At 45.1% G+C, this 243793-nt stretch overlaps 5 protein-coding genes and 1 non-coding gene across 6 annotated transcripts; 3 read left to right on the top strand and 3 right to left on the bottom strand.

Annotated features, from left to right (window-relative positions):
- Positions 1-2863: 2863 nt before the first annotated feature.
- Positions 2864-5507, bottom strand: gbx2 (gastrulation brain homeobox 2). The gene is made up of 2 exons (XM_007905873.2): positions 5012-5507; positions 2864-3468 (listed from the first exon to the last, which is right to left on the bottom strand). Exons 1-2 carry the CDS (start codon positions 5505-5507, stop codon positions 2936-2938), a joined length of 1029 nt encoding a protein of 342 aa, XP_007904064.1. The 3' UTR covers positions 2864-2935.
- Positions 5508-22835: 17328 nt separating this feature from the next.
- Positions 22836-40127, bottom strand: asb18 (ankyrin repeat and SOCS box containing 18). The gene is made up of 5 exons (XM_007905874.2): positions 39858-40127; positions 32001-32268; positions 28063-28567; positions 26900-27013; positions 22836-23315 (listed from the first exon to the last, which is right to left on the bottom strand). Exons 1-5 carry the CDS (start codon positions 40075-40077, stop codon positions 23130-23132), a joined length of 1293 nt encoding a protein of 430 aa, XP_007904065.1. The 5' UTR covers positions 40078-40127; the 3' UTR covers positions 22836-23129.
- Positions 40128-45069: 4942 nt separating this feature from the next.
- On the bottom strand, positions 45070-126997 carry iqca1 (IQ motif containing with AAA domain 1). The gene is made up of 19 exons (XM_007905875.2): positions 126605-126997; positions 121706-122030; positions 117351-117470; positions 115447-115638; positions 114760-114831; positions 111478-111683; positions 100340-100424; positions 93449-93580; positions 90068-90143; positions 83011-83117; positions 74453-74548; positions 63575-63633; positions 60443-60525; positions 59375-59482; positions 55657-55856; positions 53900-53986; positions 50329-50506; positions 46986-47224; positions 45070-46013 (listed from the first exon to the last, which is right to left on the bottom strand). The coding sequence occupies exons 1-19, from the start codon at positions 126613-126615 to the stop codon at positions 45876-45878; spliced, it is 2514 nt and encodes an 837-aa protein (XP_007904066.2). The 5' UTR covers positions 126616-126997; the 3' UTR covers positions 45070-45875.
- Positions 126998-133047: 6050 nt separating this feature from the next.
- On the top strand, positions 133048-136293 carry ackr3b (atypical chemokine receptor 3b). Its single transcript, XM_042336367.1, has 3 exons — positions 133048-133109; positions 133250-133451; positions 134972-136293. The coding sequence occupies exon 3, from the start codon at positions 134998-135000 to the stop codon at positions 136108-136110; it is 1113 nt and encodes a 370-aa protein (XP_042192301.1). The 5' UTR covers positions 133048-133109; positions 133250-133451; positions 134972-134997; the 3' UTR covers positions 136111-136293.
- A 35348-nt stretch (positions 136294-171641) lies between these two features.
- cops8 (COP9 signalosome subunit 8) lies at positions 171642-195772 on the top strand. Its single transcript, NM_001292131.1, has 7 exons — positions 171642-171791; positions 177941-178011; positions 181880-181928; positions 182909-183041; positions 191637-191744; positions 194685-194747; positions 195419-195772. The coding sequence occupies exons 1-7, from the start codon at positions 171714-171716 to the stop codon at positions 195496-195498; spliced, it is 582 nt and encodes a 193-aa protein (NP_001279060.1). The 5' UTR covers positions 171642-171713; the 3' UTR covers positions 195499-195772.
- Positions 176026-176097, top strand: trnat-ugu. Its single transcript has one exon. It is a non-coding gene; the product is annotated as a tRNA-Thr (tRNA).
- Positions 195773-243793: the final 48021 nt, after the last annotated feature.

Raw genomic sequence — 243793 nt, 5'->3', positions numbered from 1 at the left:
TTGTCAGCTTCACCCTCACAAAACAAGCGGTTAGGGTCAAACATCCTTGTCACCACAAGAGCCGACCTTTATCTATCTATCTATCTATCTATCTATCTATCTATCTATCTATCTATCTATCTATCTATCTATCTATCTATCTATCTATCTATCTATCTATCTATCTATCTATCTATCTATCTATCTATCTATCTATCTATCTATCTATCTATCTATCTATCTATCTATCTATCTATCTATCTATCTATCTATCTATCTATCTATCTGGCTCTAGGTCTCTCTCTCTCTCTCTCTCTCTCTCTCTCTCTCTCTCTCACACACAAATTATCTACAGTGTTCTGTAGCTGGAGTAAATTATCTGACTTCCATCGGTTTGACCTCTGTAGTGTTTGATTGAATTACACAGCCACTGTGATAGCTGTGTGTGTGCAGTGTGATCGCCTCCGCGTTCCCCCGACCCAACGGATGCAATGTACCGGCATTGGGTTTTTGCTAAATCCTCAGCCATCTCAGTCACCTTCCCAAATGCTCTCGCCTTCTCTTTTTTTTGGTCTCAGTATATTTTATGTCAGCTATTTTGTTAAGACATCCATTTATATTTGCATAAAACCGTGGTCCCCTCGGCACTTGGACCGAGTGAGAGCAGTTTGGACTAAAAAAAACTCTTCAGAAAACAGCGCCTACTGTTATCGCTGTGCTTTTTATTGCGATCTATCCACTGGTAAAATCTCTCTCTCTCTCTCTCTTGGTTGATAAACGCACCTCGTTTCTTTTCACAAGATATAACAGAACATTCAGCTGTAACTTTCTTTTGGCGATTGTGTTTTTCTCTTTAAAAAGGTGCTTTGTACAAAGTATTATTCTTCGATCACTCAATCCACGACTGTTTGTGGGACGCTGCTGTGCGCATTTGGCTGCCGGGTTTCGCCCACAGAATATACAGTCAATCCACTTCACAGTACATTTTACACTCAAAACGTTGCAGGGTTTTGAGATTTGTCACGACGCGATGAGGCGCTATTTGTCAAATGCAAGGATTATTATTGTGATAATATTTAGATAGATTTAGATAATTTAGATAATATCTCTATAGATTTGTTAATATCATAGATTTTTATGAAGTTTTGAAATTGATTTTACTTCTTGCTGTGTTTCTGATCGGAGTTTATAACGAATGTTCGTGATAGATTCGTTAAACGGGCGCAAACAAAGCTCTAATGAGGACGGACAAGGTCAAGTCTGGGTATAAAAAGCGACATTTCTCACCTCCCCACCTCTCTCTGTAAGTGTGAGTGTGTGTGTGTGTGTGTGTGTGTTTGTGGGGGTGGGGGGTGGGGGGGGAGGGGAGACACCGACAATTTTTAAACAATAAATCGCCAAAGTTTGTGAGCGGAATATCGCTCCTTAACTGGATGCGCCGCATCACTGGTCCAAACGTTTTTGAGAAACGGATTTGGAGAGGCAGCGATTTGGTGAATAAATCGCCCCATTAGTCATTTAACAGTCAATAAACAAATCCCCTGTGTGTTTGTGATCCACCCTAATCAGAGACCCTAAACCCCCTCGCTGGCAGCATTTCACAAGCCAACCTGCTCCATGTTATGTAACGGCTGATCACCTATTTACCTCTTTTTCTTACTTTTAAAAAAAGTTTCAACTGTTAAGATTGTATAAAAGGGGGTGACAATCAGAGAGAAAGTTACATTTCTTAACAGAATTCTGTCACACAAACCACTCTCTGCTCTCTCTCTCTCTTTCTAATCCGTTTCCACTTCTTGTCTTTTTAACATGTTATTTGTGTATGTGTCAAACGTTGTTATTTGTTTGTGTGTATGTGTGTGTGTGAGTGTGTCTGTGTGAATTGCGACCGACAAAATGTACGTGAAGGGCTGTAATGTTCTTTTTAAAAACAATCCTACAACAAGTAACTCCAACTTCTGAATGGATTTACAATTTTTTTTAAAAAAAGACATTAAATAGCAATACTGTACATGGCATTTACCTCTGGGTGGAGGGATTTGGTCAAACATTAGAGAGATCTAACGCACGATGAATGTAACAGCAAAAATGCGGTCCCTTTCCCCTCGGGAAAGTAATTGTTCGTGCGGCGTTTGGTCACAGAAAGCAGTGTAGAGCTGAGGCGTTTCCTCAGTGCTTTATATACAAACACGTAGAATTATTTATAATAAATAGGTTTGTTTTCCTTAGACAAGCCTTCCGTTTTTTCACGTTCCAAAAACAAAAGTTTCAGTTTTCGACTGTGTTTATTTCCTCTCTCCCTTTTGGATTTTTGTCATTGTTTTGTCAGTGTGGGTGTGTGTAGGGCGTGTGTGGATGTGCAGGGTATATATTTTGTGTGAGTGTGTGAGTGTGTTTGTGGTGTTAGCGACTGTGGGGTATATGATTGTGAGTGAGTGTGTGTATATGTGTTGAGTTTCAGTGTGTGTATATGTGATATATGAGGGTGTGTCGGTGTGTAGGGTGTATGTGTTAAATGTCAGTGTGTGTGAGTGAGTGTGCATGTATAGCGGATGTGTGAGTGCGTGGGGGTATATGAGTGTGTGTGCACTATATGTGTTCGTGAGTGTGTGGGGGATATATACGTGTGTGCATGTGTGAATGTATGTGTACAGGGTATGTAAGTGTGTATGTGGGATACATGAGCGTATGGGGGTTATGTGAATGTGTATATGTGAGTGCGTGATGGGATATATGAGTGTGTGCGAGGGTGGGGTATATGATTGTGTGAGTGTGTATGTGGGATATATGAGTGAGTGTGTGTATACGCGAGGCATATGAGTGCGTGTGTGTGGTGGGGGGATATGAGTGTGTGTGGGGTATATGAGTGTGTGTGTAGTGTATGAGTGTGTGTGTGTGTGTGTGTGTGAGTGTGTGTAGGTGTGTGTTTAAACCTTGCTTGCTCTGCTCCCCTGTTTCAGGGTCTGGGTTGCTCGAGCTGCTGATGTTGACTCCTGATGGCGAAGCGGCTGACGTGCACAGGGATGGGCACCACAATTTTCGGATTGCGGGAGGGTTCCCCAGATTTGGAGTTGGCGTTACCCGCCTTCACCCGTTTCCACTTGGCCCTACGGTTCTGGAACCAGATTTTCACTTGCACTTCGCTGAGTTTCAGGGCGTGAGCGATTTGCGACCTCTCGGTGAGAGAAAGGTACTTTTTGCAATGAAACTCCTTCTCGAGCTCCAGGAGCTGCTCGCTGGTGAAAGCTGTCCTGCGCCGCCTGTTTTTACCACTGACCGAGGCGGTGGGGTTGTTGTTCCCTTGAACCCCGACACAGCCCTCCTCCAGTCCGGCTCCCGAGTCCTCCTCTTTGTGACTCTGGCTCGTTGTGTTCTCGTCTGAGCTGTAGTCGAGGTCGCTGTCCATTGAGAAACTCTCCTCTTTCCCTTTGGTCTCTTCGTTTCCTTTCGATTCCTCCTTCCCCTGAGCCCTGTTCGGTGCCACAGCACCTGAGTTGTGTGAAAAACAGGAGACACCACAATGTACAACCATATCTATTCCCAATATATTCGTTATAAACCGCTTATTCGTTAAATAATAATAATAAAAAACTTCCCCTTCTGAGCAAATGTTTCACAAATAATAATATAATAAAATAATGATATTATTATTCCCAAATGCATTGTTTCTAAATGGAACTTTATTCCCTCAGAGCTGTTTGTGATGATGATTATTATTAATAATATAATAACAATTACATAATAACATTTTGCAATACTATTAGCACATTGTTGTTATTAATAACAAATAATAATTCATAGTAAGTTGCAAAATATTGCGAATTGTTATTGAACAATTTTGCAAACATTTTTGAAAAATTTTTGCTGAGTGAGTGAGTGAGTGAATGAGTGAGAGCCCCGTTCGGAATTAAATTGTGGGACGTGAACGAGTCTTTGAGATCGAAACACAACACAACACCACCTGCTCGGCTGTGCTGACAGATCTCCTCTGATCGGGGACAATAATTGCACAAGGAAAAACTCTGCTTTATTCAAATCAACTCAAATCGCCTCTCTCACGCACTCCCACCCACCCACTTCAAAAAATCTCCCCCACACACCCACCGAAACACCAACCCCCTAACTCGGATTGAATCCGGCCCTTTCTATTTGCAAAATTAGAACTATTCACTACAAAGAAAAAAAACAGTCACTACACTTCCAATAAAGTTAAAAAAAACAGTGGAAAGCTTTGATGCGTTTGGACAACGTTGCATCACATCCAAGGACTATTATGATGATGATTATGATTTAATTGTCATTTTATTACCGTAATGTGTTGTTTGTTAACAAACGTTGACTTCCCGGGATTAGCCCGTGCCCCCCCCCCCCCCCCCCCCCCCACACACACACACACCCCCCGGGACGCCGCGATCGTTCTGTGTTGGTTGAGATCGCCCACCAACACCAAAACAAATGAAATCGATCGAAACGCGAATTTAAAAGGCGCCCACAAATAAAATCAACTCCACGGGCAGGTTTAACATCTGCAATACTTTGGTGCTGGCACAAGAAATCAACTCTCAAATGCAGATCTCACAATTATCTATTTTTAAAAGATCTTTTTAAACGCCTGTGTTTTCCTCGCAGTGAGCAGCATCCCGGTTGTTTGTCGATTGGTGGATCGCTTTCCCGGTGATATCCTTCCCCCAAAAAATGTGTCACTCAAATCTGCCACTGTTTGTGGGACACTACTGTGCGCAATTGGCTGCCCCATTTTGTCCACAAAATACACACGTTATACATTCTGTGAAGCGCTTTGAGCCCTAATGCAAGGATTATTATTATTATTATTTCTTTAAAAGGATCTCAAATAGTTTTCTGAGAAAGGTCTCTCAAACGCTGAACTCAAAGATTTCTGTTTAAAGATCTCCTTCTGAGATCTCAAAGAGGTCCCCTCTGTGCCAGCGAAGCATTTGAGATGTTTTAAACAATCCGCGCGCGTGTGGTGTCTGTAACAGGAAAACGCTTTTATTTCTGACGCTTTACTCACCGATCGCCGTCTGCACAGTCTCGGGGGCCGGGAAGGAGAGCGAGGGACTGTCTTTGCACAGAAACGCCTTGGGTTCCTCGCTGTCCGGCTGATTCCCTTCTGAAGCCTTGTCGAAAGTTGCCAGGGCCTGGATGAACTTCCTTGCCGGCTCCTGGTGCTGGGAAGGCGGGAAGCTCCTGCTGCCTTCCCCGGTGCCCGGCAGACTGGCCATCAGCGTGGTGACTGCCATGCCCTGGCCCAGGCTGGAGCAGAAGGCGTTGGGCAGGGAGCCGGGCAGGTTGCTGACCTGGGGGTGGTGGTGAGCCGGCGGCACGGCATGGAGGGGCGGCTGGGGCAGCACCACGGGTCTGTAGGGCATGAACATGGGATAGCCGGTGTAGACAAAGTGGCCCGCGCTGGGCTGGGACGTGGTGCCTATCAGCGAGTCTATGCTAAAAGCAGTGCTGGTTCCCAATGGTCGCTGCATCATAGTCAGCTGCCTGAAATTGGCACACATACAAGCGAGTTATTTAAAGAAAGAAAAACCACACAAGAATCTGGACGGTGCAAATCTAAAGAGTTCGGTCAGTTTCCTGGCGAAGTCGCGGTGCCCTGGCGATCATAGCCCTCCGGATCCTCCGGGCTGATCAGCTGCAGTGTGTGAAATAGACTCCAGTGTGTGGGTGTCTCCCTCTGAGAGGGTCACATCCATCAGGTTCAAATTACGCTCCGTTTTCTCATTCACATTTTCCCAAACTTGCAGCCTTTCCTCCATCACATGATCCCGGAGTCTTCACGGCCATTGGTAGAGAAAAGGAGGGTATTGCTGTCTCCCCCCACCCCACCACCCCTCCCGCCCACCCCTCCTTACCTTTCCCTCTGTACATATTGTGTAACTGCTCGTTGGAAGCGCGTCTCTTTTATTAACACTGTGTGCGCCCCCACATACCCCCGTATCGCTGATGGAGAATGAGATGGCTCTCTGCCTGAGCACAGCGCGTTATCTCCATCATCCCAGCACTGGGCGGGGGGTGGGGTCAGATCTAATTCCTGTGCTGCGACCTGCAATAGCATTGCAATGTAAACCACTAGGGTTAAAGATCGGTGTATATGTGTTTAGGTAAAATTTTCATTTCGTGTGAAATTGTACTTTGTTTTTATTTTTCGAACCCTGAGTTGGAATGATTCGCAGTTTACACGGGAGGAAATGTTCAATTGTAATTTGACTTATTTTCATATCTGCACCAGATGGATGTGAAACTTTTTTTTAATAATCGGGTTGGTACATTGGTGAGAAGTCAGGGAATCGTTTGGGTGCAATTTAATTATAAAGTATTGAATAACTATCTCCTTCCCCATCTCACCGACCCCTTTGTACCAAAATCCTCTGGTGCCTTTCTGTCAGTCACTGACGGCCGAGGTGCGTGCGATGCACCCTGGGAATTGTAGTCCGGGCGCCCACTCAGCGCCGCGCTCTGCCACACCGGAGCGACTACAGATCCCAGGGGCCATCGGGAGGGTGACGCATGCGCTAAAAGCTCAATGTTTCCAACACTTGATTCTGATCAATGATGCACCAGACGAGAGCTCAGCGCGGCGTGGGGAGGCAAGGGTTAAAACAACCTGCATCTGGATCCATTCTGTTAAATATGCAGCACGGAAACAGATTGGGGGGAAGCACAGAAAACGAGTTAGAGAGAGAGAAAATAAACCCAGGCTCTCAGCCCCCGCTGTGAGTTAAATGGGTAATAAACGTAAATCGTTGGTAATGAGGGCATCGATCTAACAGCATTCGCTGCTAAATCTATTTGTTGAATAGTTTCTAATCATTTGGACACGGCTGTATCACTCCATTACCTCCTGACCCAGAACATATGAAGGATTTTTTGACAATGACAATCCTTTTTTTCCCTTTTGGATTGTAGGTACTGGTGTACCTCATCCTGTTTCACAGCACCCACCAACCAATTCTAGTTACCCCCCCACATACACACATCAAATCAGAGCATTCTCCCCCTTTCCAAAATAATCCTGAAAAAACACAGTAGTAAATGTATCCCCAAATTAGGCTGATTGAATATTTTAGAGGGAAAGAGAGAGAGAGAGAGGGTGGCTTCATCATTGAGATTATTTACAGCTCTGGTGTTGGGCTCGACTCCCTTTGGCAGCCGTTTTTGGAAACGCTCTAAAGATGGTTTTATTTAAAAGGACAGCAAAAAGGCAACTTCACTGGCGCTCAGCGAAAGCAGAGGGAGAAGAATCGCTCCAGTGTTCGGGACATTGAGATTACAAAGGATTTGTTGTCTTACCCGCTTGGGCCTCGGACACACTAATTTGCGCGACGCGGCGTATTTAAACTTTTATTTATTCATTGAGAGAGTTTTTTTTAAAAAACTGAGAGGACAGAACAGGCCTCACGTTGCTTTGAAATCGGTGCCCAGTGATTATGTAAAATACCCCATTCACTCGCTGCATTGTATTAAGTGGACTTGCATTGCTCCTTTCACCGCGAGTCTCTGATGTAAAGGTTTCCCCCGAGTAAATGTAACATGAGATGTTGATCTGGATATATCGATATATAAAAGAGATCTTAAAAAAGCCACCGCTCGCGGCTCGTACATTTAACGTTAATGGATAATTCAGATGTTAAAAATGTTAATATGGAAAGGAACAAGACAGAAACAGAGAGAGGGAGGGTGTGCGCGTGTGTGTTTATGAGAGAGAGAGACAGAGAGAGAGGGGGAGTTGGTTAAGTGAAAGATACACCTCAGGAAAATGTTTTTTTTTGGGTGGGGGAGAGTGAGGAGATGTTTGAATGAGGGAGGGGAGCGGAGAGAGGGGGAATGAGTTTTAATGGAGACAACTTAATTGGCTTTAGTGTCTCTGGATTTGTGTTGCACGTCATTATAATGGTCCCTCTTGTGTAAAAAAAAGCGCCCTTTTCAGAGGAAAATGGCTTTTACGATGATCATTCATTCTTTAGGTCGCCTGTGGCTGTGGCGACCTGAACCTCCGGTTTGTCCCCTCCTCTGCCTTATTTTCTCTCCCCGATTTCCCCCTTGAATGTGGGGCATTTAATGCCTGTCCTGAAAGGTCAAAAGGGAATGATGTTCAAAGTGAAAGATGTTCAATATAAAAGTACACACACATATCAGAGAGAGAGAGAGAGAAACACCACAGAAACGTTCCACATTCCCCGTCAAAAAGGGATCTTTAATTTTGAAAATGTTTATATCGATTACAAACCAAAATAAAAGTAGCTAAACTTCACATTCTTTCACGCTGTGTCTGAGAGTTGCTTTCTCTCTCTCTCTCTCTCTTATAGAGAGCGTCTCTTTGGAGACACAGTGAGTCAGTGGCGGGTTTTGGCGCTGTGTAAGAAAAGCTCCATCATTCAGGCCGGGGTCAGTAATGACTGGGGTGGAGTTCCCCAGTAATACAGATCACCCATGATCTGTCAGAATAAACGCGCCGATTTTCTCCAGAGAGAGAGAGAGAGAGAGATGGAGATGGAGGGAGGTGTGTGTGTGTGTGTGTGTGTGTGTGTGAGGGGGGGACTGAACTCTTACTGTGATCTCAGCTTTTCCCAAGCCATTTCCAAATCAATTCAGCCAGAAGAGGAAAAAGACACATACTTTCTCTATCCCCGTTATTGGGTTTTTTTTGCGGCAGTTTTAATGCATAATAATAATTTCATTCAGCGCTTCAAGGCGCTTCGAGAGACTTCGCTGACTGCAGTGACAGCGCGTTTTGTACGCAAACCAACCGGTTAAAAATCAAAAGCAAATGAAATGAATCCACTAAAGGAAGTACTGGACTACAATCCATTTATAAACTGAATGGTACAAATTTCGGGAGATTGGAGTAACTGGCAGAGGCTAACACACCGCCGTGACAGCCACAGCACATTTCTGTGTGTGTGTGTGTGTGTGTGTGTTTATGGTTTCTATTGCTTTAAATGTAATATTTGACAGTAAAACGCTGCTGAAGTCTGACCGGCGCTGGTTGTGAGCAGTGAGACTGGCTTCAAGGGTTTCGAAGCAGTCTTGACGTGTTTTTAGAATAACTTGGGAAAAAAAGCAGATCCATTTCAGATCGATCGCGGGATTCACAGAGCGATAGTATGGAAAGCGGGGCGATAGGAAGGGGGTCGGGAACGATCGGGGCTTTGATGTGAAAGATCCTGGGCAGAGATGTGGAGCTAACAGGTTGCAGAGCTGGGAGTAGGGAAAGCCGCGCAGTTAGATAGATGCGTTTATAGCCGACTCGAGCCTCCCGGCAGATCGCCTTTTAACTCACATTTGAATTGCGCGCTACCTTTATCTGCCCGACTTGTCTATTGTTGGAAAGATCAGACACATTGCCAAACCCATTCATCAAATGCAAAAAGGCAGAGGGGAAGGGAGGGAGGGAGAGGCACCAGGTTATAAGATTAAACGCTGAGAGCAGCGGGACACAAACAGTCAATGAGTTTATTATGTCATTACAACCCCTTAACTATAAACACAATTTTGTTTTATATTTAAAAAAAGATCCTGCTACTAAAGCGTACAGACGTCCACTTTACAGTACATCATGTGAAGCGCGTTGAGAGGTCTCAACTTCGTGAATCCAAATGCAAGGATTATTGTTATTAATAATTAATAATAATTATTATTATTAACTCCAATCCGCGGTTTCAAAATTCTGAGCCGGATTATACGAGGCGTGGAGCGGGTTTGGGGATTTATAATTCCAGCAAATTAATGTAATATATATTGATTCATATATAAATACTGTATTTAAAAAACACCCCAGCGGGCGGAAAGAAGTACGTTTCAAGTACGTTTTGAAAGACAAAATGAATAATAAAGAATATTAAAAACGCGGTATTTTTTTCTGGTGATTTTGAACAGTTTTTAGTGAAGGCAAATAACACAACAACCCTTCTAATGGAAAACGCGGCATTAAAGTGCTTTAAAAGTGGGAGAGAGGTGAGAGGCTTGGTGTGCTGATAGGTACTGGACTTTTATTAGTCAAAACAGCTGATTAATGGCCAAGTAAATGTGGAGATCAAGCCACAGTAATCCTTTTTAACCTCTGGATAAACCTAACTTTTTTTTCTTAAAATTCCGGGGACAGGGTTGAAATAGCAAACAAAATACCTTTGCTATTTCCTCAATTAATTGTATTAATATTATTATCATAGATCTTTATTATTACTATTATTATTTAATCGAGTCTTTTTTAAAGAAAAAACAAACGAAACTGAAACAAATAAATATTGCGCCCACATAATACACACTTTACAGTATATCCTGCGAAGCGCTTTGAGACGTCGCAACGACGTGATACGGCGCTACATCAAATGCAACTGATATTGAAATACTTCCTTTTTGTAATTTATATATAAACGTTTTTTTCTGGATTTTCACAGCAAAAATAAAATAAATAAATAACCCATTGCCTATAAACTGCTTTCAGTGAATTCCTGAGCTTTGCCATGCGGCGAGGAATATTGGTGGTGGTTTTGACAACCTTTTGCAGCTAATTTAAACAGAGCTGGAGAATAAATGAGATTGTGTACTCTGTGTATATTTTGTTAAATACCGCACGCATTTCATATAGAAGCGGCTGCATTAACGCAGAACACAAATATTCCCAATTGAATAAATGAAAACACTCCTTTTTATTGGGGGGGCGATGGGGAATCATTTCTTTTTCCCCCTTACGACTAAATTCTGTACGTGAAACGGCGCCTTTATTTGTTGTTTTGACCTTTAATCTCAATAATATATATGTGAAAACGATTTTTTCCCATTATTTTGATTCCTGGGGGAAAAAAAAGAGTTGAAATTTCACATCACTATAAGCGCCCCCCCACCTCCTGCTTAACCCCTTCGGCGCCGACGTGGGTCTGAATGAAGCTTTCCCATTGTTCCTCCTGAAAGCAGTGCTATACGGTATTGGTAAAAACGGCATATAGATAGTTGGGTCATGTTTAGTGGGAATCCGGTTGACTGCTGCCCAGACCACCACATGCCACAGATCCCAAATTTCACCTCGTCGTAGCCACGTGATACCTTAGAATCGCCTTAAAATTTTCCACAGAAAATTATGCAAAACACACATCTGGTGTCAGTTCTGAGTTTTCATCAAATCTATGAGATTTTTTTTTGCAAATCATACACTATTCGGAGCGATTTTTTATTTTTTTTGCATTTGTGAGATACAGGCTAAGACCGTATGGAATTTGAGGATCCGGGGTGGGTTATACAGTTATCATAGCGAATGAGGAAGAAATTCCGTGTAACCAGCCCTCAATGGGGGGAAATCATCAATGATTCTGCTCCTTCCCCCCAAAAAAAAATGCCATTAAAAATATATAATGTAATCGTGAATCGTGTTTTAAAAAAAAGCTACAAAGCGATCAGACAGACTGGAAAGGCGACCCCCCCCCCCCCCCCCCCCCCCGACACCCCCCCCCCCCCGACACCCCCTACCCCCCCCCCCCCCCCGATACCCCCACCCCCCCCACACACACACACACAAACTGGTGTGAAAATGAGTGGCATGAGGAGAAGGGAAGTATTAATTGTGAAACCCCAGGGCTGCCAAAACTAACTGATTTACTGAAAGGTGATATCTGATATCCCTGCAGTGGAAAAACAAACTTTTATGTGATTTCATTTTTTTAAAAAAATGTTTGTAAACTGTTTATAAAGTTCCGCAGTGACAGAGTGACCCACAGTCTCCACACCGCGGGCACTCCCGCTCCTGTGTGAGCGGCTCTCCACTGGTCCTGGGTTTCCCAACCCATCAGCTGAGAGCCACAGGGCAGAGAGAAGGAGATAGAAACTGATAGAGAGAGAGAGAGAGAGAAACAGAGACACAGATTGAGAGAGAGAGGTAGAGAGAAACACACAGATAGAAAGAGAGGCAGAGAGAGAGAGAGAGAGAGAGATAGAGAGACAAATAAAGACACACAGGTGAGGATACATATATATATATATATAGAGAGAGAGAGAGAGAGAAAGAGGGAGACAGAAAGACAGAGAGAGGGAGGAAGAGAGAATCGCTCGATTTGATTGCGTTAAGAGAATCACATGGAAGGAGGGGAAAGCTGTATATGTTTCCCTTGTTGACGTTTACAGATAATTTGGGTCCACTTTTACGAATCATTGGCGACTTGCCTGTCCCCTCCCTCTCTTGTTTGGCCTATTTCCTATTAACTCACCAGCCCTCCTTAGCCTCTTATTTGTGTGCGTTTCAAACCCTTATCACCTGTTATGCCTCCGTCAGATAAGACATTAACCTGAGGTCCCGTCTGCCTGTTCAGGTGATACTGTCCGAAAAGAGAAGGGGGTTTCTCTCTGTCAGTGTCCTGACCAACAATTACCCAAATAAAATTGGTCACTCACTCCATGGCTGTTTGAGACACTGTTGTGTGCAAACTGACACCCGCATTTCGCCCACAAAATACGGTTTCTACACTTTACAGTATATCGGGTGGAGCACTTTGAGACGCCTCGAAGGCCCTATATCAAATGGAAGAATTATTATTACTATTATTATTTTTATAATGATAAAAGTTTCAACACTGCTCCTTACCCGAACTCCTACGTGGATAAAGCGTAAAGCAATTCAGTCATTTACGTTAAAACAGCGCAAACACACACAAACACAACTCCACATGCGAGGTGCTGAGAAAGAAATTAATCTGTTATGGCGCTCAATGGTGCCAACTCCCAAACCAAGCATTATGTGTTAAAACTTGGTTCAATCAAGCCGAGACATTCAAACTTACTGTTATTCAATTACATCTGACGGATTGGAACGCATAGACTCGATATATTACGAGCAAATGAGTCATGGGTCATTTGAAGCCTGAATGTAATCGCGCAACCATTAGGGCAAAGTAGTATATTAGACATTTCTGAGATTATAAATCATTAGCCCCCAAAACGCATCAATATGGGAACCGGGAGTTTTAATGATTTATGATATCATTAGAAAAATGTGCCGGGAAAATATGCTCCCCCCCCTTCTCTCATCAAAAAAATCCCCCAAACTAGAAAAAAATTGCAATTTAGAGGCATTTCACATACAATACCACGAATTTCCATTACTGCCAATAATGCCTTTTAAATTGACACAGTAGCTTTCCTGGCTCCTTTGCTCGAGCGCGTTGGTCTTGTTGGAATCGCTATAAGCGGCAGGGATTTTAAAACAGATTTTAGCTAGAAAACACACTCCAAAAACAAGAGGAAATTGGCAATCGATTGGTTTCATTACATAGTTGGTCTCTCTCTATCAGGGATTTAAAACACAGGGTTTTGTTTTTGTTCTTGAAACGTACACGACTTGTTGGAGAAAGTACAACTCCGAACAGGAGGGGGTAAATGTATATTGCGAAGTCGATTTAAAATAGCTCGTCACGGCTTTTAATCTGTCCCTTTCTTGCGTCCTGACAGCCCCCCCTCGCCCCCTCTCAGAGTATCTCACACTAACTTCTTACACTCTCTCTCTCACACACACTACACATTTACTCGCTGTTCCCTTCCCAGCCTTTACTGTGTTCATGTTGAGCATTCCTCCTTAATTTATTTGAAGGGCTTTGAGACGTCTAGAAGATGTGAAAAGCGCTATATCAAATGCAAGGATTATTATTATATATAACAAATCGCACTGGGACAGGTCTGGAAAATGATTTTAAATCCGAATCAAGTCAAAAAACGAGAGTTAACCAGCCAATTGCACCTTACGTATAATGACATGTGAACTCTGAAATAGTTACAGGTGTAGAACTTTCAAATTGACTTAGAAAAGATTTGACTATTTCACTTTCTCCCCCCACCCCACCCAACTCTCTCTCATACTCTCCTTTCTCTGATCCACCACCATCTCCTCAGCCTATCTGTTCCCCCCACACCGTCCCCCCACACCTCTGCCCCACTCTTTGGAATTTTATCCCAGATTCCCCTCGGCTCTTTCCTCTCCTTCAAAACCTTCCTCTTTGTGCTTTGCTGATGACAGCACAGGCTGTCTTTTCGGCAGGACTTCAAAAGGCAAACCAGTCAATGGAGGCAGGGAATCCTCCCACTCAGCTCCTGTTAACCCTGCAAGTCAAAGCCCTTATGGATACGGTGGTCCTAGCTGGACAAGCAATGGGAAAGCTTATCAGACAGTGCTATCAGTGGCAGCCTATGCGGCTTTAGCTGGTTAAAGCAGTTACCCTAATGCACACTCTGAGATCCCTAAGCCTTGGGTCCCACAAACCTGCGCCAAATACTTTCCGGAATTAAGTAAGCAGGATGTGTCCCTCCATTGAGAGAGTGTGCATTCCATTCCAAGAAGCTATTTCTGGAATTTCTATGTGTAGGTGGGATGCATGGAAATCTCAGTTTGGTTTGGATACTCATGGTGATGGGTTTCCACGTGTGTCAGACGCCCGGCTGACGTGCCCCCAAAAAGGAGCTATATAAATGCGAATTTGTTGTTGTTATTGATCATTTGTTTTCTTACTTAAAATGCCTTGGCCACAAAGTATTTTTGGAATGACACATTTCCTCTTCACAGGTTAATCCGTCTTGCCCGTTTTGGCCTTAGCTTTCGGCACCCAATATATACTTAGCAAAGCATGCCGTAGCAAAGCATGCAGAGAAAGAACTCATACTTTTATCGTCTTCTCAGGTGTAAACGTTTCAAATAATAATCATAGTCCTTGCATTTCATACAAGCCAGGTAGACTCTCAAAGCGCTTCACATAATTTACTATAAAGTGCAGTGACTGTGTGTTTTTGTCAGCAAACGTGGCAGCCAATTTGACACAGCAATGTCCCACAAACAGTTTTGGAGTGAATGACCAATTTTATTTGGGGGTTTGTTGGCCAGGATAATGGGAGAAACTTCCTTCTCTTTTTGAATAGCGCTATGGGATCTTTAACAGGCAGACTGGACCTCGGTTTAATGTTTCATCTGAAAGACAGCACGTCCAACAATGCAGCTCCCTTCCCACCTCACCCCCTCCCAGCACTGCATTGGAGTGTTAGCCTAGACTGTCAGCTCAAGCTCCTGAAGTGACTGTTTTGGGTAGGCTCATTGTAATAATATTTGCATCCAACTTCAATCAGTTGGATTTAGCTAAATGTTTAACAAACAGCCTGGGGAGGTGTGTGATCAGACATCACACCTGTCTGTGAGCTCCTCACTTTTACCTGCTCCCAAGTGTATTAGCTTCAGCCCTACCATGTCTCTCTCTAAGAACATAGGAATAGAGGAGGCCATCTTTTAATCTTGTAATCCCGTTTCCCTGTCTTTTCCGATAGTCCTTCAAACCCTAACTTGCCAAGTATCCAGCCTTTAAACATATTTATCAACATGTGTCAACTTTCTGTGGCTGTGGTAGCACTCGCTTCTGAGACAGAAGATTGAAGGTTCAAGTCCGGTGAAGCTCCAATGCAGTCCTGGGGAAGCGCTGCATTGTCAGAGCGGCGTCCTTTGCATGAGATGCTCAACTGAGGCCTCATCTACCTGTTCACGTTGGACTATTCAAAAAGAGGAGTTTCTCTCAGTGTCTAATCTCCCCTCCTCCTTGTGCAATGTCTACATCCACGAAACATACAGTTGCTTACCTTCACAGCTTATTCTGTGAAGCACTTTGAGATGTCCTGCTGATGTGAAAGTTGCCACCAAATGTAAGGATTATTATTAATTATCAATTTCTTTGTAGCCCAGTATTTTCATATTGATAGAAAATGAGTAACTCTGTTTCTGACTGGCCAATCATGCCATCGAGTCTGTGCTGGAGTTATTCTCCGCATGAGCCACCCAGTCAAATCTCACATTCCTACTTGCTACCCCTCCCCCCAAAAATATACTATAACAATTCTCTTTTTCAAATATCCCCTCCGTAATTTAAAAAATATATATTTTACAAATTTTGCCTCCTCCGTTCGTGGCAGAGAATTTTACTTTTCAACCATTCCCAATCTTTTTAACCTCCCTTTTAATTAACTTAAATTTGGAACCTCTTGTGACTAACTTGCCGACTAGTGGAACTAATCCATTACTGTGATGTAAACTTTCATAATTTTGAAGATCTCTATCAGGTAATCTTTTTACACTCTCTGCTCCCATATAAAATAAATCCCAACTTCTCAAGTCTCCCCCTCACAATTGAAACGCCTGAATCCTGGTAACATCCCCGTGAATCAACAATGCACCTTTGCATTGTAAGAGGTGCCATCCTTCAGATGAGATGTTAAACTGAAGCCCTGCTTCCCTGTTCTGGTGGGTGTTAAAGATCCCATGGCACTCCTCAAAAAGTGTCCTGGCTAACACTCTCCCAGCATCCTGGCTAACAATCCCCTAAATAAAATTGGCCACTCAGTCCAAGACTGTTTGTGGGACAACGTTTGTGGGACTGTAAATCCTGTGAAACGCTTTGAGACGTGCTCCCGAATGCGATACGAAATGCAAAGATTTTTATTTTTATTATTATACCTATAGTTAAATTTGTAAAGAAGACAATTGAAATAATCTCTATTTTCTTTAATACCACTGTGTAACACAAAGGTCTGTGTGTGTTTAAGGTACTTCATTCAAAATCTTCCCCGAGCTCCCGCACTGGAGATGCCAACTCCTATCCGTTTGAAATGTGGTCCAGCCATGGCTTGGTGTCAGCTGCCAATTCTGTGACTATGTTGCCCTCTAGAGGCCAGGAAATACACATGTACAGGACGTGCAGCTGTTTTTTGGTGACAGAAGGCTTGAAGCCCCATATTCTACGAAGTCTTAGCCTGTGATACGATTTTGCCTTAAAATTAAAGATGGCGTAGAATTGTGGCCAAATTCTTAAATGCAGCCTTAATTTGAAATCTTAACATTTGTGGATTAACAACAACTTACATTTATATAGCGCCCCTCACGCAGGGCAGTGGTGGAGCACAACACGTAGCCAGGGAGGTGGCTGCAGGCACGGTCGAATAGGAAGATTTTCAGGTGTGACCTGAAGATGGGGAAGGGGTAAGGTGGAGGGATAGAGGAAGAGTGTTCCATAGTTTCGGGGCACAGCGGCTGAAAGTGCAGCCACCAATGGTGGAATGGAGGGGACAAGGGCAATGCAGAAGGCCAGAGCCAGTCGAGTGGGTAGTGGGTTCAGGGGTAAGCAGGTAGCAGAGGTAGGGAGATGCCAGGGCATAAAGGGATTTCAAAACAAGTGTGAGGATCTTGAAGTCGATCTGTTCTGTGATAGGGAGCCAGTGGAGCCTGGCGAGCACTGGTGTGATGGAGGTAGGGAGTTTAGTACCCCAGTCACTGCAATTTACTGTATATCCTGTGAAGCACTTTAAGATGTCTTGATGATATGATAAAGCACTGTATCAAATGCAAGGATTGTTATATTATTATCATAATTTATTGGGGGTGGGGGGAAACTCCTTTCTCTTTTCCGGTCTTATTTAATAAGGCACTTTGAGACTTAACCTTCCTCTGAAAAACACAGTGTAAACATATAAGAACGAGCTGCAGTGGTGGATGTTGAAGGCGCTGACTTGTGCTGAGGAACGTTCATCCCTAGTGTCAATTTATGCAAGTGTCTCTGCTTCACACAGGATCCCAGGCAGTGAAGAGCAGTGAAGCTTTGGAAATGTGGGAGGCCAACACGGATGGAAGCAGAACTACTAAATCGATCTGACCGGCAAAAGGGAGTCAGTGGAGCCTGGCTAGAGCTGATGTACAGAGTTTAAAATGAATGAGTATGTGGGTGCAGAGTTTTGGATCAGCTGGATCCTATGTATGGTGGAGTTTGGAAGATAGGCAAAGGAGGCATTTAAAATGTCGAGTTGGGAGGTGACGAATGCATGGACGAGTGTTTTGGCTGCATCTGGGGTAAGGTATATTCAGAGGCCGGCAATGTGCCAGAGGTGGAGGAAGGTGGTCATCAAGGACTGGATGTAGGAAAGGAAGGACAGCTGTGGATTGAACCTGACACCAAGATTGTACACCGGTTCAGTAAGTCTGAGGGATAGACTGGGAAGGTTGAGAAGATCAGAGATGCAGAATGGATATGGCTCCGTCTTGTCAACATTGAGGTGTAGGAAGTTTTCGCTCATTCAGGCCCTGATGTTCGCCAGACAAGCCAAGAGAACATCGGCGGACCTGGAGTTGCAACTGGAGGAAGAGAAGTAGATCCCAGTGTCATCCGTATACATGTGGAAGTTTACCCCATGTCCGCTGATGACATCGCCAAGAGGGAGCGTATAGTTGAGGATGAGCAAGTGTGGTCGACTGTTATTGAACACGGCAGAGAGGTCTAGTAGGAGGCAGGGGGAGCCCTGGTCACAGAGAGAGAGGATGTAATTTGTGACCTTGACAAGCGTCATCCTTGTTCTATGGGTAGGGCGGGTGCACAAGGGGACGTTGGGGAGGAGAATGCAGCCAAGCGGATTTTTTCAATCTTTGACAGAAAGAAGTCTAGGACCTGTTCGCGCTTGGTGTTTGAGGTGAGGATGGAGGCAGTGTGGGGTGCGGGGAGGTGGGGGGTAGTGTGCAGAGTTGGTGATCGATGGTGGAGAACATAGCCTTTGGGTTGTTTTTGACCTCGAAAATGGTTTTGGAGTAAAAGGCAGTTTTGACCTGCGAGAGGGATAATTACGGGAATCATTGAGCCACAGCAGGCAGTAGTGGTTGTGAGGCCGGATTTGTTCCACCTGTACTCCAGCGTCCAGGTGCTTTTGAGGGTGCTCAGGTGACTGTTATACCAGGGGTAGTGAGTAGATTTGGAGACATGATTCTAGATTTCAGGGGGACAAGGTGTTGAAGATTGCAGAGAGGTGATCATTTGGCAGCTTGAGGCTGCATCAGGATTGCTGCTAGTGGAAATCCAGAGGGAGAAGAGATCCGAAGAAGAGAGGGCACTTGTGAGGGCCTCGGGTGGAAGCTTTTTCTGAGGTCGGTAAAAGATGGTGGAGGGCTTGGAAGCAGGGAAGGGCATGTGGGAGGAGAGGTAGATGAGGAAATGTCTGAGATGGCCTTGTCTGTGATGGACAGATCAGAGGTATCAAGGCCATGAGTGATAATAAGATCGAAGGGGTCTAATCTGATAAAATATCTATTGGTAGATCTAATAGGCAGTTTAGGAAAGGGTGGAGGCTGTGGCTAAGGCAAAATCATTAATACACTTCACAGAATATACTGTAAAATGAATTGACTGTATATTTTGTGGGCGAAACGGGGCTGCCAATTGCGCACAGCAGTGTTGTATGACCAAATTTTTTTTGTAGGGATTATTTACCCCCAGAAAGCAATCTGCCAAACGACTAAAACCAGGTTCCTATTTACTGCAGGGTAAACAGTAGCCTGCAGAGTAAGGAAACTTATCTAAAGTTTCTAGCAGCTTGGGAATTGAGCCTGAGTCCTCTCGCTTGGGAGGTGATTGCTCTGATAGCCTTCAGGATTGCACCTAATTAAAAGGAAACCTGATGCATACATGAGAGAGAAGGAAGTAGAGAGGTATGGTAGAGGGGTAGAGGAGACGGGAATAGGAGAGGGGAATAGAGGAGTATAGGAGAGGAGATCAGAGGGGTATGGGAAAAAGGAATAGGAGTATGGGGGGGACTTGTGTGGAGTATAAACATCTGTTTCCTGTGAAGCACTTTGAGAGATTTTGCCGTGATGCTATTAAAGATACAAGTTCTCGCCTTGTTTCATGCACAGGGTACCCCGAGGCTCCCCTTCTTTTCCTTATCTACATATTCCCTATCAGCGATGTCATCCTCAGACATGGGGTCAACTTCCACATGTATGGGGATGACACCAAAATCTCCTCTCCTCCTCCAGCTGTGACTCCCAGTTTGCTGAGGTCCTGTCAGCTTGTTTAACGGACATCAAGGGTTGGATGAGCGCAGATTTCCTGCAGCTGAATGTTGTCCTCGCCTTTGTCACTTCCCGGCTGGATTATTCCAATGTCCTCCTCACTAGTCTCCCCAGTTACACCATACACAAAATTTAATTAATTAAAAACTCTGCCGCCCAGATACTCAACGACACAAAACTCCATACCCCATCACACCAGTCCTTGCCAGACTCCACTGGCTCCTAATTACCAAACAGAATGATTTAAAAATTCTCTCCCACGTTTCCAAAACCCTTCTTGGCCATGCACCTCTCTACCTCTCCGACCTACTTATCCCCCACTCCACCACATGCTACCTCCTCTCGGCTGGTTCTGGCCTCCTGTTTGTCCCTCGTCCCGTCCGCTCCATCATCGGTGGCCGTGCCTTCAGCCACTAGGCCCCGAAACACTGGAGCTCTCTCCCTCAATCCCTCCGCTTTGCTCCCTGCCTCCACACTTTCAAATCCTGCCTAAAGCCCTTCCTTTTTATTGTCCTTATGCTCACCTCCCTTCTCCCTCTCTGGCTCGGTGTCAGACTCCGCCAATGTTAAATGCTCCGGGTCGCTATCCTGTGTGAAGACTATGTGAGTTCAAAGTCCTGATGTGGCGCTTGAACTCACAATCTTCTGACTCAGAGGCCAGAGTGCTACCAACTGAACCAGGATGATTCAATATCATAGCAATATCAATGGCAAACTATGCGGCTTTAGTTGGTTAAATTTCAGCAATGCCCCAACTGAGACTCTGGGTTCCCAAGCCTTGGCTCTTGCCAAACTGCGCCCAATACTTTCTGGAATTAGGTAAGCAGATGCATCCCTCCAGGGTGAGAGTGAATATTCCATTCCAACAATCTATCTCTGGGATTTCTATGTGTATGTGGGATGCATGGAATTCTCAATTTGGTTTGGATACTCTTAAGCATAGTGATGGGTTTCCGCATGTGTCAGACACCAACATGACCAAAAATAATAATAATCCTTACATTTGGTACAGCACCTTTCACGTCCAGAGGACATCTCAAACCGCTTCAAAGTATTTACTGTAAATTGCTGTGACTGTGTGTTTTGTGGGAGAATGTGGCAACCAATTTCTGCGCAGCATTGTCCCGCAATGAAGTGAGTGACCAATTTTTATTTGGAGTATTGTTGGCTAGGACACGGGAAGGAGAAACTCCCTTCTCTTCTATAGGGGCTGCAATGTAACCTCGGCCTCTGAAACCAGGTCATTTTTTGTTTAAAAGCTCAGCGTTAATACAGAGATGTTCTGAATGCAGGTGAAACTGAGATGAGCTGTCATATCAGAAACAGTGGCTCCTTTGGTCACTGGCCTGCGATTGAATCATAGAGTTATACAGCGCAGACGGAGGCTATTCGGCCCATCATGTCAGTGCCAACTCTTTGAAAGAGCGGTCCAAATTAATCCCATTCCTCTGTTCTCTCCCCATAGCCCTGCAAATTTGTCCTCCCCAAATATCTATCCACTTCTCTCTTGAAAGTTGTTATTGAATCAGCTACACCACCCTCTCAGGCAATGCATTCCAGATGTGAACAAGTCGCTGTGTAAAAAAATTTCTCTTACCCTCCCCTCTAGTTCCTTTGCCAACTATTTTATATCTGTGCGCTCTCGTTACCAACCCATTCGCCAGTGGAAACCGTTTCTCTCTGTTCACTGTATCAAATCTTCTCATAATTTTGAACATGCCTATAATAATAATAATAATAATAATCCTTGCATTTGATATAGCGCTTTTCACGTTGGGAGAACGTCCCAAAGCGCTTCATAGAACACACTGTAAAGTGAATTGACTGTATATTTGTGGGCGAACGCAGCAGCCAATTGCACACAGCAATGTCCCACAAACAGTCGTAGATTGAAAATAATAATAATAATAATAATCCTTGCATTTGATATAGCGCTTTTCACGTCGGGAGGACGTCCCAAAGCGCTTCACAGATCACACTGTAAAGTGAATTGACTGTATACTTGTGGGCGAACGCGGCAGCCAATTGCGCACAGCAATGTCCCACAAACAGTCGTAGATTGAAAATGACCAATTTATTATTGTTTTTGGTTTTGGAGGGATTATTATTAGGTGTGTGGAGTCAGGAAACTTGCCCAAGGTTTTGCCCTGCCTGGAATTGAACTCAGGTCTCTCCCTTGCGAAGTGAGTGCTCCAACCACTGAGCTACAGGACTCCACTATTAAATCTCCCCTCAACCTTCTCTGCTCCAAGGAGAATAATCCTCGCTTCTCTAGCCTCTCCTCATAACTGAAGTCCCTCATTTCCTGGTACCATCCTGGTAAATCTCCTTTGTACCCTTTCCAAGGCCTTGACATCCTTCCTAAAGTGTGGTGCCCAGAACTGAACACAGTACTCTAGTTGAGGCCTAACCTGTGTTTTATATAGATTCATAATAACTTCCTGACTTTTGTATTCTATGCCCCTATTTATAAAGCTGAGTATCCTGTATGCTTTTTTAAGAGCTTTATCTACCTGTCCCACCACCTTCAAATATTTGCTTATATGGACCCCCAGGTCTCTCTGTTCCTTCACCCCCTTTAAGATTGTACCATCAGCTGATATGCTATATCAAATGCAAGGATTATTATTATTATTATTATTATTATTATATTGTCTCTCCTCATTCTTCCTCCCAAAATGCATCACTTTCCATTTCTCCAAATTAAATTTAATCTGCCACGTGTCTGCCCATTTCACCAGTCTGTCTATCCGCATCACCATTTACTACTTTTCCTAGCTTTGTATCATTTGCAAACTTGGAACTTGTATTCAGTGTACAAAAGTCCAGGTCATTTATATAGATTAAAAATAGCACTTTTCCTGTAGAACAGTGATTGAAGGGGGATAAATTCAAAACATCATTGTGGAAACACTATTCCAATTAATTGTGTAATAAATGTATGGAACAGGTGCTGGAAGCAGAAAGAGTCGATTCTTTCAGAAGCAAATTAAATTGATTTCTTTTAGGAAGTATTATCTTGGGTTTTAGGACATAGTTTGGGGCATCAATGAGCATGCAACTGCCAGAATGTTGGAAGGTAAACTGGATAGACCTTGGTCTTCTTTCGTCTAGCAATTCTTATGTTCTTATGTTCTTTGGGTCTTACCCATAGAATCTCTTGATGTTGGGTTTGTTGCACTGGGAGAAGATCAGCAGAGGTGGTAAACACCTCGTGCTTCCCCTTGGCATTGAGACAGATGTGCATGGCCTGTGAGGGAGGAGGTGAGGAGCCAACTAATGTTCAGAACACCCATCCCTGTGGTTCGAGCAGCAGGTATCCATGCAGGCACCTGGGCACTGGCAGAGTGGGGATGATGGCCTGGCACTGATCACCACACAGCTTGCGGGCTGCAAAACGGCATAGATGCTGCAGGGAGCGCGGCCTTGAGGCCAATGCAAAGAGTGACTTGTAGAACGACCAGTGCACCTGAGGGCAGAGGAAAGAGCAGAATGAAGAGAGTCAACAGTCTGTCATCTCAGCAACGAAGACAACAACAACTTATAATAATAATAATCCTTACATTTGATATAGCACCCTATCACATCATCGAGATGTCCCAAAGCGCCTCACAGGATAATAATAATCCTTGCATTTGATATAGCGCTTTTCACGTCGGGAGGACGTCCCAAAGCGCTTCACAGAATACACTGTAAAGTGAATTGACTGTATATTTGTGGGCGAACGTGGCAGCCAATTGCGCACAACAATGTCCCACAAACAGCCATGGAGTGCGTGACCAATTTTATTTGGCCTGGTCACTGGGAGAATCTCCCTTCTCTTTTCGAATAGTGCCATGGGATTTTCCACCTGACCAGGCAGTTTGGACCTCGGTTTAATGTTTCATCTGAAGGACAGCACATCCGACAATGCAACATTCCCCCAGCGCTGCATTGGAGTGTCAGTTTAGACTATGTGATGCTAAGTCCCGAAGAGGGGCTTGAACCCATTGTCTTCTGAATTAGAGGCGAGAGTGCTGCCACTATGCCAAAGGTAGCACTTGCATTTATATAGGTCGTGACTTGGAGCACCCGCTACTCAATGCTTCAACGTAAGATCAATTCAGAAAAAGAAGGATCTTCGCCCTTTTGATCTCAGGCTTCCCCAAAGTCCGCCATTAAAGTGTCCGCCAATATTACCGCAGTCAGTGTTTTCTAAATGAGTGCCAATGTCTTGACCTCCACCATCCTTCTTGGTGAGCCTATTCCAATTGTTAATTGCCCTCTGGATGTCTGAAATTGTCGTGGTAGCACTCTTGCCTCTGAGTCAGAAGGTTGTGGGTTCAAACTCCATGTTGGGACTTGGAATCACATAATCTAAGCTGACCGTCCATGCAGTGCTGGGTGAGGGTGTTGCATTGCCAGAGATGTTGTTATTCAGATGAAATGTTAAACTGAGTCCCATCTGCCTGTTCAGGTGGACATTAAAGATTCTATGGTATTATTTGAAAAGAGAACAGAGTTTTTCTCCGGGTATCCTAGCCAACAATTCTCCAATAAAATTGGTCACTCATGGCTGTATGTGAGACATTGCTGTATGCAAATTGGCTGCCACTTTTTTTTTGCCATGTTTTACCCACAAAATAAGAAATCACTTCACTTTACAGTAAATTCCATGAAGCTTTTTGAAATGTCTCGATAACATGATCAGATGCTATATGAAATGCAAGGATTATTCTTCTTATTATAAACTTATCCTTCACACCCCTGAACCTGTGCCCTCCTGTCCTGCCACCGTAAGGTATCTGACAATGTTGTTCGAGGTTTACTGTCTCAATTCTATTTTAAATCTTTTATATCACTATCAGCTCCCTCTATCAGACGTCTCTTTTCAAAACTGAAGAGCCCTAGCTTGTCTGATTATTGCTCATGGCTCATTCCTCTAACGCTGGAGATCATCCTTATTGCTCCATTCTGCACTGCCTCTGGGGCCTGGGCTCCCTTTGTAGTTACCAGAACTGTAATCAGCCTGACTAGATCACCATACAATAACGTAATGATATCTTGGCATCTAAACTCAACTGATTTAGCAATATCTGTAAACACCCTTAGAACTCTTTCAGATTCTCACTGGCAAATTTAATCCCCTCCATGGACCACTTGTGTTTCCTATTCTACATCCTATTTGGAATACATGTATTTATCAGTATTAAGCTTTATTTGCCAGTTATCAGCCCATGTGCATATATTATCAAGCTCTCTTGTAAGAGAGACCTTTGCTGCCTCCACTGATTCCATAGCTGCCCCCAAATTGGTGTCCTCTGTAAATATAACTCTCTTATACCAAGTCTGTGAATCCATGTTGTTAGAATCATAGAATCATAGAATATTACAGCACAGAAGGAGTCTATTCAGCCCATTGTGCATGTATCAACTCTTTGGAAGAGATACCCAATCTGTCCCACTCATCTGCTCTTTCTCCAGATCCTTGCAATTTTTTTTCTATTTTCAAGTATCTTTCCAATTCCCTTTTGAATCTTTTGAATCTGTTTCACCACCCTTTCAGGCATTGCATTCCAGACTATAACAACACTCTGTGTAAAAAAAATTCTCCTCATCTCCCCTCCGGTTCTTTTGCAAATTATCTTAAATCTATGTCTCCTGGTTACTGACCCACTTGCCAGTGGAAACAATTTCTCCCCATCTACTCTATCAAAACCCCTTATAATTTTGAACACCTCTATTATATCTCCACTTAACCTTCTCTAAGGAGACCAATTCCAGTTTATGTAATCTCTCCACATAACTAAAGTTCTTCGTCCCTGGTACTATTCTGGTAAATCTCCTCTGCACCCTCTCCAAGGCCTTGATATCCTTCCTAAATGTGGTGCCCCGAATTGGACACAATAATCCAGCTGAGGCCTAACCAGTGACTTATAAAGGTTTAGCATATCTTCCTTGCTGTTGTTGTACTGTATAATAATAATAACAATCCTTGCATTTTGATGTAGTGCTTCATCACATCCTCGAGACATCTCAAAGCGCTTCATAGTATATATTGTAAAGTGGATTGACTGTATATTTTTGTGGGCAAAATGCAGCAGCCATTTGTACCATATGCCTCTATTTATAAAGCCAAGAATCCCATATGCTTTTTTAACAGCTCTATCAACCTGTCCTACCACCTTCAAAGACTTGTGTATGTGAACCCCCAGGTTTCTACTGCTCCTGAGCCCCCTTTAAAACTGTACCATTTAGTGTATATTGCCTCTCCTCATTCTTCCTCTCAAAATGCATCACTTTACACTTCACTGCATTAAACTTCATCTGTCATGTGTCTGCCCAGATCACAGAGGTAAGAAGGAGCAAGGTCATGGAAGGCCTTGAAGGCAAGGATGAGGATTTTGAACTCTATCCTCTTGGGGATGGGGAGCTATTGAGCCCCATCACATGGAGATTACACAGATTGTTGGAACGGAATGTGCACTCTCTCTTTCTGGAGGGACGCATATTGCTTACCTAATTCTGGAAAATATTAGGCACAGATCGGCAAGAACTAAGGCTTGAGGACCCAGAGTGTGCATTGGGGTACTACTTGAGTCTAACCAGCTAAAACCATTGATATTTTGTTTTTTGCAAGCTTTCCTGCTGCCTGTCCAGCTAGGACCACCTTACTTGTTAGGGTTTTGCCTTGCAGGGTTAACAGGAGCTGAGTGGGATGATTCCCTGTCCCCAGTGACTGGTCTGCCCTTCCAAGTCCTGCAGATGAGCTAGGCTGACTGTGCTGTCATCAGTGGTGCCCTGGAGTACAGCGGACCCACCTTGCTCAGGACTACTGAGACCCCACAGAGGGCTGGCTGGATTCCGTCATATCTATCCTTTGTTTCCTGCCTTTTTGCCAGTTACTGACTTACAACCATCTCCTTGACATCAGCCTAAGTCACCCTAAGTGTGGTACTTTTTCAATGGCCTTTTTGAAGTCTAGCGCACAACACTCCCACTCAGAGGTGAGAGTGCTGAGCCAGGCAGAGAGCTACAGTAATGATCTCCCTGCGCACTCTGATGAGTCTGTACCTGAAGTATGTCCTCAGGGACAACCTCTGGCCACTCCTCGGTGACTTGTATTTGCTGATAGGAGTTGAACAAGACTTCAATGGTTTGAGGGGAAACTGCACAGCTTTTCAGCACCTGTAAAGGAAGAAAACACAACCACACATGAGCTTAATCCCATACCCAGGCTAGGATCTACAGTCAGGGTCTCAGGTACAATACAATACAATTTATATTTATATAGCACCCTTCACATCGGGAAGATGTCTCACAGCGCCGGCTGGGCACCCGAGCTGGGATAGGAGCTGGAGAGTGTAGCGAGGTGTAAGCAGAGTTAACATAAAATGGTAACAAAATGTTAACTGCAGAAAAATACTGTGGCCTTGACTTTGTTTACCAGAAATGTGCCTTCTGATAAGGAGAAGTGGAGAGAACGGTTGAAAGAAAATATTTTAGTTGGCATCCATCACATGGATACCTTAAACACTGCTGGTGAACCTGCTCTACTGTAACAAGCTTATGAGCTTTAACCACAAAGGGTATATGTACTATTTGATTGATGTGGGCTTTACACAATAACCAATAATAATAGAGTGTTCAGTCAAGATCAATGAGATGTAGATCTGAATGACTGCCTGCTGCTCTCCCGGGGATTGATAAATGATCAATACTTAATTCTCTAATAACCTGGTTGCTACATTATTGCATCTTGGGTTATTGTTCTTTGTACAAACATTGACTGTGTTTACTTACAAAGGAGAAAGGTAACCAAAGATGGTCAGAAACACTGAGTGTAGAGAATGGCCAAGTCACCAGGTTTGGCGGAGGTCACAGAGGTCTTGAGGTGGACTTCAAATTTGGGGAGTGAGGGGTTGATTCGGAGGGACTCCCGGGTTGGAGTTCCAGAGAGTGGGGACTGAATGACTGAAAGCCCTCTATCTGCCGATTTGGGGGTGGGGTCCGGAAACAGGCCAGTAACTGGAGGGAACAGCCAAGTCAGTAGGGTTGTGGTTGGTGGCAGAAGTAGAGTGGAGGGATAAAGGCTGTGGAAGGATTTGAATGCGAAAATGAGGAACTTGAATTGGATCCACTATGGCTTGGGAGCCAGTGGAGCCGGGCGAGGATAGGGGGATGGGGATGGGCTCGAACGTTGTGTTGGGGCGGGCTGTAGAGGACACCTTGGTTACCTTGATGAAGGCCCCAGGCCAGACTCTGTGGGAGCCATGGTTGAGCAGAGTTTGCACGGTGCATTGTGGTTGCAGCTCTTGTTTGAGGACGGCAGATTGGAGCGCACAGCGGAGCGGTGAAGAGCCGTTGTAATCAATGGCATTGACGTCTGCGTGGTGCTGGAGGAGGAGCTGCACCAGGGCATGGTTGGCATTCCTGGCAGCTCTATGCAACGGGGTCGCCCGCTCCCCATCCACAGCATTCACATCGGCTCCGTGCGTCATGAGCAGCTGACAAACTTGATGATAAGCCTCCTGCGAGCCCGAAGACTGGGGCTGGGCACAGGCCGAGCCCAGTGGGGTCTGCCCGCGGCTGTCAACTCTGTCCACCTTGGCTCCATACCGCAGGTACAGCAGCACATGCTCCACCAGACCATGCTCCGCTGCCACGTGCAGTGGGCTTGTCCCCTCCTCATCACTCAGCTGGTTAATGTCCGCCTGGTGACTCAGCAGCAACTTAGCACACCTACAACAACAACAACAACATCATCTTCATCATCATCAACAACAGCATTATGAACATATGAACAACAATATCATCAACATCAACAACAATATTATTACCATCATCAACAGCAACAACATCATCAACAACAAGTACATGATTAACACCAACAGCATTATCAACATGAGCATCAGCATGAGCAATGGGAGATCTTCAAAGATATGATAGCTCAAGGTCTAAATAGATATATTCCCACAAAAGGCAAATGTGCGACAACCAAGCCAGCCTGGATGACCAGGGATATTCTGTCTAGGATGAAAAAGAAGAAGACGGTGTACGACAATTGGAAGACGCAAGATACTAAGGATAGCAAAGCGCATTATAGAGAATGCAGGAGTGATTTTAAAAGAGTGATAAGACAGGCTAAAAGATCGCATGAGAAGAGGTTAGCGGGTAACATAAAGGGGAATCTTAAAATATTTTACAAGCACATAAAGGAAAAAAGGTTAGTTAAAGGTAGGGTGGGGCCAATCAAAGGCACTGACGGCCATCTTGTTGTGGAGGCAGAGGGCGTGGCTGATGTACTGAACGAGTACTTTGCATCTGTCTTTACAACGGAAATGGATGCCCCAAATGCCGCAGTATTGGATGAGAGGGTAGAGGACATAGATCAGATTACTATAGACAGAGAGGAAGTTCTGAAAAGATTGACTGGGCTCAAAATTGATAAGTCACCAGGAACAGATGGGTTTCACCCAAGGTTGCTGTGGGAGATACGGGTTCAAATAGCGGAGGCTTTGGCCATTATATTTCAATCTTCATTGGACACAGGAGTGGTGCCAAGAGACTGGAGAGTGGCTAATGTTACCCCCCTCTACAAAAAGGGGCAGGAAGACAAACCCGGAAATTACAGGCCAGTCAGCCTAACTTCGGTTGGAAAACTACTGGAGACCATAATCCGGGACAAAATAAATCACTACTTAGAGGAACATGAGGTAATTGGAGACAGCCGACATGGATTTGTTAAAGGCAAATCTTGCCTAACAAATTTAATAGAATTTTTTGAAGAGGTGACTGCGAGGGTTGATGAGGGAAATGCGGTGGACGTTATTTATATAGATTTCAAAAAGGCTTTTGATACAGTACTGCATAAGAGATTAATACAAAAATTAGAGGCCCACGGTGGGCATTTTGGACAGTGGCATTTTGGATTAAGAACTGTCTGAGTGACAGAAAGCAGAGGGTGGTGGTTAATGGGTGTTTCTCGAAATGGAAGGAGGTGTGCAGCGGTGTCCCCCAGGAATGATCTGGACTTGGGCATAGAGCGCACTATTTCCAAGTTTGCAGATGATACAAAGTTAGGTAGGGTAGTAAATAGTGAGGAGGACTGTAACCAACTGCAGGCAGCCATACACAGAATAGTGGAATGGGCTGACATGTGGCAGATGGATTTCAATGTGGATAAGTGTGAGGTGATACACTTAGGTAGGAAAAATGATAGGAGGCAATATAGACTTGGTAGCTCAATCTTAAGGGGGTTGAACGTACAGAGAGATCTGGGTGTTCAAGTAAGCGAATCATTAAAGGTAGCGGGGCAGGTAGATAAGGCAGTAAAAAGGCATTTGGTGTACTGAGCTTTATTAGTAGGGGAATAGAGTATAAGAATAGGGAGGTTATGGTTAATCTATACAAAACACTGGTTAGGCCTCAGCTGGAGTACTGCGTCCAGTTCTGGGCACCTTACTTCAGGAAGGACATTAAGGCACTGGAAAGGGTGCAGAGGAGATTCACGAGAATGATACCAGGAATGGGGAAGCTTAGCTATGAGGACAGGCTGGAGAAGTTAGGACTTTTCCCATTAGAGCAGAGAAGGTTACGCGGGGACCTGATAGAGGTCTTCAAGATCATGAAAGGTTTCGACAGGCTAGATAAGGAAAAGCTGTTTCCGCTGGTAGGTGTGTCTGTGACTCGTGGTCACAGTCTTAAGCTATCTACCAAAAGAAGCAGAGGGGAGGTTAGAAGAAATTTTTTTACTCAGCGAGTTGTTCGAATTTGGAATGATCTGCCCGAAAGGGCAGTAAAGTCCAATTCGATAACAGCTTTTAAGAGAGAACTGGATAGGTATCTGGGGAAGATGGGTTTGTAGGGTTATGGGGAGAAAGCTGGTGATTGGGGTTAGCGAAAGTGACTTGCTCTGTCAAAGAGCCGGCACAGACTTGATGGGCCGAATGGCCTCCTTCTGTGCCGTAACATTCTATGAATCTAAAAAAACAACAAGCACATCATTAACAAGCAAAACAATAGTATTATCAACCATACCATTACCAACAGCAAAGACAGCAACATTATCAACAACAACAACAACAAGATGTCAGCTTGGCTCAGCGGAAGCACTTTTGCCTGACCAGAGCCATGGTACCCTGCTTGACAACTTGTGTTGTTGTCATTACTGGATTCAAGCCCCATGTTAGGAATGTCATCAGATTGGGAAAATTTTACCAGTGGAGTTTCACAAGGGTCTGTTTTGGGACCTCTTTTGTTTAATATTTTTATAAATGATCTGGAACTAGTAGCCACAAGCACAGTGACTAAGTTTGCAGATGACACCAAGCTAATGAAGGTGGTAGATTGCAAAGCTGAACAAGATAGGTTGCAGGAGGATTTGAACATACTTGGGAATTGGGCAGATCTATGGCAGATGAAATTCAATGTGAAGAAATGTAAACTACTTCATCTGAGGACAAAGATCCTGGAAGACTATTATTTGAACGTAAGGAAAATAATACATATGGAAAATGAAAAGGATCTGGGTGTCCTGACCGACAATAAATTGAAGCTCTTCCAACAATGCTCTGTGGCAGTGAGTAAAGTAAACCAGATGTTGGGATGTATCAAAAGATTAATAGCAAGCCAAAATGATGGGGTAACCCTGCTACTGTATAAATCATTGGTCAGTACTGTGTGCAGTTCTGGTTGCCGCAGTACAAAAAAGGATATTGGAGAAATCAAAAAGGTGCAGAGGAGGACAACCAAAATGATTGAGGGAATGGCAGGATAAATTCAGAACAAATCTATGCAAACACTATTTCAGTGAGTGAATAGTGAACCTGGGGAACAGGCTCCCTAGGAAGATGGATGATGTAAGAAGTGCTGATTGTTTCAAACACAGATTAGATAGTTTTCTTTTGGGAAATAACATCATGGATATAGCACATAGGTAACTTGGGACATATGTGCTTGCAATCGCCAGGAAGGTGCAAGACGAACTAGATGGACCTTGGTCTTTTTCGTCTAGCATTTCTTATGTTCTTATGTTAGGACTTTGAGTTCACAGCCTATGCTGACATTCCAGTGTAGTGCTGGCTGCAATGTTGGGGGCGCTGTCCTTCGGATGAACCGTTAAACCAAGGTCCCGTCAGTGCCCTGTTCAGGTGGATATTTTGAGGTGACTCACAAGAAGGAATGTGGGCTGTCACAGAGGTGCAGTGAAGTGAGGCCCTCCTCACTCAGGAGCCTGGGGTTGGCACCATGCTCCAACAAAAGCTGCACACAGTGGGGATGGGCATTGGCACAGGCTTGTTGCAGGGCACTCCTTGGGCCTGGGACCAGGTTGACCTCAGCTCCGCACTGCAGGATGTGCCGCAGACAGTCCGTGTAGCCGTAGGTGGCAGCAATACACAGTGGGCTGGTCAGCTCCCGTTTGTACTCCAGGGACCACAGGCCTGCAACAGGGAGAGGCATGAGAGACAGACAGACAGACAGAGAGAGATACAGATGTAAAGCTCCTCAATACACACTTCCCAGCCACCCCATCACCCCATCCCTATCCTCTCTGGACACCTCACCCCCACCCTCCCCACACATCCTACCCCCATCTCTCCTGGGACAGTGCGAAAGAATTGATTCACTCATGTTATATATCCACAAAGTGTTGTCATGTGTGTCAGCCTGGCTCAGTTCTCTCTCCTCTGAGTCAGAGGTTGAGGGTTTAAGCTCCATGTCTGGACTTCAACTCAGACTAGACTGACATTCCAGTGCGGTGCTGGGGAATGCTGCATTGTCAGAGCTATTAAACTGAGGCCCTGTCTGTCTGTTCAAGTGGAGGTTAAAGTTGTCACTGGGCTGGACTGATCACCGTGGTGATTGAATTGGGTCTGGGTTGTGCCCACCTTTGAGCTGACACTCACACTGCAGTGTTCAGGCATGTAGCAAACTCTCCCAGTGAACTTCTCCCGTCTCTTTATTCCTATAATATAAGGGTGCGGAAGGTGATAATGCTAATTAAAAGTACCAGTGTTAGAGCGGAGTAACCATGGCAACAGCTACTCGTGATGAATTGGCACTAATTCCTGTGGTGTACAGCCTCGGGCCCTCTCACAGCTCACAGTAAATAATTTATTGTGCGGAAATTTAACACTACGACGGCCTCCCACATCACCGCCTCGGCAGGCAGTTGTGGAGGTGAGCACCTTACAGATATGGAGGAAATGTGTTACAGATGTGGCAGGGAGCAAGTTACTGGTGTGGTCGGGTACAATTACAGATATGGAAGCGGTGATTACAGGTGTGGAAGCGGTGATTACAGATGTGGAGGGGGTGATTACAGATGTGGAGGGGTGATTACAGATGTGGAGGGAATGTTTGCTGATTTGGATGGGGTGATTACAGATGTGGATGGGGTGATTATAGATGTGAAGGGATGATTACAGATGTGGAGGGATGATTACAGATGTGGAGGGGATGATTGCAGATGTGGAGGGGATGATTACAGATGTGGAGGGGATGATTGCAGATGTGGAGGGGATGATTACAGATGTGGAGGGGATGATTACAGATGTGGAGGGGGTAATTGCAGATGTGCAGGGTGGTGTTTACAGATGTTGAGGGAAATGATTGCAGATACTAATAATTCTTGCATATGATATAACACCATATTACATTGTTGAGATGACTTCAAAGCACTTCGTGGGTAAAACGTTGCAGCCAATTGCACACAGCAGTGTCTCACAAACAGTCGGAATTGAGTAACCCAATTTATTTTGGAGAGATTATTGCATCCAGAAAGCGAACCGCCAAAAATGACTAATAAGCGGGTTCCTACTTACTGCAAGATAAACAGAGGCGTGTGTAGTAAGGAAACTTGCCTAAGGTTTCACACCACTGGGGAATCAAACCTGGGACCTCTTGCTTGCGAGGTGAGCGCACTAACCACTACACTATGGGACAATTAAAGATGTGGAGGGAAATGATTACAAATGTGGAGGGGAACGAATACAGGTATTAAATGCTAAAGCTATTGATTTTTGTGGAATAATTGGAGAATCAGGTGATAGTAAATGGAGCGGGGTGTGGGGATTGGATACTGTACTAAACTGGGGATGGTCTTTAGCTACTGAGAATTCAGCTAAAGGCTCAAACCCGAAGCTTTCCTTTATTCTCCAATGTTATTCTCTGCTGTTTGAGAATCTGCTTCATTTACAACTTTTACCTCAGTGTCATCCATTGGTGATCACTGTAACCCAGTGTTGGTTTACAATAGATTCTTGCTATAAGATGCCTCTATTATAACAATAATCATAATAATTATCCTTGTATTTGATATAGTGCCTTACCGCATCATCAAGATGTCTCAAAGCGCTTCACAGGATATACTGGAAATTATAATAATGATAATAATTCTTGCATTTGATATAGCGCTTTTCGTGTCGGGAGGATGTCCCAAAGTGCTTCACAGAACACACTGTAAAGTGAATTGACTGTATATTTGTGGGCGAACGCGGCAGCCAATTGCGCACAGCAATGTCCCACAAACAGTCGTAGATTGAAAATGACCAATTTATTATTATTTTTTGGTTTTGGAGGGATTATTATTAGGCTCTGTGTGGAGTAAGGAAACTTGCCCAAGGTTTCGCCCTCTGCCTGGAATTGAACTCAGGTCTCTCACTTGCAAAGCGAGTGCTCTAACTACTGAGCTACAGGACTCCACAAATTGTATTTTACACACACATATTTGACAAAAAAGGATGTCCTTCCGATATGAAAGGCGCTATACAAATGTAATCTTGTTGTTGTTCTTGTATTAATTTTGTGGGCAAAAAGTGTCAGCCAGTTTGCGTACAGCAATGTCCCACAAACTCAGGGAGTGACCAATCTTATTCGGTGATTGTTGGCCAGGATACCAGATGAAAAGAAACTTCCATCTTTAACGAATAGGCAGATGGGCTCTCAGATTAATGCCTCATCTGAAGGACAGCACCCCCGACAATGCAACACCCCTCCAGGACTGCATTGGAGTGTCATCTTAGACAGTGTGATTCCAAGTCCCGAAGTGGTGCTTAAGCTCACTATTTTCTGACACAGAGGATACTCTGCCAATGGTAGCACTTGCATGCATATAGCGCCCTTCCTGCGGGTGGTGTCTCGGAGCACATTAGACTATGTTAACACTGTTTTACAGTACAATACAATTTACATTTACATAGTGCTTCTCACATCTGGTGGTGGTGGGAGGGGAGTGCTCGACAGAGAACCTCATCTGTCTATATATAACTCCCCTAAATCCTGGATTAGATTCCAGATGATAACTCAGTTCCAGGGCAGCGTTAAGTATATAAAGCCTCCTGTGTCCGTTGCACTCCCAGGTTTATTTTTGCTTTGCCCGTGTTGTTTAGCCAAGGACACAGGCTTTGTCCTGTTTCTTTATTTATCTGCACACATCGATGGTTACCAGGGTGATTGTCTATCATGTGCATATAAATACACTGGGCTTATGCAGCTGTTTCTTTGACAGCAGAGGTGATGATCAATGACAAGTTCTATCACTGATCAACTAGAAACTCCTCTACCAGGACATGTTATTCAAATATAACCCTCCACCCTGAAACCTTGAATTAGACTCTCCCAAGGATGTTGTTCTACACATATCCACCCCCATCCCTGCCCCTCCCGCTGAATGCTGGATTCATCTCCAGTCTGAAACTCTTTTCCTGGGATCTGTTATTCTACAAATAAACCTGCATAATCCGTGCACTATATTCAAGCCTGTCACTTGCTCCTGGGAGCAAGTCCTCCGTTGTCCTATATATAACTCCACCTCACCCCATCCCATCCATCCCCTCAATCACCTGGCTTAGATTCCAGCCTGTAACTCACTTCTGGGGACATGTTAATCTCTACATTTAAATTCTCTGAATTCGTGAGCCAGATTTGTGCCTGTAACACCCCGCAGAGATGTGAGCCTCTCTTTTAGGGATATACTATTACTGTGTACATAAACCCCACATATACTATAGGAAATAATATTTGTAATTTGCAAAATACACAGGAGGACTGGGGGATTTAGTGTGGAGTGGGGTTTGTTCTAAAAAAGGAGTCATTTGCAGAGGTATGTGGTATGGGGGGAGAACAAGGCTGAACAGATCGATCTTTCTAAGATCAACACATACATGATGGGCCGAACAACCTTCTCTAGCTCTATGGGTGTTGGAACCCATTATCTGGCTGAGGTGCAGACATACATGGCTGTGAAACCATGAGGACATTCCGACAGTAACTGGTTGCTGGATCCACGCAGCAGAGAGTGAGTGAGACGGCTTGTCCTTTGAACCATCTGAGAAGGACTCTCCTCCTCTAACTCAGCACGGTTTATCTAATGAGTTGCTGAGTGGATTTGAGCCCCAGTCGGACCTGAGTTCAGGGGGCACTGGCCTGCTCCATACCCACAGTCCTGCCCGCTCCACCATTGGTGATTGGGCCTTCAGTTTTTCTGACCCCACTCTTTGGAACTCCATTCCGGAGAACCTCTGACTCGCCCCCTCCATTGCCTCCTTCATTGCCCATCTGAAGACCTTCCTCTTTGACCGTGCCTTTGGCCATACTCCCACCCCACCCCTCCTACCCTCCAACCTTTTGATTCAATTTTATGGTTATTTTTTTCTGCCAGTTGTCTAACAATTGGTTTCCTATTTATTGTTAGGTAAACAGGCATGCGAAATAAGGAAACCTGTCTAAGATTTTGCCCCGCTGCTTGTCCAACTGGGACTACCCTAACCATTAAGGCTTTGGCTTGAATAGTTAAGGATGTCCTCCTGACATGAAAGGCGCTATGCAAATGTAATTTGTTATTGTTTTGTCAACAGGAGCTGAGTTATCCCCAGTGACGGATCTTCCCTCCAAGTCCTGTGGATGAGCTGTGCTGTTATCATCAAGGCCCTGAAGTACTGCAGACCCGCCTGGCTCAGGAAACAGACTCCTGAGACAACCACATTCGATTCCGACATTCCGTTGCTGAAGATGACACCTTGGAGCCATTCACCTCCAAGGAGACCCGGTTACCTCCCCTTCAAGAAGAATAGTTACTAATTGATTGTTCAACATCCGACAAGCCTGGTGTGAGCTCTCACCAGGTAGGTACCCGGAACTCCTTGAGAGCTTCCCATGGGTGGGGGGGGCAGGGATGAAAAAATCCCGAGATCACTGAGCACCACCGGGTGAAGCAGGAAAAACATGGGATTGGGAAGAATGAAAAGGAAAAACAGTACGGATCACAGGGAAAAAAAGCACAAAAATAGCATGGAATAGAAAAACATGGAATGAAAAAGCGGATTTAGAAAAATGGATCAAAAGGTACTTTTCGGAACTGCTGTCGCCCACGTACCGAATTTCTTCGATGTCCAGAGCAGCTGGTCACTCTTGATTTCTAGTCTGATGTTGGCGTCTTTGGGGGTGTGGAGGATAGAGCGCAGCCTGGCCAGGTCTCCCTCCAGCAAAGCACTCAAAGCCTCAGGGTCACCATTCAGCACGGAGCCCTCCCCCGCCTCCACCAGCCTCCCCCCGCACAGCTCCATGCAGCCTCCCGAAAAGCCTGGATCATTGGCCCTGATCGGCAAAGAGGGACTGGGAGGTGGTGAGAGGTGAAATGTGCGTTGAGACATCCTCTGTAGCTGATCGGAACCTGGGTGGAACCCAACTGAGCGAGCAATCGAGAACACTGCTCAACTCAGGTTAAACAATGCTGCCGGCTATTTATTACACTCAGCAATCCTCTGAGCTGCACAGTGGGTGCCAAACACACTGCCATTCGTCCATCACTCCCTTCAGTCCAAAATGCTCACAAGCCTTTTGGCAACTGAGATTTCCCACATGGTTACAGCCCCGTGACAGCAGTACAGTCAGAGGCTGAGAATAGAGCGCGAGGTATTCACTCTGTCTGGATGTCTGGGTATGTGTGTGACTGTATGTATATGTACATGTGTGTAACTGTGTGTGTGAATATATGTGTGTGATTCTGTGTGTACATACATGTGCGTGCCTTACGGGCTGTGTAGATGGCCTATGGATGTGGAATTCTCAGTCTGGTTTGGATACTCTTAAGTGTGTTGATGGGTTTCTGCATGTGTCGGATTGTCCGATAAAAAGCCATCCAACCTCATGTTAATCACTGCCCAAAGTGTGGTAACGTACTGCCTGACATTGACAATCTCCAAATGCATGTGATGGACAAGATGTACTATAAGATTTATCTGCGTCTGAATCAATATATAACCATTTAAATGTCTTTTGAGGCTAAGCAAAATGTTGTCAGCTTGCCTTACTATTCTCTTGCTTGTGGAAATTGGGAATGAGGCAGTTGCTCTAACCTTTTTTTTGTGTGCATTTGCTTTTCAAATACCAATTAAGAGTTGAATATTTTTATTAGAATATTTATTATTTCACAGTTGGATCAAAAAGGCGGTATTGGCAGAGTGGACGGACATTGAGATTGTGGGTGGCGTTTTTCTTGCTCTTTCCCCACCCACACCCCAAAAAAAAATCTGCCAAAAAGTCAGAAAAGCCAGTGGTTAAACAGGTTTGGCAGTGTTTCCCCCGTCCCTCTTCACAATATTTAATGAGAATTTGCGAGCAATCTGTGGAAATCAAAGTCTCATCAGGAAGGCAGAAAACTAAACTATCTTATCATCTTTGTTAAAAATGAATAATGTAGGGGTGAAATTATCTGCATGGCATGATAAAAAAAAATTTGGTCACTCAATCCACTGTTTGTGGGACACTGCTGTGCACATTATGGGTGCTGCGTTTCATCCACAAAATATACAGTTAATTCACTTTATAGTATATTCTGTGAAGCACTTTGAGACGTCTTCACGATGCGATAAGGCGTTATATCAAATGCAAGGATTATTATTTATTATTATATTGCTCTTTCCCAGAATCTCCTTCTGTGCGTGGTTTTCCAATTGCTTATAAATATCCCAACTAGTACCTCCGTCCTGGAAAATCTCTCCACACGCTCCGGGAGAAGACGTCCTCCTGTTACTCCCCAAGTCACAATCACAAATTCACCCCCACTCGCCCTCAAATTCCCAACCAGCAGATGGAGCTCTTTACATTTAATAAATAATAATCCTTACATTTAGTACAGCAGGAGCACATCTCAAAGCACTTCCCAGGATTTTACTGTGAAGTATGCGACTGTGTCTTTTGTGGGAGAAATACGTTGAATTGTTCCCCAAGTTCAAATGAATCAACTGCTGATCTCAGTGTTGCCCCTGGTACAGATCAGCTGCCACGTTTGTGTAATATTACTAATAATTCTCACATTTGATACAGCATTTGATGCCTCAAAGCACATCACTTCACAAGCACTTCACTTAACAATAAAATTTTACTCTAAACTGCAGTGAGTGTTTTGTAGGCAAATGTGGCAGAACAAATGCGCACAGTAAATGTCATGCAAACAGCCATGATCAATTTTACTTGGAGGATTGTCAGCTGGGAAACCGGGAGAGAGAAACTTCCTTATATTTTTGAATAGCGCCGCGGGATCTTTAACGTCCAACAATGTTCACTTTGTTTGTGGAGTCCTGTAATGTAGTCGTTAGTGCATTCGCCTCGCAAGCAAGTGTACTCAGGTTTGATTCCCAGGCAGGGCGAACCATAGGCAAGCTTCCTTACTCCACACGGCTGTTTACCTCGGAGTAAGCAGAAACCCGGTTGTTAGTCGATTGGCAGATCTCTTTCTGGGGGTAATAAAAACAATTTGTTCACTCAATCCACGATTGTTTGTGGGACACTGAGAAATGTCTGCCTCGTTTCGCCTACAAAATACACAGTCAATCCACTTTACAGTATATTCTGTGAAGCGCTTTAAGATGTCTCAACGATGTGATAAGGCTCTATACTAAATGCAAATTATTATTTCTAAGGTCCTTGGAGTTGTGGATCTCACATGAAAGGCGCTCCGTAAAAACAGGTTATTGCTCCACACAACACTGCACAGCACCAAGCAGAGGGACTGAAGGACAGGCCTGACCCAGGAGAACCAGCAGATGCAGCACTGCAGATGGATCGTTTATCCAGTCATCATTGGAGAGCTCGATGGTGGCATTGGGGAGTTTCACTCCAGCCTGGAGGAGGCCGGTCGCCCAATTATGATCCTGAGCTTCCAGGGCACGTTTCAGCTCCCAAACAAACTGGGAAGCAAGGGTGTGGTTGGGAATCCAGGCCGCTTCTGGCCTGCTAACACTTTGCATCGTCTGTCTGTGAGGAGGCTGAAATGATAATTCCCCAGATAAAATTGGTCACTCACTCCATGGCTGTTTGCGGGACATTTGTTGTGCACAATTGTGCTGCTGTGTTCACCTCCAAAATGCACAGTCACTGCACTTACAGTAAAATACTGCGAAGCGCTTTGGGGCGTCCTCCCAATGCGAAAGGCGTTGCACCAAATATGAAGATTATTATTATAGTATATAAGGCAAAAGTGGCAGCTAATCTATACCAGCAACAACACTGAGATCAGCACCCAATTAATTTGAATTTAGGGAAGAAAAGAGAAGGGAGTTGTGGGACGTTGATGTGTGCAACTGACTGTCATGTTCTGCCCACAAAATAAACAGTCAATCCTGTTAATCCTTCACAGTATATCCTGTGAAGATCTTTGAGATGTCGCAACAATATGATAAGGCGCTGTATCAAATTCAAGGACTATTATTGTATTATTATAACAGGCTGAAGGTTTCCACAGGGCTCTCGGCTCATGAAGCCAGCTTGTAAACGTCAGCAGGTTTACAAGCCCTAGTAAAAAGGCTGAGCTGTGTGTTTCTATCCTGTTATTATGTCAGGTCTGGGTTTGGGGGGGAAAAGCAACCTGTTTGAGAAGGAGCGAGCTCTGATTCAATCAATTGCCGTGTGATTGATCTGTGTCACAAGGGCTGTATTTGACAACAGCTGCAGTCTGGTGTGTGTGGGGTTGGGCCCAGAACAGCTGGAGATCAGACGCCACTTACCTGTTTCCTTCGATAATAATAATATTCCTTGCATATCCCTTATCAAGTCATTGAGACGTCTCAAAGCGCTTCACAGAATATAATGTAAAGTGGATTGACTGTATTTTGTGGATGAAACACAGCAGCCAATTGCACACAGTATTGTTCCACAAACACTCGAATTGAGTGACCAAATTAAGAGTCGGAGCAGAGAGTCACTGCTAATGGGTTTTGTTTTAGAAGCTAAAATAACAAGGTGTCGAATTAGCAGCAGGCGAGTTTAGGGTCAGTGATTGTTGTGAGCCAAACAATGAGAGAGCATGGTGGTTAGTGCGCTCGCCTCGCCTCGCAAGCAAGAAGCCCTGGGTTCGATTCCCAGGCAGGTTGAAACCTTAGGCAAGTTTCCTTACTCCACCTGCCTCTGTTTACCTAGCAGTAAGTAGGAATTTGGTTGTTAGTTGATTGGTGGATTGTTTTCCTCAGAATAATAATCCACAACTGTTTGTGGGACACTGCTGTGCGCAATTGACTGCCGTGTTTCACCCATAAATACATAAAATACACAATACATTTTACAATCTCACATGAAAGGCGCTACGTAAAAACAGGTTATCGCTATTCTGTGAAGTGCTTTGAGATGTCCCAATGATGTGATAAAGCACTGTATCAAATGCAAGTGATTATTATATTAATATAATAGAGTGTTGTGTAAACACTGGTTGAGGTCAGAAGCTGATACGCTCAGCCCTTCCCTCAGTAGGTGGTAATGCTCAGTCCGTGGCTCTGTACGGGAGTCACTGCTAATTGGTTTTGGTTTAGAAGCTAACATCTCCTGTGAAACGCCAAAGGTTACAGCTGGAATAACAAAGCAATTCTAAGCTGGAGAGCAGGTGTGGAGACCAGAGAGACAGCAAGCGTGACTCTCTCTGTAAACAACTCCAACCATTATAATAATAATATAACAAACCTTGCATTTGATATAGTCATCGAAACATCCCACAGGGTTTCACTGTAAAGTGGAATGACTGGTTATGCAGGTGAACACGGCTGCCAATTTATTTACAGCAACGTCCCACAATGTAATGATCACTTTTATCTGGGGGATTTGTTGGCCAGGACACCAGAGTCTCTTCAAATAGTGCCATGGGATATTTAACATTCATCCGAACAGGCAGACGGGACCTGGGTTTAACATCTCATCTGAAGCAACAACAATGCAGCGCTCCCCCAACATTGCATTGTCAGCTTAGACTCTGAACTCAGAGTCTTAACATGTACATTGAACCTACAACCTTCTAACTCTAAGGCAAGAGTGATGCCAACTGAGCCAGAGGAAACCTGTATAATGTCCCTATCCTGATTTTATTGGGGGTCAGCCAGGTGTCTGACACATGCGGAAACCCATTACCGTGCTTAAGAGTATCCAAAATAGCTGAGATTTTCCTGCATCCCACCTACACATGGAAATCCCAGCGATAGATTGTTGGAATGGAATGTGCCCTCTCTCTCTGGAATGACGCATCCTGCTTACCTAATTCCGGAAAGTGTAAGGCACAGGTTAGCAAGAGCCAAGGCTTGGGGACCCCAGTGTGTGTGTGTTGGGGTACTGCTGGAGTCTAACCAGCTAAAACCACATAACTTGCCATTGATATTGCTGTCTGGCAAACATTCGTACTGCCTGTCCAGGTAGGACCCATTAGTGCTTTGGCTTGTAGGTTCAACAGGAGCTGAGTGGGAGGATTCTTGCCTTACCCCCCTTTCCAGAGGGATGGGTTCAGAAAACACTGTCGAACCTTACATGGATTATGGAGCTGGAATACCCATTCCGGATAAAATCCAGGATTCGACCATAAAAATATACAGACCCCAAGGATACCCACATTGTAAACGTCAGCAGGTTTACTAGCCTTGAAAAGAAGGCTGTGTTTCTATCCTGTTATTATGTCAGGTCTAGGTTTTGGGGGAAAAGCAACCTGTTTGAGAAGGAGCGAGCTCTGATTCCAATTGCCGTGTGATTGATCCATGTCAGAACACTGAACTTGCCCAATACTGGTATGGGCCCAGAGGGGCCACCCTGACCATGCCCAACAACAGTCTTCAGCCAGCGGAAGAAAGATTTAGGATCGTCCTTGTGCAATTGCGCCCCTTTTTGGATTGCCACAGCCCATTGATCCCGCTTAATTTCCTAGTTTCATGCCATGCTTGGTCGTAAGTTGCCTTTGTTGCCTAGCTTGCTCTGAAGAAGCTTCCAGAATACCATTAAAAATCCTGCTTTTTCCTTTTGTCGATATCCTGATTGGGTCCTGTTTCCGATATGGGTGCCTTGCAGTCTGTAGCTTCAATTTCTTTACAACCTTGGTTGCAGAAGCAAGAAAATCCTTGGCAACATCATCAATCATCAAGTCCACACTATCAGTCCTCACACAGAATCGGTCCCAGGTTTCATGTTCGGCAATACCCCTCATGTGCTGGAGTACCTTGGTACGATCACTCATACCACAAGGCACATCTACGCACAAACACCTACTGTGGCCGTCTGGGACTGCAGATCCTGGGAAGACTGTGAGAAATGAAGAAAAGGTCTTCCCAACTCTTCCCTCCACAACTCTTCCCTCCCAGTCCAGTGACCAGTCTTTCTTAGCAATAATAACCAATAAGGATTTGTGCGTGTGAAAGTGCTTCACAGAGAGATGCTGGCATGTATAATCTGAGGGACAATACCTCTGACAATACAGCACTTCTTCAGTCGTTGCACCTACAGAGTGAGATCAAATCCAGATGTAGAAAGAAACCACACCATACCTAGCTGCAGCACTGGCAATCACTGACGGGGAAGCCTACATGCAGATGTTGCGCGTCTAGTGATAATGAAAATAATAATCCTTTGATCTGGTATAAGGCCTTATCTTTGTTGCACCCACAAAATATACAGACAATCCACTTTACAACAACATGATAAGGTGCTATATCAAATGCAAGGATTAGTATTAATATTATTATCACATCGAAAGGACATCTCAAAGCGCTTCACAGGATTTACTATAAAGCATAGTGACTATGTATTTGTAGCGGATCGTGACAGCACAATTGCGCACGGCAATGACCAACAAACAGCCATGAAATTAACGACCAATTTATCTGGGGGATTGTTGCCCAGGACATCAAGAGAAACTCCCTTCTCTTTTTGAATAATGCTGTGGGATCTTTAACATCCACCTAAACAGGCAGATTCAGATTAACGTATCATCTGAAGGACGGTCTGCTGTGTTTTGCAAACCAAATACACACTGCCTATGATCGATATGTACTTTGTTGACCACACATTCAGGCATCTCTCTCCCCAACCCCCACCCTCTTTGGCTCCAACGAACACCGCATCATGTAAGTTCTCTTGTATCGTTGTATTGTATGTAAAGCGCTGTCAGGAAGGACTGTTTCCTTAGTCTGGCTCCCAACCTGAGAAGTGACGAAAAATGGAAACACGGATTCCAAGAGAGCTCCAGGATAGATGGGAGGAATTCTGCTTCTGTGTTTGACTGTTGACAGCAATGGGATCAGGAAGGGCAGCCACCGGTGACAACCCTGGAATGACAAACTCGGAGGAGCTGTAATTTGGGAGTGAGTCACTGGGTGTAGTTAACAGTTTTAATGGGAGTGGAGGCCATGTGAATGGAGCGCTGGCCCTAACACCAGCTGGAGAGATGAGGCATTCAAGTCAGCCCCACTGCGGCCTATCTCTGGGACATCCTAAAACAGGATTTAGGAGTTCTGTAACTCAATGGAGAGAGCACTCGCCTTGCAAGCGAGAGACCTGTCCTCCCCAAATAATTATCTAAATGCAAGGATTATTATATTATTTTATTATATAAAACCCTACCAACCTGTCTGCTCCCTCCTTTCGGCAGGTACTGGCCTGCTCCACGTACGTCTCCATGCCCACTCCACCATCGGAGATCGAGCATTCAACCTTTCTGCCCACCCTCTTGAACTCTAACCCGGAGTCCCTTTGCTTCGCCCCAGCCCTCACCTCCTTCAGGGCCAGTCTCAAGACCTTCCTCTTCAACCCCTCCTTTGGTTATCTTCCCACGACCACCCACCTTGACCTCCACCCCTCCCTGGTCCCAACTAGCAGCTCAGGTTCAAACCTCTCACAATCCAGCACCTTGGGAACCTCCTCCTGAAGTGAAAAGCACAATATAAATGTAATTTGTTATGGTTGATGTTGTTGATTCAGCATAGAAACACTAAAGCTGTGGAGCACAGTTATCTTGATTACTTTACCATTTAATTTTTAAAATATCAACAAAATATACAGTTCACTTATTAGGCATTAGGTATGAGAGATTAATGAGGTCCTTCACTACAGGAACTGTGATTGGGAAACACCACTGGGAAAGAACTCCAGGTATGTTGGTCAATGTTAGACACAGCACTGGTCAGTATTAGATACAGCACTGGTCAGTGTTAGACACAGCACTGGTCAGTGTTAGACACAGCCCTGGTCAGTGTTAGATACAGCCCTGGTCAGTGTTAGACACAGCACTGGTCAGTGTTAGATACAGCACTGGTCAGTGTTAAACACCAGCACTGGTCAGTGTTAGACACAGCACTAGTCAGTGTTAGACACAGCACTGGTCAGTGTTAGACACGGCACTAGTCAGTGTTAGACACCAGCACTGGTCAGTTTTAGACACAGCATCTTGATCTGGTTAGTATTAGACACCAGCTCTCGTGTGGTTTGGTGACCAGCCCTGGTGTGGGTTGGAAGCACTGGTCTGCAATGGGGACAGAAATACCTTTGGTGACACTAGTCAGTATTGGTTTCATCAGTCAGTAATAGTCTATCATTCCTGCGGGAGCCTGGAGTGAAGGAGCTCATTAGGAGAAATTAATACTGGATGGTGAGGTTACATACACAGTAACTGAACTCAACACATCGACACGCAGCTACACAGCTCTGAGTGAGCCTCACACAAAGGGTCCATGCATAACACTGGATAAAAGGAATAGAAAAACACAGTGGAGGATGAGCATGCAGCGGAGCCTTGATGGACACCTGAACATCACTTTTTCTTTTTGGTCTTCCCCCTGCCCTTGTCCGTGCCTTTGTCTTTCCCTTTCCCCTTGGTGTCTCCATCCTCCTTTGACCTTATGGCCATCTGTGCTCTCATCTTCCCCATTGGAGTCTTCGCGTACCAGTCCTGTGCGGAGACAGGTCGACATCTCACACTGTTTATTAAACTGCTGATTCCGTGTCTGGAAATTTATCTTTATAATAAATAAACTCAAATTTATCTTTATAGTAAATAAACTCAACATTTCATATAAGGCCTTTCACATGGGGGTTCTCTGAAAGTGCTTCACAGGATATACTGTAAAGTGTAGTGACTCTGTATTTTGTAGGCAAATGCGGCAGCCAATTTGCACCAGCATGTCCCACAAAACAGCCATGGAGCTAGTCCCAATTTCACCTGGGGGGTTTGTTGGCTAGGACAGCGTAAGAAACTCTATTCTCTTTTCCAAAAATGCTAGGGGATCTTTTAACAACTACCTGAACAGGCACAGACAGGACCTCAGTTTAACGTCTCATCCGAAGATCGACACCTCCTACAATACAGCGCTCTCCCAGCACTGCATTGGAGTGTCAGCTTAGGCTGTGAACTCAAAGTCCCGATGTGGGGCTTGAACCTAAATCCTTCTTACTCAGAGAAAAGAATGCTACCAGGCTCTAACCTGACAATGTTGAACAAAGTGTTTTGGGAAGACATTTCTGTTTGAATTACACAGGGAGAACGCGGTGGTGAGGAGAGAGGAGCCTGCTCTTGTGAGGCTGCGGCTTGCTGTTCTACGTGAAATTCCAGGGAGGCTAGATTTCTTTTCCAGGGTTCCTCAAAACTGGTTCAGATCTCAGGTGTGCTCCCCAACCACCCAGCTCCCTCGCCAAGTGATAGCCACATGTTACTGACCCGCACAAGCCAACAGCTCAACCTCTGGCTGCTGCACACTGGGCCTGGTGCATCCACACAGAGGGACTCTGTTTCTCTACTGATGTTACTTCAGTTCCCTCGCACACTGTGTCGGGCTAAGTCACTCCTCCCAGTCCTCTCTGCTGATGCAGACTGCTCGCTGAACACCTCCCGCCCCCACCCAGCCCTTAAAAATGTGTCACCTACCTTAAAGAGCTCCTCCTCCTCCCTATACACAGGGTCTTGCCAGGACAAAGGGGCCATGAACTCTATTGCGGTTAAAGGTCTCTTGCGCTGGTGTTTGATGCGCAGCTCGCTGAGCACGGCCTGAGCTGCAGTGACTATGTGACCCTGGGTGTAGCCATCTGTCACCTTGGCGAGAGAGCTGAGGTCCAGAGCGCTGGTCAGGATGCCTCCCTGCTGCTCAATGATGCTTTTCCAGAACACTGAGGGGTGAGGCAGCAGAGGAGAGACCCCGTCAGTCTATGTTCCCACCTTCAATGTCACACACATTCAAATGCCTATAGTTGGATTCATTTTAACACAGTTTTTTTCAGCTAACACATGCGTAAACCCATCACTGTGCTTAACAGCATATAAACCAAACTGAGAATTCCCTGCAGCACACTCACATGGAAACCCCAGAGATAGATTGTTGGAATGAAATGTGCACTCTATCCCTGGGGGTGCGTAGTGGTTTGTATCTGTAAAATCAGGCCCCGCATAATAAAGGGGCATGGCACAATACAAACTTCCATTTATACAGCGCGTTTCACATTGAGAGGATGTCTCAAAACAATGGACGGTCTACAATTTGCACCCAAGCTGGAGGTGGGGGCCGGGAGGTGTGGTGGGCGAGTGGGGGAAGGATGACCATCAAAGAGGATGATCTTGAGGAAGCCCTTGAAGTTGGTGAAGGAAGGACGAGTTGGAGGGACTCTGGGACAGAGTTCCAGAGAGAGGGGGCAGTTGCCCTGAAAGCCCAGTTACGCTGAAAGCCTTACTGTCAATGGGGGATATGAAACAGGCTGGTGCCCGTTGAGTGGAGTGAGCGGGCAGGGTTTGAAGATGTCGCCAAGGTCGAGTGGGGAAGCATGATAGAGTGGGGAAGCACGGCCTCAGTTGACAGCACTTTGTGTTTGCTGCACTTGTGCAGGAAGTACCACTGGCTAATCAGCACCCGGAGTGTACCAACCCGCTCGATACACGCATTATACCAAAACAAAGGGTCCAATTGTATATTTACAGTATTTATGTAAGAACAAAATTAAAATAGTAATAATTATTGGTACAGCCCCTTTCACGGGGGGAGGACGTTGCAAAGGATGCCCTTCACAGGATCAATTTTAAAGTGCAGTGACTGTGTATTTTGTACGGTGAATGGTGGATGGAAGAGAGAAAAGACTTCTGTGGCATACTAATTCTACTCTGTTCAAAGTCACACAAAACCCAACCTTGTGTGGCTGTTGGTTGACACTGGGTTCAATTCCTGGCACTCCCTATGATGTGGGAGCACATCACAGGGCACCGAATCTATACACAGCAATGTCCCACAAATAGCCATGGAGTGGGTGACCAATTTTATCTGGGGGCTTGTTGGCCAAGACATCTGGAGAGAGAAACTCCCTTGTCTTTTCGAACACAGTAAAACTCACATAATCTTCTATACTAATAAAGATGAAGTGTCTGTGTGTGTGTATGTGTGTGTCTGTGTTTCTGCGAATAACGCCATAACCGATTGACGTAGAGACACGATTTATACTCATGAGAAAGGTCTTGCATACGGAAGTGTTATGGGCATTTTTCTTTTTGGTGATCTGCTATTGTTGATGAGCTGTATTTTAAAAATGCTTTAATTAAGCCCCAAAATATGAGGTATGCATAGTATTCTGCGACAAAGTAGTAACAGAGGAAAGCACACACTCTTCTAAAGAGATTCATATGTTTGCAACAAATGTATTACAGTTTTTCAGGTTGTCATGGGAGCTACAATCCTCCCAACTGGAGTTCTCCCAACAGGAGTCCTCCCACAGGAGTCTTCCCAATAAAACATTTTCTTAATCTTAAGGGAAGATGCCTTAGAAGCGAAGATCAAGCCTTCCAAGGACAAATAAAAATGCAAGACAAAAGAGAGAAGGCCGATTAAATGAAACTGAAAAATAAAGAACAGCACGGCTGGACTTCTATGCTGAAAGGACTGCAAGAGCAAGGCAAAATGGAGTCCTGTAGCTCAGTGGCACTCGCCTTGCAAGCGAGAGACCTGGGTTTAATTCCCAGCAGCGCAAAACGTTGGGCAAGTTTCCTTATTGCCTCTGTTTACCTCGCAGTAAGTAGGAAACCGATTGTTAATCAACTGAATGGATCACTTTTCTGGGGATAATAATTCCTTCAAAAATAATAATATTAAATTTGTCACTCAAATCAGCGACTGTTTGTCGGACACTGCTGTACGCATTTGGCTGCCACATTTCGCCCACAAAATATACAGTCAAGTCACTTTACAGTATATTCTGTGAAGCGCTTTGAGATGTCTAGAAGTTGCGATAAGGCACTATAGCAAATGCAAGGATTATTATTATTAAAATTAATTGCCCGCTCAAAGAACAACATAGCAGGACTTGGACACACAAAAGGCATGCAAGAATATGGCAAGATGACGCCAAGCAACAGAGGTCACTCCATTTAGCTGCACTCAATTATGATCCAGGCAGAGACTACGAACCAGATTGCATCCACCGTATTGGGAATATATTGAACGTATGTGCCCACTGTGGAGCCATGATCACGTTTAGGTTCATCTGAAAAACTGTACATCATGGTCGAAGGAAGAAAAACTGCAAATGTCGTCTACATGAGCCTTGCAATAACTCGAGGACCTGCCGGATCACACATTAAACACCTTCGGTTAGCATAGCTTTAATCGGAGTCCTCCCACAGGAGTCCTCCCCAAAGGAGTCCTTCCCCATTGAATTCTCCAAAAAGGAGTCCTCACACAGGAGTTCTCCCAGCTGAGTATAGAAAAGAAGAAATGTTTGTCTGCGTGTCTGACTGTGTATCAATCTGCATTCCATATTGGATCCTTTATTGCAAGCTGGTACCTTTTTAAATCCTAAGTCAGACATTCTTTGCACTACTCATATTAATAACCTCATAACATGTAACACCGCTCCCCTAACCTCCATGACTCCCACACATTCCGGCTGCATGGAATCATGGGAAATGATGTCCCATCTACATATGTGCAGAAGAAGTTCATTCCTACCGCATGTATATTAAATTATGCATGTACCATGTAGATTATTGAGAAAACAGTTTGTTAAAACAACTCGGACTTCGTGTAAGTCATATTAAATGTTATGGTCCCAACTGATACGACTTATGTGAGTTTTACTGTAGTGCCACGGGATCTTTAATGTCCATCTGAACAGGTGGCTTAATGTCTTGGTTTAAGCGTTTGGTTTAACGTCTCATCCAAAGGCTGGTTATAGAGAGGGTTTGAGGATTACAAGCATTGATGTTTACAGTCTCAGGGACGTGGCTGTTCACTCACATTTTCTGGAGGCGTAGTCTGGCCTCGGAATCAGGATAATCTTCTTGTAGTTCTTGCAGAAAGGCTTTAGGCTGGCATCAAACGGTCGTTGTGAAGTGCCCACGACGAGAACGCGGTCTCCGGGCTTGATAGATTTCAGGAACTTAGGGAACATACTCTTCAAACGCTTGGGCTCCAACTGAGGGGAAATACAATATCAGATACAAGGGAGATACAGTATCAGATAAAAAAGGAGATATGTTTGCCTGGAATGGAAAACACACTCTCTCCCGAGAGGGATGCTCTCTGCTCACCTAATTTCAGACAATATTAGACTCTGTTTGGTGAGAGCCAAGGCTGTGCAGCTTGCCATTGTTTCTGCTGCTTGTCCAGCTAGGACCCCATTACTCACTAGGCTTCGGTTTGTAGGGTTAGCAGGAGCTGAGTTACTGGTCTGCCTCTGCCAATGAGTCAGGTAAGTCAAGTCGGTGCCAAGTTTGCAACCCCAAAGAGACCCACTTCTCTTCCCTCCACCACTCAAGGAGCAAGGGGACTGTACTGAGCCCAAGTGATTGGATGAAGAAGGCTCATCTGTCATTTTGTTACAGCAATGAGCTGCCTGTTACCAGTCTAAAGGCCTGGTCTCCCACACTTCCCGGGAACTCCGTTCCAGTTGGTAATTACCCTCTGGGTAAAGAAATACTTCCTGGTATTTATCTCAAACTTCCCCTTTACAGCCCTGAACCGGTGTTAGTGAAAAATGCATTGGACCTAATCTTTCAGCAACAACAACAAAAAATTACATTTATATAGCACCTTTCATATTGGGAGGGCGTCCCAAGGCGCTGGACAGTAAGGGATTTGGACTCGAGCGGGGGATGGGATCAGGAGGGGTGGAGAGCAGGGAGCAGGAAGATGACCAAAAGCATGGTCGAAGAGTAGGATCTTGAGATATGCTTTGAAGGATGCAAGAGAGGCAACCGTGGGATGAAGTTCCAAAGGGTGGGAGCAAAGAGACTGAAGGTCCGACTGCCAATGGTGGGACGGTCCTGGCGGGAGATGTGGAGCAGGCTTAATGGAGGGAGTGGATAGGTTTGTATGGCGTTAGCAGATTACAGAGGTAGGAAGGAGCAAGGCCGAGGAGGCCTTGAAGGCGAGGACGAGGATTTTGAACTGAGGATGGGGAGCTAGTGGAGCCGGACAATATGGTCACATTTTAGAGACATACATTTTAGAGACAATTTGAGCACAGAGTAACAACCTGAATAATAGTATAGAGTAACAACATAACATAACATAACATGTGGGAGCAGGAGTAGGCCATTCGACGTAAATAGCTGATACCAAGGACTGATCCTTGTGGCATTCACTAGTCACATCCCGCCAATCTGAAAAGGTCCCGTTTATCCCTACTCTTTGTTTCCTACCCGTTAACCATTCCCCGATCCACGTTAATATGCTCTCCCCAATTCCATGGGCCCCTATCTCTTGGACTAACCTTTTATCCGGCACCTTATCGAATGCCTTCTGGAAGTCCAAATAGACCACATCCACTAATTCACCCTTATCTAGTTTACTCGAAATATCCTCAAAAAAGTCTATGAGATTTGTCAAATATGACTTCCCTTTTGTAAAGCCATGTTGACTTGTATTGTGCCCCTCTAAATACCGCAGTACCACATCCTTAATCAATGATTCTAAATTTTTTCCTATCACTCATGTGAGACTAACTGGCCTATAGTTCCCCATCTTTTCCTTTCCACCTTTTTTTTGTGGTGTGACATTTGCGATCTTCCAATCCATGGGGACTGTTCCAGAATCTAAGGAATTTTGGAAGATCAAACACAAAGCCTCCACTATCTCATAAGCTCCCTCTTTTAAAACCCTGAGATGCAAGCCATCCGGACCAGGGGATTTGTCACTTTTTAGTGCTAACAGTTTCCCAAGCACCAATTCTCTACTAATGAAAATTTCCCTAAGTTGCTCCCTGTCCTTATCCCTTTGGTGCATCTCTATTGTTGGCAGACTTGTTGTGTCTTCTAGGGTGAAGACAGATGCAAAGTACCCATTTAGGGACTCTGCCATGTCCTTGTCCCCCATTACAACTTCTCCCGTCTCTGACTGAAGTGGACCTACATTTACCCTCACTAGCCTATTCCTCTTAATGTATTTGTAAAAACTTTTACAATCAGACTTAATGTTCCTAGCTAGCTTACCCTCATACTCCTTTTTCTCGCTCTTAATGAGTTTTTTAGGTTTTTTTTCTGGTTTCTGAAACTCTCCCAATCTTCAGATTTGCTGCTTTTCTTGACGGTTTTACAAGCTTTTTCTTTTAATTGATGCTTTCCCTAACTGCTCTAGTTAGGGATGACTTGCTGATGACTTGCTTTCCCTGTGGTACTCTTATTCCGCAAGGGATTATGCGACCTGAGAATTATGCACTACATCCTTAAATATTTGCCACTGTTGGTCTACATTTTTACCTCTTAATCTTATTCTCCAGTCTATTTTACCTAAATCTTTCCTCATACCTACAAAATTAGCCTTATTTAAATTCAGAATACTTGCCTCGGATTTAACTATATCCCTCTCTAACTTAATGCAGAATTCAATCATATTGTGATCACTCTGCCCGAGAGGATTCTTAATACCTACACTGCCAACTAGCCCTGCTTCGTTACACAAAACAAGGTCTAGGATGGCCTGTCCCCTAGTTGGTTCCTCGGCATGCTGCTCTAGAAAGTTATCTCTCATACACTCAATGAACTCTTCTTCTAACCTACTTTTGCCGATTTGGTTTTCCCAATCTATGTGGAGATTGAAATCACCCACTATTATCACTTTACCTTTCCTACATGCTCCACTGATTTCTTGATTAATACCTTGTGCTATTTTGTGATCACTGTTTGGGGGTCCATAAAACACTCCCATTAATATTTTATGACCTTTATTATTTTTTATTTCCACCCATATTGTCTCGACCTCATCGGATTTCAGATTCTTCCTCTCCACTGTTTTCATTTCATTGCTAATTAACAGGGCTACCCCCCCACCTCGTTTCCCACAGTGCCTATCTTTCCTGTAAACTGAGAACCCTGGAATATTTAACTCCCACCCTAGATCTCCTTGTAACCATGTTTCAGTGATGGGTACTAGATCGTACCCATATGTGTCTATCTGTGCTTTTAATTAGTCAGTTTTATTCTGAATGCTTCGCGCACTCAGATATAACATTTTTAATTTCCTACCATTTCTTCTACTCTCCGATTCTTTATCTGCTTTGCCAAGCTTCTTACCCCAAGTTAACATATTCCTATTATCTGGCATGCTATTCTGCACTGCCATCTTTACTTTTTCTAATGCTAACTTATGGTTTCTCTTACCTATATATTTCCCACCCTTTACTAGTTTAAATTCTTACAATAAGTAATTGTACAGACAGAGCGACAACCTGTCTAGTGTTAATTCAGTCAGTTTTGGTGAGTTGTTAAATCTCCTAGTTTTGATTAATGTAAACAAATATTAACTTTGACAAATAATTAACGTTCCTGCTTGTTCATAATTTACAGTGAAGCCTCTCATCCTCACGTACCTCCCTCTGATTCTTTGGCACCTTTTTGTAGAATGTTTTCTCTGCATCACCGATCCACACAACTGATGGCTGAAGCAGCGTAGCAACCTGGGTAATAGCACAGAATAACAACCTAAGTAACAGCGCAGAGTAACAACCTAAGTAATATCAAAGAGTAACAACCTGAGTAATAGCAAAGAGTAACAACCTGAGTAATATCACAGAGCAACAACCTAAGTAACAGCAGAGTAACAACCTAAGTAACAACCTGAGTAATAAGTACAGAGTAACAATCTGAGGAACAACATGGAGTAACAAACCTAGTAACATTACAGACAAAGTAACAACGCGAGTCACGCTACAGGCAGATTAACAAACCTGCATAACAGCATAGAGTAATAATGCGAGTAATAGATAGAGTAATAGCACAGGAGATGTTTTGCAGTTATGGGGGCAAAATTGAACACAAAGATCATAAATTTACTTTTTAAGCTGAAGCTTGTTTTAGCCGAGAGATGACTTTTTAAAAAAATAAATGACTGCCATTCGAAGTCCTCTTTCAACGTATCTGGCTTTGCTCACAGTAATAGTAATGACACCGAGAGAGAGATATTGTATTATACATTGTCAGTGCATCAGTGGTGATCAGTCATTCACCACATTTGTAAAGTGCTGTCATGAGCTGGGTCTGCCATTACGTAAACTGGCCAGCAGGAGATGGTGTAGGCTGCAGCATTTCCGCAGGGTGAGCTTGTGCTCCTCGTGTTTACACTAGAAAGTGGGCAATGATCTCCAAGACTAGGTCACTGTGAGAGCTCCACATAGCCGGCTTCTGCTGCCGGCTGACACCTGGTGAGCAGACACCACAGAATGGTGTGCGTGTGATAATATTAATCTTCATATTTGATACAGCGCCTTTCACGCCAGGAAGATATCTCCAAGCACTTCACAGGATTTTTGTAAAGTGGAGCTTGAGGTCAAACTCAGCAGCCAATTTGGAGTCTCTGAACTGAATTATGAAATTCTGTAGATTCTCCACGTAAACAAGGTCATTCAGTGGGAGTTGGACAGTGAGAAGGAAAGAACCCATCACATTTGCCTTCTGCTTGGAACAAACAGTCTTTAATGTGGTTTTGGACTGAGACCTGTGTTTGGCTGCTTTTAAAAATAAATCTTCATTGTAAGCAGCTGAGTGCCCTGGAGTCGCCATGAACTCAGCTTGTGATGGACGAGAAATCACACAACAACCGTGCATTTGCTGAGGAAACCTGCAGTGCCTGGCTCCACACAAGGCAAACTCGGATTTACTGGAAAGAGCAAGCTGGGAACACAAATAACAATGTCTACCCAGTATCATCCTCGTAAATCTACTCTATACTCTCTCTATCGGTGCTTTACCTAGAATTACACATAGTATTCCAAATGTGGTCTAACCACATTATTATATAATAATCCTTGCATTTGATATAGCACTTTTCACGCCTTCTAGATGTCTCAAAGGGGTTCACAGAATATTCTGTAAAGTGAATTGACTATATATTTGTGGGCGAAACGCAGCAGCCAATTGCGCACAGCAGTGTCCCACAAACAGTCGTGGATTGAGTGATATAAGTATTATTTTTTTCTTGAGGGATTATCATCAGGCGTGTGGAGTAAGGAAAGTTGCTTTCATTCACAACCTTCTGACCCAGAGTCAAGAGTGCTACCAATCAACGTGTTACGCAAATCTGACTCTGTCATGTGATCATATGCCGAGCGGTTGCTATATTGCCCCATACCTTGAAAACCATGTGGACCAGCATTTTGAGCTCGCTCTTGCTGGGGTATTTGCCCACGATGTTCTGGGCGGACAAGTCGAAAAGATTTGCTCCAGTTTCGGTACAGAGAGCGTGCACCAGCATCGTCTTCCCCACCCCGGAAGGTCCCGCCAACAGGATGGACTTCACAAGTGGCCCCTTCTCATGCAGAGCCTGGGACGCTGTAAAAGCCACACCATCACACAGGCTCACAAGTCTCAAAGCGATTCACAGAATATATTGTAAAGTGGATTGACTGTGTATTTTGTGGGTGAAACGTGGCAGCCAATTGCGCACAGCAATGTTCCACAAACAGAGAGAGAGAGAGAGAGAGAGAGACTAAGAGAAAGAAAACGCAAAATACTGCAGATGCTGGAAATCTGAAACAAAAACAGAAGTTGCTGGGAACACTCAGCAGGTCAGGCAGCATCCAGATGCAGGTAGATGCTACCTGACCTGCGGAGTGTTCCAAGATACTAAGAGACTGAGAGAGAGCGAGAGAGACTGAGAGAGACAGAGAGACTGAGAGAGAGAGAGACTGTGATAGAAAATATATTAAAGCAGTCTTCCCACAGGAGTCCTCCCAGCTGTGTATCGATAAAGACAAAATGTCTGTCTGTGTGTCTGTTTGTGTGTCAATCTACATTCAATATGGATCCTTTGGCTGCAAGCGAAGCTGCAACGGGTACCGATAGTTTAAAATAAATAAAGAGTGTTGTTAGTCTGCACACTGAAAACAACTTGCAATTATATAGTGCCCATCATACAGGATAGCGTCTCAAAGTGCTTGACAGGGGTGGAACACAACGCTGAGCCGGGGGGAGAGGGATGCGGAGGTGACTACAGGCACGCTTGAATAGGCAGGTGCAATGTAAAGTTGAGGAAGGATAGAGGAAGAGTGTTCCAGAGTTTTGGGGAGTAGTGGCTGAAAGCGTGGCCACCAAAGGTGGAATGGAGCACACAACGGACATGCAGAAGGCCGGAAGCAATCAAACGAAGGCAGTGGGTTGTGGGGTAAACAGGTTGGAGAGGTAGTGAGATGCCAGGGCATGAAGGGATTTCGAAACGAGTGTGAGATCTTAAAATTGATCCATTCAGCGATAGGAAGTCAGTGGAGCCTGGCAACAACTGGTGTGAAGGGGGTATTGAGTTTAGTGTGGGTGAGTATGCAGGTGGCGGAGTTTTGGATCAGTTGGATCTTGTGCCTGGTGAAGCTGGGGAGACCGGCAAAGAGGGCATTTGAGAAGTCGAGTCGAGAGGTGTTGAATGCACGGACAAGTGTTTTGGCTGCATCTGGGGTAAGATATGGTCGGAGGCGGGCAATGTGGCGGAGGTGGAGGAAGACAGTCCTGGTCAGGACTGGACCCACAGAAGTTCACTCAGCTGAGCATAATTTCTAAACAAAATGTCTGTCTGTGTGTCAATCTACTTTCCATATTGGATCCTTTGGTTGCAAGTGAAACTGCAACGGGTACAGCTAGTATACTATAAAGTGAATTGACTGTACTTTGTGGGCAAAATACAGCAGTCAGTGTCCCACAAATAGTCGTGGATTGAGTGAACAATTTTTAAAAAATGTTTTAAGGGATTATTATCTCTGGAAAGCGATCCACCAATCGATGAACAACCGGGTTCCTCATGTGGTGTTCCTCAGGGCTCTGTCCTCGGTCACCTTCTCTTCAACCTCTACAAGCTTCCCGTTGGTAACATCATCCGTAGACACGGGGTCAACTTCCACATGTAAGCGGACGACACCCAACTCTTATCTCTCTGCCTCCACCTTCGATTCCAGGACAACTGACTTCTTGACAGACTGACTGTCTGACATCAAGTCATGGATGAGAGCCAACTTTCTCCAGCTGAATGTCAGCAAGACCGAGACCCACCCAATTGGCTTGTGCCAGCGCCTCCACGCCTCAGGCACTGGCAGGATCAGTATCCATGGTTGCACACTCCCACCTCACCAAGCCAGTCAGGAATTTGGGCATCTTGTTTGACGTTCAACTGTCCTTTCTTCCCCATATCCGTGCCATGACCTGTTCTGTCTTCCCCCACCTCTGCAACGTTGCCTGACTCTGCCACTGCCTCATCCCTCAGGCCGCCGAAACCCTCATACCCGCATTCATCACCTCAAGGCTCGATTGCAGAAACTCTTTCCTTGTCGGCCTCCCCAACTCTTCCCTTCATAAGCTGCAGATCTCTGCAGCTTGTGTCCTCTCCCACAGCAGTCTCCGTGACCCCATCACCCCCATCCTCACCAACCACTGGCTCCCCATCCCTCAGAGGATAGAATTCAAAATACTCGTCCTCACTTTCAAGGCCCTCCATGGCCTTGCCCTCTCCTACATCTCTGACCTGCTGACCCCTATCAGCCTGTCTGCTCCCTCTGCTCAGCAGGCTCCAGCCTGTTCCAGGTTTCCCGCCCTACCATCGGCGGGCGAGCTTTCAGCCTCTCTGCCCCCACTCTTTGGAACTCCCACAATCCCTTTGCCTCGCTACCTCTCTTGCCTCCTTCAAACCATGACTCAAGACCCTCCTTTTCGAGCATGCCTTCAGCCGCCCTCCTACCCTCTCTGCCCTCCCTCATCCCAACCCTGGCCCCATCCTGATCCCTGACTGTCCAGCTCCTTGGGACGTCCTCCAGACGTGAAAGGTGCTTTACAAATATACTTTTGTTGCTGTTGTTCAAAAAAGTGAGCATCAGGTTCTTGAATTGGATCCTCTAGGGGATGGGGAGACAGTGAAGCTGCGCAAGTGTGGAGTGATTAGCTCACGGAGTTTAGTGAAAGAGACGATACAAGCTGCAGAGTTCTAAATAATCTGCAGCGGGTGGAGGGAAGAGTTGGAAACCCGGGCGAGCAGGGGGTTAGTTAGCACAGTCAAGCCTGTGCATGATGAAATAATGAACGAGGGTCTTATTAATTAGGGTCAACCTCTTTGACTGCACTGTCCCCTCCCACCTTGTTCGGCGTACAGCCCTCTTACTGTGAAGTGCTCCAAGACTCTATGTTTTATGAAGCACGCTGTATAAAAAGAAGTTGTTGTAGTGTAACGAGTGACCAAACCCAAGCGGGCATGGGAATTCATCACAAGTCACACACCAACAACATCTTGCATTTATAGAGCTGATCTGTTACCTGCAACATCCCAGTCAGAAGGTTGAGGGTTCAAGCTCCACGTCGGGACTCAGAATCATATTGTCTAGGCTGACACCTCAATGCAGTAGTACAGGTGTATTGTATTGTCAGATTTGCTGTCCTTCAGATGAGGTGTCAACTGAGGTCCTATCTGCCTTTTCAGCTGGACGTTAAAGATCCCATGGCTCTATTTGAAAAAGAGAAGGGAGTTTCTCTCTCCAGGTGTTCTGGCCAACAATCACCAGTTTGGTCACTCACTCCATGGCTGTTTGTGGGACATTGCTGTGCACAACTGGGTGCTGTGTTTCGCCTACAAAATACACAGTCACTCCACTTTACAATATATCCCGTGAAGCACTCTGAGACATCTCAATGATGTGATAGGTCACTGCTTCACATCCCAAATGCAAATGCAAACGCCTTTGAGATGAGCAGCCAGTTAACAGATATTTGGGGGTAACCTTTGGCTGAGGTAGGGGAATATAAAACAGAAGATTAGGGGGGAAACAAACCTTGTGTTTCTTTGAAATACCAAGTCTACAGACATTGTTCAAGGCTCTTACCCAGGGGCAGAACCCCATATAGTGTGATCAGCTGTCTGACATCTGACAGGGAAGGCATGGGCTCAATGGCTGCCTGCCGGAGGACACTGCCCAGGTAACTGTAGTCACCTGTAGAACAAATAACTGTCAGTACACTCTTATCACAGGTATTTGGTTTCACACCCCATTCCGCTGCTTGCCCCTTTCGCTTGTCTGATTCTGGCCTCATGCTTGTCCCTCAATTCTCTTGGGTGTATTGGACAGTATAGAGTGAGCTACACTGTACATTAAAAAGCAGCTTTACACAAGGTCCAAGTTTGGGGATGAATTCAGCCCATGCCCATCTTACAGTATGAACTGAGAGAATAATAATAATAATAATCCTTTCATTTGATATAGCGCTTTTAAATCTTCTAGACGTCTCAAAGCAAAAAAATTTTTAAAAAAGTTTCTCTCTCCAGGTGTTCTGGCCAACAATCACCCAAATAAAGATAAATAAAAATAAAAAAAATTAAAAAATGAGAACGGTCAAAGATAAGAAAAGACTGCTTTGAGCTTCCCCGTTGACCCAGTGGGTGAAAGTCTAGACAGGTACTGCGCTGGGAGGTATGTTTAGGTCACAGGCTCCAATCCTGCTGTATCCTAGGTTAGCTGATCTCAGCCTGGACAGCAGCTCCGAATCACGATTGCCCTCAGATCCCGGGTTAGGTTTTCCTCTATCCAATTACCTTTACTGGAAAGGAGGGTGTGGGTGGGTAATCTGGAAATTTGAGATCAAATGGCCTTCTTCATCCCAACTAAATGTTGTGATCTTGTGTGTGTATGTGGATAGGGTTAGACTTGATTGTGTTCCCCCAACCACACTCACACCCATGGACAAATAGCCTGTAATACTCACAAGGAGAACAATATAAAGCATGAGGACACTTGCCATTAAATGGCAGAAACAAGTCTGCTTCAATCAGAAAGCATTTCAACATTTCAGCTCCCAGGTAAGACATCTCATCTTACCTTTAATATCCAACATCTCACCTTACCTTCAATATCTGATGTTTCACCTTGCCTTTATTTTCCAACATCTCACCTTACCTTTAAAATCCGAGAGTGGTATATTCATAGGCCGTACAATAATCCTTTCTTCAACAAGTTCCTGATAGAGGCCTTCAATAGTCCTGGACAGATTGAAAGGCAGTTTTAGGTCAGGCACTGCACATACTTGCTGTGCTTACGGCCCCCTTAAAACCGTTGTCATCATTTCCTTCCTCNAAAAAAACACCCTTGACCCCTCCAACCTCACAAATTACTGACCCATTTCCAACCAACCTTCCTTGCGAAAGCTCTGGAGCACATTGTCACTAACCAGTTTTGCTCTCGCCTCTCTCCATTCCCTCCTCAAGCCCCTCAAGTCTGGTCTCTGCCTGGCCCACAGAACAGAGAAGGCACTTGTCAAGGTCACAAACGACGTCCTCGCTCTGTGACCAGGGCTCCCTCTGCTCTCTCGTCCTTCTTGACCTGTCTGCCACATTCAACAGGGTTGATCTCATCCACCGTCTCTCCTCCCTCATCCACCTTAGAGGGACCATACTAGTCTGGTTCGAGTTCTACCTAACAAACCACCTTCACTTTATCTCCTAAAATGGTTTCTCCTCCCACCCCCGCTCGGTCACCTGTGGTGTACCCTAGGGCTCCATCCTTGGCCCCCTCTTCTTTCTCATCTATATGCTCCCTCTTGGCGATGTCATCCGCAGTCATGGGGCAAACTTGTGTATGTGGATGTTACACAAATCTACTTCTCCTCCTGCAGCTGCGATTCCAGGTCCGCAATGTTCACACGGCTTGTCTGGCGGACATCAGGGCCTGGATAAATGAAAACTTCCTACAACTTAATGTTGACAAGACAGAAGCCATACTCATTGGCTCTCGTCAACGTCTTCTATCCTGCGGCTCTGACCTCCTTAACCTCCCGGCCTAGCCTTCAGACATCCAGAACCAGTGCCCAACCTAGGCGTCAGGTCAACCTATGGCTATTCCTTCCTTCCCCACATCTGGTCCCTAACCAGGACTACCTTCCTTCACCTCCGCTACATTGCCTGCCTCCGACCGTATCTTACCCCAGGTGCAACCAAAACACTCTTCCACGCATTCAACCCCTCTCGACTCGACTTCTCAAATGCCCTCTTTGCCAGTCTCTCCAGCTCCACCATGCACAGGATCCAACTAATCCAAAATTCTGCCGTCTGCATACTCACCTACACTAAACTCTGAACCCCTTCACGCCAGTTCTTGCCAGGCTCCTATCGCCGAATGGATCAATTTTAAGATCTCACACTCGTTTTGAAATCCATTCATGCCCTGGCACCTCACTACCTCTCCAAGCTGTTTACCCCACAACCCACAACTCACTGCCTCGGTTCGACTGGCTCCGGCCTTCTGCATGTCCCCTGTGCGCTCCATTCCACCTTTGGTGGCCACGCTTTCAGCCACTACGCCCTGAAACTCTGAAACACTCTTGCTCTATCCTTCACCATCTTCAGGTCGCACCTGCCTATTTGATTGCGCCTACACCTCACCACTCCATCCCCCTCCCCCGGCTTGGTGTCATGTTCCTCCACTGTCAAGCGCTTTGATTCACTACCCTGCGTGAGGGGCGCTCTATAATTGCAAGTTGTTGTTTTCGGTGTGCAGACTAACAAGACTCTTTATTTATTTTAAACTAGCTGTACCCATTGCAGCTTCGCTTGCAACCAAAGGATCCAATATGGAAAGTAGATTGACACACAGACAGACATTTCATCTTTATCTATACTCAGCTGGGAGTGCAGATAAAGAGACTCCTGTGGGAGGACATCTTTTGGGAGGACTCAGTGGGAGGACTGACCAATACCTCTCCCCCAAAGCTGCTGAAATCCTGGTCCATGCCTTTGTTACCTCTCGGCTGGACTACTCTAACACCCTCCTCGTTGGTCTCCCATCCACTACCATCCATAACATCCAAGTCATTCAAAACTCTGCCGCCCGTATTCTCACCCACACGAAACTCCGCTCCCCGATTACCCCAGTCCTTGCCAGACTGCACTGGCTGCCTATCCCAGAGAGGATCGACTTCAAGATCCTCACCCTTGTATTCAAGTCCCTGCACTCCTCTGCATACCCGTACTTCTCTGATCTCCTCTCTCCTCAAAACAGTACCCGTTGCCTTCGTTCCTCCGGGTCTGGCCTCCTCCTCGTCCCCCGAGTCCTCCGCTCCACCCTCGGCAGCCGTGCCTTCAGCCACTAGGCCCCGAGGCTCTGGAGCTCCCTTCCTCACTCCCTTCGCCTCGCCCCTTCTCTTCCTACTTTCAGGTCTCTGCTGAAGACTTTTCTTTTCGATCGCACCTTTGATCACCTTCCTCCCCCTTCCCCTGGCTCGGTCCTGGGATCCGTTACTGTGAAGCGCTCTGAGACGCCGTCCGGCGTGGAGGGTGCTATATAAATCCAAGTTGTTGTTGTTGAGGACTCCTTTAATATATTTTCTCTCAGTCTCTCTCTCAGTCTCTGTCTCTCTCAGTCTCTGTCTCTCTCTCTCAGTCTCTTTCTTAGTCTCCCTCTCTGTCTCTCTCCCAGTCTCCCCGTCTCTCTCTTTCAGTCTCTCTCCCAGTCTCCCTCTCTCTCTCTCTCTGTTTCTCTCTCAGGGGATTGTTGTTCAGGACACCGGTAGAAACTGCCTTCGGTTTTAGAATAATGGCATGGGATTTTTAAGGTCCATCACTTCAGGCCGATGGGAGCTCGGTTTAATATCTCATCTGAAGGACGGGAATGGAAAGTAATGAGAAAATGTCCTAAAACAAGCACTAGAAAGTGTAAAAAAACTGAACAAAAATAACAACTTGTATTTATATAGAGCCCTTCATTTTGGTTTACATCTCGGAATGCTACAGGGACAGCTTTACATCCCTAACAGAGAGGGGAGAGGTGCCCATTTGGTGTGTTTGCTTGAGGCAGGAATTATGGAGAGAAAGAGAGAGGGTGAAATGGAGTGGTGGTGATAATTTTAGGGGGTGTTCCTGAGGTAGCAACGTAGGGGCATAGGGAATAGTCTCGGTAAACCGGACCTCAGTTTAACGTCACATCCGAAGTCTGGCACCTCCAACAATGCAGCAGACCCCCAGCTTTAGACAGTGAGTTGGGGCTGAACCCCGGTGGAAATATCATGCAGGGCTTCGCAGGCATTTCAGCCAATACCTGTCAGGAGTCAGGTCCTTTTCTCTTTTTTTCTTCTTCTTTTTTCTGCCTTTTCCCTTCTAACACAAAGGAACTGAATTAATAATAATACTAAAAATAATAATCCTTACATTTGATATAGCACTTTTCATGTCTTCAAGACATCTCAAAGCGCTTCACAGAATATACTGTAAAGTGAATTTACTTGTATATTTGTGGGCGAAACGCGGCAGCCAATTGCACACAGAAGTGTCCCACAAACAGTCGTGGATTGAAGTGACCAATTTATTGATTTATTTTTCTTGAGGGATTATTATCAGGCGTGTGGAGTAAGGAAACTTGCCCAAGGTTTCGTCCTGCCAGGAATCGAACCCAGGTCTCTCGCTTACAAGGAGAATGCTCTAACCACTGAACTACAGGACTGAAACATAGAAACAGGAGTAGGCCAATCAGCCCCTCAAGCCTGTTCTGCCCTTCTATAAGATCATGGCTGATCTGCACCTCAACTCCAATTATCCATCCTTTCCCCGTATTCCTTGATATCCTGACCTAACAAGTATCTATCCACCTCCGTCTTGAAAATGTGAATGGATCCAGCATACACAGCCTTTTGGGGGAGAGAGTTCCAGATTTCCACTATGCTTTGGGTGAAAACTGCCTCCTAATTTCACTCTTAAATGGCCTAGCTCTAATTTTAAGATTATGCCCCCTTGTTCTGAATTCCTCTACCAGAGGAAATAGTTTCTCTGTATCTACCCTATCAAATCCCTTTATCATTTTAAAAGCCTCAATCAAATCACCCCTTAATCCTCTAAACTCAAGGGAATAGAGACCAAGTTTATGCAACACGTCCTCATAATTTAACCCTTCAAGCCCTGGTATAATTCTGGTGAATCTGAGCTGCATCCCCTCCAGAGTCAACATATCCCTTCTGAGGTGCAGTGCCCAAAACTGAAGCCAGTACTCCAGATGGGGTCTGACCAAGGCTCTATATAGTTGAAGCATCATTTCCTCTCCTTTATATTGCAACCCCCATTGAGATAAAGACTAACATCCCATTAACCTTTTTGATACCTTTCTGTACCTGTGAGCTTGCTTTTAGTGATTTGTGTACGAGGATATCCAAATCCCATTGCTCCTCCACAGTTCTTAGTTACTCACCATTTAGTAAATACCCTGTTTTGCTATTTTTGGATCCATAGTGGATGACCTCACACTTCCCCACACTGAATTCCATCTGCCACAGTTTTGCTCCACACAGGTTCACTTAATCTTTCTAATTCCCTTTGTAATGTCCTGCTCCCATCTACACAATTTACTGTGCAAACTAACTTTGTGTCACCTGCAAACTTTGATATAAAATTCTCTTTTCCTTCATCCAAGCTATGTATGTATATGGTGAAAAGTTGAGGCCCCAGTACAGACCCCTGGTGAATTAACAGGAAATTGTTTTTATGGATATTCCATGATACAAAGGTATGAAATGGATGCTTTGTGTTACTAGTAATGTCACTAATGATATTACTCCAGCTCCTTCGCATTGTCGGGTTCAGTCATTCCTCCCAGTCAGCGTCCCAGTGTTACTAATTTTGTATCTGCAGGAATATTGATGTCAGAAAGAATTGTGTGTCAGCCTGGTGCAGTGGAACCACTTAAGACTGCTGTGAATCACATAGATGATACTCCAATGCAGTGCTGGGGGTGTGTTGCATTGCTGGAGATACCATCCTTCAGATGAGATGTTAAACCAAGATCCCGTCTGCCTATTCAGGTGGACATTAAAGATCCCATGGTACTATTCGAAAAGAGAAGGGAGTTTCTCTCTCCCGGTGTCCTGGCCAGCAATTCCTTAAATAAAATTGGTCACTCTCTCCATGACTGTTTGTGGGACATTGCTGTGTGCAATTGGCTGCCTCATTTTCCCCACAAAATACAGTCAATACACTTTACTATGAAGTATTTTTAGATGTTTCAATGACATGATAAGGCTTTTTATCAAACACAAGGATTATAATTATTATTATCTATCATTGGATATCTGTATCTGATGTTCGGACGTAGCTGACATGAATAAGATAGATTGGCACTTATTTAGTATTGGGAATTAACAAGAAATTGTTTTTATGGATATTCCATGAAGCAAAGAAACTGGCTGAAAAGGGAATTTATTATAAATCGCATTCCAGCTAGTTTACTGATTGGTAATGGAATGGAGTCAGCCTCAAGGAATGCCTGTGGAGCTGATCCCTGTTGCATTCAATTGAATGATTTGGAATACTTCAATGCCTTGGAGATTCTTGGGTTTGACTCTCGCTGCCTGGGAGAGGGGGGTGGGACAATGTTAAGTGGCCTCTGGTACCCAGGTGGAAGGAGGAGGTAGAGTCCTGTAGCTCAGTGGTTAGAGCACTCGCTTTGCAAGTGAGAGACCTGAGTTCAATTCCAGGCAGGGCGAAACCTTGGGCAAGTTTCCTTACTCCACACGCCTAATAATAATCCCTCCAAAAAACCAAAAACAACAATTAAATTGGTCATTTTCAATCTACGACTGTTTGTGGGACATTGCTGTGCGCAATTGCCTGCCGCGTTCGCCCACAAATATACAGTCAATTCACTTTACAGTGTGTTCTGTGAAGCGATTTGGGACGTCCTCCCGACGTGAAAAGCGCTATATCAAAAAAAATGCAAATGCATAAGCACGGTTCAAGAAGAAGGTCTTCAATCGTGATTTAAAAGAGGGGAAGGAGGGACCAAGAGGGAGGGATTGAGGGAGAGAGTTCTAAAGCTTTGGTATGTAGTGCCTGAATGTGTGGCTGTCAATGGTTGAGTAGAGAGTCTAAACCCCTATCCTGGGCAGCGAAGGTGCACTGGGCTGGATTTGATTTGAGGCTTGAGCAGAGAGCCCAGCAGCATGGTGAGGGAACTGAGTGAGGTGGAACAGAGTGAGAAATCTGTTAAGGAATTTGGTGAGAGTGGGAATTCTTGAGCAAGAGAAAACTAGAGAGCGAGAGAGAACGTTCTTTTAGCAAAAGAGTGGGAATTGTTTCTTGAGCAAGAGAGAACTCTTCAAGCAAACAAGTAAACAAGTCAAATTGGCAGTTAGTCACAGGTCAGGTGTTAAGGATTAGTTAATTATTTGCTGACCAGTTGAAACTGGTTGTGTCAGAGGCCTATATAAAGGGGAGAATTGCGAGCTCCTCACTTGAGCAGAGAACTGAATGAGAATTCTGTTAAGGAATTTGGTGAGAGTGGGAAAGAGGTGCATAATTATAAAATATATAAAAGCTATATTAAAATAATATAAAACATGTCTGAGAATATGGCAGGGCAGCTGAGACTGGTTGCATGCACAATGTGGGAACTCTAGGATGCTTTGTGTGCCCTGGACAAACATGTGTAGGAAGTACCTAGGGCTGCTTGAGATCAGGGTTTCTGAGCTTGAGGAGAGGCTGGTGTCACTACATAGCATACGGGAGGCTGAAGAGTTCATGGACCGAATGTTTCAGGAGGTGGTCACCTCTGGGGAGAGGAGTCAAAAGAAAATGGATGCACAGGAGGACACAGGGAAGAATGTTAATGCAATTGTCATTGGGGTACAACAGTGAAAGGAGTAGACAGGCATTTCTACAACCAAAAATGTGACTTGCATAGTATGTTGCCTCCCTGGTGCTAGGGTTGAAGACATCATGGAATGGGTGCAAAATATTCTACAGGGGGAAGGGGAACATATAGAAGTTGTGGTCCATGTTGGGATCCATGACATAGGGAACAAAAAAAAAGGCTGAGATCCTGCAGGGAGAGTATCAGAAGCAAGGGGAAAAGCTAAAGAGTAAGACCTCAAAGGTGGTGATCGCTGGATTACTCCCAGTGCCTCGTACGAGTGAGTATCAAAACAGCAGGATCAAACACATGAATGCACGGCTGGAGAAATGGTGCAGAAAGGAGGGCTTCGGGTTCATGCAACATTGTGACCAATTCTGAGGCAGGTGGGACCTGTACAATGTGGACGGGTTATGCCTGAACAGAGCTGGGACCAATATCCTTGCAGGGAGGTTAACTTGTGCTGTGGGGAAAGGCTTAAACGAATTTCAAGGAGGGAAGGGAATCAGGATGTAGCATCAGGGCAGAGAAACTAGTTACATAGATGGCTGGGAGAGACGAATAGCAAAGTAATAAGGAGTAGTCCAGAAAAAGGAGGGATTAGACGGGGAGAAATGCAGACTCAGTTGGTATTGGAGTGCAAGTGTGTAAATGCACGGAATGTGACAAATAAGATTGGTGAGCTGTGGCTCAAGTTGCCACATGGGGTTATATTGTAGTGGCAATAATGGAGACCTGGCACAAACAAGGGCAGGAATGGGAGCTGAATATTCCTGGTTACAATGTATTCAGGAGGGATAGGGAAGGTTAAAAAAAAAGGAGTGGGGGCAATATTGATTAAAGACACAGTTATGATCCTGAAAAGGGATGATGTCCTGGAGGGTCCAAAAACAGAATCTATTTGGTTAGAGTTAAGGAGCAGAAAAAGAGCTGTTACTCTGTTAGGTGTATACTATAGACCACCAAATAGTGGGAAGGAGATAGACATGCAAATCTGCAACCAGATATAAAGATGCAAAACCAATAGAGTAGTGATAATGGGGGACTTCAATTATCCTAACATGGACTTGCAAAATAACAGTGTAAAGGGCAAGGAGGTTGAAGGATTCCTGAAATGTGTGCAGGATAACTTTCTGTATGTTTCCAGCCCACCGAGGAAGGAAGCAATGCTGGATATAGTTCTGGGGAATGGAGTGGGGCAAGTAGAACAGGTTTCAGTAGGAGAGCATCTGGACAACAGTGATCACAACATCATTAGGTTTAGAGTATTTATGGAAGGGACAGGGAACAATCAAAGGTGAAGATACAAGAGGGCTAATTTCAGTGAGTCAAAAAGGGACCCACCCACGGTGGACTGGAAAGAAAGATTGACAGATAAAACAGCTAACAAGCAGTGGGAAGCCTTCAAGGAGGAGATAGTTCCAGGGACAGAACAAATACATTCCCACAAAGGGGAAAGGTAGGGCATCCAAACCTCCCTGGATGACTAAGGAAACTGAGATTAAAATAAAACAGAAAAGGGAGGCTTATGGTAAATGCCAGGTCCAAAATACAGAAGATAATCAAATAGAATACAGAAAGTACAGAAGAAAACTGAAAAAGGAGATAACAGGGGCAAAGAAATTGTATGAGAAAAGATTAGTGGGTAACATAAAAGGGAACCCTAAAGTATTTTATTATTACATAAGAATAAAAGGTTACTCAAAGGTAGGGTGAGTCCAATTTGGGGCCAGAGGGGAAATCTTCTTGTGGAGGCAGAGGGCATGGCTGTTGTACTGAATTAGTACTTTACATCTGTCTTCACAAAAGAAGAGGATGCAGCCAATGCTACGGGAGAGGGTAAAGAAACTGGATCAGATAAGAATAAACCGATAGGAGCTACTAAAAAGGTTGAAGGTGCTCAAGGTAGATAAGTCACCTGGTCTGGACGGGATGCATCCTAGATTACTGAGGGAAATCAGGTTGGAAATAACAGTGTCTCTGGCCATAATCTTTCAATCCTCCTTGGACACCAGGGTGGTGCCAGAGAACTGTAGGGTTGCAAATGTTATTACCCTGTACAAAAAGGGACAGAAAGACAATCCCAGGAACTACAGGCCAGTCAGCCTAACGTCAGTAATGGGGAAACTTCTAGAAACTATGATCCGGGACAAAATACATTTTCACTGAGAAAAATGTTAATAAAGGAAAGCCAAAGTTTGTTGAAGGCAAATCGTGTCTAACAAACCTGATAGAGTTTTTTGACGAAGTGACGGAGAGGGTGGATGAAGGTAGTGCAGTTGATGTAGTTTATATGGATTTTCAAAAGGCGTTTCATAAAGTGCCACATAAGACTTGTAAGCCAAATAGAAGCCCACGGTATTAAAGGGTCAGTGGCAGCATGGATACTGAACTGGTTGGGAGACAGAAAGCGAGAGTGGTGGTGAGTAGTTGTTTTCTGACTGGAGGGAATTGCGCAGTGGTGTCCCCCAGGGGTCAGTATTGGGACCACTGCTGTTTTTGATGACCTGGATGTGGGTAAAGGGAGTACAATTTCCACGTTTGCAAATGATACTCGGTTAGGTAAAGTAGTAAACCGTGAGAAGGATAGTATCAGACTGTAAGGGGACATCAACAGATTGGTAAAATGGGCAGACACGTGGCAGATGAAGTTTAATGTGGAGAAATGTGAAGTGATGCATTTTGGGAGGAAGAATGAGGAGAGATAATATAAGCCGATGGTACAATCTTAAAGGGTGTGAAGGAACAGAGAGACCTGGGGGTTCATATAAGTAAATCTTTGAAGGTGGCAGGACAGGTAGATAAAGCTGTTAAAAAAGCATACGGAATACTAGGCTTTATAAATAGGGGCATAGGATACAAATATCAGGAGGTTATGATGAACCTATATAAAGCACTGGTTAGGCCTCAGCCAGAGTGTTCAGTTCTGGACACCACACTTTAGGAAGGATGTCAAGGTATTGGAGATGGTGCAAAGGAGATTTACCAGGATGGTACCAAGAATGAGGGATTTCTGTTATCAGGAGAGGCGAGAGAAGCGAGGATTATTCTCCTTTGAGCAGAGAATGTTAAGAGGAGACTTATTATGAGACAATTCGATAGGGTGAACATGAGAAACTATTTCCACTGGCGGGTGAGTTGGTAACTTGAGGGCACTGATTTAAAATAGTTGTTAAAAGAAAGAGGGGAGGTGAAGAGACATTTTTTCACACAGCGAGTTGTTCGGATCTAGAATGCATTGCCTTAAGGGTGGTAGAAGCCGATTCGATAACAACTTTTAAGAGAGATGTAGATAATTATTTGGGGAGGACAAGTTTGCAGGGCTATGGGGAGAGAGCGGGGGTATGGGATTGATTTGGGTAGCTCTTTTAAAAGAGACGTCACAGACACGACGGGCTGAATGACCTCCTTCTATGCCGTATGATTCTATGAATGGAAACAAAAGGATTTAAATAAATGTGGTGTATGTGTAGTGTAAGTATGGTTTGTCATTTTTTGAGGATCCCACTACTCTTGTTACTTTAAAAATAAATAATAATCCTTGCAATTTTATAGCCCGTAATCATATCTGAAGGACGTCTCAAATCGCTTCACAGGATTGACTGTGAAATGGAGTGACTTTGTATTTGTAGGCAAACATGGCAGCTCAGTTGTGCATAGCAATGTTCCACAAACAGCCATGAAATGAATGACCAAATTTTTGTTTGGTGGATTGTTGGCCAGGACTCCACAAGAAACTTCCTTCTCTTTTTGAACAATGCCATGGGATCATCAACATTCACCTGAACATGCAGACAGGATGTTGGTTTAATGTCTCATCCGAAGGATGGCACCTCTGACAATGTAACCATCCCCCCTCCGTCCAGCACTGCATCGTCTTACTCAAAGGCAAGAGTGTTACCACTGAGCCAGGCTGACACACTTTATCATTTCATGTGTGTCCAGCCAGGTCTTCCTTCACTTCCATAAGCAGAGCTTGTTGACTCATACCTCTTTGCAAGCGCACTCTTTACCCTTAGTGACTACATTTAAGTGTTTGCTGTGTTGGAAGCAGCACTATCACTGGAAAATAGTCTTTATACAGAGGGTGGTTGGAATGTGGAACATCTGCCACATACCATGGGTGTGGCTGAATCTATCAATCATTTCAAAAGACAGATTTTTGAAGAGGAGGAATAGTACAGGGCACAGAAAAAAAGCAGGAAAGTGGGATTAGTTTTCATGCAGAGAAAACTACCAGTGCAGGCTCAATGGAATGAGTGGCCTCTTTTTGGACTGTGACACTCTTAAGACTTCTGCTCTTGAACCTTTCAGTGGAGGGATTGTTGTGAGGGAGTGACACTGAAGTCATGGAGTGCAACATGGAGCCTGGCTCAGTTGGTAGCACTCTCATCTGAGTCAGTCAGAAGGTTGTGGGTTAAAGCCCCACACTGGGACTTGGAATCACGTAGGCTAAGTTGACGCTCCAGTGCAGTGCTGGAGGTGTGTTGCATTGTTGGAGGTGCAATCCTTTGGATGAAATGTTAAACCAAGGTCCCATCTGCCTCAGGGTACTGCTGGAATCTAATCAACTAAAATTGAATAGTTTGGCATAGATATTACTGTCCTGTAAGCTTTCCCACTACTTGTCCAGCTAGGACCATCCTACCCGTTAAGGCTTTGGGATGTCCTCCCGATGTGAAAGACGCTTTACAAATGTAATCTTGTTGTTGTTGTTTAGCTTGCAGGGTTAACAGAAGCTGAGTGGAAGGATTCCCTGCCCCAGTGACTGGTCTGTCCTGCCGATTATCAGTACCCTGGAGTTCTGCAGACCCGCCTGGTTTTGCTGTACTAGGAGGATGAAGTGAGAAGTCTCTCGGAACTTTGGCTCACGTCTACTTTTCATAATTCCTAGAAAGTGACTCAGCCAAGGGTGGTAACTGAGAAGTGGCTGGTTCATAGCCAAGGTGCAAGCCGTGCTGCTGAGTAACCATCGGAAAAAAATGCACAAATACTGCGGTTTCATTTATCAGTTTTAAATGCAAATCTCCACACTCTCACATGCAGCTCAATGCAAGAATATTTATTCTTATAACCTCTTGTCAATATTAATACTATTTTCATTATGATCCAGTGAAAGTGAGGGTGTTGGAGCTGTCCTGGTCTACCCTGTGTCTCCCTAAAGGAGACTTAGACAAGCGGACTCAGAGAATACTTTTGTTTGTTCTCTCTGAACTGCTCACACTCCAGCCACGTGTAGCTGCCAAACCCTGGTCACTCTGGGACTCCAACTTGGAACAATCAGCCTTAGTTTACAACATGTTCAGCCAAAGTTTTTACCACAATAACAGTCACTTGGTTACAGCATGTGGAACAATATTAAATAATACTAATAATCTGTGCATTTGAAATACTCCTTTGGGTCAGGAGGATGTCCCAAAGCCCTTATACAGTAGAGTAACTGTATTTTGTAGGTGAATCCGACAGCCGATTTCCGCCCAGCAATGTCGCACAAACAGCCAAGGAGCGAGTGATCAATTATATCTCTGGGATCGTTGGCCAGACACTGGGAAAGAAAAACTCACTCTTCTTTTCCAATAGTACCATGAGAGCTTTAACATCCACCTCAACAGGCAGAAGGGACCTCGGATTAACATCTCAGCTGAAGGACAGTACCTCTGAGAAGGCATTTTTTGTAGGCAAATGTGGAAGCGAATTTGCATATAAGGTCCCATAAACACCTTGTGAAGCGAACGACCAGTTTTATGTGGGCGATAGGAACAAGTCTGCATTTACAAGTAGGATCAAGCTGTTCAGGCTCTGGGGAATATCGCCTCTGAGCCTGATCCTGTCTGGGTGTCCAGGCTTGTCATCTTCCAGTCCTCTAGCTCAGTGGTTAGAGCACTCGCCTTGCAAGCGAGACACCTGGGTTCAATTCCAGACAGGGCGAAACCTTGGGCATGTTTCCTTACTTCACACGCCTAATAATAATCCCTCCAAAACAAAACAATAAATTGGTCATTTTTAATCCACCACTGTTTGTGGGACACTGTGTGCAATTGGCAGCCACATTTTGCCCACAAATATACAGTCAATTCACTTTACAGGATATTCTATAAAGCGCTTTGAGATGTCTAGAAGACGTGAAACGCACTATATCAAATGCAAGGATTACTATTATGAGCAGCTGATCTTATATGTTCTCCCACCCTGTACCAGGTGCATCAATGACAATTGCAGCACAATACTTGCCCTGGCTGTGATCAGGTAAACTCACAGACTCATGGTAATCGGGGATTTAACCCTGCGATTTCCAAGTCTGTAAGGTTTCATGTTGCACGCAGTGCTTTCACCCACTTAGTGATTTTCCTCCTTGGGAGAGGGGGAGGTAAGTGGTGTCTCTTTGTGGCTAAGCTGGCTTCAAGATGAAATGCCTGTCAATGGAAACCAGTCCACTCTCTATGGCAATCCCGGTAGTTCCTGAGCCAGGTGGGTCCGCAGTATTCCAGAGCACTGCTGATGACAGCACAACCAGCCTGGCTTATTTGCAGGACTTGGAGGAGCAGCCCAGTCACTAGGGATAGGGATTCTTCCCACTCAGCTCCCATTAACTTTACAAGCCAAAGCCCTCACAGGTAACTGGACAAGCAACGGAAAGCTTACCAGATGGCGCTCTCAATGACAACCTATGTGCTTTTAGCTGGTTAAACTTCAGTAGTTACCCCAAGACACACTCTGGCGTCTCCAAGAATTGGCTCTCTCCAATCTGTGCTTAATACTTTCCAGAATTAGGTAAGAAGGGCATCCCTCCAAGGAAAGAGAGTGCATTCCATTCCAGACACAGGGAACTTTGGAACTTTCCATGTGTAGGCAGAGTATGTGTGGAACTCTGATTGGTTTGGATATTCTTAAACATGGTGATTTCTGCATGTGTCAGATACCCGGCTGACCCCAAAAAATTACTCTGTCATGGGGGTGGGAAGAGAACTTCCATTTATAATAACCAAACATCCTGCTGTAGGTTGGTTACAGGTTAGTAACACCAATATATATGAAAGACTCCAACCCTTGGCTTTTGCTAACCTGCACCAAATACTTTCTGGAATTAGGCAAGTAGGGTATGTCCTATTCCAACAATTTCTATGTGTAGGTGGGATGTCTGGAATTCTCAGTTTGATTTGTCTATTCTTAAACACAGTGATGGGTTTCTGCACGAGTCAGACACACAGCTGACCAAAGAAAAGCACAGTAGTTCAATGAGCATCCCCTCAGTGCTGTTTACAAGTTTTGAGCCAAACATTATTCTTCACACTGAGTACCTACCTTTTTTCTGCCTTTCTTGGATTTTTTCACTGTGCCTTCATCCCTGTCTATTATCAGCTTTAAATTCTTCAGCTCCTGTCTCATCAGCTCATCCACCTGCCGGAAAAGTCAGTTTTATCCATAAAATACAGATGAGACATTAAACTGAAGTCCATCTGCCTGTTTAGGTGGATGTTAAAGATCCTATGGTGTAATTGAAAAAGAGAAGGATGTTTCTCTCTCCTGCTGTACTGACTGACAATCCCCCAAATAAAATTAGTCATTATCATCAAGGTTGTTTTTGGAACATTGCCACGCACGAACTAGCCTGAAAATACAAAGTCAGTGCATTTTACAGTATATTCATCGCGGCATATGTTGTTGGTTGTCCCAGAGCAGCCACCTTGACTACACCAACACCCACTCATTACACAAGACTCTCCCCTGCATCTATAAGGCAAACCCTTCCCACATCCTTCACAACTCTCCTCCCCCCCTCAAACCCCACGGTCATTCAGCCCCCACAATCTGCAACCCCGCAAACCCCTCCCCTCAGCATCCAATCCCATCAGCTCCCACAAAACATTCACACCTTCTCAAACAAAGAACCCTCCATCCACAACCTCACCCTGGATGAGCATATTGACATCCCTGGCTGTCCCCCAACAACCCCAACCCTCTTATCAAAATCTCCCCCTCTGGCTATACATTCCACCACACCCCCTGCCGCAACCGTTGCAGCATTGGGGTGGCCCTCATGTTCCAAGCCTCCCTTAACCTATCCCACTAGTCCTCTGGCTGTTTCCCTCTTTTGAGCACCTTATGAAAGGCGAGCACCTACTTCAAAAATCCTCTCTCCTTCAAAATACTCCTTGTGTACAACCCCCCAAACCTCCTGGCTTCTTCCTTGTAGACATCCTCTCTCCTCTCATTCCTGACCCTCTGGACTGAATGCCTGCTCATCCTGAGTGACTTCAACCTTCATCTCAACTCCTCCTGCCCCACTTGCTCTGACTTCACTGCCCTCTTCTCCACCCTAAATCTCTCCCTCCATATAAACTCCCCGATCCACAACTGTAGGCACACCCTAGACCTTGTCATCAACCACGGCTTACATGTCTCCAGTCTGTCCATCATGAACCAGGCCAGCTCAGACCATTTCCTAGGTTCCTTCTCCTCTCACATCTCTCTCCCCACCATCAACCCCTCCACCATCCTTTTCTGCCCATTAAAAAGGCTTCCCTCCAAGACCCTCACAAATGCCCTCTCATCCTCAGACCTCATCACCCTCTGGCATTTCCACCTGCAGCCACCCCGATGCAGCCATCAAGCTGTCTCTCCTCCACCTTCAACTCCCTGAACCTCTTGAAATCCAGGACCATCTCGAAACCTACCAGTTCCCCTGGTACAATAGTCATCTCCGCTCCCTAAAATCACAAACCCGGTTGCTCGAACGCAGGTGACAGAAAACCAACCTCGCAGTTCATTGCCAGGTATGGCTCAAGCACCTTCACACCTACCACCGCTCCCTCTCACAAGCAAAAACTCAAAAGATCATTCTGGAAGCCAAAAATAACTCCCAAATCCTATTCTTCACCACCAACCACCTCCTCCGTGCGCCTCTTAAATCATTACATCAAACGCCAATTATCTCAAACCTAGTGGGCTCTCTGCTCAAGTGAGGCCTTTTATATAGGTCTCAAATAAAAGCAACCAGTTTTGACTGGTCAGCAAATGTATTAAACCCAAACACTTGGCCTAGGATTAACTGCAAATTGCCTTGTTTGCCTGCTTACATGTAAGGTTGCCTCGACTTCAAGAAAGATTTCCCACTCTTCTGCTGAATGCAAGAGTTTTCTTTTGCTCTCTGGTATCTCTCCTACTGAAGAATTCCCACTCTCAGCTAATTCCCTAACCAAATTCTCACTCTGTTCCAACTCACTCAGTGCCCTCCTCACACTGCTGGGCTCTCTGCTCGAGCAGATTTCAGAAAGATGAAAAAACAATAGAACAGTGATAATGGGGGACTTCAGTTATCCTAACATAGACTAGCAAAATAACAGTGTAAGGGGGAAGGATTCCTGAAATGTGTGCAGGATAACTTTCTGGATCAGTGTGTTCCAGCCCAAAAGGAAGGAAGCAGTGCTGGATCTAGTTCTGGGGAATGAAGTGGGGCAAGTGGAGCAGGTTTCAGTAGGAGAGCATCTGGACAAGAGTGATCACAACATCATTAGGTTTAGAGTACTTATGGAAAAGTACAAGGAACAATCAAAGGTAAAGATATTCAACTGGAAGAGGGCTAATTTCAGTGAGTTAAAAAGTGACCTAGCCAAGGTGGACTGGAAAGAAAGACTAGCAGGTAAAACACCAAACGAGCAATGGAAATCTTCAAAGAGGAGTGCCACACATGAAACATAGGCGTTTCAGATGTGGGACGTCCTCCCGATGTGAAAAGCGCTATATCAAATGCAAGGATTATTATTATTATTATTATTATCTACTTCTCCTCCTCCAGCATCAACTCTCCGTTAACTGATGTCCTGTCAATTTGTTTGACAGCCATCAAGGCCCGGATAAGCGCAAATTTCCTGCAGCTCACCTGCACTGGATACTCACCTGCACAACAGTCCCTATCCCCATCACACCAGTCCTTGCCAGGCTCCGCTGGCTCCCAATTGCTGAATGGATCAATTTGAAGATCCTCTCACTCGTTTTCAAATCCCTTCATGCCCTCGCACCTCCCTACCTATCCAATTTGCTTTAGCCCCCACTCCCCCACCTGCTGCCGCCACTCGGCAGCCTCCGTCCCCTGTTCATCACTCGTTCCCTCCGCTACACCATCGGTGACTGCGGCTTCAAAACACAGCACAGGACACAATGTAATGAATGGTGTGTGACTGTGTGTGTTTTTTGGGTAAGGGCATTCAGTGTGAGCAAGGGAAGGGGAGGATTAGATCTCTGTTCGTGGAGGAGAACCTCACCCACCCCCACCCATCCCCCCCAGCCCATGCACATGGCTGCTTGCGACACAAAGAAAGCCCAGAGTGCTCAGGCTATCGCCCTCCCGTTATAACATTGAGTTGTGTTTAAATGTGTCCCAGGGACCTAGCCTCCGATTTCTCTCCTGGTGACTAAAGCTCCAACTGCTGATTATGACAGTATCAAAATAGCTGCTGCGGTCTGGGAGTATGAAAAGAGCTGATCTGTTCCTTCCTGACCTGCAGGGAGTATCTGTTCTGGGTTTAAAGTCTCCACCTTTTGAGTATCTTTGAATACTCCCATGCTGCAGACCCAGTGGGCAGTGCAGAGTGTGGGGGGAAGGAGCATTAGTGTGTGGGGGGAGAGTGCAATGTAGGGGGGAGTTAGCAATGTGAGGGGAGAAGGAGCAATGTGGGGGGAGAGGGCAGTGCAGAGTGTGGGGGGGGGGGGGGGTGGGAGTGCTGAGCATGGGGGAAATATGGAGGGGAGGGTGGCACTGTGGAGTCGGGGGGGCAGAACTGAGCGTAGGGGCGCAGTGCTGAGCATGGGGGCCAGTGTGGGGTCAGCGTGGGATGGAGCAGTGTGAGCAACAGGGGGGGAAAATCAGTGTAGAAGTGGGGGTTAGGGGGCGTCACTATGAGCACGCTCTAATAGGAACAGGAGGAGGCCAGTCGGCGTGCTCTGACAAGGCCACCCTAAATTCAGTTAATTTCTTTTTAAAAATATCAGAAAAAAATGGCTTTGAAATCATGACTGAATTTATGTGGAATCATTTGCAATTCCTTCAATTCAGCCCAACAACGGCTTCTGAAACACAAGTTACTGGAACCTCAACATGTCCGAACAGCAACTGTTTATATGTTAACTTCACAAAACCATGCAAATGTGGAATGTCAGCCTCACTGATTGGAAGCTTGATTCCAGGATCCTCTTGGCAATGCCCAAACAGAAAGAGATCAAATCCATATAATCTATTTAAAGAGAACTACTGAGAATAATCGCTTAACAAGACATACAGGCAGGTTCTTAGCAAACATTTGCCAGCCTGGCTCAGTTGCTAGCACTCTCGCCTTTGAGCCAGAAGGTTGTGGATACGTCAGGACTCTGAGGTCACATTCCAGCATAGTGATGGGGGTGTGCTGCACTGTTAGAGATACCATCCTTTGGATGAAACATTAAACTGAGGTCCCGTCTGCCTGTTCAGGTGGAAGTTAAAAATCTCATGGCACTATTGAAAAAGAGAAGGGAATCTCTCCTTGTGTCCTGGCCAAGATAAAAAATGGACACTCACTTTACGGTTGTTTGGGAGACATTGTGTTGTCCAAATTGGCTGCCATGTTCACTTACAAAATGCTCTATATAGTAAAATCCTGTGAAGCACGTGGAGACGTCTTCCCGATGTGAAATGGCTACACAAAATGCAAGGATTATTATTATTTTAAATACTCCTTCAAGGTCCTCATTGTATGAACAATGGAGATCAGTCTCTTTGCTCCCCTCTGCAGGAGGGCTCCTTGTCATATCAAAGAGGCTAGACTGGACACAGTACTCAAAGTGTGGTCTGACCAGAGCATGGCTGCGTTTGCTACCATTTACCATAACATTTTTCAGCTTTGGGCGTCACGTTAATCAATACATGGATTATGGACAGGCTGAAATGTTAGCTAAGAAAATGAGTTACGTTAATAAGCAGTGGTTAAATGAAGTCATGCTTTGGATTTTAATAGCCGGAAAGGAATAATAATAATCCTCGCATTTGTTAAGATGTTTTAAAGCACTTCACATAATATACCGTAAAGTGGATTGACTGTGTATTTTGTGGGTGAAACGTGGCAGTCAATTGCGCACAGCAATGTCCCACAAACAGTCGTGGATTGAGTGACCATGATTATTATGTGGTGGTCCTGCCAATTAACAACAACTGGGTTCCTACTTACTGCTAGGTAAACAGAGGTGTGTGGTCCTCTCGCTTATGAGCTGAGTGAGCTAACCATTACGCTATGTAGACTTCCACTATGGGAAGGGAGAAGAGAAAACTGAGGAAGGGAAGACTTAGGAAGGGAAAGACATACAAGGCCAAGGAAAGAATGAAGAATGGGCTGATGATAAAGTGAGGTTTAAGAGGACGTGGTATGACGTTTCTGAAGCTTGAGAAGAACAAGAAAGGGAAGCGCAGAGGGGCAAAGAGCAAGGCAATGTAGATAATGACAGGAAAGGGTGAGCAGAGGGAGAGAATAAAGACCAGAGGCAAAGGACAGTTCACACACACTTTAGCCAGCAAGCCTTTATCTATTGTACCACATTGAGAGGAGCTTCCAGCTGCTTAAGACTCGCAACATGCAAACTTGAACAGGGAGAAATTCCACCAGATTTGTTCTAGCATTTCAGAACTTTTTTAAAAAAATTTGGCAAATTCTCTTTAATTCTGAAATTGGTTCTCTCTTCTCCACATTTCATTTTAGAATTGCAGAAAACCAACTTCAATAGTGAAGAGTGAGTTCAACAATTTGCCAAATTCTGATCGCGTGGAAATGCTACGTAAATAAAGTAACAGTGAGAAAGATCGTTGTTGTACAGCTCATCCCAGCACACTGCCTGTGTCCAGACTGATCCCCAGTCTCTGCCAAATTAATAATAATAATCTTGCATTTGATATAGTGCCTTATCACATCATTGAGGCATCTCAAAATGCTTCACAGCTGTAAAATGTAAAGTGGATCCACTGTAAAGACTGTGAATTTTGTGGATGAAGTGCAGCAGCCATTTGCGCACAGCAATGTCCCACAAACAGCCATGGAGCGAGTGACCAATTTTTTATTTGGATGATTGTTGACCAGGACACCAGGAGAGAGAAACTCCATTCTCTTTTTGAATAGCGTCACGGCATCATTAACATCCGCCTGAACAGGCAGAAGGGACTTCGGTTTAATGTCTCATCAGAAGGACAGGATGTTTAAGTTTAAATTTCAAAACAGCCAAGTTTAGTTTTCCTGAAACAGCCAAACAAATACTCAGCTGAGAGTGAGAGTTCGAGAAAACAGACAGAGGATTAAAAACAGCAGCGTCAGAGGAAGAGACAAGCAAGGGCAATTGCATGCTCATGTTTGAAATGGAAAGTCTGAAGACACACTGTGTATTTTTAATATGTGTATCGCTCGTGGGATCGAGATTGCGGACATGAAGTGACTCCCAGAATGTGTGAAGCTTATTTCCTATAGGACTTGACACTTCTTTCCAATTCAAATGTCAGCAGGAAGTTAATAGGATTGCATCTGAAATCCTGTACGGGTTCAGATGCTGAAACATGTTCACAGAAACTTAAATCTTCTCCTGGCTGATTAAAACTGGGTAAAATGTCACAGGCTCCAACATGTCTGCAGTCAGACAGAGGGGGCTCGTTTATATTGTCAAATAAATCGCCGTGTAAATAAATTGTAATTCACATCAAAGAAGCTGATCTGTGTGCAAAAAAAATTGCTAATAGTTATTAACCCTTGCAATATTTTTGCAGCTGTAATGTTGGAAAAGGGTATTATGAGTTGGGAAAGGTAAGCACTAAAATACAGTAACAATAAATAATTATCATCTATGCATTTTATATAGCGCCTTTGCATTTTATTATAGCATCCCTGCAAGCCAAAGCCCTAACCATTAGGATGGTCCTAGCTGGACAAGCAACAGGAAAGCTTGAGAGGCAGTGCTCTCAATGGCAAGCTATGCAGTATTAACTGTTTGGACTCCGGCAGTTACCCCAACGTACATTCTGGGGTCCCAAAGCTTTGGCTCTTGCCAACCTATGCCGAGTATTTCCGGTATTATATAAACAGAATGCGTCCCTCCAGGGAGAGAATGCATATTCCAATCCAATAACTAGTTCTGGAATTTTCATGTGTAGGTGAGACGCATGGAATTCTCATTTTGGTTTGGATACTCTTAAGCATGGTGATGGGTTTCCAAATGTGTCAGGCACCCGCTGACCCCCAAAAAGAGCATTATTAAAACATTGAGACATCTCAGAGTGTTCACATCCCTCAGCACTATAAAATACAATAATAATCCTTGCATTTGATATAGCGCTTTTCACGTCTTCTAGATGTCTCAAAACCCTTCACAGAATATATTGTAAGGTGGATTGACTGTTTTTTGTGGGAGAAATGCGGCAGCCAATTTCGCACAGCAGTGTCCCATAGACAGTTGTGAATTGAGTGACCAAATTATTATTATTTTTTTGAAGGATTATCCCTGGAAATGTGATCCGCCAATTGAGTAAGAACCTGGTTGGCTTTTGAACACAGACTCAAATTAAAACCCACGCTCTGAGAGGCTGACATTTCAGTGAATAGCCTTGTAGTTTGCACTGCGGGAAAACAATGATGTGTTGGTGCCTTTAGTGGAGCAGTAGGATCTGGATAGAGAAATATCTCCACGCAGGGCCCAGGGTTAAGCGAAAGACAAAACAGGGTTTTCATGATGAGGTGTTATGAGGCAGTTTTGAATTTTTATTTTTTTGCTGTGAACTAGGGATTTTTTTTACCCTCCCGCCCACCACCACACCAAATGAAGCTATTACATCACTTTGCCAGTAATAGCTTCTGTCAGAGTGTGTGAGGCAATGAACGGCCTCTGTGACAAATGCATATCAAAGTTGCATGCTTGTATCCACTGTACTGAAGTGTCAGCCTATACTAGGGGACGTGAATACACAAACTTCTGACTCAGAGGAGCAAATGACCATAGGGGCAGAGATAAATCTTAAATTAAGTTGTTTTTTTAAAAATAGATAGAATGGGTGAGGTATAGAGATTGAGGCAGGGAGTTCTAGAAGTAAGGTGTAGTGGCTTAAAGGCATGACTACCGATGGTGGCACGGAGGGGTTGGAGCTCACAAGCAGGCCCGTGCCAGCTGAACAAAGGGGACATTATGCTGTTAAACAGGCATGATGTGGGGCTTGCAGCCATTACCTTCTGACTCAGAGATGAGACCGCTGCACCGGCCTCCTTCATTTACCCATCCTGTCCATCCCACCAACAGCAGCTGGGCTTTCAGCGTACTTGTCCCTCCGGGCTGTGGAACTCCATCCCGTAGTCCCTCCAACTCATTATCTCCTTTGCCTCGTTCAAGGTCCATCTCAAGGCCTCTTTGACTGCACTTTTGGTCATCTTTCTCTTCCCCCCTGGGTGCCAAGCCAGTGTTGTTTACCTAATACGTTACCAATCTGTCCGCCCTCTCTGCTCGGTGGGCACTGACCTGCTCCACGTCCCCGCCCTGCCTGCTCCACCATCGACAGTCGCACCTTCAGCCTTTCTGGCCCCACCCTCAGGACTTCCATCCTCAAATCTCTCTGCCTCACCCTCTCCCTTGCCTCCTTCAAGGTCTATCTCAAGAACCTTCCTCTTCGACCGCGCCTTTGGTCATCTTCCCACCCCATCCCTCATGCCCTCCACCCCTCTTCACTCCAGCCCCCCAGCTCAGTTGCAAACCTTTCACTGTACAATACCATATAAATGCTATATAAGTGTAATTTGTTGTTGTAGTTAAGTGGAATGTTCTCCTGGTGTCAAAGTGCTGTATCTGTAATCAATGTTGTACAGTGTTTGTACCTGAATCCTCAGCTCCTCTTCCAGGTCCCTACGCACGTGTTCCCTTATCAGTTGCACATCATGCATCTGCTGGAAGTTTCCCGTCTCGTTGCGGATGAGCCAGATTTCTGCACGCCAGGCAGCCAGAAAAGAGACAGAGGGTTATTAATATTAATAATAATAATCCATACGATTGATTCAGCGCTTTTCGTGTCAGACATCTCAAAGCACTTCACAAGATACACTGTAGAGTGCAGTGACCATAGGGCGAAACCCAGCAGTAAGTAGGTACCTGCTTGTTAGTCGATTGGTGGATTGCTTTCCGTGGGTAATAATCCCTCAAAAAAAAATAATTTAGTCACTCAATCCCGACTGTTTGTGGGACACTGCTGTGTGCAATTGGCTGCCGCATTTCGCCCACAAAACACACAGTCACTACACTTTATGGTAAATTCTGTGATGTGCTTTGAGATGTCTCAATGATGTAATAAGGCGCCATATCAAATTCAAGGATTATTATTATTATTTTCTCTCCTTCACTCAGTGGATACAGAGCTGCTGCATGTCTCCAACCTCTCTGCCACCATCACTTTCAGCCATGACACCTCTAACCCCTGGAACTCCCTCCACCTCGCCTGAATTTGAAATCACATGGTCTAAGCTGACACTCCAATGCAGTGCTGGGGAGGGGAGGGAGGAGAGTGTTGCATTGTTGGAGGTGACGTTGTTTGGATGAGACGTAAAGCACGCCGGGACACTACCCCGGTTGAACGGTGCAGTTGCTGTTGTTAAACCAAGGTCCCATCTGCCTCAACAACAACAACAACAACAAGATTCCATTTATAAAGCGCCTTTCACGTCAGGAGGACGTCCCAAGGCGCTGCACAGTTGGGTCAGGACCCGAGCAGGGGGGAAATGGTCAGGGTGAGGGGAGGGAAGGGAGGGAGCGAGGAGGGGGGAAATGGTCAGGGTGAGGGGAGGGAAAGGAGGGAGCGAGGAGGGGGAAGAGAGTCGAGAGGAGGCTCGGTCAAAGAGAAAGGTTTTGAGACCGGCCTTGAAGGAGGAGAGGGAGGAAGCAAGGCGAAGACACTGGTGGATGGAGTTCCAGAGCCTCGGGGCTGAGAGACTGAAGGCCCGACCACCGATGGTAGGGCGGTTGGGGCGGGGGACGTGGAGCAGACCGGAGCCGGAGGAACGGAGGGTATGGGCAGGTAGGTAGGGGGATAGTAGGTCAGAGAGGTAGGAGGGAGCAAGGCCGTGGATGGCCTTATAGGTGAGGATGAGGACCTTGAAATCAATCCTCTGGGGGATGGGGACCCAGTGGAGGCGAGCGAGGGTGGGAGTGATGTGGTCCCGAAGCCTGGTGTGGGACAGTACACGAGCTGCAGAGTTCTGAATGACTCTTTAGATAGATGTTAAAGATCCCATGACGCTATTGGAAAAGGGAAGGCATTTTCTCAGATATCCTGGCCGTCAATCCCCCAAATAAAAAAAAATGGACATTCACTACATGGCTGTTTGTGGGACATTGCTGTGTGTATCTGTGCTGCTGCGTTTGCCTACAATTACACAGTCACTACATTTCACAATAAATCCTGTTTAGCGCTTTGAACCATCCTTCTGACGTGATAATAATAATTCTTACATTTGATATAGTACCTTATCACCTCTTCGAGACGTCTCAAAGCACTTCACAGAAGACTGTAAAGTGAATTGACACTATATTTTGTGGGCCAAATGCGGCAGCTAATTGCGCACAGCAGTGTCCCACAAACATTCATGGATTAAATTTTATCATTGGCTTTTTTTCTTGAGGGATTATTATCAGGCATGTGGAGTAAAGAAACTTGCCCAAGGTTTTGCTTTGCCAGGAATCGAACCCAGGTCTCTCGCTTGCGAGGCGAGTGCTCTAACCACTGAGCTACAGGACGTGATGTGCAAGGCACTACATGAAATATAGACCACATTAAACATTTGCCCTGACTTTTAACTGTTTCATCTGCTTTGAGATTTCTTCTGTTTGGACGAAAGGGGACAGATGTTAAAGAAACAGAGGAACTTGTATTTTGTTATTATTGTAATAACAATCTGCTAATTAATGCCACTTCCCGGCTCTTTCCCCTCGTGTCTTTGCTGTCCGGCTGTTTATCCAGTTCCCATTTGAACGATCCAGCTGACCATTCACTGAAAACTACTCAGAAACTATCTCTGTAGAGGGATCTAAACTGCAACAATAACATAATAATAATAATAATTCTTGCATTTGATATAGAGCCTTATCACTTCACTGCCAAGATGTCTTATTGTGCTTCGCAGGATCTACTGTACAGTGTAGTGACTATTTTGTAGGTGAATGTCCTGTCGGACATCAAGTCATGGATGAGGGTAAATTTCCTACAGTTGAATGTGAACAAGGCTGAGGCCCTCCTGATTGGCTCGCGCCAGCGCCTCAGCACCTCAGGCTCTGGCAGCATCAACCTCCATGGTTGCCCACTTCAGCTCACCAGACAGTCAGGAAACTAGGTGTCTTGTTCGATCCTCAACTGTCTTTTCTCCCCCACATCCAAGCCATGACCCACTCTGCCTTCCCTCACCTCCGTAACATCACCCGACTCCGCCACTACCTCACCCCTCAGGCCGCTGAAACTCTTGTTCATGCTTTCATCACCTCCAGGCTCGACTATACAAACGCCCTGCTTGTCGGCCTTCCCAACTCCTCCCTCCACAGGCTGCAGATAATCCAGAACTCTGCAGCCCGTGTCCTCTCCTGCACCAAACTCCGTGACCCCATCTCCCCCACTCTCGCCCGACTCCATTGGCTTCCTATCCTTCAGAGGATCCAGTTCAAGATCCTGGTCCTCACATACAAAGCCCTCCATGGTCTCACCCCACCCTTCCTCTGCGACTTACTAACCCCCTACCAACCTGCCCGTTCCCTCCGCTCAGCCGGCTCTGGCGTGCTCCACATCCCCCGACCCACCCACCCCACCATTGGCGGGAGAGCCTTCAGCCACTCTGGCCCCAACCTCTGGAATTCCATCCCCCAATCACTCTGCCTCAACCCCTCCCTAGCCTCCTTCAAGTCCTGCCTCAAGACCCTCCTCTTTGACCATGCCATTGGCCACCCCCCCCTTCCCCTCCCCGCTCTTACCCCCCCAACCCCAGCTCGGGTCCGAAATGCTGTACTCTGTCCAGCGCCCTGGGATATCCTCCCGACGTGAAAGGTGCTATACAAATGTAATCTTGTTATTGTTGTTGAATAGCACCTTATCATGTTGAAATGTCTCAAAGCCCTTCATAATAATAATGACTATTGAAAGGCTGGTTTTAGAGGATGTAAGGATGATTATTAGTTTTATGAAGTTTCTCTCTTTGCCTGTGTGGCAGGGCTTATGCATCACACATGGGGTCCATTTGAAGCCTGCTCCGATCCACCGAATGTCAAAATATTCCACTTCGACAAGCGTGCAGTCATGAGTCACTCTTTTAAATAACAGGGACCAGGGCTGATTGCATTCTGGGTTGGTGGCGCCTGCCAACCATCTGTCAAAACGGTAACCCTGGCAACCTCCATAAAACAACTGCCCTGGGAAAAATAGCTTTCCATTTGCACTGACATGTATCATGTGAAGCAAATATACATTTTAACATTTATTTTGCTGAGAGGGCGTAATAACCTTCACATAAGGGCCACATTAAACGTTTGCCTTGACTTTAACCTATTACGTTTGCTCAGAGATTTCTTTCTTTCGCTTGCAAGAAATGGGATGGAGCACCAGGTTTATGGTAGCAAAATTGAGAAACTTATGCTTTTATAAGAAAAATAATCCCTGTATTTGATATTCACTGCCTTATCACTTCACTGCCAGATGTCTCATTGTACTTCACAGGATGTACTGTAAAGTGCAGTGACTATCTACTTTGTAGGTGAATAGCACCTTATCATGTTGAATGTCTCAAAAGCCCTTCATGTTAACAATAATAATCCTTGTATTTGATATAGCGCCTTATCACGTAGTTGAGACATCTCGAGCTTCATAGAATATATTGTAAAGTGGACTGTGTATTTTGTAGGTGAAACACAGTAGCCATTTGTGGGACTGTTTGTCCCACAAACAGTCGTGGATTGATGGACCCTTTTTTTTTTGGAGGCCTTTATTATCCCTGGAAAGCAATCCTCCAATTGACTAAAAATTGGGTTCCTACTAGGTAAGCATTTTGAGATGTTTTGACGATGCGATAAGGCTCTATATCTAATGTAAGCATTATTTTACACTACAATTGATTTCTTCATCAACTACCTATCTAATTCCTTTCTGAACTTGTTGATGAAAGCAGTCAAATCCTAAAATTTAATCTGTAATAACGGGTACTTGTGGTCCTGATACCATACCTTGTGTTATAATGTGTGGTGGTTCTGCCAAATGCCAGCATTTCTGGGGTCATGGGAAGTCATCGGTGAGATCTGCAAGCCCTGCATGTCGCTGAAACCTTCATTCATGTATTTATTACATCTAAGCTTGACTATGCCAACTGTTGCTGTTGTTGGTGGTGCTTTTGTTGTTACAGGAAGCTGGCCAGCCACCGCTGGAAGCATACCAAGTGTGATGTTAATGTGTGTGATGGGTGGCTACACCCTTCACACACATTACACACACTTCACACACATTATACATACTTCATTCTTTACATACTTCACACTCTACACTGTGTGGAAATAGATGGGACGATGTGAGTCATAGGTCAATGAAAGGGAAACAGATTATTAGGAAGGGTGGATGAAGCCAGGGCGATGGGACTCATTGAAGAAAGAGCTGGACACTATGATAGGGCGGGGATTTGAAAGGATGAGACAAAATCCCTCAAGGTCCTTCTTCGTCCAAACCAATGTTGTGATGCATTTCCGGTTCCGTGAAGGAGCTCCTATTTGCATGGCTCACGTTCCTTATTTAAGGAATCTCGTCAATAAATGCCGTAAATTAACTCCCACTGACCCACTTGCACCGCCACTCCCCTTTCAGGGAGTCCATATGAGGGCACTGGACTGCCAGAGCTGGTCCAAACCACAGTGTGCATTCACTCAGTGACATGTGGTAGAAATATTATTTCATTGTGTATACAAAGCATGCAAACCAGCATAAACAATGACACACAATTTTTAGCACTTGTGAGTCAGTGGGCTGCTATATTTTAAAATCAGCCATGTATTCCTGATCTCACAGGGTGCTGGGGCCCATGTATTTATGCTCTGGAGTCTGCTTTCAGGGAAATAGTTGGAGCCTCTGGAACTGTGTTGGAGTGTTCAGCTGGCTCTCAGTGACACTTTATAATCACTCAGCAGTCTTCCTCCCAACCCACTCTCCTCCTCACTCACTCCATTACAGTGTGTTGAGATGGGAGATGTAGTGTGGTATGTTGAAATAGGATAAATAGTGTGTTCTGATGGGATATGTAGTGTTTTGAGATGGGAGCCGGAGTGTGTTGTGATGCGGTGTATTGTGATGTGGTGTGTTGTAATGGGATGTGTGGTGATGTGGTGTGTTGTGATGTACTGTGTTGTGATGTGGTGTGATGGAGTGTGTTGTGATGGGATGTGTTGTGATGGGGTGTGTTGCGGTGTGTCGTGATGTGGTGTGTTGTGATGGGGTGTATTGCGATGGGATGTGGTGTGGTGCATTGTGATGGGGTGTGTTGTGATGTGGTGTGTTGTGTTGGAAAGGGGCTGTTTATATGGGGAGAAGTATATGTGGGCTGTACGTGTTGTGTTGCGATGGAGTGTATTGTGATGCGGTGTGTTGTGTTGTGGTGTGTTTGAAGAAGAGCTGTGTGGAGGGTGAGGGGCTGTGTATGTCGGGCTATATGTCGGTTATATATATTGTGTTGTGATGCGGTGTGTTGGGATGGAAGATGCAATATGTTGTGTTGTGGTGTATTGAAATGGGAGATGGTGTGTTGCGGGAGGATGAGCTCTGGTGGTCTAAACAACCTTTTCCCATCACTGGCTATTCCAGTGTCCTCTCTGATGCCGTGCCGTTGTGAGTCCTATTTATGGTATGGACTTAAAAACAGTCAATTTCCTGTTATGACAAAACTGGATAAGCAAATTCACAGGACCTCCGCACAGAGGGCTAGCCCAACCAGCGTGGCAGGTACACAAACTGAACTGTAGCCAAAACAGCTCTTTTCACCCCTTGACACTTTCCTTCACTGCATCCTCCCTGCACCCCTCCCCAATTGCTCCCCCACTGCATCACATCCGCTGCTCCATCACACCCCTCCCTCAGGGCCTCTTGCTGTGGACCCACCCACACACAGCGAGCTCTGTGAAGGGCTTTAAGCTGATACTAACTTTTTCCATTTACAAACTATAATTGGGCCTTTCCTTTCATTCTGACCCTTTGGCTTGGGTGTGACTGAGAACTGAGAACTCAATTCTTCTGTAAATACAGGAAGGACAGGAGGAAAGAATGGTTTTATTACTACCTTGTTAACACTCTGAGCCACACTCTATGTGCCGCCTCGAATGCTATATCTCACTGCTAATCTTGGCATTTTCCTGGTGGGTTCTAATGTGCTATAGGAGCTCTTGGTTGTTGCTCTCATTTCTGTTTCTTTCTTTCTCTTGTTCTGGCTCTTTTTTACATTTCCCATTCTCACTTCTTTTTCTCCCTTGTTCTTTTCCGATCCTTTCCTCACCTGACATTCACAAACATACACACTTACACACACACACACATTCCAGTGTGTGTGTGTGGGGGGGCACAGTACATCAGGAGTGGAAGCTCTGGATGATATTCCCACCTTCCTAACCCATAACCTCTTGAGACCAAATGTACAACAAGTTGCACTGATATAGCACCCTTCATGCAGCGTAGCATCCTGGATGTCGCCCTGATTTAGATCAATACGTCAGAACAGACCGGGATTTGAACGTGCGACCCTGCAGGACTGTACAGTGGTGTGCGGTGCCTTTACCCACTGGGCCTTTGGGGAAGCCAGTTTAGTGCCACCAGACTGAAGAGATTGATGTCAACAAGGCCACGGATCTGAAGCTCGCATTCACTGTTCTCTTTCCCACCTTTGTAAGTTTCATGGCCTTCTTTCACTTCGGGCAGGAAATTACTCGGCTGCATTGTCCAACTTTCCTCTTCCTTCTGAACAGGAGGGGGAAAGGGAGAAAGTTCTTGTTAATAAAGAAAATGTCCTGAGAGGTCACAGGTTGCTTTTTAAAACAGGGCTGTTTTCTAGGTTTCCTGTTTGGAAACTGAAAATTACTCTGTGCTTTAAAAGGCTTTATTATTGCAAAGTTAAACCAACACTTAAGGACACCAATTTAAAATAGTTGTTAAAAGAAACAGAGGGGAGGTGAGGGGAAGTGTTTTTCAGATAAGGTGATGTTGCAGACGGTGTTTAAGAGGGAAGTAGATAAATTCTTAGCTAGTTAAGGTATCAAAGTGTAGGCAAATGATATCGAATTACAGATCAGCCATAATCTAAGAAAATAGAGCAAGTTTGACAGGTGAATGGTCTACTCCTATTCTGATGTTATCTCCATTATCCTCCTGGGAGGGGGGGAGGTGAGTGGGGTCTCCTTGGCGCTTACTTCCCCCCAAGGGTTTCCTGAGCCAGGTGGATCCGCAGTATTCCAGGACTCTGCTGATGACAACACAGCCAGCCTGGCTCATCGGCAGGACCTGGAAGGGCAGGCCAGTCACTGGGGGCTGGGAGTCATCTTACTTGGCTACTGCTAACCCTGCAAACCAAAGCCCTAACATGTAGGATGATCCTAACTGGACAAGCAGCAGGAAAGCTTGCCAGACAGTGATATCATTGGGAAGCTATTCAGGTTTAGCTGGTTAAAACTCCAGCAATACCCTGCACACTCTGAGTCCCCAACCCTTGGTTCTTGCCAAAGCTGGCCTAATACTTTCTGGAATTAGGTAATTCATCCCTCCAGAGAGAGACTGTGCATTCCATTCCAGCAATCTATCTTTAGAATCTCCATGGGTAGATGCGATGCATTCTCTTCCAACAATTTCCAACAGTTCCTATTTGTAGGTGGGACACATGGAATTCTCAGTTTGGTTTGGATACTCTTAAGCATGCTGATGGGTGTCTCTGCATGTGGCACACACCCGGTTGATCAAAAAACAATGTTCTCCCCAGAACTTCGAATATTTCTTCTGGTGGGGTGTACGTTTCCCCCCCTTCAGCATCTCCATTATTCACCTGCCTACCTTGATGGAGTATCAAGAAGGTATTTGACCATGGGGTGGGGGAGAGATGGCGAAACATCACAGCCAAATCAGCAAAGGTTGTCTGGACAGTCATCAGCTAATACAATGCAGGTTCATTACAATTTTAGAAAGAAACATGTAATTTGGATTAGTTTTGAAAGGCACTATATAAATGTAAGACATTTGTAATTTGTACATTCTGAAAAAAATTCTGATTGATTCCAGACCCCCCTCCCCTCCCCCTCCTGCCATAATGCTCCTGCAATAATATCTTGGGGGGGTGGGGGGGGGGCTGACAGTGATAGCCTGAAGAGATTCCATCTCAAACACCCGAATTTTCCTGCCTGAAGATTTTGGCTAATGCAAAAGTTCAGAAATGAACTCTGACATTTCCCAACTGTGTGCGCGGCTGCAAATACCTCACATTCTGGACTGAGGAATGCCTCCGATTCCTGCATGTTTTGCGACGCACCATTGTTTAATGAAGAAATAAATGTTTTTCACTTTTATAAGAGCTGCTTGAGCCAGGGAAACGGACACCTCAGAAAGAGGCTGCTGAGCCAAGCATTTCATCCACAAAATACAGTCAATCCATTTTACAGTATATCTTGTGAAGCACTTTGAGACTTCGACAATGTGAAAAGGCGCTATATCAAATTCAAGGATTATTATTATTATTACTATTGTGTGTGAGCTGGCTCTTTGAAAGAACGATCCATTCAGTCTTATTTACCTGCTCTATACCCCTGCAAATGACTAGTTTAGAAATCTCTCTCATTCTCCGTTCAAAGCGAATATTTCAAATGCCTTTGAACGTCCTTCTGGCCTGAAAGGCACTATAGAAATGTAAATTTGCATTGTTGTATTGTTTTGTATATGGATCCTGCCTTGACCACTGCCAGACATTCCATGTTTATTAATGGGTGGTGAGTTTGTCCAGTTCTTGTTTGAAATCTTCTCTTGCTCCATGATGGTGGAATGAGTATAATTTTTCTTTACCCAGAGGGTATTCAACAACTAGAACAGGGTTTTCAGGAAAGGTGGTAGAAGCCAAGACACTGGGACTATGGGCCTTCTTCATCCAAACCAATTTCTTGATCTTGTGAACTATAAAGTGGTTCAAAAGGAAATGGGGCAAGTTCCTGGAATTTAAAAAGATTCAGTTACTGGGTGTGTCCGAGGACTCTTTCAGGAAATTGGATGTTGTAGTGAGATAGATCAATGGTCTTCTCCTGCCTCAAACTGTGACTAGGAATGTGTTTACCTAGTGTTTTTCACTGAAGGACAAAGTCATGCATTTTGGAGATGTGGGTGAGAACCGCAGTCTTTATTGTTGGCTTTATGTTGGTTTTATTGGATCCAAATTGCTTCACTGGCCTGCAGCAAAGCAAGATAAACTGGATAAATAATTCATAAGATACTGAGGCTTTCTCTGACACCCCAAGCACTGCTTTGATGTGGTCCAAATTGTCCGATGGTGGAGATTGCCTGTCATTTGGAAACCAAACCTATCAGTCAGATCTGAGTGGGCCTCTCCGCTTGGGAAGTGGATAATAAGGATATCCGCAAAGAGTGAGCGGATTAAAGCACCCAGCTGCAAGTCATGGCTGTGAGACATTTCAATCTTACAATATATGCTGGACAGGAAATTGATCAATGTGGAAAATAAAGACAATCTTTCCTCAGAAGGTAGCTTGTTCATATCTCCTTATTACACAAGGCCAAATTCATATTGTTAAAAAGCTACAGTAAACTCTTGATAACTCGACATGACCACATTGACATCATCATGCGTCAAATACCGGCCACATTTACCCCACCATCGGCGGTTGGACCTTCAACCTTTCTGTCCCCACCCTATGAAACTCCCACATTCCTTTCACCTCACTCCCTCCTTTGCCTCCATCAAGGCGAGTCTCAAAACCCTCCTCTTCGACCAAGCCTTCACCCACCCCAATCCCGCCCCCCAGCTTGGGTCCAAAAACTCCAAATCCCTGACTGTCCAGTGCGTTGGGAAGTCCTTCCAATTTGAAAGGTGCTATACAAATGTAATTTTGTATTGTATTGATGCATTTATACATATACCCAACTCACTACTCCTGATAACTCATCACTAACCCCCTTTCCCTGGGAGCGACGAGTTATCAGGAGTTTATTGAAGCTCAATGCAGTTTTTGGAACACCCACTGTGTGGGAAAAGGAGGTTCACCCTTTTAACATACCTTATTGACTGATTCGGCACTCTTTTTTGCTTTCTTCACAATTTTCGGTCTCGCAATTTTATTCGCCTCCATTTCTTTCTCTTTCTTTTTCCTCTCTTCTTCTTCTTTCTTTAGAATCAGTTCCGCGTATACCTGGGGATGGAAACATTAGTGGCGGATTCACAGGCTAAAAACTTGCCTCCAGTGTCTGTCAAAAGGCTAAATTGGTACATGTTGCCCTGTCTCACAATGGAAACATTGGCAGGCATTGGAACCATTGCTAGGCATAGACTGTTACATTGCCAGGGCCAATCACTACCTGGCCAGTATGTGATGGTATGAATGGACCCTGTTACGCCCGGTATAATTAACTGCCCCACACAGTGAGTTACTCTGAACTGTTTTAAAAAGTGTTGTTAGCTGTCAGTTTGATTAGTAATAATAATCCTTGCCTTTGATGTAGGCCTTTATCACATCATCCAGACGCCTCAATGCACTTCGCAGGATAAACTGTGAAGTGGTTTGACTGTATATTTTGTGGGTGAAACTCAGCAGACAGTTTATGCACAGCAATGTCCCACAAAACAACCAGAGTGAGTGACCAATTTTATTTGGGGGATTGTTGGTCAGGCCATTGGGAGAGGGTAACTCTCTTCTCTTTTCGAATAGTGCCATGGGATCTTTAACACCAACCTGAACAGGCAGAAGGTTTAAAATCTCATTCGATGGATGGCACCTCCTACAATGCAATTNCCCCCCACCACCCCCACAGCGTTGCATTGGAGTGGCAACTTAGACTAATTGAATCAATGCTTGCATTCGATCTAGCTTCTTATCGCACAGTACTAGTTAGTTATGTAGGCAACGCATTGACTGGTCTGTCCGAACAATGAGAGGAATCTGTCTTTGTTTTGTTGAGCTCAGTTGAAGGCAGACTCTTGGCCAGGACACTGTTCCAAATAGTGATGTGGGGTGCGTTACACCCATTGGAACCACTAGAATAGTCCATTTAAACCTCAGTCTATCACCTCATCACCCTGGCAATGTAGCACTCCCTCAACACTTTGCTGGAATTTCAGCACATCCACACAAGCTCATGTCTGGTATGATGCTAAAACCCACAAATGTTTGTTTCAGTGGCTAAAGAACTGCAAATGCAGCACATGATGCAGGCAATGTGACAAATTTCCCAGAACACTGCTATGTGACCACGCCACTAAACCCTGGCTTACCAGATTCCCTACTTCACCATGCTCACTGGCCTTCAGTGGCCAGGGATACTGACTTTGACTCAGTTTGAATCCTGTGAGCAGAAGGTAGCTTATTATCTATTCTTGTGGGTTTCAAACAATTAAAATGCCAGGACCGACTTTTTAAAAAGCCGGTATTGGCACTGATTACACTTAGCTGGAAATTCTGGCTCACCGGACTATTGGCCGGAGTTTTAGTGTATATTGGTAATTCATTCCATTTGATATATTGCCTGACCACGTCATCAAGACGTCTGAAAGTGCTTCACAGCATTTACTGTAAAGTACAATGATTGTGTATTTTGTGGGTGAAACACAGTTATGCACAGTAATATCGCACAAACAGCCATGCAGTAAATGACCAATTTTATTTGGGGGATTGTTGGCCAGAACACTGGGAGAAACTCCCTTCTCTTTTCAAATAGTGCCATGGGAACTTTAACGTCCATCTTAACAGGTAGATGGGACCTTGGTTTAACGTCTCATCCAAAAGATGGCACCTCAGACAATATGCACCCTCAACACTGAATTGGAATGTCACCTATATGGGTTCCAAGACTCGATGAACAGGGTCCCTCCAAACCAAACAGAGTTCCATGCATCCCATCTATACATGGAAATTCCAGAGAGATTTGTTGGAATGGAATAGAATGGGCATCTCTCCATGGAGGGATGCATCCAGCTTACCTAATTCTGGAAAATATTAGGCACAAGTTGACATGAGCCGAGGCTTGGGGACCGTGTGTGGGTGTTGGGATACTGATGGAATCTAATCAACTGAAACAGTATAGCTTGCCATTGATAGCACTGTTTGGCAAACTTTTCCGCTGTTTGTCCAGTTAGGATGACCCTATCCATTAGGGCTTTTGCTTGCAGGGTTATTGGGAGCTGAGTAGGGTTCCTGCCCCTGGTGACTGGTCTGCTCTTCCAAGTCCTACTGAAGAACCTCTTCCTCTGTATCTGGTTTTGTGTATCTGTACAGTATCCCTCTGTACAAGGTGTGTGCAAGACATAGACATCTCTTGTTGAGCCTATAGAGGCTAGCTTAGCTTGTCATTCCTCCAAGATCACCTGGCATAATTTTACAAACACCAGTTTAGTACCATCACTGTTTGCCACTGGAGTTTCCCTCAACTCTGCTCAGAGCACAGAATCACCATTCCTACACGTCCACACTGTAAATGATTTGCTCCTGGAATTTATGAGTTACAAAATTAACTCTGAAGCTATTTGACCATCATTTTGATTTCCAGGTCACTGGTAACCAACCTGCCAAGTACTAACTGATACCTAAAGCCACTTTAATACTTTGCTTTACATACTGTGTTTATGTGTTGGCTTGTCTTGTTTGGTGGGGATGAGGGGGGAAAGATGGATGAAAGCACAGTCAAAGAGGAAGGTCTTGAGGTAGATCAAGGGAATCCGCTCCGCGGTCACTTCCCCTCCAACATCCACCCACCACCCACCCCTTCCCTCCCACACTCCGACTCCTACCCATCCTCCCCTACACACCTTCGTACCCGTTTCCCCATCCTGTCACCAAACTCATCCTCTCCCTGAAACCTACCACCTGCTCCCTTGACCCCATCCCCACTCCATTCCTTATCTCCCAGCTCCACCTCCTTGCCCCACATATCACAGACATCGTCAACCTGTCCCTCTCCTCTGGCTCTATTCCCATTCCCTTAAAAACTGCCACCATCACTCCCACCTTAAAAAAACCCTCCCTTGATGCGTCGCAGCTATCAAGCTACCGGCCCATCTCCAACCTCCCCTTCCTATCCAAGGTCCTGGAACGAGTTGTCGCCTCCCAGCTGCGCTCTTTCCTCTCCAACCATTCACTATTCGAACCCCTTCAATCGGGTTTCCGTGCTGCCCATAGCACAGAAACTGCCCTGGTCAAGGTCACCAATGACATCCTGACCATCTGTGACCAGGGCTCCCTCTGCCTCCTCGTCCTCCTCGACCTATCGGCAGCATTCGATACGGTCGACCACGCTATCCTCCTCCACCGCTTGTCCTCCCACCTAAACCTTCAAGGCCCTGTCCTTGAGTGGTTTAGGTCGTACCTCTCCCACCGTCTTCACTTTGTCTCCTCAAATGGTTTTTCCTCCGGCCCCCGCACTGTCTCGTGCGGTGTCCCTCAAGGCTCTGTCCTCGGTCCCCTCCTCTTCACCCTCTATATGCTCCCCCTTGGTGACATCATCCGCAGACATGGGGTTAACTTCCACATGTATGCGGATGACACCCAACTCTACCTTTCCTCCTCTACCCTCAACTCCACGACCACCGATGTCCTGACAGCTGCCTGTCCGACATCGAGTCCTGGACGAGAGATAACTTTCTCCAGCTCAACGTACGCAAAACTGAGGCCCTCCTGATTGGCTCACGTCAGCGCCTCCGCACCTCAGGCGCTGACAGCATCAGCATCCAAGGCTGCACTCTCCACCTCTCAAAGCCAGTCAGGAACCTCGGGGTTCTGTTCGACCCTGAGCTGTCCTTTCTCCCCCATATCCGCGCCACAACTGGCACCGCCTTCCATCACCTCCGGAATGTCGCCAGACTACGGCACTACCTCACGCTGCTGAAACTCTGGTCCACGCCTTTATCACCTCAAGGCTGGACTATGGGAACTCTCTCCTCGCCGGCCTTCCCGGCACCTCCCTCCACAAGCTGCAGGTCATTCAGAACTCTGCAGCTCGTGTACTGTCCCGCACCAGGCTTCGGAACACATCACTCCCACCCTCGCTCGCCTCCACTGGCTCCCCATCCCCCAGAGGATCGAATTCAAGATCCTCACCCTCACCTACAAGGCCATTCACGGCCTTGCTCCCTCCTACCTCTCCGACCTACTATCCCCCTACCTACCCGCCCGTACCCTCCGTTCCTCTGGCTCCGGTCTGCTCCACATCCCCCGCCCCAACCGCCCTACTATCGGTGGCCGGGCCTTCAGCCTCTCAGCCCCTAGGCTCTGGAACTCTATCCCCCAGTGCCTTCGCCTTGCCTCCTCCCTTTCCTCCTTCAAGGCCGGTCTCAAGACCTTTCTCTTTGACCGTGCCTTCAGCTCCACTCTTGACTCTCTACCCCCTCCTCGCTCTCTCCCTTCCCTCCCCTCACCCTGACCATTTCCCCCTTGCTCGGGTCCTGACCCAACTGTACAGCGCCTTGGGACGTCCTCCCGACGTGAAAGGCGCTCAATAAATGGAATCTTATTGTTGTTGTTGTTGTTGTAGACCTTGAAGGAGGAGAGGGAAGGGGCAAGTCAAAAGTGCTCTGGGATGGAGTTCCAGAGAGAGCAGGCAGATAAGCTGAAAGCTCAACAGCCAATGATAGGCGGGGGACATGAAGTGGGCTGGTGCCTGCCGAGCAGAAATTAGCAGGGTTTGAGGAGGTCGCAATGGTAGGGTGGGGTGAGACCATGAAGGGACGAGGATCTTGATTCAATTACTGGTGAAGTGCTTTGGAATGTTTCAAACTTTAAATAGCAAACCCAAGGCATAAATATTATAGGCAACAGAACGAGATAAAGAATTATTAAAATGGCTTTGCAGAGATTACATTGAATGTAAATTATTTGTTCCGTCTATTTAATGTAGTGCCCTTATACATTAAGCTGTGTGTTTATATTCTTTCAGCAAGCTGGCGGGGGGTATCAGTGAGGGGGAGAGATATAACTCTCCAGACTTTGTCTGGAGAGAAACGACTGTAGAGTCAGTTGGAGGCTCAGTAAACAGCACATATTAATTTGCAAGAATTCTCAGCCCCTAAGCCATGGTAACAGCTTCATGCCAATTCCCTCCCCCCACCACGGCCCTGTCTCACTGACAATTTCAGCCGTTCACATTCAGGGCAAGGGTCAGACACCCCAGGCCTGAGGCTGCAGCAGCAAATCAAATGAGCAGCACTAATGAACATGGCGAGTTTCCCGGAGTTAATCTGTCTGAGGCTCCTGCACAAAGCTCAGGGTTTGCTGAGGGTGACGACAGCACTAGGAGCACAGGGTTTGGGGAGAGTGAGGACAAATTAAGAGGCATCTTCACAGAGACCTTCTACTGTACAAATGGAATCATGTGTTAGGGAACCTTAGGAAAAAGTCAAAGCGACTTGAAGCTTACAAATGTGAGTCTTATGGTCACTCTCTTTAGCTTTTTAATCGCATTTCTCTGTCCTTTCTCCACCTTACAAAATAATAATAAATAATGATAATCCTAATTCGGTGGTATATTGCCTGTCACATCAGGAGAGTGAACCAAAACATAGGATTTACTGTAAACTGCAGTGGACCTTTAACATCCATCTGAATAGGCAGATGGGACCTTGGTTTAACATCTCATCTGAAGGATGTTGCCTCAGACAATTAAGCAAATTTACTAAATCCTGTGTACTCTGTACTACAACAACAAATAACAATAACCACAAACTACATTTATATAATACCTTTCACGTTGGGAGGATGTCCCAAGGTGCTGAACTACCTATTAACTATGTTAATAGAAAAAATCTAGATAAGGTGGAATTTCTATTCAAAAGTTCTTGACGCGCCAATGGGCCTTTTGACATTTGAACATGGAGCTGAATGAATGAATTCCTTCCTTGTACGTTCAAAGCCAAAAGCTTAACTCCCCAGTTTGTTATATCCAAAACATTCTCCCCGTCCATGTGTTTTTTCTCCATAAAATCTCCATTTATCTACAAAATCAAATTGCTTGCAGCCTTGTTCTTTATAGCCAAATGATTTGCTGCAATCAATGGCACCAATGAGAGTTCTCAGCTGGACAGGAGCACCAAGTTGCCGGGACACTGTGACCCTGAAGCTTAGGTCCAGTTTCAATCTAGGTTCAGTGAAAATTAAATACTCTCTGGATTTTAGCCACAGAAGGACTTTCTCAAAGTTTCAAAAGATGCCTCTTTCAGTTATCTTTCTTCTCCCCACAACCACCCCCTTGGCTCTCACTCCCAAGTCAAGTGTTCATCCAGCACTTTAAGATGTCCCCCTGATGTGAAAGGCATAATATAAATGTATATTTGATTATATTTCTGAAATATCACCTCAATCTTGGAGAAATGCCGAATATTAACAGAGCTGTGATGATTAAATGGGCTTGAAGAAAACAAATTGACTCGTAGAATAAAGTGCAAAGTGAAGCAGGTGTTGAAATGAACTCAGTGTTAAAGAATGTTAAAGTGTCATCCTGCTTCAGCTGGTCGTTCTCTCGTTTCTGAGTCAGATGGTTGTGGGTTCAAGCTCCACGTTGGGGCTTTGAATTCACAGTCCAGACTAACATTCAAATACAGTGCTAGAGAGGCGGTGGGGAGGCTGGGACTGCATTGGTGGAGGTGCCGTTCTTCAGACGTTTTGCTCGAATAACATACGTTTTCATGAGATATTCAGTACAATCCGTCATGAGACATAGAGGCATTTGTTCAGCTCTTCAGAAATACAATGCAAAGCTGGAGCAGTTTAAAATGAACCCACTCACCTTCCCAGCTTTTTAATTTAATGTCTACAAATAGTCACCACACTTGACATTCCCACAGAATTCTCAGCACTTCAAGATGTTTCGACATTAGAGGCACCATGTCAAAGGCCAGGATGGCTATTATTATTATTAGATGAAGGACGTGTGTTGCTGCGTCTTGGTTACCAAGGCTGGGAACATACCTCTTCTGGAGTTTTGTTTGTGAAAATTTTCAACGATCCTCCTTCCTCAACGTCGGGGTAGTCTGGAAATCTTCCAGTCAGGTTTCTGGGTGAAAAACATTTACAATGTTAATAACCCTTGCATTTGGAATAGCATCTTACCAAGTTGGAAGGACACCTCAAATGCTTCATAGGATTTACTGTGAAATGGAGTTGAATATGTATACGTAGGCAAAATCGACAGCACAATTGCATACAATAATTTCCCACAATCAGCCACGGAATGAGTGACCAATTTTATTTGAGGGATTGTTGGATATGAGATTTAGCAGGATGGTACCAGGAATGGGGGACTTCAGTTATGAGGAGAGGCTAGAGAAGCTAGGATTATTCTCCTCGGAGCAGAGAAGGTGAAGAGGAGACTTGATAGAAGTTTTCAAAATTATGAAGGAATTCGATAGGGTGAACAAGGAGAAACTATTTCCACTGGCGGGTGGGTTGGTAACCTGAGGGCACCGATTTAAAATAGTTGTTATAAGAAACAGAGGGAAGGCGAGGAGAAATTTTTTCACACAGCGAGTTGTTCGGATCTGGAATGCATCGCCTGAAAGGCTGGTAGTAGCCGATTCAATAACAAGTTTTAAGAGAGAAGTAGATTATTATTTGGGGAGGAAAGGCTTGCAGGGCTAAGGGGAGAAAGCGGGGGAATGGGATTGATTTGGGTAGCTCTTTTAAAAGAGCCAGCTCAGGCACGATGGGCTGAATGGCCTCCTTTTGTGCTGTATAAATCTATGATTCTATGAACGGAAACAGAAAGATTTAAATAAATGTGGTGTATATGTAGTATAAATATGGCTTATCAATTCTTGAGGACCCCACTACTCTTGTTACTTTAATAATAAATAATAATAATCCTTGCAATTTTATAGTGCTTTATCATGTCTGAAGGACACTTCAAAGCGTTTCACAGGATTTACTGTGAAATGGAGTGACTTTGTATTTGTAGGCAAACGCAGCAGCCCAGTTGTGCATAGCAATGTCTCACAAACAGCCATGAAACAATTGACCAAATTTTTCTTTGGTGGATTGTTTGCCAGGACTCTGGGATAAACTTCCTTTCAGTGATGGGATTGTTGTGAGGGAATGACACTAGAGACATGGAATGAAACATGGAGCTTGGCTCAGTTGGTAGCACTTTCACTTCTGAATCAGAAGGTTGTGGGGTCAAGCCCAACATCGGGACTTGGAATCACGTATTATAAGTTGACGCCCCAGTGCAGTGCTGATGGTGTGTTGCATTGTCGGAGGTGCCATCCTTCGGATGAAATGTTAAACCAAGGTCCCATCTGCTTCAGGGTACTGCTGGAATCTAATCAACTAAAATTGAATAGTTTGACATCGATATCGCTGTCTTGCAAGCTTTCCCACGACTTGTCCAGCTAGGACCACCCTACCCGTTAGGGCTTTGGCTTGCAGGGTTAACAGAAGCTGAGTGGGAGGATTCCCTAGCCCAGTGACAGGTCTGCCCTTCCAAGTTCTGCCGATCATCAGTACCTTGGCGTTCTGCAGACCCGCCTGGCTTTGCTGTCCTCGGAGGAGGAACTGGGAAGTCTCTCGGAACCTTGGCTCACGTCTACTTTTCAGTAATTCCTGGAGAGTGACTCAGCAAAGGGTGGTAACTGAGAAGTGGCTGGTTCATAGCCAAACTGCAAGCCGTGCTGCTGAGCACCCGTCGGNAAAAAATGCACAATACTGCGGTTTCATTTATCAGTTTTAAATGCAAATCTCCACTCTGTCGCGTGCAGCCCAATGCAAGAATATTTATTCTTATAACCTCTTGTCAATATTAATACTAATTTTCATTATGATCCAGTGAAAGTGAGTGTGTTGGAGCTGTCCTGGTCTATCTTGTTTCACTAGAGGACACTTATAAAAGTGAACTTAGAGAATTATTTTGTTTGTTCTCTCTAAACTGCTCACACTCCAGCCACGTGTAGCTGCCAATCCCTGGTCATTCTGGGACTCCAACTTGGAACAATCAATCTTAGTTTATAACATGTTCAGCCAAAGTTTTTAACCACAATAACATTCACTTGGTTACAGCATATGGAACAATAATAAATAATACTAAAAATCCATGCATTTGATGTACGCCTTTTGGGTCAGGAGGATATCTCAACAACAATAACAAAATTATATTTGTATAGTGCCTTTCACGTCGGGAGGATTCAAAGCGCTTATACAGTAGAGGTGAATTTTGTAGGTGAATGCGACAGCCAGCTTCCACTCAGCAATGTCGCACAAACAGCCAAGGAGCGGGTAATCAATTATATCTCTGCGATTGTTGGCCAAGACACCAGGAAAGAAAAACTCACTCCTCTTTTCCAATAGTGCCATGAGAGCTTTAACATCCACCTCAACAGGCAGAAGGGATCTCAGATCAATATCTCATCTGAAGGACAGTACCTCTGAGAATGCATTTTTGTAGGCAAATGTGGAAGCCGATAAAAGTATGGTTCCATAAACACCTGTGAAGCGAACTACCAGTTTTATGTGGGCGATAGGAACAAGACTGCATTTACAAGTAGAATCAGGCTGTTCAGGCTATTTGAAATTTTGCCTCCGAGCCCGATCCTGTCTGGGTGTCCAGGGTTGTCATCTTCCAGCGATCTTATATGTTTTCCCACCCTGTACCAGGTGCATCAATGACAATTGCAGCCCAATTCTTGCCCTGCCTATAATCAGGTAAGCTCACAGACTCATGGTAATCGGGGATTTAACCCTGCGATTTCCCAGTCTGTAAGGTTTCATGTTGCGCGCAGTGCTTTCACCCACTTAGTGATTTTCCTCCTTGGGGGGAGAGGGAGGTAAGGGGTGTCTCTTTGTGGCTAAGCTGGCTTCAAGATGAAATGCCTATCAATGGTTCACTCTTTATGGCGGTCTCAGTAGTTCCTGAGCCAGGTGGGTCGCAGTATTCCAGGGCACTGCTGATGACAGCACAACCAGCCTGGCTTATTTGCAGGACTTGGAGGAGCAGCCCAGTCACTAGGGACAGGGATGCTTCCCACTATGCTCCCATTAACTTTATAAACCAAAGCCCTCATGGGTAGCTGGACAAGCAGCGGAAAGCTTACCAGATGGCGCTCTCGATGACAACCTATGTGCTTTTAGCTGGTTAAAATGTTTATTTTATTTGTAGACAAATTATTTTATTTAATAATTATTTTATTCCATGTTGCACATTACAACTCACGGAGCCAGTCAGGAACCTAGGTGTCTTGTTTGACCCTCAACTGTCTTTTCTCCCCTACATTCAAGCCATGACCCACTTTGCCTTCCCTCACCTTCGTAACATCACCCAACTCCACCACCACCTCACCCCTCAGGCTGCTGAAGCTCTTATTCATGCCTTCATCACCTCCAGGCTCGACTATGCAAACGCTCTGCTTGTCGGCCTTCCCAACTCGTCCCTCCACAGGCTGCAGATAATCCAGAACTCTGCAGCCCGTGTCCTCTCATGCACCAAACTCCGTGACCCCATCTCCCCCACTCTCACCCGACTCCATTGGCTCCCTATCCTTCAGAGGATCCATTTCAAGATCCTGGTCCTCACATACAAAGCCCTCCATGGCCTACTAACCCCCTACCAACCCACCCTTTCCCTCCACTCAGCCAGCTCCGGCCTGCTCCAAGTCCCTCGACCCACCTGCCCCACCATTGGCGGGAGAGCCTTCAGCTACTCTGCTCCCAACCTCTGGAATTCCATTCCCCAGTCACTCCACCTCGCCCCCTCCTTAGCCTCCTTCAAGTCCCGCCTCAAGACCCTCCTCTTCGACCATGCCACCGGCGACCTCTCTTCCCCTCCCCCCACCCCGATCCCAGCTCGAGCCTGAAATGCTGTACTCTGTCCAGCGCCTTGGGACGTCCTCCTGACGTGAAAGGCGCTATACAAATGTAATCTTGTTGTTGTTGTTAAACTCCAGTAGTTACCCCAAAACACACTCTGGCATCTCCAAGTCTTGGCTCTCTCCAATCCGTGCTTAATACTTTTCAGAATTAGGTAAGAAGGGCATCCCTCCAAGGAAAGAGAGTGCATTCCATTCCAGACACAGGGAACTTTGGAACTTTCCATGTGTAGGCAGAGTATGTGTGGAACTCTGATTGGTTTGGATATTCTTAAACATGGTGATTTCTGCATGTGTCAGATACCCGGCTGACCCCAAAAAATTACTCTGTCATGGGGGTGGGAAGAGAACTTCCATTTATAATAACCAAACATCCTGCTGTAGGTTGGTTACAGGTTAGTAACACCAATATATATGAAAGACTCCAACCCTTGGCTTTTGCTAACCTGCACCAAATACTTTCTGGAATTAGGCAAGTAGGGTATGTCCTATTCCAACAATTTCTATGTGTAGGTGGGATGCCTGGAATTCTCAGTTTGATTTGTCTATTCTTAAGCACAGTGATGGGTTTCTGCACGAGTCAGACACACAGCTGACCAAAGAAAAGCACACCAATATATATGAAAGAATCTAACACTTGGCTCTTGTTCTTAGAGCACAGAAGGTTAAGGGGAGATTTAATAGAGGTGTTCAAAATTATGAGGAGATTCGATAGGGTGAAGACGGAGAAACTGTTTCCACTGACGGGTGAGTTGGTAACCAAAGGACACAGATTTAAAGTAGTTGCCAAAAGAAAAACATTTTTCACACAGTGAGTTGTTCAGATCTGGAATGCATTGCGTGAAACTTTCAAGAGAGAAGTTGGGGCTGACAAATTTGCAGGGCTATAGGGAGAGAGCGGGAGATATGGGATTAATTTGGACAGTCATTAATTTGGATAGACCCGGCATGGACACAATGGGCTGAATGGCCTCCTTCTGTGCTGTATAAACCTATAATTCTAAGACACGAGAGAGAAACTCCCTTTTTGTTTCGAATGGTGACATGGGATCTTTAACATCCACCTGAACAGGCAGATGAGAGCTTGATTTAATGGCTCATCCAAAAGATAGTGCCTTTCATGTTGGGAGGATGTTTCCAAGTGCTGCCTAGGCACCCGAGGTGGGAGTGGAAGCCAACGGTGGTGGGAGGGGAAAGATGCCTGAAAACGCAGTTAAAGTGACGGGAGTGGTTGGGTTGTAAAGGTTAAAGGAGGTTGTGGACTTGCTGTTTAATAAGGATCTTTCGCCATATAAACTGCCATATTATGTTGCAAATAAGTAACCAGTTGCTTAGAACCAAGATTGATATAATTTTGGTGCAAGTGGAGAGGTTATGAACAAATTGTGACTCCCTGGGATACTTAACCCTAATAATGGGGCTCTGTTCCCTTCTCCATTTGTTAGAATTATTGGTAATCAGATCACACTGTCTATTTGAGGCTTTGTTCAAAGTTTATCATTCATGCAATTATCTTTAGAATTGGGGTCACAATCAGTCTTGGAAGGAGATGTCTATAGAGGTGTACAAAATTTTAAATGGAATTGGAAAAAGTAAACCCAGATCAATACTTTCAGATGCACCAAGACAGGGGAACAAGAGGACACAGATCCAGAATTGCAAAGCGCAACTTCAGGACAGACGCAAGCAAATTTCTCTACCCAGAGGGTAAATAACGACTGGAACAGGTTGTCTAGTTGAGGCCAGGACACTGGATTAATTTTATAAAAGCAGCTTGATGCTGTGTTGGCGGGATGGTAAGGTGGGATTCTGGAAGGGTGACAAATGGGCCAAAGAAGCTTCTTCACCCAAACCTCTCTTGTGAACTTCATGAGAAAAATTCAGATAAAAAAGGTTCTTTGATCCTTTTGCTCTCATCTACCTACCGTCTTCCCAAGAGCATCAAGCAGTTTCTTAAATTAGGCCCATCTGTTGGCTTGAACCACTCCTCACGTACACAGTTCCAGTTGTTGGAATCAAATATTTTCTGGTGTCTGCTCTAATCTTGCTTTCACGTACCTAAACTCGTGACCTCTTGCACTGTTGCAGTGGTGCATCTGAAGAATAATGCTGTGTTAATTTCCTCTATGATGAAATAAGCATTTTATATCCAGTAGAGCATTAATTATCCACATCTCTGAAGTGGATGGAGGGCTGTAATCCAGCAGAAAAAAAACCTTGTTATCTAGATGTGTAAGCAGTTACCAAGGAACACAGTCTGGTAATTCTTAACAATCACATGCATGATTTTCCCCTGATAGAGCAAATACCAGTCTCACAAAGGTACGTCTTACACAGTACTTTTACAGGATGAAAGTCAGGCTCAGGAACACAGTGAGAGAGACAGAGAAAGATTCATAGAATGTTACAGCACAGAAGGAGTCTGTGCCGGCTCTTTGACAGAGCAAGTCACTTTCACTAACCCCAATCACCAGCTTTCTTCCCATAACCCTGCAAACCTGTCTTCCCCAGATACCTATCCAGTTCTCTCTTAAAAGCTAAGACAGAGAGAGAGAGAGAAGTTAACACACTCTGGCACTACCCATACAGTATATAATTATGATTAAATTATTTCTCAGCACAGCAGTAATTTCGTATTTTGCATGTCGTTATCCACACTAATGGCTTATCCAATCACTGCGGATAATCAGGCTCTTTAGTGCACCTTTATATGATCTCCTACATGGCCATAGCATGATAGAACAAGCTATTCTTTCCTTCGCAGATCTTCAGTAACTGAAGAGTAACAAACTGTACTGCACTAACTTCTGAGCCACATGGTGGTCAGTATTTTCAATGGCAAGCTGTGTGGTTTTAACTGGTTAAACTCCTGCAGTCATCCCAGCACACACCCTAGCTGGTTAAACTTCTGCAGTCATCCCAGCACACACCCAGCACGCACACCCAAGCCTTGGCTCTTGCTAACCTGAGACTAATACTCTACCGATAAGCAGATAAGAAAGGTGGGTCCTTCCAGACACTGGGAATGCACATTCCATTCCAGACACAGAATTTCCCATGCGTAGCTGGCATACATACATGGAACTCTCATTTTAGTTTGGCTACAGAATGGATGGTGATGAGTTTTCGAATCAAACACCCAGCTGAACAAACAGATTGGTGATTGGGTTTCTTGCTGCCTGCACTGAATGATACCATTTCAGGACAGGTCAGAGCCTTTTATTTTGAGAATTCCCAGGCTTTGCTCAAAGAATCTTGGCTACTCTTTTGCTACAGGAACATACGGGTTGAAAGGTCACACTGTCCGAAATTTCATGCATCTCAGGAGATTTCACTGCAGGCTTAAAATGTGGTGTTTCAAAAAGGATTCCTTAATAAGGAATTGGAGCAGTGGAGACTTGAGGTTCGACCAGTCAACATATTGATGCTTTCTCCCTAGAGAAAATTGTGTCATCCTGGTTCAGGTGATCACACTCGCGTCTTTGAGTCACAAAGCTGTGGGTTCAAGCCATAAATCGGGACTTGGATCCACATAGTCTATGCCAACACTCCAATGCAGTGCTGGGGAGTTGCTGCATTGTTGGAGGTGCTGTTAATTGGATGAGATGTAAAACCAAGGTGCCGTCTGCCTGTTCAGGTGGGCGTTAAAGATTCCATGGCACTATTCGAAAAGAAAAAAGAGTTTCTCCCAGTGTTCTGGCCAATAAGTCCCCACATAAAAAATTGGTCACTCCCTCTACGGCTGTTTGTGGAATGCTGGTGTGCGCAAATTGGCTGCTGTATTTGGCTGCAATATGCCCAGTGACTGCACCTTACAGTATATACTATTAAGTGTTTTGAGATGTCCTCCTGACATGAAGGGTGCTGTATCAAATGTAAGGATTATTATTATGAAGATTATTATTACTGTGATGCAATTTACTTTCACAGTAGAATTTTGGGGAGTCAGTGTGCTGTATTTCTGACCATACCTTACCCCAGACGCAGCCGAAACACTCCATGTGTTCATCACCTCACGACTCGAATTTTCAAATGTCCTCTTTGCCGGTATTCCCAGCTCCACCACGCAGGATCCAGCTGATCCAAAACTCCACCACCTGCATACTCATCTGCACCCCCATCACACCAGCTCTGTTACCCCCATCACACCAGTTCTAGCCAAGCTCCACTGGCTCCCTAACGCCAAACAGATTGATATCAAGATACTCACACTCGTTTTCAAAGCCCTTCATGGTCTGCACCTCCCTACCTGTCCGACCTGCTTACCCCACAACCTGCTGCCTCCACTCAATTGTCTCCGGCCTTCTGCATGTCACTCGTGCCCTCCGTTCCACCATTTTCAGCCATGCTTTCAGCCACTATGCCCGAAACTCTGGAACACTCTTCCTTCAGCCTTCCACCTTGCCCCTTCCTTCCCCATCTTCAGGTCGTGCCTGAAGACATTCCTCTAAGACCGTGTCTACGGTTACCTTCCCCCTCAGACCCCGGATCGGCATCGTGCTCTGCTGCTGTAAAGTGCTCTGGGATGCTACCTTGTGTGAATAATAATAATCCTTGCATTTGATAGAGCCCTTTTCATGTTTTCTAGACGTCTCAAAGCGCTTCACAGAATATACTGTAAAGTGAATTGACTGTATATTTGTGGGCGAAACGAGGCAGCCAATTGCACACAGCAGTGCCCCACATACAGTCTTGGATTGAAGTGACCAATTTTTTTTTGAGGGATTATTATCAGGTGTGTGGAGTAAGGAAACTTGCCCAAGGTTTCACCCTGCCAGGAATTGAACCCAGGTCTCTCGCTTGCAAAGGAATTGAATTGCAAAGGAATTGAGGGGCACTATTTAAATGGAAGTTGCTGTTGTCACCGTGAGGAGTTCACTTGCATTTCTTGTTGAGGAATCCTGTTAAACGCCGCTTTCCTGAGATGAATGTTATTTGTGAAGCATTTCAGGTAAAAAGTTTTGAATGTGACCTTCCAACCTGTGCAACCCTGGAGCAACCAACTCACCAAGTCACTTTATAATAATAATCCTTGCATTGATATAGCACATTATGACGTTGATGAGACATCTCAAAGCGCTTCACTAAATATATTGTAAAGTGGGTGGACTCTGTATTTTGTATTGTGTGGACGAAACGCAGCAACTAATTGCGCACAGCAGTGTCTCACAAACATTCTTGGATTGAGTGACTAATTTTTTTTATTACCCCCGGAAAGCGATCCATCAATCGACTAACCCCCGGGTTCCTGCTTATTGCTAGGTAAACAGAAGCGTGTGAAGAAATTAATTGCCTAAGGTTTTGCCCTGCCTGAGAATCGAACCCAGGTCCTCTGGCTTGAGAGGTGAGCACGCAAACCACTACACTTCGGAACTCCATGTTGCACATGGCTGACACATAAACTAGAGTTAAACCTCAATATTGTCTTGAAGTGCCTGCCAATGTCTGCTACGTAATTCAATTAAACTTGCATTTAAAAATAAAAGCACAATTACAGTACAGGGTTCATACGGTTTAGGAATTATTAACTGCTAAGTAGCTAAAAATTAAGCCAGTGGAGCACAGCTTGCATTAGGGAGCTCTGGTGGCAAGTTGCAATTTTTGTGGCAAAATCTCCAAAAATAAATTGATGCTTCTTTTTGGAACGTTCATTAACTTCCGTTTAATTTAATTTTGTCCAAAAAATACAGTCAATTCGCTTTACAATATATTCTGTGAAGTGCTTTGAGACATCTCAATAATGTGATAAGGCATTATATCAAATGCAAGGATTATTATATTATTAAATTTTGCTCTTGAATATGAATAAAAGCTGAATCTGTTGGCATCAGTTCAGGTGGACATTAAAGATCCCCATGACACTATTCAAACAGAGAAGGGAGTTTCTCTCTCCCTCCTATCCAGGCCAACAATGCGCCAGATAAAAATTAGTCATTCATTTCATGGCTGTTTGTGAGTTGCTGTGTGCAAATTGGCGGCAGCTTTCGATTACAAAACACACAGTCATTACACTTTACAATAAAATCCTGTGAAGCGTTTTGAGATGTCTTGACAATGTAATAAGTCACTAAATCAACTGCATGAATTATTATATTAGGTAAAAATGATAGCATCCCAGTGGGAGAGGAGTTTAGGGGCCCAGTGAAATTATTTAACGATAATGGTGGATAATTGCAATTCCATAGTAATCAAGTTATACTTTTTGCTCCCACTGTCTGGATAATGTTCATATATAACAATGAATTACCAAGTATCCATCAATATCACTGAATCCTTAGGGGGTGCCTTCATATGAACAAGTACACGCCAGCAGACAAAAACCTTTGGATCCACTGAGACAACCGAAAAAGAGGGCACAGGTATAGAGTTACAAAAACTTATTAGCGTCTGTCCTGAAATTGCCCTTTGCAACTCTAAACCTATGGTCTGTTGTTCTATTGACTTGGTGCATCCTTTTGTTCTGGGTTTACTTTGTCAATCCCAATTAATACTTCAGTCACTTACATGAGGTCCCCTCCGAGTTGTCTTCCGTCAAGACTAAGGAGTACTAGCTTGTCTCATCATTGCTCATAGTTCGTTCCTCTATCATTTGCAGTCTGCATGGTGAACCTAGATGACTATCCTCCTTGGGGGGATGTAAGCGGGTCTCCTTGGAGTTGAACTGGCTGAACTGGTTGAACAGGTGACATGTTTGGCAACAATATGTCAAAATTGAGCCAGTTCTCTGTGGGGATCTCAGTTCCTGAGCCAGGCAGGTCTGCATTACTCCAGGGGGCATTGCTGATGACAGCACAGCCAGCCTGGCTCATCGGCAAAACTTGGAGGGTAGACCAATCATTGGAAGCAGAGAATCCTCCCACTCAGCACCTGTTAACCCTGCAAATACAAAGGCTTAACAGGTAGGGTGGTCCTCGCTGGACAAGCAGTGGGAAAGCTTGGAAGATAGAGATATATCAATGGCAAGCTATGCGGTTTTAACTGGTTAGACTCCAGCAGTACGCCAAAGGACACTCTGGGGTCCCCAAGCTTTGGCTCTTGCCAACCTGTGCGTAATACTTTCCGGAATTAGATAAGCAGGATGAGTCCCTCCAGGGAGAGAATCCGCATTCCATTCCAACAATCTATCCCTGGAATTTCCATGTGTAGATGCAATGCATGGAATTCTCAATTTGCTTTGGATACTCTTAAACACAGTGATGGGTTTCTGCACTGTGTCAGACACACGGCTAGCCAAACCCCAAAAAATTCTCTCACCGACACTCGATGAACCACTGTCGGATCTGCTCCTTCATCTGCTCTTTGATTTCTGTCCCTTCCTGCTCCCACAGGGACTTTTTGGTGACTGGGATGGCCTTCAGGTACTCTGCCTCGTGAGTCGTCTGCACCATGCGTCGCTTGCTTGCCATTTTCTCAGCTTGAATATGAGCATCACTGAGCTTTAGGAGATCAGGAGAAGGCTTCTAGAACCACAGGAATCCACTGAGAGTTAGCCACCATCTGTAATAATAATACTAATAATCCTTGTATTTGTTTTAGCGCCTTATCATCATTGATACGTCTCAAAGCGCATCATAGGATATCATGTAAAGTGTAATTACTGTGTATTTTGTGGGCGAAACGCAGCAGCCAATTGTGCACAGCAGTGTCCCACCAACAGTCGTGGAATGAGTGACCTTTTTTTTGACTAATAACTGGGTTCCTATTTACTGCTTGGTAAACAGAGACGTGTCGAGTAAGGAAACTTGCCTAAGGTTTCACCCAGCCCAGGAATCGAACCCAGGCCATCTCACTTGCATGTTCTAATCACTACACTATAGGACACCACAGAACAATAACAAAATTACATTTGTATAGCACCTTTCAATCAGGAGGATGTCCCAAGGAGCTGGACAATCTGTGTTTCGGACCCGAGCTAGGGGTCGGGATCGGGGAGGGTGGAGGGCTGGGGGGGAAGGAGGGTGATCAGAGGCATGGTTGACAAGGAGGGTCTTGAAGGAGGCAAGGAAGGGGCTGAGGCGGAGGGAACGCGGGATGGAATTCCAGAAAGTGGGGGCAGAGTGGCTGAAGGCCAGCCCGCCAATGGTGGGGCGGGTGAGGCGGGGAACATGAAGTAGACTGGAGTCTCCTGAGCGGAAGGAGCAGGCAGGCTGGTAGGGGGTTAGGAAGTCACAGAGGTAGGGAGGAGCAAGGCCATGGGGGGCTTTGAAGGTGAGGAACAGGATCTTGAACTGTATCCTCTGTGTAATGGGAAGCCAGTGGAGTCGGGGGAGGATGTGGGTGATAGGATCACGGAGCCTGGTGCGGAAGAGGACACAAGCTGCACAGTTCTGGATGATCTGCAGCCTATGGAGGGAGGACTTGGGGAGGCCGACAAGTAGGGAGTTTCATAGTCAAGCCTGGATGTTATGAATGCATGTATGAGGGTCTCGGCGGCCAGCAGTGTGAGACAGTGGCAGAGCCGGGCAATGTTGCGGAGGTGGGTGAAGGCAGAGCGGGTCATATCACAGATGTGGGATAGAAAGGATAGATGAGGGTCAAACAAGATCTTCACTCAAAGGGTGGTGAATGTATGGAACTCACAACCCAAAGGGCTATTGACGCTCAGTCCTTGAACATATTCAAGACTGAGATAGATAGATTTCTTATTGCTAAAGGGATTAAGGGATATGGGGATAATGCAGGGTCAGGTTATTAGCTGGAGTTAGATTAGAAGATCAGCCATGATTGAATGGCGGGGTAGGCTCGAAGGGCCGAATGGCCTACTCCTGCTCCAACATGTTATGTTATGCCAAGGATGCGGACTGACTCAGTGAAGTATGAAGTATGCATCCTTGGATGGTGATGCTGTCAGTGCCTCAGGTGTAGAGGCGCTAATGCAAGCCAATCAGGAAGGCCTCTTGTTGACGTTCAACTGTAGAAAGTTAGCTCTCATCCAGGACTTGATGTCTCACAGATATTTGTCACTTTAACCAAAGCTGTTTCTGTGCTGTGGGCAGCACAGAAACTCAATTGGATGGGTTTGTGAAGGAAGTGGCAGTAGGAAGGGAGTGAAGCAATGACTCATTCCAGATCCTTGGAAAGGAATGGGAGGTTGGAGATAGGGTGGTAATTTGAGAGCAGGGATGGGTCCGGGGAGGGTTTTTAAAGGACAGAAGTGTTGATGGTCGTTTTTAAAGGGACCACATTTTTGGGGATTTTTTTTCACACAGACCATCCAGAACACTGATCAGACTCTGATCTCCGATGGGAATGCCATTTAGGATGGAGGTCCTCCTGCCACACGCTGGGAGAATCAGTCAGGAAAGAGTTCAGTGTCTGAGTGGAGTTTGGCTTGAATCATTGCATCTGTGCTTATCTGTCTTTACAGATATTGCATCTTAAACACCACATGCTGGGGGCAGGGAGGTGAGTGGAACAATAGCAGGGTGGATTCTGTATTTACAACAGCAGCTTAGTGGTTGTTAATGGGGATACAATGTGAGGCAAAAACAGAATGACGTTCTGGACTGAAATTCAGTGAGCGCGGCTTTCAGGCTCCCACTCGCACTCTGACCTCTCCGTCCATGGTCTCCTACACTGTTCCAATGAACCACAGAGCAAGCTCGAAGAACAGCACCTCATTTGTGTGCTAGCGACCTCATAGCCCTCTGGCCTCAATGTTGATTTCAACAATTTCAGATCTTAACAGCTCACCCTCCCCTCCCCCTTTTCTGTGACCATTACCACATCATCTGGGTCCCAGGCACACCTTTTCTCGCTCTGGTCTGCCTATTTTGTAGCCATTTCCCCCCATTGTTTTGCATTATTAACACCTCTCTAACCCATCATCCCCTGTCCTCTACCCCATTGTATCCTTTACCTTCCTTGCCCTGCCTCCTCCCTCTCTGTTAGCCCTTAAAAGCCTCTCCCTCCCAACATGCCCCAGTACTGACGAAGGGTCATTGACCTGAAACGTTGACTCACTTTCCTTTCTCCATAGATGCTGCCTGACCTGCTGAGTGTTCTCAGTGACTTCTGTTTTTGTTTAAGAGTTCAGTGTCTGAGGGAGTTTGGCCTGAGTCATTGCATATGGCCAGTTGTGAGATTCTGTCTTTACAGATATTGCGTGTTAGACACCACTGCCCACACGCTGGGAGGAAGGGAGGTGTGTGGAACATCAGTGGGGTGGATTCTGTATTTACGGCAGCAGTTTGGTAGTTGTTGGTGGGGTTAGAATGTGAATGTGAGGCAAATACAGACTCACTGTTTCGGTGCGATTTACATTTAAAATCACACAGGGCATTAGAAAGCAGAATACCTTCACTTCAAAACCCTGTGGAGCCAAGACCATGACATTCCCCGAGTGACATCACTCACACTCATTCCCCGAGTGACATCGCTCACACTCATTCCCCGAGTGACATCGCTCACACTCATTCCCCGAGTGACATCGCTCACACTCATTCCCCGAGTGACATCGCTCACACTCATTCCCCGAGTGACATCGCTCACACTCATTCCCCGAGTGACATCATTCACACACTATTCCAAACTCACCATTCCAAGAAACATTAGCTCCTCCTCTCGTAACTTCTTGACCATCTTCCTCTCCTTGTAACCATGCCAGTGCTGACAAAGGAAACAGTTATAATGAGACAGGTGGTGTGACAACCTCACACTTAGAACCCCACCCAGACAGCTAAATAATAATAATCTTTGCCTTTTCATGTTGTTGAGACATCACAAAGCATTTCACAGAATATATTGTAAAGTGGATTGACTGTGTCTTGTGAAAGAAATGCAGCAGCACAGTCGTGGATTCAGTGACCACATTTTTTTTTGGAGGAATTATTACCCCCGGAAAGCAATCTGTCAGTCAACTAACAACTGGGTTTCTACTTACTGCAAGGTTAACAGAGGCGTGTGGAGTAAGGAAACTTGCCTAAGGTTTCGCCCCTCACGCAGGGTAGTGTCCCAGAGCGCTTGACAGTTGCGGAGCACAACGCTAAGCCGGGGGGAGGTGACCATAGACACAGTCAAAGGGGAAGGTTTTCAGGCTGACCTGAAATTGCGGAAGGAAGAGGCAAGGCAGAGGGATAGAGGTTGGGGTAGTGGCTGAAAGTGCAGCCACCGATGGTGGAATGCTGGGCACGAGGGACATGCGGTGACATTCCAGCCTGTGTTTCACTCCCGGGATCTGTTATTTCAATTTAATGTACAATCGAACCAGATGAGATCAAATACCTTTTGTATATAAGTGGCTGCAAATTCTGTGTCCCATTTGCTGTCGCTGTGCAGTTTAGCTAGTCGCTCCCTTTTCTCTTCTGTGCGAATATCACACATAAATTTGGCGCGCAAGCGACCCTGTCGGGCTCGTTCAGAAATCTGAATGATGTGGATGGCTTCCTCCAACGTCATTGATCTAATGCCTTCTTTCTGAAATACAGGAGTGTTTTTTGATGAATATAAATAATAATCCTTGAATTTGGTACAGCACCTGATCACATCGGAAGGAAGTCTCAAGCGCTTCACAGGATTTACTGTGAAATGGAGTGACTGAGTATATGTGGGCAAATGCGGCAGCATAATTGCACACAGCAATGTCCCACAAACAGCCATGAACGAATGACCGTTTTTATTTGGGGAATTGTTGGCCAGGACACTGGGAGAGAGAAATTCCTTGCCTTTTTGAATAGTGCATGGAATTTTTAACTTTCACCTGAATAAGCAGATGGGACCTCGGTTCAATGACTCATCTGAAAGACGGAACCTTCGGCAATGTAACACATTCTCAGCACCAAGTTGTAGTGTCAGTTTAGACGATGTGATTCCAAGTACCGATGTGGCCAAATACCAATGTGGTGCTTGAACTGACTCAGAGGTGGAAGGGCTACCATTAAGCCAGGTTGACACAACAATAAGTATTTCCCTGGGTATTCCCTGAGAGGCCAGTGACCCATGATTGTTGCTCGGGCAATACCCAGGAAAATATTTCTAGCCAATATTTGTGGGGATGGTGGAGTGAGGGGATTCTCTCTTGATGGACCACTGGGCCTCATTCACCCTCCTTGTCTATGTAACGATAACTTTTCAGGACAGACACCAGGAAGTTTTTCTTTACCAAGAGTAATTAATGAATGGAACAGGAACAGTGGTTAAGGGCAGGACACTCGACTTATTTAAATAGCCACTTGATGCAGTGATGAAGGTGCGGGGAATGGTAGGATGGGGGTGAGAGAGATATTTTCCTTGAGATCAACTGGGCCTAAGGGCCTTCTTCACCCAAGCCAATCTTGTGATCTTGTAAACTCTACGTAATACTAAATGAGGCTGAAGAAATAACACTGTGTTATACAGAGGGGGATTTTTATTTAGAGGTTTTTTTTGGGGGGGGGTGGGTATCACATGCAGAAACCCATCATCATGCAAACCAAATATCCAAACCAAACTGAGAATTCCATGCATCACACCTACACATAGAAATTCCAGAGATAGATTGTTGGAATGGAATGCCCGCTCTCTCCCTGGAGAGATGCATCCTGCTTACTTAATTCTGAAATGTATTGGGCACAGGTTGGCAAGACCAAGGTTTGGGGACCCCAGAGTATTGCTGGAGTCTAACCAACTAAAACTGCATAGCTTGTCATTGAGAGCACTTTCTGACAAGCTTTCCCACTGCTTGTCCAGCTAGAACTATCCTGCGCTTTGGCTTGCAGGGTTAACAGGAGATGAGTGGGAAGATTCCCTATTCCAGTGACTGGTCTGCCCTTCCAAGTTCTGCCGATGAGCCAGGCTGGCTGTGCTGTCATCAGCAGTACCCTGAAATACTGCTGACCTGCCTGGCTCAGGAACCAGATTACTGAGACCGCCACAGAGGACTGCCTCGATTCCAACATTTCACCTTGGAGTCAGTTCAGTTGGGAGAGGAGGGGGGAGGTAAGAGTAATTAACAAGTGGAACATGGTTTCCAGGAAGGGTGGTTGAGACCCGGACACTGGGACCCATTTAAAAAGCATCTTAACCATGTGATGGGAGGTGGGGGGGATTGTTCAAGTGGGTGTTGTGGAGGGATGAGATCAGATGCGATGAGGGCCTTTTTCATCCAGACCAACATTGTGATCGTGGACCTTTTCCTGTGCAGTACTGACTTTTTCTACTGAGTGAGGAAAGGTTTCAGACAGTATCCGAGCCAGAACATTTTCTCTGTCCTTCACCACTTTCACTTTCTCCATCAAGAAGCATTTGGGGATATGGATCTCCAGGCAATCCTGTCAGATTGAATAGTCAGAAAAGAAATGCAAGTCAAGAGATCTTTCACAACAAGGTGCATTCTATAATATGAATCCTTCCATTTCATACATGGCCTAGAACATTGAAACATCTCAGACCAATTATTTTAAATGTTGTGACTGTATCTGTGAGAACGGGCAGCCACTTTGCGCCCACAAACAGCCAGGAAGTGAATGATTGCTTTTAACAGAACAATTGTTGGCCAAGACACCAGAAGGGAGAAACTCCCTTCTCTTTTGAATATTGCTACATGATCTTTAACATTCACCTGAGCAATGCAGCACTGCCTCAGCACTGGGCTGAAAGGTCAGTCTGGACGCTATGCTCAAAGTCCTGATGTGGAGCCTGAAAGCTATTGGGCGTTACAGGTTGACCCAATGGTCCCTGTGCTTCTGGGACCAGGATGTTGTTTGTGAAGCGTAACAGATCAGACTGTGATGTAGGGGTGGATGAATAATATGGAGTTTTGTGTCACTATCTTTGAGGAGTATCCATACAGTCCCCCAGGAGATGGAGTGGCTGATCTGAAGTCAATAATACAGCCATTGTACAGGTACTGAATATCCTCTCTGACACCAAACTCCATATGTCCATTGTCCCAGTCCTCACGAGGTTCCACTGACTCCTTGTCCCTCAGCGGATAGATTTCAATGTCCTAACTCTCACCAAGTCCCTCACCCCCGGTACCTCCTGATCTCTCCTGTCTCCTCCTGCCCCACTCTTCTGCTCGCCTCCTCCTATCAGCTAACTCAGACTTGTTCTATGTCCTCCACCCTACCTGTGTCACCATCAACAGCCCAGCATTCCAATTCTATACCTTTAACATCTGGAAGTCCCTCCCCCAAATTCTCCGTCTTGCTCATTCTCTATCTGCCTTAAGTCCAGTCTTAAAACTGAGCCTAGTGTCACCTCCTCCCACCTTCTCCCCATCCCCCCAACCGTTCCCGCCTCCCGCTTAGTCTCAGCCCTGCTATCATAAAGCACTCCGAGACATTATTCTATGCAAAGCGCACTATATAAATGCAAGTTGTTCTTGTTGCTTAGTGTGTAGCCATGGGCTAGATGCGGCTCTCTTCTCTCCATGTTCCTATCTGTCATGGTTCATTTCTGAAACAAGTATTCTCTTTCCAACTCCTGAAATCGTAACAGCTACCTTAAATGGTCCCTTTGAGTATTTTCTACCACCAACATTTTCTACCAAGAAGCCTCACTGTGATGTCATGTGGCCAGCCTGGTAGAGGGCAAAAGGTTGTGGGTTCAGGTTTGAGGCAGAACGTTGTGGGATCAAGCCCGACTTTGGTGTCCTGACCAACAGTTCCCCAAATAAAATTGGTCACTCACTCCATTCTATGCAAACCAGCTGCTGCATTTTGCCCACAAAATAATACAGTTTAATTCACTTTACAGTATATCCAGTGAAGCGCTTTGAGATGTCTTGACAACGTGATACGGTGCTTTGTTAAATGCAAGGATTATTATTATTATATATCCATTGTTGGATGTTGCTTTTAAAATAACTGAACAGTTGCCTCTGTGTTATGTTAACTGTGTCCCCTTGTAGACCTACACTATACATGCTTTACCTTGGAATGCTATTTAATGGCAACGGGCAAATAAATACACTGCAGACTCCTGATGTAATGAAATATGATCAGTTAATTTAAGATTTTCTTAAAATAAACTCCTGTTTTGGCTGCTAATGTGACTGAACCAAGGGCTACAATTACAACCATCCCCACGTGTACTTGAATAACATCATCTATTATTCATGGTCACCGACCAAATATTTAACCTCTCTGTGCCCTTGTCGTGCAAAAGAGATCACAAAAGCCTGAAGAATGACAGCCTGAGCAGTCGAACTTGTAGCTGTCAGCTGTCAGCACTCTCTGCCTGCTTCTGAAATACTTCCATGCCTCACCCTATCTCTGAAATCTCCTGTGATCTTATTTTCCACAATGCCCTCAGCCCCTTCACTCCATTCTGCTAACTCAGGCCTGTTCCCATGTCTGCCACCTTCTCCATCAAGTGGTCAATCTTTCAGCCTTTTTGCCCCCGCTCTCTAGAACTCTCTCACTAAATCTCTGCACCTCAAACCCTTCCTCTCTTCTTTCTCTTTCTATCACTTCACTCCATGGCACATCTCAACCTCCTCTTACCCCGTGTCTGCAGATGACAACCGCCGATGATGGTGGTGGGGGGCGGTGTGGGCGGGGGATGTGGAGCAGGCCGGAGCCTGCTGACCGGAGGGAGCAGATAGGTTGATATAGGGTTAGCAGGTCACAGATGTAGGAAGGAGCAAGGCCGTGGAGGATCTTAAAGGTGAGGACGAGGATTTTGAACCCTATTCTCTGAGGGATGGGGAGCCAGTGGAGCCAGGCAAGGGTGGGGGTAATAGGGTAACGGAGCCTGGCACGGGAGAGGACATGAGCTGCAGAGTTCTGGATGATCTATAGCTTGTGGATGGAAGAGTTTGAAAGGCCAACAAGCAGGGATTTGGCATAGTTAAGCCCAGATGTGATAAATGCGTGAACGAGAGTTTTGGTGGCCTGAGGGAAAAACAGGCAATGTTGTGGAGGTGTGGGAAGGCAGACAAGGTCATGGCATGGATATGGAGTAGAAAGGATAGTTGAGGGTCAAACAAGATGCCAAGGTTCCAGTCTGGCTCATTGAGGTAGAGTGTGCATCCATGGATAGTGATGCTCCCAGTGCCTGAGGTGTGGAGGTGCTGATGAGAGCCAATCAGGAGGGCCTGGATCTTATTGATGTTCAATTAGAGAAAGTTAACTCTCATCCAGGACTTGATGTCTGACAGACATTCTGTCAGGAGAGCAGTAGTCCTGGAGTCAAGGGTGGAGGCAGAGAGATAGAATTGTATGCAATCTGCATACATGTGGAAGTTGACTCCATGTCCGCGGATGATGTCACTGAGAGGGAACATGTACATGTTGAAGAAGAGGACAAAGGACAGAGTCCTGAGGAATGCCACATAAGACAATGCCGTGGCTGGGGGGGGTAAACTGTTTGTGGAGACAAAGTGGAGATAGTGTGAAAGGTGGGATTTGAACCAGTCAAGGACAGAACTATGAAGGTTAAGGTTAGAGGAGAGGTAGTGGAGGAGGATAGAGTGGTCAACGGTGTCAAAGGCAGCGGAGAGGTCAAGGAGGACAAGGAGATGGAGAGAGCCCTGGTCATAGATGGACAAACTGTCACTTTGATCAAGGCTTTTTCTGTGCTGTGGGCAAACCTGATTGGAGGGGTTCATAGACGGAGTGGCGGGAGAGGAGAGAACGAAGTTGGGAAGCAACGACTCATTCTGGGACCTAGGAAAGGGAGGATGGAGATGGGGTAGTAGTTGGAGAGCAGGGATGGGTCCAGGAAAGGTTTTTTGAGGATAGGCAAGATGTGGAGTCCTGTAGCTCAGTGGCTAGAGGACTTGGCTCGCAAGCAAGAAACCTGGGGTTGATTCCCAGCAGGGCGAAATGTTGGGCAAGTTTCTTTACTCCACATGTCTCTGATTACCTAGCAGTAAGTATGAACTCGGTTGTTAGTCGATTGTTGGATCGCTTTTCTGGGGGTAGTAATTCCTTAAAAAAAATGGTCACTTCAATCTATAACGTTTCGCCCACAAAATATACAGTCAATTCACTTTAGAGTATATTCTGTGAAGTACTTTGAGATGTCTTGATTTGGAGGAGAGGTTGGGCGAGGCGTGAGAGGGTGGGAGGAGGTGCTGGTTAGTGGTGGAGAAGAGGAGCCAAGATTATCCAAGACCTTCCTCTTATGGTCACCTCCTCCCCTCTCCCCATCTCGTCGTCAATCTCCACCACTCTTAAGCATTCCAAGACGATCCCCTGTACAAAGTGCACTATATTAATGCAAGTTGTTGTTCAAAGACTCTCTCTTTGTGCTTCTGTCAGTCTCTGTTTAAAACATTCTCCTGTCTATATAATAATAATCTTTGCATTTGATATAGCACCTTTTCACATCACCAAGACATCTCAAAGCTCTTCACAGGATATACTGTAAAGCGTAGTGACTGTGTATTATGCGGGAGAACGCGGCAGACAGTTGCGCACAGCAGTGTCCCACAAACAGCGTGGAGTAAGTGACCAATTTTATATAGCAAATCTTGCTATTTACGTGCAAATTCTTCCCATCACTGAATGTTTGCTTCCCATCCCTTAATCCATGTGTGAACAGGCACGATGCTTACGGGAGTCAGTTTAAGATCTTGCAGGACATCATCGAAGAAATTGAACTCGGAGTATTCTAGCTGCACCATTTCATTCTTGAGCTCCAGTATCCTGCCGATCACCCCAACCAGCACCTGGTAGATAACTATCCGCTTCTGAGGATGCACCATCTGGTCATAGAGAACTTCCATGTTGTGCAAAATCTCTATGTACTTAACATAGAAGGTTGCCAGCATCTTAAAAACTTTCACACGATCTTTCTCCGGCTGGGCCTCTGCGTCCGTCTCTTGTGCCAGCAGGGTGTGGAGGGCCATGTTGGTCTCGGCCCACATTGTGTTATATGTGCTGTGACGAACAAGAGTCATGTGCAATAATGATAACAACAGTACAATAAAACTCATGTAAGTCATATCAGTCGGGACTATAACGTTAACATGACTTACGCGAAGTCCGAGTTGAAGACAAACTGTATAATCCTAGAAAATACGATTTAATCAATCTACACTGCACATGTGTAATTCAATGCAGCCGGCAAGTGCGCATGTGGTGGTGGATCAAGACTACCTTTCCCGTGATTCAATACGGCTTGCACTTACTAAGCGTGCATGCATCGACAGGTCAGTATGTTATTTCCTGTGACAACTTGAATTTTTTTGTTGTTGTTGACTGAAGGCAGCCAGGAAGTGAGGGAGTAATGGAGGGTGGGGGAGCGGTGATATGAGTTAGAGTGTGATTAGTACGATTAGTGCAAAGAAATCTACGTGGTTTTGATAAGAAACTGAATGGGCCTCCGGTGAATGTCCAATTTAGGCGATTATACGATTTAAAATGATAGTACATATGCTGGTTTTACTATAATCACAAGATTACAAAATTGTTTTGGATGAAGAAGGCTCTTTGGCGCATCTGATCTCACCTTCCAGAATACCCACCCTACTGTTCCCTCAATCAAGCTGTTTTTTAAAATGAGTCCAGCTTCCTGGCCTCAACCACCTTTCCTGGCAATCTGTTCCTATTGTTGATACTCCGCCACTGTCAAGCGCTCTGGGACACTACCTCGCGTGAAGTGCGCTATATAAATGCAAGTTGCTGTTATAATCACAGACAATTTACGCAAAGGTTGATAAGAGCCAAGGCTTGGAGGATTTCAAGTTTGCATTCGGGTAACTACTGGAGTTTAACCATCTAAAACTGTGCAACCTATCATTGCATGGCACTGTTAAGTTTCCCGCTGCTTATCCAGTAGGACAAGCCTATCCATCAGAGCTTGGTGTGCAAGGCTAACAGGAGCCAAGTGGGAAATATCTTCAGATCTCCTTATTCTAACCTTGGATTGGATGACTTCTCGAATACAGTGTTGTATTGTCAGAGGCTTTGTCCATTAGATGAAATGTTAAACTGTGGGCCTGTCTGCCCGTGCAGGTGGACGTTTAAGATCTGGCACCATTTGAAAAGAGAAGGGAGTTTCTCTCTCCCAGGGTCCTGGCCAACAATCTCCCAGATAAAATCGGACACTCCATGGGTATTTTGGGAACATTTCTGTGTGCAAATTGGCTGCCACATTTCCCTCCAAATACATGGTCACTACACTTTATATCAAATCCTGTGAAGTATTTTGAGACATATAGACAACGTGATAATGTGCAATACCAAATGAAACGATTATTATTAATTAAAATGTGTAGCTTGTAATTATTTTGAATCTTTTTTATTACTTTATTGAATTATTTGGAAGCTTCCTCCCTTGCTTGCTTCAAAGCCGGTCTCAAGATCCTTCTCTTCGATCATGCCTTTGGTCACCCTCCCACCTCTCTGCCTTCCCTCACTCCTACACCATCCCTCCCCCATGCTCGGGTCCCAACACCTGACTGTTCAGTGCTCTGGGACGTCCTCCCGACGTGAAAGGCGCGCTACAAATGTAATTTTGTTGTTGGGGTTGGGGCACTTATCCTTCAAAAAAACAACTGAAGCACTGGAGAGAGTTCAGGGAAGACTGAACTCTTGATCCTAGTGCCTTAGAGCTCTAAGTTACATGGGCAGTGAGGCCTCCAGAGCTAAACTTGTTTTCGATAGAAGGAACATTTACATTTTATCCATGTCTAATCAAGTGAAAGACTCGGTATGTTTTTCAATGAGGACAAACTCAGCTCTGTGAAAGTTCTGATAATATTATGCTCTTAAACTCGGAGTCAGCCCTGACGGTTATGTGAGGCGCTTTGAGATGATCTCCCGAGGTGAAAGGCGCTATAGAAATGTAAATTGTTGCTGTTGCTATTCTTTGGACTCTCTCCAGCTCTTTTGGGGAAAGGGAGGAAAGTACAATGATTGGTCTATACCGAGGTTCCAGCAGCTGGTTGGAATAGGAATGAAATGAAGGACCAGACTTGAGTCAGTGAATACCAAAACAAGTTTACAGCTTCTGAGTTGGGTCTATTGCAGGAATAAGGAACTGTGGTTCCCACTGCTATAGCAACTATTCAGCCTATGCTTGGCCCTACAGCAATGGGGCCATTGTTTCTTTGGTAACACCAGGGTAAATAGTTAACATTGAATCACTGGGGCAGGAGCCTGCCCACCACATACAATAATAATCGTTGCATTTCGTATAGCACCTTATCACATTGCCGTGATGTCTCAAAATATTTTACAGAATATACTGTAAAGTGTAGTGACTGTATATTTTGTGGGTGAAACACTACAGCCAATTGTGCACAGCAATATCCCACAAACAGTCGTGGATTGAGTGACCAAATTATTATTTTTGGGGATTATTACCCCCAGAAAATAATCTCCCAATCAATTAACAACAGGTTTTCTACTTACCATTAGATAAATAGAGGCTTGTGGAGTAAAGAAACTTGCCTAAGGTTTCGCCTTGCCTGGGAATCGAATCCGTGTCCTCTCAGTTGCAAGGCACGTGCTCTAACAAATATACTACAGGACTCCAGGATATCATAGAGTTTACCAAGCGTTCTTTCGCTTCCTCACTCATGTATGACAAAATTTGTACATGAGCAACATTTCCTGAATTATAACTGTTGCCTTCCAATCCGAAAGGCCATTTAACGTAGCCCATGGCACCTTATAAACTGGTTACGGGGAACTTACTACTTTCCCTTGGTCTTCATTCATCCCCAGTTCAAATTACATAAGGAATATGGAAACTTACCTAAAGTTTTTCCCCGCCAGGAATTGAACCCGGGTCCGCTCGCTCCAGAGGCGAGCGCTCTATCCAATATTCTACAAGACTCCACAAACAATTATTACAAACAACTTTCATCATAAACAATAATAGACTGCAACTCGATTTAACTTGTCTTTTTGTAATGACCGTACACGCATGTCCAAAATTAATAATAATCCTTGCATATGATACAGTGTCTATCAGCACGACAGGAGGAAAGCTCAACAACAACAACTTGCATTTGTATAGCTCCCCTCACGCAGGGTAGTATCTCAGAGCACTTGACAGTGGAGGAGCACGAACACGAGCCGGGGGGAGTGGGGAGGTGACAGTAGACACAATCGAAGATGAAGGTCTTCAGGCGCAATCTAAAGATGGAGAAGGAGGAGGCAAGGCGGAGGGATAGAGGTAGAGTGTTTCAGAGTTTCAGAGCGTAGTGGCTGAAAGCACAGCCACCGATTGTGGAATGGAGGGCACGAGGGACAAGCAGGAGACCAGAGCCTGTTGAGTGGAGGCAGCGGGTAGTGGGTTGGGGAGTAAGCAAGTTGGAGAGGTAGCAAGTGTCAGGGCATGAATGGATTTGAAGACAAGTGTGAGGATCTTGAAATCGATCTGTTCGGTGGTGGGAAGCAAGTGGAGCTTGGATAGAACTAGTGGGATGGGGGTATGGAGTTTAGTGCGGGTGAATATTTGGGCGAGGGAGTTCTGAATTAACTCAATTTTGTGGATACTGGAGCTGGGAAGACCAGCACTGAGGGATTTGGATAGTTGAGGCTGGAGGCGAAGAATACATGGATGATTGTTTTGGCTGCATTTAGGGTAAAGTACGGTCGAAGACGGGCAATGTAGCAGAGTGGAGACAAGATGTCCTGGTCAGGGACCAGATGTGGAGAAGGAAGGACAGCTGTGGGTCAAACGTGATGCCTTGGTTTCGCACCATTTAAATGAATCTGAGGGATAGGCCTGGGAGGTTGAAGAGGTCAGAACCGCAGAACAGAAGATGTTGATGGGAGCCAAGGAGTATGGCTTCCGAATTGTCAACATTTAGCTGCAACATTTTGCGCTCATTCATGCCCTGATGTCGGCCAGACAAGCTGACAGAACATTGACGGTCCTAGAGTCGCAGCTGGTAGAGAAGTAGATTTATGTACCACCCGCATCCATGTGGAAGTCGACCCCTTGTCTGCAGATGACATAGCCAAGAGGGAGCATGCGGATGAGGAAGAGGAGAGGGCCAAGGATGGAGCCCTGGGGTATGTCACAGGTGACCTCAAAGCGCTTCACAAGATTCACTGTAAAGTGTAATAACTGTGGATTTTGTAGATGAAAGGGGCAGCCAAGTTTCACACAGGAATTATCCAAAAACAGTTGCCCCGAAGTGAAAGGTACTGTATTAAACGCAATTACCATTAATACTATTATTAATTGCAATGTCTGAAAGCAGAACCTTTGGAACATCAAGCAGCAACATGCTCCTGATGTGGCGCTGAAACTATTATCTTGAAAAGGAACTTTAATAATAAAAATAATCCTTGCATTTGGTATAGCATCGAGACGTCTCAAAGCGTTTCACACGATTTTTACGGTAAAGTGGTTTTCGGCTGTGTATTTTGTGAGCGAATGAATACACAGTCAAAAAAAAACCACTGAAAATGGGCATTTCTGCTATTCCACAACAAATACAACCAAAACGTGGTTGCATTTGGAAGATTCCCCACTCTCCCTGTTTTCCTACCTGTTTGACATGATTGCTGTTTGTGGTGGAGGAGACGATGCTCTGCAGCTGCCGAGACCCTCGTTTCTCCCCAAATCGAGCTGGACTTGTCCACAACACAATTTACAAACCAGTCAGAGAAGCAGCCACGACCCAGTCATACCCCACCCCACAGGGGCAATGGGGACCAGGGGCTGGTGACTGGATGAAGTTTTTGGTATTAGGAGCTGAATGCTGTTGCTTCTTATAAAATAACTCTGCACACAGTTGCTTGGGGAGGGAGAACCTCCTGTGTGTGTGTCCAGCTCTGCCCCACTCACTCACTCTCTCACACTCACTCACTCTCTCACACTCACTCACTCTCCTCTCACTCTCCCAACCTCCAGCGCCAAGGCAACCAGGACGCTGGCACATGCGCACTGCACACACGGGCTTTGCCCAGAAATTAAAAGACGTTTGTAGCCCAATCACCAGCGCAAAAGAAGCCGGTTATTACGAGTTGCCTTCTCTATGGGCAAGCAGAGCGGTCGATTCAGGCTTAGTGCTTTTTGAAACTGTAGAAAAAAGTTTGAAAACGACTTAAAAGTAGAGAAAAACAAACAAAAAAGCCGTTTTTTCCACGCGCAGTGCCGCAGAAAACTCCGCCCAATTGGGCGTGAAACCCGCCCAAGCCGCCCGTGTTGGGTGGGAGGAGCTGGACACGCATGCGCACCCACTCCTGACATCGCCATGGCAACGTGGTCCTCAGGCAAAAAGGAGCCTCATAAAAGGTTGTTAATGGGAGGAAAAGTTTCTAACCCCCGCAATTGCTCCTAAAAATGAGCAGGAGGGGGGGGGAAGAAACCCCTCCGACTGTTGATTTTTAGGAGCAATCGCACCGCCCCACCGTGTGCTTGTCTTTGTAAAAATGTGTTTAACATTTGACCAACAAAACGTACAATCACCAGACGTTGCTGTGAAAGTTCAGCAAAACGCAGTCACTGCACTGCATTGTCAAAGTCCTGCAAAAACACAGTCAGGTGGGGACTTTCAGCTCACAGTCCAGGCCGACAATGCCATGCAGCGCTGGGGGTCCCCTGCATTGTCAGAGGTGGTGTTCGGAGATGCTAAACAGAGGCCCCTCTCTGCCCGTTGAGTTATGTAAAAGATCCCATTGGCATTATTCTGTTCGAAAAGACACGGGAGTTTCTCCCAGTGTCCTGTCATGACAGAAAAATTAGTCATTTGCTTCATGGCACCCTGTGGGGCTTTCTTCACATGGCTGGTACATTTGTGGTCCCATAGTTCGTGCACTCGCCTCACAAGCGAGAGGACCAGGGTTTGATTCCCAAGCCTTAGGCAAGTTTCCTTACTCCACACGCCTCTGTTTACCTAGCAGTAAGTAGGAACCCAGTGGTTAGTCAATTGGTGAATTGCTTTCTGGGGGTAATAAACCTTTCCCTCAAAAAAATTGATCACCCAATCGACAACTGTTTGTGGGACACTGCTGTGCACAATTAGCTGCCGCGACAAAATATACAATCAATTCACTTTACAATATATTCTGTGAAGCACTTTGAGATGTCTCAAAAACGTGATGAGGCGCTATATCACATCTAAGGTTTGCCCCCCTCCCCCCCAGAATCAAACCTAGGTCCTCTCGCTTGTGAGGTGACCACACTAAACACTACGCTATGCGACTCCATGCTACGGAAATGGGAATCCCACTAAGAATGGGATTGGCCCAAACATTTAATGGTCCCACCAGTGCCCTGTGGTGGGAGAGGGAGCAGCCTTCACTCCAGCTTTCTCCACAAGAGTTTTCATTTACGTTGCAAGCAGGAAAAGCCACGGGTTCAAAAGGTTAAGGACTCAAGTGGAGAAACACAGCAGGAAACAAAATACATAAGGTGGAGGGAAAGACTGATGAGCACTTCCCTCATCGGAACGCCAAGCCTGTGTGAAATGTGTGCACGCACTGTGTGCACCAACCCGTTTATGAAACGGTAAAACAACATTGTTTCAGTTGGAGGAAATAGCGCCTAACTTTCTGTGTAGCTTACTGTTAATACAAATAATATTTCTTTCTGTGACCCACGATGAACACAGCTACAGCTGCAGGACACAGCCTGTCCGCAGCACTTATGCTTTATTCGGGGCTGGCTTTCTTTCACCTAAAATCCTGTCACTGTTGAAACTTGCAATGGGCCCTTTGAAGGGTTATGATAATAGTGTGTTCATTTGATATAGCACCTTACCACATTGATAAAACATCTTTGCAGACGTAAATGTCATAAGGTGTTACATCAAGGGAAATCATTATTACAAGAATAATACTTTCTTGAGATGTTTTGACATAATAGATATAATATCAAATGCAAGGATTATTTGTCATTTTGAGCATTGCTCAGGAAAGGATAGGTATTTCATTCTTGACTTAAAAGCCATGTTCCATTGGATCCAGACAAAAGTTGAAGCTTCAGTGTTGAAAATTTGAAATAAAACAGCAAAACTGCCAGAACCTATCCAGTTCTGATGAAGGGGTCACACCCAAATTGTCAGCCTGGCTTTCCCTTTTCAGATGCTGCCTCTCCCTATGGTACTTTTGCTGCTCTCTCTGTTTTTACTCCGCTGAGACTTTCTTCTGCCCATCCACCATTCCCCACAGGAAGATAACCAATGAAGGAGTGATTTTTTTTAATGGTTCATTTCCCGTGCCATTGGAAAATGGGAGAGCGGAGGGTCACAATGTAAGGGGTGTTTTTCTGAAAGTTGTGGGCTCAAGTCTCATGTCAGGACTTGAACTCACATTGTTTAGGCTGACACTGTGAAGCTCATCTTTCAGATGACACATTAAACTGGGTCCTGACTGTCTGTTCAGGTGGACTTTAAAGATCCCATGGCTCTATTCAAAAAGAAAAGAGAGTTTCTCTCTCCTGTTGTCCTGACCAACAATCTCCCATATAAAATTGGTGATTCATTTCATGGTTTGTGGAGTCCTGTAGCTCAGTGGTTAGAGCACTCGCTTTGCAAGTGAGAGACCTGAGTTCAATTCCAGACAGGGTGAAACCTTGGGCAAGTTTCCTTACTCCACACAGAGCCTAATAATAATCCCTCCAAAATCCAAAAACAATAATAAATTGGTCATTTTCAATCTACGACTGTTTGTGGGACATTGCTGTGCGCAATTGGCTGCCGCGTTCGCCCACAAATATACAGTCAATTCACTTTACAGTCTATTCTGTGAAGCACTTTGGGACGTCCTCCCGACGTGAAAAGCGCTATATCAAATGCAAGGATTATTATTATTATTATTATTATGGTTGTTTGTGGGGCATTGCTGTGGGCAATTGGGATGCCGCATTTGGCTACAAATACAATCAATCCATTTCACAGTAAATCATGTGAAGCACTTTGAGCATCCACCAATGCAAGGATTATTATTATACTGATGCTTCGGCACATTGTTCTGGGAGGGGGCACTGGATTGTTGGGAAGGGCTGTCTTTCAGATGAAACAATTGAACCCAAGATCTTATTTGCCTGTTCAAATTACAAGTCACAATTGAAAAATAGAAGGGGGTTTCTCCCGTTGTCTTTCCCCAGTGCGCAAACACTTGCTGTGTGCCAAAGCACTGTTTAGTTGTGTGCAAATTCACAATCACGATACTTGACAGTATTCAATATAAAGCGTTTTGAGATGTTTTGATACGATTAGCCATTGTAAAATTGCAAGTTCTTTCCGTCAACCTGCTTGATGTCAGCAACCACTAGAGGGTGATGTCTCCAAAAGGCACAATGGATTGGTACATGTGGCGCAAAAAACAGCAGGAGGCAGTGAATAATCCCCCTAGTCACATGCCAAAAAATATTCCCATTACTACAGTGGAAGTGCTCTGAGATGGGTTTTGTTTAACATGGGACCCTGCTACCATTTCCAAGTCAAGCAGCTGTCAGAAAGGCCCTGGGCAAGGGTCTGAAGCCTAACAGTGAGAAGAGAGAATTTGGGGATAATTCCACCCTCCTGTGCCTCCTAACAGACTGCTGAATGGCATTAGCTGAGGCATGGAAATATTGCCCGCCCCTCCCCCTTCAAACACACACTTCCAGCCATAGGTACAGTGTGTCCACTGGCGTCAAGGAAGATGGGGGAGAAGAAATTGGAGAAATTAACTTGCAAATACAGTCAAATATATAGTCAGTCAATTCACTTGACAGTATATTCTGTGAAGTGCTTTGAGACATGGCACTATATCAAATGCAAGGAATATTACTATTATATTAAGAGCTGTCAATCACATAGTCTCTCTCCTGGTGTCCTGACCAACAATCCCCCAAGTAAAATTGGCCACTCACTCTATGGCTGTTTGTGGGACATTGCTGCCCCATTTTGTCCACAAAATACAGTCAATCATTTTACACTATGAAGTGCTTTGAGACGTGTCAACAATGTGATACGGCCCTATATCAAATGCAATCATTATTATTATTAAATGCTTTGAGACATTCTGAGATGGTTTTGAGCTAATTGCTCCTTGGCCTCACTTTCAAATCTCTCCATGGTCTCGTCCATCCCCACTTCACGTCTGTGGCGCATCTGCAGCCCTAGTACCCCAGCCGCTCCCTTGGGCCTGCTTCATGCCCACCTCCCAATCTACTATCGGCGGTCAAGCTCTCAGACATTTTGCCCCACTCTCTGCAACTCCTTTGGAGAGTCCTTCTACATTGCTCCTCTCCCCCAACCCCCCTTCAAAACCCACCTTAACACCTCTCTTTTTGGCTACCTTCCACCAATGCCACTCACTCCCGTTAGTTTGATCTCCCAATCAGCTCTGTGAAGTGCTTTGAGACTTGCTCCCAACATGAAATACACTGCATATATATATCAATTGTTGGTGTTGTTGGTTGTTACAGGCATTATATCAAATGCAAGGATTATTATTCATACTTCAACAAATAAATAAATGCCTTTCACTCCCCTCTCCCCTACATCAGGTGGTGAAGCCCAAATTAAAGTCAGGATCAAGATGAAAGTCCAAACTGAAAGATAAAGGGTGGTGGTGGTGGTGGAGGTGGGGGGGGGGGGGGGGGGGGTCGTTGGGGGAACTCAGAGACCATAAAAATAACATGCATTTCCAAGGCAGGGGGATTAAAGGTACTGTGATCCTCTCATTGGTGGCATTCTCCAGCACTGTGTGACCATGGGTCCTCACATCCAGGATGCAATGTATTGTTTCCTGAAGGAGCAGGGGGTGGGAAAGGGGGGAAAGATCCAGATATATGGATGAAATCACATTTCAATTACACAATCTCACTGCTCCCAATGGGATTTCCACTCCCTGCATTTCGACAAGCTGTGCCTCTAACTGCTAATAAATAGAACATGTTCCTTTAACCTTTATATGTACATGCAAGAGCAACTGATCTCTGGGCAGCAGAAATTCCACCCAGGTCTCGGTTTGTGGAACATTGTGGAGCATCCAGAATTCAGTGGACTTTTAATTTTGAAGTCTGATCTCAGTGAATTTCTTTCAAGAACAACAACAGGAAACCCAGCTTCAAAGTTAAAGCTGAATTCAACAGCTTACAGGAATTTGGAAAGGCTGTGGGAATGGGAGTTTCTCCCAGTATCCCGGCCAACAATACCAACAATAGCCCAACTAAAACTGATCATTCGCCTTGTGACTGTTTGCAGGGACATTGCTGTGCGCAAGACTGGCTATCATATGTTTCCCTGTAAAATACAATAAATCCTGTGAAGTACTTTGAGATGCCCTCTTGACATCGTGTTCTGGGCAATAATCCCCCAAATAAAATTGGTTACTGAATCCACGGCTGTTTGTGGTATTGCTTTGCGCAACTGGCTATTGCGTTTTGCCCACAAAATACACAGTCACTCCACTTTACAGTAGATAATTATTTGGGGAGGACACGTTTGCAGGCCTATGGGGAGAGCGTGGGGGAACGGGATTGAATTGGATAGCTCTTTTCAAAGAGCCGACACAGACACGATGGGCCGAACGGCCTCCTTCTGTGCTGTATAATTCTATGATTCTATATATCCTGTAAAGCTGTTTGAGAAGTCTTGACGACTTGATAGGGCGTTATATCAAATGCAAATGAGTGAGAGACCAATGTTATTGGTGGGTGTGTGTGTATGTGTGGGGGGGGGGTGTTGATCAGGAGAGAGGAACACCCTTCCATTTTTAACATTAGCTGCACTGAGGTGCAAGTGGTGCGAACTGCCCGTCCCTCCTGAACAAAGGCTCAGTGCCCGTGACCTGACCTGGCGGGGTGGGCGGGTGGGGTTGGCTTGGCCCGGGCTGGACCGGACCGGCCCCCCCTGGGCTGGATTTGGAGGCGTCTTTTATTTCCCACAAAGCACGAACGTGCTGCAGTTTTTCAGCCGCGCGGAGAGGAGAGGAGAGGAGGGCTCCCGGGGGGGTGGGGGGCAGAGACCTGGACCCGGACCAGACCAGACCCGGACCAGACCAGACCCAGACCCAGACCAGATCCTGACCCCGTAGTGTTCAGCCTTCAGCAGCGAAGTAAGCAATGCTTTGAGTTTTGTCCGTCTTATTTCAGCTCCTGTCAGCTGCACTGTGCTGTGTGTTGGACGGAGGTGAACTGCACTGAATTCCCCGATCGCTCTCCACTATAACTTTTTTTTAATGTTCTGCACTTTCAGATTCAAGACTCGGGGACAGCGGAGGGTTAAATATCAATAGGAATCAGTGAACCTGACCCTCCGCAATGCCTTGGGCTTTGCTACAGCGCCTGAGCTTTAACGTCGCGAGTCTCTGAGTGGAATTCTCTTCTCCACAGAACGGGACCTGACACCGCCCTGAGACCGTCTCCCGATCCCACACACAGTCAAACCCCTCTCTACGGTAAATCGTGCGAAGCGTTTTGATACGTCCAGACGACGTGATAAGGCGACGTGATGATAATATTAATAACGTTAGTTATGTGTTGTGACGGTGCTGTAGACCCCCCTTCACCCCTATAAGGTGTTGCCTTTAATTTTTTTACACACACGTCGAAACTTAAAAATGTTTGCAAAACGTCAATGTTTTTTTGAGGATGGAGGAGGTGCACAGTGACCTGAGACCCAGACCCGGACCTGACTGCCCCCCCCCCCCCCCCCCCCAGGGCTGTATTTGGAGGCGCCTTTCATTTCACACAAAGCCCAAATTATGTCACATTGATATCATGTCCGAGCAATGGATCAATTGGCCGAGTGCGTTTGGAAGATCTGATGCTGTTTTTGTTTGAACATATCGATGGGAGTTTCAGATTGGGGTTTAAGTGTTAACAGATTTGGCAGCTCTGTCAAACTGCAAATACTGGATCTTTCTGGGCTGAGCTCTCAGTGAAGACCATCTGCTTCGCAGTTGGATGTCTCAAAGTCCCTTAACCGTTCCACATCACCCTGCGAGGCACCAGAAAGGCACTGAGCCTGTGGCTCCCTCTCTGATGGTTCTTGTACTACAGCAGGAATTGGTCTCTGATTTGTGTCCCGCCTGACATTCTGGCCTCTTCTTCTGTCTGAGGCACGGCCTCTATCTGAGGCGCTGTCCCTGTCTGAACAGTGTCGTTCGTGTGTGTGACTGTAGTCCATTCTGTGCTGTTTACACAGGGTGCAGGGGTACATGGTTACTGTGTGTGTGTATGTGTATTGTATGTTTCTGAATTTGTGCACGCGAGTTGTGTGTCTGACTGTATTACATTCTGCGCAGTTTATATAGTGTGTAAAAGTACCGGGTTACTGTGTATGTGTGTGTTTGTGACTGTATTACATTCTGTGCTGTTTACATAGGGTGTAGGAGTACATGGTTCAGGAATCCTGTAGCTCAGTGGTTAGAGCACTCGCCTCGCAAGCGAGAGACCCGGGTTCAATTCCCGGCAGGCGAAACCTTGGGCAAGTTTGCTTACTCCACACGCCTGATAATAATCCTTCAAAAAAAAAATCAGTCACTTCAATCCACACTATTTGTGGGACACTGCTGTGCGCAATTGATTGCCGCGTTTTGCCCACAAATATACAGTCAATTCACTTTACAGTACATTCTGTGAAGCGCTTTGGACATCTAGAAGACGTGACAAAGCCTATATCAAATGCAAGGATTATTATTATTATGGTTACTATGTGTATCCTTCCTACACCACATCTGGTCTTTGACCAGGAACACTTTCCTCCACCTCTGTCACATTGCCTGCCTCCGACTGTACCTCACACCAAACGCAGCCTGGACCCTTGTTCACGCTTTCGGCACCTATTGCCTTGAGTATTCCAATGCCCTGTTTGCCGATCTCCCCAGCTCCACTATCAACAAAAACCAACTAATCCAGAATCTGCTGCAGGCTGGAGATGTAGAAGCTTTGGGTAACATTGTGCATTGTTTTACAGCCCACTCGCTCTGCCGTTCCATCACCATGACTGCTTCCGACCTGACTGCCATCGCGGACTTCCTGGAGGAGCTGAACATGACGATGAACGAGAGTTTCTGCCTGCCGAACTCCTCGGAGTGTGTGAGCTGGGAAATCTTCCACTGCCCTTACGCCTTCGATAAGAACGCGATCCTCTACACCATGTCTTTCTTCTATGCCTTGATCTTCATTGTGGGGCTGGTGGCCAATGTGGTGGTGGTCTACGTGAACCTGAAGACCAAGAGGACTCAGTATGAAACCCACCTGTACATCCTGAACCTGGCGATTGCGGACTTGTGCATGGTGGCCACATTGCCTATCTGGCTACCTTCGCTGGTCCAGCACGGCAGCTGGCCCTTCGGTGAGTTCATGTGCCGGCTCACCCACCTGGTCTTCAGTGTCAACCTCTTCGGCAGTATCTTCTTCCTGACCTGCATGAGCGTGGACCGGTACATCTCGGTGGTGCGGGTCGGCGAGTCTGTCGACCGCAGGAAGGGGGTGATTCGCAAGATCATCATCGTGTACGTCTGGATCTTTGCCCTCGTGGTATCCTTCCCAGACATCCTCTTCCTGAAGACGGTCACCCTCCCTTCCAATGGCGAGACCTACTGCTACCCGTCCTACCCGGAGGAAAACTTCCGAAAGTGGATGGCTGGGATGGAGATGGTCTACATCATCATAGGTTTTGTCATTCCATTCCCTATCATTACTGTCTCCTATTTCCTCCTTGCGAGAGCCATCTCCAGCACGAGCGACCAAGAGAACAAAAACAGCCGTAATATAATATTTGTCTATGTGATTATTTTCCTTATCTGCTGGCTGCCCTACCACACAGTCTTGTTCATCGATGTGCTTTGGTTCATGAACCTCATCTCCTTCAGTTGTGAGCTGGAGAGCTTCATGTACATTTCTCTCCACCTGACCCAATGCTTCTCTATGGTCCATTGCTGTGCTAACCCCATCCTCTACAGCTTCATCAACAAAAACTATAGGTACCGGCTCATGAACGCATTCACCGTCAAATACACGGCCAAAACCAGCATCACCAAACTCAAGGAGACCACGGAGACAGAGTGCTCCTTGGTGGAGGCGGTGTCTGAGATGACTGCTTTTGAGTAAGAGCCTATCCTTCGCAACATGCTTGGGCAATGAATGACTTCCAGGAGCATAGGAAGAGGAACCGTTCAGCTCCTCAAACCTGTTTGGCCATTCTACTAGATCATGGCTGATCTGTCCCTCAACTCTGTTTGCCCGCCTTTGCTACATATCCCTTGATACCATTAGCTAACAAAAATCTATCCACCTCAGTATTGAAAATTTCTATTGATCCAGCATTCACAGCCTTTTGGGGGAGAGTTCCAGATTTCCACTACCTTTTGTGTGGAAAAAGCGCTTTCTGACTTCACTCCAAAATGCCCAAGCTTTAATTTTAAGATTATGCTCCCTGTTCCGGATTCCTCCACCAAAGGACATGTAGATTGTTAGATTGGGAGAAGGGAATGAGTTTGTACATTACAAGTCAGTGGAACTCACATGTATTCAAGACCAAAATCATTCCCGTAGAGGGTCTCCAGAGTTAATTTCCTCCTTTCCACCCTCCCCTCACCACCATTCCTTATGTAGAAGGAATTATTTTACTGTTTAGCTAATCTCTTCAGAAAATATTGAGTGGCACACACACTAAGCTGAGCTGAATGGGCGTCATTTTCTAAAGCTAAAGGATGTCCGTGTGATGTCAGGGGTACAGGGTAATACAGTGCATTCTGACATTAGAGCTTGCAGAGCATAAGTTTCACTCCCTTGCATTGCAGAAAAATTCAGTGTGCTTTATAGTACAGGGAATATAGGGGATTAATTATACTTTACCTGGTTTTATTTTGGTCAGCCGGGTGTCAGCTTAAGTGTAACCAAACTGAGAATTCCATGCATCCCACCTACACATGGAAATTCCAGAGATAGATTGTTCGAACGGAATGTGCACTCCCTCCCTAGAGGGATGGATGCTGCTTACCTAATTCCGGAAAGTATTAGGCAAAATTTGGGGACTCCAGAGTTTGCTTTGGCATACTACTGGAATCTTAACCAACTAAAACCACATAGCTGGCCATTAATAGCACTGTCTGGCAAACTTTGCCCAGCTAGGACCATCCTACCCAATAAGGCTTTGGCTTTCAGGGATAAAAAGGAGCTCAGTGGGATGATTCTCTGGCCCCAGTGATTGGTCTGCCTTTCCAAGTCCTGCCAATGAACTGGCTGGCCGTGCTGTCATCAGCATGCCCTGGTATACTGCAGACCCGCATGACTCAAGAACCGGACTACGGAGAGGGCTACCACAGAGGGCTGGCTCGATTCCGACATTCTGTTGCCAATCATGTCACATTGGAGCCAGTTGGTTCAGCTCCAAGAAGACCCCACTTAAGCTCCAAGGACCCCACCTGTTTAATATGGAAATCAATTCTAACCAGCAAAACTCACACATTTCAACAACAACTTACAACACAATAAACTCTAGGATGGAGCTCCAGATAGCAGGGGTAGGAACGGCTGAAAGCTCACCTTTTGCATTGGGAGGACATCAAAGATCAACACAGCTCCCAGAAAATCAGAAAACAGCTTGATGCTGTGATGGGAGGATAATAGGATGGGTCTTCTGGAGGGATGAGATCAGGAGGGCCGACGAAGCCGTCTTCATCCAAACTAGTATTCATTTGATCTTGTGAGTTGAGTTCTGTTAAATCTGCTTGCCAAAAGAACTGTCATGATTGTGCCCAATTGGACTGTGAAATAGCCTAGCAGTGATCTGAACAGCATTCAGCATACATTTTGTGAATGGCTTCCACATACATCGGTAGTGAACAGCTGAGCAGAAGAGTCCTTGATGTGGCTTGATATATATTGGAGCTTAGTTAAATATATAAATAGTACATGAATCAGTCTACGTATACATCACTGCTGAATGCATCCAGTAATGGAACATGTAAACTGTTATTGCATTTGATACGTAGATAAATACTAGTTTAAGCTTACTTGCGTTAAGCTGGTAAACATTATATGAGGTGTAATGGACAGTTAGAGTTTCACAAGTCTTCTTACACACTCCAGAGGCTGGGTTTGAGCTCATAAACTACAAAGGCAGTGAAAGGCATTAGGAGGCCTGGTGTGTGTATGTAGGGGGGTGTGGGGGTGCAGAATGTATTCCTTCACATACAGGGATATGGGGAAAGGGCAGGTAAATGGGATTGAAAGGATGGTTCTTAAAAGAGCCAGCAATGGCATGATGTGCCGATTGTTCTTCTCTGCTATAAACTTCTATAGTTCTCTGGTCTTTCCACTGGGGAATTTCACCCATTTGGATGAAAGGGAGGGTGAGGTGAATGTCAAGAAGGAGTGGAGAGGGGCAGAGAAGGGGGTGCTTATTGACTTTTGGGAGATACCTCATAAAATGGTGAATTTGATGTGCTTTGCATCAGGTGGGCCTTAGTAACAGGAAGTTAATAAGAGTTGGACTTCCCTTCACATCAGTAAGATGTCCCAGGGCGCTGAACAATCAGGATAATCTGCAGCTTACCTCCGTAAAATGCAGAATTATTTAGAACTCTGCAGCTCGTCTCCTCCTCCGTACCAAGCATCATGAGCCGATCACCCCCATCCTCACTGGGCTCTACTGGCTCCCCATCCCCCAGGGGATCAAGTTTAAAATTCTTGTCCTCACTTTTAAAGCCTTCGTCAACCTTGCTCCTCCCTACCTCTGAGACCCATCAACACCATGTGAACCTGTCTGCTCCCTCTGTTCAGTGGGGGTGGGCCCGCTCTTGTACTTTGCACTGCCCAACCCACTGTTGGTGGTTGGGCCTTCAGCTTTTCTGCCCCACCCTCTGGAACACAATCATGAATCACTCCATTTCATCCCCACTCTTGCCCATTTCAAGATGTTTCTCTTTGATTGTGCTTTCGGCCACCCTCTCACGCCCCCTACTCTGCAGCCCGCTTGATTCAAACTCCCAGATCAGGTGCAAACCCTTAACTGTCCAGCGCTTTGGACGTCTTTCCGATGTGAAAGACGCCATATAAACACAATTTCGTTGTTGTTCAAGTACCACTGTAAACGCACAGCATCAGACTGCAAGGAAGCTTTGTCTCCTGACCCGAGGGGGAAGGCTTGGGTCTCCACACAGTGTGCCCTTGAGACAGGTCAACACTGGTCTCATTTTATTGATAAGTAACACACTGCTTACTGAGGCTGAGTCTCTACTTCTGTTGTCTCCGGGTGTCTCTGCCCGTGGCCGTGTCTGGCCATTGCATTTTGTATCTTGAAATAAAAAGTATTTTATTGATAAGTAACACACTGCTTACTGAGTTCTCACACTGGATGATATAGTAAGAACTATAACACTTGTGTTTGATATAGCAACTGTAATGATAGAATCTCTCAGGCTGTAATGTGTAGTGACCATGTATTTTGTAGGTGATTGCAATAGCCAATCTGCACTGTCCCACAAACAGACCAATTTTATTTGGTGGATTGTTGGCCAGGACACCGGGAGAAATTATTTACTAATAGAGCCATGGAATCTTTAACATCCACCTGAAAAGGCAGATGGGGACACAGTTTAATGTCTCATCCAAAAGACAGCACCTCCAACAGTTGTCATTCACCTCCCAGTGTTTTTTGGGTTACATACAAATTGGTTGTCGAGTTCAGTTACAAATATACAGCTCGTACCTGGATTAGAAGATCATACAAAAACCTCCCCAGCGCCTCACTGGACAAACCGCTGTTAAGCTTAGACTATGAGCTCAAAGTCCCTGAAGTAGGGCTTGATCGCATAACCTTCTGTCTCCGAGGTTAGAATATACTGATTATTAGTATTAACTATAGGTGACTGAGGATTTGTAGGCAAAAGCTTTTTGTATGGTCTTCTAATCCAGGGCCAAGAGTACAATCGATTGAGCCAAGTGGAAATCCAGATGCGAACTGTATATTTGTAAGTAAACTCGACAGTCAATTTGCACATAACCTACAAATCACTGGAAAGTGAATGACCACTTTAGCTAGGGGATTGTTGGCCAGGGCACCTGGAGAAACTGCTTAAATTTCTCTTAAATTGTGCCATGGGATCTTAAACATTCACCTGGCCAGTCAGAGATGGGACCTTGGTTTCATCTGAAAATGAAACACTGCACATAGTGTCAGCCGAGGTGGTGAACTCAAAGCCCTGAAATGGGACATGAACCCATAATCTTCTAATACACAGGTGAGCATGCTACCAATTGATCGAAGTAGAAATCAAGCTTTTGGGGTCATCTCTCATATCAAATCATCCTTATCAGTTTGAACCATTAAATACCAAATTTAGGTCTTTTGATGCCATCTTTAGTTTCATTGTCAGGTAGAGGCATTGAATTTAAGCATCAATGGGTCACACGGATACTAAGTACATAGAGCAGGAACATTTTGGCTAGTCTTTGCTTGTAAGACATAGATGTGAAGATTAAACATAGAAAGCTGTTACAAATGTATTTAAGAAATCAATGGCAGAAGTTGCATGTGGACTGCAATGTGGAGTCCTGTAGCTCAGTGGTTAGAGCACTCGCCTTGCAAGCGAGAGTCCTGGGTTTGATTTCTGGCAGGGGAAAACCTTGGGCAAGTTTCCTTACTCCACACGTCTGATAATAATCCCTCAAGAAAAAAACAATAATAAATTGGTCACTTCAATCCACTACTGTTTGTATGACACTGCTGTGCGAATTAGTGGCCGTGTTTTGCCCACAAATATACAGTCAATTCGCTTTATAGTATATTCTGTGAAGCACTTTGAGACGTCTCGAAGATGTGAAAACAACAAAATTACATTTATAGAGTGCCTTTCACGTCGGGAGGACGTCCCAAGGTGCTGAACAGTCAGGTGTCGAGGCCCGAGCATGGGGGAGGGATGGTGCACAAAGGCACGATCGAAGAGAAGGGTCTTGAGACCGGCCTTGAAGGAGGTAAGGGAGGAAGCGAGGGGAAGGGATTGTGGGATGGAGTTCCAGAGTGGGGGCAGAGAGGCTGAAAGCCTGGCCGATGGTAGGGCAGGTCGGGCGGCAGACGTGGAGCAGAACGAAGCCCGGTGAACGGAGGGAGTGGGAGTCAGCAGGTCAAAGAGGTAGGATGGGGCAAGGCCATGGATGGACTTGAAAGTGAAGATGGGGATCTTGAATTCGATCCTCGGGGATGGGGAGCCAGTGGAGTCGGGCGAGGGTGGGAGTGATGGTGAGGGGTCGCGGAGCCTGGTGCGTGAGAGTACACGAGCTGCAGAGTTTTGGATGATCTGCAGCTTGTGAAGGAAAGAGTTGGGAAGGCTGATGAGGAGGGATTTCCTGTAGTCGAGCTTCGATGTGACGAATGCGAGCTATATCAAATGCAAGGATTATTATATATAAGAGATGCTACAAAACTAGAAAACTAAACTCACAGGTTAAGTATTAGGAGCCTATAGGAAGTAGAATGGAAACCAGACACAGGGTTATGGCTTGTGGAACAGGTTATCAGGAAGGTTTGAAACAGATTAGTACATTGAACATGGCAGCCGGTGTCAGTTGGTAGCCCTCTCGCCTCTGAGCAAAAAGGTTATGGGTTTAAGCCCCACGTCAGGACTTTGAACTTTAAATGTTAGGCTGACACACCAATGCAGTGCTTGAGGTGTGTTTCATTGTTGGAGGTCACATCCTACGAGTGAAATGTTAAACTTAGGTTTTTCCTGATCTGCCTTTCCAAGTCCTGCCAAAGAGCCTGACTGTGCTGTCATCAGCAGTGCCCTGGATACTGTGGACCTGCCTGGCTTGGGAACTGAACAACTGTGACGGATTGATACAGAGAGTCCCTTGGTATGTAAGAGTTAAAGCTGTGAAGGAGATGTATTTTCAGGAGGGCTGAATTGAATTGATGCCATATTCTATGAGTTGTTTTCTGTTTGCTCACATTCTTCAAGCTCCGGCAGCACTCTTGTGTAATGATATGATTTATCCTTGAAACTGTTGATGCTATCTGGCTCCACTAGCAACCAAGGAAAATTGCTCTACATAGTTTGCCAGTCTGAAGAGCAGTAAAAACTTGTACTTTTTCCCCTTCTGAGCTCAGATTGTAACCCCTGTCCGGACCTTCCTATCCCGAGTAACTGCTGGAATACCAAAGGTTCTGCAGCCTCGTGTAAAACATGCCAAACATCAGCCATTGACAACAAGTCCCTCATCTCACTCTTGGGTAACGTTTAAATGATCTGTATTCCCAATAAATCCTGAATTATTTCTTGAATTATAGACTCTAGAAGTCAATTGTATTTACATACCAACGGACTAAATGTTCCAAACGCTAAATTACATAGACACAGCCATTAAACAAACAGGGTCTGCAAGATGGTGTGTATTTTGAAGGGATTAATTGCGCTTACCTGTCACTGGACTGGGGCCAGGTTCCCTTGAGCTGACTGGTGTTACACAATAAGCTCTGTGTGTGATCACACCACAGGGAAAGGCAGCCTGGCTGAAGTTAGCACTTATGACGATGCAGATGGGATACAGATTCCAGTGAACCAATCTGAACGGGTCAGTTTGCTGAAGGTTAACACGAAGGGATCAGGGTTTCAGGCAGCTTAAAATGCAGAACTTCTACAACAAGTCTTTTTGTACTTTAGACGGATACTGACCAAACAGTGATGTGTAGAGGATATCAGAGCTAGTGAGATAACGTAGCGTAATGTATCGTACTGGTTAGAGCACTCGCCTCGCAAGCGAGAGGACCTGGGTTCGATTCCCAGGCTGCGCAAACACACCTGTTTACCTTGGAGTAAGTAGGAATTTGATTGTTAGTCAATTGCTGGATCGCTTTTCCGGGGTAATAATCCCTTCACCAAAAAAAATCATAATAATTTGGTCACTCAATCCATGACTATTTGTGGGACACTGCTGTGTGCAATTGGCTGCCGCATTTTGACCACAAAATACAGTCAATTCACTTTACAGTATATTCTGTGAGGCGCTTTGAGACGTCTCATTGATGTGATAAGGCACTATGTCAGGATTATTAATGTAAGGATTATTATATTATTATAAAACCTCTCAGTAAGACACCGGACACTTCTCAGTGAGATAACAGAATCTCTCACTGAGATAACGTAGCGTATTGGTTAGAGCACTCGCCTGGCATGCGCGAGGATCTGGGTTCGATTCTTGAGCAGGGGAAAACCTTAGGCAAGTTTCCTTACTCCACATGCTTGTTTACCTTGCAGTAAGTAGAAAAGCGGTTGTTAGTCGATTGGGACATCGCTTTCTGGTGGTAATTTTCGTCAGTTGAACGTCAACAAGACCGAGGCTCTCCTGATTGGCTCCTGTCAGTGCCTCCTCACCTCAGGCGCTGACAGCATCACCATCCATGGCTGCATACTCCACCTTGCTAAGCCAATACAGAACCTTGGTGTCCTGTCTTGTTTGACCCTCAACTATCCTTTCTACCCCACATCTGTGCCGTGACCTGCTCTGCCTTCCCCCACCTCCGCAACATCGCTCAGCTCCGCCACTGTCTCACACTGCAGGCCGCTGAAATCCTCATAAATGTTTTCATTACATTGAGTCTTGACTATAAATCTCATTGCTTGTCGACCTCTCCAACTCCTCCCTCCATAGGCTGCAGATCATCCATAACTCTGCAGCCCGTGTCCTCTCCCGCACTAGGACCCTATCACCCCCATCCTCGCCCAACTCCTCTGGCTTCCCATCACACAGAGGATACAGTTCAAGATCCTGGTCCTCACCTTCAAAGCCCTCCATGGCCTTGCTATATACAGTCAATATACATACATATATAACGTATATAAATATACATATATAATGTATATAAATATACATATATATAATGTTTATAAATATACAGTCAATTCACTTTACAGTATATTCTGTGAAGCGCTTTGGGACGTCTAGAACATGTGAAAAGCGCTATATCAAATGCAAGGATTATTATTATTATTATTATTATTGCTCCCTCCTACCTCTGTGACCTCTTAACCCCCTACCATCCCACTCGCTCCCTCCGCTCAACTGGCTCCAGCCTGCTTCACGTCCTCTGCCTTGCTCACCCCACTAGGTCTACTAGTGGAAACCCCACTTTCAATCTACGACTGTTTGTGGGACATTGCTGTGTGCAATTGGCTGCCGCGTTTGCCCACAAATATACAGTTAATCCACTTTACAGTGTGTTCTGTGAAGCGCTTTGGGACGTCCTCCCGAAGTGAAAAGCGCTATATCAAATGCAAGGATTATTATTATTATAGGCGGGCGGGCCCCCTCCCTCTGGACCTCCATCCTGCAGTCCCTTCGCCTCACCCCCTCCCTTGCCACCTTCAAGACCCATCTCAAGACCCTCCTTTTCGACCGGGCCTTCATTCACCCGTCTTCCCCCCTGACCCCCCCGTGCCCCTCACCCTCCCAGATCCCGACCCCCAGCTCAGGTCCGAAACTCTGTCTGTCTAGCGCCTTGGGACATCCTCCTGAAATGAAAGGCGTCATACAAATGTAATTTTGTTGTTGTTGTAATAACCCCATCACAAAAAAATTGGTTACTCAATCCATGAACACTGCTGTGTGCAATTGGCTGCTGCATTTCACCCACAGAATACACAGTCAATTTACTTGAACAACATCAACAAATTACATTTGCATAGGAGGATGTCCCAAGGCGCTGGACAGTTCTGCACCCTTTACAGTATATTCTGTGGAGCTCTTTGAGATGTTTCAACAATGTGATAAGGTGCTATAACAATTGGAAGGATTATTATTATATTGTTATAACAGGCATCTCCCAGTGAGAAAACAGGTCTCAATGTTGACCAAGAACTGGGTGCACCACTTGCTCCATCTCTCTCTACTTTGGAATATTCAGATTATTGGTATATTGTGTATATTGCCTTTCGCACAGTTTCTTCTTATTATTATTGATCAGTTTTTCATATATTTCATAATACAACAAGCCTTGAATTTGGTATGACACCTCATCAGGTTGTTAAAATGTCTCTAGTTGACAGAATTTAGTGTAAAGTATATATTTAACATTTAATATATTCTATATATTGTAGGTGAATGTCGCAGCCAATTTGCACACAGTAATGTCTTACAAACAGCCGTGAAGTGAGTGACCAATTTTATTTGGTGGATTGTTGGCCAGGATACCGGGAGATAGAAACTCCCTCACTTTTCAAATTGTGCCCTGTAATCCTTGACACCCACCCAAACCAATAGATTGGGCCTCAGTTTAACATTTCGTGCAAAGGACGTCACCTCTGGCAATCCTACACACCTACAGTGTTCCAACACTTGGTTGGCAGAACCCCTTTATCAATGGCACATTAGGACGACAGCTACCGGAAGACATTACCTGGGGCCCAGGTTTCTAAAAACCTATTCATATATCAAGAGTTTGGAATCCATCTGGATTGATAGGCAGCAACATAAGTAGTTGTTGCTCAAGCTCCGCACTGGTGCCCAACTGATGGAACCAATGGCTCAGTGGATGAGAATGCATCCGAGCTGCGAGCAGGAAGAAGGTGGCAATGCTCTCATGTATTTCATGCTGAGCTGTGTTGCTCACCAAGACTGCTGTCCAGGACACTGGGAGAAATTCCCTTCACTTTTTGAGTAGAACTTGGGGATCTTTAATGGTAAAAGGTAGATGGGACCTCAGTTTAACATCTTTTTGGAAGAACAGCTCCTTCAGCACTGCACTGGAGTGTCACCCGAGTATAATTCCACGGTGTAATTTCTGTCTGGTTGTTTCTCTGTGTAAGACTCTATGCTGAAGTAATAAGTGATCGGGTTTCCAGAGCTTTCACTAATCTGAACGGATATGTTTACTGACCTGTGTTTTACACAGAGAGGTAATTGTACACTTTACCCCTGTTTAATATTGTAACATGTTTCCTTGTAGCTTTTAAAAGAAATGCCACCAACTATCGAAGCGTTCAGCCCTGGCAGCAAAGGAAGCCAGGAAGAGGCAAACAGACATTTGGGAGAGACACCAGCAAAGAGTGAGTTAGGTTGTTTTGGAGATTGTGCCAAAGAGTGTCTTGATCAAAGCTGCGTATTCTGCACTCTTCTGCTGCTGGTGTCAGCCTGTCTCAGTCAGCAGCACTTGTGCCTTTGGTCAGAAGGCTGTGGGTTCAAGCCCCATGTTGGGAGTTGGGCTCACAGTGTAAGCTGACGCTCCAGCACTGTGCTGCAGGGAGGCTGTGATGTTAGAGGTGCCTGCCCAGATGAACATTAAAGATCCCAAGACACTATTCAAACAGAGAAGGGTGTTTCTCCCGGTGTCCACGCCAACAACAACCCAATTAAAATTGGTAAGTTACTTCATGGCAGTTTGTTGGAATTTATTGTGAACAAATTGGCTGCTGCGTTTACTCACAAATACAGTGCAATTTACATTTATACAGTGTGATTCACATCAGGAGTCTTCCGGAACAGGAGAGTGCTCCATCTCCTATCATTGGCAGACACAAAGCCGCTTCCATTGAAGTTGTCTGACTATGAACTGTGACCAGAGGATAAAAACAAGTCATGAATAGGGAAGCCAGTGTACCCACCCTACTGTCCAGGTGCAGTGTATCCCTCGGTGTAAGATTTGTGCCTGGAAGCATTTAATGCAAGCTTTGTACTGTTCCTTGAACTTTTCACTTTGTGCTACATATCTGCCTTTCTTCTTTGTACGGTTTGAAATGTTTTTTTAGGAAATTGCCCGCAGGTGTTGGCCCACGTTTCAAAGCTTATTTCAATCCGGTTTGGTCGATAGTTAACTGCTGCTCATGTAAACAGACCCCATTAATAATCCTTTTGTTTGGTATAGCGCCTATAAGTCTCAAAGCACTTCACAGCATTTACTGTAATGTGTAGTGTTTTGTGGGCAAATGCAGCAGCCAGTTTACACACAGCAATGACCCACAAACAGCCATGAAGTGAGGGACCAATATTATCTATGAAATTGTTGGCCAGGACACCAGGAGAGAGAAACTTTCCTCTCTTTCCAAGTAGTGCTGTGGGATCCTAATCAGACAGATGGGACCTGGTTTAACATCTCATTCGAAGCATGTTAATAACTTTACAATAATAAGGTTGTGAGTTCAGTTTAATGTCAGGACTTTGAGATCACAATCTCGGCTGATTCTCCAGTCCCATGCTGGGTGGACTTTGCATTGTTGCAACTGCGGTCCTTCTGATGAGACTATGAACTGCGGTCCAATCTGTGCCTGTTCAGGTGGATAATAAAGATCCCGCGGCACTACTTGAAAAGAGAAGGGAGTTTCTTTCGACCGGTGTCTTGGCCAACAATCCTCCAGATACAATCGGTCACTCACATTGCTGTTTGTGGGACACTGCTGTGTGCAAATTGGTTTCTGTGTTCACCTATAAAATTCACAGTGCTACATTTAACAGTAAATCCTGTGAAACGCTGTGAGACATCTCAAAGACGAAATAAGGTGCAATATCAAATGTAAAGATTATTATTAGAACTAGAATTTGGAGCAGTCATTCCCAGCCTTGATCGGTAGGAATGTGGAGAATTCCAAACGAATTGTCCTTCTCAATCACCTTGTACTGAGCTGCCCCCAGAGAGAGATCTGACCACACACAAAAACAGAAGTCGCTGAGGCCCCCTTGGGTCCTGATCCCTGACTGTTCAGTGCCTTGGGACATCCTCCCAACGTGAAAAGCTTTTTACAAATGTAATTTTGTTGTTTTTGTTTCAGATTTCCAGCATCTGCAGTATTTTGCGTTTTGTTTAACCACACACACCTGGTGCTGTTTTAATACTTTACAACTCAGGCCTGTGGTGGGGTGGGAGGGGAGGTAATATGCCTGTCCCAGGAATGGCCTGCAATCAGGAATGTGGATACTAATTGGTTGCAGGCCTGTTCCACAGGGATGTGTTGCTCCCAGGGTTTAATTGGTGAGATGGAGGAATCCCAGCACGGTGGCTGTCGTGAAATTATAGGCACATGTCACCTGTGTCTCAGGTCTCTATGGAGCTGCTGCTTTAGCTGGTCGGCATTTCCATTCAATCAGTCGGAATCAGGCGAGCAGCGGCTTAGCCGTGAATCAGCCTGAGGTCTTTGATGTAGACTCAATCGCCCCCAGTCTTCATTACACAGCCGCGTTGCCACCTCATATCCACCTCCTCCCCCACCAATGTCCAGCATCATCTCTGGTCAACTCCAGGTGGTATTTTGTGGGTGCTTCACAGTGGCTTTGCCTCTTCACAGCATATACTATAAAGTGGATTGACTGTGTATTTTAAAGCGACATCAGGAGCTGGATGAGCGCGAATTTCCTTCAGCTGAATGTTAACAAGACAGAAGCCATACTCTTTGGCTCTCGTCAACATCTAAAATCACATGGTTCTCACCTCCTTCACCTACCCGACCTCCCCCTAAAACTCTCCGAACCCGTACGCAACCTTGGCGTCAGGTTCGACCCCCAATTATCCTTCCTCCCCCAAATCCAGTCCCTCACCAGCACCGCTTTCTTCCACCTCTGACGCATCGCCCATCTCTGCCAATACCTCACTCCAAAAGCCGCTGAAACCCTGGTCCATGCCTTTGTCACCTCTCGGGTGGAATATTCAAATGCCCTCCTCGCTGGTCTCCCCTCCACTACCATTCACAAAATCCAGGTCATCCAAAACTCTGCCGCCCACATTCTTATCCACACCAAACTCTGCTCCCCGATAACCCCAGTCCTTGCCAGACTGCACTGGCTGCCTGTCCCATAGAGGATCTACTTCAAGATCCTCACCCTTGTCTTCAAATCCCTCCACTCCTCTGCACCCCCTACCTCTCTGACCTCCTCTGTCCTCAAAACAGTGCCCGTTGTCTTCGCTCCATCGGATCTGGCCTCCTCCTTGTCCCCCGAATCCTCCGCTCCACTATTGGTGGCAGTGCCTTCATCCACTACGCTCCGAGGCTCTGGAACTCCCTTCCTCATTCTTTCACCTCGGCCCTCTCTTCCTATTTTCAGGTCTCAGCTGAAGACCTTTCTTTTCGACTGCGCCTTTGGTTACCTTCCTCCCCCTCAACAACAGCAACAACAACAACTTGGAGTTATATAGCGCCTTCCACGCCGGACGGTGTCTTAGAACGCTTTACAGTAACGGATCCATTACATAACCCTCCCCCTGACTCGGCCCCGGGATCCGTCACTGTGAAGTTCTCTGAGATGCCATCCGGCGTGGAGGGCGCTATATAAATCCAAGTTGTTGTTGTTGTTGTTGACCTGCTGACCCCATATCAACTTGACCTCTCCCGGCCCTCAGCAGGCTCCAGCTTGCTCCACATCCCGCCTGGCCCGCTCCGCCCCACCATCAGCGGTCAGGCCTTCAGCCTTTGTGCCCCCACCCTATGGAACTCCATCCCACATTTCCTTTGCCTCACTCCCTCCCTTGCCTCCTTCAAGGCATGTCTCAAAACTCTCCTCTTTGACCGAGCCTTAATCCTCAATTTTAAATCCCTCCATGGTTGTGCTCCTCACTACCTCTGCAACCTACACCACACCAACCTGCCTGATCCCTCCGCTTGGCAGGCACTTGCCTGCCCCATGTCCCCGCCCTGCCTGCCCCACCAATGATGGTCAGACTTTCAGCCTTTCTGTCTCCATCCTCTGAAACTCCATCCCAGAGCTCCTCCACCTTGCCCCCTCCTTTGCATCCTTCAAAGCCCATCTCAAACCTTCCTCTTCAACCGTGCCTTTGGTCATCCTCCCACACCACCTGCCCTTACCCTCCACCTCTCTTGACTCCAAACCCCAGCTCAGGTGCAAATCGTTGACTGTCCAGCACCTTGTTATATCAGCCGTGTGAAAGGCAATATATAAATGCAATTTGTTGTTGTTCAGCCTGAGTTGCTCAACCCAAGTATTCGGTTCAAGTCAGTGAGAGAGTGACTATGTTTTCCACTCTAGGAAGGTAGAACTTCTACCTGAGGTTCTGAGACTCAAGTCACCAACCTTGATGGTCCAAGGTTCCAGTAATTCCAGCCACATCAGAAGAAAAACAGAAGAGAAGAACAGAAGAAAAACAACAACATGAGAATACACCTGCAACACAACAGCAAGAGATCCAACGCCCACTGTTATCAGTGTTCACAGAGACAACACAAGTGAGAAGCAAGTGATACTTCTTGCCTATTGACTATGAACTTTGATATTGTCATGACAGTGACATTGTTATATGTGAGCATAACAGTCAATATTATCTGTCGTAACACTGCCTAATGTATTATACTTATTGAATCAATGTGAAATTATATGTCTTTCTGCCTTATTAAGTAAATGAACTGTCGAACATAAAATACAAATGACTTTCGTTCCTCTGTTCAAGGGTTCCTAATTTAAAATTTCAGCTAAACAGAATACAATGGTGTTTTCTGGCCACAGCTTTTGTCTCAGGCTTCACACTGAGTGGGTAATTTCCACTGCTGGCCATACCTTCGAACCCTGAACAAAGATAGAACCTTGGTTTAACATCTCGTCCAAAGGAGGCCACCCCAGACAATGCAGCACGCCCCCCAGTACTACACTGGAGCATCATAGAATCATACAGCACAGAAAGAGGCCATTCGGCCCATCGTGTCTGCGCCAGCTCCTAAAAGAGCAATCCAACTCAATCCCACTGGCCCACTTTCTCTCCATAGCCCTGCAATCCTGTCCTCCCCAAATACCCATCTACTTCTCTCTTAAAAGTTCTTATTGAATCGGCGTCCACTACCCTTTCAGGTAATGCAGTCCAAATCCGAACAACTTGCTGGGTGAAATTTTTTTTTCCTAACCTCCCCTCTGTTTCTTTTAACAACTGTCTTAAATCGGTATCCTCGGGTTACTGACCCACATGCCAGTGGAAACAGTTTTTCCCGGTTCAACCTATCAAATCCTCAAATGATCTTGAAAACCTCTATTAAATCCCCTCTTAATCTTCTCTGCTCTACGGAGAATAATCCTAGTTTCGCTAACCTCGCCTCATAACTAAGGTCCTTCATTCCTGGTACCATCCTGGTAAACCTCCTTTTCACTCTCTCCAATGCCCTAACATCTTTCCTAAAGTGCGGTGCCCAGAATTGAACGCAGTACTAACCAGCATTTTATAAATAGTCAACATAACCTCCTGACTTTTGAATTCTATGCCCCTGTTTATAAAACCTGCTATCCCATATGCTTTTTTAACAGCTTTATCTACCTGTCCTGCCACCTACAGAGATTTGCTTATGTGGACCCCCAGGTCTCTCTGTTCATTTGCCCCCTTTAAGATTGTACCATCAACTTATACTGCCTCTCCTCATTCTTCCTACCAAAATGCAACACTTTGCATTTCTCCACATTACCTCATCTGCCATGTTTCTGCCCATTTTACCAATCTGTCTAAGTTCTCTTGGAGTCTGGTGCTCTCCTCCTCACCATTAACTACTTTTCCTAGCTTAGTATCGTCTGCAAATTTGGAAATTGTGCTCCCTATATCCAGATCATTAATGTAGATCAGAAAGACCAGTGGTCCCAATACCGACCCCTGAGGGACACCACTACACACCTCCCTCCAGTCAGAAAAGCAACCATTTACTACTACTCTGCTTTCTGTCTCCTAGCCAGTTCTGGATCCATGTTGCCACAGTCCCTTTAATACCGTGGGATTCTATTTTGTTTATACGTCTCTTATGTGGCACTTTGTCAAATGCCTTTTGAAAATCTAGATAAACGATGTTACTGCACTACCTTCATCCACCCTCTCAGTCACTTCATCAAAAAATTCTAATAGGTTTGTCAGACACGATCTGCCTTTAACAAAACCGTCCTTTATTAAACCGCATTTTTCTAAGTGAGAATTTATATTGTCCCGGATCATAGTCTTCAGAAGCTTCCCTACTACTAATGTTAGGCTGATTGGCCTTCTGCCCTGTTTTGTACAGGGGAGTAACATTTGTAACCTTCCAGTCCTCTGGCACCCCAGTCTCCAAAGAGAATTGAAAGATTGTGGCCAGAGCCTGCTGCTATTTCCACCCTTGCTTCCCTCATTAACCTAGGATGAATCCCGACCAGGTGACTTATCTATGTTGAGCACTGACAGCCTTTTTAGTACCTGCTCTCTGTTGATTTTTATCATATCCAATTTCTGTTCACATGCCTGCAATATGGTGGCATTGGTTGCATCGTCTTCTTTTGTGAAGACAGTTGCAAAGTATTTATTTATTACATCAGCCTCAAGAAGAAGATTTCCACTTGGGTCCCTAATTGGACCCACCATACGTTTAACTAACCTTTTACTCTTGATATACTTATAAAATACCTTAGGGTTCCCTTTTATGTTTCCTGCTAATCTTTTCTCGTACAATCTCTTTGCCTTCTTACCTCCCTTTTCACTTCTCCTCTGTACTTCCTATATTCTCTTTGATTATCCTGCGTGTTTTGGACCTGACATTTGTAAGAAGCCTCCTTGTTCTGTTTTATTTTAATCCCAATTTCCTTAGTCATCCAGGAAGGTTTGACTGTCCTACCTTTCCCCTTTGTGGGAATGTATTTGCTCTGTCCCCGAACTATCTCCTCCTTGAAGGCTTCCCATTGTTCTTACCTGCCAATCTTGCTTTCCTATCTGTCTTGGCCAGGTCCCTTTTTAGCTCACTGAAATTAGCCCGCTTCCAGTTGAGGGTCTTTACCTTTGATTGATTGTTATCCTTTTCCATAACTATTCTTAACCTAATAATATTGTGATCACTGTTATCCAGATGCTCTCCTACTGAAACCTGCTCCACTTGCCCCACTTCATTTCCCAAAACTAGATCCAGCACTGCTTCCTTCCTCATTGGGCTGGAAACATGCTGATCCAGAAAGTTCTCCTGCACACATTTCAGGAATTCCTCCCCTTCCTTGCCCTTTACACTGTGTGTTTCCCAATCTATGTTAGGATAATTGAAATCCCCCAATATCACTACTCTATTAGTTTTGCATCTCTCTGAAGCCTGCTTGCAGATTTGCTCATCTATCTCCTTCCCACTATTTGGAGGTCTATAGTAAATTCCTAACAGAGTAACAGCCCCTTTTCTGCTCCGTAACTCTAACCAAATAGATTCAGCTTTTGGACCCACTAACACATCGTCCTTTTCCAGGACTGTGACCGTGTCTCTAATGAGTATTGCCACCCCGCCTCCTTTTTTCCCTTCTTATCCCTCCTGAATAGGTTGTAACCAGGAATATTCAGCTCCTATTCCTGTCCTTGCTTGAGCCAAGTCTCCGTAATTGCCACTACATCATAGCCCCATGTGGCAACTTGAGCCTGCAGCTCACCAAGCTTATTGGTCATGCTCCATGCATTTACACATATGCATTCCAATACCGGCTTAATCCACTCTACATTTCTCCCCCGTCTCATTCCACTTTTTGCTGGACTATCCCTTGTTTCATTTCTATTTGTCTCTCCTCGTCCACTATGTAACTCATTTCCCCTCCCTTATGCTACATTCTGATCCCATTCCCCCCTCAAAATCAGTTTAGACACTTCCCCACAGCATCTGTTATCCTAGTTGCAATGACATTGGTCCCAGCCCTGCTCAGATGTAACCCATCCCTCATGTCCAGGTCCCATCTGCCCCAGAAGTGGTCCCAGTTGTTTAGAAACCTGAAGCCCTCCTTTCTGCACCATTTCTCCAGCCAGGCATTCATGTGTTTGATCCTCCCGGTTTGGTTTTCACTTGCATAAGGCATTGGGAGTAATCACGAGATCACCACCATTGAGGTCCTGCTCTTTAGCTTCTTCCCAAACTTCTGATATTTTCCCTGTAGGGTCTCAGCCCTTTTATCACCTACATCATGGATCCCGACATGGACTACAACTTCTGGATTTTCCCCTTCCCGCTATAGTATATTTTGCACCTGTTCCGTGACGTCATGCTCCCTGGCCCCAGGGAGGCAGCATACCAGGCGCGAGTCCCGTCTTTTATGGCAGAAACGCCTGTCTATTCTTTTAACTGTTGTATCCCCGATAACAACACCATTGGCATTTTTCCCCTTATCTCTCTGAACATCCATTATCTTTTGAATCTTCTCGCCAGAGGCGTCCTCATCGGTATCCAGTACCGAGAACTGGTTTGTGAGTGCCACACTCTTAAGGGATTTCTGTACTGCCTGTTCTTTTTTTGCTCTATGTCGGATGGTCACCCACTCATCCTTCTTCTGAGCCCTCTGTGTGGCTGGGGTGACCATCTCCTGAATTCTCTGTGGCTGTGGGGTGAATGCCTCCTGAACTCTCTGTGGCTGTGGGGTGACCACCTCCTGATAAGTTCGATCCATAAATTCTTCAGCTTCCCGTATCCTATAGACTGTAGACTGTAGACTGTAGTCTCTCCTCAAGCTCAGTGACCCTGAATTCAAGCTCAAGCAGCCGGAGGCACTTCCTACACACATTTTGTTCAGAACAGATGAACCATCCTGGAGTTCCCACATGGCACATAGTGTGCATGGAATGGGTCTCAGCTGCCCTGCCAGGTTTTCAGACATATTTTGTCTCAACAGTTTTGGGGTAAATAGGTAAAAACAAGTAATTTCACACCTTTTATTCCCTTGCTCACACTCAGTATATACTAAACGCCTACTTAACGCCTACCGCCACAGGAATGTGACCTTTTTGTGCAGGCTCTTGAGGGGTTTGTTTCTCCTTTAAAAGTTCTCACCTGCACCGAATTCCCACTCTCACCTAATTCCCAAACAGAATTCGCACTCTGTTCCTCCTCACTCCATTGCCTCCTCACATTCCTGGGCTCTCCGCTCAAGTCAGCCTAGACTAGCCTAGGTTAACCTTTGTCGTCGGCCTACAAAATACATTTTCTTGATTGAATATTTCTTGAATTATGCCATCAATTGAGGAATATTCAATCAAGAAAAAACTGTAAACAGACATGGAGTTAGTTAGACCTGTGCGAATGGTTGGGGTTGGGGGCAGTCCAGTGAACCACTCTAATAATAATATTCCTTGCATTTGAGGTTGGCTGCTACTGGCCTAGACTGTGCGCTCAAAATCCCGATGTGGGGCTTGAACCCCTCGTAACCCAGATGCGAGAGTGCTACCATCCAGGCTAGGCTGAGAGGTGTTCCATCGATTGAGGCAGAGTTCTCTGAGGCTATCTTGAAGCGGAGTTTCATGCTAAATGCCTCGCTGAGCATTTGTCTATGATGATGGGGGGAGGGGGGAGCTGGAGGTTGTCTCACAGCCTGTGAACATTCATAGGATTATACAGCACAGAAGGAGGCCATTCAGCCCATGGTATCCGTGCTGGCTCTTTAAAAAGAGCTATCCAAATCAATCCCACTCCCCGCGCTCTCCCCATAGCCCTGCAATTAGCATTGGGCTAATACTGTTTCAAGGGAACATTGCCTAGCCACTTCAGTGAATTTTTTTAGGAAATCAGACTTTTCCAATCTCTGATGGAGCAAAATAATCATGGATTTGACCATTTGGGCTTTAATGTTTCAACTCTTTCCCCCAAAATGCAGCTGTTAGCCTGGCTCAATTGGTAGCATTCTCGCCTCTTGGTCTGAAGCTTGTAGGTTCAAGCTCATGTCGTGTCTAAGCTGAAACTCCAATACAGTGCTGCGGGACGTTGCATTGTTGGAGGTGCTGTTTTTCATGTAAGACATTAAACCGAGGCCCCATCTGCCTGTTCAGGTGGATATTAAAGATCCCACCCCAAGATTCCAGTATTAAAAATAAGGAGCAAGGAGTTTCTCCTGGTGTCCTGGCCAACAATCCCCCAGATAAAATTGGATATTCACATTAAGGCTGCTTGCATACCCTGTATGCAAATTGGCCTGAAAATTCACAGTCACTGTATTTTACAGTATATCCTGTGAAGCACTTTGAGATGTCTCAACGAAGTGACAAGGCGCTGGATCAAATGCTTATTATATATTGATCAGTTCAGAGCCCAGTAGTGTAGTGGTTGCGTGCACAAGTGAGAGAACCTGGGTTCGATTCCCGGGTGGGACAAAACCTCAGTCAAATTTCCTTACTCCACACACCTCTGTTTATGTAGGAGTAAGAACCCGTTTGTCAGTCAATTGGCAGATCACTTTCCAGGGGTAATAATCACCCCCAACAAAACAAAATTGGTTACTCAACCATGCTTGATTGTGGGACACTGCTGTGTGCAACTGGCTGCCATGTTTCTGATCAGCCATAATTGAATGGCGGGGCAGGCTTGAAGGGCCGAATGGCCTACTCCTGCTCCTACATGTTATGTTATGTTTCGCCCACAAAATACACAGTCAGTATGTTGAGACATTTCAACAACTGATAAGTCAGTGCATATGAAATGCAAGGATTATTATTATAATTATTGGTTATTATTAGAAATTTAAAGGAATGTATGCCTCTGGTTATTTTGGTTGAATGCTGGAGCCATGGAACGCATGGTTAGGGTTAGCATGCTGGTAAATATGCATTTGCTTTATCGTGGTGTCTGGATTAAACAATAGCATAAGAAATCAATTGAAGCCTGCCAAGAAGTGAGTGAGAACAAAGGGTTTCTAGTAATTGAAAACACAAGCACGCTCGGTTTTGATTTGACCTTTGTTCAGTCATGTTTTAGGGTGAATCCTCATCATCTAAGGAAGGGAAGGGAAGAAAATCTGTGTGATTTTAATTACCAAAGTCACACACAAGGGCTGCTGTTCTGATTTCCGAATGCTTCTGCTCTGAATGACAGTCTTTGCTTTCAGTGTCTGGAAATCTTGCCCAAATTGAGCTGTTGCTGACAGAATGAGTTAATAATGATTCTTATATTTGATACAGTGCCTTATCACGTTGTCAAAATCGCTCCAAGTATTTCACAGGAATTACTGTAAAGTGTAGCAACTGTGTGTTTGTAGACTCTGTGTTTGTAGGCAAATGTGACACCAGTTTCCTCACGACACTGCCCCACAAACAACCATGAAGCAAATGACCAATTTTATCTGGTCTATTTTCAGGTGATGGCTAAGCTGACACTCCAATGCAGTGCTGGAGGAATTCTGCATGGTTGGAAGTGCGATGAGATGAGATGTTTAGGTAGACATTAACAACAACAACAACAAAATTACATTTATAAAGCGCCTTTCACATCAGGAGAATGTTAAAGATCCATGGCAATGGAGTCCTGTAGCTCAGTGGTTAGAGCACTCGCTTTGCAAGCGAGAGACCTGAGTTCAATTCCAGGCAGGGCGAAACCTTGGGCAAGTTTCCTTACTCCACACAGAGCCTAATAATAATCCCTCCAAAACCAAAAACAATAATAAAATTGGCATTTTCAATCTACGACTGTTTGTGGGACATTGCTGTGCGCAATTGGCTGCCGCGTTCGCCCACAAATTTACAGTCAATTCACTTTACAGTGTGTTCTGTGAAGCGCTTTGGGACGTCCTTCCGACGTGAAAAGCGCTATATCAAATGCAAGGATTATTATTATTAATATTCGAAAGGTTAAGATAAGGGAGTTTCGCCTGGAGTCCTGTCCAACAATCCCCAAATAGCTCCATAGGATCTTTAACATAATATTGATCACTCCCTCCAATGGCTGTTTTGTGGGATGTTGCTATGCGCACATTGGCTGCCTGTATCACCCACAAATCTGTGAAGTGCTTTGAGACAGCCTCCCATCACCCTATATTAAAGGATTATGATTGGTATTATTATTAAGTAATTGGTATGAAGGGAGCGTGGGGATTAAATGGAAGACTTGAGATGAGGGAAGAGTTAACTCGAGGCACATCAGCAGCTACTTAACATTTCTGAGACAAAACCCCGGGACTGCCCAGAACCTTTACAGTCCATTAAAAGTTCAACATTCTGTTTAGACTAAAGTCTCGCCTTTCAGATAATACTCAAAACTGAGGAAAACAGTAAACCATTACGCTGTTTCTCCATATCTGTCTGGATCTGGAGATTTGAGCTCTATCAGTTTGGCTTTGTTGTATGCTCCTCTGGTTTTACACTGGACTTTGCAGAAACCGCATTGGCTACAGGCTTTCCATAGTTTCTTTGTTATCCTACTTGATTTCAGTGAAAATAGATAACTCTAATAATAATAATTCTTGCATTTGATATAGCCATATCATGTCGTTGAGACGTCTCAAAGTGCTTCACAGGATATTTAGTAAAGTGGATTGACTGTGTATTTTGTGGGTGAAACGGGCAGCCAGGTACACCCAGCAATGTCCCACAAAAAGCCATGGAGTGAATGACCAATTTTATTTGGGGGGATTGTTGGCCAGGACGTTGGGAGTAACTCCCTTCTCTTTTCGAATAGCTCCATGGGATCTTTAACGTTCTGAACAGGCAGATGTGAATTTAGTTTAACTTCCCATCGGAAGGACAGCACCTCCAACAATGCAACACACCTCCAGAACTGCATTGGAGTGTCAGTTTAGACCATGTGAGTTCTCAACATAGGATTTGAACCCACAATATTCTGACTCAGAGATGAGTGTGCTACCATTTCAGTGAAGGTAGATAACCCTGGGCTTCCTGACATGATAACTCTGGGCCTCAGATCTAAGGATTATTATTATTATACAGTACCAAAGGAGATGTATAGTACAAAATGAGCTCATTCAGCCCCTCACTGAATCTCTCACTGCTGTCTGCATTGGTCAAATCTACTCTAAATCCCCATCCCTTTATTACTTTTCCTGAAGCACTGACTCTGTTCCCTTTTAATTATGTTATAAACTTAGCATCAACAGCCACATGTTATATTTTTAAGTCCTCTTCATCCTTGTCTATGTTTACCTCCCCCCTCCACCAACGTGCAGTCAGGTTCCGTCACTGTTAAGCGCTCCAAGCGCCCAGCGTGAAGGGTAAATACAATACAAGTTGTTGTTGTTGTAATTCTATACAAAGGCACTTTACAGTATATCCTGTGAAGCGTTTTGGGATATCCTATTGACATAAAAGGCACTGGACCAAATGTAAGTATTATTGTTATTATTATAGGATTATTATTATGGAAGAATTATTATCTCTGATTGGAATCATTCTAACTTCCCTTTTTGGTTATTCCCTATTGTTAGCGCCTCTCTGATCAATTGAAAGAGTCTCTCTGTATTTACAATAACAAATCCATTCCGACTTTTGAACCTCTTCCCAGGGTTCTGTTTCCTGTGAAATCTCAGGAATGGGTGGGTGAGTGGGGGGAGGGAGGAGTGAATCTATCATCCCACAATGTGTATTTGGAAATATTGTGTTCCTTAATGTAATTTGCCATGTCAGTGCAGGGAGTGGTCAGTATCACTGTCAGATCTGGGTTTTGGAGAGCTTTCAATTACTGAACACAGTCTATGAGCATTCAATGAGCACAGTAATCATAATATATATATAGTACCTTTCACGTCAGGAGGACGCCTCAAAACAATTCACAGGATACACTGTAAAGTAAATTGACTGTGTGTTTTGTAGATGAACCCAGCGACCAGTTGGGCTCAGCAATTTCCCACAAACAGCCATAAAGTGAGTGACCAATTGTATCTGAGGGATTGTCGGCCAGCATTTCTGGAAAAAAATGCCTTCTCTAGTTCACTATTTCAGTTGTTGGACATTCTATGTGTGTAAGGGTTAAAGTATCCGAATTTCGCAACATGCCGCTGTGTGCACATCCAGACCATAAAGGGAGGCCCTCTCTGCCTGCTCAGGTAGACATTAAAGATCCCATGGCGCTTTCTGAAAAGATAACAACAACAACAAGATTTCATTTATAGAGCGCCTTTCACGTCGGGAGGACGTCCCAAGGCGCTGGACAGTTGGGTCAGGACCTGAGCAGGGGGGAAATGGTCAAGGTGAGGGGAGGGAAGGGAGGGAGCGAGGAGGGGGTAAAGAGTCGAGAGGGGAGCTAAAGGCACGGGCGAAGAGAAAGGTCTTAAGACCGGCCATGAAGGAGGAAAGGGAGAAGCAAGGCGAAGGCACTGGGGGTTGGAGTTCCAGAGCCTTGGGGCTGAGAGGCTAAAGGTCCGGTTGGGGCGGGGGATGTGGAGCAAACCGGAGCCAGAGAAATGGAGGGTACGGGCAGGTAGTTAGGGGGATAGTAGGTCGGAGACGTAGGAGGGAGCAAGGCCGTGAATGGCCTTGTAGGTGAGGATGAGGATCTTGAATTCGATCCTCTGGGGGATGGGGAGCCAGTGGAGGCGAGCGAGGGTGGGAGTGATATGGTCGCGAAGCCTGGTGCGGGACAGTACATGAGCTGCAGAGTTCAGAATGACCTGCAGCTTGTGGAGGGAGGGGCCGGGAAGGCCGGCGAGGAGAGAGTTCCCATAGTCCAGCCTTGAGGTGATAAAGGCGTGGACCAGAGTTTCAGCAGTGTGAGGGGTGAGGTAGTGCATAGTCTGGCGATATTCCGGAGGTGATGGAAGGCGGTGCCAGTTGTGACGCGGATATGAGGAAGAAAGGACAGCTCAGGATCGAACAGAACGCCGAGGTTCCTGACTGGCTTTGAGAGGTGGAGAGTGCAGCCTTGGATGCTGATGCTGTCAGCGCCTGAGGTGCGGAGGCGCTGACGTGAGCCAATCAGGAACTCCTCAGTTTTGTGCACGTTGAGCTGAAGAAAGTTGTCTCTCGTCCAGGACTCGATGTCGGACAGGCAGCTGTCAGGACATCGGTGGTCGTGGAGTTGAGGGTGGAGGAGGAAAGGTAGAGTTGGGTGTCATCCGCATACATGTGGAAGTTAACCCCATGTCTGCGGATGATGTCACCGAGGGGGAGCATATAGAGGGTGAAGAAGAGGGGACCGAGGACAGAGCCCTGAGGGACACCGCACGAGACAGTGCGGGGGCTGGAGGAAAAGCCGTTTGTGGAAACAAAATGAAGACGATGGGAGAGGTACGACCTAAAATTGGTTACTCACTTCATGGCTGTTTGTGGGACATCGCTGTGCACAAGTTGGCTGCCGCGTTCACCTACAAAATAGTTTAGATCCTGTAAAGCGCTTTGAGATGTTATAGACAGTATATCAAGTACAAATACAAGGATCAGTATTAAAGGCAGAAGTCGCAAGCCTCATGTTTCTACGAGATGGCTCATTCACTTCATGGCTGTTCTTGGGATGTTGCTTTGCGCAAATCAGCTAACGCATTTCTCTTACAAATACAAATACACAGTACCTGCACTTTACATTAAACGCTCTGAAATGCTTTAAAATGTTTCAACATGATAAGTCTCTATATCAAATGCAAGGAAATATTATTATTATTATTATTATTACAAGACTCATGCACATTACAAACTCAAGTCCGGAATATCGAAGGTGGTGATCTTTGGGTTACTCCCGGTACCTCGGGCAACAAGGCACCATAATGAAAGGATCAGACGCATGAACGATTGGCTGGAGAAATGGTCCGGAAAAGAAGGTTTCCGTTTTCTGGACAATTGGAACCACTACTGGGGGAGGTGGGATCTTTACCTTGAGGATGGGCGGCACTTAAGCAAGGCAAGGGTGAGCTTCCTTGCCAAGAGGTTATCAAATGCTGTAGGGGCAGATTTAAATAGTTTTGAGGGGGGATGGGTATCTAAGATAACAATGGATTAGAGATTAGAGGAAAAAGACAAGTGGGAAGTGTAGAGCAGGTACAAGCAGACAATTTTCTCAAATGCATGTACCTAAATGCACGTAGCTTAGGGAATAAGGTTGATGAGCTGCAGGTTCAGCTGGCCGTAGGGGGTTACGATGTGGTGGCAGTAACAGAGACATGGCTCAAGCCAGGACAGGAATGGGAGTTAAATATTCCAGGATATAATGTGTTCAGGAAGGATAGAGAAGGAAGAAGAGGAGGAGGGGTGGCAATATTAGTTAAGGATACAATTATAGCTGTAGAAAGGAATGAGGCTCTGAAGGGTCCGACAACAGAATCCATCTGGTTAGAGATAAGAAATAAGAAAGGAGTGGTTATACTGATAGGGGTTTACTATAGACCACCAGATAGCGGGAAGGAGATAGAGGAGCAGATCTGCAACCAGATCGCGGATAGATGTAAGGCGAACAGAGTTGTGATAATGGGGGATTTCAATTATCCCAATATAGACTGGCAAAATAGCAGCGCTAAGGGCAAGGCAGGAGAAAGATTCATAAACTGTGTACAGGAAAATTTTCTTGAGCAGTATGTCTCCAGTCCTACGAGGAAGGAAGCATTGCTGGATCTAGTCCTGGGGAATGAAATAGGTCAGGTTGAACAGGTTTCGGTAGGGGAGCATCTAGGTAACAGTGACCATAATATTATTAGATTTAGATTACTCATGAACAGGGACAAAGTACAGTCAAGGGTGAAAATGCTTGACTGGAAAAGGGCTAATTTTGATGGGCTAAAAAGGGACCTAGAGTTGGTGGACTGGCAAGTAAGACTAGCAGGTAAAACGACTCATGAGCAATGGGAAATCTTCAAAGATACGATAGCTCAGGGTCTAAATAGATATATTCCCACAAAAGGGAAATGTGCGACAACCAAGCCAGCCTGGATGACCAGGGATATTCTGTCTAGGATGAAAAAGAAGAAGACGGCGTACGACAATTGGAAGACGCAAGATACTGAGGATAGCAAAGCGCATTATAGAGAATGCAGGAGTGATCTTAAAAGAGTGATAAGACAGGCTAAAAGATCGCATGAGAAGAGGTTAGCGGGTAACATAAAGGGGAATCCTAAAATATTTTACAAGCACATAAAGGAAAAAAGGTTAGTTAAAGGTAGGGTGGGGCCAATCAAAGACAATGACGGCAATCTTGTTGTGGAGGCAGAGGGCATGGCTGATGTACTGAACGAGTACTTTGCATCTGTCTTCACAACGGAAATGGATGCCCCAAATGCCGCAGTATTGGATGAGAGGGTAGAGGAAATAGATCAGATTACTATAGACAGAGAGGAAGTTCTGAAAAGATTGACTGGGCTCAAAATTGATAAGTCACCAGGACCAGATGGGTTTCACCCAAGGTTGCTGTGGGAGATACGGGTTCAAATAGCGGAGGCTTTGGCCATTATATTTCAATCTTCATTGGACACAGGAGTGGTGCCAAGAGACTGGAGAGTGGCTAATGTTACCCCCTCTACAAAAAGGGGCAGAAAGACAAACCCGGAAATTACAGGCCAGTCAGCCTAACTTCGGTAGGAAAGCTACTGGAGACCATAATCCGGGACAGAATAAATCTCTACTTAGAGGAACATGAGGTAATTGGAGACAGCCAACATGGATTTGTTAAAGGCAAATCTTGCCTAACAAATCTAATAGAATTTTTTGAAGAGGTGACTGTGAGGGTTGATGAGGGAAATGCGGTGGACCTTATTTACATAGATTTCAAAAAGGCTTTTGACACAGTACCGCATAAGAGATTAATACAAAAATTAGAGGCCCACGGTATTAAGGGGACAGTGGCATTTTGGATTAAGAACTGGCTGAGTGACAGAAAGCAGAGGATGGTGGTTAATGGGTGTTTCTCGAAATGGAAGGAGGTGTGCAGCGGTGTCCCCAGGGATCAGTATTGGGACCACTGCTCTTTCTAATATATATTAATGATCTGGACTTGGGCATAGAGAGCACTATTTCCAAGTTTGCAGATGATACAAAGTTAGGTAGGGTAGTAAATAGTGAGGAGGACTGTAACCAACTGCAAGCAGACATACACAGAATAGTGGAATGGGCTGACATGTGGCAGATGGATTTCAATGTGGATAAGTGTGAGGTAGGAAAAATGATAGGAGGCAATATAGACTTGGTAGCTCAATCTTAAGGGGGGTGAACGTATAGAGAGATCTGGGTGTTCAAGTAAGCGAATCATTAAAGGTAGCGGGGCAGGTAGATAAGGCAGTAAAAAAGGCATTTGGTGTACTGAGCTTTATTAGTAGGGGCATAGAGTATAAGAGTAGGGAGGTTATGGTTAATCTATACAAAACACTGGTTAGGCCTCAGCTGGAGTACTGCATCCAGTTCTGGACACCTTACTTCAGGAAGGACATTAAGGCACTGGAAGGGGTGCAGAGGAGATTCACGAGAATGATACCAGGAATGGGGAAGCTTAGCTATGAGGACAGGCTGGAGAAGTTAGGACTTTTCCCATTAGAGCAGAGAAGGTTACGCGGGGACCTGATAGAGGTCTTCAAGATCATGAAAGGTTTCGACAGGCTAGATAAGGAAAAGCTGTTTCCGCTGGTAGGTGTGTCTGTGACTCGTGGTCACAGTCTTAAGATATCTACCAAAAGAAGCAGAGGGGAGGTTAGAAGAAATTTTTTCACTCAGCGAGTTGTTCGAATTTGGAATGATCTGCCCGAAAGGGCAGTGAAGTCCAATTCGATAACAGCTTTTAAGAGAGAACTGGATAGGTATCTGGAGAAGACGGGTTTATAGGGTTATGGGGAGAAAGCTGGTGATTGGGGTTAGTGAAAGTGACTTGCTCTGTCAAAGAGCCGGCACAGACTCAATGGGCCGAATGGCCTCCTTCTGTGCCGTAACATTCTATGAATTCTATGAATTACAATAAACACATTAAGAGAAGGGAGTTTCTCTCTTCTGGGGTTCTGGCTGAAAATTCCCCTGGATAAAAGTTGGTCATTTACTGCATTTGCTGTTTTCAGAACATTGCTGTGTACAAATTGCCCCGTTCGCCCACAACACTTTGTGGAGTACTTTGACATGTCGTCCTAAGGTAGTTCGAAAAGGGCGTCCTGGCCACAATCCCCCAAATAAAATTGGTCACTCACTCAGTGGCTGTTTGTGGAATATTACTGTGCACAACTGGCTGCTGCATTACACTCACAAAAGACACAGTCACTCCATTTTACAGTGTATCTGCAAAGCATTGACAATGTGATGAGACGCTTTATCAAATGCAAGAATTATTATTGTTATTAATGTTTCATCTGAATGACGACAACTCTGACAATGCCCCCTTCCCTCCCCACATTGCTGCACTCAAGTGTCAGCCTGGACTGTGAGCTCAAAGTCACAAGCAATGCACATCCCAGGAAGTCAGTATGTTAGCAATAAGGAGCAAGCATGAACCCTGGCTGATATTCCCTGCTGTAACCCAACGTCACTGAGACTAACTGTGTGACAAACAAAAATTCCTTCTCCTCTCCAGTTTCCACTACGACTTGTCACTTTCAAACCAAATTCCTTAATTTGTGGGTCATGGTTTAACTGACGTGGCCTCTTAACTTCTACGTCACCTCAGCCTCTCAAGCTTTTAAAGAGCAGATCTTGTCTACTACAAACACTACAATTTATATGGGATCATATGGATGAAATCCATCATTAATTCCCAAACCAAGTCTCTGTTGCTGGTTGACCTTCCATCTGCCTTTTCCCGATGAGATTCCGTGGATGGATTCTTTTCTTTGGGATTCTGCGTGTCCAATTCGCTTCCTCCTTTCCATCTGCACCTGATGGTGCTGAGATTCAGTGGAGATATTTCATTAACTGTCTGCCAGAGCTTGGGGTTCGAAAAAATGTGACTCCAGGGATGCATCATTAACCGTACTGAGGCTCCACAAGGTTGCATCTGCTTTCTCTATTGCTGCAATCTCCAAGGATGTTATATGTGGATGAATGTGCATGTTTCATTGCTAATCTTTGTCCACCGGGAGAGAGAAACTGCCTTCTCCATTTGAATAGAACCGGGAATCTTTTACGCCCATCTGAAGAAGGAGCTCAGTTAACATCTAAATCCGAAATACTTCGTCCAATAACACTGCCCTCTCCCAACCCTGGATTGGAGTATCACCTAGAGTGGACTATATGGATTCCAAGTCCTGACGTGGAACTTGTACCCTTGAGACTAGAGTGCTACCACCTGAGCCAGACTGACACACAATCATAGACAGTGTAGCTCAAAAGAAGGCCACTCAGCCCCTCAATCCAAACATAACATAACATGTAGGAGCAGGAGTAGGCCATTCGGCCCTTCGAGCCTGCCCCGCCATTCAATCATGGCTGATCTTCTAATCTAACTCCAGCTAATAACCTGACCCTGCCTTATCCCCATATCCCTTAATACCTTTTGCAATAAGAAATCTATCTATCTCAGTCTTGAATATGTTCAAGGACTGAGCATCAACAGCCCTTTGAGGAAGTGAGTTCCATACATTCACCACCCTTTGAGTGAAGAAGTTCTTCCTCAACTCAGTGCGAAAGGGCTGGCCTCTGATTTTAAGGTTGTGACCCCTGGTTTTAGTTTCTCCAACCAGGGGAAACAATCTCCCACTATCTACTCTATCATACCCTTTGATGATCTTTTAGGTTTCTATAACATCACCTCTAATTCTTCTATATTCTAGAGAATATAGGCCCAAATTGGTCAGCCTATTCTCGTAACTCATCCCCTTCATCCCTGGTACTAACCTAGTAAATCTACGCTGCACCCCCTCCAAGACAAGTACGTCCTTCCTTAAATAAGGAGATCAAAACTGCACACAGTATTCCAGGTGTGGTCTCACCAGGGCCCTATACAGTTGCAGCAAGACTTCCCTACTCTTATACTCTAATCCTTTCATAATGAATGCTAACATACCGTTCGCCTTCCTAATTGCTGCTGCACCTGCAGACTAACTTTCTGTGATTGGTGTATAAGGACACCCAAGTCCCTCTGGACACTAGCACATTCCAATCTCTCCCCTTCTAAAAAATAACCCGCTCTACTGTTTTTGCTACCTAGGTGGATGACTTCGCATTTCCCTACATTATACTTCATCTGCCACCTACCTGCCCAATCACCTAACCTATCCATGTCTCGCTGCATTTTTTTAATGTCGTCCTCTGTGTTGACACTTCCTCCTGTCTTGGTGTCAGCTCCTGCCCTGGATATTTTCCCTCTGATGGTGGACACCTCAGTAATCACAAGAGAAATGATACTGAAGAAAGATTTTTAGCCCATCCTTCCTGAACGCAGTACAATACGCACCCTACCATATTGCCAATATAGCATCAAGCTCTTTCTTGAATAAGTCCCAGTGTCCTGGCCACCGCTTTCTGGTATCCTCATTCCAGCTATTAATCACCATCTACAAAGAAATTCTTCAGATGCTTAAGAGTCTCCATACTAGACTGCTTTCTGAGATTCTACCCTGCGAGAAGGACATTGAATAAATGCAAGTTGTTGTAGACTGAGAGTTTCACCAAAGTATGGAAATTTCCCTTTGTCTGGAATGGAATACATACTCTCTGCCCAGAGAAAGGCACCCTGCTTAACTAAGTTTTAGGTACACTTTACAGTAAATCTTATAAAGTGCTTTGGCCTCCTGTCCTCCTATGATGCTCTCCTGACATGAAAGGCATTCAATAAAATATAATGATTATTATTACTGTTGCAGATATTACTGAGATGGATCTCTGGAGAGGAGGGAAGTGAAGACATTCAGGGCCCGATCAGATGCTTGCTCCCTGTCAATGCAGCTGCAAGACACGCACGGAACCAGATCCCAAGAGTCCCACATTCTGGAGTGCACAGCTGTCCATCAATAACAACTGTTCGAATTCAAGATCCTCATCCTCACCTACAAGTCCATTCACGGCCTTGCTCCCTCCTACCTCTCTGACCTGCTATCCCCCTACCTACCTGCCCGTACCCTCCGTTCCTCTGGCTCCGGTCTGCTCCACATCCCCCGCCCCAACCGTCCTACCATCGGTGGCCGGGCCTTCAGCCTCTCAGCCCCGAGGCTCTGGAACTCCATCCCCCAGTGCCTTCGCCGCCTCCTCCCTTTCCTCCTTCAAGGCCGGTCTCAAGACCTTTCTCTTTGACCATGCCTTCAGCTCCACTCTCAACTCTCTACCCCCTCCTCACCCCCTTCCTTCCCTCCCCTCACCCTGACCATTTCCCCCCTCCTCGCTCCCTCCCTTCCCTCCCCTCACCCTGACCATTTCCCCCCTGCTCGGGTCCTGACCCAACTGTACAGCGCCTTGGGACGTCCTCCCAACGTGAAAGGCGCTCTATAAATGGAATCTTGTTGTTGTTGTTGTTGTTCACTTATCTGCAAAGGGGGAGGTGGCATTAAGTGTCGATGATTGGAAAATCACAGTTAACATACACTTTCCTCACTCAATGGAGAATGTGTGACTAAAAGATTCTTCTGAGCCTTGATTTTGCTCACACTGAAATCCCTGCCTCAAATTTTCTAGGAAGGAAATGTAAATTTCAACAGCTTGGAGCCTTCAAGATATATAACAGGATCAGACTGTGTGGAGGCTGCACCTAGTGGTCATTGCCTGACACTGTCATCACAAGAGAGGTTTGGATGAAGAAGACCTGGGGATTGTTCTCTTTTCGAATAGTGCCATGAGATTTTTAAAGTCCACCTAAGCAAGCAGACAGGACCTTGGTGCTGTACTGGAGCATCATCCTAGTTCAGTGGTGGCCAATCTGTGGCCTGCAGGGTGTTAAGAAGCCCCTTGCCCTGCCTTTCCTGGACACTCGAATAAGTCTAGATAAATCCATATTCGATCAGTAGTGTGTGGCAAAAATCGAGAAATATTCAATCAAGAAAATGTATTCTGTTGGCCACTGCTGTCCTAGACTATATGAGTTCAAAGTCCTATTTGATCTCGTGCCTTCATTACACCCAGTTATCAGCCTCCCATTACAGCATCAAGCTGTTTCTTTAAATAATACGGTGTCCTGGCCTCCACTATCCCACCTGCTAACCCCATTTCAGTTATTAATTACTTTCTGTGTAAAGAAATACTGAACAGTGTCTGTCTGCAACTTGCTCTTTGCAATCCTTGTTGAGCCTGTGCCCTCTTGCTCTGCTGCCTTACGGGACTGCCAGTATTATGTACCTCCTGGAGCGTAGTTCACCTCACAAGTGAGAGGCCTGGGTTCGATGACAAAACCTTAGGCAAGTTTCCTTACTCCATACGTCTCTACTTAACTAGCATTAAGTGGGAATGTGTTTTCCTGGAATAATAATCCCTCAAAACAAAATGTGGTCACTCAATCCACGATTTGTGGGAAACCGCTGTGCGCAATTGGCTGCCGCGTTTCGCCCACAAAATAGAGTTAATCCATTTTACAATATATTTTGTGAAGCTCTTTGAGATGTCTCAATAATGTGATAAGACAATATATCAGATAATGAAAAGATTATTATTTACTTTTTCAATACCATTTAAAATCTTGTACTCTATATTTTGTAACCCAAATCTGGGGATACATTTAAAAAAAAAATAATTTACCCCAATTCCTGATGCTGGCAGTTATTGGAGAAGGTTTTTGGATTAATAGCTGTAATTCTCTGATGGGTGTGCCTGTTTTAGAATTTTATTATTCTTGCTCAGTTTGTTGCTGAACTCAAGGCAGGGCAAACTTCACCTCCTGCTACCTCGACCCCCTCCCCACCCAGCTGCTGGTCACTCAACTCCCGCTTCTCTCCCCCCTGCTGGCTGACATAGTCAACAAGTCTTTCTCTTTGGACTCTGTTCCACTCCCCACGAAAACCGCTGTCATCACCCCTCCTCAAAAAACCCACCATCGATCCCTCTAATCTCTGACATTACCATCCCATCTCCAACCTATGCTTCCTTGCCAAAGACCTGGAACGCATTGTTGCAGGTCAACTTCAGGGCTCCATCCTTGGTCCTCTTCTTTTTCTTACCTATATGCTTCCTCTGGGCGATGTCATCCATAAACTTCCACATGTGGATGTATGTGGATGACACACAAATCTCCTTTGCCTCCTCCAGTAACAACTCCCGGTCCACCAATGTTCTATCAGCTTGTCTAGCAGACATCAGTGTCCTGCAGCTGAATATGCACAAGACGGAAGCCACACTCCCTGGCTCCCGTCAATGTCTTCACCCCTGCAGATCTAAACTCCTCAACCTCCCTGGACTCTCCCTCAGACTCACCGAACCAGTGTGCAACCTAGTCATCCGGTTTGATACCCAGCTGTCCTTCCTCCCTCACATCCAGTTCCTGACCAGGACCGTCTTCTTCCACATTGCCTGCCTCCGAACATACCCTTCCCCAAGTGCAGCCGAAACCCTCGTGTAACATTTGACACTGCGCACTTAGATTACTCCAACGGACTCCTTGCCGGTCTCCCCAGCTCCCCAATTCAAAAGATTCAGCTCATTCAGAACTCTGCCGGCTGCATACTGACCCAGACCAAATTCTGTACCCATATCTCACCGTTTCTGGCCAGGCTCCTCTGGCTCTCCATTGGATCGAAATTCAAGATCCTCACATGTGTTCAAATCCTTTCACTCCCTTGCACCTCCCTACCTCTCCAACCTCCTCAGTCCACCACCTGGGACCTCCGCTCGACTGGCACCAGGCGGGCCCTTGCTCGTCCCTCCTACCCTCCACACCACCATCGGAGGTCGTGCTTTCAGCCACTATCCCCCGAAAGACTGGAATACTCTCCCTAAATCTTTCCGCCTTGCCCCCTCTCTCCACTCTTTCAAATCCCGCCTGAATACTTTCCTCTTCGACTGTGCTTATGGCCACCTCCCCCAATCCGGCTCGGAATCAGGCTCCGCCACTGTTAAGCGCTCTGAGACCCTACCTTGCGTGGAGGGCACTATAAAAAGTGCAAGTTGTTGTTGTGTCTTTTGTGGGCGAAAAAGGCGGCTAATGTAAGCAATAGCTACGTAACCCGGCTGTTTGAAACTCATCGTAGAGGGTAGATGTGATGACGCAGAACCTGCCAAGGGAGAAGCTGAAAGAGATCTAAGGGTTTGCCCACAAAATACACAGTCAAAGCCACGTTGGAGTCCTGCGGCTCAGTGGTTAGAGCACTCGCCTTGCAAGCGAGAGACCTGAGTTCAATTCCCGGCAGAGGGCGAAACCTTGGGCAAGTTTCCTTACTCCACACAGAGCCTAATAATAATCCCTCCAAAACCAAAAACAATAATAAATTGGTCATTTTTAATCTACGACTGTTTGTGAGACATTGCTGTGCGCAATTGGCTGCTGCGTTCGCCCACAAATATACAGTCAATTTACTTTACAGTGTGTTCTGCGAAGCGCTTTGGGACGTCTGGAAGATGTGAAAAGCGCTATATCAAATGCAAGGATTATTATTATTATTTACAGCAAGTTCTGTGAAGCCGCGACAATGTGATAGGACGCTGTATCAAATGCAAGGATTATTTTTATTACATCTCGTGAAGCGCATGGAGATACCTCAACGAAGAGCTCGAAGGGCTGAACGGCCTCTTTTTGTGCTGTATGATTGTATGATGTTAAAGGTGCTGGACCAAACCTTAGGGTTATGGGTGGTCAGTCAGGCAGAGGCACTGTGAGGAGGGTGAGGAGTCCTCCCGGCGACAGGGGGCGCTGTGAGGAGAGTGAGGAGTCCTCCCGGCGACAGGGGGCGCTGTGAGGAGAGTGAGGAGTCCTCCCGGCGACAGGGGGCGCTGTGAGGAGGGTGAGGAGTCCTCCCGGCGACAGGGGGCGCTGTGAGGAGGGTGAGGAGTCCTCCCGGCGACAGGGGGCGCTGTGAGGAGAGTGAGGAGTCCTCCCGGCGACAGGGGGCGCTGTGAGGAGGGTGAGGAGTCCTCCCGGCGACAGGGGGCGCTGTGAGGAGGGTGAGGAGTCCTCCCGGCGACAGGGGGCGCGTGGCTACGGAGTCGGTGGATTTGACGGTCGCCGGAGAGAGAGAGAGAGAGGAGGGGAGAAGCGGACTGTCAGACTCCTGGAGACAGAGTGAGGGAGAAGCGGTCAGGTGGCGGGAAGATGCCCGCGGCGGTGATGGCGGAAAACTCTGTGGGTTTCAGCAAACTCCTGGAGCAGTGCGAGACCCAAGAGCTGGAGGTGAGGCCTTGACCCCCCCCCCCGCCCCCGCACTGACAACAACAACAACAACTTGTAAAGCGCCTTTCACGATGGGAGGACGTCCCAAGGCGCTGGACAACCAGTATTTCGGACTCGAGTTGGGGGTCGGGATCCGGGAGGGTGGGGGGCACGGGGCGGGGGGCACGGGGTGGGGGGCGGGGGGCGGGGGGCGGGGGGCACGGGGCGGGGGGCACGGGGTGGGAGGCACGGGGCGGGGGGCACGGGGTGGGAGGCACGGGGCGGGGGCACGGGGCACGGGGCGGGGGGCACGGGGTGGGAGGCACGGGGCGGGGGGCACGGGGCGGGGGCACGGGGCGGGGGGCACGGGGTGGGGTGGGGGGGGAGGCCCGGGCGAAAAGGAGGGTCTTGAGATGGGTCTTGAAGGAGGCGAAGGGAGGGGTGAGGCGGAGGGACTGCGGGATGGAGTACCGGAGGGTGGGGGCAGAGTGGCAGAAGACCCGCCGCCAATGGTGGGGCGAGTGAGACAGGGCCGGAGCCCACTGAGCGGAGGGAGGGAGCAGGATGGTGGGGGGTTAGGAGGGAGCAGAGGTTGGGGGGAGCAAGAACATGGAGGGCTTTGAAGGTGAGGACCAGGATCTTGAACCTTATCCTCTGTGTGATGGGAAGTCAGTGGAGTCGGGTGAGGATGGGAGTGATGGGGTCACGGAGCCCGGTGCGGAGACCGACAAGAAAGGAGTTTGCACAGGATATTGGCGGCTTCGGGTGCGAGACAGTGGCGAAGGCGGGCAATGTTGTGGAGGTGGGGGAACGCAGAGCAGGTCATGGCATGGGTGTGGGGTAGTTGAGGGTCAAACAAGATGCCAAGGATCCAGACCGGCAGTGAGGTGGAGTGTGCAACCATGGATGGTGATGCTGCCAGAGGCTGAGATGTGGAAGTGCTGACGGCAGCCAATGAGGCTCTGACCACCCCCCCAACTCACACACTGACCCCCAACAAACCCACATACAGACTACTCTCCAATCCAATACTGACTCCTCCCCACTCAATGACACACTGACCCCCCTATCCCACAAACGGACCCCCCCAACTCACACACTGACCATCACAACCCACACATTGACCCCCCCCAACCCACACATTGACCCATCCAACCCACACAATGACCCCCCCCCAACACACACACTGCCCCGTCCCACCCACACACTAACCCACCCAACCCATACACTGACCTCCCCCAACCCACACGCTGACCCCCGCGCCCCCCCAATCCATACACTGACCCACCCCAAGCCACACACACTGACCGCCCCAACCCACACACTCACGCCCCCAACCCACACACTGACCTCCCCCCAATCCATACACTGACCCCCCCCAACCCACACACTGAGCCCCCAACCCACACACTGAACCCCAACCCACACACTGACCCCCCTGAACCCACTCAGTGACTCCCCCCCAAGCCACACACTGACTTCCCAAGTCACATACTGACGCCCCTCCAACCCACACAATGACCCCCCCTCAATCCACACACTGCCCCGCCCTTCCCCACCCACACACTAACCCACCCAACCCATACACTGACCTCCCCCAACCCACACTGACCCCCCCCTCAGTCCATACACTGACCCACCCCAAGCCACACACATTGACCACCCCAACCCACACACTCACGCCACCAACCCACACACTGCCCCCCCCAACCCATATAATGACCCCCCAACCCACACACTGATCCCCTCCAACCCATACACTGACCCCAACAACCCACACACTGCCCCCCAACCCACACATTGCCCCATCCAACCCACACAATGAACCCCCTCAACCCACACACTGCGCCGCCCCACCCACACCAACACACCCATCCCATACACTGAGCCCCCCCCAATCCACACGCTGACCCCTCCCAACCCACATACTGACCCCCCCAACCCACACACTGATCTCCAACCCACACACTGACCCCCAACCCACACACTGACCCCCAACCCACACACTGACCCCCCAACCCACACACTGACCCCCCCATCCCACACTGACCACCCCCAACCCACACAATGAACCCCCCAATTCACACAACGACCCCTCCAACCCCCTCTGATCCCCCAACCTCCTCTGACCCCCCCCAACCCACACAATTACGCCCCTAATCCGCACATTGATCCCCTCCAACCCATATACTGACTGCCTGCTAACCCGCACACTGACCAACCCCCCAACCTATACACTGACCCCCTCCCCCCAACCCACACACTGATCCCCTCCAAACCCATACACTGACCCCAACAACCCACACACTGACCCCAACAACCCACACACTGCCCCCCCAACCCACACACTGACCCACCAACCCACACACTGACCCCCCATCCCACACTGACCACTCCCAACCCACACAATGAACCCCCCCAACTCACAAAACGGCCTCCCCAACCCCCTCTGACAAGCCCAACCTCCTCTGACCCCCCCAACCCACACAATTACGCCCCTAATTCGCACACTGATCCCCTCCAACCCATATACTGACTGCCCGCTAACCCGCACACTGACCACCCCCCCAACCTATACACTGACCTCCTCCCCCAACCACACACTGACCCCCCCAACCCACACACTGACCCCCCCAACCCACACACTGACCCCCCCCAACCCACACACTGACCCCCCAACCCACACGCTGACCCCCCCATCCCACACACTGACCCACTCAACCCACACACTGACGCACACAATGACCCCGCCCCCACCCCACAAATATAGCTCCAGTGAAGGGCAGTATCCCTAACTCCTAATTTCAGTGATATCATGGTTTCACAATTTTACTGAAACTTTCATGGATTTTCCAAAATCCCTGCTTTCACAACTTTATTGTAACATATAAATGTTAAGTTTTTTTTCAGGTTTTTGCATCATCACAAGGAGCAGGTTGTGTTACTTGTGCCAGATCCCTACTTTGACTGCTGTGCTGATGAGCCAGTGTTGTCTTTTTCTGATCCGTTAAAATGCAGCAACCTACATACAGCAACAAGCTCTGTAGTTGTCAAATTGGTGCTGTACCAACAGATTTCCCTTTCATTTCTAACTGTCTTCTCAAAGGAGAAGGATAATTCAGTCTGGCTCGAATGGCTTTCTTCTGTTTTGCATATTTATACTCTAAAAAAATTCAATGGGTGCACTCTTGTCTCTGAGTCAAAATGTTGTATGTCAAAATGCCCCATGTCGGGACTTTGAACTTGAATTGTCTCTTTAGGCCAACACTACAGTGCAGTGATGGGGGAGCGCTGCATTGTCGGAGGTGCTGTTTTTCAGATGAGACATTAACGCAGTGGTGGCCAATCTTTATGGTCTGCTGAAAAAATAAATTTTCTTGATCAAATATATTTAGGTTTATAAATCAAGAAATATTCAATTGAAAAAAAACTGAAAACACACTTGCCTATATTCGTGTAAATGTTGGGGGTGGGTGGCGGGATGACGACGCTTCTTGATGACCCGTGGACCACAGGTCGGCCACGACTGTGTTAAACCAAGGTCCCGGCTACCTGTTGAGGTGGACGTTGAAGACCCCATTGCCGACAATCCCCCAGATAAAATTGACCAGATAAGAATTAGTGATTCAATTCATGCCTGTTTGTGGTACCTTGCTGTGTGCACGAAGTCTTCGTATTTGCTTTGTAGCAAAATCTAGTGAAGCACTTTAAGACACCTCACTGATGTGATATACACTATATTAAATGCTGCATGGATTACATATATCTATTGAAAATATTTATTATGTACTGTTTTATATTAATATATATTATACCTGGTTTCAGTGTGATGGTCCTCCTAATATTGTTGCTGCAGTACATATATTCTGTCAGCAGAGAATGCTAGGTAACCATGTTGCTGGTACAAAACAGGTTTTATAGGGATACAAGAGCAACATACAGTATATGCATCTGACTGTTGTAAATATGATTTAGTCACCCCATTTAAAAGGGAGCTAAATCTCACTGCCCAGTGTCTTTGGTCACTGCTGTTTGTTCCAGTTGTTCCATAAATAATATTGAAGGGAAAGGGAAAAAGGAGCAGTGGAAATGAATCCAGTGGGGGAGCAAGCACAAGCAGAGACACAATGGAAAAAGAGCAGGGGTATGGGGTTAGAGAAGAAAGCTCCAGTACAGACTCGATGGGCCCTATGTCCTGAGTAATAATCCTCGTTTGTGGTAGTTTACATTATTTGGTCATTCAAAAGACCAAAGAAGTCCTGTAGCTCGGTGGTTAGAGCGCTCGCCTTGTAAGCGAGAGACCTGGGTTCAATCCCTGGCAGGGCGAAACCATGGGCAAGTTTCCTTACTCCACACGCCTGATAATAATCCCTCNAAAAAAAAATTGGTCACTTCAATCTACGACTGTTTGTGGGACGCTGCTGTGCGCAATTGGCTGCTGCGTTTCACCCACACACAAATATACAGTCAATTAACTTTACAGTATATTCTGTGAAGCGCTTTGAGACGTTTAGAAGACGTGAAAAGCTAGATTTATTATTTGCCAGCTTCTCTGCCCAAGGAAGCAACTTCAGTGCCAGTCACGAGCTGCAGCAGACACTTGAGTTACACAGCTTTTGTGCAAAGTGCACACAGCAGTCTATAAGCACTGCTCAAACATCAGGTCAGTAAAATCTTTATTTAAGGCCCTTGAATGCTGACTTATAATAATGATGTTAACCTTTGTGTTTGGTATAGCGCCTTTAACATTATGAGGCTCTCCCAAAGAACTTTGCAAGATATACTATCAAGTGTAATGAACTATACTTTTGTGTCCTTAAGAAGTTGGCAGTGGGTTCTGTTTTATCCAGTGTTCATGGCGAATGGGACCAGTCTTCTCCTTGTGTGAACTCACATCTGGATATCAACATGAAAATAACTTTGTTCCCATTTTTCTCACAGTAACTTTGTTCAGGTATAACTCAAACCTTAAGGAATTGTTAGTGCCAACATTTTTTTTCAAATATTTTGATCTTTTATTTCTTCTGCCTCCTGCCTCCTTGTACTAGCACAAAGTCCCATTGGCACTAGTACCTCGTTCTCAGGTACCTAGTATTCACTCAGTGTGAGTCTTGGCAGCAAGTGTTGTCAGGCTGTTAGACTCCAAAGTGCCACAGTTAATAATACAGTAAACTTCTGATAACTCAACCCGGGCTTAAATTGTCACTACCACATAAGTCACCATGCTGTCATTATCCCGGCTGCATATTATTTATGTATTTATACATATGCCTAACTCACCACTCCCAATAACTCATCACTGAGAACTTTTCCCTTGGATTGATGAGTTATCAGGAGTTTAATGTAATAATAATCCTTGCATTTAGCATCTTATAAGGTATAGCAGAGTCCTGTAGCTCAGTGGTTAGAGCACTCGCTTTGCAAGCGAGAGACCTGGGTTTGATTCCCGGCAGGGTGAAATCTTGGGCAAGTTTCCTTACTCCAGACACCTAATAATAATCCCTCAAAAAAAATAATAAATTGGTCATTTCAATCCACGATAGTTTGTGGGAGACTGCTGTGCGCAATTGGCTGATGCATTTCACCCAGAAATGTACAGTCAATTCACTTTACAGTTTATTCTGTGAAGCGCTTTGAGATGTCTAGAACATGTGAAAAGCGCTATATCAAATGCAAGGATTATATTATTATTATAGCACCTTATCACATTGTTGATATAACAAAGTGCTTCACCTGTATTTGAAGGCACTTTTGGGCATAGCAGTATCCCACAAACAACCATGAAATGAGTGACTAATTTAACCTGCAGGATCATTGGGCAGGATACGGGGAGCAAGAAACTCCCTCTCTTTTTGAATAGTTCTTTGAGATCATTAAGGTCCACCTAAACAAGCAGGCATGACCTTGGATTAACATCTCATTTGAAGCACAGCACCTCTGACAATGTCAGTCATCTTGGTATAGGCGATCATCACACTTAAGGGTAAAGGCTGTGAAACTCTTTGAGATGGGCTCCCTTTGTGAAAAACTATATCAAATGTAATAATAATTATTAACAACAGCAACAATAATAGTATTATTAATAATAATTGTCTTCAGAAGCACCCGTTCCTCTGGCTGTATTTTTTCATTTCTCACTGTCAATAATCCACTTTCTGTTGTATTTTTAGGCTCCTGGTGGAATAGCAACCCCTCAGGTTTATGGTCAGCTGCTTGCTTTATATCTTCTGCACAATGACATGTGAGTATTGAGAGTAAATATAATGCTGTACAGTAGATGGTTCCATAAAATACTGATGGTTCCGTAAAATACCAGCACGCGAGCACCCCAGCACTTCTACATTGTAATGTCACCGATCATGATCCCCGACTTACGTCACTGCTCAAAAAAAAGCTGACCATTGTCACACATCCAGCCACCCGAAGCTGCCTGTGTTTGAGCAAGGTTAGCACATGGGCTATCAGCTCAACTTGCATTTGAAGCCACCCGCTCCTGTTGGTGAAGAAAAAATTCAAACTTTAATGATATTAGTAATAATAATCCTTACATGTGATATAGCGCTTTTCACGTTGGGAGGCCATTCGAAATGCTTCACAAGGTATATTGTATCTTGTGGGTGAACATAGCAGCCAATTTGCATACAGCAGTATCCCACAGATAGTATGGAGCGAATGACCAATTTTATTTGGGGATTGCTGGCCAGGACTCCAGGAGAAACTCCTCTTTTTCAGTAATGCTATGGGAATAATGCCATCTTTAATGTCCACCTGAACAGGCAGACTGAACTTCACCTTAATGTCTCGTCCAAAGGACGCACCTCCATTAATGCAAAGCTCCTCCAGCACTCCATTGGAATATCAGCCTAGACTTGTGAATTCTAGCCTTGGGAGAAGAGGTATTAGTAAACATGGAAAGAATGATTTTATAGCAGTGGAATCACAATGGACAATGCGAGACAGGGGAGGATGTGTGAAATGCTGGTTGGATCATTTTATTGGCCTCCCGACTGTTGATTTAATGGCGGAAAGTATGTGTACTTAAATAGGAAGCTTATAATAGTAGATTTTAACTCATGAACACATTGGAAGAAAATAAACATATTTAAAAGGAAACTTGAGGGAGAGGGCAATAGGAGGTTGGGAGCTCGTAAAGTATAAACAGTAGCACAGGATGGTTGGGCTGTTTCCTTAGCAGAATGGAATTTAAGTGACTGCTTTCAGGATCATTTCCTTGATCCCCAGGTCAGAAGCGCCACTCCATTTAGTTATCACTAATAAGCTCAGCAATGTGGTGGTGAGGGAGCATCTTGGGAACTATAGCTGGGTCTAAAATGTGAGTTGGGCTAATAGCACTTTGGCACAAGTATGGAGCATTAATCCTGAAATGTTTCCTGGCTTGCGTTGTGCAGGCTGGTTGAATACTCACAAGGTTCCATTTTATTAGCACTTGCGGTAAATCAGCTAATTCTGATTGGATGCGCTGGAATGTTTTGTGAAGTGTGTAATTTCTTTTGAAGAAAAACCCTTTACAATAATAATAATAATAATAATCCTTGCATTTGATATAGCGCTTTTCACGTCGGGAGGACGTCCCAAAGCGCTTCACAGAATATACTGTAAAGTGAATTGACTGTATATTTGAGGGCGAACGCGGCAGCCAATTGCGCACAGCAATGTCCCACAAACAGTCGTAGATTGAAAATGACCAATTTATTATTGTTTTTGGCTTTGAAGGGATTATTATTAGGCTCTGTGTGGAGTAAGGAAACTTGCCCAAGGTTTCGCCCTCTGCCTGGAATTGAACTCAGGTCTCTCGCTTGCAATGCGAGTGCTCTAACCACTGAGCTACAGGACTCCACAATGACAGGCTGGCACAAATACAGAGCCTTACCAGGCCAAGTTTTTAAACTGCTAGCTTCCAACTTGGTTGTTAAAGTAAGTCAATGCAAACTCAAGTTTCAGAATACACAATTTAAAATGAGTGACGAGATGCCGTGTTAAAACTCAATCGTTATTAGATACTGAAACTCCCATCGTTTTTCACAGACTTCTTTAGACTGTTTTCCATGTGGTTGCCAGATCGTTCAATTGTTCTGGTAGCTCTAATTTAACAACGTGGCCTCTTTTCACAGAAGTGCACTCAGCCCGAGCGGAGAGAGCTAAACTCTTGTGCACGGTCCAAGGGTAGATTGAAATACAGATACACAGCCCTACTCTCCCTGGGCTGAGTCCAAACAAGGGTCTCTGAGGGTACAGGGAAATGAATGGAAATGTTGATGTGCTTATTTTCCACTGCAATGGGAAGTCCGTAAAAGTAAGAATGTGCAGATCGTAAAAATAGCTTTGGCCTGCTGGAGATGGGATGTTGTTTAGCTTGTTCCTACAAAGGAAAGCAAGAACCCGTTGACTCCGCTGAACTGTGGTTTTAGATCAGTGTTTTTAATACCCTCATGCCCTCCGCCCCACTATCTCTTCAACTGTGCCTACAGCCAGCTTTCCCGCTGCACCACTCTTCCTGCTCCACATCTGGCTATCCCTCTATAAAGCACTTTGAGAAGTTATCCTAGCGAAAGAATCTGTCTAAATACAAGTTGTTGTATTGTTGCAGAAATGAGTTTTAGACTATTTTAAAAATAGCTCCAGAGGTTCACTGGCCACAGTTAGCCAGGGTTGCAGTGTATGTAGGTCATTGGCTAGGCCAATAGAAAAGTGCGGCTGCAGTTTTTCAGTGGAATCCGCTATAAACAGCATCTTTGCTATAAACCTGTTAAGAAATGAAGTTTCTGGGCCTGGGCCTCTGCCGGCTGTTTACCCAACATAACTGGGCGTAGCAGATCTGGACATGCATGCGCAGTGCAGCACATGTGGGAAATGGGCTTCACTCCACTCAGAGACCCCGATGTTGAGATTGTCTGTGTGTGTGTGTGTCTCTCTCTCTGTATCTGTTTGTGAGTGTCTCTATGTGAGTTTGTCTCTCTCATTTGTATGTATTTGTGAGTGTCTGTGTGTCTATTTCTATGTGTGTGTGTGTTTGTGAGTGTCTATATGTGTGTGTCTCTCTCTCCTCTGTCTGTGTGTGTGTTTATGAGTGTCTATGTGTATGTGTTCCTCTTGTCTGTGTGTGTATGTCTCTTTTTATCCATGAGTGTGTCTCTCTCTGAGAATGTGTCTTTCTGTGTCTGAGTGTGTGTGTGTGTCTCTCTCTTTCTCTCTGAGAATGTGTCTTCCTGTGTCTCTTGAGTGTGTGTGTCTCTCTCTGGGTCTCTTCGGGCCCTGTGCTGGTGTCCCTCCCGTCCGTCCCCCAAATGGGCTATCCATTTTTTTAAAGAAGAAATTAATTATATTTTTTGCAACAATCTAATATGTGTTTTTCCTCATATTTAGTTTTTTTATCAATGAAGTGAAAAACATGTAGATTGGCAGTGAAATGTACCTCAGTAGCAATTATAAATTGGCAAATATATCCACATTTTTCTATTGGCCTAGGTCATTGGTTACCTAAGCATTGTAACAATCCTCTTACTTTGGAACTGGGTCCAAATCGAAGCCAACCTGATGCGATGAAAGAAACCTTTGGGATTGATTTTAACCCACTTCCCAAAGGCACAGCCCCACTGCTTTATAATAATAATCCTTGTATTTGATATAGCACCTTATCAAGTCTTCAAGACGTCTCAAAGCACTTCGAGATGCTTTGTCGGAGGTGCTGACCAAGATCCTATCTATGCCCGTTCAGGTGAACATTAAAGATCCATGGAACTATTGTGAAAGAGAAAAGAGTTTCTTCTGATGTTCTGATCAATTTTCTAGATTCAAAAAAGTTATTCAACTCATTACTAATGCGGGACATTGCTGTACACAAATTGGCTGCTGCGTGTGGAGTAAGGAAACTTGCCCAAGGTTTTGCCCTGCCTGGAATTGAACCTAAATTAAGATTTAATTTAGTTTATGAGCGCATCTGGTGCCGGTCCTGGACCTCTCCTTTGTGACTAGCATAAACATTGTGGGTGGATGTGTCAGACGTTCTGTTTAATGTTAGTACAGTTGTCCTGCTGTATTTGAATGGAGCAATTCCACTTTGACTCCTTATTTCCATTTACGAATTCCAGGAATACGGCAAGGTATCTCTGGAAGAGAATTCCTCAGGCTTTGAAAACGGTAAGTCGAGGGTTGCTTTCCTCTCTGGCTGTGTTTTCTTTCCTTCTGCTGCGGGCTGGTGCCATCGTGAGAGACGGAGGCCTAGCATTTAATTACGGAGGAGATGTAAATAGGCAGAGGAACCTCAGTGTAGTTTATCACAGAGGATACTGAATGTATGGGATGGACTGCCCTGGGAAGCAGATTGTGTCAGCAATTTCAAGAGGAAATTAGATAGCTATTTAGCAGGGAATCCATTGAAAGGCTATCAGTTAATGATTTTTATTTTTTCTTTCAAATCCCACCCGACCTCTGACCTCCTGGACAGCTCCCTCCACTCAGTGAATACCAGCCTGCCTCAGCTCTCCTGAGTGTCCCAATCCTCCCACCAGAGGGCGAGCTTTCAGCCATTCTAGTCCCTGGTTGTGGAACTCCCTCTCAGAGACCCTCAGCCTCGCCCCATTCCGCTCTTTTGATCACCTTCCCTTCCCTCCTCATCTTCCTCAACTACCCACTCATTCAGCTCGTACTCCCAGCTCATACTGACATGAAACTATTGTTTCGTATGCAGCTGACTAGAGTTGTTTTCCTTGGTCCTATAGATTCCCAAGTTTCCGCCCAAAGGATGGCACTTCTGATAACACTTCATTACTGCAGTGTCAGTCTACACTATGAGCTTGAGTCCTGATGTGGGATTGAAACTGAAAATTCCTGACCCAGATCAGACGGAGGTCCCATCTCTCCTTTCCATCAGTAAACTGGACCTGAGATTCATTTCGGACAGCATCAGGCTTAAAGATAGTGTAAAGTTTTTTTTTAAACAAACTCAAAGCATAGGACTGCGCCTTTAAATTATGCTGTTTCACGAGATGCAAGTCCCCTTTGTTACAATATTAAATCTTGGAAGAGTCTTGAGAGTCTAGTTACCTTTACATACTTGTTAGCATCAGGAGCCAGACTCTGGTTTGCTGTGTCAAGTGGAGTTTTGTCTTGTGTTGCAGGCTAATCCTGAGTTGGGAGGAATCTGGTCTGTTGGACAGCGAATCTGGCAAAGGGACTTCCCTGGAATTTACTCTGTGATCAGCTCCCATCAGTGGTCAGAGACTATCCAGCCCATCATGGAGTCACTGAGAGGTAAGATGCTTATCAGCAGCTCGTGCCTTGGCCCCTTCTCCTTCACCTTCTCCCTTGCTTGGCATCCGACCTCACTATTATGAAGTCCTCGAGATATTATCCCACATGAAGGGTTGCTGTGTAAATACAAGTTGTTGTTGCCTCATGGTCCCCATTTATGAAGGTATATTGGGAGCCAGTGCTCTAGCACATTGATAGATAATAAAATAATCCTGACATTATAAACAATAAATTTCAAAGCAATCTAAGACAGCAGGAGGAACTCCCTTCTATATTCGAATAATGGCATGGGATCTTTAATATCCACAGAACTGGCAGAAAGCACCTTGATTTAACGTCTTATCCGAAGGACGGCACCTCTGAAAATGCATTAAAGTGTCAGTTTAGATTCTATGAGTTTAAAGAGGGATTGGGCTTTACATGTCCATCCATGTTGTATAACGCACGTCAGTTTCAGTGCCTTGGGACGTCCTCCCGATGTGAAAGGCGCTATACAAATATAATTTTGTTGTTGTTATATTGAAAAGGATATGCGCAGTCAGATTCGACCCACAACAATTCTGTTTGAACCTCTAAGCTGTGCTGTGAGCATAACTACATACCGCTCACTGACACCTCAATGACCCATCTACAAAATCGGGAGCTCACTGAGTAAACTACATCATTGCTGGGCAGAAAATGCCGTGGGGCTGTGGTGAGTTGGATGGTGGTGGGTGGTGGGGGTCGGGGGGGTGGAAGGGCTGTGGGTTAAGACAAATTCACTGCTACACACATTCTGGTCATTCCCAACCCCCTCCCCCCACTGAGCTGGACAGCGCTTGGTAAAGCCACAACATACCTGACCGGCCTCATAATCCCCTTTTCAACAAGGAATTAAAGCGCTGTCCTGTTGAAACACTTTATAGAGCCACTGTGGAACCCTGAGCAGGGTGGCAAAGGAGAGGGAGTTTTAGGATGTTGACCAAAGGCATTGTCGAAGATTTTTAATAGGGTTTAAGACAGCTTTCTAATGGGCCTCAATCTCTGGAGGAACTGCTGGCATGGCGTGGATGTGTGCTGACAGTTTGTTTATGGTTACAGTAGCTTATTTCTCAGCATAGAACCACAGCATGTTGCAGTCAGTCTTATAGTCTGGTCCTTTAGATCGCCAACCTTGCCTAGGAATCTCCCCTGGGGAATTGTGAGTCTCAAGCCTATAGTTTCCCACATCCTGACCTTTGAGGCTAGATTTTTAAAAAGAAGAATCACTTCAGGAATGACTCACACACCTACTCAGTGATTGATTGGAGTCACGTTTGTGGGTTCAAACCCCACGTCAGGACTTTGAGCACATAATCTAAGCTGACACTCCAGTGCAGTGCTGGTGGTGCGCTGAATTGCGTCCTTTGGATGAGATGTTAAACCAATTCCTCTTCTGCCTGTTCAAGTGGATGTTAAAGATCCTGTGACACTATTCGAAAAGAGAAGGGAGTTTCTTCCCTTTCCTGGCCAACAATCCCCAAAATAAAATTTATCATTAATTTCATAGCTGTTGTGGGACATTGCTGAGCGCAAATTGGCTGCTGCTTTTGCCCATAAATGCATTGTCACTTCATAGTGAATCTGTGAAGTCCTTTGGAACGTCCTCCTGATGTGAAAGGCGTTATACCAAATGTAAGGCTTATTATTATGTTTGCTGTCTTTCCATTTTTCCTTTTATGTGCAAGAGCTACGGCAGCTCTTAGCTCAGGCCCTGAATTTATACCAGGCTGCCGATCAATGATTAGAAAACCAGATTCCTTTAGCCTTTAAAGCCATGCTATCGTAATACTTTTAAAATTGTATGAAATTGTGGAAATTTCATAAGCTTGGTCTTAATTTAGAAACCGTTTTTCCGAGTGATTAAGGTTAAGACTAAATGGAACTTTGGGCCTCATCATATCGGGCACTGCAGGCCCGAGATGCACATGAGCAGCTTTGCTGTGGAATCTGGCTACTTGTTGAGATGAGGACATGGTGAGCAGATGGACGGACTGGGGGGGTGGTATAATTTAATCAGCAGGGTGAGGAATGCATTAGGATTTAATTGGACAATAAAACTGAGTGTATATGTCAAATCACACGAACATTCTTACATTTTTGGGGCAACTTGTTTGACTTGTGAAGGATTGGCTGCACATCTCATTTACTTCTTTTGCTTGCCTTTAGTCTTTGGTCCACACTACTTCGTCTTTTAACCAAATGCTTCAGTTGGCATGAATGTTTTTGTGTTTATTGGTTCTCATGATAGTGTAAGTTAAGCGGTTTCTGATAGTGGGCTTTATTACCGACCCGCTTATGGTATTGTATGGTAAAAAAAAGCTAGCAAATGGCATTGCAGCTCTGCATGTGCCTGACACTGGAGTTTTAATATTTATGTAGCACCTTTCACGTCGGGAGGACGTCTTAGGTGCTGGATCGTCAAGGATTTGCACCGGAGCTGAGGGATTGGAATCAGGCGGGATGGAGGGCAGGCATAGTGTGGGTAGGAGGGTGACCGAAGGCATGGTCGAAGAGGAGGGTCTTGAGACGAGCCTTGAAGGAAGCAAGGGATAGGGCGAGGCGAAGAGACAGTGGGATGGAGTTCCAAAAGAGTGGGGATACGGGGCTGAAGGCCAACAATCTTGCCAATAAAATTGATCATGTACTTTTTACTTCATGGCTGTTTTGGGGACACTGCTGTGCGTAAATTGGCTGCTGTGTTTGCCTACAAAATGCAGTCATTACATTTTACAATATATGCTGTGAAGTGTTTTGAGACGTCCTCCTGGCTGAAAAGCCCTATGTGAAGTGTAAGGATTTTAATTTATATTTATTTCTCTCTTCCACACCACCCCCCCCAACCCCCTTACATTTACACTGTATTTGTAACCAGGAATTGCTGCGAAAAAGTCAGCATAAACAGTGCTGACTTTTTGGGTTTTCTTCAGTTTGAATCCAGGAGTATCAGTTTGGATGCCCGCTAAAGGGAACTCAGGCTCATTCCACAGATGTAATCAAGTGTAGCTGCTTTTATGGAGTGCAGGTGTTCATTGAATTGCTGCTCACACGCAGCAGAATTCTGTTGCTCTGTGAACCTTCTGTTCATTTGCCTCCTCCCGGGGGGGCTGGGTGTGGGAGGGGGGGGTTCGCAATTAGATTTTTATGGAGTGAATTACACATCTGGGAACGAGACCAAGGACCTGTGCGCCAGGCCTGCCTGCACTCACAGATGATCCATTGTGTTAGCCAGAGAGCTTTTGTATTTGTAGAGTCCTTGGGCAGCAAAGCTGTGCACACCGTGAAGAGGCTCTTAAATATTACTCATCGACATATCTTCAGCTGTAATGGTGGGACCTTCAAAACTTGATCTTCCCATAGATGTGAAATGAATCGGGTGTCCACCCTGGGCTAAGATAGATCGATATAAAGCTGTTTTTATACCTTCCCTCGAGTCTCCATGAGGGTGGAACGATCTGGACTTGCATTGGGCTTTTTCACTTCAGAAGAAAGTCTCAAAAAAAATCTGTTTTCCGAAATCCTGTGAAGTGAGACGTCCTCCCGTCGTATATGAAAGGCAAGGATTATTATAATAGTAAATAAATAATCTTTATTTGATACAGCGTCTTATCACTTCATCAAGATTGATTTCAATTACTTTCTTATAAATGCTCTCTCCTCAGAGACGGACTCTCATGGGCCAGAGCCTGGTCTGAGTCAAAGGTCTTTGATCCTAGCTACACTTGTTCCTACCACCGCACACTATAATAACAATAATAATAATCCTATCATTTGATATAGTGCCTTATCACGTCATTGAGACGTCTCAAAGTGTTTCACGGGTTACACTGTAAAGTGTAGTGACTGTGTTTTGTGGGCAAAGGCAGTAGCCAATTTGCATACAGCAACTTCCCCACAAACAACCATGACCAATTTTATCTGGGGAGTTTACGATAAATGTCAGGTCCAAAATACAGAAGATAATCAAATAGAATATAGAAAGTACAGAGGAGAACTGAGAAAGGAAATAAGACGGGCAAAGAGATTGTATGAGAAAAGATTAGCGGGTGACATAAAAGAGATAAGCATATAAGCAATAAAAAGTTAGTCAAAAGTAAGGTGGGCCCAATTAGGGACCAAAGAGGAAATCTTCCTGTGAATGAGTACTGAATAAGTACTTTGGACCTGTTTTCACAAAAGAAGAGCAGCCAGTGCCACAGTATCGGAGGAGAGGGTAGAGACATTGGATAGGATAAGAATAACCAGAGGAGGTACTGAAAAGATTGACAGTGTTCAAGGTAGATAAGTAACCTGGTCCCAACGGGATGCATCCTAGGTTACTGAGGGAAGTATGGGTGGAAATAGCAGAGGCTTTCGCCACAATCTTTCAATCCTCCTTGGACACCGGGGTGGTGCCAGAGCACTGGAGGGTTGCAAATGTTACTCCACTGTACAAAAAGGGGCAGAAGGATAAATCCGGGAACTGCAGGTTAGTCAGCCTAATGTCAGTAGTGGGGAAATTTCTAGAAACTATAATCCAGGACAAAATAAGTTTTCAATTCAAAAAATATGAGTTAATAAAGGGCAGCCAGCACGGATTTGTTACAGGCAAATCATGCCTAACAAACCTGATAGAGCTTTTTGATGAAGTAACAGAAAAGGTGAAGGTAGGTTCATGTATCGATTTTTAAAAGACATTTGATAAAGTGCCATATAAGAGATTTGTTAGAAAAATAGAAGCCCACGGTATTAAAGGGACAATGGCAACATGGGTACAGAATTGGCTGGGGGACAGAAAGCAGAGAGTGGTGGTGAACAGTTGTTTTTCTGTCTGGGGGAAGTGTGCAGTGGTGTTCCCCAGGGGTCGGTATTGGGACCACTGTTCTTGTTGATCTATATAAACAACCTGGATTTGGATATAGGGAGTACAGTTTCCAAGTTTGCAGATGATACTAAGCTAGGAAAAGTAGTAAACAGTGAGGAGGATAGTATCAGACTGCAAATGGACATAGACAGACTGGTAAAATGGGCAGACATGTGGCAGATGAAGTTTAATGTGGAGAAATGCGAAGTGATTCATTTTGGGAGAAAGAATGAGTAGAAGCAATATAAGCTGATGGTACAATCTTAACGGGGGTGAAGGAACATAGAGACCTCAGGACAGGTAGATAAAGCTGTTAAAAAAGCATTCGGGATACTAGGCTTTATAAATAGGGGCATAGAATACAAAAGTCAGGACGTTTTGATGAACCTTTATAAAACACTGGTTAGGTCTCAGCTATAATACTGGGTTCAGTTCTGGGCACTCCACTTTAGGAAGGATGTCAAAGCATTGGAGAGGGTGCAAAGGAGATTTAACAGGATAGTGCCAGGAATGAGGGACTTCAGTTATCAGGAGCGGCGAGAGAAGCGAGGATTATTCTCCTTGGAGCAGAGAGGTCAAGAGGAGACTGAATAGAAGTTTTCAAAATTATGAGGGGATTCAATAGGGTGAACAAGAAGAAACTATTTCCACTGGCGGGTGGGTCAGTAACCCGAGGACAACCGATTCAGAATAGTTGTTAAAAGAAACAGGGGAGTTGAGGAGAAATTGTTTTACAGAGCGAGTTGTTTGGATCTGGAATGCATTGTCTGAAAGGATGGTCAAAGCCGATTCAATAACAGCTTTTAAGAGAGAAGTCGATAACTATTTTGGGAGGACAAGTTTGTAGCCGGAGTGGAACTAATTTGGATAGCTCTTTCAAAGAGCCGGAACAGATGATGGGCCAAAAGGCCTCCTTCTGTGCTGTACAATTCTATCCCTCAAGATACAATTGGCCATTTCTGAATGTTTGTGATATACTGCTATGTACAAAAGAGTTGCTGTGCTCATCTAAAAATAGTCAGTACATTTAATAATAATCCTTGCATTTGATACAGTGCCTTATCACATCTTTGAGACATTTCAAAGCGCTTCACAGAATATATATTGTAAGTGGATTGGCTGTGTATTTTGTAGTCGAAACACAGCAGCTAATTGTGCACTGGAAGGCTTTACCAGGAGTCCAAGTTCGTGAACACATGTTCAAACATCCATCTTCATTGTCCTGGAGAGAGCCAAGCAGCTGCTGCTTAAACTCTGCACCTCCAATTGGTGGAACCAACAACAACAACATTACATTTGTATAGCACATTTCATGTCGGGAGGGTGTCCCAAGGCGCTGGACAGACAGAGTTTTAAACCCGAGCTGGAATTCGGGGTCGGGGGTGGTGGAGTGCAGGGGGGGAAGCAGGGAGATCAAAAGCACGGTCGAAGAGGAGAATCTTGAGATGGATCTTGAAGGTGGCAAAGGAGGGGGTGAGGCATAAGGACTGCAGGATGGAGTTCCAGAGGGTGGGGTCAGAGTGGCAGAAGACCTGCCCGCCAATAGTGGGGGGAGTGAGGCGGGGGACGTGAAGCAGGCCGGAGCCTACTGAGTGGAGGGAGGGAGCAGGAAGACGGTGGCAATGCTGTCACCCATTTCATGCTGAGATGCGTTGCCCACCTGGAACCTTGCAGGGAGTTCCTTGTGCCTACTATCCACCTACTATCAAACCCAAGCTTGTCGGATGTTGAGTGATCAACTAGTGAATATCCTCCTTGGGCGGGAGGTAAGCAGGGTCTCCTTGGAGCTGAATTGACTCCAAGGTGACATGCTTGGCAACGGAAGTTGGAATCGAGCCAGCACTCTGGTAGTCTGGTTCTTGAGCCAGGCAGATCTGCAGTATACCAGGTCCCTACTGATGGCAGTACATCAGTAGTTTCATCAGCAGGACCTGGAGCAGTGGGAAAACTTGCCAGACAGCATATCAATGGCAAGCTATTTGGCTTTAGCTGGTTAGAATCCAGCAATGACCTCAACCCACACTCTGGGGGCCCCAAACTTTGGACCTAACCTGCACCTAATACTTTCCAGAATTAGGTGAGCAGGATGTGTCACTCCAGGGAGAGAATGTGCATTCCATTCCAACAGTCTATATCTGGGATTTCCATGTGTAGGTGGGATGCATGGAATTCTCAGTTTGGTTTGGTTACTCAAGCATGGTGATCGGTTTTCACATGTGTCACACACCCGGCTGACCACCAAAAACGACACCGGGAGAAACTTTTTGAATAACGCTTTGGAATCTCTAAATGTCCACCTGAACAAGCAGACGAAACCTTGGTTTAACATCTCATCCAATTTATTATTAAAAAGTGGTGGAGAGTGCTGAGTGGGGGAAGAGGGGAAATTGCAGAATGTTGTCTAAAGGCACAGTCAAAATCTATAATTTTTGAAGAAGGTTTTGGAGGGAAGGGGAGAAGTGATCTTTGGAGGTAGATCTAGCAAGTAGGGATCAAGTGGTTGACAGTTCGGCCACTGTTGGTGGGAGGGAGGGAGGAACAACAACAACTTGCATTTATATAGTGCCCTTCATGAAGGCACTGTCTTGGAACTCTTAACAGTGGTGGAGCCTGACGCCGAGCTGGGGGGAAGGATGAGGTGATCGTGAGGTGATCGAAGAGGAAGGTCTTCAGTTGTGATCTAAAAGAGGGGGAGGAGGGGGAAGGCGGAGGGATTGAGGGAGAGGGTTCCAAAGTTTTAGTGGAGCCTTTCAAGGACTGGTATGATGGTGGTGTAGAGTTCAGTGTGGGTGAGCATACAGGCAGGCGGTGGAGGAAGGAGCAGAGGGAGAGAGGGAGAGTTGCTCAGAGAATAGCACAGAGTCAGAGGAGCAGAGGGCAGGAGAAATGTTTGGAGGAGGCGCTTTCGGAGCATCTCAACTTGCATCAGCTGCAGTGCAAACGAGGGTCTCTCTCCATTCCTGCGTTGTCCTGGTAGAATTCTTGGATGTTCCATTAGATCTGTTATACTGTATTATACAGCATTTTATTACTGTTCCTATAACTTAATGCCCAGTGTTTCACCCAGGGATATTTAAGACACCATTTTTTCTGGTGCTAAACGGATACTTGAGCAGACCTCACAGCTGCCAGTCATTCGGACTAAGACATCGGGAGAAACAAAGTAGAGCAGGAAGTATAAATCTGGTTTCTCATTCTACTTGGTTTTGCTTTGGAGTTGTGTCAATGGGGTGTAAGAGGTTTTTGGATTTTGGATGTTGTTGGTTTGGGCGTTACACACGGCTTGCTGTTTACTCGTGGAGTCTCGTATCTTAGTGGTTAGCGTGCTCGTCTCACAAGCAAGAGGACCCGGGTTCGTTTCCTGGACAGGCCAAATCCTTAGGCAAGTTTCCTTACTCCACACACCTGTTTACCTAGCATTAGATCGGTACCCAGTTATTAGTCAATTGGCGGATCACTTTCCAGGGGTAATAATCCCCCCAAAACAAACAAAACAAAAATTTAGTCACTCAATACATAACCGTTTGTGAGATATTGCTGTGCGCAATTTGTGTTTGTGCACTGGGTATCGCCCACAAAATACACAGCCAATCCACTTTACGTTATATTCTGTGAAGCTCTTTGAGACGGCTCAAAACTATGTTAAGGTGCTATATCAAATGCATAGAATAATTATTATTATAGGCCCGTTTTATTCATGTTATGCTCACTTCCTTTCGCTTCTTTGTGTAAAGATGCCACCAGAAGGCGTGCCTTTGGTCTGGTTGCTCAAGCCTACACCTCCATCAGCGCCGATGATCTTGCAGCCTTTGTGGGGCTGGTAGTGGACGAGGCCGTTAAAGGTAACCCTCCCGCTCCTGTTCTTAACTGTGAATGACTGCTCGCTGCGCCCCGCCACCTTGGAGCGGGTTCAGAGTCTCGCCAGAAGCCTGGTTCACAGACGTGGCTCTGATTCTAACCATTGCGTGACCGAACCTTTCTAATGTTTGCACTGAAATAAACAGCTAATGTTTATCAAATGGGTTGGACAGAAATGTTTATGCCTGCATTTCTTTATGTACTCATGGGCTTTGAATCTGTTAATATTTAAATGAGCTACCGCTCAGCTGTGTTTTTACGACTGAAAAAAGCTTCAGATCCTCTGTGAGGTATCTTTGTGTGTACCTGACCAGTCACTGAGCCATACAGCCAAGGGACTTCCAGGAGGGATTCAATGAATCCTTCATTCGAAGGGTTTAAACACCACTGGAGCATTGTTTCTGTGACCTGCATGCCCCCTCCTTCCACTCAGCAAACTCAGACCTGCTGCTCATTCCTCATCCCTTGTGCCCCTTCATCATGGGCCTACACCCACTGCCGTCTGGAACACCCTCCCGCTCTATCAGTCTTTGAAAACCTCCTGAAAACTATCTCTTCAACAGTGAGTACGGACACCTCCCCACCTTCCCTGCTCGGAGTCCAGCACTCTCTCTAAAGCATTCCAAGGAGTTGCCCTATGTGAAAGGATCTGTATGAATGCAAGCTATTTTTGTAGAGCAGTGAGTCTTAATGCAATTGACTTTTAAGTCCAACAACAAGTACATGCATTTATATACTGTCTTCACGCAGGGTAGCATCTCTGAGCCCTTAATAGTGGCGGAGCTTGATGCCAAGCCGGGAAGAGGGGGGACTTGACTGGGAGATCTTCAGATGCAATCTGAAAATGGGGAACGAGGGGCCAAGGCAAAGGGGCAAGTCCAGCTTAAATGTGGCAATCTTTTTCTGCCAATTTATTCACATCTTGCACCTCTCATGAAGGAGTTGACTGATTCCTGATGTGGTTGCCAGGTTTGAGTGATCTTGTCTGGGGCAGGTTGGTGCTCTACAATTCGGCTCCATGCCCTTGAATTGGATGTGGTCAGCCAGGGTTCCTGCTCATCACTAAATAGTGCCTCCTGTTAGGAAAGTTGTGTGTGGGTGTTGAGTTGTCTGACTTGGCTTTGAATTCCCACCCCCATGGTCAACACTAGTTGAGGCTCAGGGAAGGTGAACAGCACACAGCAATACCAGGCTGTTCCTGGAAACCTGGTGGCCTCCTCCTTCAGTAGACCAGGAAGGTGTCAGCCTGGCACAGTTGGTTGCACTCTTGCCTCTAAGTCATAAGATTGTGAACCCACAATCTGTCAGAGATGCCATCCTTTGGATGAGATGATAAACCGAGTATGCCTGTTCAGGTGGACGTTACAAATGCAGTGAAGAAGGGAGTTCATTCTGGAGTCCTGGGCAACAATCCACAAATAAAATTGGTCATTCTCTTCATGCTGTTTGTAGGACATTGCTGTGCGCTAATTGGCTGCCTTGTTTGATGCTTCGTGACATTTTGACAACGTGATGAGGAGTTATGTCAAGTGCAATGATTATTTCAAGATGACAGAGAGATGGAGAAATATTGGTACATTTGAGCTGGAGTTTTACCTTAAGTGCTTGAAAACTAAATTAGACAGCAGTGGAGTTTGAATGAATTGTGCTGTGGAGCACTCTGGCACTGTGTGAGGCAGTAAAAAACACGTGTGCTGGGTAATTGGCTCCTGTGATTACCTTTCTGTAGTGCCAAAGTTTATTTTATTGGTTTTATACTGTTATCCTAATGCAAAGAACACACGTGGTTTCTGCAGAGGCTTGTTTTTTTTTTCTGGAGCTTTATTCAAACAACGCTTTCATTACCAAGAAAGCATCCAAGTGTTTCCTGGAGCAGCTCAGCATGGGGCAGCATCCACTTACAATTTTATAGCGCCTTGCCATGTCAATGTCTCAAAGTGCTTCTCTTTGAGAGTAGAGAGGAAATGATAGCAGTACCCTGTTATCCAGAAGTTGACCATTTTAATAATAAAAATAATAATCCTTGCATTTGATATAGCGCCTTATCACGCTGTTGAGATGTCTCAAACCTCTTCACAGGATATACTGTAAAGTGGATTGACTGTGTATTTTGCAGGCAAAACGGATGCAGCCAGTTTGTGCACAGCAGTGACCCACAAACAGCTATGGTGTGAGTGACCAATTTTATTTGCGGGATTGTTGGCCAGGACACTGGGAGAGAGAAACTCCCTTCTTTTTTCGAATAGTGCTATGGATCTTTAACATCCACCTGTACAGGCAGACGGGTTTAATGTCTCATCACCACCGATGGTACCACCGACAATACAACACACTCTCAGCACTGCATTGGAATGCCAACTTAAGACCTTGATTCCGATTCCCAACGTGGGGCTTAAACCCACAACCTTCTGATTCAGAGGTGAGAGTGCTACCACTGCTCCAGGCCGATGCATTTTAGCTTCCCGCTTACTAACAATAACCACCGACTGGGTCAATGGGGTTGTTGCCCACGTTACTTCTTGCTTTGCATGGTTGGAGCACAGCAGAAGTGACATCAGCAGCCCCAGAAGTTGGCCTTTTTTTTAGTGCAGTAACCAGCAGAGTTGATATTTTATGGTTCCTGACCACTACCTTCCTCTTCACTGGATCAGTCACTCTGTCTTCCATATGGAACTCCATGCCCCTATCCCTCCTCCTTCCCTTCTAACTGCTTTAGAATCCCACCTTAAAACCTACCTCTTTGATGGTGCCTATGTTCACCTCCTCCTTTTCCCCCTGTCTGTCTCAACTGTATTTGTATTGTACAGTAAGCTTTGCACAGACCGCTTTGTTTGTCTGTATGAAATTGTAATGCTTTTCGTGGCATTTTTACCAACTTCTATGGTCAGAGAGCTTTTCAACACGATTCCCTTTTCTCATTGCAGCCGTGCTGGAGCAGGGATGGCAGGCAGATCCAACCACGAGAATGGTAGTACCTAAGAAAGCAGGTAGGTGGCACTGCCGCTCTATAGTTTAAAAGTACAGTAAATGCTCCGTGGAAAGGGAAACATAAATACAGCTTTATATTTGCCGCTCAGCGAATGAAAATATTAGAATACTTTGCATGTAAATCATTCCCTCAGATCAAGTTGACAAAAATAGTCTGGTTTGTCTAAAAAAAACTTTTTAAGTTGTGTCTGCATCTGATTCCAGCTCCAAAAATGCATATACTTTAGAGTCATTTTCTTGAGTTTTTTGGTGAAGAAATCAGAAAATTTAGTGACTTGAGCAGATCGTCAATTGCAATCCCTTCGTTTTGCTTTCTTGAAAAGAATGGGGGCTTTCCATATGCCAGCTGTCAGCAGATGCTTTTCCAGATGTAACCTCAGTGGTTTCAAAGAAGCAACTCCATCTTTTGTGTTGAAGATGGAATGCAAGTCTTTGATTTATCCTGCTCTTTATCCTGGTTAGTCACTGCTCCTTGTAATGCCTGATGTATTTAATACCAATCGCTGTCTCTTCCCCCCACCCCCTGAAAAAAATCATGTCCATTTGCTTCTCTTTGGACTCCCACGTTACTAATGGTTGTGTTCGGGGGTGGGGGGGGGGGGGGGGGGGGAGACGAGAGAGGAGAGAATCAAGTGTGATTTATTTTCTCTCTTTCTGTTCTCTTTAACAGAATCTCTCCCAGTACCACAGATTCCTAATGAGCAGCAGTTGGCCAGACTGACTGACTACGTGGCCTTCCTTGAAAACTGACAACCCGCCATCTGAAGAGAGAGAGAAAGTTTGGGAGAGTAAGCCCAACTGAATGTCAGTCTGTTGCCTTGATGGTGGGATGGGCAGAAACTTTGCGTATGTTAACCTTGTTCAGAACAAGACTCTCAATTTCTCTCAAAATATTCTTGTAAATATCTAGTGCCGCAGAATTAAATCCTCTCCAGAGGCTCCCCCAGTGCTTTGTGCAGAGTAAGGTTTTCTTTGAAATCCCATTGAAAAAACAAATAAATTCCACCCACAAAATGGTTTCTTTTACTTCCTGTGCTGGTTTGAATTTATCTGGTGATGCTGACTGTGTTTAATAGCGAGCACGGATCCTGGTAATGTTGATCTGCACCAAATCATCCTGGTGCATTTAGACAGATGGGAGCTCTTTTAAGTTAGTTGTGTCATGGCAATAAAATTTGCAGTGTTTTTTTTCTTTTTGAAACCTGCCCTCAAATTTATTTTTGCAACTCTTCTGTGGAGAAGTAGGGTGTGTAATTCCAGCTCTAGTAGAATGATTGAACTCATCCTACATCGTAAGGTGGACAGGCATTGAGTACAGGCTATACAATTCCCAATAGAGAGGGAAGGACGTACCATCCACTGTCTGAGCACCTCTCGTGCGTCCCTCCCTCCCAACTGTCCCAACCTCCCGACTGTAAATTGAAATCCAGTCCCATCACATCGTCTCATTGCTGAGCTCCTCACCTCCCTCAGTTTTCCCATATAATATGCAGACTTGTATTTCACCATCTTGATTTTCAATGTTACTGGTGTCCTATGTTACTCAACCTCAGCTAGAGCAGTATTAAGTGCACTAGAATTAGACTCAGTCTCCCTGGGCCAAGGAGCAAAAACCAGGCAGGGCTGACGCCGTGTGTGCAGGTGTCACCATTGGGTGTGGATGACACGAGGTTCAGCTGTGTGGATGAGTGACTCCTTTTACAGCCTCACATGTGAAGTATGATCACTTGGAGAGTAACTGGTTGGCTATTGATGTCTCTGAGTCTGTAGACATCAGTAATAAGACACTGGGTGGGAAGGTGGGAGAGAGGAAATGGCTTAAAAATAGTTTGTTGACCACTTTTAAAATGCGGTGGTTTCAGTCCATTCTAACTGGTCACATCATAAAAATACAATACACAATACAAATTTACACTTACGTAGCGCCTTTCACATTGGGAGGATGTCCCAAGGCACTCACCAGTTCTGGCTTGGCAGCCGAGCTGAGGAGAATGGGGAGGGGAAGATGATTACTGGTCAGCACTTCTAGGCTATAAATTCTGTACACTGTGGATCCGCGGTACCTCTGGATTATAAAATTACCGCTTATAAAGGGATCTGATTGTACCTCTATCCCTCACCTAGTGCAATATGTGAAAGGGGAGTTTAGCCCTCAAAGAGTGGGGCTCACTGACAGAAAGAGGAGATCTGCAGCACTGCCCCTCTCTTGAGAGTCTCCTAGCAGTTTGGATTGGCAGTGATAGGGGGATGGGGGGGGTGCTGAACATTGAGGGAAGCCAAGCATTTCGTAGTAAATTAATCTGTACGGACAAGAAATGGTTAAAGAAAAGAATGACTAAAGCGGGACAATTAGAAGATTCTCAGTGGGATTAAATTAAACTGAACCATATTGCTTCAGAAATGACAGAGCTCTCTTGCTGTTCCTGGTCAACCAAAGATGGGCCCCTTTTAATTTGTTTGCTCACAGTGTGCACACGGTGGAGGAATCTTAGATTGAAGTCCTATTATGGAGGAACGGGAAGCATCACTGAGGGTTCCTCTGCCCCTTCAGAACTTTTGTTTTTGGACAGAATTGCACTGCAATGAAGCATAAGCGGCCTGTTAAAAGCTGCAGATTGATGTGGTGCCTGGATTGTTGCCAAGCAAAACTGGCTATGGACCCAAGGCTATACGTTTCCTTTTTGGGAGAGCCAGTGGAAACCGGTGTGGGGAGAAACGATTGCCCAGAGGCAAAATCTAGCAAAGTGAACTCCTTAATGTTGCCTACTCTTTCCCTCAGGATTCCTCTGGCTTCACTATTGAGCTACACAGATCTGATTGTTTGTTGCTTCTGGAATTGTGGTTTGACGAATTAAGTATATGTTTTTTGTGCAGTAATATGGGAGAGGGCAGACTGCGAAAGAACCTGAAATGTAATTACCGCAATTAAATCTAATGAATAATTCCTCTCTTCCTGTGCACCACGTGAACAGTACAGTATTACTCTGTTCCCGTGACTCCCAGTGACACGTTGTTTGTGAATCAGCTATGCTGTCCTTTCAATTTCACCTGGTTTTCCTCCCTCTTGGGTTGGTCTCACGGCTCCGTTACAGAATATTGGAAACTCCTCCAAATTTCAGGAGGTCAGTGCAGTGACCGTGGATAGCTGTGATCCCCTGGTTAGCGGAGGTTTGTATGTACCTATTCTATATGGATCAGTCACAAGGTTTAGTGGAAGGAGATGATTCTAGTCACTGCAGGGATCCCATATTGAGTCTTGATTAAGATTTGTCTGCTTCAGGACAACCCTGTTTCACAATGGCTTTGGCTGACTCTTCAGTGTTGAGGATATGTCCTCACTTCCTCGTCTCACCGATGAACTAGAGAGATTAGCCAACCATCAGAGATGTCTTGGGTTACTATGGGCATGTGTATCTTTATGGCTTGAAGTAATGTCATTGAGGTTCAAACAGTTTAAGCAGAACCTTCCTGTTTATTGTTTCAAATATCATAGAATCATAGAATTATATAGCACAGGAGGAGGCCATTTGGCCCATTGTGTCTGTGCCGGCTCTTTGAAAAGAGCTATCTACAACAACAAAAAGATTCCATTTATAGAGCGCCTTTCACGTCGGGAGGACGTCCCAAGGCGCTGGACAATTGGGTCGGGACCTGAGCAGAGGGGAAATGGTCAGGGTGAGGGGAGGGAAGGGAAGGAGCGAGGAGGGGGTAGAGAGTCGAGAGAGGAGCTGAAGGCACGGTCAAAGAGAAAGGTCTTGAGACCGGCCTTGAAGGAGGAAAGGGAGGAGGCGGCGAAAGCACTGGGGCATAGAGTTCCAGAGCCTCGGGGCTGAGAGGCTGAAGGCCCGACCACCGATGGTAGGGCGGTTGGGGCGGGGGATGTGGAGCAGACCGGAGCCAGAGGAACGGAGGGTACGGGCAGGTAGGTAGGGGGATAGTAGGTCAGAGAGGTAGGAGGGAGCAAGGCCGTGAATGGACTTGTAGGTGAGGATGAGGATCTTGAATTCGATCCTCTAATTCAATCCCATTTCCCCACTCTCTTCCCATAGCCCTGAAAACTTGTCCTCCCCAAATAATTATCTGCTTCTCTCTTAAATAGTATTGTGTTTGGTTTGCCCAGTGTTATCCTGTAGTTGTATGTGGGAGAGGAATTGACTTTTAAGATCCCTTTCCTTCCCTTCGAATGTTTCAATGCCCTTGCCCACCCAACCTCTACTCCCCTGCCCACGCCTTCTGCTTCTCTGCTTTACTTTCCTCCATCCCACCATCTCCAGACGAGCGTTGAACTACTCTGCCCACCCCCTTCCCCTCCCGCCGCTGCTCGAAATTCCTTAAGTCCCTCCAACTCGCACCTTCCATTTCTCCTTTCAAAACCGGTCTCAAATGCGAGGATTATTATTGATTTAGTGGTTTGAATTTGATGGGAAGTGGAGGCAGGCATTGACCTGCATGGCTGTTCACTCCACCACATGGAGGGAATTTGAACCTCATTTGTTTGAACCTCAATGACATTACTTCAAGCCATGCATCCTATTGCCCCTCCCTTTGCTCAGCAAACAGCTGCCTGCTTCTGATCCCGCTCATAATCCACTTTACTATTGATGAAAAATTATCCATGAATAATATTCCTTGCATTTGATGCAGTGAAAGCGATTCACAACATTTCTGTAAATTGACTGGGCATTTGTAGGCAAATACAACAGCCAATTTACATTTGGCAGCACCTCTTTATACCAGATCAAAGGAAATCCGGAAGATGAACCCAGACCCTCCACTATCTGTTGGTGGTGCTGGACCGTCCACTTTCCTATTTTAAGAATTCATGAAATGTTCATAAATAGTCTGTGGATAGTCAACAATAATAACAATCCATGCATTTGATATAGTGATTTGTCACCTTGTTTCAAAGCATTTTACAGAATTTATTGTAAAGTGCAGTAACAATTTTTTGTAGGCAAATGCTGCAGCTCGTTTACATAAAGCAATGCCCACAAACAGCCATGGAGTGAGTCATTTAATTTTATCCAGAGGATTGTTGGCCAGGACACTGGGAGAAACTTCTCTTTTCGAATAACCCCATGAGATCTTTAAGGCTAACTACCCAAACAGGCAAATGAGACTTCAGTTTAACATCTCACCAGAAGGTCGGCAGCTCTGGCAGTGCTGTTCTCTCCCAGCAATGCACTGGAATGTCAGCCTAGATTGGGAGCTCAAAGTCCCAATGTGAGATTGCAAGCTACTCGAATGTAGGGTACACATGTTGCCCAGCAACTTATGAGTAGAGAAGTTTTTTTCCTTCAGCCTGCTGCTTCCTGCTGTGTACTTAGGGGCCTGGCAAGAGGCCTAGGTTACATGCAGTGCACATATGCATCTATGTCTCAATGCTTAAACCTTAAGAAAACCTTGGTTCAAATACGATTACAACAATAACATCAGATTCCAAACCATCCAAGCCACAGCTCAGAGGTGGTTTGTACTGGGTAACTTGCACAAGGTATAATTAGGGCACATAAACAAATTGGTGTGCCATGGCCCATATCCGCAACCTGTGATTTGAACATCTCTCAAGCTAACCCTTTTTCTTTGTACATTGCTATTAAGTCTGCAGTTGAATCCATATATTTCTCCCCTTGAACATCTAGACACTGAATTGTTCCTATGTAGCTCATTGCAGCTGACTGATGTTATAGCAATTATTGCAACATTTAGGTTGGCTTTGAAACTGCAACACCTGCTAAAAGAAAAGGCTTACTCTAATGCTAGGAGAAGGGGAAATCTAGGGGACTAAAAAGCAATAAAGAGATACAAAGAAATTAATAAAAGAGGTGCAAAAAGGGAATAAGAGAAAAAACTTGCAAGAGATATCAAGGGCAACAGTCCAAACTTTTCATAAATATATTATGAGAATGAGAGTAGTAAAGGGCTCATTAAAGATAGATGTAGGTGAGACTAATGGACATTAAGGAAATGGCAGACTTGTTAATGAATACTTTGCTTCCATTTTCACAGTGGAGGAAGAGGACAAAATACCAGCGATACAAGGGAAACTAAAAGTAAGCCAAAGAGAAGTATTAAATGAATTTAATATAAATTTTAAAAATGGTAATGAAGAAAATAATGGGACTAAAGCTAGACAAATCTCCAGGACCTGATGGATTCCATTCCAGGGTATTAAAAGAAGTAGGGGAGAAAATTGCAGATGCATTAGTCATAATTTTCCAAAGCTCTCTATATTTGGGATTGTGCCCTTGGAGAATTATAACTGTCACACCATTATTTAAGGGCAAGAGAAACCAGGTTACCTGCAGACCTGTCAGCTTAACTTCAGTCGTGGGGAAGTTACTGGAATCTCTCATCAGCGACAGAGTGACTGAGCATATGGACAAGTATCAGCTAATCAGAGAGTCAGCATGGATTTGTGATGGGTGGGTCATGTCTAACGAATCTACTTTAATTTTTTGAGGAGGTCACTAACATGCTGGATAAGAGAGTGTATAGATGTCTTCTTCATGGATTTTCAGAAGGCATTTGATAAGGTTCCGCACAAGAGGTTATTAGCAAAAATGAAAGCACGTGGAATTGGAGGTAATCTTGCGACATGGCTTGGTAATTGGTTGGGTGGGAGGAAACAGAGTAGGGATAGGTTCTCTGACTGGCAGTACGTAACAAATGGTGCTCCCTAGGAGGCTATACTGGGGCCTCAGCTTTTCACCATATAAATATATATATATATATATATCTAGAAATGAATTGGATAAAAGAAAAGAGAATTTTAAATCAAAATTTGCAGATGACAGAGAGTTAGGAGGCACAGTAAATTGTGTTGATGGGTACAGGAAGTTACAAAGGGACATAGATTAAGTGGGTGGGCAAAACAGTGGCAGATGGAGTTCAATGTGGGGAAGTGTGAGGTCCCATGGATCCAAAAATGGCAAAACAGAATATTTTTTAAATAAGAAACTAAGAACTGTGGAGAAGTAAAGTGATTTGGGTGTCCACGTACACAAATCACTAAAAATAAACTCACAGATACAAAAAGTTATCAAAGGAAATTATGCTTCAACTGTATAGAGCCTTGGTCAGACCCCATCTGGAGTACTGGCTTCAGTTTTGGGCACTGCACCTCAGGAAGGATATATTGGCTCGAGGGGGTGCAGTGCAGATTCACCAGAATGATACTTTGGTTTAAAGGGTTAAATTATGAGGACAGGTTGCATGAACTTGGTTTGTATTCCCTTGAGTTTAGAAGGTTGAGTGGTGATCTAATTGAAGTTTTCAAAATAATAAAGGGATTCGACTGGGTAGCTACATAGAAACCATTTCTTCTAGGGAATCCAGAACAAGGGGCCATGTTTTGTTTTGATGTTGCCTTGGTAAACTTCACAGGATGGATCAACACTGGATTTACAATTTGTTGGCACATGTTCCTCTCCTTATTTTTCCTTTGCTGGCCTGAAAGAATGAACTTGAGCGAATAATATAAGTGTCTCAAAGAGATTCACTATAATTCGTGCCATGTGCACGGATTTTGTTTCCCTTTATTTTAAGTCAGCCATTTCAGCGTGTGTCAGAAGGATCTGACACACGCTGAAATCTATGTTTAGAAGTATCCAAACTACTGAGAGTGCCACGTATGCATGGAAAATTTCCCTGTGTCTGAAATGAAATTGCACTGTCTCCCTGGAGGAATTTACCTTGTTCACCTAATGCAGGAAAGTATTAGCGTGTTGGTAAGAACCAAGGCTTGGGGACCTCAAAGATTGTAGTGAGCTACTGCTGCAGTTTAATCGGCTAAAACCATGCAGCTTTACATTGAGAACACTGTCTGGCAAACTTACCACTGCTTGTCTAGCTTGGATTGCCCTACATGTTCGGCTTTGTCTTGTAGGGCTAATTGAAGTTTGTAATGGGTAGGTAGCACACATATGTGGAATTCTCAGTCTGGCTTGGACACTCTTAAGCATTGTGATGGGTTTCCGCATGTGTCAGACACCCGGCTAATCAAAAATAAAGTGGGAAGAATCCCAGTCTTCGTTTTTGTAAAGAAGTGACTTGGATCATTAATGGAATGCCATTCCATCCATTTGACATCTATGCAGAGGGGTTTCTGCTGAAGGATCTCTTTTAATATGTTTTTGATGGTGAATGGACTTTCCAATTCAGATCAGGTGACTTGCAAAACCAGTCACCTTGTTCTGTTGCTTTAGCACATTTAACAGTATTGTTTTGGGTTTACTTCTCAATCCCATTTGGAACTCTTTGCCCATCTTCAGATGGTACCTAAAGACCTTCCTCTTCGACTATGTTTACGGTCATCTCCCTTTCCTCCCCGGCTCAGTGTCAAACTACCTCATTGTCTGAGACACTATGTAAATGAAAATGCTTGTTTCTGGTTTCAGCTGGGACAAAAAGTAGGTTACAATTAGCCTCACCGTGCTCAAGTACAGGAGAATCGGCGTTCCTTCAAATGACTGGTATCCAGAAGTAGTTATAACTGTGTGGACATTAGATGAGGACAGAATTGACTCTGCTGTGATGTCCCTCCTGCCCAGTTGGATCGGCCAACTAACGGTCATTGCCCTTCACATGTGAATCTTGGCCATTTGGGCATGGTGTCCGTTCGGAAGGAAAAAGGGGAGGAGAGAGTAGACAAGTGGAGGAGAAAGGTTAGTGAGAGGGGAAAAAAAGACAAGGACTTCAAACTTTTCCACTTAAAACAGTGGAAGAAAATAAATACTGAGTATAATTTTCCAATGTCTGGAGCCAAAATTCCACCACATCAGCAGCATCCCCCAGTTTGGAACAGTGTTCAAAGTACATAGTTTACAGAACATCCTTCAGATCATTGCAGCAATTACACAGGAATAATTGCTTTTATTATCATTTCAAGAACATCACCCGAATCTTGTATCACTTCTGAAGCCTGCACTGCTCTCCTTTTTTTTCACTCCCCACAAGCACAACACAAAGCAGCCAGCATCTCTGCCGTGTGCCTGCCCAAATCTGGCTTCTCTCCATGTCATGTATAAACTCTGTCTCGCTTGTTAACAAGTCACTGCTTTTAACTCAGCGAATGTAGTCATCTGAATTGGCACATCATGGCAAAGTCATACAAATGGCACAAAGTGAGTAAAGGGCTTATGGATTGAATACTATCAGGATTGTTAGTGCCATCTATTGAGGTCAGCAGTATTTTGACACAACAACTTATATTGTATATCGCATTTCACGTCAGGAAGACATCTCAAAGCGATGGACAGTCAGGGATCCACACCTGAGCTGATAGTTGGGCTCAGGAGGGGTGGCGGGCAGAGAAGATGGAGGTAGGAAGGTGACTGAAGGCACAGTCAAAGAGGAGAGTCTTGAGAGGGGTCTTGCTCCCTCCTACCTCTCCGACCTACTATCCCCCTACCTACCTGCCCGTACCCTCCGTTCCTCTGGCTCCGATCTGCTCCACATCCCCCGCCCCAATCGCCCTACCATCGGTGGCCGGGCCTTCAGCCTCTCAGCCCCTAGGCTCTGGAACTCTATCCCCCAGTGCCTTCGCCTTGCTTCCTCCCTTTCCTCCTTCAAGGCCGGACTCAAGACCTTTCTCTTTGACCGTGCCTTCAGCTCCCCTCTTGACTCTCTACCCCCTCCTCGCCCCCTCCCTTCCCTCCCCTCACCCTGACCATTTCCCCCCTGCTCAGGTCCTGACCCAACTGTACAATGCCTTGGGACGTCCTCCCGACTTGAAAGGCGCTCTATAAATGGAATCTTGTTGTTGTTGTTGTTGAAGGAGGCAAGAGAGAGAGCGAGGCGGAAGGACTGTGGGATGGAGTTCCAGAGGTTGGGGGAAGAGAGGCTGAAGGCCCACCCACCATTGTGGTCAGCTTGGTAGAGGTTAAGGAGGTCACAGAGGTAGGGGGGAGCAAGCCCATGGAGGGCTTTGAAGGTGAGGACCATGATCATGAACTCTTTCCTCTGAGTGATGGGAAGTCAGTCAAGCCGATCAAAGATGGGGGTGATAGGGTCATGGAGCCTGGTGCGGAAAGGACACGGCATCAGATTTCTTGACTGGAGGGAGGAGTTGGGGTAAGAATAAACAATACTGTTTCTCAACGCAAAGGGATTTGTGAATAGCAAATTCTGTAGGTTTCCAGATGTATCTCTCTGTATCTCTGTTTGGGCATTAATGTTTGCTCTAGCTTCCCTGGTCTCGTCGGCATCACGTGGCCTCCCAGATTTGCCGTTTACAAATCCTCTTGCGAATCACACAGTTTGGACTGATTGCTGTGTAAATTGGATATCAGCCTGGCTCAGTATTGGGATGTCGAACACATATAGGCAAGGCTGAAGTTCTGGGGGTGTGCTGCACTGTTGGAGGTACTATTCTTTGGATGAGGCATTAAACCGAGGTCCATCTACCTGTTCAGTTGGATGTTAAAGATCCCATTGCACTTCAAAATAGAGGGGAGTTTCTCCTGGTGTCCTGACCAATAATCCCTGAATAAAAAAAGTGATCATTATCTTCATGGCTGTTTGTGGAACAATGCCTACAACAACTTATATCATGCCCTCCATGCAGGGTAGCATCTCAGAATGCTTGAAAAATACAGTCACTACACACTACAGATATCCTATGAAGCACTTTGAGACTTCCTCCCAAGATGAAAAGCACTTTACCAAATGCAAGGATTTTAAAAATTTAAATCCGCCATCCTCAATCGAACAGTGCAGTACATTTAAGAGGGGGGAGAGGGAACTGACAAGACTTTTCACTCTAGAAGGAGGGGATTACAAATGAGGGACTGCTGGTGGCAACAGTGTTTAACTTGACTTGCTGCCTGCCTTTCTATCCCCTTTCATGCCTCCTGCACCTCTCTTCTCACTAAGATCTCTGTCTCTCTCTTTGTCATGCTCAGTGCACAGGTAGGACAACTAAGGAGATCACTTTGCAAACTTCATGGAGAATGGCAAGAATATACATATTGAGCCAAAGAGTACAAAAATGTTAAGATTCAGTAAAATCTATCCTATTCTGTACTTGGTGAATTGTGTGGAGCGCAACTCTTGAGTTTTTTTGCAAAAGATAGTCATTGTGCTGCATAAAGTGAACCCTCATAATATTTCAGATGTGCCACAACTGCAGGGCAAGGAGGCACAGGTTCAGAGGTTCAGAGGTGTGAAGGGTAGTTTTAGGATTTAAGTATTTTTTACACAGATGGTTATCAATAGTGATGAATAGCTGGAATGGATTACCAGAAAGGGTGATGGAGTTGCTGTAATGGGGAGACGTTTAGTTGGGCATTCTGGAAGGATGAACTCAAATGGGCTGAAGTGTCTTCTTCATCTGAACTTCTCATGATTCTCCTCCATTTGTTTTAAAATACCATGCATTATCCCTCTTTTTCAAGCATTTATGCAGTTTCCTTTTAAAAGAATTGAGAGACTGTCTCAATAACTAGGATTATATTCTGTTCTGTCAGAAAGTATTAACAGCACTGGGATATTAGAATTCACTTTTTAATTCCCAGAATCTGAAGAGTTCCCAGGAATCAAACCCAGATCTTTCGCTTGCCAGTCGAGTGCTCTAACCACTGAGTTACAGGACTCCTAATACGAGATCTTTATCAAACAATTACCCTCTAACACAGGATATCCTGGACATAGGTGAACAGGAGCCCTTGATTTGACACCCATTGTTTACAGTTCCCTTAGTGATATGAAACTGTATCTACTAAGTTTTCTGTAACAATTCAGAATATTCAGTTGTATGTTCTTCAAAGATAGTTTGGAAGTCTCGTGGAGCAAGACTCTATCCTACTGGTTGGTTATAGCGCAATACTTGATGATTAAAACATTTAGCTGACGGACTGATGTTACCACTTATATGTCAGAGGGAAGGTAATATGAATTGATTATCTATGCTCTTGAGACAATACAATACAGAATTACATTTGTAAAGTGCCTTTCATGTCGGGAGGACGTCCCAAGGCACTGAACAGTCAGAGATTAGGACCCGAGTGGGGGGTGGGGGGTGTTGGGATCAGGGAGGGTGGAGGGTGGCCAAAGGCACAGTCAAGAGGAGCGTCTTGAGGCGTGCCTTGAAGTGTGCACACACTGCACCTTCAGAACAGAGGGTCTGACTCAGTGTCCAGAATGGACTGGGAGATGGGAGTTGTGGGGAAGTGGGCAGAGAGGAGAGGTGGGGAGACAGAAGTAGAACAATGAATGATGAGCTACAAAGTTGGGCAAAGGTTGGAGAAAAAAATTTGAAAATGGTGCAAAAATGCTAAAAACAATACTCAAAATAAAAAAACTGAAGCTATAAGAATCAAGAGAAAACAGAAGAAAAAATGTGATGCCACATCTTTACAGAATACCATTGCTTGTATTTTCCATTCACAGGGTCAAGCTTTTTCTTACTCTTTTTGTTCCAGCTGCTATCGCATTCCAGCTATTAACCCGTTCCAGCTGTTGACATTTGAAAGAAACACTTCCTGCTGCCTGTCCTGAAATTGCTCTTTACACCCATGAGCCTGTGTTCTTGGCTTGTCTAAACGTTTTGTTAATCTGAAAACGTGTGGAGTTGGCAGCACCAAAGATTTAACCCTCAGACTGGAATTTTAGGAATATTAAGCAATATGGGGAAAAGGTGAGAAAATGGAATTGAAAGTGGAGTTTTCTTATGTCAGGCTGAGGGTTAAATCCTGATTTATAGTCACTTTTGGTTTTAAGTGAGTTTACTTAATAATAATAAATATACAGTAACATATATCAAACATACAGCAACAATATTAAATGGAGCAATGTGTATTAAGCATATAGCAGTGTATATCAAACATAACATTTATAAAACATTGAACATACAGCAATGTGTATCAAACATAGAGGAATATATTTCAAACATGGAATATGTATGAAATATATAATAATATATATATCAGTGTATAAATGTAGAGCAATTAATATTAACCATGTAACAACATATATTGAAACATTGAGCAATGTATATTGAAATGTACAGCATTATATATTCTTTAAAACTGAGGGGGTTACTTCTGAGACTTGACGGTCCTCATGTTTCCTGTTAATATTTAAACAAAGTCCCTTGAGCTATTCAAGGGTTGATCTCCCACAACCTCCGTGCATTATTTTATGGAAAGAGTAATAACAGCCCACTTGGTTGAATTATTGCTTAGCTGGAATTTAATATTTGAAGCTAATGGCTTGTGATGCTCTGAGGGGATGGTGAGGAGGAACTCAGTGGTACAATAAGAATAATAATCATTACATTTTATACATTGCCTATCATGTCGGGAGGATGTCTCAAAGTGCTTCACAGGATTTACTGTAAGGTGAAGTGACTGCATTTTGTGGGTGAATACGGCAGCCAATTTGCACACAGCAAGGTTCCACAAACAGCCATAAAATGAAGGACAAATTTTATCTGGGTGCTTGTTGGCCAGGCAACAGGAGAGAGAAACTTTTTTTTGAATAGTGCCATGGGATCAAGCCTGAAATTTCTTCTGGTCTTCGCCTTAACCATTGACTTAACATGTGCACAATGTGGAAAATTCTTACATTTGGTCTGAATTTGGAAACTCACTCTTTTTAAGAACTGGAAAATTTTCAATTAAAGATGGAATGTATTTCCAAAATCTGCACAATTTTAATCTTAGGCTAAGTCTATGAGGAATTTCAAGCGTCATTGGTACAAACCCTGGTCGGTCTCTTCCCTCCTCTCACTCAATTGAGCCAGTGGACGCCAATTTGATACAGTGCCTGTAACATTGCAAGCACTTCATGGAATTGATGTAAAGAGAAGTGCTGTTATAGTTGAGGGCAAATGTGTCAACCAATTTACACACAGCCAAGAGGTGAATGACCAATTTATCTGGGGAGGATTGTTGGCCAAAACACCGGAAGAAACTTCCTTTTTTCCCATTGTTCCATGGGATCCTTATCACTCACCTGAACAGACATATGGTTTCATGCCTCATCCAAAGGACACTTCTCACTGCAGTACTCCCCCAACACTCCACTGGAGTGTAAAACAAAACTGTGAGCTCAAAGTATAAAATTGACTTGAAATCATTACCCTTGATTCTGATAATGCCAACTGAGCAGTTCATAGTAACCACACTCTTAAATAGCAAGCAGTGTAACCTGGTGTAAAGGAATATCTGAGAACACCAGACCACTTGCTAACCACACTGGTAGAAACTATTACGATCTGCCAATCGACTAAAAACCCGGTTCCGACTTATAGCTAGGTAAACAGGCATTTAGAATAAAAAAACTTGCCTAAGGTTTCATCCTGGAACTGAACCCGGATTTTCTCGCTTGAGAGGTGAGTGCGCTAACCACTACCCTACGGGACTCCTACGCAAAAATATAAGAGATAATCAAAAGCACAGACCCAATCTTCATGGTTTGTGTGAGCCATTGAGGGAACTTTAAACTGCAAATCTTTGGGTGAAATACTAACAGTACCTAATACATATTGGTAGCTAAGATGACAAAATAAAACCGCTGTTGCTAAGCTCCTGCTAGATAATGGCAGCTTGTGTAAATCAGCCATATGCTCACCTCATCCATGCCAGCTCCCAACCAACCACAGATGCTGGAATGCTCCATCAACCTCATAGTGCAAATACAGAGAACAAACAAGCATGCAAATTAACCAACTCATATGACTAGTTACACTGTCATTATTTCCACTTAGAGCTACGCTGCAGTGTTTTTTCCTGTTAGACACAAGTAATGCTCAAAGACTAAATGGTGCCAAGGAAAAGGGTGCCAGATGCTGAGTGATTTATGTGGGTCTCTCTAATCTCGATGTTCTGATGATCTCACTGAAGCCTTGCTCAATGGTTTTCCCTTGAATTCAACATAACTTGCACCAGACCATTAACAGAGTGCATCATCATCGAATTTCCTTATTTGTAGAAAAAAGTATCCTGTGCATTGGTAAGGAATGAATAGCCAGGAAATCTGGAGTGAATACATGACATGGTTCCCGTTAGTAGACCATTTGTGCAAAGCAAAATCCCACAAACAGCCATGACGTAAATGGCTTAATCTATTGTTGGCCAGGATCCCTGGAGAAACTGTCTACTCTTTTATAATAGTTTAGAGCCTTGTAAAATTCTTTTTATTTTTAAAATAATTTTTCATTGTATTTGGGGGGAATTTCTTTTATTTCATTTTATCCATTAAAGATGTTTTGTTTATTTTTATTGCATTTACAATGTTTAATGTTGATAGCTGGTTTAGGCATTTTAAACTTTGGCAGCAAAATCTGAATTTCTGCACTCTGAAGGTTGCTTTGCACTTGTGCAATAGAATATTGCACATACCAGTGTCCAGGTGAGCACAATCAAATATTGCACAGGTGCAAGCCTGCCTTGACGCACTTTGGTTTCCCCTCAGACTGTTTATGGAAATAGGTCTCCCTTTTAACATTTCTTTTCTAGCAAAAAAAAAGCCTGACCTATCCAGTCTATCCTGAAAGCAGTAACCTACCAGCCTTGATATCATCCTTGTAAACGTATGCTGCACTTTTTCCATCGCAGCTCTGCTCTATCCCTGTAGCTTTTAGTAGCCTTCCTCTGAATGAATCAATCTCCAGAAAGGGAAGCCAAGGAGACGAAACAACGACCATTGCAAGTATTCATTTACTAATTTATTTTTAACTTGCTTCTTGTGTTCGTTTTTTTAATGTTGTTTTCATTTTTTTGTTACTTTTTGTTTTATTGTGTGTTATTTCAGATTTGTGACAAACACAGGGCTCTACTGATAGTACCACAGGATCCTTAACGCCATTTGAACAACAGGCAGACTCGTTTAATGTTTCACACAAAGGATAGCACCACCGACCACACACTCCAGTACTATACTGAAATGGTACAGATGCTGATCCCAAGTTTCTGTGAGGTTTGAACCTAGAACCTTCTGAGGGATGGACAAGAGTGCTACCGACTGAGTCAATACAATAAGCTCAATGTAATTCATTTCTGGAGTGTACTAAGCTTGAGTGTATGAACAACCCCTGAATTGGAGTCCCGTGGAGTCCTGTAGCTCAGTGGTTAGAGCACTCACTTTGCAAGCGAGAGACGTGGGTTCAATTCCAGGCAGGGCGAAACCTTGGGCAAGTTTCCTTACTCCACACGCCTGATAATCCCTCAAAAAAAAAAATAAATCGGTCATTTCAATTCATGACTGTTTGTGGGACACTCAATCCACTACAGTCAATTCACTTTACAGTTTATTCTATGAAGCGCTTTGAGATGTCTGGAAGACGTGAAAAGCGCTATATCAAATGCAAGGATTATTATTATTATTATTGAGCTCCAGCGTATGTACCAGCGCTAGTTTCCTCTTTTCAGTTGTGCTTGAGATCACTTTATGGCCAAGTTTTGGAGTTTGCAAATCATTCACAATAGCACTAGATCAGTTCACTGACCCTAAAAAGTGTGTGGGGGCGGAAATATACTAAGTGCAAGACTCCACTCTACCAGAGTGGACTTTTGGCTGTTAGGTTTATTGAGATCAGATATCAATTGTTAATCTGACTGAGATCAGGTATTAAGCACCTGATGGGACTGAACAGAATTAAAGTATAAAAGCTGACCAGAGACTGAGGTTGGGGAACTGGTTGGATTGTAGAAAGTATATTTTGGATTGAGACTAAATGAACCAACTTGGAATACAGTGTGGGATGTTTTATTCCTTGTGTAATTGTAACATGGGCAGCCAAAAGCCACTTCACTGAACCTCCACCTATAGGACTTTGAACTCTGATAGTCTCCAGTGCAATAAGGAGGAGGGCTGCTTTGTCAGAGGTGCCAGTCTTCGATGAGATGTCAATTGAGGTCCCGTCTGCCTGTTCAGGTGGGTATTAAAGATCCCATGACACTATTCAAAAAGAGAAGAGAGTTTCTCACGGTGTCCTGGCCAAAAATCCCCCCAAATAAAATTGGTCATTTACTTCATGGCTATTTGTGGGACATTACTATGTGCAAAGAAGCTGCAAAGTTAGCCTACAAAATGCTACACTTTATTGTAAATTGTTGAGATGTCCTGACATGAAAGATCCTATATCAAATACAGGGATTATTATAATAATAACAATTTATTATAAATAAAGTCACTGCATTTCATGGTAAAATCCTGTGAAGCGCTTTGAGACGTTACAGGGGATAAGGTGCTATATCAAATACTAGGAAGTATTTTGATGATTATTTTGTTTATAAACGAAAACCAGCACAGGCACGATGGGCAGACTGACCTCTTGTGCTGTAATATATGATTCTGTCATGGTATCTTACATCTGGGTAAGAATGACACGCTCCTTCCAGGTGCATTCTGAAAGAAGCGATCTTTCTCTTCTCAAATTACTATCGGGTACGTGTCTGGTCAGAGCAGTCTCATAAAATACACCCAATGCTTGGCTTTTAATAAAATATTTCTTATTTATTCAAACCCATGTAATTCAATATATATATTCCCGCATTCAGAGCAATCAACGCCAAAATAACAAACACAATTCTTATAATACTTTGATAATATTATATTAACAGATTATCACATAACTTTAATAAGGCATAATACTTTACACTTTATAAAATATCTAAATTACTGAGCCTCAACACTTGGACCACCAGGGTTAACCAATTAGAGTAACCTTATCCAAGTTTAAACCTCTTATAAGTTACTGAAATTTAGAGTTTTTAAAATTAATAATATTAAAGTCAAGTGTTATTTAAAACTCCAAAACTCAACAACTGTCTTGTATAACTTCACCCCCTCTTGCATACCTCAAATGTGCCCCTGTAACTTTTTTTAATCCAATCAGTCTTTTCCATCCCTGACATACTCAACTCTTAATTGATTTAAGAATTACCTCCTTCAATCAATCCATCATACTTCGGCAGTTCAAAAACATAAATTCGTAATTCAACTATCGTTCAGACTAAAAGACTCTGACAGAACCATAAAGCCCATTAACTCACAAAATCTAAACAAAATGCCATAAACCAAAAGTACTTAACTGACATCTTTCACCTTAAGAAAGAGAAACAGATTGGTATTTGAATCTAACAAATTCAATAGACTATCTGGCTCTGAGCATCTGTGACTCCCTGTCCATGAACCCAAATATTCACCCTATTTTGATTAACCCTCAACTATCTCACAATTCTATAACTTGTTAATGTTAACATGGTGTATAGATCGTGCAGTCAGCTTTGAAAGAAGGTAATCCAAGGACAATGGAACAGTGATGTATGAGCCATGGAATCCTGTGTGGAATAGCAGTGATATACAAGTGGAAAGAGATAAAAGTGTCCAAAGGGTCCTGTGCTCTGAAACAATGTTAGTAGACAGTGAGGATCCCATGGATCATCCGTGATGTACTGCCATCAGTGCCCGAGTTACTGTGAATGAATCCTGTTGCTCACTGCTGCCTTTTGTGGAGCCCTGTAGCTCAAAGGTGAGAACATTCACCTGGCAAGAGAGAGACTTGGGTTTGATTCCTGGCAGGGTGAAACCTTGGGCAAGTTTTCTTACTCCACATGCCCAATAATAATCCTTCAAGAAAAAAATAATAAATTGGTCACTTCAATCCATGACTGTTTGTGGGGCACTGCTATGCACAATTGGCTTCTGCGTTTTGCCCCCAAGTATACAATCAATTAACTTTACAGTATATTCTGTGAAGCGCTTTGAGACGTCTAAAAGATGTGAAAAGCACTAAATCAAATGCAAGGATTATTATTTATTATATATTATACTATATATTTTTTTGACATCACTGATAGACTCAGTGCACTTGAATACCTGGCCCACTCCGACATTGCCTTTGAACCCGTTTATATTATTCACTTTAAATAATAATAAATCTTAGTGATTAAATATATATGTGATTAATAATAATGCTTTTGATATGGATGTTAAACCATTAAATGAGTGACCAATTTTATTTGGGGGATTGTGGGCCAGGACACCGGGAGAGAGAAACTCCCTTCTCTTTTTAAATAGTGCCTTGGGATCTTTAACACCTACCGGAACAGGCAGAGAGAACCTCATCTTCAGTGTTTTATCCGAAGAATGGCATCTCCAACAATATAATGCTTCCTCACCACTGCTCTGGAATGTCAGCCGACATTCTTGATATGGGTCTTAGAACACACAACCCTCTGTTTTAGATGTAGGCAACTGAGTCAGGCTTACACCTAGACAATAGGCTTCAATGGCATCGTATTCCACTAGTGTATTCTTTTCTATAAAACGTTTATCTATAAATAGTTAATAGTTCAATTGCTCTGGGACGCCACACTGCATGAAGGACACTATATAAATGTAAGTTTTGTTGTTGTTATTAACCTCACTTCCCTCGAAATTCCTCATCTTTTATTTGCACAAGTGCAGGAGGAGGCCATTCAGCCCATGTTTTCTCCCAGTTTACTAGATCAAGGCAGATCTTTTAATCCCATATTGCTGCCTTTGCTCTCTGCTCCTTAATACCCCTACTTTCCAAGTTTCTATCTATCTCCCTTTTAGAGGCAATGTGCTCCACATTCTCACACACGTATGTGAAGCAATCGTTTCTAATCTCATTGCTAACAGGTTTAGCTCTAACATACCCTCTGGTTTTGAATCCCTTTACAAAAGGAAAAGGTTATGTAGCTTTTCAATTCTCTTCATTATTTTAACAACTCTGTCAAATTGCTCCTTAACCTCTTCAGCTCTAAGGACTATAACCAAAGTCTACACAACCTCTTATCATGATTAAAGCTCTTCATCCCAGTGATGCATTGTTGGATGGCCTCCAAGGTTACTACGTTTCTTGGTATTTAAACCTTTCACCATAATGACCAACGTACCTGGATCTGCATATATCAATCGCTTCTTAACCTTCAATTGGGCTACCTCAGACAACTACACACAACTTACAATGCAAAGATGTCTATACAGAACAGGATGCATACGTTTCCTATCAGATGCATTCAATTGTAAAGCTAATCGTATCTCACACATCTGAAGAATGAGAATTGTGGTTACTCGCAAGGGATTGACCACAGATGTACTGTCTGAACATGACATCCCACATGTGGCGCATATGTAGGAAAGGAATGAGAAAGATTCCAGTTTCTAGGCTCAGCTTGTATGTGACCTGGACTGTAATATCTTCTGCTTCACTTCAATAAGACCAAACCACGGCTCTATTATGTCTGGCAAGAGGGAGGAATCGGAAACTTAAAAAGACATTAATTCATTCTGACCCAAATGCAAATGAGCAATAAACATTCTGTCAAACAGTATTGTTTGTACCTGCCTTGAGAACAGCCGAGTTCTTAAAGGGGAAATGACCTTGCTTAAGAATGGCTACACTTCTGAGGCTACACTTCCCCCCCTTCCTATTTCTCCTCCACACCTACCCATTTGTCCTCCCCTATCTGGTTGTTGCAAAGAGAAGGGAGTTTCTACAGGTGTCCTAACCAAGCATATTAATTAGTTATTCACTTCATGGCTGCGAGATATTTATTTCTGTGTGCAAAGTGGCTGCTGAGTTTGCCTAAAAATGTACAGATACTTCACAGTGAAATTGTGTGCATTATGTCAAATTCAAGGAGCAATATTATAGGTGCTGTATCAAAGCAAGATTAATATTGTTTTTCCATTACACGCTTTGGGACGCTACCCCTTGTGATGGGCACTATATCGTAGATCATAGAATTATACAGCACAGAAGGAGGCCATTCGGCACATCATATCTGTGCCGACTCTTTGAAAAGAGTTATCTATTCAATCCCACTCCCCTGCTCTCTCCCCATAACTCTGCAAACTTGTCCTCCCCCAAATAATTATCTACTTCTCTCTTAAAAGCTGTTATTGAATTGGCTTCCACCAGCCTTTCGGGCAATGCATTCCAGATCCAAACAACTCACTGTATATAAAAAAATTCTCCTCACCTCCCCTCTGTTTCTTTTAACAACTATTTTAAATCGGTGTTCTCGGGTTACTGACCCACCCGCCAGTGGAAACAGCTTCTCCTTGTTCACCCTATCGAATCCTTTCATAATTTTGAAAACTGCTATTAAGTCTCCTCTCAACCTCTCTGCTCCAAGGAGAATAATCCTAGCTTTTCTAGCCTCTCCTGATAACTAAAGTCCCTCATTCCTGGGACCATCCTGGTAAATCTTCTTTGCACCCTCTCCAATGCCTTGACATTCTTCCTAAAGTGTGGTGCCCAGAACTGAACACAGTATTTTAGCTCAGGCCTAATCAGAGTTTTATAAAGGTTCATCATAACTTCCTGACTTTTTTATTCCATGCCCCTATTTATAAAGCTGAGTATCCCATATGCTTTTTTAATAGCTTTTTCTGCCTGTCCTGCCACCTTCAAAGATTGACTTATATGACCCCCAGGTCTCTTTGTTCCTTCACTGCCTTTAAGATTATACCATCAGCTTATATTGCCTCTCCTCATTCTTCCTCCCAAAATGAATTGCTTCGCATTTCTCCACATTAAACTTCATCCACCACATGTTTGTCCATTTATATAGATCAAGACAGGAGTGGTCCCAATACCGATCCCTGGGGAACACCATTGAACACTTCCCTCCGGTCAGAAAAACAACCGTTCACCACCACTCTGCTTTCTGTTTCCCAGCCAGTTCTGTATCCATGCTGCACTTTCCCTTTAATACTGTAGGCTTCTATTTTGCTTACATTTACATTTTTCTATTTTGCTTATGTGGCACTTTATCAAATGCCTTTTTAAAATCCATATAAACTACATGAACTGCACTACCTTCATCCACCCTCTCCATAACTTCATCTAAAAGCTCTATCAGGTTTGTTAGACATGATTTGCCTTTAACAAATGCATGCTGGCTGTCCTTTATTAACCCATATTTTTCAAAGTGAAAATTTATTTTGTCTCAGATTATAGTCTCTAGAAGCTTCCCTACCTACTACTGACATTAGGCTGACTGGCCTGTAGTTCCCAGGTTTATCCTTTTGCCCCTTTTTGTCCAAGGGAGTAACATTTGCAACCCTTCAGTCCTCTGGCACCACCCCAATGTCCACGGAGGACTGTAAGATTGTGGCCAGAGCCTCCGTTATTTCCACCCTTACTTCCCTCAGTAACCTAGGATGCATCTTGTCCGGACCCGGTGACTATTTACTTTGAGCACCCACAACATTTTTAGTACCTCCTCTTGGTTTATTGTTACCCTATCCAATTTCTCTACCCTCTCCTCCGTTACTGTGGCATTGGCTGCAGCCTCTTTTGTGAAGACAGATCCAAAGTACTCATTCAGTACCTCAGCCATCCCCTCTGCCTCCACAAGAAGATTTCCTCTCGGGTCCCTAATTGGACCCATCCTATCTTTGGCTAACCTTTTATTCTTTATATGCTAATAAAATACCTTAGGGTTCCCTTTTATGTTATACATTAATCTTTTCTCATACAATCTCCTTGCTCCTGTTATTCCTTTCCCAGTTCTCCTCTGTACTTTCTATATTCTATTTGATTATCTTCTGTATTTTGGACCTGACGTTTTTCATAAGCCTCCTTTTTCTGTTCTATTTTAATCCCAATTTCCTTATTCATCTAGAGAGGTTTGGATGCCCTACCTTTCCCCTCTGTGGGAATGCATTTGTTCTGTCCCCAAACTATCTCCTCCTTGAAGGCTTCCCATTACTCATTAGCTGTTTTACCTGCCAATCTTTCATTCCAGTCCACCTTGGCTCGGTCCCTTTTTTAACTCACTCACTAAATTAGCCCCCAGTTGGGTATCTTCACCTTTGATTGCTGCTTGTCCCTTTCCATAAGTACTCAATTCGCCCACAAATATACAGTCAATTCACTTTACAGTCTATTCTGTGAAGCGATTTGAGACATCGAGAAGACGTGAAAAGCGCTATATCAAATGCAAGGATTATTATTATTATTACTCTAAACCTAATGATGTTGTGATCACTGTTGTCCAGATACTCTCCTACTGAAACCTGCTCCACTTGCCCCACTTCATTCCCCAGAACTAGATCCAGCACTGCTTCCTTCCTTGTTGGGCTGGAAACATACTGATCCAGAAAGTTATCCTGCTTCAGGAAGCCTTCCCCCTCTTTGCCCATTACAGTGTTATTTTGCCAGTCTATGTTAGAATAATTGAAGTCCCCCATTATCACTACTCTATTGGTTTTACATCTTTCTGAAATCTGCTTGCAGATTTGCTCATCTATCTCCTTCCCACAATTTGGTGGTCTATAGTATACAGCTAACAGAGTAACAGCTCCTTTTCTGTTTCTTAACTCTAACCAAATATATTCTGTTATTGGACCTTCCAGGACATCATCCCTATCCAGGGCTGTAACTTTGTCTTTAATCAATATTGCCACACCCCACTTGGAAACTGTTCCTCGTTGAGCCTGCAGCTCACCAATCTTATTTGTCACACTCCATGCATTTACGCACATGCACTCCAAGACCGATTTAGTTTGTTCTGCATCTCTCCCCTGTCTAATCCCTCCCTTTTCTGGATTAATCCTTATTACATTGCTATTCATCTCTCCCAGCCCTCTAGGTAACTCGTTTGTCCTCTCTAATGCTACATCCTGATTCTCTTCCTCCCTCAAAATGAGTTTAAACCCTTTCCCACAGCACTAGTTAACCTCCCTGTGAGGACATTGGTCCCAGCCCTATTCAGGCGTAACCCATCCACCTTGTACAGGTCCCACCTGCCCCAGAACTGGTCCCAGTGATCCAGGAACCTGAAGCCCTGCTTTCTGCACCATTTCTCCAGCCATGCATTCATGTGTTTGATCCGACTGTTTTGATACTCACTTGCACGAGGCACTGAGAGCAATCCAGAAATCATCACCTTCGACGTCCTACTCTTTAGCTTGTTCCCTATTTTTTGATACTACCCCTGTGAGATCTCAGCTCTTTTTTTTCCCTACATCATGGATCCCAACATGGACCATGACCTTTGGATGTTCCTCTTGCCCCTGTAGAATGTTTTGCACCCGTCCCATGAGGTCTTCAAACCTGGCACCAGGGAGGCAACATACCCTGCGAGAGTCACGTCTTTGATTGCAGAAACGTCTGTCTACTCCTTTCACCATTGTGTCCCCAATGACAATTGCATTGACTCTCTTCCCTTCCATCTCTTCCCTGTGTCCCACCTGTACATCCATTTGCTTTTGACTCCTCTCCCCAGAGGTGTCATCACCCTGGCCAGTATTCTTCAACAACAAGATTACATTTGTGTAGCGCCTTTCACGTTGGGAGGACATCCCAAGGCTTTGGACAGTGTATAGCATTTCAGACCCGAGCTGGGGTCAGGGGGGGAGAGGGGAGGGTAAGGGAGGTGGCCAATGGCATAGTCGAAGAGGAGGATCTTGAGGTGGGACTTGAAGGAGGCTAAGGAGGGTGCGAGGCAGAGTGATTAGGGGAGGTTGGGAGCAGGGTGGCTGAAGGCTCTGCTGCCAATGGTAGGATGGGTGGGTCGGGGGACGTGGAGCAGGCCGGAGCTGGCTGAGCGGAGAGAGCGGGTGGGTTGGTAGGGGGTTAGGAGGTCGCAGGGTAGGTGGGGCGAGGCCATGGAGCCTCCCGTTTGCTAAGTAGTGACATCAGCCTCTCCTCAAGCTCAGAAACTCTGAGCTTCAGCTCGAGCAGCCGAAGGCATGTGTCTGTTCAGGGTACACAAAGCATCCTGGAGTTCCCACATGGCACTTTGTGCATGCAATGGTCTCAGCTGCCCTGCCATATTCCCAGACATGTTTTCTTAAAATGTAATGTAATTGATATATTTTATAATTTTGCACTTCTTTCCCCCTCTGCACTGAATTCCCACTCTCACCAAATTTCTTAACAGAATTCTCACTCTGTTCCACCTCACACAATTCCCACTCTCACCAAATTTCTTACAGAATTCTCACTCTGGTTCCCTCCTCGCACTACTGAATTCTCTGCTCAAGTGAGGCTCTTGTAATTCTTCTTTATATAGGGCATAAACAAAAGCACCCAGTTTTGACTGGTCAGCAGATTTTTTTAATCCGCAACACTATGATTAACTGCTAATTGACTTGTTTGCCTGCTTACATATAAGGTTGCCTCTACTTCAAGGTAGATTTCCCACTCTTCTGCTGAATGAAAGAGTTCTCTCTTGCTCTCTGATATCTCTCTTGCTGAAGAATTCCCACTCTCACCAAATTCCTTAACAGAATTCTCACTCTCTTCCACCTCGCTCAGTTCCCTCCTCGCGCTACTGGGCTCGTTGGTCATATAAATAAAAGTTGTTGTTATTGCCCCACGTGTCTGTGCCCCTTCCATCTATCTCCGTTATAAATCAGTTTCTTCAAGAGAGGTGGAGTTAAAATTGGAGCGGGATTAAAATGAAGGAACCAGAACAAAACAAATAGCAGGAGGATAGCAAGTGAGAGGAATAGTTTCCAATAGAAAATTGCTGAAATATTTCCTCTCAGCATCAAAGTTTCCCAACCACCTCATTCATTCATTCCTCCTCCTGTTCACCTGGAACATAACATCAAAAACTACACATGGGAAAACAGAGCAAGACTTCCAAAAAAAGAAATCAACGCCAAATAACTGAGTAATACACGCCTGCTGCCAACCCCCCCAGACTCTCTGACCTCAATGGGAATGGTACAGCACTTTGTGATCCTCACACTCATCTACAAATGCCTTCATGCCCTGGCACCTCCATATCTCTCTGACCTGCTGACTCCCACTCCACCACCCGCTACCTCTAGTCAGCTGGCTCCAGCCTGCATGTCTCTCCTACCCTCCATTCTACTATCAGTGGCTGTGCTTTCAGGCCCTCCACTCAGAAACTCTGGAACTCTCTCTCACTCAATCCCTCCACCTTTCCCACTCCTTCCCCTAGGCAAGATCACACCTGAAAACCTTCCTCTTTGACCATGCATATGATCAACACAACCCTCTCTTGTTGGCAATGCTCTTCAACTTGCATTATACAGCGCGCTTCATATAGGGTAATGAGTATTTGATGAGGTCTGGAGTCAATTTAGGGGGTTGGCGTGTTAGAGAGAGAAGGAGAGAGAGGCATGCTTCCCGTAAATTCCTTTGTTGAGTCTGCAAAGCATAACTTTTTTTATTACAACAATTTTTTATTATGGCCAGAATGGAAAGACGCTTCCACCCCTTGATGACATTCGGTTTATCTTGGTTCCGGCATATCTTAGGGTAGAAACGACCTGCGGAAACTGACCCACCCTGAGGCAAGGGCACAAAATCTGGGGGATTTCAGTCCCTGAGCTCAGCCTAGCTTCCCCCAAGGAATGCCAAATATGTGGCTGCATTTTAGCTCTGCCATAAAAATTATATAATCATTTACCTCATTATCTTGATGTCTGGTTTATTTATAAACCAGAAGCCATGTGGAGGCCTGTTTTTTCTGAAACACTGATTCCTGCTACTTTGGCTAAAAAGTAGGGGAGAGCTGCCCTCAATTGTTATCCTGCTGAGATCAGATAGATCCCATGACAGGACTTGAACTCACATAGTCTAAGCTGACACTCCAGTGCAGTGCTGGGGTTATGTTGCATTGTTGGAGGTGCTGTCCCTCAGATGTTAAGCCGAGGTCTCATCTGCCTGTTCAGGTGAACGTTAAATATCCCATGGTACTATTTGAAAAAGAAAAGGGTGTTGCTCTCTCTTGGTGTTCTGGCCAACAATCCCCCAAATAAAATTGTTCACTCACTCCATGGCTATTTGTAGAACATTGCTGTGCGTAACTGGCTGCCATGTTCACCCACAAAATAAACAGTAAATTTTCTCTACAGTAAATTATGTGAAGCGCTTTGAGACATTTCGCCGTCGTGATAAGACGCTATATCAAATGCAAGGATTAATATTTGTATTATTATTCTTAAGTAAGGAAATTGTGGTAGTGCCACTCTGTTTTCAGCACCTGGTCAGACAGAGCTAGGGTAATAAAATTCCTTGCATTTGATGCAGTCACCACCTTCCACCCACCCCCCCACACCCCACCACCCCCGCATGCTTGGCATCCAACACAAAACATTTTCCTATCTGAAGAGCATTATATGAATGCAAGTTGTTGTTTTTGCAGTTACTGTGTATTTGCAGTTACTTTGTTAGGCCCTGTTCCAGCTGTTCCCAGTCATACTCGGAGGGGATTTCAATTGCATCCTAGAAGCAAATGGCTGATCCACCAAGTCCAACAGGGAGCTAGATATCACGTCCAAGCTCCTCTGGAATGTACTAAAGGATGCCAAGCTGAGTGATGTCTTCAGAACCACTGCAAAGGGGACCCAGGTACAGTTCACCTACTCCAACCCAAACGGGTCAATCCACTCGCGAATCGATTCCCTCTTCCTCTTGAAAGGCCTTGTGGCTAGGGACACAGGCATCCAGTCTGTGACCTTCTCTGACCACCGCCTATTGTTAGCCAACCTGCAGCTGCAGGAAGAGCGCAGGATGGGCAAGAGGAAATGGAATTTGAATGTAAAGCTGCTGACCCCAGAAAAAATAGAGGAGTTGTGGAAAGAGTACCAAGGATGGAAATCCTTGAGGGATTTCTGCGACTCCTACGCAGAATGGTGGAACATGGTAAAGTCCCGGATGATGCAATTCTTCATCCGCAAGGGTGTGAGGGTAGCTAAGACCAGAAAGAAGGTCATATCCCAGCTACAAATTAAACTGCAGAACCTCCTGCGACAACAGGCTGAGGGAACTGATGTCAGAAAGGAACTCAAGGAGGTGAAGGGTCAGCAAACTGCGCATTTTGTCGCCGAGCTCTCCAGGATCATTTTCCAATCCAGGGTGCGCACAATAGAATAGGACAAAACGTGTTCAGGTTTCTTCTTTCTGTTATCGCTGGCCTGAGGGACGAAGTGGATCTGGTACATGCGGAGGAGGCCATATACAAATCCTTGTATGCCAACCTGTACTATGAGAAACCCACGGAGAGCACGGCCTCCCGGGATTTCCTGTCTGCCCTCACCGAGATGCTGGATAAGGAGAGCCGGAAGCACTTAGACAGGCCTCTCTCACTAGACGAACTGACCAGGGCCATCAAAGGCCTCCAGACCGGTAAGACCCTCGGAGGCGACGGCCTCCCGGAAGAGCTATACTCGGCTCTGTGGGACATGATGGGCCCGGGGCCCGGACCTGCTGGAGGTATAAAACAACATGCTGCACGGTTCCGGGCCGAAGGATCTCGGACAGCTTTGCGCTGCTCAGGGATACCATCACCTACGTGTAGATCAGGAGAGTGAAGGCCTGCCTGAAAAGTCTTGATCAAGAGAAAGCCTTTGACGGTATATCACAGCTACATGGATGAGGTACTCTCCAAAATGGGCTTTGGGGAGGAAATACGCAAGTGGATCCGACTGCTCTACACAGACATCTGTAGCACAGTCACAGTAAATGGGCACGAGACTGAATCATTCCTCATCGGGTCAGGCAGTAAGGCCCTATCCCCCACCCTGTTTGTCTGCTGCATTGAACCTTTTGCACGGCACAGGCCATCAGAAGGGACAAGAGCATTAGAGGTGTCACCATCCCGGGAAGCTACGGCACACAAAATCGGTCTTGAGCCTGCTAGGCATTTGTGACTAGTTTGAGGAAGCCTCGGGAGCCAAGTTCAACCACCAGAAAAGCGAGGTGATGTATTTTGGAAACTGGAAAGAACTCAGTCACATACTATTTGCAGTGAAGCCAGACTACATCAAAGTCTTCGCCATCTGTTTCGGGGCTGCCAGGGCATGCCAAAAAAGGCTGAGAGGAGCGTCTAGGTATAATGAGGAAGAAACTGGTGATGTGGTGCCAGCGCTCACTGTCCATCACTGGAAAAAACCTGGTGGTAAAGTGTGAAGCCCTCTGGTGTTTCTGTGTGTGGCCCTGGTCTGGCCTTTGACCAAGAACAACGCCACTGCAGTCACCAGAGAAATCTTCCAACTGATCTGGGCATCCAAGATATATTGTGTCCGCAGAGACACGATGCACAAAATCTCGGAAAAAGGGGGGAAAGGGATCCTTAATGTAGCCCTGATCCTCATGGCTACCTTTGTGTATTGCTGCCTGAGGCTGTGCCTGGAGCCCCACTACACCGGTAGCAAATGCCGCTATGTTCTGGGCTTCTACCTGTACCCGGTGCTAAGAAGGGTGGGTCTGGCAGAACTGCCTTAAAACATTCCACACAGTTGGAGCCGAACCACCCATCCTATGTTGAGAAATTCCTGAAGAACACAATTCCAGACCCTGGCATTCACTGAGTGGTCCATGCAGGTAGTCGAACAGTTCGAAAGGGGGAGAAGCCAGACCTGATTGGGAGGTACCCTATGGCAATGGCCAGCTACATCTGGCAAAATGTCTCATCACCGGCCCTGACCAACAGCCACCAGGACATGGCCTGGCTGGCGTTAAATGGGGCCTTCAGCCTCAGGGCTTTCATGCACGGTCGAGGTCTGGGCCAATCAGCACTTTGCCCTCGGGCCAGCTGCAGAGGCCTGGAGACCGTGGACCATCTCTTCCTGGAGTATTGTTTTGCAAAAGCAGTTTGGAAAAAAATGGAATGGATACTCTCACGATTCGTCCCTGGGGACCTGCTATCACGGGACTCTGTACTGTACGGCCTCCCGAAACCAGGTGTTCTTCTGGCAAAACGAGGGGACGGTGAGGGCCTGCCTCAGGATCGCGCACACTAGAATCAGGGACTGTATATTTGAGGGACAAGGTGAAGTTCAGCTCAACTGTGACAAAGGCCAGATGGGGCCTGACCCCAGCCAGAGCCGCGCTGGCACAAAACGCTCAGGGCACACCCACTGGGTAGCCCACGAGCGCAACCAAAATTGATTGAAATAAACGTAAGGGTACGGTAGGACTCTCGAGATGTAACCAAAGAGCTTCCCGAAAATGTATGTACAATAAACATGTACACGTACGATGCATGTCTGGGCACCTTCCGAAAGCGGCAAGTGCGCCTTTTCAGGTTATGTGCGGGCACGCACGTGGATGTGGTGTACACAGGGGTGACTCACAAATGTTTTAAAGGGAGCATCCCAAAGAAGATGTGCACAACCTATGTGCAGTGAAGGAATGTACCACAAACAATGAAATGATTTTTGTAACAGGAGAAAGGAAAAAATTGTAACAGAAGATGTTGTACATAGTGTTTATTTTGGATTTCTGTTGTACCAAATATTATATTTATAAATAATTATATATTTAAAAAAAACCTTGACTTTCTGACTCAGACCGGACTCTGGCCCATGAGAGTCTGTCTCTGAGGAGAGCACATTTTATAGAGGAGACTAAATCAAATCAAATCTGTTTTTCATCACAGAGCACTCAATGTGTAAACAGTTTTCTAAAGATTTAATTGTGGAAAAAAAAAGTAAAGAGGAGGGATTTGGGATTAGGATGTATGGCTCTAGTGGAGACTCGAGCACCATCACAGGCTCAAGGGGACAAAGGACTCATTCAGTCTCTCCTCTAGAATCCTCTTGTCACTGATGTGCTCTCCCCACAGTGTCCTTCTGTCCTATCACTGACGTGCTCTCACTCACAATGTCCTCCTGTCCTGTCACTGATGTAAGCTCACACACAATGACATTAGGCACGGAACAGCTACTGCCTCAAAGAACTATAAATGTGCACACTCTTCACTAGACGGTATCCAGTTGCACAGGCTTTAAGTGGAAAGTTTGATATCACTCTGTACGAATTGGATGACTGTAACTGGTTGTGTATTCTGTGCAGCTGTATAGACACAAGCTACATAAATCAGTGTGCTGTGGACATTATTTTACCAATTCATTTTGAAGACCCTGCACAGATAATGTGTTCCTCCTCAGGCCTGAGACACTGAGTAGGTTACATTAAGGAAGAGTCTGGCCCAGTGTTATCTTTGTGCAATTTTTCCTGGCACTAAGAATACCGATTCTTGGCCCAGATTAAATCTGCCCTGAGGTTACAGCCAGCAATGATGAAAGTGGGACTGCAGTGTTTATGAACTGTACTTTGCAACATTTCAAAAGCTGTCCTTTACGAATAGCCGGATTATAAGACACTGGAAACTATTGCTTCTCTTTGGATCATAATAATTTGCATTTATGCAGCGTTTTTCATGTAAATTGCCATCCTTTGGATGAGACATTAAACTGTGGTCTACTTTTCCTCCTCCAGCTGCGACTCCAGATCCGCCAATGTTCTCTCAGGTTATCTGGCTGACATGGGACTTGGACGAGCGAAAACTTCCTACAATTCAATGTTGACATGATGGAAGCCATACTCATTGGCTCCAGTCAACATCTTCTATCCTGCGGGTCTGACCTCCTCAACCTCCCCAGCCTATCCCTCAGACGTACCAAACCAGTGCACAACCTAGGTGTCAGGTTCAATCCACAGCTGTCCTTTCTTTCCCATATCTGGTTCCACACCAGGACTGCCTTCCTCCAACTCTGCCACATTGCCTGCCTCCAACTGTACCTTACCCCAGACACAGGCGAAACACCCGTCCATGTGGTCGTCATTCCTGACTCAACTTCTCAAATGCCCTCTTTGCCGGTCTCCCCAGCTCCACCACGCACAGGATCCAGCTGATCCAAAACTCCGCTGGCCGCATACTCACCTGTACTCAACTCCGTACCCCCATCACACTAGTTCTAGCGAGGTTTCACTGGCTCCCTATTGCTAAATGGATCGATTTCAAGATCCTGTCAGTCGTTTTCAAATCCTTTCATGCCCAGCCACCTTCTTACCTCTGCGACCTGCTGAACCCACAACCAACACCTCGCTGCTTCCGCTCGACTGGTTCTGGCCTTCTGCATATCTCTTGTGCCCTCCATTTCACCATTAGCGGCTGCACTTTCAACCACCAAACCCCCGAAACTCAGAAACACTCTTCTCTATCTCTCTGCTTTGTCCCTTCCTTCCCCATTGTCAGATCACACCTGAAGACCTACCTATTCGACCATGTCTATGGTCACCTCCCCCTCCTCCTGGCTCGGTGGCATGCTCTGCCACTGTCAAGCGTTAACCTGCGTGAGGAGCACTAGTTGTTGTTGTTTGTTGAGATCCCATCCAGGTGGACGTTAAAGAGCACTCGCCTCGCAAGCAAAAGGACTTGGATTTGAATACCAGGCAGGGCGAAACGTTAAGCAAGTTTCTTTACTCCACATTCTTTACTGTTTACCTAGCATAAGTAGGAACCCGGTTGTTAGTTGATTGGTGGATCACTTTTCCAGAAGTAATAATCCTTTCAAAAAAAATAATGGTCCTCAATCCATGACTTTTGTGGGATACTGCTGTACACAATTGGCTGCCGCGTTTCACCCACAAAATGTAGTCATTTCACTTTACAGTATATTCTGTGAAGTGCTTTGAGACATCTCGAAGACGTGATAAGGTGCTATATCAAATGTAAAGATGATTATTATCATTATTATTATATCCTATGGTACTGTTTGAAAAGGAGGAGGGAGTTTCTCCCGGTGTCCTGGCCAACAATACTCCAAATAAAATTGGTCACTCCATGGCTGTTTGTGGAGTTGTCGCATTTCACCCACAAAATACATGGTCACTTCATTTTCATTATAACTGCACAGCTTTCTATTGTGAACACTGGCAAACTATCTGCTTCTTGTCCAACTAGGACTATCCTACTTGTTAGGGCTTTGGTTTGCAGGGTTAATGGGAGCTGAATTGGAAGAATCCCAACTTCAAGTGACTGGTCTACCCTTCCATAGCTTGTCAACGAGCCATTCTGACACATCCATCATCAGCAGTTCCTGGAGTACTGCTGACCTGTCTGGCTCAGGAACCAGACTGCCAAGACAACTACAGCATTTCCAATATTCTATTGCCAGGAACGTCACCTTGAAACCACCTCAGCACGAAGAGGAGACAGCACTTATTACATTCTTGACATCAGACAGTCTGTTATTTCCAACTGCATAACTGTGCTGTGCAGAACAGACCTTCTCATAGACCTCTGATAAAATCCAATGACAACTTAACCTGCTACAGGATTCTTCAGATGCTTTTGGGCCCAGTTTGTTGCCACCTTATCAGTGGAGAATGACTCTTTTTTTGAGCTTCAGGTTCCATGTGGAAGCATTGGAAAATAATAATAATAATCCTTGCATTTGAAATAATGCCTTATCACGTTGTTGATACATTTCAAAGACTTAGTCTCATCCTATCACGTTGTTGATACATTTCAAAGACTTAGTCTTATCCTATAGGTCTTGGACATGAAGCCCTGAAGGTTTTAATAAGGTAAATGTAGAGAAACTATTTCCACCGTTTGGAGAGATGGTAATTAGAAGATGCAAATTTAAGATCATCTCACCAAGAAAATAAAGGGAGAGGTTAGCAATTTTTTTGTTGTATACAGAGGACACGATGACCAGCCAAATAACAGTGTTTGAAGCAGAATCCATAATAGCTTTTAAATAGGGAATTAGACAAATATTTGTAAAGGATAGAGAAAGAGCAGGAAGTGGGACTAAACAGAGAGCTCTTTAGAGAGCCAGCACAGGTGGAATAGATTAAGTGACTTTTACACTTTCATAAAATTCTATGATTTTATGTTGGGTCGTTGTAGGTAAGACCAAAGAGGAGAGATTTGCAGGACTAGTGAAGTCCAGACTATTTAAGCAAGGATACAGCTCCCTACTTCATTGAGAATTGGCATTTAAAGAGGATAATGAATGAAATCTATATTAATAAAGATGAAATGTCTGTCCATGTGTCAGCCAAGAACACAATAATCGATTGATATAGATACATGATTTATACCTCATTGGAAAGATCTTGCATGGGGGAGCATCACAGGCCTATTTTTTTGGGGAAATCACCTATCGTTGACAATCTATATTAAAAAATATACTTAATTTAATTAAGCTCCCCAAAAAGTATGCATGGTATTCTGCAACAAAGTAGTGACAGAGAACATGTAAACTTCGAGAGTGATACATCTATGCTAATAAAGATGAAATGTCTGTATGTCCATCTAATCGATTGACGTAGAAACATGATTTATACCTCATCGGAAACATCTTGCATGGGGGAGTGTCATGGGCATTTTTTGGGGGGGGGTCTCCTATCGTGACCTAAACAAGCACATCACACATGTATGGACTAATCCCAACACGAGTCCTCCCAACCGGGAGTCTTCCCACAGGAGTTGTCCCACTGAGGCCTTTCACTGAGTCCTCCTAATAGGAGTCCTCCCACTGAGTCTTCCCACTGAGTCTTCCAATAGGAGTTCTCCCACTGAGTCTTCCCAATAAGGCCTCCCAATAGGTGTTCTCCCACTAAGTCTTCCCACTGAGTCCTCCAAACAAGAGTCCTCCCACAGGAGTCCTCCCAAAACAATATGTGTGCAAATATGTGAACCACGGATGATAACGAGTTCAATAGCATATTCTCTTAATTTTAAAGGAAGGGAAGATCAAACCTTTCAAGGACAAATAAAAATGCCAGACAAAAAAAGAGAGAAGGACGATTAAATGAAACTGGTTGCAATCGTATCTGCAACGGATATAGTTCTTAATTGAATAAATGAAAGCTTACTCATTCCTGTTCTGGGGCCCCACTTCAACATGAAACATTCACACTAATGGGCTTCATTTCAGCCAAACCAGACACCAAACGTATTTCTTTATCTGTAGCACTTAACCTATAAATGCCATTTTATCCATATTCACTTTTTTAAAAAGTATAAGCAGTGTCTGGGAGAAGCCACATGTCATTTCCCAAATATCAGCTGGCAGCTAATGCAGAGTTAATAATAATAATAATAATCCTTGTATTTGATAGAGCGCCTTATCGCGTCTTTGAGGTGTCTCAAAGCGCTTCACAGGATACACTATAAAGTGAATTGGCTGTATATTTTGCGGGCAAAATGTGGCAGCCAATTGCGCACAGCAGTTTCCCACAAACAGTCGTGGATTGAATGACCAATTATAATTTTTTTTGAAGAAATTATTACTCCAGAAAAGCGATCCACCAATCGACTAAAAACCGGGTTCCTACTTACTTACTGCTAGGTAAACAGAGGTGTGTGAGGGTTTATCTTCTCATGAGGGAGAGAAGCCTCCTACATCTCACAACTTGAAAGGGATTGAATAACCAACTTCAAAAGCATCAGATAGATTCAGTCATCTGAACTGGAGAGACTAGACATCAATATCTTTGTGTTTCCTTTTTAAAATTTATTTCTCCTTTAAACCTCTTGGACCTTGATATCCATTTCTGCATCTCCGCAATGTTGCTTGCTTGTATCACTGCCTCACCGAAACCTTCATCCACACCCTTGTCACTTCCAGACTTAACTTCCCCAATGTTTTGGACTCCCCAGCTCTACCCTCCACGAGCTCTGTATCATCCAGAACTTCACAGCCTGCATTCTTCCTGGTGATGGCTCCATGGTTACACTGGCTCCCTATTGTCCAACAAATTAGCTTTAAGATCCTCATTTTAATTTCCAAATGCTGTCACACCCTTGCCTCTGTGATCTTCTGCTGTTAAACAAAGCCAATCTGCCTGTTCAGATGCATGTTAAAGATACTGTGACACTATTCGAAAGCAGAAGGAAGTTTCTCCCGATATCCTGGGCCTCAATCCTCTAGATAAAATTGCCCATTCACTTTATGGCTGTTTATGGGATACTGCTGCGTTCAAATTCACCTACAAAATGCATGATCACTACACATTACATAATATCTTGTGTACCACTTTGGTATGTCCTCCTGATGTGAAAGGCAAGGATTATTAGCACTAATTATAATTTTCTAGGCTAGCATGAAATGGGAATGATTTTTGTTTTATATTCACATCTATGATGCAATCTCTGCATGGATAGTTTATATCCTGTTTCCTGTACTTGATGTGACCCAGTGTCTGTTGAGGGTTGAGCTGCCATGAGAGACCAGCAGTCAAGGCTAGCCTGCCCAAAATCAGCAGCTTTTTGTTTATTGCTGTAAAATAAACTAAAAAGCAGCACTGCTTAGTTTAAGAGCTGCATCTAAGGCCTTCCACTGATTAGACTGTGTCTCAGGCGGTAGCACTCTTACCACCAAGTTAGAAAGATGTAGGTTTAACAACAGCAACAACAACAAGATTTCATTTATAGAGTGCCTTTCACGTCGGGAGGACATCCCAAGGCGCTGGACAGTTGGGTCGGGACCCGAGCAGGGGGGAAATGGTCAGGGTGCGGGGAGGGAAGGGAGGGAGCGAGGAGGGGGTAGAGAGTCGAGAGGGGAGCTGAAGGCACGGTTGAAGAGTAAGGTCTTGAGACCGACCTTGAAGGAGGAAAGGGAGGAAGCGGCGAAGGCACTGGGGGATAGAGTTCCAGAGCCTCGGGGCTGAGAGGCTGAAGGCCCAGCCACCGATGATAGGGTGGTTAGGGCGGGGGATGTGGAGCAGACCGGAGCCAGAGGAACGGAGGGTAAGGGCAGGTAAGTAGGGGGATAGTAGGTCGAAGAGGTAGGAGGGTGCAAGGTCGTGAATGGCCTTGTAGGTGAGGATGAGGATCTTGAATACAATTCTCTGGGGATGGGGAGCCAGTGGAGGCGAGTGAGGGTGGGAGTGATGTGGTCGCGAAGCCTGGTGCGGGACAGAACGTTGAACTGAAGAAAGTTGTCTCTCGTCCAGGACTCATTGTCAGACAGGCAGTCTGTCAGGACATCGGTGGTCGTAGAGTTGAGGGTAGAGGAGGAAAGGTAGAGTTGGATGTCATCCGCATATGTGTGAAAGTTAACCCCATGTCTGCAGATGATGTCACCAAGGGGGAGCATATAGAGGGTGAAGAGGAGGGGACCGAGGACAGAGCCCTGAGGGACACTGCACGAGACAGTGCGGGGGCTGGAGGAAAAGCCGTTTGTGGAAACAAAATGAAGATGGTGGTAGAGGTAGGACCTAAACCACCTAAACCACTCAAGGACAGGGCCTTGAAGGTTGAGGTGGGAGGACAAGCGGTGGAGGAGGATAGAGTAGTCGACCGTTTCGAATGCGGCTGATAGGTCAAGGAGGACGAGGAGGCAGAGGGAGCCCTGGTCGCAAATGGTCAAGATGTCATTAGTGACCTTGACCAGGGTGGTTTCTGTGCTATAAGCACCCTGAGGTTTAAGCCCCACAGTGGAACTATTTGACGCTCCATTGCAGTGCTCAGGTGCTGTCCTTCAGATGCGACGTTAAACTGAGGCCTTATCTGTCTGTTCAGGTGCATAGTATAAATCCCACTATTTGAAAAGAGAAGGAAGTTTCTCCTAGTGTCCTTACCAACAATCTCCCGAAAAAATTGGTCATTCACTTCACTCTATGGCTTTTGTAGAACAACCCTATGTGCAAATTGACAGTTCACCCACAAAACAGTCACTGCGCTTTACAGTATATTGTTTGAAGCTCTTTGGGATATCCTCCTGAAATGAAAGGCGCTGTACCAAAAAACAGCAGGGTACAAGATGTGTCCATATCTCAGTGAACTTATCCGGTGAGCTGCTTATCCACGCAGAGCAGGAGATTCCCAGGTCTGGGTCCAGTCCGTGCTGAGTTAACTTATCTCATCGCTGGGTCATGAGGTCATGGGTTTATGTCAGGACTTTGAGCTCACAATCTAAACTGCCACTCTCGGGTACTGCTGGTGAAACCTTCAATTGTTGGCGGTGCCATCCAACACCAACAACAAATCGCATTTATATAGCATTTATAACAAATCGATCATATCGGCAAAACATCCTATGGTGCTAAGCAATCAAGGGTTTGCACTCGAGCTGGGGCTTGAATACAAAAAGGGAGATGACCAAAAGGGGTGGGGTGGAATGGGAAGATGTCCAATGTTCCGATGACATGATAAGCCACTGCATCAAATACAAAGATTAGTGTTACTACTATCGCCTATAAACACTCACTGTCTAGGAATGCAGATGACCAATGGCCACGAGGATAGGTTCCTGGAGAGTAATGAGCCCACTTGGAGTTGTACCCCAGTACAGGGTGTAATGCCATCAGGAAGAGAGAGGGTGGAAGAAAATTGGTAGAAAGTATAACCAGAGTCTGAAAACAGTGGGACACACAGCCCTCGCTTGATGACAAATGACAATGTAGCGGAAGAAACCTGATTCATTCTGTACAATACGATCCCATTCTTAGGAATTGGGCAGATCAATGGCAGATGAAATTTAATGTAGAGAAATGCAAAGTGCTTCACATGGGGACAAAAAATCCAGGAAGAAACTATTATTTAAATGGTAAGAAAATAATCTGTACAGAAAATGAAAGGGATCTGAGGATCCTGATTGATAACAAATTGAAGCTATCCCAGCAGGACTCAGTAACAGTGAATAAGGCAAACCAGATGCTGAGCTGTATTAAAAGGGCAATATTGAGTCAAAATAGTAATCCTGCCATTTTATAAATCAATGGAGTGACCGCACTTGGAATACTGTGTGCAGGTCTGGTCACCACAATATAATAAGGATATTGCATGGATTGAGATGATACAGAGGAGAGTAGGGCAACCAAAATGATTGAGGGGATGGAGAGACTGGACTACAAGGAATGATTAGATAAATTGGGCATATTCACACTGGAGAAGACTAGGTTGCGGGGAAATGTGATTATGGTCGCTAAGGAAATAGATAATATACACCATGATAAGCTGTTTTATCTTGTACTGCACAGTAGAACCAGAGGACATGGCCTACGACTGAAGGGAGAGGCAATTTAGAACAAATCTGCGGATACACTACTTCAGTGAGGTAGTAGTAAATTTATGGAAGAGGTTCCCCAAGTTGACAGTGAAAACAGAAATTGTTATTTGTTCCAAGAACAAATAATATCTCGGGATATAGAATATAGTTTTGGACACGCCATGTCAAGTGACTGCCAAGATATATAATATAATAATAATGATAATAATCCTTGCATTTGATATAGCGCTTTTCACATCTTCTAGACATCTCAGAACGCTTCACAGAATATACTGTAAAGTGAATTGACTGTATATTTGTGGGCGAAACGCAGCAGCCAGTAGCGCACAACAATGTCCCACAAACAGTCGTGGATTGAAAATGACCAATTTATTATTGTTTTGTTTTGGAGGGATTATTATTAGATGTGTGGAAAGCGAATTAGATGGACCTTGGATTTGCCTAGCAAATTCTTATGTTCTGTTCTTATCCAAAATGTTTATAAATTACTTTTTGGCAGTTTATCGACATAGATAAATGACCTCAGCTCAATCAAAATGATGGCTAATTTAGAAAATTATTTTGCCATAACTCACAGGCAAGAAACAAAACTACTGCAACAGTTTACTGCAAGCATTTGTATGATTGTCTTTATTGTATTATGAATGGAGGTTGAACGCAATCCAGGTAGGATTACCGAAACGTTTGCAGAAGCTGGCTGCTGTTATGGCTTTTTCAATTCATTTCCCTCCATCTCCGGGCACTATTAATACGCAAAATGTGGTTATCGTTGTTGGCTATACCTCTTTCGGTGATCTACTTAAAACTGAGCTGGTTCCAAGGTGAGATGCTTGGCAACATACTGTCAGAATCGAGCCCACCCTCTGTGGCGTTCTTGGTAGTCCAGTTCCTGAGCCAGGCGGGTCCGCAATTCTCCAGAGCACTGTTGATGACAACACAGCCAGCCTAGCCCATTGGCAGGATTTGGTAGGGGTAAGGTGGTCCCAGCTGGACAAGCATTGCTAGATAGTGCTCCTGATGGCAAACCACATGTTTTTTTTAGCTGGTTAAACTCCACCACTTCCCCAATGCACACTCTGGGGTCTCCAAGCCTGGGTCTTACCACCCTACTCTCTGGATATGTAGTGTGTCCCTCGGGGCAGAGAATGTGTCTGGAATGTGCATTCCATTCCAGAGACAGGGAAATTTCTATTTGTAGGTGGCACACGTATTGAACTCTCATCAATTGCATCATTAATACATCTTTAACCCATCATCCCCTGTCCTCTACCCTATTTTCAACTTTGTCTTCCTTGCCCTGCTTCCACCCCTCTCTGTTAGCCCTTAAAAGCCTCTCCCTCCCAACATAGAATCATAGATTCATAGAGCACAGAAAGAGGCCATTCGGCCCATCGTGTCTGCGCCAGCTCCGAAAAGAGCAATACAACTCAATCCCACTGACCCGCTTTCTCTCCATAGCCCTGCAATCCTGTTCTCCCCAAATACCCATCTACTTCTCTCTTAAAAGTTCTTATTGAATCAGCTTCCACTACCCTTTCAGGTAATGCAGTCCAGATTCGAACAACTTGTTGGGTGAAAGATTTTTTACTAACCTCCCCTCTGTTTCTTTTAACAACTATCTTAAATCGGTGTCCTCGGGTTACTGACCCACATGTCAGTGGAAACAGTTTTTCCCTGTTCCTGATGATCTTGAAAATCTCTATTAAATCCCCTCTTAATCTTCTCTGTTCTAGGGAGAATAATCCTAGTTTCGCTAATCTTCCTTTTAACTAAGGCCCTTCATTCCTGGTACCATCCTGGTAAACCTCCTTTGCACCCTCCAATGCCCTAACATCTTTCCTAAAATGTGGTGCCCAGAACTGAATGCAGTAAACATGCCCCAGTTCTGACTAAGGGTCATGGACCCGAAACATTGACTCACTTCCCTTTCGCAATAGATTCTGCCTGACCTGCTGAGTGTTCCCAGCGACTTCTGTTTTTGTTTCAGATTTCCAACATCTGCAGTATTTGCGTTTTATTGAACTCTCAGTCTGGTTTGGATCGATGTGGGTTTCACTGTGAGTGCCCGGGAAGAGGCCGTACAACACCGAGTGCCGTGAACTATGCCGAGGGACGAACTATGAGAGCAGCCATTCCATCTTTTTCCCATTTTGTCCTTCTCTCCCACCACCTTCACCACTTTCTCTCTCCTGGACCCCACCATTAACTCCTTCTACTCCAGCCTGCGCATACTCCGCCAGACCCATCTCAGTGTTGGTTATCCCAGAGCAGCCACCCCAACTGTCCAATCGCTCAGTTTCTCTGCACTAACCAGTTCTGAAATCCAAACACCCCCCTCCCTCATCCATATCCTCTCCAATTATCCCTTCTCCTAAAACTCCTCAATTATTTCTTCCCCACAACCCCAAATCCGCTCTATATCACTCTTTCTTCCACCACCCCCTACCAGCAAGCCTATCCGCATTTCTCTCCAAAATGTCTGCTCCCTCTCCAACAAGGCCCTTACTATCCATGACATCATCCTGGAGGAGTACATTGATATTCTTGGGCTTACAAAAACCTGGCTCTCCCCCAGTGACCCTGTCCCCCTCGTTGAAGCCTCCCCTCCAGGCTACACGTTTCACCACATGCCCCACCCCAACCAATGTGGCAGCCGGGTGACCCTCATTTCTCAAGCTTCCCTTGGTTTATCCCCCTATTTCTCTGGCTGTTTCTCCTCCTTTGAGTACCTCACCCTCTACCATCCCTCCTCTCTCTCCCTCAAAATCCTCCAAATTTACCGATCACCCCCAAACCTCCTGACTCCTTCCTCACTGATATCCACAGTCTCCTCTTATCCCTGTCCCTCTGCACTGAACAGCTGCTCATAATGGGCGATTTCAACCTCCACCTAAACTCCCCTTGCACCACTTCCTTGGATTTCATTACCCTCCTCTCCTCACTAAACATCACAATTCACATCAACTCGCTGACCCAAAACCATGGCCACTTCCTCGACCTCGTCAACATGGCCTTGAAATTTTGGACCTGTCTATCATGGATAAGGCTACCTCGGACCACTTCCTCATCTCCCTCTACTCCCGTACTCCTCCCCGCCCCCCCCCCCCCCCTTCCAAGCCCTCCACCATTTTTTTCCTCTCCTGAAAAAAACTTCCCCTCGAGTGCCTCACAAATGCCCTCTCTTCCTTGGACCTCCTCTCCCTCTGGCGCTCCACCCACAGCAATGCTGATGCAGCCATCAAGCTGCTGAATATGAATTAGGAGAAGGAGTAGGCCATTCGGCCCCTCAAGCCTGCCCTGAAGAACCATCTCTCTACAACCTTCAATCCCCTAACTTCCTTGAAGTCCAGGGTTGTTTCAAAACTCACCCGTTTATCCTAGTATAGTAATCATCTCTGCTCACTCAAAACACAAACCCCAATGCTTGAGTGCAGATGGCAGAAATCTGGCCTCACTATTGACCACCAGCTGTGGCTCAAGCATGACCACATCTATCGCCACTCCCTTTCACAAGCCAAAACTAACGTTTACTCCAAAGTCATCCTGAATGCAAAAAACAATCCAAAGATGCTGTTTTCCACCGTTCATCACCTCCTCTGTGCACCCCCTCAAGCCCCCTCTATCCTCACATCAAACGCCAAGTGCGAGAGGTCCTAGACTTCTTCACCTCAAAGATTGAAAATATCCACTTGGCTGCATCCCATGTCCTCTTCCACCCCACCCAGACCACCAACACAGCCTTCTCCCTCCACCACAGCTCCTGCCACTCCCCACTCCTTATACTTCTTTGCCCCCATTTCTCCCTCCTCCCTCTCAACCAATCGCCCGGATGAAGTTCACCACTTGCTGCCTCAATCTTCTCCCCACCCAACTGCTGGTCACTTAACTCCCCCTCCTCTACCCCCTGCTGACATACACGGTCAACCAGTCTCTCTCCTCAGACTCTGTTTCACTCCCCCTGAAAACTGCTGTTATCACACCCCTCTGCAAAAAACCCATCCTCGATCCCTCTAATCTCTTACACTACCATCCTATTTCCAACCCACCTTCCTTGCCAAAGTCCTGTTACAAGTCAACTTTGGTCACACCTTTCCCTTCACTCCCTCCTCGAGCCCCTGCAGTCTGGCTTTCGCCCTGCCCACAGCACAGTGACAGCGCTTGTCAAAGTCATAAGGAACATCCTCTCCATCTGTGACCAGGACTCCCTCTGCCTCCTCGTCCTCCTGGATTTCTCTGCTGCATTCAACAAAGTCGACCTCACCATCCTCCTCCATCAGCTCTCCTCCCTCATCCACCTTAGTGGGACTGCACTCACATGGTTCGATAGAACTTAACCAACCACCTCCATTTCATCTTGGCAAATGGTTTCTCCAACCACCCCTGCCCAGTCACCTGTGGGGTACCCCAGGGCTCCATCGTTGGCCCTCTTCTTTTCCTTATCTATATGCTCTCTCTGGGCAATGTCATCCTCAGACACGGGGTAAACTTCCACATGTATATGGATGACACACACATCTACTTTGCCTCCTCTAGTGCCAACTCCGATCCACCGATGTTCTGTTAGCTTGTCTACCAGACATGAGAGCCTGGGTGAGTGTAAACTTCCTGCAGCTGAATATGAACAAGAATGAAACAATACTCCTTGGCTCCCATCAACATCTTCACTCCTGTGGATCTAAACTCATGAACCTCCCTGGGTTCTTCCTCAGACTCACTGAACCAGTGCACATGCTAGGCATCCAGTTCGAACCCCAGCTGTCCTTTCCCCCACATCCAGTCCCTGACAAAGGGCTGCCTTCTTCCACCTCTGCCACATTACCTGCCTCCGACCGTACCTTACCCCCAAATGTATGCGTTTGTCACCTTCTGCTTGGATTACTCAAATGCACCCCTCGTGGGTCTCCCCAGCTCCACTATTCAAAAGATCCAGCTCATTCAGAACTCTGCCACCCACATACTGACCCGGACCAATATCTCACCAGTTCTGACCAGGCTCCATTGGCTCTCCATCACCAAATGAATCGACTTCAAGGTCCTCACACTTGTGTTCAAATTCCTTCACTCCCTGGCACCTCCCTACCTCTCCAACCTCCTCATTCACCAATCCAACATCTGGCGCCTCCGCTTGACTGGCACCAGTGTTCTGCTCAACCCTTGCACCTTCCATCCCACCATCGGAAGTCGTGCTTTCAGCCACTACTCCCTGAAACTCTGGAACAATCTCCCTCAATCCCTCCGCCTTGTTCTCTCTCTCCCCTTTTTCAAATCCTGTCTGAAAATCTTCCTCTTCAACCATGCTTATGGCCAGCCCCCCCACCCCCCAAACCACGCATCACCCACCTACCACTTCCCCCCCGGCCCGGAGTCAGGCTCCACCACTGTTAAACGCTCTGAGATGCTACCCTGCGTGGAGGGTGCTACATAATTTCAAATTGTTGTTATTGTTGTTTCCACCCTATCTAAATTCACCAACAAACAGATTCAATGGGTGTTCATTTCATTGCTGATGGGGGGGATGTTGCTGGCAGAGGTGAGCTGCCACATTTTTGTATTATCAGGCAGTACACTTCAATCTGGACTCTTGTACATAAAATTCTGCTCAGCGCTAGACATGTCTCCTTTGGCAGTGTTGTCCACTGATTTCCCATTACTCAGCGCTCTAAGACACTATCCAGTATGAAGGGCCCTATTGTTATTGTTATAATCGTAACTTGCCAAAGGAGCAACGCGCAATCCTGAATGCAATTTTTACCCTTTAGTAGATGCCCAGCAACTTTGCTCTTGGGTCTTGGCATTTCAGATTTTTTCGGTTGATAATAATCGGATAATAATAATGTACTCCATCTTTTAACAAAGAATGTGTTTGTGTGACTGGTGCACAAATATAGAATAATACAGAAATATGGGAAATAGCTCTTTATCCAGGACCAGTAAGTTTGGCGGAGACAATTTGTCCTCAATAAAACCTGAACGATTTGGAATCGGGCCCTTGTTTCATTATACTGATGATTCACAAGCTCCCTGATGGCCTTCTGTTTAAAGTCACCATTGTTTTTTTGGGTCAGCTGGTGTCTGACACATGAAGAAACCCATCACCATGCTTAAGTATATCCAAATCAAACTCAGAGTTTCATATATCCCACCTATACATGCAAATTTCAGGGATATTTATTGAAAAAGAATGTGCATTCTCTTCCTGGAGGGACACATCCTACTTACCTAATTCCAGAGAGAATTAGGTGCAGGTTGTGTTGGGGTAACTAACCAACTAAAACCTCATAGTTTATCATTGGAACACTGACTGGCAAGCTTTCCTACTGCTTGTCCATCTAGGACCACCCTACCTGTTAGATGCTTCACAGGATTTTGCCATAAACTGCAGTGACTTTGCATTTGCGTGTGAACACAGTAGCCAATTTTTGCGTAGCAATATCCCATGCTGCGAAGCATCTCGGAGCACTTAAGTGGCGGAGCTTTACGCAAAGATCTGAAGACGGCAAAGGTGGAAGGATTGAGGCAGAGAGTTCCATAGTTTTGGGGCCTAGTGGCTGAAGACACACCCACCAATGGTGGTGCAGATAGGAGGAAGGATGTGCAGTAGGCTGGAGCCAGCTGACTGAAGGGGCTGGGTTGAGGTGTGATGTGTAAACAGGTCAGAAGGTAGGAAAGTGAAGTGATTTTTACATGAATGTGAGGACCCCACCCAAAGAACAACACCTCCAATGATCCGAGTCAGTCTTCAATGTGTCTTCAATGTCCCAATGTGGGGCTTGAACCCAGAACCTCCTAATTCAGTAACAAGAGTTCTACCAACTGAGCCAGCTTGACACCCAATTGTAGCACCAAACACCACTCGGCTAACTCAGCCCAGACCAGCATTGTCTATGGTCTCATGCCTTTACCAACTCTTCTGGAAGGTGCAGAAAGGGAGTTTCAAAGACCTTTTGTGTTCAGTTTGTTTTGAATAATAAAAAAAAATAATCTGCAATTGGAAGGATTGTGTTGCATAGACCAGATGTGTGAGTGCAGCACAGCCGGTCCCAAGACTGGAATATCAAACACACACATGTTTTGCATTATGAAGACCCAAGAATATATGCCTGTGCAGAATTAAAAATTACAAACATGTGCAGTGAGTTGCCTCAAAGATATCAAGGGAAGGAAGTAGGTATATTACTGAATGTGGAGAAAATCAGGGCCAGATGTTGTGGGTATTATTAAGGAGCCTGGTTATTTCCTCTGGGCTTCCATGAAGTACGCTTTCACTCATATAAAGTAGAAAGTAGAAATTAACTTTGGCCGAGAGTGTTTAATTTTGAAAAACGAAACGTCTACCCCTCCCCACCGTCAATCCTGAAGGCGCTAATTCCTGCTACAGGGGATGTACAGCCCTCGTCCCCTTCGTTCCACCATTGGTATCCATGCTATCAGCCTCAATCCCCCTGCCTTGCCCCTCCTTGTCCATTTTCAGATTGTACCTGAAAATCTTCCAACTTTGACAGTGCCTGTAGTCACCTCCCATCTCTCCTTAGCTCGGCTAAGCTTGCTAAATTGTATATTAACAGACAGTTTCCACTTGGTGATCCCAAAACCAGAGGACATAACTATAACTTAACCCATAATAGATCTAATAGAGAGTTTGGCTGGAATTTGTTCATGATGGTGGGAATGTGGAACTCACTGCCGGAAGGTGTGGTTGAAGAAAACACAAAGTGGAGTCCTGTAGCTCAGTGGTTAGAGCACTTTCCTTGCAAGCAAGAGAACTCAGGTTTGATGTCCAGGCAGGGCGAATCGTTGGGCAAGCTTCCTTACTCCATATATCTCTGTTTACCTAGCATAAGTAGGAACCTGGTTTTCAGTCAATTGGCGGATCATTTTCCGGGGGGTAATAATCCCTTTCAAAAAAATATAATAATTTGCTCACTCAATCCACAACTTTTTGTGGGACATTGCGTAATTGGCTGCCATGTTCGCCCACAAAATATAGTCAATACACATTACGGTACATTCTGTGAAGCGTTTTGAGACATCTGAAGATGTGATAAGGTTTAATTAAATGCAAGGATTATTATTATTATTATTATCAATGCATTTAAAGAGGAAACTTGAGGCAATATGAGGGAAAAGGAAATAGAGGGGTATAGGAGAGGGTGGTGTTGTTTAAACATCGGCACAGACTAGTTCGGCTAAATGACCTATTTCCGTGCTGTATCACTCTTATGTAACTTTATATGACTTGATGGCTGACCTGAAGTGAAATATTGCATCCATCCTCATCCACACATTCATCACATCCAGGCTTGATTATGCTAACTTCCTTGATGTCGGTCTTCCCACTCTTCCCTTCACGAGATGAAGATTTTTCAGAACTCTGCAGCTTGTGTCCTCTCCCGCACCAGGTTCCGTGAAACTAACACCCCCATCCTCCCCAGGCTCCACTGGCTCTCCCCCAGAGGTTATCTCATAATGAAAAAGCAATATTTATTATAATGAAATATCATCACAAACTGCAGTACAAACAGGCCCCACCAGATAATGATCGGATAACCAAAGAATTGAATGGAAAAAGTAACAATTACAGTGTAGTTCCCAAGTTGTTATGCTGCCAGAGCAAAACAAAAAATGCCGGGCTTGTTTACTGTGTTTCTTGGCCATTTATCACGATAGTTTATTTGGATCTGAAATTTAATTTCCCTGTCGGCCAGAAATTCTCCTGTAAAGGGACTGAGGCAGGAGTTAAACAAAAGCTGTGGGATAATGATGTTCAGGGTATCAAAGGGTAATTTCAGGACAAGTACCAGGAAGTTTTGCCTACCTAGTGTTAGAAAATAAAATCAGCTAAATCTGTAAGGAAATAACGCTAATTCCTTTAACCAGATATCTGACTGTTTTATTATTATTCGTTCGTTATTCCCCAATATCCCGATGGGTCAGACCAATGGCCGGTACAATCAACAGATCTTATAACAGAATAATACCACCGTAGGTATCTCGAGTTCAACACTGTGTCTTTACAGCACACAAGCTTGATTCTTCATGCTTTCAGTCTTCTTGCTTACAGCTTTCAATCTTCCATCTGATATCCTCAGTCTTAGTGTTTCCAGCTCTCAGTCTTCCATCTCCGTACCATTGTCTCCGCAGCCCGGGATGGCCCCATCTCCCGTACCCTTGTCTCCGCGACCCGGGGCGGCCCCGTAGAAAAAAGTTATTGGAACTCTTATACCGATGTTCGTCCAATCATGGTGCGGACATTAGATCACCTGGTCGAAATCATGCTGGGTTCACGTGAGCACCTCATGGGGTGTATGTGCCTCAACCCACATACACATTGTCCTTAAGACCCCTGTTATCTGATCTAATTGTCTAAGATAGAGGATTGATCAGTTTAGGGCTGTATCTGGTGCTCATTATTTTGTGGTGTTTATTGTGGATCATTAGTACATTCTTTTCAAGTGACTGGTTATTTCTTATCAGTATCCCGCGATGGTACCAAGGTCCTCTAGTTTCAGCAACTTGCTCATTAGTTGCTATTCTTGAGGATTGCCTTCTGTCGCTTCGCAGGCCCTGTCAGAATCTAGCGACTTATTGTTCAGTCGAGATCCTGTGTCAACTGGTACCTTGGAACGTTACCTCTGTCGGCTTGTTGTCATTTACTGATAAGAGGTGACCCCCTGCCCCTGTCCGTTATTCTTTCAAAAACAGAGAAAACCAGATGTGTCCTATCCCATGACTGTCAGTCCAGTTGTCCCCCACACTTCACTTAAAAGTTAACCCATTCACAACATCTATTATGATTCTAGCAGTATATAAGAAGTGTATATTCTAACACTAGAGGGTAGTTCATGACTAGAATGGTTTATTACCAATACAACAGTGACTTTAGCTGTTCAGCTCTTTGATTAGTTTGCGATTGTTGGGGTCTATTTGTACTGGTGATCTTGATGGTATTTCCTTATCTTAAAATAATTTTTAAATTATAATGATCATGACAATAATTATTATTAATAATAATCCTAGCATTTGATACAACAACTTGCACTTATATAGCACCCTCCCCACCAGGCGGCATCCCAGAGTGCTTAACAATGGTGAGCCTGATGCCAAGCCAGGGGGAGGGGGAAGGTGACTTTAGGCACGGTCGAAGAGGAAGGTCTTCAGGCACCACATGAAAATAGGGAAATAGGGGGTAAGGCGAAGGGATTGAGGAAGGGAGTTCCATAGCTTTTGGGCATAGAGCCTGAAGACACAGCCGCAGATGGTGGAGCGGAAGACTCAAGGGACAAGGAGGAGGCCGGAGCCAGTAGAGTGGAGGCAGTGGGAA

The sequence above is a fragment of the Callorhinchus milii genome, unplaced genomic scaffold, assembly GCF_018977255.1.
Source record: "Callorhinchus milii isolate IMCB2004 unplaced genomic scaffold, IMCB_Cmil_1.0 Scaffold6, whole genome shotgun sequence".
NCBI classification, from domain to species: domain Eukaryota; kingdom Metazoa; phylum Chordata; class Chondrichthyes; order Chimaeriformes; family Callorhinchidae; genus Callorhinchus; species Callorhinchus milii.
This window is presented reverse-complemented; position numbering and strand designations above follow the sequence as displayed.

Excerpts from the sequence above, each read along its gene's own strand:
- gbx2 (XM_007905873.2), bottom strand. The coding sequence starts at position 5,507 with ATGTGTGCCAATTTCAGGCAGCTGACTATGATGCAGCGACCATTGGGA. Across the intron at positions 3,469-5,011 it reads GACTGTGCAGACGGCGATCG|GTGCTGTGGCACCGAACAGG; the intron begins GTGAGTAAAGCG and ends CACACAACTCAG.
- asb18 (XM_007905874.2), bottom strand. The coding sequence starts at position 40,077 with ATGCAAAGTGTTAGCAGGCCAGAAGCGGCCTGGATTCCCAACCACACC. Across the intron at positions 32,269-39,857 it reads GCATCTGCTGGTTCTCCTGG|GCCTGTGGTCCCTGGAGTAC; the intron begins GTCAGGCCTGTC and ends TCCCTGTTGCAG. Across the intron at positions 28,568-32,000 it reads GACAGCCCACATTCCTTCTT|GTGTGCTAAGTTGCTGCTGA; the intron begins GTGAGTCACCTC and ends TTGTTGTTGTAG.
- iqca1 (XM_007905875.2), bottom strand. Across the intron at positions 114,832-115,446 it reads CAGCCACTTATATACAAAAG|CACTGGCATGGTTACAAGGA; the intron begins GTATTTGATCTC and ends TTCCTTTGTCAG. Across the intron at positions 47,225-50,328 it reads AGACTACGCCTCCAGAAAAT|TGTTCTGGAAAAGCATCATT; the intron begins GTGAGTGAACAG and ends CTCACCCCTCAG.
- ackr3b (XM_042336367.1), top strand. The coding sequence starts at position 134,998 with ATGACTGCTTCCGACCTGACTGCCATCGCGGACTTCCTGGAGGAGCTG.
- cops8 (NM_001292131.1), top strand. The coding sequence starts at position 171,714 with ATGCCCGCGGCGGTGATGGCGGAAAACTCTGTGGGTTTCAGCAAACTC. Across the intron at positions 181,929-182,908 it reads TTCCTCAGGCTTTGAAAACG|GCTAATCCTGAGTTGGGAGG; the intron begins GTAAGTCGAGGG and ends CTTGTGTTGCAG. Across the intron at positions 183,042-191,636 it reads CATCATGGAGTCACTGAGAG|ATGCCACCAGAAGGCGTGCC; the intron begins GTAAGATGCTTA and ends CTTTGTGTAAAG.